The 285284-nt window shown below is 38.3% G+C and overlaps 5 protein-coding genes, 1 long non-coding RNA gene and 2 other non-coding genes across 17 annotated transcripts; 2 read left to right on the top strand and 6 right to left on the bottom strand.

Annotated features, from left to right (window-relative positions):
• Positions 1-14355: 14355 nt before the first annotated feature.
• WNT8A (Wnt family member 8A) lies at positions 14356-33396 on the bottom strand (the record flags this gene model as incomplete). The annotated part of the gene is made up of 6 exons (XM_055566780.1): positions 14356-14867; positions 15904-16522; positions 17988-18130; positions 19397-19522; positions 20668-20806; positions 33274-33396. Coding segments are annotated over 5 exons (1077 nt in total), but the record flags the coding sequence as incomplete, so codon positions are not given.
• Positions 31827-31961, bottom strand: LOC129642629 (small Cajal body-specific RNA 11). The gene has a single exon (XR_008709884.1). It is a non-coding gene; the product is annotated as a small Cajal body-specific RNA 11 (non-coding RNA).
• A 13657-nt stretch (positions 33397-47053) lies between the features above and the next one.
• Positions 47054-142448, top strand: FAM13B (family with sequence similarity 13 member B). 8 transcript variants are annotated; one of them, XM_055554638.1, is made up of 27 exons: positions 47054-47131; positions 47853-48002; positions 49348-49408; positions 75221-75387; positions 77282-77473; positions 77904-78116; positions 82920-83097; positions 83397-83538; positions 88208-88303; positions 90203-90363; positions 109540-109581; positions 110325-110480; positions 112234-112366; positions 120136-120200; positions 122687-122735; positions 123146-123293; positions 125997-126062; positions 127477-127687; positions 128250-128379; positions 129966-130047; positions 131692-131921; positions 134182-134265; positions 134495-134590; positions 136675-136758; positions 136854-137017; positions 137579-137680; positions 140083-142448. In XM_055554638.1, the coding sequence occupies exons 5-27, from the start codon at positions 77317-77319 to the stop codon at positions 140204-140206; spliced, it is 2913 nt and encodes a 970-aa protein (XP_055410613.1). In that variant the 5' UTR covers positions 47054-47131; positions 47853-48002; positions 49348-49408; positions 75221-75387; positions 77282-77316; the 3' UTR covers positions 140207-142448. The 8 variants fall into 8 exon arrangements, with proteins under 8 accessions (XP_055410613.1, XP_055410624.1, XP_055410639.1 ...); XM_055554649.1 differs by having other exon boundaries at positions 49348-49420; XM_055554634.1 differs by lacking the exons at positions 47054-47131; positions 47853-48002; positions 49348-49408 and adding an exon at positions 64911-65218.
• Positions 109935-110007, bottom strand: TRNAG-UCC (transfer RNA glycine (anticodon UCC)). Its single transcript has one exon. It is a non-coding gene; the product is annotated as a tRNA-Gly (tRNA).
• A 1290-nt stretch (positions 142449-143738) lies between the features above and the next one.
• Positions 143739-185895, bottom strand: PKD2L2 (polycystin 2 like 2, transient receptor potential cation channel). The gene is made up of 14 exons (XM_055554687.1): positions 184470-185895; positions 183682-183783; positions 179856-179911; positions 179055-179311; positions 174993-175214; positions 172061-172289; positions 161509-161679; positions 160827-161008; positions 153174-153294; positions 151774-151875; positions 150376-150440; positions 149699-149753; positions 144271-144383; positions 143739-143835 (listed from the first exon to the last, which is right to left on the bottom strand). Exons 1-14 carry the CDS (start codon positions 184498-184500, stop codon positions 143739-143741), a joined length of 1803 nt encoding a protein of 600 aa, XP_055410662.1. The 5' UTR covers positions 184501-185895.
• On the top strand, positions 184628-261642 carry LOC129632960 (uncharacterized). 2 transcript variants are annotated; one of them, XR_008704776.1, is made up of 4 exons: positions 184628-184681; positions 210802-211009; positions 211653-211939; positions 261338-261642. It is a non-coding gene; the product is annotated as an uncharacterized LOC129632960 (long non-coding RNA). The 2 variants fall into 2 exon arrangements; XR_008704774.1 differs by lacking the exon at positions 261338-261642 and having other exon boundaries at positions 211653-212740.
• On the bottom strand, positions 186155-203683 carry MYOT (myotilin). Of its 2 annotated transcripts, none has more exons than XM_055554699.1 (10): positions 203547-203683; positions 200431-200997; positions 195755-195929; positions 194818-194922; positions 191906-191955; positions 190690-190822; positions 189214-189421; positions 187530-187695; positions 186899-187032; positions 186155-186678 (listed from the first exon to the last, which is right to left on the bottom strand). In XM_055554699.1, exons 2-10 carry the CDS (start codon positions 200784-200786, stop codon positions 186506-186508), a joined length of 1500 nt encoding a protein of 499 aa, XP_055410674.1. In that variant the 5' UTR covers positions 200787-200997; positions 203547-203683; the 3' UTR covers positions 186155-186505. The 2 variants fall into 2 exon arrangements, with proteins under 2 accessions (XP_055410674.1, XP_055410683.1); XM_055554708.1 differs by having other exon boundaries at positions 191906-191952.
• On the bottom strand, positions 207730-254671 carry LOC129632950 (palladin-like). The gene is made up of 8 exons (XM_055554716.1): positions 254459-254671; positions 213767-213839; positions 213244-213361; positions 212508-212570; positions 210792-210933; positions 209502-209525; positions 208510-208629; positions 207730-208407 (listed from the first exon to the last, which is right to left on the bottom strand). Exons 2-8 carry the CDS (start codon positions 213772-213774, stop codon positions 208163-208165), a joined length of 720 nt encoding a protein of 239 aa, XP_055410691.1. The 5' UTR covers positions 213775-213839; positions 254459-254671; the 3' UTR covers positions 207730-208162.
• Positions 261643-285284: the final 23642 nt, after the last annotated feature.

Here is a 285284-nt window from a genome sequence, read left to right as displayed (position 1 = left end):
GCAGTCAGTGGGGGCTACTCTTCATTGTGGTACAAAGGCTTCTCTTTGTGGTGGTTCCTCTTGTTACGGAGGACAGGCTCTAGGCGCACAGGCTTCAGTAGTTGTAGCATGCTGGCTCAGTAGTTGTGGCGAGGCATATGGAATCTTCTGGGACCAAGGATCAAACCCACGTTCCCTGCATTGGCAGACAGATTCTTATCCACTGTACCACCAGGGAAGTCTGTGAACTGTGAACAGTTACTCTCAAGAAGTACTTTCCCAACTCAGAAATACTGCCCCTTCTTTCTTGTAGTTAACTCTATATAAAAGTATTTAGATTAAGCTTTGATTTTTCATTCAGAGATGGCTCAATTCTTCATTGTTTGCTGCTACTTTGACTTCAAGTGCTTTTTCTTGAGTTCCTCATTTTTGTTAAGTTTCCCTGGTGGCTCAGATGGTAAAGTGTCTGCCTACAATGAGGGAGACCCAGGTTTGGTCCCTGAGTCGGGAAGATCCCCTGGAGAAGGAAATGGCAACCCACTCCAGTACTCTTGCTTGGAAAATCCCATGGACGGAGGAGCCTGGTAGGCTACAGTCCACAGGGTCACAAAGAGTTGGACACGTCTGAGTGACTTCACTTTATTTTTGTTAGTCCGCTTTCTAATAACATTCACTATACTAACTGTGCTAACATTCACTATACTAACCTTTGGAAGGACTGATGCTGAAGCTGAAACTCTAATACTTTGGCCATCTGATGTGAAGAACTGACTCATTGGAAAAGACCCTGATGATGGGAAAGATTGAAGGCAGGAGAAGGGGACGACAGAGGACGAGATGGTTGGATGGCGTCACTGATTTGATGGACTTGAGTTTGAGCAAGCTCTGGGAGTTGGTGAAGGACAGGGAAGCCTGGCGTGCTGCAGCCCATGGGGTCACAGAGTCGGACATGACTGAGCAACTGAATTGATATTAACTCTGTGCCTTTCATTTAAGATCTATAATTGCTTTATAAAAGTTAATTAAATCTTAGAAACCCCCGGACTTATGAGAGCTTTAATAGAGAAATTTACTTCTAAAGGTAGAGTCCAGTGATTTCTGGCAATTTCAGATAAAGACTGTAAGGAAGATAACTTTCACCTCACTGAAGGACGTGACTAAAGGAAAAAAAATCATTGTAGAGCAGTTCTGCATAGCTTTCCTATTAACTAGATTCTTTAGTCCATTGGAAAGGGGAGATGACTAAGGAATATGAGGTCTGTTCCATTCCTGCATCCAAAGTGACCGAGAAAGTTCTCTCCCCTCATTCAAGGGTTGATGACACTGCTGAGATTGATGCCTTTTGTTCCCAGACCAAATTGTTTTTTATAGCCCACCCCCTGCCAGCACTTTCCAAAGTGCCACTGCCATCAGCTCCAGAGGGAGCCCCTTCCTCAGGCTTCCTGGCCAGCAGCTGCACTGTGATGGCAGGGAGCTCGGAATGGGAGGAGAAAGCAGCTTGCAGACAAATGGGCAGCTAATCCGACCAACAGCCCATCACTAGAACCATAAAAAAATTCCTTTTTTCTCCCCACTTGCCTCATCTGCATTTCTTGGCTGAGGTGGCGATGGAATGCTCCTTGGGAAAGTTATGGTTTCACATGGTCTATCAAGCAACCTCAAATTTCTCCCCTTTTTTCTTTCTCAAACAACTCTGCTTAGTTAGCCTGGTATTGTCAAATCACTACAGACCTTACAGGTAGTAAAAGAACAATAAGGGAATAGTAGAAACAACTTTGTGCCAATGAGATTGACAAATTAGATAAAGTCCTTAAAAGACACAGCTACCAACAGTGTCTCAATCTAAATGAGAATTTCTGGATCCTTCTTTAAACTTTCTGTCATTGTTTGGCTCTCTCAGTGTTCAACTTTAGTTTAGAAGCAGCCCTACTGAACTTAATAAGCATTCTCAACTGTTCTGCTAAGATCCAGTTGTTTTTCACCACAAGTTTTCTACTTTGGAGATAGGGTAAAGCTATTTTATTAGAATAAAATTTTTAAAATTTTATATGAACATCTCAGGGATTAATCTTATTTTAATCAGGATTATAAAATTCTGATCCTTCTGGGTGGCCTTTATGTTAGGGCCAGAATGACAACCTCACTGGTCTTTATATAGTTTTCCTAGTCCTTGACAATGTGAGAATATTTCAAGGTGTCTTTAACATATATATGTGATTAGAGCCTCTTGTACCATAAAATGGTTAGCCACGGACCCATATAAAACAGTCAGTCTACAATGAGGTTGAAGCTTTGGAAACATCACATCCTTTTCAGTGGTACTTGCTTTTATAGTGTCATTTAGCAAATGGACTGTGAAGAATTAGTCATGCCAAACTTCTAACCATCCGATGTCTAGCTGCAGAATAAACATCCCCGATGAAAATTTTTAGATTTTAAAGCTTTAGTCTTTCTTTTCAAAGTTTCAATTAGAATAAAATACTATATCTACTAGGACCCCCAAGTTCTCGTTTAACTTGTTTGCACCTTTCAGAGATACAAGATCAGTACTTAACGTGCTACACATAAGTAGCACACCATTATGAGTTCCTTCATGCCTCTCAGGGGTGGTTTGAGAAAATGGAATCTTTGAAGCCACTGTAGTCTTTGTGGTGAGAAACATAATATGCTAAATTAAATAAAAATGTGATGCCGTTAGGCACATTAATGAAATCACATTGTTATAGTCCTCTTTCTGTTATGCATATTGTAGGTCCCAGTCTGAACACCGTATTATATGTAGGAAACCAGACCCTCTGTTTAGCTTCCTGTGGGTCTGGATGCCCTCAACCTGTCCTTGGCTCTTCAGTAGTTACCTGGGTCTGAGGCCTGACTCTGGGATCTCCTATGCCATCTGAGCTGGCCTTTTCACTGGATTCCATGCCCTTGTATCTTCTTAGAATACTTTTCTTCCTTTTTAAGATCCATCTTTTTAACTAGCCTTTTGATCGTTTACCTTTATCAGTGAGTTTGGTATTCCTGACTATTACATAAGCCGCTATAAAGATTTTGATATGCCAGTTATATCTTAATATGATTTTTTAAAAGATTTTGAAATTCTGAAACACATTGCAGAGTAAGAGTTAAAATCAGTGTGCCAGCGTGTTTTCTTCCTATTCTAATTGATCAGGGGAACCTGAGTTGAATGTACACATCGCCCATATAGAAAACAGGTTTCCTACTCCATGAGTAGTTGTTTGAAATTAAATTTCACTGCGTTGTGACAGAAAATACTGAGTACCTAGTGTATATGTAATATGCTATAAAAATATTTTATAGTTGTTAATCTGGCGTTCAGAGCTCCCACAGACTGGTCGGTGTTTATCTTTCAAAACATGTCTCCCCAGAACCTGCCTTACGGTTGCTGCTCTAGCTACAGTCATCTGTTTGCTCACATTGCTCATTACTCACTTTGTTCATTTGCTAAAGCCATTCTCTTCCTTTACTCTGCTCTCCTATATCACGATACTGGAGATTCTCCTGTTCTTTTAGGCTTGTACGATTCCTACCCTAGGAGACAATTTCCTATAACTTTGCTCTAATGCGTGCTTGTCTCATGTGCATACGAACTACTCATGCTTAATTGCTGACTTATCTGGCACGTAATAATATACTTTGATATAATGTGCTGGACATAATGGTGAAATAATTTAGCATTTGGCCTTTATAAACAGCAAAGCAGTTTTATATCATAACTCCATTATGACTTCCTAGCTCTGTGACTGTGGGAAAAATTACTTAACCTCTCTGAGTCTGCTTCCTCATCTCTCTACTGGGGCTAATGATAATACCTACATTGAAAGTGAAAGTGTTAGTTGCTCAGTCGTGTGTGACTCTTTGTGATCACATGGACTGTAGCCTGCCAGGCTCCTCTGTCCACGGGATTCTCCAGGCAAGAATACTGGAGGGGGTTGCCATTTCCTTCTCCAGAGGATCTTCCTGATCCAGGGATCGAACCTGGGTCTCCTGCATGCAATACCTACCTTACCAGGATTGTTTTAAGGATTAAATGTGATAATATATGTAAAATTACCTAACAGTGCCTCGTGATGCCGAGTAAGCACTCAGTTAAAGTTAGCTATTATTTTTTACCTTGTCTTTTTTTTTTTTTAAACTTATGTGTGGACTATGTTCCCATCATTAATGGAAGGATTACTATCTATTGTTACCTATTATGTGCCAAGCACTGTGCTAAGCACTTTGACTTATGTTATCCTATTTAATTTTTACAACAATCTTGAGGTTAAAGTGATTTGATATATAGGCCATATCTGGGAATTATTAGAGCCCGGGTTTTGAACTTAATTATATTTGCCTCTAAAACCTTTTTATTATTTAATGGTGCTTTTTCATAGACATGGGAAACTTCTTATTTGTCTCATAGGGTGAACCACGTGTGTGTACAAACCAAGTTCATTTATTTAATGGATTTATTGTGTATAAATAAATGAAGTGGAACTTGGGGTTTTACTCCATTTATGCTATCGCTTTTTGTGGCCAACAGTCCTATGTTCTCTTCCTCCTTTACTCAGAAAGTGCTTCCAAATTCCTTTTCATTCTCTGTAATACTTAAGGCACCAGTACCTTTATTTACACTTAACCACTGCATGCTCTTGTTTATCTGCTTAAAACAAAAACCTTTGCTAATTAATTTTAAACCTCCTAATCCAATCCCTTTATTTATAATCGAAGCAAACAAGGCTCAGAATAGCTAAGAGACCTGCCCAAGGTCACACATGAAGCTAATGGCTGGTGATCCAGGTTCCTGGCTCATACCCAGAGTGCTATTCATTATACCAAGAGCCTCTGGAGAAGAACCACTTGAAAATATTATCGTCATAAGCAGTTAAAAACCTCCACCTGCTGTCTTATTTGTGGTAGTAATTTAATAGTAAATCCTTGTAAAATATAATGTACAAAGAAGCTTCCGTCTGCACAGAATTCAAATTAGTAAAATCTAATCATAAGACTCTATGTACATGAAGAACATCTGACTGTTGCTATTTTATAGGCTATCTGTTTCTAGAAACCAGAAGGTATTCTAATTTATTCTGTATGGCAATTGGTATGGGACATCTTATGAAGACCAGAACTGTCAGAATAGAGAAATTTAGAGGCTAGAAATAAAATTTTAGAATTTGAAAAAAAAATTCATGAAAATCTAATCAAATTCCCTTCTTTTTTATAGTAAAGATTTTGAAACAGAGAAAGTGGCATAGCTTTACAGTAAAATCTGTGGCAAAATTAGCATCACTTTTCTCACAATACTGAATTACCTCTCTTGGTTACCTCAAAATTAAATTGTGTTGATTGTCATAGAAAATTGCAGGAATAAATCCTTTTGGGAAAAATGTAAGACAACCTTCATGCAACTAAAATTAAACATTACCTTAATCTCTTTTGGAACACAAACCCCATTATTATTCAGGCAACTTCATTGCAAGTGCAGATTTTCTTGGCTTTTTGATAGTCCTTATGTATTACTGGTAGAATTGATTTTTCACCAGAAATATCAGAATTCAGAAAAAGAGAAAATGGAATTATTTCAGCTAAACAAGAACTTTGAAAATCTCCTGATGTGATGTATTCCAAAGTGGCCTCAATTTTTCAGCAACTTCTGAACGTGGAGAGGAATCAGAATGGGAATCATCTCTAAGAGAATCAACAGTTCTTTTCTAACGTCTTAGCCCTAGAGACAACAAAAATGTCTGGCTGTTCATTAGAACTTTAACAAAAATTTCATCCTTGCTATCTTCTTTAGGTTGTGGAGTGAGTAGGTATACCTATTGGAGCCCAGAATTTGAGAGAAATTTTGTATTATTGTTAATTTTTAAAGAAAATTTCATTCTTCCCAGTTTGTGCTCCTATAGATTCCTGCCTGTTTTTTTTTTTTTTTCCCCTCTCACACCATGCCACCCAGTCTGGATATGAGAAATCAGGATGAGAAGATGACAGTCAGCATATGACACAAGGGGGAAATGCATCCATACCCTCAGCTCAGCCCTATCCTTCAAACTCTGGAGATTGTTTAGAGTCAACCCCAGGACACTGGTGAATGTGGGAAGCTCTTGAGGGGCAAGAGATGGGAGGGTGCCAGGGGCCTGAAAGATCGTATGGAGCTCCCTGCCAAGCTGGCCTAGGATTAACCCGTGGTTTCCCAGCCAGAGCTAATCCAGCTGTCTTGCTTTCCTGGGGTCTCTCGTCTTAATCTATGAAATTGACCAACTGAGTTTGACCGTGACTGGCTTTGTTTTGCAAAACAAAATTGGTAAGGCAGGCCTCACGCTGACTGACTGAATGGTGTCATCAGCCCAATTCAAGGGGTGCCACAAAAGCAAGGAAATGAAACTTCAATTTCCTCCTCATGTTAAATGATAGTTTATCATACCAATTATGACCCTTATGCAGCTCAGGGTAAAGTATTTTATTGCCTTTTTTTTCCCGCAAATAGCCATAAACCACTCTCTCCTTCCACTTTTTCCTCTAACCCCTGCCCCCAACAACACACCTGATTAAGGCTCATTGGAAAGGACTGCTCTCTGTTGTCAAAGGACAGACAACCCAAACGTCCTTTCTTAACCCTACCAACCTGTCACGATTTTATCTTGATTCTAGGAAGTACAAGATATGTTTTAAGGCAAAACAGAAACAAGCCAACAACCAGGGTGGGAGGAAGTCTATCTGGCTTCAGAGTACCTTTTTAATGTTCAGTTCCTCTCACTAGGATGAGCTCTCTTCAGTTCTGGGCCAGGCAGAGATGGCTTGCTTTCATCTCTATGTTCCTACTGTCCCAAATAAAAGTATACACTTTTATTTGACTGTTTATCACACCACATTATTATGGGCACAGGTGTGCTTTCCTTTTTGATCAGGAAGAACTGTGTCCCTTCTTGTTTACCTCCTAGACAGGCACCTGGCACAGTCCATAGAAGACATTCAATGAGTGAACAGATTGATGGAGGCTCCCCACAAAGATTAGGTCATCTATTTCCCTACCTGCCAGCAAATCTGTACCTATCTATTCCTAAAATCAAAAAGAGGTTCAGTTGCTGAGGTTACTCACTGGGCACGTGTAGACAACAATGGGAGAGGTGTGGTGTTTCTTTGGACTTGGACCTGTGCCCTCTTCCCTTCATTTCCTACTCCTTTTAGGAAATCTCATTTACTCCCATGGCTTCAGTATTGGTGACTCCAAAATTTGCATTTCCTTCTCAGAGTTCTTCTCTAGTTTATTTAGCCATTTCCCCCAGACTTAATAGCCAATTGCCTGCTTAATATTTCCACTTGAATGTCTCAGAAAAAATGTAAAGTTAATGTGTTTGAAATGGAACTCTTGATCTGCATCTTCCCATTATCCCTAACCTGGTCCTCATTTTGCCTGTGTCTGTAAATGGCACCACCTGCCACTCAGTTACTAAAGCTAGGAAACTGAAGGTCATCCTAGATCCTTCTTTCACCCATCACATCCAGTCCATCAGCAACTTTTATTGGTGCTACCTCTTTTATCTGTACTGTCCATGTTTCTTCTTGCCTCTGTTCACTTTATCCCTGCCTTAGTCTACTTCACTATCAGCTCTTGCCTGGCTTAATACAACTGCCTCCTTGTCTTCAGGCTTCCACCCTTGACCATCTCTGTTTCATTTTCCATACAATAGCCAGCATGAGTTTTCTTACAAGGTAGATAGGAGCCTATCACACCCTAACTTAAAATCTTTCAATGGCTTTCAATTTCTCTGGAACAAAATTCAAACATTTTACTGTGACCAGCTGGGTCTTGGATGATCTGGACCCTGCTTACTTTTCTAAGTTCATCTCATGTCACCACATGCAAAGCATTCTCCAGTTATATCAAACTTTTTATCAGTTCTTGGAATTTCCCAAGCTCTTTTCTGCTTTGGGCCTTGCTGCTTGTTAATGCTTCTCTCTGAAATATGTTTTCTTAAAGCTCTTACAATTAATTCCTTTGGGTATGAGTTTAAATGTCAACTTCACAGAGCTCTGACCAGTTTTTCTTAAAATGTTGCTGCCGTATTGTAAGAGCCCTACGATTTCCGTCATGACACTTAATCTCAATCTGTAATAGCCTATTTTTTTTAACTTATTCATTGTATGTGTCATCCATGAAAATGCTAGTTCCATGAAGGCAGAGACTTTGTCAGTGTCATGAACTTCTTTATCCCTCGCATTAGTGCTATGCCTATAACAGAGTATGTGACCAAGAAATGTTTATTGAATGCATGAAGTGAGTTATAAATAGCACTATATGATTGTCATCAAACAGTACACTTTCTGGAATGAAAGGAGGCACAATTACAATTATACTTGGAATAACAGGTATAAACTATGAGACAATAGAAAGAGCACTGGATTTCTAGAGATGTCAGCATTCAAGGTGACTCTGATTTTGTGTGCTTCAATATTTTTATTTAGGTGAAGCCAATTTAAGGTGAATGTGAAGGAGAGGAGAAGGGGTACGTACCATGAAGGTTAATGTAGCTGGGAGAATAGGCTGACCTTTTCCTTTGCCTTGGGCTCAAGTGATAATGGTATGTTTGAGAACCTCAAATGTTCTCTTTCATTCTCTTTAGACTTAACATTTTCTTTTTAAATATCACATACCATATACAGGGGCTTCCCAGGTGGCACTAATGATAATCTGCCTGCCAAAGCAGGAGATACAAGAGGCACAGTTTCAATCCCTGGGTTGGGAAGACCCTCTGGAGTAGAGGCAACACACTCCAGTCTTCTTGCCTGGATAATGTACAGAGGAGCCTGGCAGGCTATTCCATGAAACTGTCAAGAGTCATACATGACTGAGTGACTGAGCACACACATACCATATGCAAGCTCTCCCCCCATCAGTTAACCTGTCTAAAGTTACTGCCCAGCTGATTGGTCCTGAGAGTAGTTTGGACCACTAACCCCAACTCCAAGAGCAGAGGACCTAGAAATTGATTACATTTGAAATTAGAAGACCTGAGGTCTATCCTCAGCTTGACATTCAACTAGGCAAATGACCTTGGGCAAATTTCTTTCCTCTTCTGTGAAGTGAGAGGTTTACAGGAGATGACTGCTAAGGTCTCTTTCATCTCTGAAATTCCATGTCCCGTACAAATCACCCACCAAAGGCAGAGTGTCATGAGAGGCTGGCAGAGGCACCAAGAGGGGTAACAAGGCCCTACTTCCAAAGAGGAGACTTGACAGCTCTATCACTGAGGCATAGAAAAGTACATAATGTCTAGATATCATAGGCGGTAAAATTTAGTTTGTGTCAAATACAAGGCAGGCAATTTCAAAGAGCAGATAGACCTTAAAGACGAAAATGGTTTTAACTGAGATATGGAAGTTGCATGGAAATGGTATATACAAGAATTGTCATAACCTAGTCTAGCTGGAACTGAGGAAACAAGGGATAAAATTGAAAAAGCAAAATAGGCGTTACCTCTGGGAAGGGTGGTAAGCCGGCAGGAGAAGTGAGTGTAGGTATTACTATTACTCACTTTTTGGTCTGTGTATTTCTAAATTTTTTGGATTTTCATGAGATTATGTTCATGGAAATTTTTTTTTTCAATACTTACAATAAGATTGTGTCAAATTTAGGAGACTTGAGATGTCAAGCCAGAGAATTGGGACTGTATTTACTAGGATAGTGGTCCCCAACCTTTCTGGCAACAAGGACTGGTTTTGTGGAAGAGTTTTTCCATGGATTGTGGGTGGGGTGGATGGTTTCAGGGTGATTCAAGTACATTACATTTATTGTGTACTTTATTATTATTATTACATCAGCCCCACCTGAGATCATCAGGCATTAGCCCAGAGGCTGGAGACCTCTGCTCTAGGACATTGGTGGTTTTCTTTTTAAGTCAGGTTATGATGAAGGTAGTGTCTTAGTAAAAAAGTATGATAGCATTGTGTTGGGTAGAGAGTTGAGCACAATATCAGTTATTGAGTTAGCACAAAATTCAGGTGCAATATGAAAAGTTGAGCAGAGGGAGAAGTCGAGGATGACACATTAGTAAGCCTTGGTCACTCAAAGTGTCGTTAGGTTACTGATGGAAGTGGAGGACTCATTTCTGTCACTCAAATAGAAATGGCTTGTAGAATATTAGAGCTGTGGTGCCTGGAGCTTGCACAGAAATGGAGATTTTGGAATCATCAGCACAGAAATAAAACTGGGATTTTAAAGTAGCTAAATGCTTCACAGGTGAGAACAGAGAAGGAAGCGTGTCCTGACTGTCAGTTACATGTTCTGGTCCCTGCACTGCCTACAGGCCCCTAGGACAGGAGGATCTTGTTGATTGAGGTTCTGGCTGAAGTGGAGGGGTTAGAAATGAACTTGAGCCATGGAGAAACACAAGTGGGGCGTTATGGGACAATCAAAGTTCTGTGACAGCCAAGAATAGGTAGATTCTTCAGATACTTGAGGGCAAAGGTGAAGGCAGTTGGGGTTTAAGAAGTGTATCTGGCTTACATCCTACCCAGCTCCTCACCAAAACCCAAAGCTGGTGCATTTGAATAAGGTCAAGGAAAAAATAATGTAAGAGAGAACTAGTGAAAAACTGAAGTAATTCAGTTGTTCAGGTTGGATAAAAGGAATGCTTGAAGGCCTGAATCCATGACGAGGGGTCCTAGAAGATTTGGTAGACTTAAAACACAGCAGTGCTGATTCAGGTTAGGCATGTGGCAAATGTCCTGATAGGCACTTTATCCTAGTAAGGAAGTATTAGCTTCTCCCTCTATCCCTGATGGTCTTTGAAAACAGAGTGTAAGATGTGCTCCTCTTCACTAGGCCTTTGATTGGGAGCTCTCTTGTTAAGAAGCAGATAGCTGAATCAAGTGATCTCTTATAGATTGCCAAGAAATGGCAAGGGACCATCTCACCATCCCCTAGACCTGTCATAGGTATACTCTGGTACCTGGGAATCGAAGGGGAATGTGTACCACCTTTGCCTTACCCACATCCCACCCATCCCCTACCGTATTCCACCTCACTTACCCACTGCCTACCTCCTCCCTCCCTGACCAAATGCAGTCTGAGGCTTCCCAGAGCCTTGGCCTGATTTCCTCAATGCTTTCATTGGTCATCATACATTCATTTTTTGATAAAAAGGGCAGCCTGGCAGGGTGGGCAGAACACCAGCCATGGAGAGTGTTCAGGGCCTTGGAATCTAATGTTCAGCTATCTCACTTGATGATACTGGGGGTTGGGAGGCAGGGGGAACTTTCCTCCTCCAAACCTAACTTTCCTCCTGTGGTGTGTGTGTGCTCACTCGGTTGTATCGACTCTTTGTGACTCCATAGACTGCAGCCTGCCAGGCTTCTCTGTCCATGGGATTTTGCAGGCAAGAATACTGGAGCAGGTTTCCATTTTCTTCTCCAGGGGATCTTCCTGATGCAAGGATCGAACCCGGGTTTCTTGCATCTCCACTTTGGCAGGCAGGTTCTTTACCACTGTGTCACCTGGGAGTCCCTATCTCCTGTGGTAGGGAATGCAGTAGAATTAGAAGGATGTAGAGCACTAGTCTCACCCAAAGGTCTTTAACTTCTTCTAGAAGTCTTTGCTCTGATCTTTGTTTTCATCCCCCTCCCACCCACCCAAACATCTTTATCTAGGCCCTTGATCACTATTTTGAGATCAGTTATATGAGTAGTTTGTGATCTGGGGCTAGAAATTTGTCTTTCTCTGGAGCCTGTGTTTTTTTCCTCTAGCCTCTAAAGTAAACACCCCTCTTTTGACTTTCCTTTGAAACTTTGACCTCTACTGTAGACCACAAAGGTTAGCCTTTTTCTTTGAGTACCCCCTGGAGAACCAGGATTCTGCCCTCCCAAGTCAGCGGGAGCCAGGCTATCTGCTTTATCATTCCAAGGAAGGCCTTTGCAAGTCAAAAGTTAGGTTTCGTCTCTCTGGAGAAGGGCTGAGAAATGTGACTCTCCTACTTGTAGAAGAGGGAGGAAAAGGACACCTTTCACTGCATATAAATGGAGTCCTTCTACAAAGCTGTCATGACAGTTAAGAATGTTGCCAGAGATCCCTGGGGTCCCAGAGTGTAAGTGGTGTAAAGGAAGAATATAAAGTTATATGGTAGTAAGTCTGAATTCAAATCTACCTCCTTATGTTTAATTTTAGGTTGGTTGCTTAACTTCTCTGAGCCACACTTTCCTCAGTAGTAAGGGAAATAATTGTAACTCTAACTGGATTGTTCTGAGGATTGGAGATACATATTAAGCATCTGACACTTAGTAGATGCCCAATTACTTCCTTTCCGCCCTTATGACTACACACCAGCAAGCCCTAAGGAGATTGGCAGGAGACCATGGGAAACTCTGGGAATAGGCCTTAGGGTTTTCTTGTTGTTGTTCAGTTGCTAAATTGTGTCCGACTCTTTGCTACCCTGTGGACTGCAGCATGTCAGGCTTCTCTGTCCTTCACTGTCTCCCAGAGTTTGCTCAAGCTCATGTCCATTGAGTTCTTAGGAGTCATTAATTCTGCTCATGACAAAGATGGGGAGAAGAGGGAGAAGGAAGAAGAGGTGAAGGACGAAGAGGAGGAGAAAAAGCTTTGTAAGGGCCTGGCAAGCCTAGACTGAGAAAACAGAAGCTTCTATTCTCCAGGCAATGTGGAGCAGTGCCTGGATTTACTGAAATATGGGACTTGGCTCATGGACAGGTTTCCCTCATCGAGTTGAGTCCTTTTTCAGCAGTTTTTCAAGATCCACTATCAGATTGTGACTGCCAACCTGCCTGTCTTGGGCCCTGAACCTATCAAACATGAGTTTTTACTGTTCTGTCACCTTAATGATAGCCAGCTTGTTAAGGATGAGCCAAAAGGGTAGGAGTGTAGGGTTGTAACTATTGAATCTGAATGCCACTGTAATGCCTAGGAATGACCCCCTGACAGGAAGGTGATGGATGCAGAGAAATCCAAATTCCTTTAGTTTGTGGCCCAGGGTCCATGTGGGAAGATTGGTTGATTGCCATGAGGGTAAAATGAATGAGGTTGGAAGAAGCTTGGAAGGATTGGGACTACGAGCTTTGAGGGGAAGTAGGCAAACTGTTCATGGAATTCTCAGTTTCATTAGTGAAAATCTCAAATATAAACCCCTAGAAAACATAAGGCATGTTCTCCATGATTGATAGTTGGGTTGGGAAGATCTGCTGGAGAAGGGATAAGCTACCCACTTCAGTATTCTTGGGCTTTCCTTGTGGCTCAGCTGGTAAAGAATCCCCCTGCAATGTAGGAGACCTCGGTTTGATCCCTGGGTTGGGAAGATCCCCTGGAGAAGAGAAAGGCTATCCACTCCAGTATTCTGGCCTGGAGAATTTCCACAGAGTGTATGATCCATGGGGTTGCAAAGAGTCGGACATGACTGACTTTCACTTTACCAGGCATCAGGAATGGTTTTATTTCTGAAAATCTCCCCTAAGGTCATTTGGGAATGTCAACAAGGTCCTGGAGAAAATGTCAAAGCATCAGATACCTGGGGTCTTTGGATGGAGATTCAGTTATGGATAAAGAGAAAAGTCTAGTTTGTTCAATTCCTTAGCAGTTTCATAACTCCAGTTTCATGATGAGTAATTTGGCATCTATATTTATTGAGGGTTTAACCTCAAAGTCAGATAACTGTTTTCCCTCTGAGCCCCAGGAAAATAATCTTTTCTTTTGGTTGCCTATTACTTCACCACAATTTTTGTACTTAGATGATATCTCTTACATCCCCCCTTCTACTACCACCTCTCTCTCTCTCTCTCACACACACACTTCTTTGTTGCTAACTGTAGTGTGTGTGTGTGTGTGTGTGTGTTTACCTTCCTTGAAGGGAGGTAGAGGAAATCTTCCATTTCCTTGACATAGGCTACATTTTTATGGATTTCTTCTTGTCTCTGGTGTCTGACATCTGTGATAGTTGGTAGTTTTAAGTGCACAAATGATTGAGGTCAGGAGAAGGGGATGACAGAGGATGAGGTGGTTGGATAGGATCACCAACTCAATGGACATGAATTTGAGCAAACTCCGGGAGACAGTAAGGATGGGAAGACTGGTGTGCTGCAGTCCATGGAGTCAGAAAGAGTTGGACATGACTTAGCAACTAAACAACAACAACAAAATAGAGATAAATGTAGACTTGCAAAGCACCTGCTTATGGTTTTTCTTGAGATGCCAACTTCCTTAATAAATATTTTACCTTCTTTTTCACTTAAAAACAATGGATTGGTTATTCCCTGTAGGCATTAAAAATTAATGTTCTATTAATTTTTTTTGAAGACAAAAAATTTGTTTATTGTGGACAAATATAAAAATACAGAAAAACACAAAAAGGAAAACAAACCACTCTATTTTGGTATTACATGATAGCTAATATTTTTCTCTTTTTAAAACAAAATTGAATTCATTCTGAACATGCTGTTTTGTAACTTTATTCGCTTAATTGTATCATGCATGGTTTTCATGTTACCAAATATTTTTCCAGAATATTATTTTAATGGCTAATATTCCATTGTGCAGCCATAAGTTAATTAGTTTGCCCTGATGTTGAACATTTAAATTGGTTTTTTTTTTAATTTAAAACATTAAGAATGTTTCCCTACTCTTGGTGATCAGCCACTTTACTTATTTATTTAACATAGCTGAATATCTCTTCCCTGTGGGGTGTATGGCCTTTGCAGAGAGGGAAGACTCTAAAGGCTGAGATGCCCAGATTTAGGAGACTAGTGGCTGAGCCCCTAGGGCTCTCCCCCGACGGATTACCAGTGGAAGATGTAGAAGTGCAAATGAGGAAGGGAGAATCCACAACTTTCCCAGTCTCTTGCCTTGGAGCCCAGCTCCTCCATGTACAGACACCCCAGGAAGCCTAAGTTGAGAGAGCAAACACACTTTGAATATGGTTCAAGTTCAAAGGGCTTGCTTGTTCCTCAAGTTGCTTAGGTTGCATTAAAATAATACCTTCTAAATCAAGAAATCTGGGTTATTTTCCTATAGGCCAGTGCTTGCGTCTGAATTTTATTATCTAATGTCTAACACTAATATCAAGGGGTTGGTATTTCCAGTTTCTCTTTTAGACTTGTACATCATTGGAATATAGAAGTGGGGTTTCTCATTCCATTTCTGATCCTAAGGTTTCCAAGGAGAGAAACAAAAAGTCTCAAATATGTATACTAGAAGGATTTATTGCAAAATGAAGTTGAGTTCCCAATTTGGGAAAATAACAAAAGAGAGTTGTTCTACAGCTCTTTTGGGAAAAATCCCTCTTGGGAGGCTTTGACTGGATAAGTTGTAGTCACCTGTCCACTTACTGTGCCAATCCCTTCTCCATGGCTCCAGAAATGGTTTCTGAGTTGGAAAAGTTGTCAGGTTATATGGACTGGTTTCCCCAGGAATGGGTAGGGAGAACTTTTCAAAAATGTGCATTGAGTTAAAAAAACCAATACCAAAAATACGTCCCTATAGGCAGGTGTGTAGTCTCTGCCTCACTTATCTCTGTGAACTTATAGTTGATCTTTCTGGAGCTAGCTAGAGTAGGGGAAGGTTACTCCTTCAGGAGTCTGGACAGAACTCTTCCATTTTTGGCTTCCATTCCCTCTGATTCTTAGCCATACAGCTGGGTTAGATGTGGTCTGAAACTCCAGGGGCAAATATTTTGAAGGTCTTTCTGGATATAGACCCCAAATCAAACTTCCCCTTTAGCAAGCTATAGAATCATAGGCAGGAAGACCAGGAAGTAACTTGCAGAAAAGATGAAATGGGGTCTACCCAAATTAGGAGGCCCAGATTCCCATTTCAGCTCTGTCAAGAACATGTTGTATCATCTTGGGCCTCCACTATCCCATGTACAGCAGATATCAAGAGGACAACAGATCAACCTATGGTTTTCCAATTGTTTTCCTTACCTCTTCTCTCCAGGAGAGAAGCTGTGCCCCCTCCACTGTCATACAACTGAGCAGTAAGTTCCTGTGGGTGCTGTCAGGCACTGCCCTTGCCCCGGGACCGAGCACTGCGTGGGGAGCGTGTGCAGTAGTACTTGCTCACCACATGCCGACACTGGTCACACTTGACAGCGCAGCACCACTGGAATTTGCAGTGACAGCTGCTGATAGCCTCAGTTCTTCTCTCTTCCACCTGCAGGCCACATTCTGTGCACAGGCGCCCACAGCTGCATTGCTCCCATCTGGATGTGTTGCGGCTGTTCTGCAGACACTCCCGACCTTCTGTGCCATAGATGCCCAAGCTGGAATTGCGGGTACAGTAATCAGGTGAGTCCTCTAAAAAGATCAGCTCAGCTTCTGCACTAGGAAGGAAGGCCTCGGTGGGTATCCAGTGGCCCTCGGCACTGTTCCCAGCCCTTAGCTGCTGTTTATCCATCTCAATTTTCAGTGCCTGTTCATACTTGGCCTTTAGGTAGTTGCCCAACTCCCTGAAGTTAGCTAGCTGTAGCCAGCATGTCTGGATGCTACAGCTGCCTGAGATGCCGTGACATTTGCAAGTTCTCTTCATGGTGGCTCTCACTGCCTTCAGAGAAAGAAAGAGAGAGGGAGGACAAAAGGAGATTGGCTCTGGGTAGAGAAGATCAAAGGCTAGCAATTAATGGAATATTTTAGAGTTGTATTTCTTAACTTTAGAGTACATCAGAATAATGAGGGAGGCCTGTGAAAAATACTTATTCCTGGGCCCTACCTCAGATCTTCTCAATTAGGAAATTCAGGGGTTTAAAGGCTTTGATATTGGTGATTTTAATGCTCTTCTGCGTGATTCTTATGGAAAAAGCCAGGCAAGTGTTGAGGTGACTGGAGAGAGGAAACCTAGGCTTAAGGCCCAACTATATCGCTTGTGAGCTTGTTTCTCTTTCTGCCCATAAGATTAAGAATGATCAAGAAAGTACTTTGTTAAAAAGAAGATGAGAATGGCATTGAAACATGTATAATATCATGTATGAAACGAGTCGCCAGTCCAGGTTCGATGCACGATACTGGATGCTTGGGGCTGGTGCACTGGGATGACCCAGAGGGAGGGTATGGGGAGGGAGGAGGGAAGAGGGTTCAGGATGGGGAACACAGGTATACCTGTGGTGGATTCATTTTGATATTTGGCAAAACTAATACAATATTGTAAAGTTTAAAAATAAAATTAAATTAAAAAAAAAAAAAGAAAATCATAGTACTTTCCAAAAAAAAAAAAAAAAGAAGATGAAGAAGAAAGTACTCTGTAAACTAAAAATGAAAAATATGATAATTGGCACTAAGTGTTACAGCTGGGGGCTTGAGTGTTTGTGGGTGTTTGGATTTGTCTTTTGGGCTGTCTTCCACAGGGAAGGAAACCTGAAGTCTGAAGCCCTATCCCCAAGGTGATTACCCATTATTGTCACTGAAAACCTCTTCTCTACACTGGGCAGCCAGGGCATCTAGGTATAGGTTCAAAGCAAAATTTTTATGCTCTTAGCTCCAAATACAACTAGAATCCAGATTTGAGTTCAGAACACTCCAAGGATTTCCATGCACCCCAGAAGTCTTTGGGGCAGTTGATCTTCCAGAGAAGCTTAGATCAGTCCCAACCTCTCTAGACCCAGAAAGACATTAGGACATAAGTTGTATGATAAACCCTTGTTAGTTTCCAGTTGAAATGGTTAAAATTTTAAGCCATGGAAGCAGGGCCTTGGATCTGTATTGTTATATGTTCTCAGAAACCTGCCTGTAGAAGGAGTTAGCATATAAGGTTTAGTGATAAAAGGACTAGACTGGAAGATCTGTGTTCATTGCCTGGTTCTGATGCTAATTGGTTTTATTGCCTTGGCCAAGTGATAGCTCTGCCTTAACTGGTTTTGTCATCCAGAGAATAGGAGTAGCTACCCTAGTCCTGCTGGGTGGTATGGGATGAAACATGTTTGAGACAGCTCTTGATAATTTGTGAAGGTCTGTACAGATGTGAGACTGTTGTAAGTGCTCAGCCTGTTGGCTCGCTGGTCAACTCTTATACGTACCAGCCTGCCTGCTCTGTTGTTATGAAGATTCATCAGGGCTCTGGCATCCTTCCCTTTCTCCAGGCTGTCCACAAAGAGTTTGGAGATTCTTTCCCCAAATTCAACATTGTCACTACAACCTCCCCAGATCCAGCCATGGCCTCCTGCACATAAGCAAAGAGTAAGTTCTGTGTATAGCTTCCAGCTGAGTCCTAGAAGAAGACTCACGGTCATTTTAGCTGACATAGCCAAACCATCCCCAAGAGTTGTAAAAGTGTGTAAGGCTATAGCTAAAAGTGAGACAGGGAGGGAATTCCCTGGCAGTCCAGTGATTAGGATTCTGTGCTATCACTGCCATGGCCTGGGTTCAATCCGTGGTCAGGGAATTAAGATCCCACAAACTGTGCAGTATGGTCAAAAAAAGAAAAAAAAAAGTAAGACAGGGAAATGGAGGTATTTAGGGTGGGAATGGGGGTAGGGGGCAGTCCTATTTCTAAAGTCAACTGCCCACCCTTCAGGTACTCCCCAGCTCTAGACAATTCAACTCCATACCCAAAGTAAAATTAAGATGCTGGGGTTGGCCCAGATGATCTCAAAGGTTCATTGCTGTTCATTCTAGAATTCTGTATCATTACTGTACAGTAGTCTTATTAGACTATCTCCTCCCTCATTTGGAGAAGGCAATGGCACCCCACTCCAGTACTCTTGCCTGGGAAATCCCATGGATGGAGGAGCCTGGTAGGCTGCAGTCCATGGGGTCGCTAAGAGTTGGACACGACTGAGCGACTTCACTTTCCTGTTTCACTTTCATACATTGGAGAAGGAAATGGCAACCCACTCCAGTGTTCTTGCCTGGAGAATCCCAGGGACGGGGGAGCCTGGTGGGCTGCCGTCTATGGGGTCGCACAGAGTCAGACATGACTGAAGTGACTTAGCAGCAGCCTCCCTCATTAGTGACAAATCTGAATAAGGATTTTCCAGGCAAGAATCCTGGAGTGGGTTTCCATTTCCTTCTTTAGGGGATCTTCCCAACCCAGGGATCAAACCCAGGTCTCCCACATTGCATGCAGACTCTTTACTGTCTGAGCCATCAGGGAAGGCCTATAAGTCTCTTAGGCTATCTGCAAATAATTTGATAGCTATGGATTATGGACAAGCCATTCTAAGCCTGAAATACGAGGGTTAGCTTTAAACTCTCTTTGGCTTCCTCCTTCCCAAATGCCTTGTTGATTTTAGAGCTTGGTGCTACTTGCTTATCCTCTAATCATCTTAGCAGAGTCTTGATCTAGGAGTGGCCACCATGGAAATTTCTGCTGGGGTTTAGGGGTTTGAAGAAGCTGTGTCTCTCAGGCTTTCTCTGGAAGACTTTAACTTATGCTCAGGTCTAAACCCCTTACCTTTTCCCACACCCATCAGAGGGCACAACTTACCTGTTTTACCATTTTTTGACTCATCACAGCCACAGTTTTCAAAGTCACCCATGCTACAGTTCTTGGTAATGGTGTACATGACTCCAGCAGAGCTGATAGCGTGAATGAAAGAAGTCTCCCTGGTAGCTTTGAAAAGAAAGAGGGAACTAGAAACTAGGACCCTGATGACCCAAAGCAGGGGCTTTCAAAAGGCAATGCCATTTCATGTCTTTCTCCTATCCCCCTCCCTCTATGGGTTTATTAAGAGGATGTTACTCTGCTTGAGAGAACAGTACATGCTTTCCCAGCATCCTTACTTCATACAGGCAGGAATGAGCATCCCCATGCTACAGATGGGGAAAGTAAAACCCAGAGAGAAAGTGATGAAACTGAGGTCACTGTCCTCACCAGTTATGGCATTGGAACCAGGACCCAGTTCCCCTGATAATCCAACCTAGGCCTCTGTTCATTAGCCATTGCTTCTGGTCCTCAGGCTGTAAGAATTCAGGGCTATGAGGCTGGCTTATGAAAGAGAGAAGGGCATTTTTCTTCTTTCTGAGATGGAGCTGGAGCCATGTAATAATTATAATGATAGTACCTACCACTTACTGAGCTTGTATCTGACTAAGGCTTTATAAACATTGTCCCATGTTTTTCTCACCCTATTTGTTGTATACGCCGCAGGAAGATACTTTCCCCCTCATTTTCTTTACCCCATTCCCCTCAACTTTCCTCAGGAAACTCTTCATTAATCATTTCTACATAAATGACTTTCTCGCAAACTACTATACATAGTTATAAACAGCTGCACAGGTACATCATGCACACACACACATACTCCACACACACACACCACACACACACACTCCACATGAGGCATAGCTCAGTGTGATCTCTCAGCTTCTCTGTTGTTGGGATTTTATGACAGTTGAAATTCCCTCAGGGGCTACGAACACTGACTCTTTCCCTCATTTTTATTTCATGCAAATATAAGTGTGTACAAACACAAATACAACATGAATTGGAAAACAGAGTAATTACACTTGTATATAAATACCTTTGTATTCACCTCATTCAACCCTTACGACACTCCTGGTGAACTAAACAGCTGACCTTATTGACCCCGGGGATAACACTGAGGTTCAGAGAAGGGGAAATAACCCACAACAAGGAAGTGGCAGATCACCGATAACTTTTTCATTTCACTGCACACATACATGTTACACATACATACATACTGCACGCCCAACTTCATGGACATATACCCCCTTGTACAGGTTGCACAAACTTACCACTTCTTAGCCTGTTGTGAGTGGAGAGCTGGAGAGCATTTTCAGGGCAGTTCCAACGTTCCCAAGCAAATTGGAATTTGCACTCCTCGATGCCACTCTGGGCGCCCAGGGCCACACTGGTGGTATAGGTCAGATAGGCCTGGCAAAGGGAAAAGGGTGCAAGCTTCAGCCCTGCCTCTCATCAGGTCATCTGGGTCAGAAGGTACAGACAGGAATCAAATGGGTTAGTTCTCCATTAGGGAATGATTGGTCATAGGTTCCTCTGCGTGTCTGACTTCTGACACTGTCTCCCCTCCCGTATTTTCTTTCCCCAGAAGAGTTCCCTCAGGAACATGAATGGGTAAAAACAGGAGCAGGAGACCATCCTACCTTGGGCCCTGTTATCAGGAAATTGTTCACTGACCTACCAAAAAGAGAAAAAGTGAGGCAGTTGGTGAATGGGGATGAGATAGTGGAAGCTTCCTTGGTGAGGAGTGAACAGTGGGAGGGAAGGACTTACCAAGCAGAGGCACTGAAGGTTACATAGCATATGCCCACAGCCACTCTGAGCATAAGTAGGTCCCCCATGGCCCTTCCCACCCCCAGAAGACCAAGTCTAGCCCAGGGCCAAGTCCAGAGAAGTGAGGAGAGGGCAGGGTCTTTCTCAGTATTTATGTAGGGAAATGCTGCATGGCCAAGGGGTGAAAAATCAACAGCTCTTCTCATTTGTCCCTCACTGGCAGGGCTGCAGGAGCCACTAACCCAATGAGGGGCCAGGGAGGAGGGATTCAGCCCAAAGCCTGCAAGGGAAACCCCGCCCTGCCCCGCCCTGCCAACTCTTCTTCCCTCCCAGGCTGACAGAGGAGCTGAAACCTTTCCCTACTCAGGAGGTTTCTACCCTCTATAAGTCAGACTTCTTTCTCTTCCTGCTTGAGGGCTCATTAATTAGAATTTTGTAGCCCAGAGAAGACAAGTTTCCTTGTCTCTGCAGAATTAACTCTGCTAATTCTGAAGACAGGTCACCTCTCCCTCAAAGTTATGGTCTCATTAATGAGACCCCACTCCTTACCCTGCCTTCCTCCTCAGGGTGTTAACAATTGTAGAGGAACTCTATCTGGAGCTCTCTCCCACTTGTTCTACCCAAGTAAACAAGTGCACCATTCTTGCCTCCTCCCTTGGTGACTGTAAAGTGGTGTGGGACCCAGGAGCAGACACCTCTGCAACAGTCTCTTCTACCATATTCTACCAGAATAAGTGCAAGTAGATTTCCTTCATTCCTAGTAGGTCTGCTACCCACTCCAGTGTTCTTGCCTGGAGAATCACAGGGATGGGGGAGCCTGGTGGGCTGCCGTCTATGTGGTCACACAGAGTCAGACACGACTGAAGTGACTTAGCAGCAGCAGTAGGTCTGCAATTTTGTATTTGTTAGAACTCCAGTTTGTTATTGTTGTTCAGTCACTAAGTTGTGTCCAACTCTTTGAGACCCCATGGACTGCAGTTCACCAGACTTCCCTGTCCTTCACCATCTCCTGGAGCTTGCTCAAACTCATGTCCATTGAGTCAGTGATGCCATCCAACCATCTCATCCTCTGTTGTCCCCTTCTCCTCCTGCCTTCAACCTTTCCCAGCATCAGGGTCTTTTCTAATGAGTTGACTCTTCCCATCTTGTGGCCAAAGTATTGTACTTTCAGCTTTAGCATCAGTCCTTCCAATGGATATTCAGGGTTGATTTCTTTAGACAGGAATGGCTACCCACTCCAGTATTCTGGCCTGGAGAATTCCAGTATAGTCCATGGGCTCACAAAGAGTCGGGCACGACTGAGCGATTCTCACTTCACTTCCTTTAGGATTGACTGGTGTGATCTCTTTGCAGTCCAAGGGCACAAGAGTCTTCCAGTTTGTTAACTGCCTGTATATGTAAGAATCAACCTTTGGGCCACCCAGGGCTATATTTGAAAAGACAGATGCCTTTCTTTCTGATACCACTTTGTTGCTTTCATAAGCTCAGCCTTAGGCAGGAATCTGTCTTTAAGATTCACTTTGCATTCTTAGTACTGAAGAAGATGCCTCGATGAATGAATAAATAAGTGAAGAAATAAATGAATGAAAGAACTTGTGACCCCTAGGAGAACCTGAGGCATTATTAGGTAGGGCTGGGTACTGCAGTGAAGGGATGGAGATCTTCCTTGCTTGGTGAAACTCTTTCCTGAGGCTGAGGAAGGCAGGCTAAAGGGATGCAGAGAAGTACGAACAGGAAGTTACTGTCCTGACTCAGTACTCTGTGACCATAATCCAAATCACTTCACAGTACCCTGGACTGGATTTGGATGAGAAAGGGAGGTCAGAAATCACCCACCAAAAAAAAGAAAGATCCCCCATCAAAGGAGTGCTGGGGGCCAAGACGTCCCAGGGCCTTTTTAGTGCGATGTACTCGAAGTATGAACTGGAATTAGCGTCAGCCTGCAAACTGTTATCTTTATGTGATGAGATAAGTACAGAAATGAGAATGTTTAGAGATTTTTGTAGCAATTTGACAGAGTGATTTTATATATGTTGAAATCTAATAATAAGAAATTTGGGCTTCTATTCTGTCTTTTTTTCTATTTCATTTCTCTAGGAGGATGCGTGTGAATATCTCAAATGCAAAATGTCCTTAATGCACTAAAGCTCTGGCTCTTAACCCAACATGTTCTCTTCTTTTGCTTGCTTGTAGGATTCTCTCCTTGGGGAAAAGAGATGTCCCACACTGGGTCACTTGGGAAAAGCTCACCAAGTTTGCCTCAGTGGGCTCTTCTCTGTTTTCTACCTTTCCCAATAGAATCTAATGTTTATACCTGACACTGATATAATATTGTAAGTCAATGGTACTTAAAAAAAAAAAAAAAGAATCTATTGTGTAACTTTCACTTAAGACAGTGAGGTTGATTTCCATGCCACTGTCTATGTGGTCAGAACAGGGGTCACATTAGACCTGAGGAATCCCACATTCCCCTTGAAAGAGTTTTAGGAGTGATTCCACATTAACTTCCTGCGTATGAGTAACTGGATCTTATTCTTCTGTGCTCCCCATAGCATTTGGCATTTCGTTGGTACTCTATAAAGATATTCTTTAATTTTCTAGGAAGGAAGGTGGTGGTGAGCCTTTTGTGTGTAAACTTTGTGCTTGTCCCTGCTCACATTTTCTGAAGATCATATAATTTCTCTAAGTGGAATTCCTAAATGGAATGTTTGGAATGTTAAAGAAAGGTCTTTCCTTCAGATATTAGGAACTTTGGACATTGGCCACTAACTTGTTATGTGACCTTGGGCAAGCCATTTACTATCACGTGAACTCAGTTACTTCATCTGCAAAATGGGGCAATTGGGAAGATATTGAATGTTGAATGACCTCTAAGGATTTTACCAGCTCTCTTCCATGCTATTATCCTAGTTTTAAGATTTACGAGATTTATTAATCTTGGAGGTGATTTTACGCCAGAGATGTGAAAGTCTTGTCTTCTCTGTCAACATGGTACTCTTATACATCTTTAAATCCTTCGGTTGGCCAGCTAGATAACCCTGTAAGACAGATACCTAGAGGGCAACCAATGTCTTCTTCAGAGTCCTTTGGGACCCTGTCTACATAAGACCTCTATGCTAGACTGAGCAATAGTCATTCATTGTGGTAGAAGGTCTCCTGGAAGGAGAGAAAGCCAGAGGTAGATACTCCACACTGAAGTCTACTTGCAGCCAAGTCTACTTACAGCCAACCTGTGCGTCCATTTCCTTAAACTCAGATTTATTATCTCATTAGGCTTTTTTTTTTTTTTTTTTTATGTGAACCATTTAAAAAATCTTTATTGAACTTGTTACAACATTGCTTCTACTTCCCCTACCAGGGATTAAACCCATACCCCATGCATTGAAAGGCAAAGTCTTAACCACTGGACCATCAGGGAAGTCCCTCATTAGTTGGTTTTTTTTTCCTCCCTTTTTAAATATTTTATTTATGTATTTTTGCCTGTGCTGGGTCTTTGTTGCTTTGCATGGGCTTCCCTCTAGTTGCAGGGAGTGGGGGCTACTCTCTTGCAGTGCATGGGCTTCCCATTGCAGTGGCTTCTCTTGTTGCAGAGCACAGGCTCTAGGCACTCAAGCTTCAGCAGTTGTAGCTCTTGGGCTCAGTAGTTGTGGCACATGAGCTTAGTTGCTCTGTGGCATGTGGAATCTTCCTGGACCCAGGATCAAACCTGTATCCCTTGCACTGGCAGGTGAATTCTTATCCCCTGAGCCACCAGGGAAGTACCCTCATTAGCTTTTAAATGATAATTCAATTCTTGGTTTCTTTCTTAGGAATGGAAATCAGGAACTGGAAAAGTGGAAACAGTGACAGATTTTATTTTCTTGGGCTCCAAAATCACTGTGGATGGTGACAGCAGCTACGAGATTAAAAGAAACTTGCTCCTTGGAAGGAAAACTCTGACAAACCTAGACAGGGTATTAAAAAGCAGAAACATCACTTTGCCAAAAAAGGTCCATATAGTCAAAGCTGTGGTTTTTCCAGTAGTCATGTACAGATGTGGGAGTTTGACCATAAAGAAGGCTAGGTTCCAAAGAATTGATGTTTTTAAACTGAGGTGCTGGAGAAGACCCTTGAGAATCCCTTGGACAGCAAGAAGATCAAACCAGTCAATCTTAAAGGAAATCAACCCTGAACATTCAATAGAAGGACTGATGCTGAAGCTCTGTCTAATACTTTGGCCACCTGATGCAAAGAGCCAACTCATTGGAAAACACCCGGAGGCTGGGGAAAATTGAGGGCAAGAGAAGAAGGGGTGACAGAGGATGAGATGATTGGATGGCATTGCTGACTCAATGGACATGAGTTTGAGCAAAGTCTGGAAGATAGTGAAGGACAGGGAAGCCTGGTGTGCTGCAGTCCATGGGGTCTCAAAGAGTCCGACACAACTTAGTGACTGAACAACAATGACCAGACAAACAGGATAGTGGTGTCTCTGAACTAGTGGTGTGCTGGTAGATATTCAGCAGCCAGTTTCAGTGTGACAGGAGCCATGATTGGTAGTGTTTGCTGATTTGCATGGAATACATACTCCTACCATGGCCGATTTCAAACTGCCAATGTGGACTTGGAAAGAGATGAATAGTTGCACATTGTTATACAGTTATTTTTATCATAGATATAATAGATGTAAATAACCTTACTGGTATAGATAATAGTGAAGTCTAGTAAAATAACTAGGAAATGATAAATTTTGAGTACTTATCTTTGTTTTTGTTTTTTTGGCTGTGCAATGTGACTTATGGAATTTTACTTCCCTGACCAGGGATCAAACCCTGGGCCCCAGCAGTGAGAACACTGAGTCCTAATCACCAGACTACCAGTGAATTCCCCTTTTTCCCCTTTGCTTTTACTATAATTTATTTATAAATTAATTATAAACAATTAATTTGTTTTTGTTATATATAATATATAAGTAAGTAAGTGTTAGTCGCTCAGTCATGCCCAACTCTTTGCGACCCCATGGACTGCAGCCCACCAGGCTCCTCTGTCCATAAGATTTTCCAGGCAAGGATACTGGAGTGGGTTTCCATTTCCTTCTCCAGGGGCTCTTCCCCAACCAGGGATTGAAACTGCATCTTCTGCATTGACTGGTGAGTTCATTACCATTGAGTCTCCAGGGAAGCCCATATTTGACTATACTGTAGAACATCAAGCGGTAAGTGGGATGCAATTAATAAATGCACTGTATTCCACTGGAATGGTATTCACAGAGCTAGAGAAGAGTAGGACAGGATAATCCTGAAGGCCCCTTCCACCTCATGTTCCAGGATGTTGAGATTCCAGGAGTCTCAGGGGAGCACAGGGGGCAGTAATCAATGAGGAGTAAGCCAGAGTCACCCTTGCTGTGCCCAGCTTTCAGGAAATCTAGAGACTATTTATAGAGCCACAGAGTGTCTAAGCTAGAGGGCCCCATTTTTACAAGGATATAACTGAGGTCCAGAGAAAGAGAGAGAATTTACTCAGGGCTACAGAGTGAATTGGAGCAAAGAGACCTTGAGGGTACCATCCTGGTTTGCCCAGGATTGAGGTGTTTGCATTGCAGTGGTGTGGGACTTTCAATGCTTAAACCAGAACAATCGTGGGTAAACCAGGATGGTTGTTCACCCTTTGGTGACCATAGTATGTATCCTAAATTAATGCTTCCTCTTAATGTGCTTTCTCACTAAACTCCCCAAATCCCTAGTTCCCCCTCATTTCTTTTCCGGGCTCCTTTGCCAGGACTCTGAGGTTAGAGGGGCTGTTTAGACTGTGGAGCAAGTTGTGGGGTGTGTGTGTGGGAGTTGAGTGAGAGGGCGGAGGTGGTTGGAGAATACCAGAAGAGAAAGAGATAGGATTTCTGACTTTTAACACTCTTCTGCTAATTAGATAAGGGGCAGAGATGGGGGGTGGAGAGAATGAGCCTCCATGCATATTCTTCTGAGCAGTGACACTGAGCAGAGCTCAGGAATTTTTAATCTCTGATCTCCACCCCTTCTGTCTGGAAGCTTGTCTCTTCCCACCCCCTGGTGACTCCCAGTCCAAATGCCACAGCTGCTTGAGCTCCTGACCCTCCCTTTTAGCTCCTGATCCCCCAATTTAGTCTCAATGACTTGCAGAGTTCCTCAACAATATGCCCAGGGAAGGAAGAGGAGAATATTTCAGTTTTCCCTTTGAGATCTCAGGTTCCAGGTGTGGGGAAGAAAACAGGCCTTCCTGTGTGGAAAATGGGAACAGTTGCTGGAACACATGGGCCTGTGAGGGCTGGGACACGTGAAAGAGGATAAATCTGCAAGCCATTACTGGATGTTTCTAGCCTGAAGATGTATTTCTTTCATCACTTGGGAAGCTCCTTAGGACTTAGCATTGTCAATCCCATCCATATAGGAATCTCATCAAGGATAGTAGCACATTCTCCTGTCAAACTGAGGTGCCCAGATGGCAGAAGCTGCATCACCTCAGTTCAGTTCAGTCGCTCAGTTGTGTCTGACTCTTTGTGACCCCATGGACTGCAGCATGCGAGGCTTCCCAGGCACCAACTCCCAGAGCTTACTGAAACTCATTGAGTCAGTAATGCCATCCAACCATCTCATCCTTTGCTGTCCCCTTCTCCTCTCGCCTTCAATCTTTTCTAGAATATGGGTCTTTTCCAATGAGTCGGTTCTTCGTATCAGGTGGCCAAAGTATTGGAGTTTCAGCTTCAGCGTCAGTCCTTACAATGAATATTCAGGACTGATTTTCTTTAGGAAGGACTGGTTGGAACTCCTTGCAGGCCAAGGGACTCTCAAGAGTCTTCTCCAACACCACAGTTTAAAATAATCAGTTCTTCGGCACTCAGCTTTCTATATAGTCCAACTCTCACATCCATATATGACTACTGGAAAACCATAGCTTCAACTAGACAGACATTTGTTGGCAAAGTAATGTCTCTGCTTTTTAATATGCTGTCTAGTTTGGTCATAACTTTTCTTCCAAAGAGCAAGTATCTTTTAATTTCATGGCTGCAGTCACCATCTGCAGTGATTAGCCTGAAAAGATTTGAAATTGGAGGGGCTCATCCTAGGAGAGATTTCAGTTGGCTTAAAACCCCTTTATTATATCTTGTATTATCTTACTGTTCAAAATGCCCATCTCTGGACATTGGATGAAACACAGAAATTCCCAGTTAATGTTTCTTGATTGATTGTTGGGGAAGAAAGTATGGAGATGATTGGGGATTTTTTTTTAAATTTTACTTTATTTTTAAACTTTACAATACTGTATTGGTTTTGCCAAATATCGAAATGAATCCGCCACAGGTATACATGTGTTCCCCATCCTGAACCCTCTTCCCTCCTCCCTCCCCATACCATCCCTCTGGGTCGTCCCAGTGCACCAGCCCCAAGCATCCAGTATCATGCATCGAACCTGGACTGGCGACTCATTTCATACATGATATTATACATGTTTCAATGCCATTCTCCCAAATCTTCCCACCCTCTCCCTCTCCCACATAGTCCATAAGACTGTTCTATACATCAGTGTCTCTTTTGCTGTCTCGTATACAGGGTTATTGTTACCATCTTTCTAAATTCCATATATATGCGTTAGTATATTGTATTGGTGTTTTTCTTTCTGGCTTACTTCACTCTGTATAATAGGCTCCAGTTTCATCCACCTCATTAGAACTGATTCAAATGTATTCTTTCTAATGGCTGAGTAATACTCCATTGTGTATATGTACCATAGCTTTCTTATCCATTCATCTGCTGATGGACATCTAGGTTGCTTCCATGTCCTGGCTATTATAAACAATACACAAAAATAAACTCAAAATGGATTAAAGATCTAAACGTAAGACCAGAAACTATAAAACTCCTAGAGGAGAACATAGGCAAAACACTCTCCGACATACATCACAGCAGGATCCTCTATGACCCACCTCCCAGAATATTGGAAATAAAAGCAAAAATCAGCAAATGGGACCTAATAAAACTTAAAAGCTTCTGCACAACAAAGGAAACTATTAGCAAGGTGAAAAGACAGCCTTCAGAATGGGAGAAAATAATAGCAAATGAAGCAACTGACAAACAACTAATCTCAAAAATATACAAGCAACTCCTACAGCTCAATTCCAGAAAAATAAATGACCCAATCAAAAAATGGGCCAAAGAACTAAATAGACATTTCTCCAAAGAAGACATACAGATGGCTAACAAACACATGAAAAGATGCTCAACATCACTCATTATCAGAGAAATGCAAATCAAAACCACTATGAGGTACCATTTCACGCCAGTCAGAATGGCTGCGATCCAAAAGATTGGGGGATTTTATTAGTTTTCTGAGAATATACATCCATCTGTTTATTCTAAAGATACCTGCCTACTTAGTTCTGGCTAATATTCCACAGTTATGGTCTAAGATGAATTATCATTACTTGTTTTTTATCCTGGGGGAGCTCTTAGTTTGGTCTGAGAGAGAGGGGCTTAAACAATTCATACTAATACAGTGAGATAAAGTACTTTGGAAAGGTTTGCGGGGTGTAGGGATAATCAGTTAACGCCATAGACAAGGACTTCTGATAGAGACCTGCCATCTGGTGGCAATGAATGGTATAACATGGCTTTACTGCTCTGATGAGGGATCAGTTCAGTTCAGTTCAGCCGCTCAGTCGTGTCCGACTCTTTGCGACCCCATGAACTGTAGCCTATCAGGCTCCTGTGTCCATGTGATTCTCCAGGCAAGAATACAGGAGTGGGTTGCCATTTCCTTCTCCAGGGGATCTTCCCGACCCAGGGATGGAACGCGGGTCTCCCGCACTGCGGGCAGATGCTTTACCCTCTGAGCCACCATACCCCCATTGTCCTCTCAAAAAGCTACAACTTTAAATTCTTTTATCTGGTGCTATTAGCATTATCTCCATATTTCTAAAACAAACCTATTTGTGTTCTATTTATTGATTATTTTTCAGTTTTAAGTATTATTTGTTGTCTTCCCACCATGGATGATGAGAATTGGCCTCTGTTAACTTTTTGCACTTATCAAATCCAAATGCATCTTTCTCATCTTTTCTTACCCCATGGACTACTGTAGTCCACCAGGCGCCTCTGTCCATGGAATTCTCCAAGCAAGAATATTGGAGTGGGTTGCCATTTCCTTCTCCAGGGGATCTTCCCGACCCAGGAATCGAACCTGGGTCTCCTACATTGCAAGCAGTTTCTTTACTGACTGAGTCATCAGGGAAGCCCTCATCTTTTCTAGTTTAGTTAAATTTACTTAGGTCAGGATTGAGTTATTTACATTATGATCATGTATACTATTTAGAGGAGAGTCATGTAACAAATCAGGCTTGCTGTTCTTTCTGTATATGTCTTTTTGTTTTCCCTGGAATTAACAATACCATTTTTTGTTGTTGTTTGCTTTGTTTTCTATGTAGTTGTCAGCACTTTAGGCCCAAATTCTGCCCTTAGCTAGAAGATCTCTTGTTTAGCTCCTGGACTTGCTCCAATCTGGCTTAGTTACTTCTCTATATATGCATAGCTATCACCCTAGTGTCTTCTTTCACCATCAGGATGAAGGTTCAGTATATTTCTTCACTTTGTTACACATCTTGTTTCTTAAATTTTGTGTCTTTCTATTTTTGTTTACTCCCTCATTTTGGTGGATAACATTTTGGTAGCTTCCTGAGAAAGGGTCATAGGAAGCACATTTTTTGAGAACTCACATACCTGAAAAATCTACTCTCATTTGACTGATATTTAAAATCTTTAAACTACTATTTTGGTAGAGTTTAGAATTACAGATTGGAAATATTTTCCTATAGAATGTTGAGGTAATTGTTCCAATGTCTTCTAGTTTTCAGTGTTGCTGTTGAGAAATCTTGTCTTGGATGCTAGTCTTTTGTAGCTTACCTGTTCTTCTCCCCTCCCCTACCCCTTTAGAAGCTTTTAGAAATGCTTTGTTTAGCCACAGCACAGTGAAATTTCCCAATGATGTGGCTTTGGTTTAGAACTTTTTAGTTTCTCGTGTTTAGTACCCCTGGACTCTTTCAGTCTATAAATATATCTTTGTGGCCTGATAAACTTTCTGCATCTGGGGTGGACTGAGTAAGATCGATTCCTGCAGTTGCTTAGCAGAGGCCATCTTCCAGCAGGTGACCTCATGTCCTCCTGCCCAACTCGGGAAGTAGAACCAAGGACAAATCAAGGCAAGTAACGAAAGGACCATTCTTAAATACTTGAAAGTATTGAAAAATGGAGTAGATAAAATATTTTGGTATTAACATTATAGTGAACAATGCTTATATCTAAATGTTTACAAACTTCTCTTAACTTTTTCTTTCACCTTCACCCTTCCATTGAAACTGCTTTAGATTACCAGTGATCTCCATATTGTCAAATCCAGATTGATGTAGATGATGTAGATGATTCACTCTTCAACTTGTAACTTCTTTTTCTTGCAGCTTCCAGGACTTCAGAGATGATTGGTTTTCCTTTTACCCCTGGTTGCTCTGTTTCCATCTGCTTGTTACTCGTCATTTCTCTGACCTACTAATGTTGGAAAGTCTTGAGGCTCCTTCCTCAGACATTCTCTATTTTTAATCTGTATTTACTCCCACATGGTGATCATCCCAAAATTATATCTTTTTTTTTTTTTTTCTTAAATTATCCCCTTCTGCCTTCAAGAGTTAGCCCTATTCTTAGGGCAGACCTCCTGAGAGGGAGATTGCTGCATGTCCTGCCAGACTCCAGAGTTAAATCTTTATACCTCACCTAAGTTATATGTTTATAACAGACCTCATCTAAGCTCTAAACTTTTTTTTTTAGCTCCAAACTTAAAAAAAAATTTTGTTTCTTTATTTTTGTCTGTGTCAGGTCTTTGTTGCAGCACTGCCGTGTGAGGGCTTCTCTCTAGTTGTGGCTCTCTCTGTGGGCTCCAGAGAGCATGCAGTTTGTGGCATGTGGGCTCTCTAGCTGAGGTATGCGGGCTCAGTGGTTGTGGTGCATGGGTTAGTTGCCTCGAGTCATGTGGGATGTTAGTTCCCTGACCAGGGATTGAACCCCCAAATTGGAAAGCAGATTCTTAACAACTGGACCACCAGGGAAGTCCCTTTAAACTTGTATATCCAACTGCCTACTGGACATCCTCCAGGAAGGCCTTATTGGCTATCGAGCAGGCATTTCAAATGTGACATGTCCAAAACAGAGCTTCCTGTTCTCTTCCTCCTCACTCTCAATCTGATCCTCTAACAAGTCTTCCCATCTCGGTAAATGGCAACTCTATCCTTCAGTAGTTAAGGGCAATTCTAGACTCTTTTTCCTCACACCCAACATCTACCCTGATAGCAAATCTCAACACTAATAGGCTAGATATTTTACATGCTAATCTTTATTGTCTGTTTCCTCTAACAGAATATAAACATCATGAAAACAGAATTTTGTCTAGTTTAGTCATGGTTGTATCCTCAGGGCCTACAGTAGTGCTGGGAACATAGTTGACATTCAGTAGATATTTGTTCAATGAATTTTAAAAGATACATATTCTTAGGAATGTTTAAAAGTCAAGTTTAGTAAGGCATAACTTACACACAGTAAACTTTATCCTTTTTAAGTAGTGCTATATAAAAAGTTCTGACAAATATACACGGTTATGTAGTAACCATCACAATCAACACACAGAACATTTCCATTACTCTAAATTCTTCTGTGCTCTTTATAATCAACCCCTCCCCCATCATAGTCCCTGGCAACCACTGATCTTATTTCTGTGTGCATTTACGTATACACATATGTAATACTTTTTAAAGACTTAATTTTCTTAGGGCAGTTTTAGATGTACAAAAAAATTGAGAGAAAAGTACAGAGATTTCCCATATATCCCCTGTCCCCATACACATGTAACTTCTCCTGTTATCAGTATTGCTTACCACAATGATACATTTCTACTTACACTGACCCTTTGTAATCATTCAAAGTCCATAGTTTACATTAGGGTTCACTCTTGATGTTGTTCATTCTATGGGTTCAAACAAATATATAAGGACATGCATCCATCATTATGGTAGCAAACAGTATTATTATTGTCCTAAAAATAACCCACAAGAGACTGACCCAGACTTGCCCGTGAGTGTCCAGGAGTCTCCAGTGGAGGCAAGGGTTGGTGGTGGCCTGCTGCAGGATTAGGGGCACTGAGTGTAGCAGTGCATGCCTGGGATCTTTTGAAGGAGGCCGCCATTATCTTCATTATCTCCACCATAGTTTGGCCCCAGATAAATAGCAGGGAGGGAACACAGCTCCACCCATCAAAAGATCTTTGGATTAAAGATTTACTGAGCACAGTCCTGCCCATCAGAACAAGACCCAGTTTTCCTCTCAGTCTCTCTCATCAGGAAGCTTCCATAAGCCTCTTATCCTTCTCCATCAGAGGGCAGACAGACTGAAAACCACAATCACAGAAAACTAACCAATCTGACCACATGGACCACAGCCTTGTCTAATTCAATGAGACTATGAGCCATGCCATGTAGGGCCACCCAAGACGGACAGGTCATTGTGGAGAGTTCTGACAAAATGTGGTCCACTGGAGACAGGAGTGGCAAACCACTTCAGTATTCTTGCCTCGAGAACCCCATGAACAGTATGAAGAGGCAAAAAGATAAGAGACTGAAAGATGAACTCCCCAGGTCGGTAGGTGCCCAATATGCTACTGGAGATCAGTTCAGTTCAATTGCTCAGTTGTGTCTGACTCTTTGTGACCCCATGGACTGCAGCACGCCAGGCCTCCCTGTCCATCACCAACTCCTAGAGTTTACTCAGACTCATGTCCATTGAGTTGGTGATGCCATCCAACAATCTCATCCTCTGTCATCCCCTTCTCCTCCTGCCTTCCATCTTTCCCAGCATCAGGGTCTTTTCAAATGAGTCAGCTCTTAGCATCAGGTGGCCAAACTGTTGGAGTTTCAGCTTCAACATCAGTCTTTACAATGAACATTCAGGACTCATTTCCTTTAGGATGGACTAGTTGGATCTCCTTGTAGTTCAAGGGACTCTCAAGAGTCTCCTCTTGAACATCACAGTTCAAAAGCATCAATTCTTCAGTGCTCAGCTTTCTTTATAGTCCAACTCTCACGTCCATACATGACTACTGGAAAAACTATAGCCTTGACTAGACAGACCTTTGTTGGCAAAGTAATGTCTCTGCTTTTTAATATGCTGTTTAGGTTGATCATAACTTTTCTTCCAAGAAGTAAGCGTCTTTTAATTTCATGGCTGCAGTCACCATCTGCAGTGATTTTGGAGCCCCCCAAAATAAAGTCTGCCACTGTTTCTCCATCTATTTGCCATGAAGTGATGGGACGGGATGCCGTGATCTTTGTTTTCTGAATGTTGAGCTTTAAGCCAACTTTTTCACTCTCCTCTTTCACTTTCATCAGGAGGCTCTTTAGTTCTTTGCTTTCTTCCATAAGGGTGGTGTCATCTGCATATCTGAGGTTATTGATATTTCTCCCAGCAATCTTGATTCTGGCTTGTGCTTCATCCATCTCCACTGGAGATCAGTGGAGAAATAACTCCAGAAGGAATGAAGAGATGGAGCCAAAGCAAAAACAATACCAAATTGTGGATGTGACTGGGGATAGAAGCAAAGTCTGATGCTGTGAAGAGCAATAGTGCATAGGAACCTGGACTGTTAGGTCCATGAATCAAGACAAATTGGAAGTGGTCAATGGTCAAACAGGAGATGGCAAGAGTGAATATAGACATTTTAGGAATCAGCGAACTAAAATGGACTGGAATGGGTGAATTTAACTTTTCTTGGGTGAAATTAATTTTTCTTGCCCACTAAGGGTGGGCAAGAATCCCTTATAAGAAATGGAGTAGTCATCATAGTCAACTAAAGAGTCTGAAATGCAGTACTTGGATGCAATCTCAAAAATGACAGAATGATCTCTGTTCATTTCCAAGGCAAAACATTCAATATTATGGTAATCCAAGTCTATGCCCTGATCAGTAATGCTGAAGATGCTGATGTTGAACGGTTCTATGAAGACCTACAAGACCTTCTAGAACTAACACCCAAAAAAGCTGTCGTTTTCATTATAGGGGACTGGAATGCAAAAGTAGGAAGTCAAGAGATACCTGGAGTAACAGGCAAATCTGGCCTTGGAGTATAGAACGAAGCAGGGCAAAGGCTAATAGAGTTTTGCCAAGAGAATACACTGGTCATAGCAAACACCCTCTTCCAACAACACAAGAGAAGACTCTACACATGGACATCACCAGATGGTCAACACCAAAATCAGATTGATTATATTCTTTGCAGCCAAAGATGGAGAAGCTCTATACAGTCAGCAAAAACAAGACTGGGAGCTGACTGTGGCTCAGATCATGAACTCCTTATTGTCAAATTCAGACTTAAATTGAAGAAAGTAGGGAAAACCACTGGAGAAGGCAATGGCACCCCACTCTGGCACTCTTGCCTGGAAAATCCCATGGATGGAGGAGCCTGGTGGGCTGCAGTCCATGGGGTCGCTAAGAGTCGGACACGACTGAGCGACTTCACTTTCACTTTTTCACTTTCATGCATTGGAGAAGGAAATGGCAACCCACTCCAGTGTTCTTGCCTGGAGAATCCCAGGGGCAGGAGAGCCTGGTGGGCTGACGTCTATGGGGTCACACAGAGTCGGACATGACTGAAGTGACTTAGCAGTAGCAGCAGGGAAAACCACTAGACCATTCAGGTATGACCTAAATCAAATCCCTTATGATTATACAGTGGAAGTGAGAAATAGATTCAAGGGATTAGATCTGATAGAATGCTTGATGAACTATGGATGGAGGTTCGTGACAGTGTACAGGAGACAGGGATCAAGACCATCACCAAGAAAAAAAAATGCAAAAAGGCAAAATGGCTGTCTGAGGAGGCCTTACAAACAGCTGTGAAAAGAAGAGAAGCAAAAAGCAAAGGAAAGATATACCCATTTGAATGCAGAGTTCCAATAATAACAAGGAGAGATAAGAAAGCCTTCCTAAGTGATCAGTGCAAAGAAATAGAGGAAAACAATAGAATGGGAAAGATGAGAGGTCTCTTCAAGAAAATTAGAGATACCAAGGGAACATTTCGTGCAAAGATGGGCTCAATAAAGGACAGAAATGGTATGGACCTAACAGAAGCAGAAGATATTAAGAAGAAGTGGCAAGAATACACAGAAGAACTGTACAAAAAAGATCTTCACGACCCAGATGATCACGATGGTATGATCACTCACCTAGAGCCAGACATCCTAGAATGCGAGGTCAAGTGGGCCTTAGGAAGTATCACTACAAACAAAGCTAGTGGAGGTTATGGAATTCCAGTTGAGCTATTTCAAATCCTAAAAGATGATGCTGTGAAAGTGCTGTGGCCACAGGACTGGAAAAGGTCAGTTTTCATTCCAATCCCAAAGAAAGGCAATGTCAAAGAATTCGCAAACTACCACACAATTGTACTCATCTCACACTCTAGTAAAGTAATGCTCAAAATTCTCCAAGCCAGGCTTCAACAGTATGTGAAGCGTGAACTTCCAGATGTTCAAGCTGGTTTTAGAAAAGGCAGAGGAACCAGAGATCAAATTGCCAAAATCTGTTGGATTATTGAAAAAGCAAGAGAGTTCCAGAAAGACATTTACTTCTGCTTTATTGACTATGCCAAAACCTTTGACTGTGTGGATCACCACAAACTGTGGAAAATTTTTCAAGAAATGGGAATACCAGACCACCTGACCTGCCTATTGAGAAATCTGTATGCTCGTCAGGAAGCAACAGTTAGAACTGGACATGGAAAAACAGACTGGTTCCAAATAGGAAAGGGGTACGTCAAGACTGTATATTGTCACCCTGCTTATTTAACTTCTATGCAGAGTACATCATGAGAAATGCTGGGCTGGATGAAGTAGAAGCTGGAATCAAGATTGCTGGGAGAAATATCGCTAACCTCAGATATGCAGATGATACCACCCTTATGGCAGAAAGTGAAGAACTAAAGAGCGTCTTGATGAAAGTGAAAGAGGAGAGTGAAAAAGTTGGCTTAAAGCTCAACATTCAGAAAACTAAGATCATGGCATATGGTCCCATCACTTCATGGCAAATGGGGAAACAATGGAAAGAGTGGCAGACTTTATTTTGGGGGGCTCCAAAATCACTGCAGATGGTGACTGCAGCCATGAAATTAAAAGACCCTTACTCCTTAGAAGAAAAGTTAGTTTGACCAACCTAGACAGCATATTAAAAAGCCGAGACATTAGTTTGCCAACATAGTCAAAGCTATGGTTTTTCCAGTAGTTATGCATAAATGTGAGAGTTGGACTGTAAAGAAAGCTGAGCGCCGAAGAACTGATGCTTTTGAACTGTGGTGCTGGAGAAGACTCTTGAGAGTCCCTTGGATTGCAAGGAGATCCAACCGGTCCATCCTAAAGGAAATGTTCATTGTAAGAACTGATGCTAATGCTGAAGCTCCACTACTTTGGCCACCTGATTCAAAGAGCTGACTCAATGGAAAAGACCCTGATGCTGGGGAAGATTGAAGGTGGGAGGAGAAGGGGATGACAGAGGATGAAATGGTTGGATGGCATCAGCAATGCCATGATGGACATGAGTTTGAGTAGGCTCTGGGAGTTGGTGATAGACAGGGAGGCCTGGCATGCTGCAGTCCATGGGGTCACAAAGAGTCGGACATGAATGAATGACTGAACTGAACTGAACTGAATAGTCACTTACGTGCATTAAAACCCTAAAAGGGATTCAGGGTGAAGATTAGGATGAGGCATTCTGTGCTCTGGGAAAAGTGACGTAACAGGCTTTAGATGGTTAGATATTTTCAGGATACATTTTTTATGAACCTGGATTCTTGGTTCTTCCCATACTTAGAAAAGTACTAAAACCACTAAGATATCTGTTCCTGTTACCTAGCAGCAATCTTCCACCAGACTTGTGTGCTTGCTTAGAGGTGACTTTTGCCTGTCCCGTATGTACTAACCGCATCCCTTATTCTTTGAAACGGTCCTCAGAACTCTCTGAGAAACTCTCTCCCAGGTTATAATCCTCAATTTGACTCAAATAAAATTTTCCATTTCTTTCTTAGATTGCCTATTAATTTTTTATTGTTGTTGATAGTGCTTACCCTTGTCCCTCATCCTTGATCCCCACCCTTTGTGACTGGGGAGAGGCTGACGGTGTCAACCTGGGAAGTCAGGGCTTCACTTGGTGAGAAAGGTGATGGCAGCAGAGCCATGGAAATGTCTCTTTGGTAGTTGGAAATTTGGTTAGCAGCTGGGGAGAGAGTACAAAGTTTTGAAGGTCTTGATTTGGGAGTCATCTGTGGGGAGGACATAGCTGAAGCTGTGAGACTGTGTGAGGCATCTCAGAGATGGAAGAAACTGAGTCAAAAGAGCAGAAGGCCAAGGACCAGCTCTCAGCGAAGTGACACCAGCAAAGGAAGCAAGAAAATGAATAGGGAGTAAGGTTGGGCTACCAGGGCAGTATGGAGTCCCAGGACAATTTAAGTTGAGGGGTGGAATGCCAGCTGAACGATGAATGTCGTAGCTGTGTCACAGGGAGGAGCCATGGTGAGCTGCAGTACTCGGAAAGGCTTGTGGCAGAAATAGGACTCGAAAGATAGATAGACTAAGTGGGTGGAGGAGAAAGTGGGAGAGCCATCACTGGCTGTGAAATCCCACCTTTGCAGGAACTGTCTACCTATACAGAGGCCAGTTCTTACCTTCCATGGGCTGTGAGGGACACTATTTCACTCGCTGGATATCATTTGGACCATTCAGGTTTTCTTGGATTTCTAGAGATGAAATCATTCTCTCTTAGTTCCTAAACGACCGTCATCCTACTTGCCCTGCAAACTCTGCTTTCCCAGAGAAAACAAGAGAGAGGGCGTGAAGAGGAATGGGCAATAGTAGGAGGACTCAGTCTTAACAATTCTGTGTGAAACTTGAAAGGGAAGTCAATGGAAACAGACGAAGGTTTTTCCTGAGGTTGGGGCCAGGAGGGAATGATGCAGCATCGTGAAAATATTTTAAGAAGCAGTGGATAGCCAGAACTAAGAGTCAGAGTGACCAACTCACCCTGCTTCTCCCTCAGCTTGTCCTATGTTAACACCAGAAGTCCCACATTTTGGGAAATTTGGGACAGTTGATCATCCCGTCAGGAGACCTCGGCTTTAGCTTTGTATCTGCCATTAACTTCATTCCCCTCTGAGCCTCAGTTTCCTCCTCAAGTGGTAAAGTAAGGTACCTGGGCAAAACGATATCAAAGAGCCCCTCCAATCCTGATGGAGGAATCTGAAAATTTGCCCAAGCTGCCTTGTCATCCAGACTTTCTCTTGGAACCTGCCTTGAGTTTGGGCAGAAACATTCTCACCACAGAGGGGGCACCTGAAGGCTCCAGGTACAGCAAATTCCTATACAGACTACAGATCCTTCTGTTAGTGACATAAGTTAATATCAACATACAAAGTACATCCCCAGCTGGTTCAACTTAAGATTTTTCGACTTTACAATGATGTGAAAGCAATATGCATTCAGTGGAAACTGTACTTTGAATTTTGAATTTTGCTCTTTCCCCAGGCTACTGATTAATACTTTTTATGGTGCTGGGCGGCGGCAGCGAGCCATAGCCCTGAGTCAGTCACATGATCTCAAGGGTAAACAACTTACAACCATTCTATACCCATACATCTGTTCACTTTCAGTATGGTCGTCAATACACTACAAGAAATATTCAACACTTTATAAAATAGGCTTTAAGTTGGATAATTTTGCCCAACTCTAGGCTCATGTTAAATGTACTGAGTGCGTTTGGGTAGGCTAGGCTAAGCTATGATGTTCAGTAGGGAGATCCATATTATAATTGTTAGTTGTCCCCTACAAAATAAACTGAAGGTGATTATTCCAGTTGTCAGATTTTCTCAAGGAATGTAAACTATATATAAACCCAAAATAAGAAACTTAGTAAGAAAAAGAAATTTCTTAACGCTCCCAACTGGTACTATATTCAATGAAATTATACCCTATACAATCGTGCTGGAATGAAATGTGGTTATCATTTCTATTTAGAATTTAACTTGGCTACTAAAAGAATGATTTCTGTCTTTTGATTTCTATTAATATAAAACAGAAAATGTTTCTCTGTGTTGTAAATCTTCTCAGTATGTACTGTTCTGAAAGTAGTGTTTTATGTTAACTTTACAAGGTCATCATCTTTTGGCAAGAATTTTGAAACCAATAAATTTGAAAATAGTTACGTTGGACTTTCCCAGAGTCAGTGGTGGCACAACATAAGAGCCTAGACCTTGAAACCAGAATGCCTGGGTTTGTATCACAGGTTTATATCAAGTACAATTTGGTGTTTCTACACCTCTATCTTCAGCTGTAAAATGGGAATGATGTTAATAGTACCTACCTCATAGAGCTGTCATGAGGATTAAATGAGTTGATATATCTACAAGTGCTCAGACCTCTTCTTGGCACAAGGTAAGCACTAAGTAAGTGTCCCAGTGCAATGCCAGATCCTTCAATTCAGAGATTTTCATTTGTTTTGTTCACTTATATATCCCCAGAACTATGTGTTCTATATGTGCCTAGACGTATGCTTGGCGTGTAACAAGCATTCAATAATAATTTGTTGAATGAAAGTATGTGTCTTGGTAATAGGTATTCAACTTGTGGCTATTCATGAGGTTTTTTAAAGTCCATGGGATTTATCTATTTTAAACCTCTGATTTTTACAAAGGAAAACTGAGGCCCAGAGAGAATGAATCTTTTCAATGTCACATGAGCTTTGCTGGCAATAAAATTAAACACCAAATACTTGTCATAAGAGAAACACACTAGATGGAACCTCTGTTTTCCCTCTTCATCTTTTTTTTACCAGGTGCTCCTGTCTCAGTAGTTATCAGAATGTCTTACATAGAGACACTCAGCTTTTATCTGAAAGGATGCCATGGTACCTGAAGGCACAAGATCTGTTGCAGCAGGCAGAATCAGTTTATCCCATGAGAACAAAGTGCCTTGCACAGAAAGGATAAGGGTAACTATGTCCATGCTGTGTTCTTGGCTCCTGCCTGCTCCTCTTTCCTTCCTCAACAAGCTTGGGACTCACATGTGTAGCTGAAACTCCCACAGGAAGCCAGAAGCAAGCATGACACTGGTTTTGTACTAATCCTGGTTTCAAATCCCATTTGTGCTCCTTACTACCTGTTGTGCTACTTGTGACCTTGTTGTGTAAGTTATTTCACGTCTGTAGTCTGTGCATCTCTAAAATGGCTATGTCAACATACAGTGGATGTAAATGTTAGCAAGAATACGGGGCCTACTGATTGTTCAACACGATGAATGCAAACAAGACCCACAGCAAGGCTTGTTGTAGTTGCACGGTGGGTCCTCTGGGAGGAAACTCTCTGATGAAGGGCAGGACACTTAGGAGAGTGCTCTTGGGATTATTGTCTGTGGAAGGAAGGGGAAGGAGAGGGCAGAGGAAGCAGTTGGGCTGTGGTTCAGGCCCAGTGAAGACCCTAGCTGACCTCTCACAGGGAGCTCTACAGCTGGGATGGGTCTGCAGAATTGTCGCCAGTTGAGGTGAGAAAGCTGGACCATCACCCTTCCCCTGACTGTGTTGTCAGTTATTTGATACAGTCTGGTCCTGGACATTTTCTTCAGCCAAGGGATTCTCCAAAGAGGGCTTAAAGCTGAGGATCATGGCAGCATTCCCAGAAATTGGGGCAATAACTGTATTCCTGAAGGGGTATCTGGTTAGTGCTACCCAGCTTCCATCACTTCCAAACTCCAGAACCAGGCATAAAGAAAAGATCCTGAAAGCTTCTAGATGGGAAACACAGGGCATCCACAAAGGAACAAGAATAAGAATGACATCAGAAGTCTTAAGAGCACATTAGAAGAGGCAATAGAGAAATGCCTTCAGACACTGCATAGAAATCAGTTTCTAAACTAGAATTCAATTCTGAGCCAAACTATCAAATTTGAGGGTACAATAAAGACATTTCAGACATGCAGTTTTGACTTTTGACTTCCCATGCACTGTTCCTTAAGACGGAATTGAATAAGGGATTCAGGAAGAAGAGGATCTTCCAAGAAGACTTGAAGGGAAGTCTGAGTAGAAGTGTTGAGCCTCAGCCTAGAGACAACAGGAGAGCCTGGAGTGGGAGGCTGGGCCCTGGAGGGAAACTGTTAGTAGTCAAAACCACATTTTACTTATGAGTGTCAACAGTTGGTAAATCTGTAAAGAAAAATAAAGAAATGATGATTATAAAAGTCAAGATAGAGTTCACCTCTAGAAAGGAAAGTGAGGGGAGGAAGAGCTTCCAAGGTGGTGATGTTTTGTTTTTTGATCTGAGTGATGGTGATATTTGCTTTATTAGTGGTGGTATAACAATATATATATACATATATATGTGTGTGTTTTATGCCATTTTCTATGTATACATTTTACAATAAATTATTTTAAAATATTAGAAGAATATAAATAATAAGGGTAGCCCTCAATACAGTTCCTGTTGCAACTGTGTTCCTGGCCTCGAGCACATAGTACAAGTCCAGTAAGTGTTAGCTGAATATCATCATTATCATCATGATCCTGCTATCCATTCCTGAACAAGTACTTTCAGTTTTTGCTTTCTATAAGGGTGTGAGACGTATTCCAAAACAGCATGCAAAAGAGGGGATGATTAACACTTGGCCAGGAAATAGTTTTATGTTTGCACTAACAAAGAAATTGGATCCAGGGCTTCCTGTTCTGAAAATGTATCACTAGCAGAGACAAAATTAAGATATTTTCTATTTCCCCTGCTTCTTCTACAGCTGTCAAATGGACAGGAGGATGGGAAGAGTTACCTCCTGTTTTCCCAACAACAGCCTCTGACCTTTGGTGGGCACGTCCTTTGCCTCTGACCAAATGTGAACCCCAACATGCAAACTTATTGTGGGGCAGATGTGTCTTGGACTCACTGTCGCCTCCTCTTACACTCATCTATTAGGGAATCAGGCTGATGGGATAGAGAGAGCTCTCGATCAGGAGTCTGGGGGCCTGGGCTCCAGCTCAAGCAGTGTGCGTCTTCGTCATCTGTAAAGCCAGAGTTCTGGGGCTAGGTCACCCCTGAGATTCCTTCCAGCTCTGATAGTCTGTGATTGTAATATCCTTCAAAGGTAGTGAAAGAGGAGAGAGGTAGCATAGCTAAGAGGAAGAGCATGTGAGTTTTGAGTCAGGCAGACCTAGGTTTAGATCCCAGCACCACCACCTCCTACTTATGTGAACTTTGTAAATCAGCCTCAACTCCCAGATCTATAAAATTGGAATAGTACCTGCAATGCAGAGATGTGAAGATGAAATGAAATGGTGTATGTCCATGGTTCCCAAACTGTATGTTGAAGCATCCTAAGGCAATGCAGTGAACTTACATGGGTACCACCACTGGATATTTAAAAACTAAGGGAAACACAGTGATACATGTTGGATACCAGAAAAAAGAGCTTAAAAATTAGGTTGGCTACATTCTGTGATGTCTTATGTTGTACCCTCACAAAGCTGGGTTTTCAGTGTGATAAAAATCAAGTGCCATGTAAAAATCAGCATGGAACACTAAGTAAGAGTGGTGGTGTCCAATCTGACTAAGAAGTTGAACAGTGTGAAATAGGTGCACACATCTCATTAATAACTAGGTGTGGTTATTTAAGAAGGAAATATAGACAACAGTTTCCTTTCAATTTTCACGTATCATTTTTTCAAACAACTTCTTAATTCTTAGCATATAAATGCCTCTGCTTCTTTTGATTGAATTGTTTAGTAAATGGAGCTATTAGGTACTTCTTTTGGCCTAAGGGAACAGTGGAAAGCTTCCTGAGACACTGTGGGCTCTGGGAAAAGAGAAAGTTTGGGGACCTCTGAACATCATTCTCAGTGAATGATAAACATTCATAAAAAGCAATATAATGTTCGTATATAATAACATAACTATACATTCTTACGGAGAAGGCAATGGCACCCCACTCCAGTACTTTTGACTGGAAAAGCCCATGGATGGAGGAGCCTGGTAGGCTGCAGTCCATGGGGTCGCTAGAGTCAGACACAACTGAGCGACTTCACTTTCACTTTTCACTTTCATGCATTGGAGAAGGACATGGCAACCCACTCCAGTGTTCTTGCCTGGAGAATCCCAGGGACGGGGGAGCCTGGTGGGCTGCCGTCTATGGGGTCGCACAGAGTCGGACACGACTGAAGTGACTTAGCAGCAGCAGCAGCAGCAGCAGCATACATTCTTAAAGCAGTTCATAGTATCTCTTGATATTACTTCAAAAACACAGTTTTTACAACCACATTCTTATCTTTAGAAATTCACCCAAATAAATAATTTTTAAGGAATCAAAATTTGTATATATCAAATTTAATGAGAAAAGCAAGGCTAATTAAATAGTAATGCCTCTATAGTAGTTTACTTACAGGAGTGTGCCTTTGTTGTGATGGCCAGTTTGACCCTTTTTCCTTTTCTTCATCTTATTTTTGAGCAGATTTTGTTATCAATCATACACTTATTAATTTATTTATGTACCTACTTCCATAAAATAATTTCAGACAATTTATTTTATTCCCAAGAATTGATGCTTTTGAACTGTGGTGTTCGAGAAGACTCTTGAGAGTCCCTTGGACTGCAAGGAGATCCAACCAGTCCATCCTAAAGGAGATCAGTCCTGGGTGTTCATTGGAAGGAATGATGCTAAAGCTGAAACTCCAATACTTTGGCCACCTCATGTGAAGAGTTGACTCATTGGAAAAGACCCTGATGCTGGAAGGGATTGGGGGCAGGAGGAGAAGGGGGCGACAGAGGATGAGATGGCTGGGTGGCATCACTGACTCCATGGACATGAGTCTGAGTGAACTCCAGGAGTTCCATGGACATGAGTCTGAGTGAACTCCAGGAGTTGGTGATGGACAGGGAGGCCTGGCATGCTGCAATTCATGGGGTCACAAAGAGTCGGACACAACTGAGTGACTGAACTGAACTGAACTGATGTATGGAAAAGTATTTGGTACACAGTAGGTGCTCAATAGATAGTAGAAATTATTAAGGAATCTTGCATAAAGGAACACTGAGTTGTCTTTTATAGTTTATGTAGTAGTGATGGGAGCCAAACTTGAATTAAGAGAAGTTGAAATATTTTTATAATAATAGCACATAGAAGACATTGATTAAAGGTCAGCTGAATGAGTGATGTCAAAGATAAAAGGTTTTACAAGGCACCTGAGACATGACTATCAAAGAGAATAACCCATTTTTTTCAGAGTCCTTTTGTGTCCTCGTCATGGCCTATACGTGAATAATTTGTCCCCAAATCAGAATCCATTCTCTCCAGAGGATTTTGGTCTTTAGTCCCATTTTAAACATGGGTAAATTGCTGGTATAGAATTCCAGTGTGAAGACTTTGCCACAGATTTCAACATGTTTGGAACCTGCTGATTACAGTCTAGTCTGGGCTCAAAGTAGGACTGGCTACAAAGCAGAAGAAATCTTGAGTGTGAATTACATCATAGGTATGGTAAACTAGTCACTGGTTCAGACTACTTCACTAAAAAATAGCTGTTTTAAAGCCCCCAGGAAAACACCTACAAACCACAACAAATCTGCCCCTTACAGTCCATCAGTTTTAAGTCTAAATCAATTTAAAATAAAAGATTTAATTATGTTCCCAAACAGTCTGCCTAAGAGCTTCCCCGGTGGCTCAGCCTGCAATGCAGGCAACATCCACAGTTTGATCCCTGGGTGGGGAAGATGCCCCGGAGGAGGAAATGGCAACCCACTCCAGTTTTCTCACCTAGGAAATCCCATGGGCAGAGAAGCCTGGTGGGCTACACTCCGTAGGGGTCGCAGAGTCGGACATGACTGAGCACACACACGCAGCAATAATATGGGAACAGAACTCCCTTCTCAAATAGTCAACTCTCAATATTTGAAATTAGACTTGTTTTCATGGCATTCTTTGTAGATCAGTTCTTAGGTGACAGCTAACTTTTATGTGATAGAAACAAATCTTAGATGTGTCTTCCTTTCCCTTTAACCACTAAATGCAAACAGTTTCTGAAGCACACATAAAACAAACTTTTGTTCTTGGTTCTGTTGAATATGGGATTTTGATAGTGGGAAGACAGGTCTACTGAGAGGTTTATTTATTACTGGATTTAAATCACAAACTAGAACTTTCTCTACTATTATTTATTTGCTTTAACAAAAAAACCAGGATAACTTTTGGCAGTTTTCATTAAAAATGAAAATTGTAGCTATGAGGATAACTTTAAAAATAAGTTGCAAAACAAGTCAGTGTCTTGTCAGTCTGCTCCAAGGTGTTTCAATTTTTCTTTTTCTTTGTCCCTCTGACAGCTCCCTTTCAGGTTCAGAACACGACTGATAATTCACTCTCTTTGCCGCCTCCTCTCCCACGCTCTCTTACCAATCTGTTGCAGGTGGCCCCCTCCCTTTTTTGTGTGTCCAAAAGGCACTGAATAATAATTTTGGGGGAGAAAAGAACTAAACCTTCTCATAACCATTGAATGCTTATGAAACATGTATGCTTATGAAACATGTTAGGCAAAGGTTTGTTCCCCATCTACCCCTTTTCTTAATTTAAAAATAAGAAGCAATAGGGAAGGAAAAGGGTCCCCAGTGGGGTATGAGTTTCCGACAAGGGTTAATTTACTCCCGTGAAAGCTTTGCCAATAGTAATTTCAGCCAATGGGAGCTCACCCTGATGAGGTAATGCTTTCAACCCACACTTGATTGGTTGCTCTCTTTCTTACTTGGTGTACTCCCAGAGGCTGAAAAGTGAAGCTGGTTTGTTTTAGGAATAATGTGAGCTTTTTCCTCTGGCCATTCACTCAGCTCCACTAAATCTTTCTGGCTGGTGCAGGGAGCTGCTGAAAACAGGTGGTGCTTACAGAAATGCTTAGAGCCACTGGGGAAAAATCTCAGGTTCCCCTTCTCAAGCAATTAGATATCCTGCAACTTGAGCTAGCTTTTTTACCTGGGGCTATAGGCGTGTCTTCTAGTCTGGCTCTTTATCCCCATCTTGTCAGTGACTAGAGTTCTCAACAATGAGAATGTGAGTGAGATGAGGCTGATGCTAGACTGTGAGGAGCTGAGAGAAAAGTCAGCCCATCCTGGGACAAATATATCCTATAATGCTTGTCACACACCAACTGGTGAGCCCAGCCGTGCTTCACTTCTTAATGCTCTTTGGCTTGGGAGCAGTAGTGCTGTCTGTGAGTCAGGCTGATTGCCTCTTTAGCTCCCCCACAATGCTGAAGGGGTGAGATTAGGGGAACTGGGGCTTCTTGCCAGCCATCTCACCTCTGTCTGTTGCTTTTTACTATGTTTAGCTCCAGAAACAGACCACTCTTGGGTTTCCCAGATGGTTCAGATGGTAAAGCATCTACCTACAATGCAGGAGACCTGGGTTCGATCCCTGGGTGGGGAAGATCTCCTAGAGAAGTGAATGGCAGCTCACTCCAGTATCCTAGTATCCTGGAGTATTCCATGGACAGTGAGGCCTGGCGGGCCACAGTCCTTGGGGTCATAAAGAGTCGGATATGACTGAGCGACTAAGGTGTGCATATCAAGTATGGCTAAGCTTTCTGAAATTTTTCAGGGCTAACTGGTTAAGAGGAGGACATTTGTACACATGAATAGGACCCTAAAACCACATGGGGAGAAATTAGTGGGGAGAAACTTTTAAAAGAAAATTGAATCAGAACACATTCTGTGGACTTTCAGAACTGAGGATGACAGCATTCCAAAGGTAAATGTATTACTTGGGGAGCTCTGTGGAGAGGGTAATCAATCTGATTTGAAACATAATTTTGATGTAAGCATCAGTCCTCTGCTCTTTGTGTTTGAGCTTCATGGAATAAGATTCTAGAGTCAGAGGGAATGAAATTTTACTCCATTTTGTTATCTAATCCTGGGAAAGTAGTTCTTTTTCTGTGACCCATTTTAACAGTCTTCAAAAAGGAGTATCAACCTGAATTCAAGGGAAGATTTTTTGAGTGAAAGGTTCACCCTAAGTGTTTAAAAGGGTGGAGACGGCACTTAAGATTCTGATAATATTCTCTGAAACACCCTGAAACTAACTCCACCTATGTTCTTATCCACAGGATAAAGGTCTTTTCCTTATCTTGCTCACCCCTCCCACCCCCAGCCATTATCCATCTTGTTAGAGACTGGACCCTCTAGATTAGATTTATCCCAGAAAACAAAGACCAGGAAGAAAAGGAAGTATAAAAAGTAGGAGACTTCCAGGTTCAATTTGCAATTATGGTATGTTTACAGAATAAAGCAGCTAACACATATGAAGATTAACATGGTAATGGGAAGGATTACTGCTCTCAGAAGAATAGGAGCTATGTTCTATTCATTGCTAGATATTCAGTGCCCAGCCCAATGTCTGACATGTAGGTTTTTTTTCTTTTTAATTTTTTTAATATTGCAAACTTTTAGTTACACAAAGTGAGACAGAATGTTTACTGCATTTCCCTGTGGTCAGTTTCAAACTGTTACCAAGTCATTAGATAAACATTTAATTAATGTTTTTTGAAGGAAGGGATTGTTGAAATTTCTTAGATTTAATTTACCCCATCCGTCTTTGCTTTAGAAGATTATGTTCAGTATCAGAATGAACAGTAATATCAGAAAATCATATTTCCTATAGTAGTTCTCATTATGTTAATCACATCTAAGAAAAAAAAGGGCAAAAGTCTTAGGGATACTTTTCCTTCTAGGTTATTTGATTAAAGAATTAAAAAATAAACATCTTGATTTTATAAAGCACAGAGCCTCAAGCTACCTGCTACTCATGCTTATAATTAATAGTTCATTCATCCAGCTTCAGAGTTTTAAAAATGTTTTGGCATGGGAGGTGACTGAAAATTATACCAGGGCTGACTTGTAGGGCAATCAGCTCTCTGCTTTGACTGTGATATGGATGGAATGAGGCCAAGGTCTCCACGTTTCTTAGTGTTTCTATTTTATTTATCTTCAACCCTTGTCCTGTGGGTTCTTTATCCTTAAGGACACAGATAACAGGTTGCTGAGTCTAACATGTTTGCTTGAACAGCCTTTCGGCAGTCTTCAACTTAATTTTTCAGGAAGACCAGAAAAAAGCCCACCAGTGATCTGAATTGAGGTGATCATCCAAGATACGAGACTGTGAGTATTTGGGTAAGTTGCTTCCCTTAGGGGTTTCTATGTTTCAGTAAAATGAGGCTTTTTGGTGTAGTGATATAGTGCAGAATGTTCAGCCTTTAGAGTAAAAGAGACCAGTGTTTGAATTTCCTCTTCATGTTTTTCATACTCTTCATCTGTAAAGTGGATTATTTCAAGAAAAAAATTTATTTGAAAGCACCTAGTACAGTGGCTGGTACATAGCCAAGTACTCAATGTATATACTCTTATGATCAAAATGAAGAAGTTGCAAGCAGAAAAATAGGAAATGGAAATGGATAGGTAATTCACTCAATAAGAAATACAACTGGGCAGGAAGCATATAGTACTTCAACCTCACTAGTACTGTTTTTGCTCATCAAATTGAACAGAATAAGAACATATACAATGTCCATTGTTGGTGAAATTTTAAGCAAATAAGCATTTTCCTATATGTTCATAAAACCTCTTCTGAGGTACTTTTGGTAATATCTATCAAAACCTAAATTACTCTTCATCTCAGCAAGTTTGTTTCTTGGTATCTGTTATATACAAATATACATGTGAGTATACAAATCTTTATTGCACTATTGTTTTTAATAGAGAAAACTGGAACAGCTTAAATTTACTAATATGGACAGATTTCTATGGAATATTATGTGCAAATATTTATATATAAAATGTATTATAGAACATTATAGTATGATCTTATTTATGTAAAGAAAAGAATGTGTGTATTTAATAAATGTGTAAAAAGAGGTCTGGGAGGATATACTTTATAAGGTTTACCTTCAGGGAAGGAAGTAAGATTAGGGAACAAAGAAAAAATTTTACTTTCTATTCTTCTAAATGTTTTGAATTTTCCCAATGACTATATATTATTATTATTATTATTATTTTTTTTTTTTTTTGCCGCCGCCTCCCGGAGAAACCTCTATATATTATTTTTTATTTGAAAAAATAATCTTAAAAAAGGGCAATGGTATGAATTAGACCGTCCCTCAGCCCCATGGTGAGTACTTGTTTGGATCCAACTTTAGAGATGGGTAGAGTCAAGCACTTCTTAGATCTGGAAGGGTGGGCAGAACTATTTAAGAAGCAAAACTTTCTCTTTATGGTTTGGGGTTTGGATGGTTGAACCACTGAACCCAAGTGACCCTTTCTGAAGACAGTAGGACTGCATGGGAGTGAGGAGACATGTTTCAGGAAACTTGTATCCTACTCAAGGTGCTCTATTAAAAAAAAGAAGAGATAAAAAGAAACAAAGAAAGGTCTTGGGCTTCTTTGGAAGAGCTCAGCCCCTCAGAGTCCAAGACTTCTGGGCTGGCACAGAACCTTCCAAGTTCATCTGTCTTTCTGCTTCTTCACAGGTCAGCATGTCAGGCATACCAGTTCCCTAATGATGAAATTTCTCTTCAGGTCTTAGGGAGCTTTCTTGGATTACTGGAGCCCACCAACTTCACTGTGGTTGCACGTTTAGTTCCTACCACTGTGTACAATACCTGGGTGAGAAAACGGATGAAACGTCTTATTTAAAATAGGGATAGGAGGGGTTTCCCTGGTGGCTCAATGGTAAAGAATCCATCTGACAATGTAGGAGACATGGGTTAGATCCCTGATCCAGGAAGAACCCGCGTGGAGCAACTAAGTCCATGCACCACAACCACTGAGCCAACTCACTAGAACAGACCCTGATGCTGGGAAAGATTGAGGGCAGGAGGAGAAGGGGGCAACAGAGGATGAGGTGGTTGCATGGCATCACTGACTCAATGAACATGAGTTTGAGCCAATTTCAGGAGACAGTGAAGGACAGGGAAGCCTGGTGTGCTGCGGTTCATGGGGTTGCAAAGAGTTGGACACAACTGAGTGAACAACAACAAACCTTCACCCCGCTTGAGAAGTAGAATATTATAAAAGTTGGGAAGGTCCATGGTGGGGCTGCCAGCACTGTGGTACAAACTGAGCACTGCACAAAGGTCTTTGCCAAGGTGGGGTAGATTCCTCCTGGAGGATAGGACCTTTGCCTTGGGTATAAAGGCTCTGCTGCTGCTAGGCTGTGGGCCCACAGAGAATGATCCTTTTTCTAGTTCCCAAAGAGACCACTTGCAGGCTTCTGCAGCCCTGTTCTGGGGAATGTTCCGCCTGTGTGCTCCATATCCTCTACTAGAAGCAACAGTTATACTGAATTTTGGAGTAGTTATTCTCTTATTTTTCTTTAGCATTTTATCATATGTGTATGTGGGAGTTCCCAGGTGGTGCTAGTGGTAAAGAACCCGCCTGCCAATGGAGCAGACATAAGAGACGAGGGTTCGATCCCTGGGTTGGGAAGATCCCCTGGAGGAGGGCATGGCAACCCACTCTAGGATTCTTGCCTGGAGAATTCCATGGACAGAGGAGCCTGGTGGGCTATGGTCAATAGGGTCTCAAAGAGTGGGACATGACTGAAGTGGAAGCGTGCAGTCTCACCTACTGGACAGCCAGGGAAGTCCTAAAGTATATGTATTTTTAAAAAGGCATTAACTAGTAGCATAAGGGGAGCTGAGAACCCTCTGTTCAGTCTTTGTAATTTTTTGTGTAAATCTAAAATTAAAAATACTATCTTACAGTTCTGTGGCAACCAGTATCTTACAGTTCTGTGGTTCCTGGTGGCTCAGAGGTTAAAGCGTCTGCCTGCAATGCGGGAGACCTGGGTTCGATCCCTGGGTCGGGAAGATCCCCTGGAGAAGGAAATGGCAACCCACTCCAGTATTTTTGCCTGGAGAATCCCATGGACGGAGGAGCCTGGTGGGCTACAGTCCACAGGGTCGCAAAGAGTCAGACACAACTGAGCGACTTCACACACACACATCTTACAGTTCTGTGGGTCCAAAAGTGTAACTTGGGTCATGCTGGGCTAAAATCATGACTCTAGGGGAAAATCTAAGAGTCTCTAGAGGAGAGTTAGACTTTGGTGGCTCAGTGGTATAGAATCTGCCTACCAAGCAGGAGATGCAGTTTCGATCCCTGGGTTGGGAAGATCCCTCTGAGGAGGGCATGGCAACCCAATCCAATATTCTTGCCTGGAGAATCCCATGGACAGAGGAACCTGGTGGACTACAGTCCATGGGGTCACAAAAAGTTGAATGCAATTGAACAACTAAACAAGCAGAAGCAGAGGAGAATTATTTTCCTTGCCTTGCTTTGCTCCTAGAAGCTGCCCAAATTCCTTGGCTCAAGGTCCCCTTCTTCCTCAAAGCCAGCTGCTAATGTTGAGTTGAGTCAGTCCCACATCTAATCACTCCAACCTCTCTCTTGTGCCTTCCTCTTCCATTTAAATGTAAAGACCCAGATAATCCAGGATAATCTCCACATTTCTGAGTCTGTTGATTAGATACCTTTTCTCTCCTTTGCCATGTAACCTAATATATACACAGGTTCCAGGGAGTAAAGTGTGAATACCTTTGAGATGTTGTTATTCTGCCTCCTACAACCATCTTTGTGTGCTCCTTTGTCACATGCTTGTTCTGCCCACCATCTAAAAGACTATTATTTTTTTGTTTCTTTTTTACAAACAGCTCGTTCCATATTTGTCTGAGTTGTTTTCTGAACAAGTGAAGAGAATAAATACTCTTATTGTGATATATTGACAGTGTTTGGACACAAAATGTCATTAAATATACTCTCTGGATGTTAAACTCTGGGCATTTATCAATATCTTCAAGTCTGAACTTGAAAAGCAAGTAAGGTAATTCAGATACTACCAGTTAAGCTCCCTGTTGTTTCCAACTTTTTAAGTTGCAAAATGAATACATGTAAATAAATTTTAAAAAGAGTGGAAACCATAAATGTACAGTGTGAAAAGAATTCTAAAGCAAACACGTGTAGTCAGCACCCAGTTCAAGAAATGACATAGACAGCACCTCTTCCCCAAAGTTCCCCTTGTGATTCTTGTTTATCCCTTACCACCTCCTCTCTTCTTAGAGATAAACCACTACCCACTTTTATGGTAATAAGTTGCTTGCCTTTTTTTTGTAGTTTGACCACCAAAGTATGTACCTCTAAACAATATACAGTAGTTGAGTTTTGTCTCATTTTAAACTGTATAAAAGAGTCATACTCTGTGTTTCTTTTGTGGTTTATTTACCTTATATATTATAAAATTCAGCCATGTTGTTATCTGTAGGTTTAAGTCTGATTCATTCATTTTCCATTGCTGTATGTATTTCATTGCATGGTCCATTCTTCTGTGGCTGATATTTTGTGTTGTTTCTATTTTGGGGCTATCACAATCACTATAGCTGTGAACATTTTTTGCATATATATTCTGATACCTATATGCACATAGTTATCCAGGGTGTGCATTTGGGAGTAGAAATGCTGAGTCAGAGTTTTTTGGTCTTCAACTTTAGTGGATAATGTTAAATTTTTTTCCTGCTATCAGTGAATGACAGATTCTGTTGCTCCATGTCCTTGCCAACACTTGGTATTATCAAACTTACTAATTTTAGCCATTCTGGTGGCTGTATTGTTGTGGCTGTATAGTTGTATTTCATTTCAATTTGCTTTCCCCTCGTTATTAATATCATTAACTATTACTCATATTTATTGGCCATTTAGATTTTCTTATATGTTCAGAACCTATAAAAAATATTTCTTCTGGTATAATTTTATATTGGATTGTCTGTATTTAAAATTTATTTGATTTCTAGGAGTTCTTTATATAACATGGATAATGCTCCCTTTTGGGTTGAATGCTTTGTAATTAACTTTTCCAGTTCTTTGGCTTGTGTTTTCACTCTTTTTATGGGGTCAAATATAATGTAGTTGAATCTATTATTCCTTTCTCTATGGTGAGAGAATTTGTCTTTAAACAATTGTGAAGACATTCTTGTATAATTATCTTTTTTGAATATTGTTTTAAAATGTTTTTATTGTGAAATATTCATATAAAAATGCCCCAAAGATATATACAGCTTAATAATAATTTATTACAAACACCCATGTAACTACCACTCAAATCAAGAAATAAAACATTGTTTACAACCCAGACAACTCATTCTTGTTCCTCCCTTCCAAAGGAGCCATTATCATGACTTCTATGTTAATCACTTTTTGGCCTTTTTTTTTGCTATGCTTGGTCTTCAGTGCTGTGCGTTTGTGGCGAGTGGGGGATATTCTCTAGCTGTGGTATGTGGGCTTCTCATTGTGGTGGTTTCTTTTGTTGTGGAGCCTGGGCACTAGGGTGCCTGGGCTTCATTGTTTGCATTCTTGGGCTCAGTAGTTGTGGTACATGGGCTTAGTTGCCCTGCAGCATGTGGAATCTTCATGGACCACGGATTGAACCTGTGTCCCCTGCATTGGCAGGCAGATTCTTAACTAGTGGACCACCAGGGAAGTCCTAGTCTTCTTTTTTAAAAAACCTTTTTCTATCTTAGTATGTACCCTTAAAAATGATGATCCTCTAGCTTTAATTTTAAAAAATGTAGGGAGCTAATTTTTATTTAAAATATCTTTGAAGTATAAACTACATACAGAAAAGCATTAAAATCATGACAGCTGAATAAACTGTCTCTAAGCAAATATACTCATATAATCGCCTCCTAAATTAAGACATAGAGTATTTCCTTATGACTCCTCTCCCAATCATTGACTCTTTTCTTCCTCCAAAAGTTTCACTCCTTAAACAAAATTCTAAAACCACAGTTTAGTTTTCCCTGCTTTTGGAATTTATTTAAATGAAATCATATACTATATGTTTGTATCTGGCTTTTTTCATTTATTTTTCTGGAATTCGTCATCTTGTTGCTTGTAGCTATAGTTTGTTTTCGTTGTTGTATAGTATTATATGGTATAAATACACCAGAATCTATCATTCATTATTCTATCACTGACAGCTACTTGAATTTCCATTTTTCTGCCATTATGAAACATGCATATATGCACATTTTTGTATATCTTTTAATGCCTATGAGCACATATTTTATTGGGTATGAGTGACATTGATGAAGTTTAGAGTACATGTATATTAGACTAGTTCAGTTCAGTTCAGTTCAGTTCAGTCACTCAGTCGTGTCTGACTCTTTGCGACCCCATGAATCACAGCAAGCCAGGCTTCCCTGTCCATCACCAACTCCTGTAGTCCACCCAAACCCATGTCCATCGAGTCGGTCATGCCATCCAACCATCTCATTCTCTGTCGTCCCCTTCTCCTCCTGCCCCCAATCCCTCCCAGCATCAGAGTCTTTTCCAATGAGTCAGCTCTTTGCATCAGGTGGCCAAAGTATTGAAGTTTCAGCTTCAACATCAGTCCTTCCAATGAACACCCAGGACTGATCTCCTTTAGGATGGACTGGTTGGATCTCCTTGCAGTCCAAGGGACTCTCAAGAGTCTTCTCCAACACCACAGTTCAAAAGCATCAATTCTTCGGCACTCATATATATTATACATATTTCTGTGTGCATGTGTACATACTACAGGTATGTGTTGGGTTGGCTAAAAAGTTCATTTGGATTTTGTGTAAGATTTTATGGAAAAATTCAAACGTGCTTATTGACTAACCCAATATATATATTGATGTATTTTTTCCTTTTAATTAAAAATTTAATATATTTACATTAATTATAAATATATAATTTTTATATATGCAATGGCACCCCACTGCAGTACTCTTGCCTGGAAAATCCCATGGACGGAGGAACCTGGTAGGCTGCAGTCCATGGGGTCACTAAGAGTCGGACATGACTGAGCGACTTCACTTTCACTTTTCACTTTCATGCATTGGAGAAGGAAATGGCAACCCACTCCAGTGTTCTTGCCTGAAGAATCCCAGGGACGGGGGAGCCTGGTGGGCTGCCGTCTATGGGGTCACACAGAGTCGGAAACGAATGAAGCGACTTAGCAGCAGCAGCAGCAGCAGTATGGATTTCATTTAAATTTTTTGGCATTGAAATTTTTCATCTTTCAGAATTTAGAATATTTATCATCAATTCCGGAGAAGGCAATGGCAACCCTCTCCAGTACTCTTGCCTGGAAAATCCAATGGATGGAGGAGCCTGGTAGGCTACAGTCCATGGGATCGTGAAGAGTCAGACATGACTGAGCAACTTCACTTTCACTTTTCACTTTCATGCTTTGGAGAAGGAAATGGCAACCCACTCCAGTATTCTTGCCTGGAGAATCCCAGGGATGGGAGCCTGATGGGCTGCTGTCTACGGGGGTCGCATAGAGTCGGACACGACTGAAGCGACTTAGCAGCAGCAGCAGCACTATAACACTTCTCCCCTGCTTATACAATTTAGTTTCTCTCTCACTAGGAAAGGCTAAAATAAGGGTATAAGGCAAATCGTTATTCCCTTGTCTTTAATGGAAAAGAGCAGTCAGGTGTAAACTATGAAAATGTGGTTGCAGTTGGATTGCAATGTGCAAATACTTGGGCTGTCAGTTTGCCACAGAAGGTATGGTCCTCATGAAAGGAGTTTGAGGAGCCAGGCTGGTCAGATGGTATGAAGGCTCAAAAGTGTAAGTCCTCTAAGGAAGAGGTAGGGTATGCAGTATGGGAAGACCTTCCTACTTGAGTTTCTGGCTAAAGGGGCAGCAGAAGGCCCCTGGTATTGTAAAGGCCCCAGTCTTTTTTCTTTCCTTTATGTGGATGTAGGGAGAGGGAAGAGGAGAAAGGAATATTCTTTATTTTTTCCTTTTTAAACAATGAAAGTTCCAATTGTGGAAAGAAAATCTAGTTGACTATAGGAATTTAATCAAGAAACCAAAACAATGTAGTCTTATAGATGATGATCTCAGTGACTTATACAACTGTCATATACTGAACTCTGAGATATCAGGCCAAAAATGTGGACTTGGCAAAGATGAGAGTTACTGTCAATTGTTCCAGCTCCCCAAACTGGATGGTATCAGTGGCTGTGTGAGTGAATACAGAAGTTCAAATCAACATCATGCTAACTTCGGTTCTATTCTGAAAACATTCTATTTCAGATATATGTAAAAGGAAGCTTTTTCAGGGCAGAGATCATGGTTATATCCCGCAACACAGTGCCTGGTCCTTAATAGTTGCTCAGGAAATATGTGGTGAATAAATAAATGCACAAAGGTTACTCTGGGTTGCTAAGATCAGAACAGTATTTGCCATTATTTTGGATTTGGCGTGGGATTCGTACACCCTGGAACAGTTTCTTCTTTTTTCAGCTAGTAACATTTTTTTTGTTTATGAAGAGCAAGCATACTTGCACACCGGCACAGCGGTCCTGGGGAAAGGGGCCAGACAGACTTCCACTGTGTTCTTTAGACGACCAGCAATACCACTCTCTAATGGTGAGTGTTGCTTTATCAGAAGATTTAAATTTTCTTGAGGGGGAGGGGAGAGGTTTAGCCTTTTCCTTTTTTTCCCAGTAGAGATGAATACTTCAAGAACAAAAGAATGAATTGGCCAAGTTTGATTGAATTTGATGGCATTTTACTGCTCTGCGGGAGTCAGGGTAGTTACAACCTCATCTCCCTGTGCAGTAGCTGTTCCCGCACACAAAACTGCAAGTATCTTCTCATTCTTATCTACATGTATGTCTCATTCTCTTAGTGGGCACTGTAAATATGCTTTTAATTAGGGAGGAGGTGTGCTTGTATTTATTGTAATTCTCAAGGTACAAAAGATGTAAAAACAGTATCAAGAGTTTGGGAGTTTGGGGTGGTGCTTGGTTTTCATTTAAAAATAAACAGACATGGAGAAGGCAATGGCACCCCACTCCAGTACTCTTGCCTGGAAAATCCCATGGACGGAGGAGCCTTGTGGGCTGCAGTCCATGGGGTCGCTGGGAGTCGGACGCGACTGAGCGACTTCACTTTCACTTTTCACTTTCATGCATTGGAGAAGGACATGGCAACCCACTCCAGTGTTCTTGCCTGGAGAATCCCAGGGACGGGGAGCCTGGTGGCTGCTGTCTATGGGGTCGCATAGAGTCGGACACGACTGAAGCAACTTAGCAGTAGCAGCAGCAGTACAACATGATAAATATATTAAAGTAAACGCTGCTATATGTTATATATGAAAGTTAAAACAGTAAATACTAAGCTCTCATCACAAGAAAAATAACTTTTTCCTATTTAATTTTATATGTATAACACGATAAATGTTCACTAAATTCATTGTGATAATCATTTCATGAGGTATGTAGGTCAAATTATGCTGCATAGCTTAAACTCATACAGTGCTCCGTGTCAATTACATCTCAATAAAACTGGAAAAAAATAAAATAAAATAAAAATAAACAGACAAGTATTTAGTGACTTCTAAGGAAAATTTCCACAGAGGGCCTCATCCCTGGCAATAAAAACCCAGATATGGTGGCAAAACATTTCCAGACACTTCTTTAGGTCTCTGAAAACAGTATAGGAGAGAGGAGTCAAAAACCTGTAGTATACACTTTTATGTATGCCAATTTATTTCAGTATTCTTCTTCCTGTTCTACCAATGAGGCTCTAAGGTACGTTTAGGTTAAGTACCTTGACCAGAGTCACGTGACTAGTAAGGAGAGGGCTAGAATGCAAATGTAGGTTTTCTTATTACAAGTTCAATGGTGTTATTCCAAGGCCAACATTCATAAGTATTCAATGTTTGTTGTGTCCATTTCTAAATAATATCACTGGCAGGGGAGAAGATGATTGGACATGTCTCCCTGGGTCTTGCTGGCTAGTGTGGCTCAGTTTCTTAAGACCATTGTACTAAAAAAGATGATAGCAGTCTTGACTGAACAAATGTTAATTGATATGATAGTACTCAAATAGCCTTGGTCAAAGATGAGATCAGTTAGGGTGAGGAGGGCACTTGAATAATGAACGTTTCCTTATTGATAGCACAAGAGATGGACTCAACATCCTGCTACATCTAAAAGAGCCAAACGTAATCAAACTAATCCAGGTAGGGTTGGAATGGTGGGCAGGAAAGAAGACCATTTGCATTCGCTTTGAGTAATAAGGGTATCTGTTGTAAAGTGACTACAGAGAGCTACTCCCTGACTTCAAGTCTCATCTCAGTGACACTGGTGACACCGGGGAGGCACACATGCCGGAGTCTTCCTGAGTATCGAGGACATGGTCTGGGGTTGCAGGAAATATGTTTCTTTTATAGGGATGTGACCCATGACTTGACTTCTGACAAGCATAAAGCCTCTGATCAGACCAGCTGGGTAAAATGTTTGTTTCCTTGGGCTATAAAAGTCATCTTGCAAAGAAATAACTAAAAAAACAAAACAACAAAAAACGCAACTCAAGTAATAATTTTCCTGGCAGGCCTAACCTTCAGGAGAAATCTTAGAAATATACCAGTCACGTCTTATCTTGGCCAAACAGCTATCTGAAATGCTGTTTCTAACACTAGTTATATATTAAATTGTGACCTCTACCCCTACCAGTAAAGCATTTGTAGGAGAAATGAAGAAAAAGTGATATAATCTTAAAGTAGTCTCTTAGTGACTGCCAAATGTAGACATTCTATTTGTTATAAGATATTAAATCTGAAGTTATGTTATCAGTCAGATGATTCTTTGTTGTGGAGAAGGCTGTCCTGTGTGTGGTTAGGATGTTCAGCAGTATCCTTGACCCCCATCCACTGGATGCCCAAAGTACTTCCCAGGTTTTTTTTCCCCCAATAATTTATTTATTTATTTATTTTGGGTTGTGCTGGGTCTTCGTTGCTACTCCCACGCTTTCTCTGGCTGCAGTGAGTGGGACTACTCTTTATTGGGGTGCATGGGCTTCTCTCTCTGGTGGTTTTTCTTGTTGGGGAGCATGAGCTCTAGCGCATGGGCTCAGTAGTTGTGGTGCAAGGACTTAGTTGCTTCACAACGTGTGGAATCTTCCCAGGCTAGGGACCGAATCTGTGTCCCCTGCACTGGCAGGAGGATTCTTATGCACTCTACCACCAAGTAAGTCTGAGTACCTCCTGAGTTTTGACAACCAAAAACATCTTCAGACATGGCCATAAAAATTATCCCCAGTTGAGAACTACTGCTTTAACCAAAGCACTGGAGCTTGTGGTAAAGAATCTGCCTGCCATTGCAGGAGACTCAGGAGACATGGGTTTGATCCCTGGGTTGGGATCCTTTGGGAGTAGGAAGTGGCAACCCATTCCAGTATTCTTGCCAGGAAAATCCCATGGACAGAGGAGCCTGGTGGGTTACAGTCCATGGGGTTGCAAGGAGTCAGGCATGACTGAGCATGCTTGCACCAAGGTATTGCAGAGAAAAAAAACCTCTTTCCTCCCCCTCCAAAAAAACTCTAAAGTGAATTCTGAAATGGACTATCCCTAGAAATGAGAGGATTCAGACAAAATTACGAGATGAATCTAAAAACTCACAAGTTATGAAAGGTCAGGTGAGAATTACTGAGTGTTGTTTTGGAGACTGTTGCTGGTATGCTATGACTCTTAGCATAGATGCCTGCCTGCCTCTTACCTCAAGCTAAGTGAGAGGGATCTTCAGTGGAACTACTCAAAGTACTTGAGATGTGTCTCTAGCAGTTAAAGGAAGCATGGTAGACTTGTGGTTGTCTCCTGCCTGAAAAACAGAGGACAAGAGACAGGCTGGGCTGACAGCTGGGCTGGCAGCTGTTCTGGCAGCAAAGAGGAACGCTGAAACTGCACTGGAATTAGCCTATTTTTCCAAGTTTGTTTGGGCAAGAAGTACATGAGAGCTTCATGTGGACCAGGTGTGGACCATACAAAGTTGGACTAGCCTAAACAGTGCCATCAGAAAAAAAGCTCCCCCTCCTCCAGACACTTTACTTCTATTTGAATGGAAAATACTCCCACTAATTTAGTTTGGACCAAACACTTTACTGCCACCTACTGGAAAATTGTCAAAATAAATATACAAATCTACAAGGATGATGTGAATGGCATTCCCTCGGTAAGAAGTGTATAACCTTGCACAATGTGGGGTGGTCCCAGAGCCACTTACAAATGGGCCAGTATAAGAGCTACCTTAGATCCTACCTGACAGGGTCCTAACTGAGAAAAACAGTTTCAAGAGACAAGAAGTTGGAGGTGGGCTTCCATGGTACCATTAGGTGGTAAAGAATCTGCCTGCAATGTGGAGACCCAGGTTCGCTTCCTGGGTCAGGAAGATCCCTTGGAGAAGAGAATGGCTACCCACTCCAGTATTCTTGCCTGGAGAATTCCATGGACAGAGGAGTCTGGTGGACTGCAGTGCATGGGGTCCAAAGAGTCGGACACGACTGAGTGACTAACATTCACTTTTACCAGATTCTTAGGGATGGAAAGAGAGAGTAAAGAACTGCCAGAATAAAACGCTTTTGTTCAGATCAAGGTTACTATGATAACCACCAAAGAATGGAGATGGTAGTGGTTTCTGAAAACCATCAAGCATCCATTAGAAAAAAAGGCAGCTTTAATCACCTGCCAGGCCCAGAGTGTGAAACCACCACATGGAAGTAAAAGTTACAGATTTTCCTGCTCCCCAATCTTTTCCTCTCTCTTCTTCCCTTTCTTGGTTTGTGAGCTGGGAGAGAATAAGAAAGACCAGGCATAATGCCTCTGCAGGGCAAGCAGTGAGCCAGCTGTCCTAAGACGGAAAAGATTCCCTCTTTTGTGACTCAATGACCACAGGACTTTCTATTCCTAATAGGAACCACAGAACTCATGGAACCTGAGTCAGGTATATGACAGATCGACTCCACTGCACAGGTTTGAAGGGATGATGAAATTTAAAAAGAAAGCTCTTTTGTTCTGTTTTTTAAAGTTATACCCCTAAACTCTGTATGTTGAACATATTGATTACTTAAAGTAGGATCTGGAAAAGATATCTTCCAAGGACATGCTCTTGAGTTTTATGGGGAAAATGGTCTTTGAATCAGTTCATTTGTTGAGAGCCCATACTTTGGGAGTAGGGCACATGAGCATGCAAGGGACTCTCTGTCATCTGGGAGCTTGCAGTCTTGGGTTTCATACTCAGAGTAATGTAACTATTAATGTCAGTTATGTCAACAAGAGCCTGTGTTGCATAGGCAGAGCAGGTTCAGGAGGGTTTTTACTCTAATGATTTCCTCTCCTATGACTTTTTTACTCACTTATGATTAAGCTTTAGAAGCAATCATGTTGCCCCCGTTCTTCAAGCATGGAATCACAGGTAAAGCTTCCATTTAAGATATTTAAAGAGAGGTGCAAAACTGAATGCATATAGGCTGCATCTTGATTGGGCTGCTTTGAAACCAGAATCTGCCTGGCCCTCAATTTGGCAGATTCAGACACTTATATTTCAATTTACTCAGGCTAAATTAGGCTCTGGGAATTTAAGTTGGATAAGACAACTTCATAATTCAACCCAATGAATGGAAGTTGATTTATGAACCATGATGTGAATATACTGAGAAAAACTGTATTGCTAGTGTCACTAGTACCAGTCATGTGCTTTGGACGATTGCTTCTTACTGGGTTTGTTGATTTAGTTGAGATTTCCTGACTGATGGGAACATTACCTGATGAGTGTGGAATCAGAGCATGGGTCTTTGTGTGTTCTTAAAGGCTAGCTTTAACTTGTTTATTAGGATATAAACTCAATGACAGGGCTCTTATTTTCTTTTTTTTTCTTTCTTATTTTCTGATGTATTCTAAGAGACTAGAATATAATAAGCATTCAGTATTTGTTGAGTGAGAGACTGAATCTGACCTAAGTTTTTTTAAACTGTTCTGTTAATGGATGGGTTATTGGTCCTGGTCATTAAAATCATAGCCTCTCTCCTAGACAGACAGCCCACTGCTGCTGCTGCTGCTAAGTCACTTCAGTCGTGTCAGACTCTGTGCGACCCCATAGACGGCAGCCCACCAGGCTCCCCCATCCCTGGGATTCTCCAGGCAAGAACACTGGAGTGGGTTGCCATTTCCTTCTCCAGTGCATGAAAGTGAAAAGTGAAAGTGAAGTCGCTCAGTTGTGTCCAACTCCTAGCAACCCCATGGATTGCAGCCCACCAGGCTCCTCTGTCCATGGGATTTTCCAGGCAAGAGTGCTGGAGTGGGGTGCCATTGCCTTCTCCCAGAGAGCCTACAATACATTTTTATTCAGATTCTGCAGGTTCTAGACTCTTTATGGACCCCACCCCTCTCTTATGACAGCATCAATTGGGCATGTGACACTTAGGTGACAGATGGTTTATTTTACTCTCTCTAATGAAATTTGGGAGCCACCCTGTTCTTTGTAACACATTTACAGATCATCTCACAGAGTGACTTTTCTTTTTCGTTGTTCCTTTTTTTTTTCCTTGGCCAATCTTGTTCCAAGTTCTAAGAGGTTTCTTCTCTTACATTTTCTGGGTTTCTGACTTCCAGCTCAGGCAGGTAGGGTAAAACTGAATTGTAGTGGTTTATATTTTCACAGGGGCCTCCCAGATGGTTCAGTGGTAAAGAATCTACCTGCCAATGCAGGAGATGCAGGTTTGATCCCTGGATCAGGAAGATCCCCTGGAGAAAGAAATGGCAACCCACTCCAGTATTCTTGCCTGGGAAATCCCATGGACAGAGGAGCCTGGTGGGCTACAGTGCATGGGGTCGCAGAGTCGGACACGACTTAGCGACTAAACATTTTTACTGACACCCAGAGTTCTTTGTGCGGGCGTGGATCTACCTACCGGCTATCAAGGAATCTAAAGGCAGAAAACTGCGTTTTACTCAAAGCCCTTAACAAACTAAAGCAAAAAAAAAAAAAAAGAGAGAGAGAGAGAGAGATTGGCTGAATATTCATACCTTTGTGAAGGCGGTATGAAGAAAGGAACTGCACGGTCGGTCTGGGTGGCTATGCAAGCAAGTCCAGATTCCCTAGGCTCAGAGAGCTCCTCATTCTTTCTGCCTTTCAGCTTTGCGTCTCAAATTCTGGATCAGTATAGGAAACTCTATGTAAGCATATGATCTCTCGACTTTCATATTCCCCGATGCTTTCGGCACCAAAGGCATCTATATTATCTCTGGAGTCTAGGTCATGTCCTTAGGTGAAGAGAAAGGGTGCGGGCGGACAGAGTCTCCAGTTTAATCTCCATCGCTGAGAAAGAGAACGTGAGTCACCGCTTCAATTTGCCCGGAGGTTTTCTGTTCAAGTCTCCGCGCTCCTCACCTAGATAAGGGTACCCGGGTTTTTCTGGTTTCCTGCAAAGTGGCATGTTCCCTCTGCAGAGACCAGGAGTGACCTCGGGCTGCGGAATTTGCCCTTCATGACTCCTACGTCCCCTCCCCACTTTCCTCTTCTTTCCAACCTCTCCAGACTGAGGACCCCCAGACATCTCCCTCGGGTCCGCGCCCTGCTTCTCAACTCTTAACTCAGGGCCCAAATTTGGAGTGACAGAACCCCCTTCACCCCCTACCCGGACTCTTAAGTGCACAGACTTCAGAACTGCACCCAGCGTCTGTGGGGGGTCCCCAGCTCTCACTGCGCACTCGCCCCGCCCCCGCCCGCGGGCCCGCCCCGCCTCCTCCCACGCACGTCACGTCCGGCCCGGCCCCAGCCCGCCCTGCGCCCTGCGCCCTCCGCCCTCCGCTCTCCTCCGCTTGCTGTTAGGGAGGCTCTGCGCCTCAGTCGCTGCCTCCGTGGCCGCTCCCGCCCCGTCTTCCGCGTCTCCGCCGCCGCCACGGCCGGGGGCATCCGGGGGTCGCCTACCGGGCTGGCCCCGAGCCACAGTCGTCGCCTCAGCCTCCCGCCAGTGGCTGCCACAGGAACAGGCTCGCCGGTCGCGGAGTCACTTGGGGCCTCAGTTCTCGCCCTCTTGCAGTCGCCGCAGGTCCTGGAGAAGCGGCCGCGGCCGGGGAACGGGGCGTCGCGGTTCCAAGGGTAGGTGAACGGGCGGGTACCCCATCTGCGCATGCGCCGGTCCCGTAGCCGCGGCCCTCACCCCTCTGCCGCCCCCCGGCGCCGTGTCCCACTCGCGCTGGGTTCTAGGGCTTTGCCCCTCTTGGTGCGTGGGAGACCGGGCAGAGCCCTAAAGGTGCGTCATTCGTAGAGAGGGCCCCCTTTCTCCTCTAGCAAAATAGGTGAAGCTGTGCCCCTGGCTTCCAGGGGGTGTGGCAGTCTTCGATATTTTCAGCCGCTGCAGTGCGCGTGAGCGGGTGTGAGTTCTCACCTCCTGGCTCCCCCTAAGTGGAAGCCACAGCTACCTACGCTTGTTTGCTAGTCTCCCCTGCACACCGGACCTGCGCCGCCTCCCTACCCTTTTCCTTCGTGCTGGGCAGTGAAGTTGATGCAGAAAAAAAAAGTGTGGTTTAATCCGGGCTCTATTGCGCCCCTTTTTAAGATCACGTGAGATGAGTGGTTGCTTACTTCCTTAAATCGTTCAGAGAATATAGCCAAAATTGGGCTGTTGGTGCACTGGGGACTTGTCTAGAATGCACTCTGCATAGACCAGGCTAGGGAGGGTATAGCACTGTCTCAGGGCGCCTGGTTTCCTAGATAAGGTAATGGGAAATTCAGTCAGTTGACACACTTGCCCAGTGGGAAGTTGGTATACTTGAATTAAATGTCAGTTAAAAACCAAACTGACATTTCATTCGGCTCCCCATTATGCCGTCTAATCAATGAAAAAAGTACCTAAGATTGGGCACTTACCTCATTTTCAAGTTGATGATAATCTAAAAATGGCAACTGGGACCTCAGTGATGCAGATTACGAAGGTTAAATAACTGAGGTGCACTTACCTTAAAAGGCGGACATTAAAGGGTGGTGTTGAATTACTGACTTTCTGGGTTAATGTGGGGCTGTGTCTTCAACTTTCGTTTTTGTAACCTTGCATGCAATACTTGATGGCCTGGGTGTCTCTCAGGTACTGTGCTTTTTTTAGTAAGTGCCTGTACTTGTTGAATGGAATTAATGAACTGCTTCTCATTTGTATATCTGTCGGTAGCTTCTTACTTTCTTAATCTCTGCTTCTTCTAAAATTTGGGCCGTATTTTCAACGATTTAATTGTGTTACCGGTTAGGGATCTGGGACATTTCTTAAATCCTGGGAAAGATGTAGAAAGGTTTATCAGTGTCGTAAAATTCTTCCTTAGGTGAAGTAAATGTTACGTTGTATATGTGTTTTAAACTACATATATACTGTTTTATTTTTTGATATTAATATGAGTATAGAATTCTAGCATTTTCTATGTCTTTAAAATTTTATTTATTTAAAAATTAGTAGGCTATTTTTAGAGAAGTTTTAGGTTCACAAAAAAATTGATCATAAAGTACAATTTTGCTATATATCTCTTTTCTCCTGAACACAGTTTTCCCTACTCTTTATTGTTTTTATTAGAATGCCGTTTGTTTTAGGACAGAGATAATGACTGAAATGAATGTATTGTGCCATGTCAGTTTCCCCCACCAATAAAAGAGCTATTTTTATTATCATCTATGAATAACCTCAGTCTGAGCATGGCTTCCCTTGTTTAGTTGCTAAGTCATGTCTGACTCTTTCGACCCTATGGACTGTAGCCCACCAGGCTCTTCTGTCCTTGGGATTTCCTAGGCAGGAATACTGGAGTGGGTTGCCAAAGCCCCTCCCTCTTTGTTGTACCGACTTTAATATTGGAGAACATAATAATATAAATTGTAGCTATATTTTGAAAAAAATTGTAATAAATGTGTATAATGTAAAATTTACCATTTCAACCATTTTTAAGTGTAGAATTCAGTGGCATTAAGTACATTCTCAGTGGTGTACAACCATTGCTTTCATGAGTGCTCAGTTGTGTCCAATTGTTTATGACCCCATGGACTCTAGCCCTACAGGCTCCTTTGTTCATGGGATTTTCCTGGCAGGAATCCTGGAGTGGGTTTCCTCCTCCAGGGGATCTTTTAAACCCAGGGATTGAACCTGCGTCTTCTGTACTGAAGGCTGATTCTTTACATTGTAGGCTGAGCCACTGGGGAAGCCCTTGTGCAACTATTGTTAGTTTCCATTTCTAGTGCTTTTTCATCATTCCAAACAAACTGTGTAGGCAGTAATTCCCCATTCCCGCTTCCTTCTAGCCCCTGGTAACTGCTCTTCTTTTTGTCTCTATAATTTGCCTGTTCTAGGTACCTTACATAGGTGGAATCAAATAGCATTTGTCCTTTTTTTGTGTTTGGCATATTTCATTTAGTACGTTTTTCAAGGCTCATTCATATTGTAGTGTGTATCAGAATTTCCTTCCCTTTTAAGATTGGATAATATATTCCATCGTGTGTATATATACAACATTTCGTTTATCCATTCATCTCTTGATGAGTATTTGGATTGTTTCTACTTTTTGGCTTTTGTGAGTAATGCTGCTATGAACATTGGTGTACAAGTATCTGTTTAAGTTCTTGCATTTGATTCTTTTAGGTATATACCTAGGAGTGAAGTTGCTGATAATTCTGTGTTTAACTTTTTGAGGAACATCTAAACTGTTTTCCAGGACTGCTGCACCATTTTACATTCCCATTTAGCAATGCACAAGGGTTCCAGTTTCTCTCCATCTCTTCAGCAGTTGTTACTTCCCTTTCTTTATTTGTTGGTTTATTTGGTAATAGCCATCCTAATGGGGGTGAACAGGTATCTCATTGTGGTTTTGATTTGCGTGTCCCTAAGACTGATGCTGAACATTTTTTCATCTGTGTATCTTTGGAGAAATATGTTTAAGCCCTTTGCTCAATTTTTTAAATTGAATTTGTTTCTTTGTTGTTGAGTTACTTTCAAAAAGTCATTTTGTAGATGATTTAAATCTTTTATCTGAAAACTTTAATGGTTCTTAAAAATGAAGTATTGAAATTAAAAAAAATAGAAATTGGGGAATTCCCTGGTGGTCCAGTGATTAGGACTCTGTGCTTCCACTGCAGGAGGCATTGGTTCGATTCCTGCTTGGGAAACTAACATCCTACATGCCACAAGGCACGGCCAAAAAAAAAAGGGCGGGGGGGGGAGAATTTCTGTTTACAGATGGATAAACAGGGAAGAGATTATTCATCTGAAAAAGGTTTCCAATTATTTACTAAGTCACACTGCATTAAAAAGATCTCAATTAGGTATATATCAGGATGGAGAACTTACTTGTATAACCTCAGCATTACAAAAGTGATGCATTAAATGAAGATCCTGTCCTCTCCAATGAGTAGGGTTAATGCTCTTAAACTTTCCTTTCTTTATATTTTGTTAACACAGCTAGGAGCAGAGGAGGGGATTACTGGGTGGAGAAAAAGAAAGTGTAGTATGTACACATGAACTTGACCTGAAACAATGTTCTCCAAGTGATGCAGTAGGCTCCTATGTGGGGTGGTTCACTTTGGGACCTTATAGGAGAGCTGACTTTGATTGGAAATGGGAATAATGAAGGATTTTGGATTTTTAAAATAGAATGTAATAAAGGTGGGTTTAATGCACCAACTCCCAATCACATAGTACACTGTAACTGTACTGTAAGTCGTTTCAGTCGTGTCCTACTCTGTGCGACCCCAGAGATGGCAGCCCACCAGGCTCCCCCGTCCCTGGGATTCTCCAGGCAAGAACACTGGAGTGGGTTGCCATGTCCTTCTCCAATGCATGAAAGTGAAAAGTGAAAGTGAAGTCGCCCAGTCATGTCCGACTCCTAGCGACCCCATGGACTGCAGCCCACCAGGCTCCTCCGTCCATGGGATTTTCCAGGCAAGAGTACTGGAGTAGGGTGCCATTGCCTTCTCCACATAGTACACTAGATAGGTACGAATTGTAATGGTATGAAGGATAATTCATTATCAGATTTATTTATTCACTCACTGGATATTTTTCTTTTTCTAAATGTAAGCTACATGAAGGAGCAAAACCAGAGCAGTTACTTGATCATAGTTGTATAACCGTACATTTATTAAACATTGAATTATGCACTTGAAAAGAGTGAATTTTATGATATGTAAATTACACCTTAATAAAGCTGTTTTTTTAAAAAAGCAACCCACCAGTGGACTCTAAGGAACTTATATATTCTCTTGGGGGAAAGAGACTTTAAACAGACACAGAAGGGGATATATAATAAAACTTACGATGATTGTTTTAGAGCTGAGGAATAACGTGCCCTAAGAAAATTAACAGAGGATATCATTAGGTTAGATGGGTTGGAGAACCCCCTCCAAGAATGAGACTTGAGTAAGAGTGGAAGATGAGAAAGAGGAAGTAAGGGACAGTGTTTGGGGTAAATGAACCAGCAAGTATAAAAGTCTTAGGTTGAGGGATATGCAGTGGGTTGACAAGATAATTTAATGAAACTTATTAGATTTCTACTAGAGAAGTAAATACCCTAAATCTTTTTGGTTGGGTTTTTACCTAACTTCAGTATATTTTTTCTTTTGTATATGATGTGTAATAATTCTATTCTCTGTGGCTTTAAGCATTTTTCAGAGAAATGTATGTCTGGTTTCTATTATTGCCCTTTTCTGAAATGGAAAAATAGAAAAACTTGAATTGTTTACTTAAAATATGTATTTTTGTTTTTGTGTATCAGGCTGCTGTTCCTTGTAATTGAAAAGGAAAAGTGAAAATAAAGCTCATATCACTTGCTGATTGACATAGTAGGTGCTTCATATTTGGGGGAAAGACCAGGGGGAGGTCTTTTGGATACCAGTCAATCCGCCTGCCAATGCAGGAGACTCAGGAGATGTGGTTCGATCTCTTGAGTCGGAAGATTCCCTGGAGGAGGAAATGGCAACCCGCTCCAGTTTTCTTGCCTGGAAAATTCCATGGACAGAGGAGCCTGGTGGGCTATAGTCCATGGGATCACAAAGAGTTGAACTCAACGAGCACCACACACACACAGTGGATTAAAAATTTGGAAAAGTGAAGGAGGTCAAATTAAGGATCAGATAAGAAAATATTTTTATGTTAAAAGCAGACTATATTGTGGTTCATTGTAGAACCACTTTTGAAACTAATAATTTCAAAAGATATATATACAAGTGTTGGCATAATGATTTTTGAATAGCAAGTACAGAATATTTGCTTTATGAATTACCTTTATGAAGTATCATTTCATACATTTCAGTAAAACTTCAGACAGTATTTTCAGTGTTGGCTGCAGTCATTGTTGTCTAAAAGAGTGTTAACTAAAAGGCAGCAGACTAGAGTTTTACTGACTATTTTAGTGACCTACTCACTAGTCAAGTGACTTTAAACCAGTTTCTTAAACTCTGAAATTTTTTTTTTGTTACTCTTTTGAGAAAGAAAATGATAATCTACTATGCTTATTTCACAGGGAATGGTTGTGAAGATTCAGTTGGATAGTGAACTGGAAAGTATACCAGAAATGATAGCATCATTTCAGATATTAGAGTTCTGCTGTTGTATAATATTCACAACCTGGGAAACAAAGTTGAAATCTATTTTTTTTTCCTCTCAAAGTTCATAATTAAGTGGAAAAGACGTATACAAAAAATAAGTATAATCAGTGCTTTTTTGTTTGTATGTCACTCTTGCGCCATACCCCCCCAGCAATTTTTACACAGGTCTGTGCAAAAAGAGAGAAATGTTCTGCTCTCAAGGGATCCATTTGGTTAGAACAAGTTGTGGAATTACTTCCAATGGTTAAAAAAAAAAAAAGAAGTGTATTGTAGTTTGTTATTAAAGAGCAGCAAGAAATGATATGCTAGTCTTAAGATCATACTCATTAGTAGGCCCAAGGTGAGCATGTTTTCAGTGGAGGAACGTGAAAAGTTACTAGAACAGAGGAGTCTTGAAGAGTCAACATTTGTCACAGTTGAGATCATATGCATGATGTGATTGACTAGCATGTGTTCTCTTTAATGCATATATGCTTTCTCAGATATTTTGTGTCATCTTCTAAATTGTAGAGCTATTTTTTTTTTTGAAAGGCTCAGTCATGTTGGTACTTAGTCGGAAGAACTAATTTAACATTTACTCAGTTTGACTTAGTAGAAAATCATGCTAAAGTAGTAACCAGTGACCTCGGAGTGCACGTAAAGGAATATTTTGGGAGCCAGCTTGCTCCAGCACACACTTAAACCGTTTCATGAGGAAACGTCATTTAAAGTGTCACATTTTCTCATACTTTAGGATTAAACATCACTCCAGCACTCTAACCTGTTTTTCATGCACTGTTATGTGAACTTTATAAAACTCAAGATCTGACTCCTGATAAATATCTTAAAAGGTCATCCTTTGAGGAAGTTTCTTCATCTATCTTGGAGACTAACTTCAGGTACCTTATGGGTTCCTTGGCTTTTAAAATCAGATTTGTGGCTTATTTCCAAGTAGATGTGAGAGTAAATCTTTTTGCCTGTATAATACTGCTCATTTTCATGTTCTAGTTTCTTAAGACTTAAATTACTTCTGTTAGATTTGGAGTTAGATCCAGCAGCACATTCTAGCATCATTTACAAATTTTGAAGTTTAGCTCAGTGCCTTGAGGCTCAGTACCTGTAAAAGGGGAATAGTGCCTTTTATATTAAAAAAAAATAGCATTTTTTAGGTATGAGAAATAACTTACGAAGTGCTTACAGATATAAATCAGAGTTTCTTTTCATTCTTTTAAAAAATTATAACTGATTTACAGTATTATTAGTTTCAGATATACAACAGTGATTGTTTCGTAGTTTTATATATTATACTCTAAAGTTATTATAAAGTGCTTTTCTTTCTTGCTTTGATTATCTTTGTTGCTGGAAGGAAATACGGCAGCCACTTTTGATGTTTTATTTAGTTTTTAATCACTTAAGGAGATGTTCAGTTCTTATTTATCTTCTTTGTGTAGCCAGTGTTATTCTTATTTATGCTTCTTATTTATGTCTTTATTCAACATATATTTTAAACTTTAAATTATGTGTTAGGGATTGTATGAGGCTATACAAAGATGAAATGACAGGGTCGCTACCTACAAGGTCCTCTCTTGAAAAAAAGAGACAGACGTATTTTTAGATTCTATGGAATCATTGCTAAAAAGGTAAGAAACACAATAGGAGTAAAAGAGGAGAACTGTTTGCCTCAGGAAGTCATGGAGGGTTTGACAGAGGAAGTAAAGTTGAGACTTGATGGTGAATTGGAAGTTTGATGTACAAGATGGAATTTGTCATGGTGTTGAGTTAGGGCTCCAAGACAGAAAACAGAATGCACGCACAGCTTGGGAGGTGTGGTTTGTGAATTTCAAGTATTTAAATATTGTTGGAGAGTAGAGTGAGGTGGTGGAGAAGGCAATGGCACCCCACTCCAGTACTCTTGCCTGGAAAATCCCATGGACAGAGGAGCCTGGTGGGCTGCAGTCCATGGGGTCGCTAAGAGTCAGAGACGACTGAGCGACTTCACTTTCCCTTCTCACTTTCATGCATTGGAGAAGGAAATGGCAACCCACTCCAGTGTTCTTGCCTGGAGAATCCCAGGGACGGGGAGCCTTGTGGGCTGCCGTCTATGGGGTCGCATAGAGTCGGACACGACTGAAGTGACTTAGCAGCAGCAGCAGCAGAGTGAGGTAGAGGAATGTCAGGAAAGGAGATTTTAGGTGAAGTACTTGTAGGCCTTGCAATAGAGTTTGCAGTCTATGGTGTATGTCAGAGGTTCATAAAACTTTGTATGTATTACAGTCCCTCGAAGAGCTGATTAAACATACAGAGGCCCTGGCCAGGTTCTCATGGATGCTAGGTTGGGGTTGTGGCTGTATACTGAATATCTGTATATTGAACAACCCTTCCCCATCCCCAGATGAAGTTAGGAAAGCAGTGCTGTAGGTCGCTGGTCTCAAAAGTGAGGTGCTGGCACTTTGAATGGGCAGAATGATCTGTTAAAATGTGTGTGGAGGTGGAGGAATACAGTTTACATTTCTGTTTATTTTTAATGTTAATTTTTTTTTTCCTTTTGCTGAGTTGTGCTGCAAGCAGAATTTTAGTTCCCTGATCAGGAATCAAGCTAGTGCCTCTTGGGTGGAAGTGCAGAGCCCTGACTACTAAACTGCCAGAGAATTACCTTTAAAAATGTTATTAGAGTGTTATGTTTCTTATGTTCATAATATCTTAGGGTATTCAATATTTTACCTTAGATATACATATGTATGAGAGGTATAGTTGTAATCTTTTTCCTGATTGAAAAATTTGGAGCCTACGGCTCTAGGCATTGGAAAACAATTGAGGAATTTTGTGCAGGGAATTTAGGTTAGATTTGAGTATTGAGGATATCAGTAAGGAGAATAGATGAGGGGACTTAGTCACAGGGGATTTTATCTCCTTTTGTCTTTATTACTTTTCTTCTGATTTAAAAGTTTGAAATCATGTAGGTTATAAAATAGTTGACTGGTCATGAAACCTTTTTGAGAGTTACTCAGAATGAATCAGGCTATTTACTAATAGATTTTCTCTAGGGGTGACCAGTTTTTAAAAGAGGGGTAAATGAGCTGTCTTAAGGTGAAATGTTTTGTTTAGTGGGTTGCAGTTAGTAAAATATATGTGTTGCATCTAGCTCCATGATTTAGCGAGTGTGGTTATACAAAATATACTCGATTTCATTGCTCATTGTAGTTCTGAAATCACAGAGGAGGGTTGGTTGGTTATTAGATGTGTTGTCCCTGAAGTTAATCTCTCTAAAAGATCTTATATAACTTTGAAGTTGTTTTTCATGTAAGAGACTACATGTTTTAGCAGGCATTTCAGGATGTTTTAGAAGTAATCGTCTACTAAACATTTGTTGTGGGAATGTGGTTTTCCTTCCCCTCCGTTTTTAATGTTCCTCCTGGAGGTATATGTTACTATTAACACATTTTTGAAAACCACACTGTATGATAATACTCTTCTGCTTACCTGAACCCTCTTGAGCAGGGACCTGCAGTGTACTGAGCTTATTAGAAGATTTTACATAGATTATTAGAATTTACAGAAGATGATGAGACCAAATATTAAACACATTGCCAACAGGTTTTCCCTGCCCTTCTGTCTCTCCACAGCCTCTTTTGCTGGCCTTTTAACAGTATGTAAAGAAGAGAAAGAAATTGATTTTCTTTCTAATGCATGCATGGATTTTCTCAGTAAAATGTAACATGTGTAGGTATTTTTTATATAAGGAAACCTAGGCTTAGTGACATGGAAGCTGTTCAGGATCACATCTACAGAGCTAATATTTGAATATGCACCTTTCTAGTGCTGTGTATACACGTTGCATATGCACTTTCTAGTTCTAGTTGGAAAACTCCTCTTTTCCAACATGCACTATTGCCTCTTCAAATTAGAAGGTGCGTACTACTGTGTTCTGGATAACAGAATGTTTCTTGTATACAAAGTAAAGTATGTAAGTGTGGTACCAAGCTTAAACTCATGTCTTTCACTCTGATCTAAAAGTGCTTCCATGTTTAGTTCTGAGTATATGAGTAAGGATGGAATAGGACTGGGTGGGATGTGTGTGGGTGTGTGCACAAATGAAGGGTCCATTGAGGAAAAATGTATTATGAGAATGGTGTAATCCCTGAAGATGTGTGCTGTCAAAGATTATCCTGTGCAATGCGTTTGTTTATCTTTAGCAGAAAGATTCATACCCAGGTTAGCCATCATAATTTGAAACCTTGTGTAAGATTTTGCCTCTTGTTCTCAGACAGATTTTTTTAAAAATTATTTATCTATGTGGCTGCATCAGGTCTTAGTTGCGGTGTGCGGGATCTAATTCCCTGACCAGGGACTGAATCCAGGCTCCCTGCATTGGGAGCTTGGCGTCTTGGCCACTGGACCACCAGGGAAATCCCTCTCAGACAGATTTTTTTTAGGCAGAAGAATGCTTTTTATTTTAGTCGCCTTCCTGAATAGATTCACTGCTTATTCTAGTCTCTTCTCACAGTTAAAGATGTTATAGGAAATTAAAAGAAATTTTTTTTTTTCTTCTAGATTAACTGCTGAAGTACTGATCGAGTTCTGCGTTTCTTCAATGAGGAACTATAGGCTGATCTTCTGCCATAATCTCAAACAGCCATAAATGACAAAAGAATGCTTGCTCAGTGAGGGTAGCTGGTGCAGAAACCATTTTTTAAACTTAGGTGTTTAAGTACTCAAAGGTAAGTTTTCACAATAGTAATTATCCCATGCTTATATATCCACAGAGATTTTAGAATTAATTTCCTATTGCTGCTATTGACTAGTTAACTTCAGGTTTTGTAGTTATTAGCTGACATCAGATGTGTTAAAGAATGGATTTTGCTTGTCTGAAACTGTTTACATTTATGGCATTTTGCTGTCCCTAAGTTAATTTTTACTATTTATATAAGTTTCATTTGTTCTCCAGTGGGTTTACCTTTTATACATATGGACATATACATATACATTTATTTGTGTATACTTTTAGAATATTGAGCTTTTTTTTGTTTTGCTCTTATCTTTCTCTTGTAGTGTGAAAGGAATTGTGTCTCTGGGGTGATGAAAAAAGCTCAGTTGGTGTCTTTTTGTTCATTATCAATTTTTGAAAAAAGTTTTTCTTTCCTTTATCTATATAAATTAATAAAATTTTATTTCATTTTTATTTTTTATTCCTTTGGCCATGCTACATGGGCTGTGGGATCTTAGTTTCCGGACCAAGGATTGAAACCACGCCCTCAGCAATGAAAGCACAGAGTAGTAACCACTGGACCACCAGGGAATTCCCATAAATGATTATTTTAGAAAATGAATATTTATTGAGATTATTTGTTCTTTGATGATTCAGAAATTGGAAACATTGTTTTTGTCCACTGATTCTTTATTGATCACAAGTCCTACAGAGTTAAGATGAATAATTTATTTCTTCTGGACTAGACAGACTGTGGAAGTTTTTCTTTTGAATAATTATGAAGCAGCAGGATTGATAAAAGAACATTCTCATTAAAGGTAGATGCCTAGAAGAAGTAAAGTCACTCAGTCGTGTCTGACTCTTTGCGAACCCATGGACTGTAGCCTATCAGGCTCTTCCGTCCATGGGATTTTCCAGGCAAGAGTGCTGGAGTGGATTGCCATTTCCTTCTCCAGGGGATCTTCCCAACCCAGGAATCGAACCCAGGTCTCCCGCATTGCAGGCAGACGCTTTACTGTCTGAGCCACCAGGATGCCTAGAGCTGAAGAATTTCCTTTGTTTATAAAAACATGGCTGCTCTGTCATGTAGAAATAAGAACTAGTTAATCTTGTTCTTATTAGCCTATCATTTAAAAAAAAAGATTCTCTCTTGTTAGGTTGCTTATGAATTGAGTGGTTAGATGAGCTTCATATACCAGAGTCTAGAAATGATTAGGTTTGACCTTTTACTTGTGTTTTATTAAGCTTGGTCAGTAAGGTCTTATTGGTGCAAAATTTGCCCCTTAATTTGTCATTGAGACATTAATATCCGTTGTGAAGTTCAGTGATCAGTTTTGCCATTGTTTGATAAATAGGCAGTCATGGCATGGCATTAGTATTGGCTTCCCTGGTGGCTCAGCTGGTAAAGAATCTGCCTGCAGTGCATGAGATCCCAGTTTGATTCCTAGATTGGGAAGATCTGCTGGAGAAGGGGTAGGCTACCCTCGCCAGTATTCTTGGGCTACCCTGGTGACTCACCTGGTAAAGAAATCTGCCTGCAATGTGAGAGACCTGGGTTCGATCCCTAGGTTGGGAGGATCACCTGGAGAAGGGAAAGGCTACCCACCCCAGTATTCTGGCCTGGAGAATTCCATGGACTGTATAGTCCATGGAATCGCAATGAGTCGGACACAAGTGAGCAATGTTCACTAAAGGGGGCATTCAGAACCGACTTCACATAGTAGAGAAAATGTTTAGATGATTGTATTGAGCTTTAATTGTAGAACACACTATGGGCCTGGTAACTGGAACATATTTAATAGATAAGAACACATTCATGTGTACAGCCTTCTTCTTTCATGTATGTAGTCATATTGCCACCAGTTAATCATTATAGTCTTTTTTTTTTTTTCCCTTTCATTTGGCAGAAAAGACAGCTTTGATTTCTGGCTGCAAAAAAGATATGAGGAAGAGCTCCTCCCCTTCCTTGAGTAACTGCAACTCCGTTCTTGCTAACAAAATATTTGGAATTCCACTTGATGAGCTGCAGCAGGGAGGACATCCAGACAATGAGGTTCCGTTCATAGTCCGCCATGTAGTGGACTATATTGAGGAACATGGTATATATTTCCTTCCTTTGAGGGCTAGCCTTTGTTTTAATAGACACAACTTATCCCTTTTTGACCTTGGATTATTTTTTTCCTCAGTACTCCATGTCTACAATATTGTGAGGAAAACTGATGGAAATTATTTTTTTTTAGTGTATCTTTCACTTAAAGTTATATATTCAGATATGCCTGATTTAGAGCATATTTTAGTGGGAGGGATGATAAGAATATTTTTTAACGAATATAAGAGGGTGGGATAAAGTACAATATCCCTCAAGACAGAGACAGTGTGTGTTTTTAGATGTGTGATTTGAAGGTGTTCAGCCCAATCAGGGAGACAAGAATGGCTTTCTGAAAGTATGAATATTTTAAGTTCATTGGAGAATGAATATATATAGTAGTTGAAACTTACTTAATTTTTGCCTTGAACTAATTAATGTAGGAGGTCTGGAGCAACAAGGACTTTTTCAAGTCAATGGAAATGCTGAGACAGTGGAGTGGCTTCGGCAGAGATACGACAGTGGAGAAGAGGTGGATTTGGTTAAGGAAGCAGATGTTCCCTCAGCTATTAGTCTTCTTAGGTTTTTCCTTCAAGAACTTCCTGAACCTGTTATCCCTGGAAGTTTGCATATTCACTTGATGCAACTGTCTCAAGGTAATATAATCTGAATCTTACCAATCAATCCCTTAACATTTAATTTCAAAATCTTTATCTTTTAGAAATCTTGACATGTAAGCAGTAATTATGGTAATTCTGAGAATAATGTCTTAAGTTCCCATTTGAATACATATGCTCTTTGGGGCTGAACTGTCTAGTTAAAGGAATGGCAACCTCTTAGATTCCTGTAGTGCTGTTTACTTTTTATGATTGGTCTTAGTGAGCCTAAGATATAAGATGAGAAAGAGGAAAAGCAGGAGATAAGAACAAAGAGAGAGAAAAGAAGGAACAACAACAAAAAAAGATGTGCGGCAGAAGGTCCCATAATAGCCAATGATGTTGGTTAGTGGTGATGTTACTATGTTTATCCTTGGTTTGATTGAATATTCTAGCAAAAGCCAGAAGATAGCTTTGATTCTAAATTTGGACTATACCTAAAACTTGTTCTTGGATGCCTGAAGGAAAGTGAAAGTCTCTGTTGTGTCCGATTCTTTGCTACCCCATGATAAAATATCAAATTGGACATCAGATTGCAAACCAAGTAAAGAAATTCATTTGTCTCTGTTGGGTTAATTTTTTGGTGGTGACTAAAAGTAGGGCTTACCTGGGATGGATAAGAAAAATAAAAGTGAGGTATGCAGAAAGGTAAAAGAACCAAGAAGCAATGAGATGCTTCTGTTTCTTGAGCCAAATGGTATTCATGTGTATATAATAGTGTGACATGTTTCATTACATAGGAAAATTTATGAAGTTGACATGTAATACAGTTGACTCTTGAACAACATGGGTTTGAACTTACCTTTTTTTTTTTTTTTTCAAAAAATTTGTACTACGGTACTACATGATCTACAATTGGTTGAATCGATACATGAAGAACTGTGGACTTGGTGGACCTGCTATAATGATACACACGACTTTTCAATGGTGTGGAGGGTTGGTACCCCAACCCCTGTGTTGTTCAGAGATCAACTGTATTATCCATTTCTTTGGATTTTTTAAAAAATTTATTTATTTTAGTTGGCGGCTAATTACTTTATAGTATTGTAGTGGTTTTTGCCATACATTGATATGAATCAACCATGGGTTTACATGTGTTCCCCATCCTGAACCCCCCTCCCTCCTGCCTTCTTATCCCATCCCTCTGGGTCATCCCAGTGCATCAGTCCTGAGCACCCTGTCTCATGCATCAAACCTGGACTGGCAATTTATTTCACATATGATAATGTACATGTTTCAATGCTATTCTCTCAGATCATCCCACCCTCGCTTTCTCCCACAGAGTCCAAAAGACTGTTCTATACATCTGTGTCTCTTTTGCTGTCTCACATATAGGGTTATCGTTACCATCTTTTTAAATTCCATATATATGCATTAGTATACTGCATTGGTGTTTTCTTTCTGGCTTACTTCACTCTGTATATTTTTTCTGGCTTTTCTTTGTATTGTGGAATCTCTTTAAATTTTCGAAATGGAACTTCTAGAGAAATTCAGTGATAGTAAGAAATTATAACTGCTTCCTTAATCCCTACTTGCTGTGAGAGCTGGATATTTTGTTTGTATATATCCTTGTGTATGGTTAGAAGAGGAGGATTTCCTTTTGAGAGTATTTTTCCATTTTATTTTTTTCTTAAATTTATTATTTTTTTTAAAATTTAAAAGCAAGCCTAAGTTAATAGATGCCTCTTATTTATGTGTTAAAAGTCAATACAGTGATAATTTATGATCCTGTTATGTATGTTTTTCTCTATACAGCTAGATGATTGAGCTCATTTTATACTTGATTTATTCAGGAATGGTTAGCCTGATTCAGTTTTGTTTCTTTATTGTGCCACCTGGATCAAAGAACGGGTTTCAGAATAAAGTATCAATATCGTCACCTTTTTTCAAAGTGTAATTTTCTTTTTTTGTCCCAAGAAATATTATTTTTGTTTTGAATTTCTGAATCTATTTCAAATTTCTTTTCTTGGAAGTAGGTATTTTTTCAGATGTTTATATTGAGTCACCTAATAAGCATTTTTGCACCCATTAAATATATATAATGAAACTGATGTGTTAGAGTTTTTTGAGCTTTTTTTATGTCTTTAGAGCCATTCATTTTGTTTTTATAATGATAGGATTCCATTTTCCCTGTGTTATAGAATTGTAGACAGGTCTTTTAAAGTTCTAAGAATCTGATAATCTTTCAGTTTTGACTGAAAATTTATAAATGAATAAGTGGAATAAGATTTAGTGATAATAAAGTTACTGCCTCTCACTGATGCTACCAGTCAGAAGCTGTTCTGTCAGTGAGAGTGTCATTTTCACTGTTACTCATTTAAAAGTACGACAGTATCATGTACTGTGTTACTTATGGAGTTACAATATATATCTTACTAATTATTCTGTGTCAGTATTCACTTGTGAAGGAATTTAAGATGTGCATAAATGCTTTTGGCCTGTTTTCAGAAAACCACCATTCTCCTCCATTGCCCATGTACATAACCATTAGCACACACACCCATACACACACACACATGCATGCACACACACCCATATAAGACACCCATTTCTTTAATAGGTATGCAGATAGGTGTGGCGGTACTTGAGGTGATACTTGTAATTCTGTTGTAATAAAATCTATTCGTTCATACTTTAATCATTCATTTGGGAAGGTGTCTGGGTCTCTGGACAGAATTCTCTCCATTTATCGTAGGTAACTCTTATGTTAATATTTTAATATTTCACAACCTTGGTACTCCTAATATTTTGGGCTAGGTAATTCTTTAGTATAGGGGCTATCCTTGAATTTTAAGATATTCAGTAGAATCCCTGGACTCTGTCTACTAGATCCACTGGTACCCCTTTCCCCCAGGTTATGACAATCATTCCCTTCATTGTCAATGTTATCAGCCATTGGTTTAGCTCATGATAGTTTGTCCAGTTGTTTATACATCATATTTTGGTAGAAAACACAGTTCACAATTCTGTGAATTTGTTGTTACATTAAAAAAAAAACTGTTAACAATGGTTAAAAGATTTCCTAGTCAGGGGAATCTTCTTTGATATGTACATATATTTTTCCTGGTTATGATTTAACTAGGTAGTAGGCTTAAAATGGGAGAAGGCAATGGCACCCCTCTCCAGTACTCTTGCCTGGAAAATCCCATGGACGGAGGACCCTGGTGGGCCGCAGTCCATGGGGTCGCTAAGAGTCGGACACGACTGAGCGACTTCACTTTCACTTTTCACTTTCATGCATTGGAGAAGGACATGGCAACCCACTCCAGTGTTCTTGTCTGGAGAATCCTGGGGACGGGGGAGCCTGGTGGGCTGCCGTCTGTGGGGTCGCACAGAGTCGGACACGACTGAAGCGACTTAGCAGCAGCAGCAGGCTTAAAATGGCACCCCACTCTGGTACTCTGGCTTGGAAAATCCCATGGACGGAGGAGCCTGGTAGACTGCAGTCCATGGGGTTGCTAAGAGTCGGATATGACTGAGCAACTTCACTTTCACTTTTCCTTTCATGCATTGGGGAAGGAAATGGCAACCCACTCCAGTGTTCTTGCCTGGAAAATCTCGGACGGGGGAGCCTGGTGGGCTGCTGTCTGTGGGGTCACACAGAGTTGGACACGACTGAAACGACTTGGCAGCAGTAGCAGCAGAAGTTTAGAAGAAAACAGAAATTCAAAAAAACATTCAGGGACTGTTCTAACCAATTATAAAGACAGAGTACCTGGGCAGTTGATAATGTTATGTAATGTAGAAGAATTGTTACTGGTTGCATTTTAAATTTTAAGTAAAACTCATATGACCATAGCCGTTTCTGTTAACTTCTTAGAGTTGTGTTATTTTGTAGAGATGACCAATATCATGGTCATAACCTTTTACCAATAATTTTTCCCCCCAATAATTATTTTTAAATTAATTTTAAGGACCTCAAGAAAAATACAGAATGAAAGATAATTGGGTTAATTTTCCCTATTAGAGCAATTAATTACTTCCTTTTGAGGTACCTCTGAGAAATTACTTCTCCTCTTTGGGACCCTCACCAGTCAGTGGGTTGATTCAGACCTAATTTCTGTTAATGAAAACTTATTGACCTAAACACAGGACCTGTCTTCTGGTAGCTGAAAATTCACTTGGTAAACCGAGAAGAGGAATTTGGGTTTTTTTTTTTTTTTTTTGGCTGCATCATGCAGCATGTAGGATCTTAGTTCCCTGACCAGAGATTAAACCCCCTGCATTGGAAGCCTAGAGTCTTAACCACTGGATTGCCAGGGAAGTCCTGGAATGTATCCTAATTTATTGATAGTTCTGTTGATATTGCTGAATTTAATTGTCCTTTTCAGAATGTTAAAAGAAGAAAGTCTGTTTTTTACTCTGTTTCTTCCTTGTTTTTTCTTTCAGATACTGTTAGCTGGTTAAATTGCTTCTCATTTTTGCTTACTAGTGGTTGGTGTTGATTGGTATTGACGAGTACGTTTTGACTTCTTAGAGTTGGCACTAATTTGGAAACGCACGTACAGTCATGCAAAAGAGATAGTATGTTGAGAATTAAAATAAGCTCTAGGATTGGTGCCAGTGAATAATAGATGAAGAAAACATTCTCCAACAGTTGAGGGGTTGCATTCCTTCTCCAGTTCTTCCACTTAATAAGAGAAATGCAGAGCCCTAAGGCATTTGGCCTCTAGTAGAGGAAGTGAAGAGGTTTTGAATTGTTATAGTAAACTGGTGATGTAGGTGGAGTAATGTGAATCTGGCAAAATATCTGAGCTTTGCTTTTACTTCATTAAGAAAAAACCCTGTCATTATGTTTTATAGATTATAATAATGAAGATGAATTTGGAAGAAAGTTGAGGTTCCTCTTGCAACAGCTTCCACCTGTTAATTACAGTTTGTTAAAGTTCCTGTGTAGATTTTTAGCCAATGTAGCATCACATCATGAAGAAATTTGGTCAGCAAACTCTTTGGCTGCTGTCTTTGGTCCAGATGTCTTCCAGTAAGTTTTTCACAAATTTTTGTTTTATTAAATAACATTATATTTATGAAATAGAATCATTATACTGTCTCCCAAGGGTCATAGGTTGCTTGATGAACCATCATTTTTTATAGTAGATCTGATTAATCCTCCCAGCATTTCTGTGAACAAGGTACAAATTAGGTTGGCTTTACAGATGTTCAAACTGAGGCACAGAATGGTGGCATAAATCACTCAGGTCTATAAAGTGACTCAGTTTCTTCAGACTTTGTCTGTGATGGATTTAAGGACTCTCAATTCAGTTTGGACTTTTCTTTTAGTATTTACACAGATGTGGAAGATCTGAAAGAACAAGAAATAGTAAGCAGGATAATGGCTGGACTTCTGGAAAATTACTATGAGTTTTTTGAGAATGAAGAGGAAGATTTTTCATCTAATGATTTGAGTTCAATTACTGAACAGGTGAGACTATTTTAAATATTCTACTTGGAGGGAGGTTTTTTTCATTTGGTAAAGAATATGCTCTTAAAGGCTTGGCCCAAACTTACGTGGACTTTTTAAGTACTAAAAGTTTAGAACGTAATTTTCTTGGTTATTATATTATACATTATCATAGGTGGTATTTCCATGTAGTATATGAATGTGATTTTTTTTCTGAACAATTTCTTGTCGTCAATTTGGATAATATGGAAAAGGAATCGAAACCAGAGATACGCTAGAGCTTTTGTGGGTTTTCTTGTGTTTTTCTTTTGTTAAATTAAGCATTGTTTATTTTGTAAGAGTAGTGTGTTTTTGTTTTTGCAAAGAAATTGCTAGCATAGAGGAAAGTAGGCAAAGGTTGAGAATTAGAAGGTAGAGGGAAAGGTGGTATATAAAATTGACACAAACTTTTAAAAATGTTTTTTTGATTGAAGTAGCAAGTCAGTGCAGCAGTGTAACCGTTATCATATTAATTCCCATTAGGGAAGTATCAGGAGAGTAATAGTTTAGGTTGCAGATCTTTTAAATTTTGTGGCTCTTGAATATTAAAACCCATTTCTCAACAGTATATTTTGTTGTTACTGTTATGCCTTAATGGTTGAGACTACAAAAGGGTCCTCATTCATTTCTTCTTTATGAAGTGAGAATATTGATTCTGAGTTATTGTTTTTGACTGTAAAGCCACATTAATCCAGACTTCTCAGGTTGAGAATTCATGCTTTAGGTCTGTCTAGAAGTTTTTCTTGTGTACTTAAGTGAAATGATTTGTCAAGCAAACTTTTATATTAAAACTTATAATGTTATTTATATTTTGAGTGTGGGGTGGGGCTGCTACCTTTTTAAAAATAATCACCTGGTTAAAAATAAATAAGGTAAAATATATAGTAAAATGTCCTATTCTTACCTGTGCCCATCCTCTCCCTCTCATTGGTTTTTGAATGTGTTTTTCCAGAATTTCTTTATGCAAATGTAAGTAAATATTTCTTCTTAGAATTTTTAATATTTTTAATTTAATATTTTAATTTTTATGGAAAGTAGCATACTTTACATAGTATTCTACACATTGTTCTTTTTTAATCATTTGACAGTGTATCTTGGAGATCTTTTATTGGAATGTAAAGAACGTAGTCTTTTTTTTTTAATATCTGTGTAAGTTCTCTATTGTATGAATGTAGCATATAATTTATCTGATTCATAGTATCTGTATCCACTTGAAATGGTGATAGCACATCCCAGTTTTCTCAGAGGCATCGTAGTTTATATCTGCTTTCTAATGTAATTATTAGGAAGAAATAGTAAAAAATTATAATATAATATAGTCAAATAATAAAAATTATTGTTATTTTAATAGCTTCCCTTTTCACTTTCAAATGTATCCAAGTTTAGATGATAAATTATATGGTTATGCTGTTTATTGATGGACAATGGACTATTTCCTTTCATTTGTTCTTAAACTATAAAGCAGCATCTCTTGAATGTTTATCATACATATTTTCATTCATTCTTATAGGTGTTGGCTTTGATTATGTGAGTTAGGAGTTTTATTTCCTAGGTAGCCCAGCTTTTATTTAAAAGGGTTTCTATACCATTGTGAACTTTTATAGATAAGTCTTTTTAATAATTGGGAATTATACTTTACTTAGGTTTGTTTTGTGTTTTTAAATGAAGTTTAGTTAATTTACAGCATTGTGTTAGTTCCGAATGTACAACATAGTGATTCAGTTATCCATGTTACACATTCAGTTATGTAGCTGTCTTTTTTCAGGTTCTTTTCTCCTTTTGCAGGTTCTTTTCTCTTATAAATCATTACGAAGTATTGAGTATAGTTTCCTGTGCTATATAGTAGTGGTACACAACTGTCCCAAACTCCTTATGTATCCCCCCCCCCCGCCACCACCACCTTTGGTAACCATAAGTTTGTTTTCTATGTCTATGGATCTATTCTATAAATATTTATTTTTTTTAAGATTCCACATATAAGTGACATCACATGATATTTGTCTTCTCTTTCTGGCTTACTTCACTTAGTATGATAATCTTTAAGTCCATCCATATTGCTGCAAATGGTATTATTTCATTCTTTTTTATGGCTGAGTAATATTCCATTGTGTGTGTGTGTGTGTGTGTGTGTGTGTGTGTGTGTGTGTGTGTGTGTATGTATCAGTTACATGTGTATATATGTATCAGTCACATCTTCTTTATCCATTCATCTGTCAGTGAACATTTAGATTGCTTCCATATTTTGGCTGTTGTAAATGGTGCTGCTGGGAACACTGGGGTGCGTGTATTTTTTCAAATTAGAGTTTTTGTCTTTTTCAGATACATGCCCAAGAGTGGGACTGCTGGATCATATGCGACTCTATTGTTAGTTTTGTAAGGAACCTCCATACTGTTTTCCATAGTGGCTGCACCAATTTACATCCCCACCAAGAGTGTAGGAGGGTTGCTTTTTCTCTATACCCTCTCGAGCATTTATTTTTTGTAGACTTTTTGATACTGACCATTCTGACTGGAGTGAGGTTAATACCTCATTGTGGTTTTGATTTGCATTTCTCTGATAATTAGTGATGTTGAACAGTTTTTCATGTGCCTTTTGGCCATCACATGTCCTCTTTGGAGAAATGTCTGTTTAGATCTTCTGCCCTTTTTTTTTTTTTTTTTTTAAATTTTTATTGTACTTGTATGAGCTGTTTGTATATTTTGGAAATTAATCCCTTGTGAGTTGCATTGGTTATTCCCCCCCCCCCCCCCCATTCTGTAGGTTGACTTTTTGTTTTGTTTATAGTAAGTTTAATTAGGTCTCATTTATTTTTGTTTTTACTCTCAGAAATGAAGCCAAAAAGCTATTGTTACAATATGTGTTAGAGAGTGTTCTGCCTCTGCTTTCCTCTAAGAGTTTTATAGTATCCAGACTTATATTTAGGTCTTTAATCCATTTTGAGTTTATTTTTGTATGTGGTGTTAGAGAATGTTCTAATTTCATTCTTTTACACATTGCTGTCTGGTTTTCTCAACACCACTTATTGGAGAATTTGCCTTTTCTCCATTGTTTAGTCTTGTCTCATTTGTCATTGATTAGTTAGCTGTAGGTTGGTTCCTTAAATTTTTTATATTTTCTTCATGTAACCATTTTTACCATTGTCTGACTTTCCTTCCCTCTTTTTCTTCTTCCTTTCCTTTCTTCCTCTCCTCTCTCTTTTCCAGTATCAGAAACTATTAAGAAAACAGTAATAGATGTCAAATTATAATTTACCATGTATAAACTGAGGATGAATACATATGTATACACACACACACATATATATGTTGTATATGTATTTGTGAGATAAATCAAGTCCGTAGAATTTGTAGCCTGAAACTGCTCCATAGAACTTCTGGCATATTTTTTTGAAGGTTTCCAACTATACAGTATGTGACTTAAGAAACTTGATTAAAATAAAGAACTGACACAGCTGTTCAAAATTATTTTTGCTGAAAAGAAAATGACAAGAAGAGGACAAGTGAATATATGTGCCTTAAATGTTTAATGCTTTTTGATATCCATATGAACTCTCATCTTTGGGGGATTCTGTGTGCCACCTTTCTTTTCATTTTAGTTCAGTAGTTAATTTTTTAAAATAAAGTTAATGGCTGCTGAAAATGAAACAACATACACACATTTGTGTTACTCATTTTCTACTTTTCTGAGATGATTTGACTTATAAGAAACTGATGATGCCAATTCTTCTAAAGTCTGCAGGGTATATCTTGATTATGTTTTACATTGTGGTATAATTCTCTGATATTTCTATTATCTTGCAGCTTTCTTACGTAAACTGAAATATATTCATAGCTCACATATATTGCATTTATATTTCTGTATTTTTTTAAGCACTATAAAAACTGACTCAAAATATATTGTGCTTTACATTAAATAGTTGTGGTCAATTAACACCTGTGAATAATGTTGAATTCTGCAGATTTGACTGTGAATAGAAAAGAGGATATTAGCATATTGAACAGAATATGCTCAAAAAACAGGGTAGTGTAGTTAGTCCTGAGAGACAGCAAGGTATATCACTTACCTTGGCTCATGTTGCTAATCACCAGAATCTATTGTCTACTTTTCTTAGTTTGAATTATAACTGGATTTCAATAGTACAGATTTCTGAAATTTCTTTTTTAAGGTAGATTTCATATCTTTCATATTTGACTTGTGAAGCTGAATTGATCAGATACTGAGTGAAAGTAAAATCTCCTCAAACTCAGCACCGTTTGGTTGCATTTTAAAGTTGTTATAACTTAAATGCTGCTAATTTGTTATCCACATACATAAAGAGGTGGGCAGACCCGGCCTGTCGTGGCAGTGCATTGGTTTTCCCCCTGATTTTGACATTTGAGGAAAGCAAAACTTATTTAGCACTCTCTACTTTCAGAGTTTCATCCCATTAATGCAAGTATTTGGCCATTAGGTCCTTTTCAAGGTAGTAGATTTTTTTTTTTAATAGTATGAGAAGTCTCCTTTGATTGGAGATGTTGAATAGGGAGTGTTTGAGTAATGACCCAGAGTCAGAGAACAGATTCTGTGTATGGGATCCTTAAATGATTGCAAATCCAGTAGAGTGGTTTGAAGATGTAGGTGATAATTATGTTTCTTTATACGTTTGAGAAGGCAGGTAGCAGCGTTCTCCACAAGCTGGAGTCTGGAGAGCAGGCATTTCACGAGGTCCTAGAGAAGGGAATTACAGCAGTCAAAGAAGGAAGAGATGTAAGTATGGCTGAGGGTTTTCCATAAGTGAAGTTGAGTCAGGTGCCTATATAGGGTAGGTTCAGAATAACTTATGAACAGAATAGAGTATTGATAAGCAGAAGGTCAAGTTGATAAGAGGATCAAGAAGAACTTTTGAAGCTAAGCTGTGGGGTGATGGAGCATTTTTATCTAATTTTTACTCTTACCCAAACCAATTTAATGAATTTTTACTGCAAGAAATTACACTAGAAGGCCTGGGGTGGGGGTGGGGGAGTGAGAAGAAAGACCCATAGGCAATAGATTGTGTTTGTGTCCTATCTTAGTTGATGGTTACTGGTGAAAATATTAGGAAATATCTATTAATTTACATAAAGCTTATTGAATCAAATATATATTCATTATAATTGGGTGTAAAGTTTTAATGGAAAGAGCTATTGACCGTAGACAAACTGATTTTAAAATCGGTGATGTAACATTAAAATTGCAGTCCTTCTGAACCAAAAATGTGTGTACTGAATAGTTACCTATTCTCAGTTTAAATAGTCACCTTACTTTTTTTTTTTTTTTGCAGTCTTCTAATCTTGTACTCAAACCTAAGAACAGTATTTTCTTGCCAGTTTTTTTCCTTGGATTATCAAGTAGATATTAGTTAAATACATTCTTGATTTTAAGTAATTTATTAAATACATAGATAAAGAGAGTAACTTTCCATTTCATCCAGTTTAAAAACTGACCTGTCATTTGAAATTTTCACCTTTATGTATAAATCTAACTTCTCAGTTAATCATTTCTGTGTGTGTGTTAGTCGCTCAGTCGTGTCCAACTCTTTGCGATCCCATGGACTGTAGCCGACCAGGCTCCTTTGTCCAAGGGATTCTCCAGGCAAGAATACTGGAGTGGGTTGCCATGCCCTCCTCCAATAACCACTTAGGCCAATGATTTTCAGTACTTGTTAATTAGGAGTTGGTAGAGTATCAAAGTATAATTACCTTCTGATTCAAGTTTTCATTTCTGAGAGTCTTGTAGCAATTGTTGTATTTGCCTGTCAGGAAAAACACCAGTGTTACATGTAGCAGTAATTATTCTAGCTATTGTCAGCCCATTTGGCTAGAATGGACAGAACTATTTAAGTTTACTCTTTAATGTTTTTAATGAGTAGTATTAATTTATAAAAAATGGTATGACTTTATGGCTAGTTTCTTCTATGGGATAGCTTAGAAAAATATGTTTTTCATTTGAAAATATTTTGTTGGTTTTCCTTCTTAGATATTTGTGTCTTTTTAATTAGAATGATTATTTACTTATGTAGCCAGTTTGATAATAGAAAATGTTTTCTAGCCCCTGACAGAAAGAGAATTATAACCTTGAGTTGTGCTTCATGGTAAAAATAGTGAGTTCTTCCTTGTAAGGTCCAATTTCTGCATGAAGAGCTGAGTCTGAACCATTTAGAAGTTAGCCATCATTTTCTAAAACATAGTTAAGACCTTAAGGCAAAATTTCTGTGCCCTTTTTTTCCCCACACTTACTCTGTGTTAAAATCACTTGTTCAGTGCACTTGGAAATTGGAGGGGTCAATTGAAGTCTTCGTTGTAGCTCTTAGATTTACAAATCTGATTGGTTAGGAAATGAAGCTTTTTAAATGTTATAGTGTGCATGCTTTTTCATAGTTTGCAGTCTTATTCATATTCCTAGTGATACACTAATATAATCATTACCTTCTGCTTTAAAAATATTATGTTTGGTTTGAAATTTTACTCTAATGTGGAGAAGTTGGCAGATACTTTGTAAGGGAAATTAGTCTTAAGGAAATGAAGCTGAAAATGAGTTGTGTTTAAATTTTTCTTAGAATAGTATGTTTTAGATATCAGTTAACAGTTTCATTAAATTTTAATTCTCGGTTTCCTCTTATTTATATAGGTTAATGAACTTTCTGAGGAAGAAGAAGAAGATGAAAAGCTGGAACGTATAGAAGAACTTCCAGAAGAGGGTGCAGGAAAATCAGATGACATGCCAGAGGTGGTACAATTAAGGATGACTGGAAACATCCTGGAACCAAATAGTGTTACAGCATCAACAAGGTAGTATTTCATTTGAAAGGACTAGTTTTTGAGCACTTCATTCTGGTTGTAAATTCACTCAAGCACTACATTACACAGATTATAATAATATATGAAAGATTAGTTTGTATATGAAAAAGAACAATAAGAACATTTTAAAGAAATAAACTGGTTAAGGAGTTTTCAGCTATTAATACCTTCTAAAAAAATAATCTCTTATGTATATTTCCTCTTAAAGGTTATTTGTTTTTGTATTATTAGTGTATTAGTTGGGTTAGGTAAAATTTCAGAACCTTTGAAAGTAGAATTGCTAGAGAAACATATGGTGGTTGAGTTGACTATATTTCCAGCTCCTAGGCACTAGATTGAACTAGGCTTTGAGGAGAGGACTCTGTGATTCTTTAAGATGGTGCTTTCTAATCCTTTCATGTATAAAGTGCTATTAAAGATGGTAGGCTGGAGGCACTATCGTAGCACATGGGTAGGACCATTGGACACAGTGTTTAGGAAGCATTAGAGAATTCAAGAATGCCCCATTCATAGCTCTAGGTTTGGTAAATTCTGTCCTAGTTGTCTGTAAAGCTCCATGGTTTTCTAATTAGGTGGACGGTTACTTGTTTAGGTCACTAGATGTTTTTCATTAGATTTGTGTTCAATAAAATAGTGATTTAAAAAGTAGAGAAAATAATAATTTGATTAAACAAATATTTAATTATTAATTTAAATATTTAATTACTAATTAATTCATTTAAATAGTAATTTAAGAGACAGCAAAATATTTAAAAAATAACTAGTAATTTAATGAAAGAACTATTCAGTGTCATCTAGAAAAATTATAAAGTAGTTTAAAGTGTATACTTGTAAACTTTTGTTTAGTTGCTAGGTCATATTTGACTCTTGTGATCCCATAGACTGTAGCCCGTCAGGCTTCTGTGTCCATGATATTTCCCAGGCAAGAATACTGGAGCAGGTTGCCATTTCCTTCTCTAGGGGATCTTCCCAACCCAGGGATAGAGCCCATGTCTCCTTTATTACAGGCAGATTCTTTACCATTGAGCCACCAGGAAAGCCCATACTTCTAAATACTACTATTAAATGTCTCTTTGGGACTCTATATTTTTATATTAGTTATAGTTTCTTCAGACAGGAAGATAATTTTGGTATATTAACATGTTTATTCACCTTTTTGGTGGTGGTTTAGTTGCTAAGTTGTGTCCAACTCTTAAGACCCTATGGACTGTATGTAGCCTGCCAAGCTCCTCTGTCCTTGGAATTTGGAATTTCTCAGGCAAGAATACTGGAGTAGGTTGCCATTTTCTCCTCCAGTTCACCTTTTTGCCCCTGGTATAATTTTTTGTTTGTACTTTTCTGTTTACATGATATTCTTAATTCTATGTTAGATATATATGAAAATACTTATAAGCTATATGTTAAAGTATTTAGCTATGTCTTAATTATGTATTTACTTTAATTCTTTTTTCTGATCTTTGAGTTATTCCAGCTTACTCTACAGCTTTTGTTCTTAGGTCCTTTTATCCTTCTTTTGACTTTTTCCAAATAAATTTGGAAAATTCATTAGGCTCAAAGAGAGAATTTTTCTGTGACTTTTGGTAAGTATTTCCAGACTGCTTAAAATACTTGTCTCAGTTTTCATTATCGTTAGCAATATTTTCTTGAGCACCTGAAAACAATAGATTTAAACTCGTGTTCTTTATTTTCTTTGAGTTATGCTTCCCTATAATGTAACCACTAGCTACATGTGGCTATTTAAATTTAAACTTAATTAAATAAAATTTAAAAAATTTCCACAGTTGTGCTAGTCACATTTCAAGTGCTCAGTAGCCATATGTGATGAGTGGCTAGCATAGTGGACAGTGCAGATATAGAGCAGTTCTATCACTGTAAAAATTTCTTTTGGATAGTGCTCATTTAGAGAGGTAAATTCGTTAGGCATATTATTTGTTTACCAGCAAGGTTAAATATTGCTTGAAATACATGCTGCTAATAGTTTCTTTTTTTGGATCATCTGTCTAGCTTTGTAGAGGATCCTCCTTCCCTCCAACAGCCATTTTTTAGATGGAGTTATTGGAGATTTGAGGGTAGTCAGGATTCCTTAATTGCAAATCATAGAAACAGATCTTGGCTAATGGAAAGAAAAAAGATAATTTATTAGAAGAATGCTGGATAGGTACCAGATTTGAAAGGAAAAGCAGAGAGAAGAACATGAGAGCTCTAGAGAATTTAGTATAAAAGGGTCATGGAAGAATCTCTTCAGCATGTGACTGTTGCTGTGAGATTTCAAACTACTTCCTTCCATCTATCATTCTGCTCAAGATCAGATTCCTGTCGGGTAGCAGGGGAGAGGATCTGGCATAAATTGGATTGTGTGTCCATTCTCCAACCAGGGTAGAGGTGAGTCATTGTAAATTATGCATGTATCAAGAGCATTGGATGGAGGGAAGAACTAGTTTGCCACAGAAAAATGGGGCTAATACCAAAAGAAAGGGGTCGGGGTATCAGGCAACACAAATAGATGTGTCTGTCACAGTGGTCTTCTAGATTTAGTGCTGATCCCTATAAATTTCAGTTAGTATATATACATTAAATTTTAGTTTTGGCTGATTGAGAGCATAAAGGCAAAGAATACATTCACCTTAAAAAAATTTTTTTTAAAAATTTTGTATTGGGGTATAGCCGATTAACAAGATTGTGATAGTTACAGGTGAACAGCGAAGGGACACAGCCATACATATACAAAAATACATTCACCTTTGATGAAAGAAAGGTAGGCAAGAAATATCCTAGAACACATAGGACCTAGAAAATAGGGAGCTCTTAATAAATTCATTTTAGGGAATTAATGGATACTGTTTTGCATGAAGCTAGTGATTGAACTTCTGCTAACTAAATGTGTTGTCTTTTTTTTTTTCTTATGTATTTATGTATTTTGACTTTGCTGGGTCTTTGTTGCTGCACATGGGCTTTCTCTAGTTGTGTGCAGGGGCTACTCTTTATTGCGATGTGTAGTCTTCTCATTGCAATGGCTTCTCTTACGCAGAGCACGGACTCTAGGCTTGTGGGCTCAGTAGTTGAGGTCCGTGGGCTCAGTAGTAGTGGTTTGAGGGCTCTAGAGCACTGGCTCAGTAGTTGTGGCCCATGGGCTTAGTTGCTCCATGGCATGTGGGATCTTCCTGGACCAGGGATCAAACCCATGTCCCCTGCATTGACAGACGGATTCTTAACCAGTAGACCACTGGTGAAGCCCATTAAAGTTTTGTCTCTTTGAGTTTTCCTCTGAGGTAGCTTACAAATATTTTATGGAAGTATTAGATAGCCTACTTTGTATTTCTGTGGGAAGATACGTTAGAGACCTCAGGGAAATAAACATTAAGTGACAATTGAGCAATTCTTAAACATTTTGGTCTCAGATGTTATACTCTTACAAATCATTAAGGACTCCAAAGACTTTTGTTAATGTTGATTTTATACCTTTGGATATTTACCATATTATAAATTAAAATAGCATAAACTGCTGAGTGTATTCTTTGTTGAGTTGTACTTTGAAAGATGCTTAGGATTTGTAGCTGAAGTACAGCTATTTATGATCTAACAGGTTTTGTTGTTGTTGATAGATGTCTCCTCCTTTGTTAGTTTTAAGTCATTGATTCTCACACTTTTTGGTTTAGTTTGTGGACCACAAAGAATTGTTACTGTGGGTTATAGCTATTGGCATTTACTCTTTTGGGAACCCAAACTGACAAATTTCTTAAAGTAGTAATGAACTCATTACATGTTAATGTAAAACGTTTTAATCAAAAGTAGCTTTTTCAGAATCCTCCAAGAATCTTTAGTGAGAAATTTTTTAGTGGCATGGTTTACATTTTTACACATCTTTTTCATGTCTAAGTTGATAGATGGTAGCTAGATTCTCACATTTTCTTTGGCATTTAATTTGTTGCCATCTGTAATTTTGGTTTAAGTATGTGAAGAAAATCTAGCATTATATAAGTAGGTAGCTGGAAAAAGGTAGAGAATTTTTATAGTCTTTTCAGATAATTGTGGATATTCTTTGACAGTACGCCAAAACTCAATAAGTTGTAGTTTTTTCAAGGTTATTTGTAATGTGGAACCTGAAAGCATATCTGAATTTTTCATACTCTGATCCGTTGGTCTCTCCTGTACTTTGAGAGAATCTTTTAGCCATGCTTGATTTTGTAATATGGTATATTGGTATTTTGAAAAATACTGCCTTACTGAGTTATTCAGAGTTTCCAAATAGTGATATTATATCAAAATATATATTCTTTAATATCACCACTGATTATATCAAAAGTATCTTTAAGTATTAGTATGCTATTAAGCTTCTGGTGGAGGATACAGATTTTCCAGAATTATAATTATTGTTGGAAAACCCAAATTTTATTAGTTCTGTTAGTCTTGCTCATTTTTGAGAAAATTTCTACCAGATATTCAAATTGGAATAACTATAATCTGTCAGTCTATCTTTCAAGTAAAAATGAGTGTTCCATGCTAAAAGTTAAGCTCTCAACTCAAACAAGACAAGCATCATTCCAAGCTGTGCAGCAGAATTTGCTTTGTGTGTACTTCCTGTTTGTCACACCACATATTGAAGTATATTCAAGGGCTGAGATAAAATTAATAATATATATTACTTCTTCATCAAGGACTTGTTCCTTTTAAAAAACGATTGCAACTGAGTAGTGATGAGGAATGCACTGGGCATGGTTTGTTTGGTACCACTTGCCTAAACCTTATGCTAAGACCCAATGCAGTGTTCTTCTACCATTGATTTTGCATCATCATGCAAATATCAGCACAGTGAAATGTTATGAAAAACCAGTTTTGATCTTTGGTTCACAGACCACTCTTAGAGAACCAGTTTAAATATTTTCTACTACTTGGTTTAAATATTTGTGTATGGGTTGTACTGAGTGACTTATTTATGCATCTGTTATTTCTATACATTGTTTGCCATTAGCCATATTTTGTTAAGATTGAGCCAAGTGCAGAGTGGAAAAAATGGTGGGATTTAGGGTATGGGTAACCTAGGTTACACAAAAAGCAGAAGTTTTGGTTACTTCTGAGGCTCAGTCTTACTCAAGAAGTATAAGGAAATCCCAAGCTTGTTTCTAAAGTGTGTTGTATCTGTTTAGATGAAAAATGATTGCTTTATATTCACACGTTTATATACTACTTGGCTTTATTTAGGTATTCAAATGTTAGGGGACTCTTTACCTTTTAATAGAAAATAGAGAGTTCTGTAAGAGTTCTTTATTTTCACTGTGCTTTTCACAGTCTGTTTCCTAGACTGTATTGAAAAGGTTTATTTTGGCTTGAGGTTAGTTAACTTTTAATTTATATTGCTTCTAGAACTACAGATCAAAACCCCAGCTAATTGGCACTATTGTAAAGTTCATTTAAAATTGTACTTTTAATGCCTTGCTAAAACTTGGAATTTATAAAGAATAAAAAGTTTGGTGCTCTTTTTCATGTGCTGTTGCTGCTAGGGCTTCATTTTTGTGAGCTCAATAGTTTATGATGGTTTGATTTTAGGTGTAATGCAGGAAAGAAGATGTAGTGGTTAAGGAAGAATTCCAAGTTGAGTTTGAGACTGGTTGGCACTTCATTCTGTGGATACCTTACATGTTGAAATCCCATGGACAGAGAAGCCTGGCAGGTTGCAGTACATGGGGTCGCAAAAGTCAAACACAACTTAGCAACTAACACTTTTCTGTTGTTGAAGAAATGTCCCTTCAGCTGATTATAGGTGCACAAGAAATATAGTAGTTACTTTTTCCTTTAAGCCCGGTAACTAAGCAATTTGCAGAGTATTTCAATTGGTAATCATTTCACCACATTTTCGCTAGCTAGGTTCCACTTAAAAGGGAAAAGAGGAAGAAAATGTACTTGGGTGGGAGTGTCAGAAATGTTGGGTGGAAAAAAGTAAAATTTATGCTTTGGGTCAATAAGATAAATTGTTAAAGTAAAACATTTTTTGAAGTTTCAGAGCATAATAAGAACCAGACAGGTTCTCTTCCTCCTTCCTATTGCCCTGAAAATGATACATGGTATTTTAAAGACTTGTGGTTGTTATAACTTACTAACTTTCTAATAGTGAGGAATCTTTTCAATTTACTGTTGTCATGGGTATAGGGTATTCCCAGATTGATGGGGAAAGTGAAGAAATGGATTTTGCTTTTGATTGGAAAGGAATATGTGGCTTTTGTTTTGTTTTATATATTTATTTTCCAAAACTATAGTTTTTGAAATAGTCATTTAGTGGGGCTCTGGCATAAATTATCTGGAAATCATCCTTATTTTAGATTGTAAAAATTAACCATTAATGCCTTTCTGATTTGGATAATGAGTAGTAATAGTTCTCTTTTGTTCATCTGTTTTAGCAATATCATATTTGTCATAATTTATAGCTCTTGATATAGTAGTGATTAATGAAAACAAACAGACTTTTTTCCTTTATAGTAGGTTATGCTTAAATATTTTTATAGAATAAGCCAGATTCAGAATTTTGTCCCCCTTTCCCTACCTCCCACCGAGTTGCATAGTACTTGGGAAAAAATTTGTGGACTGTTGATTGGGTCCTTGTCAGTAGTGACCTCATGTTGCAGCCTGCTTCCGTTTAGACTGCAGCTCTGATTGCTCAGCAATTTTTGTAAGCCCATCACCATCGTTTATGGTGTTTGAAGTTGCTTTACTTGATGTTTTTGTTAGGAGATTCCACAGTGTTCAGAATGGCTTGCAAGGCTCTGTTACACAGGTAAAGTGATCTTTTATCAGATTTAATTGAAACAGAGCTTCAATACTTTTATTTAAGTATTATTTGTAATATTAAATATTTACAGTTGGGAAATTAAAATAGTAGTAGTTCCCTATGATAATTGTATTTGATTACAAAAAATTAGTAATTGGAATAAATGGCTGCAAGATTGATTTTATATTCTCAAGAAGGTCCTGTGATTCTAGGCAGATTTTAAAATAGAGTTCACAGCAGAAGGGAGAAAAAGGTCAGAGAATCACTAAAGTCTTCAACGTTACACTTAGTTGTAGCCTGAAATAACGTGTGACCCTTGTGATTTATTGTTTATCCTTTTTGTCTGATATTCCTTGTCTGGTGGTTTAGTGAAAAGAGATTTTTAAGTGGTCTTTATGGCATCTGTCTATAGTACCTGAGTAATTTGACCTTGAATTTGTCAGCATTTATTCTTTGTGTATCTTTACTAATCAAAATTCCCCTACTTAACATTATTTTGCTTCGGCTGCAGATGCATAGCCATATTGATAAATCTTTTTTTTTTTTTTTTTAGCCATAGGTTTGTGTTAGCTTTGGTTTGTACATAAGTACTTTATTCCCCACAGAACGTGGCAAAAATCTGAAAATAAAGAATAATTAAATTCTTTGAAATATGAAAACTAAGTCAGTCCTTTGCCCTTGAGGAATTTTGAAAACAGTTTTACAGTCAACTTTGTAGCCTCAATCTGACTCATTCAGTACAAAATCTATATTTGATTTGTTTACTATAGCTTTTTGGGGGTAGGGAGAAGGTTTCTATTGAAAATAGCTATTTATTTGATTGTTCTAGCTTGTTCTTCAGGGCCAAAGAATCTTTACTTTCATTCTAATAATCTGGCTTGCTGATGAATATTTTTACATATATTTTAATTCCAATAGTGTTTAAAAAGGAAAGGAAACTGAAAGATCAAATCCTCTGGCTGCCCTCCAAATTTAAGACCATTAGAACTTTTTTTCTGTTTGACTTCTTTGGATAGGTGGAAAATATGATTAAAGTTTAATCTTTTGGGAGGCTAGATAGCTCTTGGCCAGTGTTTCTTACATTTATTAGTATGGATAAGAATCATCACTGATGCTTCTTAAAAATGTAAACTCTGAGGTCCTACCTCAGGTTTGGAGAGGAACTGAGGAATCTCCTTTCTTTTTTTTTTTGGAATCTCCTTTCTTAAAGCTTTTTTTTTTTTTAAACTGAGAAAGAAATCAAAGTTACAGAAATGGGTGTAAAACAAATGTATATCAAAACAGATTAGTAAAAGCAAGTATTCAAATATTCTAGAGTTGGAAATAAACACTGAAAGCACCCCAATAGCTTTCACAATCCTGATCTCCTTACTTTTATGGCAATCACTTTTTTATATCTTTTGGAGCTTCATGAAAATTATATCTTGCTATATATGTTTTCTTGATCCAGTTTCTTTCACTGACCATTTTATGAGAGATTTCTCTATGTGGTCACATGTCACTGTGGTTTATTCATTTCATTTGTAAAGTATTCCATTTTATGATTACACCACAGTGATTCAATTTACTGTTGTTGGGCAATTAGATTATTTTTATTTTTGACAGTTGTGAGTAACATGCTATGTACATTGTTGTACACATCTTCTGGTACTCACATGCATGCACATTTACTGTCTCTAAACTTGAGTAACTATTGATGAATTGTTTTTCATGGTGCTTCTCCAGTTCACATTCCCATTAACAGTGTGTGAGCATTCCCATTGCTTCACATTGAGTATTTCATTGTCATTTTAATAAGATTAATCCCCTTTTCACATTTGTGAGGTGCCTGGTCAAGTCTGTTTCCTATTTTTTATTGGGTTTTCTTTCTTATTGAAAAAGGAGCCCTTTTTAGGAGCCCTTAAAAAATCAGTGTTGTATTTTTCTCATTGTGTTATACCTTTTCCTTCTCATATTGTGCCTTCTGATGAATAATTCCCAATTATCTGCTAAGCTGCTGCTGCTGCTAAGTCACTTCAGTTGTGTCCGACTCTGTGCGACCCCATAGACGGCAGCCCACCAGCGTCCCTGGGATTTTCCAGGCAAGAACACTGGAGTGGGTTGCCATTTCCTTCTCCAATGCAGGAAAGTGAAAAGTGAAAGTGAAGTCGCTCAGTTGTGTCCGACTTTTAGCGACCCCATGGACTGCAGCCTACCAGGCTCCTCCATCCATGGGATTTTCCATGCAAGAGTACTGGAGTTGGGTGCCATTGCCCAATTATAATTGTAGATAAAAAATTCTGGCAGAATTCTGTTCTTTATTTTATGGCTAAGTAAGATTCCATTATATATATATGTGTGTATGTATATATACATGTACCACATCTTCTTTATCCATTCTTTTCCCTTTGTGGTTAATGCTTTTTGTTCCCTGTTTAAGAAGTCTTTTCCTAGCTATATACTCCTGTCTTGTAAAAGTTGTATCTTTAATCTTCCTTGTTTAGGTCTGAAATCTACCTGGGATTGATTTGTCTGCAGTGTGTGTCAGATGCCAAATTACCTTTTTCATTCTACATACTGTTTTTTTTCCCTGCTTTCTATAGTGGCACCTTTGTTCTAAATCAGGCATGGGTCTGTTTATATTCCGTATGTCTGTTCTTGTGCCATTACTATACTCTCTTATTTACTTTGGTTTTATGGTTATTTGAAGTCTAGAATAGAGTCCAAATCTCCAATAAAATAACATTGTCACTTCAGGAGAGTCTGATATAAGAGGCCCATGGATTACATCCCTGTTTAAGGGGTAGTTAGAAAGCTTCCATATTCTAGTTTAATCTTTTATTAGTGTATGTGTATAATTATAAATAATTATAAAAGCATTTATTAAATATAAGCATTTTGATACATGGTTGCACACATAATTTATGTACTTTCTCATGTTCTGTTTCCAAATTTTATGAACATTAGTAGTTTAAAAATGATACATTGGCTCTGTGTAGCCTAGTCCATTTTATATATTTATTTGCTGATATTTCTTAAAAATAATTATGCAAATATAGTAAAATTTTAAAAAGTTTTTTATTGACATATAGTTGATTTATAATATGGTGTTTCAAGTGTACAGCAAAGTGATTCAGTTATATGTATATATATTTTTGTCCAGATTTTTTCCTGGTTATTACAAGACATTGAATATAGTTCTCTGTGCTGTACAGTAAATCCTTGTCTGTTCTATATGTAGGGTTGTGAATCTGTTAATCCCATACTCCTAATTTATCTGTCCGTTCTCCCCTTTCATAACCATAAGTTTGTTTTCTGTCTGTGAGTCTGTTTTTATTTTATATATATATTCTTTTGTATTATTTTTTATATTCCACATATAAGCGATATCATAATAGTATTTGTCTTTGTCTATACGACTTATTTCACTTAGCCTAATGCCCTCCTTATCTATCCATGTGCTGCAAATGGCAAAATTCTGTTCTTTTTTTATGGCTAAGTAGGATTCCATGTGTGTATGTATGTATACATGTACCACATCTTCTTTATCCATTCATCTGTTCATGAACCTTTAGGTTTCTTCCATATCTTGGCAATTGTAGATAATGCTGTTATGAATATTGGGGTTCATGTATCTTTTGAAATCAGGGGTTTTTTGTTTTTTTGTTTTGGATATGTACCCAGGAGTGGAATTGCTGGGTCATATGGTAGTTCTGACTTTTAGTTTTTTTTGGAATCCTCCATACTGTTTTCCATAGTGGCTGCACAAATTTACATTCCCACCAGCAGCATGCTGTTGTTGTTTAATCACATAGTTGTGTCCAACTCTTCTGCATTCTCATAGACGGTATCCTGCCAGGCTCCTCTGTCTGGGGGATTTCCCAAGCAGGAATACACGAGTGGGTTGCCATTTCCTTCTTCAGGGGATCTTCCCAACACAGGGATCGAACCCACATCTCCTGCATTGACAGGCAGATTCTTTACCACTGAGCCTCCAGGGAAGCCCTAATAGTATACTTGGGTTCCCTTTTCTCCTCATCCTCACCAGCATTTGTTCATTTGTATTCTTTTTTTTGTAAATTAATGTATTTTTTATTGAAGGATAATTAATTTGTATTCTTTCTGATGATAGCCATAATGACAGGTATGAGGTTTCTCTTTGTGGTTTTGATTTGCATTTTGATTAGTGACATTTTACTGAGTGATTATTTATCTTTTATTTGATTCTTTGTGAAGTGTCAATTGTGCACATATCTGCTAGTATTCCATTGATAACCTAACCTAATAAAAAAGAGGAAGAAAATCTTTCTGGGAGGATGAGTAGATAGCTAACAATGGCAAATTTGGGAAAATACAGGAATGTAAGCCCTATGAAAAATTAAAACATGGCACAAGGCTTTAGTAACAGATTGATGGAGTAAGCAGTTGAGAATTAGAACTTTTGGAGAATTTGTTGTAAGATAAAGAAGGAGCTCACCAGAAATCACAAATTAAATGGCAACAAGAATGATGTTAGATTTATAAATTTTCTTCACATCAACATATATCAACATGTCAGTGGATAACAGGTATTAAAAGTAAAATGAATGTTTCTAAATAGGTCAAAAATTTACTAAACTTAGAGACTGCTCATCTTACTGAGGAAAATATACCAGATTTAACTTTTATAATGAAACAGCAACTCATAATCAATGAAAAATCAACACATCATTGTAGTGGAATGTCAGAAAAGTATCTGATATCCTAGTTGACATTTAAATACTCTTTGGGGAAAGCTTGATTTGCCATATTTGTTTTTTTTTTTTCCTGTAAGTCACTAACTTTCAGCTCATCTGAAACTGCTAGGAAGAAACTAATGGCTACACTGTTCTTTGTGCACATATATGTGATTCCTACCCCCCACCCCAGCTTTTCCTGATTTCAGAAATGAAAATGATGAAATGATTTCATTTAAATATAAAAAAAATTAGGTACTTTACTTGAGGGTATCAGCATGAAAGCATTTTGCTAAAAATAATTCATTCATGAATAATAGATTCAAGGGATTAGATCTGATAGACAGAGTGCCTAAAGAATAATGGATGAAGGTTCGTGACACTGTACAGGAGGCAGAGACCAAAACCATCCCCAAGAAAAAGAAATGCAAAAAGGCAAAAGGTTGTCTGAGGAGGCATTACAATTAGCTGAGAAAACAAAAGTGAAAGGGAAAGGAGAAAAGGGAAGATATACCCATCTGAATGCAGAGTTCCAAAGAATAGCAAGGAGAGAGAAGAAAGTCTTCCTATAAGTGATCAATGCAAAGAAATAGAGGAAAACAATAGAATGAGAAAGACTAGAGATCTCTTCAAGAAAATTAGAGATACCAAGGGAACATTTCATGCAAAGATGGGCACAATAAAGGACAGAAACGGTATGGACCTAAAAGAAGTGGAAGAGATTAAGAAGAGGTGGCAAGAATACACAACTATACAAAAAAGATCTTCATGACCCAAATAAGCTTGATGGTGTGATCACTCACCTAGAGCCAGACATCCTGGAATGTGAAGTCAAGTGGGTCTTAGGAAGCATCACTATGAACAAAGCTAGTGGAGGTGAAGGAATTCCAGTTGAGCTATTTCAGATCCTAAAAGATGATGCTGTGAAAGTGCTACACTCAGTATGCCAGCAAATTTGGAACACTCATCAGTGGCCATAGGACTGGAAAAGGTCAGTTTTCATTCCAATCCCAAAGAAAAGCAATGCCAAAGAATGTTCAAACTATGACACAGTTGCACTCATCTCACGTGCTAGTAAAGTAATGCTCAAAATTCTCCAAGCCAGGCTTCAACAATACATGAACCGAGAGCTTCGAGATGTTCAAGCTGGATTTAAGTAAGGCAGAGGAACCAGAGATCAAATTGCCAACATCCAGTGGATCATTGAAAAAGTAACAGAGTTCCAGAAAAGCATTTACTTCTGCTTTATTGACTATGTGAAAGCCTTTGACTGTGTGGATCACAGCAAACTGGAAAATTCTGAAAGAGATGGGAATACCAGTCCACCTTACCTGCCTTTGGAGAAATCTGTATGCAGGTCAAGAAGCAACAGTTAGAACTGGACATGGACCAACGGACTGGTTCAAAAATGGAAAAGGAGTACGTCAAGGCTGTATAATGTCACTATTCATATTTAACTTATGTGCAGAGTACATCATGTGAAATGCCGGGCTGGATGAAGCATAATCTGGAATCAAGATTGCCAGGAGAAATAAGAATAACCTCAGATATGCAGGTAACACCACCCTTATGGCAGAAAGTGAAGAGGAACTAAAGAGCCTCCTGATGAAAGTGAAAGAGAGTGAAAAAGCTGGCTTAAAACTCAACATTAAAAAAACGAAGATCATGGCATCTAGTCCCATCACTTCATCGCAATTAAGATGGGAAAACATTGGAAACAGTGAGAGACTTTAATTTTTTGGGCTCCAAAATCACTGCAGATGGTGACTGCAGCCATGAAATTAAAAGACACTTGCTCCTTGGAAGAAGAGCTATGACAAACCTAGGCAGCATATTAAAAAGCAGAGACATTATTTTGCCAACAAAGGCCTGTCTAGTCAAAGCTGTGGTTTTTCTAGTAATCATGTACTAGAAATGTGATGATGTGAGAGTTGGACCATAAAGAAGGCTGAGCACTGAAGAATTGATGCCTTTGAACTATGATGTTGGAGAAGACTCTTGAGAGTCCCTTGGACTTCAGGGATATCCAACCAATCAGTGCTAAAGGGGAGCAATCCTGAATATTCATTGGAAGGACTGATGCTGAAGCTCCCGTACTTTGGCCACCTGATGCGAAGTCTCATTAGAAAAGACCCTGATGCCGGGCAAGATTGAAGGCAGGAGGAGAAGGGGACGACAGAGGATGAGATGGTTGGATGGTATCACTCACTCTATGGACATGAGTTTGAACAGGGTCTGGGAGATGGCAAAGAACAAGAAAGCCTGGTGTGCTGCAGTCCATGGGGTCACAATGAGTCGGACATGGCTGATCAACTGAACTGAACTGAATTCATTCATGAAAAGTAGCATAATATTGGCAATTAAAAAAAACTTTTTTTAAACTAGAGAGGTTATGTGTGCCAAACCAGGATGGTTAGTGTTGTCTGATAAAGCAGTTATGCAATTTGCTATTGATGTGTTTAAGGGAGACCTGAAGATTATTGGATGAATGGTAAATGGTGTTCATTTCGTTTCCTACAGACAGTCCTGATAATATTAACCTCTGATAGACCTTCTTTCTTCCTCATGTTGGTTAGAGTTTGTGTTGGCACATTTTACAGAGTATTTTCATAGAACTGATTTAAATTTACTTTTAAAAATGATTCTTTTCATTAAGGAATCACATGCATACAGAAAAGTTCGCAAATCATAAGGTCATTGAATTACCAGAATGAACTCAACTTGTATAATCATAGCATGGGTTCTTGCTTCTGTCCCTTCTCAAGTGCTACCAATCTCTCTTCTCCCACAGTAGCCACTATCTAACTTTGATTATTGTACATTAGTTTTTTTCCTCTTACTGACTTTTTTCCTTAGAAAATTGACTTTACCGAGACATATTTTTCATACAGTAAAATGTATTCATTTTATAAGTGCTGATAGTTGCTCAGTCATGTCCGACTCTGCGATCCTGTGAACTGTAGCCCACCAGACTCTTCTGTCCGTGGAATTCTCCAGGCAAGAATACTGGATTGGGTAGCCGTTCCCTTCACCAGAGGATCTTGGATCTTGGATCTTGGATCTTCTCGACCCAGGGATCAAGCCCAGATCTTTTGCTTTGTAGGCAGATTCTTTACCATGTGTGTCATGGATGTATCTATTAACAACCATAGCATTCAAGATAGAGACTGTTTCTGTCTCTTCCTTACTTCTTTATAATTGTACTCCCCCTGCTCCCTGCAATTTCTGGCCCCAGGCAATTACTGATGTGCATTCTATCACTACATAGATGAGTTTTGCCTGTTTTAGAATTTCTATAAATAGAATCTCATAGAGTAGCTACTCTTGTGTCTGGCTCTTTTTGCTTTGTATAATGTTTTTTGAGATTCATGTTAATGTATGTGTCAGTTATTCAAGACTGAATTCACGACTAGAATTAAAAAAAATTCTAACTATATTCCATTGTAGGGATATTCCACACTTTGTTTATGCATTTACCTATAGGTTGTTTATGCAATCAACCTATAATAGGATTGATGACTATTTTTGGCTCTTTTGAATAAAGCTGCTATGCTTGTAGAAGTCTTTGTGTGGACTTAAACTTTCATTTCTTTTGAGTAAATACCCAAAAGTACAATTGCTGTGTCACATAGTAGGTTGTTTTGTTTTTTTTTAGTTAATTAATTAATTTTAATTGGAGGCTAATTATTTTACAATATTGTAGTGGTTTTTGCCAAACATTGACATGAATCAGCCAGCCACAGGCACACATGTGTTCCCCATCCAGAACACCCCTCCCACCTCCCTCCCCATCCCATCCCCCAGGGTCATCCCAGTGCACCAGCCCTGAGCACCCTGTCTCATGCATTGAATCTGGACCAGTGATCCACCTCACAATATGATAATATACACGTTTCAATGCTACCCTCTCAAATGATCCCACCCTGGCCTTCTCCCACAGAGTCCAAAAGACTGTTCTTTACATCTGTGTCCCTTTTGCTGTCTTGCATATAGGGTCATTGTTACCATCTTTTTAAATTCCATATATATGCATTTGTATACTGTATTAGTGTTTTTCTTTCTGACTTACTTTGCTGTATATAATAGGCTCCAGTTTCATCCATCTCATTAGAACTGATTCAAATGCATTCTTTTTAATGGCTGAGTAATCCATTGTGTATATGTACCACAGCTTTTGTATCCATTTGTCTGCCGATGGACATCTGGGTTGCTTCCATGTCCTGGCTATTGTAAACAGTGCTGCAATGAACATTGGGATACATGTGTCTCTTTCAGTTCTGGTTTTCTTGGTGTGTATGCCTAGCAGTGGGATTGCTGGGTCATATGGCAGTTCTATTTCCAGTTTTTTAAGGAATCTTCACTCTGTTCTCCATAGTGGCTGTACTAGTTTGCATTCCCACCAACAGTGTAAGAGGGTTCCTTTTTCTCCACACCCTCTCCAACATTTATTGTTTGTAGACTTTTTGATAGCAGCCATTCTGACTGGCATGAGATGGAACCTCGTTGTGGTTTTGATTTACATTTCTCTGATAAAGAGTGATGTTGAGCGTCTTTTCATGTGTTTTTAGGCCATCTGTATGTCTTCTTTGGAGAAATGTCTGTTTAGTTCTTTGCCCCATTTTTTGATTGGGTTGTTTGTTTTTCTGGAATTGAGCTGCAGGAGCTGCTTGTATATTTTTGAGATTAATTCTTTGTCAGTTGCTTCGTTTGCTATTATTTCTCCCATTCTGAAGGCTGTCTTTTTACCTTGCTTATAGTTTCCTTTGTTGTGCAGAAGCTTTTAATTTTAATTAGGTCCCATTTGTTTATTTTTGCTTTTATTTCCATTACTCTGGGAGGTGGGTCATAGAAGATCCTGCTGTGATTTATGTCAAAGAGTGTTTTGCTTATGTTTTCCTCTAGGAGTTTTATAGTTTCTGGTCTTAGGTTTAGATCTTTAATCCATTTTAAGTTTATTTTTGTGTATGGTGTTAGAAAGTGTTCTAGTTTCATTCTTTTACAAGTGGTTGACCAGTTTTCCCAGCACCACTTGTTAAAGAGATTGTCTTTTGTCCATTGTATATTCTTGCCTCCTTTGTCAAAGATAAGGTGCCCATATGTGCGTGGATTTATATCTGGGCTTTGTATTTTGTTCCATTGATCTATATTTCTGTCTTTGTGCCAGTACCATACTGTCTTGATGACTGTAGCTTTGTAGTATAGTCTGAAGTCAGGTAGGTTGATTCCTCCAGTTCCATTCTTCTTTCTCAAGATTGCTTTGGCTATTCGAGGTTTTTTTGTATTTCCATACAAATTGTGAAATTATTTGTTCTAGTTCTGTGAAAAATACCGTTGGTAGCTTGACAGGGATTGCATTGAATCTATAGATTGCTTTGGGTAGTATACTCATTTTCACTATATTGGTTCTTCTGATCCATGAACATGGTATATTTCTCCATCTATTTGTGTCCTTTTTGATTTCTTTCATCAGTGTTTTATAGTTTTCTATATATAGGTCTTTTGTTTAGGTAGGTTTATTCCTAAGTCTTTTATTCTTTTTATTGCAATGGTGAATGGAATTGTTTCCTTAATTTCTGTTTCTGTTTTCTCATTGTTAGTGCATAGGAATGCAAGGGATTTCTGTGTGTTAATTTTATGTCCTGCAACTTTACTATATTCATTGATTAGCTCTAGTAATTTTCTGGTGGAGTCTTAGGATTTTCTATGTAGAGGATCATGTCATCTGTAAACAGTGAATTTTATACTTCTTCTTCTTTTCCAATCTGGATTCCTTTTATTTCCTTTTCTTCTATGATTTCTGTGGCTAAAACTTCCAGAACTATGTTAAATAGTAGCCGTGAGAGTGGGCACCCTTGTTTTGTTCTTGACTTTAGGGGAAATGCTTTCAGTTTTTCGCCTTTGAGGATAATGTTTTCTGTGGGTTTATCATATATGGCTTTTATTATGTTGAGGTATATTCCTTCTATTCCTGCTTTCTGCAAGTTTTTTATCATAAATGGATGTTGAATTTTGTCAAAGGCTTTCTGTGCATCTATTGAGGTAATGATACAGTTTTTATCTTTCAATTTGTTAATGTGGTGTATCACGTTGATCAGTTTGCGGATATTAAAGGATTCTTGCATCCCTGGCATAAAGCCTACTTGGTCATGATGTATGATCTTTTTAATATGTTGTTGGATTCTGTTTGCTAGAATTTTGTTAAGGATTTTTGCATCTATGTTCATCAGTGATATTGGCTTGTAGTTTTCTTTTTTTGTGGCATCTTTGTCTGGTGTGGGTATTAGGGTGAAGGTGGCCTCATAGAATGAGTTTGGAAGTTTACCTTCCTCTGCAATTTTCTGGAAGAGTTTGAGTAGGATAGATGTTAGCTCTTCTTTAAATTTTTGGTAGAATTCAGCTGTGAAGCTGTCCGGTCCTGGGCTTTTGTTTGCTGGAAGATTCCTGATTATAGTTTCAATTTCTGTGCTTGTGATGGGTCTGTTAAGATTTTCTATTTATTCCTGGTTCAGTTTTGGAAAGTTATACTTTTCTAAGAATTTGTCCATTTCTTCCAGGTTGTCCATTTTATTGGCATATAGTTGCTGATAGTAGTCTCTTATGATCCTTTGTATTTCTGTGTTGTCTGTCGTGATTTCTCCATTTTCATTTCTAATATTGTTGATTTGATTCTTCTCCCTTTTTTTCTTGATGAGTCTGGCTAATGTTTTGTTTATTTTATTTATCAACCAGCTTTTAGCTTTGTTGATTTTTGCTATGGTCTCCTTTGTTTCTTTTTCATTTATGCCTGCCCTAATTTTTATGATTTCTTTCCTTCTGCTAACTGTGGGGTTCTTCATTTCTTCCCTTTCTAGTTGCTTTAGGTGTAGAGTTAGGTTATTTATTTGACTTTTCTATTGTTTCTTGAGGTATGCCTGTATTGCTCTGAACCTTCCCCTTAGCACTGCTTTTACTGAGTCCCATAGGTTTTGGGTTATTGTGTACATAGTAGGTTTTATAAGAAGGCTGCCCAACGGGCTTCCAGGGTGGTTGAAACATTTTACATTCCCATCAGCATTATGTTAATGTTCTATTTGCTTCACATCCTTACCTACACTTTAATTTTCAGTATTTTAGTAGTATATATATATATCTCATTGTGGGTTTTAAGTTGTATGTTTGATAGCTGTGGTAAAAATGAGTCTATTATCTATGTTTTTATAGGTATCAGTAGATACTGTGGTATAAAATTTGCTAAGGAAAATGTTACCAGCAGAGTGAATGATGTGGCCTGAATTTTTGTTTCTAATTTGCCTTTTCATTTTGTAGCTTGAGAATATCCTCTGAGTAGTTGTATGTACTATTACTTTTGGCACGGAGCACAGGCCAGCATTGAGGCCTCCATACTGTCCTAGGTGGATACTTTTGTTTGGCCCAGAAGTCAGTTTTTTTTTCCCTTCAGGCTTAGAATAGGTCAGTGTATTTCCAGGTAAGCACCAGGTGAAGTAGTTGCATGCCCCTCACCCCCGCCCCCCAACACAAATGAACCAACACACACAGACAATAAGTATTTTAAGGATCTTCTGTGACAAAGAGTTTCTTTGGAAAATTAGAAAAATAAAACTTAGTGCACACTCTCCTGGGTGTATCAAGGTAGTGTAAATGTGGAGTTTTTACCACATTTTGTAGTCATTTAGTATTGAAAATTTTACAGCTAATTTTTTTCTTTGATTACAGTGCCCATACATCACCCATCAGCATCTTACCAGCCTCTGCAGAGTAAGTAGTATACTTATAGAAGACAGCTTAAAAAGTTTTTAAAAATATTAATAAGCTGTAGAAATTAAAAGCATGTATTTATTGTAAATACTTTAGAGGAGAGATTGTATATAAGGTAGTGAAACTGGTTAGTATTTTATGTACTTTAGTCAAAACAAATGAAGAAGGAATGCATTGCACTGATACACAAAGATGAACTTTTTTTCAGATGATTTTTTTTTAATCTTCTGAAATGACTAAACAATGCCAATAGAGCTTTTTTTTTCTAGTAAAGGTTCTGTGCCCCACCCACTCCCCCCGCAAATGGCTGCTTTATTAATGTAGGCTATGGTGCATGGCATGTGGAATCTTATTTCTCCAACCAGGGATTGAACCTGTGCCCCCTGCAGTGGAAATGCAGAGTCCTAACCACTGGACCACTGGGGAATTCCCTGAGAAGTCTTTTTAAATGGCTTTGTTATGTTGTAGGGAGGAATGAATTACTGGGACAAGTGATCATTCCTGCGTCAGTAGTAATATTGACATGATTGATTTGTGTAATGTCTGTCTGGGCAAATTTCATTTTAAAATTTAAGCAATTATCATGTATTCCTTTTCTGTATTTCTTTTTCCACTCTAGCCTATTCATTTGAATACCATTGTATATTTTTTTAACTGGTTGTACATTTTAAAGTTTGTGTTTATGTGACCAAATAACCTAGTTAGGGTGACTGCTTCTCACTAAAATGTGTTCTGTTTTATAGCATTTTAGAAAGAACAATTAGAGCAGCTGTGGAACAGCACCTTTTTGATCTGCAGAGCAGCATAGATCATGATCTTAAGAACTTACAGCAGCAAAGTCTCGTGTGTAATAATGAAGCAGGAAGTGTTAATTGTGATGGGGAAGGATCTAATAACCAGTAAGAAACTTTTAAAACATTTGACTATTTTTTATTGAATTATAAAATTGTTTCACCTTTTAAAAAACAGTTTTTAATGATAGTGTCTGATCTTACTTGACCATTTCTGAAAGTCAGTGTGAAAAGTAACTTTGTATATACTTGCTTATAAATTGTATATACTTCTTCACATTAAAAATCTCATAAGTCTTCTGTTAAGATAGTAGACATTGAGTCCGACAAAGTCTGTGAACACCAGATGAAGTAGCGGGCTTATCTAATTACCTTTAGGATCTATGTTATGTGAAAAATAACTTTAAAAAGAGTAGACCTATATTCTATTTTCCAGATGGTCACACCATGGCATGTAGTTTTCCAGATAGATAGGTACTGGGACAGCAGATTGACATCACTCCTAGTGCACATGGTCATTGAATGAATTGGTGAATGGAATCATCCTTTCTATTTAACTTGTTTTCCTGTCTCCAGGCTTTGCCTTCCCTACCCTCTGTTGTTTTAGATTAGCTGTTAATAATTGGATTTGTGCAAGTTAAAAGTACCCCATGTACTGTGTGGTGTGTGATGTTACTCCACTCTTCATCTGACTTGTTATCTTTAAGTGACGAAAGCTTCATATCCTTTCCTGTTACCTCAGCCCTAGAGATGCTTTCTTCTGAGTCTACAGATGATATTTATAGTTTGCATTGGTCAGTTTTTGTTTTGGGGACAAATCTATAGAGCAGCATAGATCATGATCTTAAGAAAGACATACCCAAATTTGGAGAATTCATAGGAAGGCAAAACAAAAAAAATAGATGACTAGGTAGAATTTTGTTTTTGTGTTAAGAATTAGATTTTTAAAGGCCAAATATGTCAGATACACCAGACTAGCTATCACATGTGGAATGAAACTGAGAAATTAATAGCTATAAATACCAATGCTGGGACTATGTTTATGGAATACCGGATTGTACAACCGCAGGTGTGCCATATAATCTGCACGGATGGCATCACCACCAGCCTGTGCAGTGATGTGATGGCCCTGATTTGTGTGCTTTGAAGGCATTATTTGAACTATACAGGTGGATCTGTAGGAAGTATTTGAGTTGAATATGAAGGAAAGAAGAGGTATCCAAATGGTAGAAAGAGAAAAATGTTTCAAAGGATATAATATAAGCAGATTTCTTGGAGTTTGCCCTTTTGGCTTAGCTAGAGATCCTGAAAACCTATGTCTATGCTCAGATATTATTACAGAAATAACTCATATTCTCATGGTAGAATTCTCATATTGTCTGGTTGGGGTATCATCTTTATAAACAACCTGCAGTGTTTTACGTATTCTAAATTATGTAAGATGAAAAAATCTGCAGTAGGAAGCTATTCCTGTTGTATTTGAAAAGGTGTTAAACACTGTTGCCCAGTGCTAGACTTGGGTTTTAATCTGCAAACAAGTCGTTACTATGATTTAGCATGTGCATTTGTAAGAGAGATCACTGTTTTGACACATAAATTATTTTTAAAGCCATTCATTTGCTGTGAAAATATTCAAAGTGGATAATAAATTAAGGTCCTTACAACATCCCATGGAGGGACAGAAATAAACTTTGAATCCTTTATAATCTAACTTGACATGCTAAATAAACTGGATCTTTATGAAAAAGATATGTTTTCTACTATGAGAAAAAGTTTCTGATTGTTACTTTTATTTATGTATTTTAAAGGCATTACATATTCAACATGTGGCCTGATCTGACTTTTTAATCTTCATTACTAGGGTTGATATTGCTGATGGTATTATTAATGCCAGTGAACATAACAGAGACTGTTCAGAACCTGTGGCTAGCACTAATTTAGACAATGAAGTTATGCAGCAAGATTTTGTATTTGAGGATGAAGAAAATAACCAGGTAAGAAATGTAGAGACTTAAAAATCTCTGTGTTACGTGTACTAGGTCAACAGTCCCCCACCTTTTTGGCACTAGGGACTAGTTTCATGGAAGACAGTTTTTCCATGGATTTGGTGGGGGGTGCTGGTGCCGGTGGTAATGAGTGGCAGATGAAGTATTGCTCGCTTGCCTGCCTGCCTCTCACCTCTGCTGTGAGCTGATCCTCACAAGCCAGGATCCTAACAGACTGCAGCCCAGGGGGTGGGGACCCATGTATGTACTAGATTACAGTTCTGATTGCTTCATGTGTTCCTTTGGTACCAGAAACCATAGTTCACTCTTTTTGCTGATACATGTGTTTGTCTTGAGTCCAAGTCCGAAGAACATACATTGTTTCAGTGGAGATCAGGAACCATCATTGAATAGAGAAGTAGATGCAGAATACCTTATTTTTAAATACTTTTCTGGAAGGAAACAAATTACAGTGTCACCTGAAGTGATTGTTGGTTTTATGGTTGAATTTTGTTCTTTTTAAAAGCCATGTATGTCCCAGATATTTTCTGAAGAACATGGAATCTTTTCATAATTATGGAAAACCCATGAACATCATTTAAGAAGTAAATTATTTTCACTGTCAACAATTTTTAGTAATAACATTTAAAAAATAATTTCATTGAGTGTACAAAGCATTTTTCTAAGATGTGTTTCAAAGTTTTGTTAACACTTTTTAAAATAAGATACTTAATGGATGATGAAATTTTCTTAAGCATGTTTTCATTCTAAATCATATGCTAACATACATATTGTAAGGAATCAAAGATTTGTGTTTAGGCTTTGCCTCTTAATAGCAGTATAACTTTGACTAGTTACCTAACTTTTCTGAATTTTTGTTTTGTTTTGTTTTTCTTTATATAAGTGGGAGGTGATACCCATTCTAGAGGTTTGTTATAAAGATACAAAGAAGTAAAAGTACAGACCTATTTTATGAACTGGAAAACATTTCACAGAATTTAAGCTGCTCCTGGACTTAGTTTTATTGGACTCGTATGTAACTAATATCTTACTTTCTTTCACTGGCATATTAGATTAATCTTTTTTCATCTGTTCATGGTTATTGATTCTGTTCTTGTCTCTCTGCTCCACTGATACACTTTCTTCACTTAGCTTTCAGGATATCTCACTCCTCTGTTGTTTTTTTTCCTCCTTGACTGGCTGTTGTATCCCTTTGCTGATTGCTTTTTGTGTTCTGAAATTTAATGTGGCCCAGGGCCCAGTTTTCTCAAGTCACTAATTTTCATTTACTCCAGTGGTAATCTCATTTAGTCTAGTGGTTTTAAATACCATCTCTCAGCTAAAGGCTCCCAAGTTTGTACTCTAGTCCAGATCTCTCTCTGAACTTTAGATTCCTATACCTAGAAGCTCTGCTCAGCGTTGAATATCTTTGTTGTTGTTTAGTCCCTAAGTCGTGTCCAACTCTTTGCAACCCTATGGACTGCAGCACGCCAGGCTTCCCTGTCCTTCACTGTCTCCCTGAGTTTGCTCAAACTCACGTCCATTGAGTCAGTGATGCCATTCAATCATCTCATCCTCTGTTGCCCTCTTCTCCTCTTGCTCTCAATCTTTTCCCAGCATCAGGGTCTTTTCAAATGAGTTGGCTCTTCATATCAGGTGGCCGAAGTATTAGAGCTTCACCTTCAGCATCAGTCCTTCCAATGAATATTCAGGGTTGATTTCCTTTAGGATTGACTGGTTTGATCTCCTTGAAGTCCACAGGACTCTCAAGAGTCCTTTCCAACACCACAATTCAAAAGTATCAATTCTTCAGTGCTCATCCTTCTTTATTGTCCACCTCTCACATCTATATATGACTACTGGAAAAATCATTGCTTTGACTATATGGATCTTTATTGGCAAAGTGTTTTCTCTGCTTTTTAATACGTTGTCTAGGTTTGTCATACCTTTCCTTCAAAGGAGCAAGTGTCTTTTAATTTTGTGGCTGCAGTCACCATCAACAGTGATTTTGAAGCTGAAGAAAATGAAATGTCACCATTTCTACTTTTCCTCCATCTATTTGCCATGAAGCAATGGGACCAAATGCCGTGATCTTCGCTTTTTCAATGTTGAGTTTTAAGCCAGCTTTTTCACTCTCCTCTCACCTTCATCAAGAGACCACATTCTGCCATTAAAGTGGTATCTCTATATCTGAGGTTGTTGATATTTCTCCTGGCAATCTTGAATATCTTAACATCTTAATTAAACATCTTAATATCTTAAAACATCTTTTTTTTTTTTTAAGACTCATTTATTTGTTTATTTTGGCTGTACTGGGTCTTTGTTGCTGTGCAGGCTTTTCTCTAGTTACCAAGTAGGGACTACTCTCCAGTTGTGGTGTGTAGGCTTCTCATTGCGGTGGCTTCTCTTGCTGCAGAGCATGGATTCTAGGGTGCACAGGCTCCAGTAGTTTCCATGTGTGGGCTCAGTAGTTGTGGCTCTCAGGCTCTAGAGCTTGGGCTCATGGGCTCAGTTGCCCTGAAGCATGTGGCCTCTTCCTGGAGCAGGGATTTTATCTGGACCACCAGGGACCACTAGACCACCAGGGAAGCCCTGATAAACATCTTATAAACATTTTATAAGCATCTTAACATGCTTAAACAAGCTGCATGGCAAGGTTTAAAAAAAAAATTCTATACCTTTATTATAAGCTAAATGCTTGCATAAATTTGGCTGTTTCTCTTTCCTTCATCAACTGTGAATGAGAGTTTCTGTTGCTCCACATCCTTGCCAGTGTTTGGGATTTTGGCCATGCTAATAGGTATCTAGTGTTATCTCGTTGATACAGTTTACAATTCCCTCATGACATAGGGTTCAGCATCTTTTCATATGCTTATTTTGCCATCTGAATATCTTGGCTGAGTTCAGGTCTCTTGTTCCTTTTTTGATTGAGTTGTTTGCTGAGTTTTAAAAGTTCTTTATTATTTTGAGTAAGTCTCTTATCAGATATAAAATATCAGGTCTTAGGAAATTTTAAGGATTTTTGTATTGATACGATGAGATTGATCTCTTAAGTTTTTAGTTATAACAAGTTCTATAGTAATTTGTACTGTTTGAGGGTGGAAAGTGTTGGTAAATCAGTAGCCTGATTTGAGTTCATATCAAAATATCTGATGTTATCAGTAAATTTCTCATATCGTGCCATGCCAAGATGCTTCAGTCATGTCCGACTCTTTGCGACCCTGTGGACTGTAGCCTACCAGGCTCCTCTGTCCATGGGATTTTCCAGGCAGGAATACTGGAGTGGGTCTCTGTGCAGAGGATGTTCCTGACCCAGGGATTGAACCCACATCTGTGGCTCCCACAGTATAGGCGAATTCTTTACTGGTGAGCCACTGGGGAAGCCCAGATTTCTCATAAAATCAGTTCATTTCCAGATTAGCAGACCTGCATGGCTGGCACCGTGCCAAATTTGCAATTATTTATATCTTCTGAACCCTATTTATATCTTCTGAACCCTGAGAAATTGCTGGAATTTAAGTACCTCCTTTCAGAAGTGAAGGCCAGAAGTATTTGGGAAGCTCTAGCAGACAACCAAGAGGAAGAAATAGCTATCAATTTGACTTGAATTGTTATGAGACTCCACTTTCTTTTTTAAACAGAAATACTCAATACCTCTGACAGGCAACAACCATTCAATAATGTGTTGTTTTTTAAATCAGTCTCTCTTTTTAAAACAGTCTCTCTTTTAAAATTAAAAACATTGAGGTTTAGTTGACATATTACGTTAGTTTCAAGTGCATAACATTGAGTACCTGTATATATTGTGAAATGATCACAAGTCTAGTTATTAGTATCTGTTACCACACAGTTAAATTTTTTTTCTTGTGATGAGTCTTTTAAGATCTACTCTCAGCAGCTTTCAGATATACAATATAGTATTATTAACTACAGTTATGATGATGTATGTTATAGTTCTATATCTTATTTATTTTTTATCTGGAAAGTTTGTACCTTTTGACTACCTTCACCCATTTTCCCCACTACCAACCCTCACCTCTGGCAACCACCAGATATGTTTTCTATATAGATGTTTGACTTTATCTTAAAATTCCACATAAAAGTGAGATCATATGGTATTTGTCTTTGTCTAACTTATTTCACTTAGTCATAATGCCTTCAAGGTCCGTCCATGTTATTGCAAGTGGCAGGATGCTGGGTTTTTTTTTTTTAATGGCTGAATAATATTCCATTATGTGTGTGTTACATGTATACACACCCACACAGGAAATTATTCAGCTGTTTATCTATTGAGGGACACTTAGGTTGTATCTTGACTATTGTAAATAATCCTGCAGTAAACATGGGGGTGCACCTGTCTTTTTGAGGCAGCATTTTTCTTTGCTTCACATAAACATCCAGAAATGGAATTGCTAGTAAGCATGGTAGTTCTATTTTTGATTCTTTGAGGAGCCTCCATACCATTTTCCTTAGTGGCTGTACCAATTTACATTTCCATCTCCAAAACACGAGGGTTCCTTTTTATCCACGTCCTCACTGGCACTTTCTTTGTGTTCTCTTTTTGGTGATAGCCATTCTAATGGGTGTGAGGTAGTATCTCATTGCGGGTTTGATTTGCATTTTCCTGATAGTGATGTTGAGCACCGTTTCATGTACTTGTTGGCCATCTGTACTTCGTTTTTGGGAAAATGTCTGTTTAGATGTTCTGCCCATTTTTTAATTGTATTATTTGTTTTTTGCTATTGAGCTTTATGAGTTCTTTTTATATTTTGGAGATTAACTCCTTATCCAAATACATGATTTTGCAAGTATTTTCTCCCATTCTGTAGGTTATTTTTTCATTTTGTTGATGGTTCATCTGCTGTGGCGACCTCATCAGTTTTGCCCACATTAATTCAGTGAAAGAAATTGGGCTAGATTGAAGAATATTTAATATATTTTTATAAAACCTTTAAAAATTGTGGATCATTATGCTATATATATGAAACTTATATAATATTGTATATAAACTATACCTCAATTAAAACATTTTTTTTAAGTCTCCATAACCTAACTGATGGGGCTTCCCAGGTGGCGCAGTGGTAAAGAATCTGCCTGTCAATGCAGGAGACATAAGAGACACAGGTTTGGTCTCTTTGAGTCGGGAAGATCCCCTGGAGTAGGAAATGGCAACCCACTCCAGTACTCTTGCCTGGGAAATTCTATGGGCAGAAGAGCCTGGCGGGTTACAGTCCATGGGGTTGCAAAAAATTGGACATGACTGAGCACATACCTTTCACATTTAATCTAACTGACAGAAAAATATAATGAGTTGGCACTCATTTAAATGGAAAGTTGTTAATTAAAAAGTTTTTTTCTGCTTAACACACAGCAGATTTTTGCTCCAACGTGTTTTTGTATCTGTTCAACTATAAAGTCAAGTTGGAGACTACAGTTTTAAGTTTTTCTGGGTAATCCAAATTTTTAGATTCTAAAGTTCTGTAGCTTTATTTCTGCCATCTGGTGGTTGAAAATGCTTTAGTAAGTTTTCTTACAAGCAGATGAAATGTGTAGAATAAAGCAGGGATAGTTAGCTTATCTAAAAGAAGTAGCTGCCGTACTTGAGCAAAACTAGGTCAGTGGAGATGGAAGGATGAGCGACTAAGCTGTGTGGAAGTATCGTTGTGGATGGCTAAGGAATGGCTGGAGACCAAGGAAATTACTGGTCTTTAATTAGCTCCTGTCAGTAAGTCCTGACAGCCCCTAATACCCTGGCAATATGATTGTGCTGTAGCTGCTGCTCCCACTGCTGCCATTGCCACCACCTTTTTTCACCAAAGGGCTCTAGCTTTCCTGAATTGAGACCAGCGTGCCTTAGATGTCCTTTATAAGGACTCTGATGTTTGTGGAGAAGGGAGGGAAGACAGCACAGGCTGCTTTGTCATCTCATATTTTAGAAAAAAGAGCTTTTTTCTTCTTGTGTATAAAGGATTGAATATTTTATCTGGAATGAATTCTGAGAAAGTAACATTTTTTCTAGGTGATGAAGTATATTTTAGTTTCTAAGGAAAGTATTGCATATTTCCTGTATGTTAAATGAAGACTGGCTGTATGCTAACATGACTAATAACTTTTATTTTTCTTTGTCCTGAGATACTGTGTAGAGCACAGTTCTGCACTCGACTTTGAATTTCATCTGTCTTCTCCACTGCTGGGCTGTCAGCTTTTGCTGCCGTCACTGCATTTTTTATATTATCCCTAATTGAGATCTTGTTTAATACTTTTCACTATTTAAGAATTATGTTGCCTAAATCTGGGTGGAGGATATGTGGATATTAGTTACATCAGTGATCATATTTTATTTCAGTTATTTCATAGTAAAAAGAATTATAGGTTAAGTTAGGGTTGGTCATGTAATAGTATGCTTTATAATAGAGCTTTACAGTTTCTCTTAAAAGCTCTTTCTTTTGATTCTCTGACAACAACCATAAGATAGGCACATAAGTGCTTGTTATTGTCTTATTTTTCATCAGAAGGAAAGAACTGGGACTTGAATTTGGTGGAGTAGAGCAAAAAGGCTCATTTTAAATATTGAATCTGTATAATGGTTTTTCACGGTTCCTGAAACCCTCATATTTAAGAATGTAAAGCTATATTCCAGAGCATGGAGGTTGTTGAAGTCTGATTTTTAGATCAGTGGTTCTATACACTTTGGGTCCCAAGGACCTCTTTATACTCTAGAACTCTAAATTATTGAGGGTCCCAAAAAACTTCTGTGTACCTAGGTATGTCTATTAGTATTTAGTATATTAGAAATTAAAACTGAGCAATTAAAATGTTTATTAATTCACTTAACATAATAAACTCACTCAAGGTAACATAAATAAGATTGCCTTTTTTTTTCTTAATAAAAAGTAGCTATTTTTAAAAGAAGTTATTTTGAGGCATGACATTGTTATACATACTTAGTGATCTTGCTACTGTCTGACTTAGAAGTCAGCTGGATTCCCATATGTGCTTCTGCATTCTCTCTGTTGCTATAGATTCTTTTGTTTCAAGTGCATGAGGCTAGTTAGCTTCACAGAGATATATTCAAAAAGAGAGTATTTTAATAACTTTTTACAGACTGTCTTTCACATTAAACAAAACTGCACAAGTAGTAGTTTCTTAAGAATCTAGGAAGATCAAATCTTGATTTCTGAGGTGATCATCAAAAACACTAAAAGGTTTACATAGTTTGAAGTATGCACAGGACATTTGTATTAGACTTGATAGGTATTTATTTTAGGGAGGAGTAGGCATGGAATGGTATCTCAAAGCCCATTGGAAAATTAGGGAGCATTCTCATGTGCTTTTGAGTTTCAGAGTTGTTATTTCAAATATATGTCATAAAGGGATCTGGTGAACTATGTGACTCCTCTGTTACCTGCTAGGAAGTTAACCAACTTGTATGTTCATTGCTGATGAGAAAGAGAAGTAGCTGACCGTCATTTTTAGAGGAGAAAATTCTAAGGAAGGAAAAAGAATGTGATAGTGGTAGCAGTAGCTCTTGCCCAGTAGGGTAGCAAGAAAAACAGGGTCCTCATTTTATACACATGCACCCCCGTAAACACAACTCAAGTTTTGAGGAAGGTCAATTACTCTCTAAAAAGGGATGTTAACACCTACAGACTATTTTAAGTAGTAGTTAAAAGAGGGGCATTTGACTAACTTATAATCTAATATCCTAATTTGGATTGGAAACTTCTCAACTTTAAGGGGATGGGAACTCCATTAATAAGTGGTGTTCTTTTTGTCAGTGTGTAGGTATATTGTTAGAGCCATGCAGTGACCATGGTGATGGTGAAGATGACTGTCTTGAGAGGTAAGCATTTTTTCTTGTTGTTGCTAATTAACTATTCATTTTGAAAATTGGAGTTCTTTACAGATTCCGGGGTGAATTTTTTAGATGAAGCTTTCTGTTACAACATATATTTTAGGTAAGCAAACAAAACCAAACATCTTATTTTGATCCTAAGTATAAAGCATATTGGAGCTTCCCAGATGGCTCAGTGGTAAAGAATCCACCTGCCAAAGCAGGATACTCAGTTTGGACCCCTGGGTTGGGAAGATCCCCGGAGAAGGAAATGGCAACCCACTCCAGTATTCTTGCCTGGGAAATCCCTTGGACAGAGGAGCCTGGTGGGCTACAGTCCATGGCGTCACAGAGAGTCAGATATGACTGAGCTACTGAGCAGCAGCAGCAGCATAAGACATATTAAATGTCCATAAATATTCAGAGTAGATACAGGTTAAGACAGGTGTTATAAATTGGAAAACATTCAGAAATTAGAACACTGCCTTCTTGGAAACACTTCAAACTTTTCACTTGATTTGTAGAACAGTTCGGGAGTTTATTGATACTCTGAATACATGCTTCAGTGAGTTAATTCAGAAGTCTTGGAACTGTGGACAGCAAACTGAAAGATTGTAACATATTTGCCTGGACAAACATATAGGGATTTTTTGCTCCTATTCCAGTTCCTCTGTGTGTCCTAGTACAGTCCGACGCAGTTAGTGCTTGTTTATGTCCTTGGCTTGCAGTAATGGAAGGGGGCATTCCCTAGGCAATAAGTCTTTTAACTAAGGAAATGGCAACCCACTCCAGTACTCTTGCCTGGAGAATCCCATGGATGGAGGAGCCTGGTGGGCTACAGTCCACAGGATCGCAAAGAGTCGGACACGACTGAACGAATCCTTAGTCACCATAGATACTTGATAGAGTCCCTTTGAACAGAAGCTTTCTAGAATGTTTTAAAGTTTTGAATGTCATTACTCTTTTTATGATTCATTAAGACGTTGCTAAAAAATGTGGATAATTTTCTTAATAGTGACGGTTTGATCTTCTGAAAACACATCAGTAATGAAGTTGCAGACTAGACTGTTAATACCGAGAAATCCCATACGTTACTGATTTGGTGGTAGCCTGTTGGCAAGGGTAAACTTGCATTAATGTTGTTATCTCTCTTAATTGTGAGTAGAAAACCTGTTCTCTTAGGGCAAGTAAATTCTTTGGAGCCATATCTCTGGAGCATCCCCCTACACTGAAGGTCCACAGATTGCCTGCTTACAGCAGCTCCTTGTGCTTCCTTTCAGGAGGCAGGAATGATTCTCTTCCAGCCCAGGGAATATTGGAGCTATGGGCTGAAGATAAAAGATTAACAGCATTAACAGGCATCCTCAAAATGATGACATCTGGATTTGATAGAACAATAAAGATCCATCTAGCGAGGACTCAAGCTTTTTTGAGAAAGCTCTTTCCTCTTCAACTTACGTATAGATTAGCAAGCTGCTTTTTAGACCAAAAGATTTTCTTGGTTAGGTAGATTACATTTTGCTTGTTTAACCCTCATGTTTCTCAAATTTAGATGATTAGGTCTTTTAATCTGTTAGGCTAGAATTTAACTCATTCCCCCATTTGTTCCCACTCTAAGCAAAAGAGAGCCTTTGCTTGCCGGGGAATTTAGTTTGTTTTTCATGTTTAGCAAACAAGGTAATTATATATATATGAGGAGCTGACTTGCCACATTTAGATCAAGACCTGTCTTCTGAGTGCACACTTTTATGGCAGGGGAGGAGCAGCACCTATGAATATCACTGTAGATTGCAGTGCCACAGTGTCTTTGGGGAGGAGAACATTCCTACAGTCAGCATATTGTGATGCTAGATATTCTGTTGAGGTCAAGTAAGTAGAGATGATTTGTGACAGCTTGCTTTAACACTTGTTCTAGATAGGGATTAGTTTTTATAGGGAAATAAATGAAATTTTATAAAATTTCCTTTTTATGTTGTTACCATTATGTTTTGAAGAAGGAGAGGTTTAGAAGTAGTAACTTTGTTTTGATTGTAATAGAATACCATCAGATTTAAAATTTAGGACATAGCTATACTTTAAAAAAAAATCTTTAAATGGAAAAAGATGTCCCAGAATATGGAAAAATGAAGTCAATTGGTTAAAACTATTACTTATTTTATAGAATCTTTTCCATTATATATTCATTTCTTTTGTTTTTTATTTATTGTGAATTATATTTTTCATTTTAAAGTGTTTTTTGTTTTGGGAAGTAGATGTGTAAGGGAGTGGTGAATGTACTTAATTTTTCTGAACATGAACTGATTCTCTGGATATTTTCAGTAGTGTGTGTTTTTCAGATACAGGGCTCCAAAGAACGGGCATATGTGCAGTTGTCGTTTTCTTTTCTCACACTGTAAATGCTAACTGTATGAGGAAGAGAGGAATCTAGATAAGAAATATGCAGTGATAGTAACCAATTTATTCTTAAAAGACTAATAACTTTACTTGATTTTTAGGAAAGAATATTTGTCATTTGACAGTGATAAATTGTCACACTTGATTCTGGTAAGAATTACTTTTCTTTATGGTTCTTTAAAGTTTGACTAGGTTTAACCTACCAGTTATGGTATCTGGCCTTTGACTCTTGCGTTTAATAGGTTTAAAGGAGATTTAAATGCAAATACTCTCACCAGTTGTTTTACAGTCAAACAGCAACTTGATTTGCCACTTTTGGTTTTTGGTTTGTTTTTGCTTTTGTTTTCTAATTTGCCACTTTTGATTGCAAGCAACTTGGTTATGAAAACAATTTCCTCAGTTTGGGATCCAAACTTTGTCTTGAATGGTGGGACTGGGACAGTTGCCTATGTAGGCAAGGTAAACTAATGAGGACCACGCAAGAACATAAGCTGGTTGTTTTTAAATAGGGCATGGAAAGCTTCTTGTTTGTGAAATGTATTCTTTATTTTAAAATACAGGATTCTAGTAGCAAGATATGTGATTTGAATGCCAACACTGAATCAGAAGTGCCAGGAAGTCAAAGTGTTGGTGTTCAAGGGGAAGCAGCATGTGTCCAAATTCCACATTTAGATCTGAAGAATGTTTCTGATGGTGATAAATGGGAAGGTAATTTTACCCACACACATTATTTTCCTGATAATGTTATTTGTAACTGAAATTACCCAAGGCAGTAATGAGATTACTGCTCTTTTCTTAGCAACCTTATTCGTTTTTATTTGATTCATGTAAGAGTGAGTGACTATTTTTACTCAAATGCGCTAATGAAATTATGGGGCAGTTATCTCATTTGAATTAATTCTTATCCATTAACTCTGAGGATGGATGTTAAAACATAAAGAAAATAAAATCAAGGGTAGGCTGTTGTTAATTGTTAAACCAAATCAGGTGCTATCTCCCGGTTTTTGAAAGTCCAGTATGCTAGGCTTTAGGGATCTCACCACTTTAAATAGAGAGCCTAGAATACAGCTACCTTTTCTTTATAATCATCAGAAATACATTTAAAAAGAAATTATCTTCAGAGGTATTTGTAAGCAAATATTGTACTATGTCCCTGTATCTCTGTTAGGTTTTGAAGGTATGGGAGCAGGGTCCTAACAAGTTTTACAAAGGAGAGAAATTTTAATTTTAACTTAAAAGGCAAAACCACATGGGTTAAAACTCGGCAGATGTGTATTTAAGACCTTCATTTCATTGTATGTAAGTTTTTTTTTAATCAAAAGGAGCAAAAACTATAAATAAATACCAAACTTCAGTGAATGATCAGCATGCAGAAGGGTTTATGGAGAAGTATATGAATATCTACTGTTTACTTTGAAATCCATGAAGAAAACAAGATGGTTAATGGACTGGAAATGTTATGAAGCAAGTATAGTGAAATGTTAGTAGTAGAATCTAGGGGATTGGTATATGGATGTCCTTTGTAAAATTCTCTAAAAACTTTGCTGTGTATTTGTAAACTTTGAAATAAAATGTTGCAGTTGAGGAGTAGAAATAAGAAGCATATTTGGATCCAGGGGGGCTTCTGGATCATATCCTGTCCTATGTAAAGAGATAAGGAGACCACTCAGAAATCTTAAAGTTACATATTTGTTCATTTGAATGAAGATCTCTTCGTAATCTCACCTTTGGCAAGTTAGCCAATAACGTATGAGGAATTGAAATACCAATATCATGTGCTCCTTTTGCCACCTCAAGTCTGCACACCTGATCACAGTTGGAGCATTTTTATTTATTTTTAAGGTATAGCCAATATTTTAAAAGCCCCAACCAAGTCATTCTGCCAATCTTTACTGCTGTCTTTCAATCCCTACTCCTCCCTTTTTGGTCTAGATGTTTGGCATGCCCAGCGGTGTATTATGTGTCATAACTTAGACTAAATCAGGAAGTTATCCTCCATTTACTTTGTTCTGGGTTATTCAGGATGTTTGGAATTTATGAAGATGCTCCCCAGGGTTAGGGATATATTAGCATTCTGGTGGCAATGAAGTTCAAATGTCCCTTTAAGTTACTCATCCTGGTGTAGTTACTGAGAAGGAGTGGTGGTCATCAGAGCATCCTTTGAGCTGAAAGTTAGGAAAGGAGTCTCTGAAAGATGAAGCTGGGCTTCTGACAGAGTATTTAATGCTGTTGCTTTTTGGAGGATGCAGACAAATAGCCCTTTATAGTCCTTGGCCTGAGGGTCCTGATCTTAAGTTTTAAGCATAGAAGACCATTTGTTTTCCATTGTCTGAGGAGATAGGACATTCTCTGTCCAGCTTCAGCTTTCTGAAGGCTTCCCTTAAAGAGAGCCTGATGCTAGGCTTTCTTTTGTTGCCTTGTCGGAATCCACTGACTGTTTACAGATTGTTGTGGTAGGGAAGGGAAGGTCACTATGTACTCCTGATCCCTGATTTTCAGTGTCTGAGCTGCCCTGGCTCAACAGCTGTGACAAGTCCACATAGACCTCCTCCTGGCTTTTCCAGGAATACGGGTCAGTGACTTTCAGAGAGCCAACAGCAGTCGACACCTGAGTGAACTTCTCAGCCATGAACTCTGCATGTGCTTGGGAGAGTGGCTGTTAGCAGACCATGTTGCTCTTTCCACTTGTGCCCACAATACAGAGACTGATTTTTCCATAACTGGGAGTTTAGGATATTCTAAAATAATAGTCTTCCTCAAGAAACCAAATTACTTTAGATCTGCATACCTTGGAAAAAGAGATGTACCCCATTTGAAATGACTCTTAACAGAGAAGTAGGGTGACTTCAAATGGAGGACCATCTCATTCTTCCTAAGTATGTGGGTCTTGGGTTTTTGTATTGTTCCAAGGGTAGTCAGCAGAATGCAGTTAGCGAGTGGGTAGCACATGTCTGCCACCAGTATGCATTTGTAGCCATCCAAAGGTCTTGATTTTTAATGGAAGTGGACATCTTCAGATTCTTACCTGCTCACTCTTGTATGAGATAACAGTAGAATCATTTTGCAGAGCAAACTAAGGGAAATATTTTTCTGTCAAATTGTTTATACTGAAAAGCTTCCACAGTACCTGATTAAGTTTCCATTTCTTCAGTTTTATGTTTGAGTTTTAATAGAACAGCACTACTTTAATTTTTTTGCCTTGCTTGCTGAAATGGAAATGTATGTTTGTGTTTGTTTTTAAAGTTTGGTTAGTAGTAATTTCTTTGAATAAAGTTTTTGAGCAGAATGCCTAACTGGTTTTAGGGAAATGTTTTTGGTATCTTTGGCTTTGTGTTAGTTATGTGTATGGTTTGTTCTGACTGTGCTGTGTGTTCACTTTAGTATTTTTTGCCATTTTTTCCATTTTATTAGCGTCATGCCCTATCACTTTTCCCCTCATTGATTTCAAAACAATGCATCTGCAGAGAGATGGGGAGGGTAAGTATGGTTCACCATAGTTTAGCTTTTTTGCCTTTTTATGGTTCACTTTGTTTGCCTTTTTATTAGCCCTTCTCCTGCTGTCCCCAAATATTAGGAAAACTGTTCTGGGTTAAAAATGACACCCAGAAAATACTGTTTTTTGTTAGTTCCCTCTTTTCTTAAAACAGGAGATTTCTCATAAAATGTTTATTACTAGTTACTTATTTTCTGGGAAGCAGGTACAAGGGTTGCTTTGAAAATCACTTTATTGCTGGGTTTATTACGGGATTGCACGCTATGTACCCAATTTTTAGTTATCAGATAGATCTGGGCTTTAAAAAACGAAGTTGATTATGTTCTTATTATCCTGAAAAAATGTAATGCTTTAAATTGCTAATGCATAAAGTTAAACTAAATTAGTAGCAGTTCATAGGTATTGTGCGAAAAAAAAATGTCATTCTTGCTTTTTGACACTGTCAAGCCAATTTTTGCATCCTAAAATATTTAACTAATTTTTGCTATTAAAAGCCATAGCATCAAAATTTACACTATAGTCATATATTAAGTTAATGTGTAGATGGAAAAGTCCCTATCCCCTCCCCAAATCAAGGGGGATACTTGAAGATAATTTTGTATTTGGAGTATATTTATGGGTTGTGTGTTTATCTGTATGTGTTCTGTATGTAATCAAGCCTTATTTGTGCAGAGACATCAGATACCTCAGTACGGCTTCATATGAGAACTTATAGGATAACTCCAATAAAATAAATGTGCTTAAGAAGGAGTACTGCTGTTAAATTTTGTGTTGTTAATACTTTTGGGTTTAATTATTAAAATATGTATTATACACAGAAATCCTGTAGCAGAAAATAACCACCTCTGTTTAATGTTAGAGTCCAGGTATTGTCAGGTGAATTAGCTGCTTGTTTATAAATCTAACAGTTCTTTTGTTGGAGTCCAAGAGCTCCATTTGCTGAGTATTCTGAATAGCATGGGGAATAGCTTCCACTTCTTAACATAGTCACTTGACAGTGAGGGACAATTTATTCATCTGGCAGCATTTGGCTCAGTTAAATTCCCAATTAAGGACTGTTAAATGTTTACTGTTTCTAAATGAAGACTTTTCCCTACTGGAAAAATAGCATTCAGTATAATTTTGAAGAGCTTGACAGTGTCCCTTCTTGCTTTGTGACGGGTTCAGAAATTTAAAGTGTAACTCCTTATGTGAAATTAGAACTGAAGTAAAAAGTGAAGCTCAGACAACTTTAAACTGTAGTAAGGCTGTATGAAGATCCTAGGATCCCATAAATATTATATTATATGAACCACTACAGAATGATATGGTTTAAAGAACATATAGCTGATACTGTGTGACTTTTTTTCATACAGAACCAAGAGACCCATGGTACTATGCTTTGTGTTTGTTTTCCAGAGCCATTTCCTGCTTTTAAGTCTTGGCAGGAAGACTCTGAGTCTGGAGAAGCTCAGCTGTCTCCACAAGCTGGAAGAATGAATCATCACCCGCTGGAAGAAGACTGTCCTCCAGTGTTATCACATCGGAGTTTAGATTTTGGGCAAAGCCAGCGTTTCCTACATGATCCGGAAATGTTGGATTCCTCATCTAAAGCACTTTCTTTTGCTAGGTAAGTGATTTTTATGTTCTTATGGGCAGTGAATCCTATCACATACCCAGGTCCTTTGAGAGATTTTAATCCTCTAGGCCTATAGTTGAAAGCTTTCTTCCCAATTTCATGAAGCATGCTTTTGTGGTTTATTATTTTGAGTGCCCCCAAATTCTGAGTTCATTGAGCGTCTATTAAGGTTTGCTCTCTAATAGACATATTTCCGTGATGTATTTATTTATTCATTCATGACTGAAATTGATCCTGAAAGTTAAAACGTTTCCTTTGCAGTTTGGACACCAAAAGAGCTCTAAGCTGCTTGGGGTCTTTGTTTTTTATCTGCATTTGCCCAAGCGCCTTTTGAATAATTCCAGATTGTTTTCATTGCTACTGTGTTAGCTTTTTGTGGTCTCTAGCATAGTTCAAGTTTCTTTTTACCATTTGTCCTTCAGTGTTAGGGGTTTAATTGCACTTAAAAAATTTACTTCTTGATAATAGTATGATGTTTTATCAGGGTAATAGGAGAGATGGTGTTGATAACTTGAAAATTTAACTACAGTGTTCACCTCTTCTTTTAATTCAGGATTCGAAGATCATCCTTTAGTTCAAAAGATGAAAAAAGAGAGGACAGAACACCGTATCAATTAGTCAAGAAACTTCAGAAAAAAATCAGACAATTTGAGGAACAATTTGAAAGGGAAAGAAATGGCAAGGTGAGTTTGTAACACTGCCCATTGTAAAGTAGATCTCTTGGAACTTAGAGGACATTCTCCCATCTCTTTCCTGGGAGAGAGAACTAATCTAAGACATCCAGAAAAATAGCGCTCATATAGATCTGAGATTATATAGTTCCTTGGCACCCCACTCCAGTACTCTTGCCTGGAAAATCCCATGGACGGAGGAGCCTGGTGGGCTGCAGTCCATGGGGTCTTGAGGAGTCGGACATGACTGAGCGACGTCACTTTCACTTTTCACTTTTTGGGGTCTTGAGGAGTCGGACATGACTGAGCGACGTCACTTTCACTTTTCACTTTTTTGCATTGGAGAAGGAAATGGCAACCCACTCCAGTGTTCTTGCCTGGAGAATCCCAGGGACGGCGGAGTCTGGTGGGCTGCCGTCTATGGGGTCACACAGAGTTGGACACGACTGAAGCGACTTAGCAGCAGCAGCAGCAGCAGCCTTCTGATTCCGGACTAGTATTCTTGCCATTGTACCACTGAATTTTTGTATTTCTGTTGGAAAAGAGCTTGTTGAATTTTAAGGCAAATACTTTACATTGACAAATTATATTAATGCTGTTTCTGCTCCCTCAAAAACCACAGGTAGCCAGGGGAGGTGGGGGTGAAGGGGTGAGATATTTAATCGTTAGAACATGTGAAGTAGGATAAGTCTTATACTTGAAGTCAGAAGACGTTTAGTTAGATCTGCTTTCTGCCAGTTGCTAGACCCTCCTCTGAGAGAGCTTTACTTAATATCTTGCCCTGTCTACTTAAAGTAAGATAAATGAAGATTGAGTGAACTCTCTGCTGTGAACACTGTAAAATACTATTTGAGCAGAAATTAAAATAACCTTTGGGACTTCCTGGTGGTCCAGTGGTTAAGACTCCACACTTCCATGCAAGGAGGTGAGGGTTCCATTCCTGGTGAGGGGACTAAGATCCTGTATGCCACACTGCATGCTGCAAAAAAAACTCAAAAAAACACCCCAACAATAACAACAACAAAAAACCCCATGTTGCATACCCACAAAGATTTTAATGATTGTTTCTTATATATTTTTTTTTTAGAATCTCATTTATTAATTTTACTGAGGTATTAACAAATTTCTTAAAAACATTATCTTTATGAAGAAACAGTGTCAGTCTATGAGTAGATTTATAGTCGTAGAGTTGTTGTAGATTGGATTATCTGGGAAGCATTCTGCGACAGAGATATCAGAGCATGCCATTTCCAAGGGAGTGTTTAGGGAGAATTGCAGCTGTAAGGAGTAAGGCAGCATGGTTGAGAGGAGAATGTAGACCTGGGATATAGTTGCATTCATGGCCTCAGCCTGATTCCACAGTGTTTCCAACTAGGATGGCTGAATTAATATGATTCAGGATTGACTGAATTAAGATGAAGAAGTCAGGCCTTTTTAATCCTATATAACCAGTCACGGATGTGAGCAGCTCCGGAGGAGGGGTTTGTAACCTTGGGCCAGGCAGCTCATGTGGGCAAAGGCAATTCCTAGAGAGGGACTTAGCACAGACAGGGGTTGATGAGTACATAATCTGTGATTCTGTTTTTCTAATTTTTCAGCCCTCCTACAGTGATATAGCAGCCAATCCGAAGGTATTAAAATGGATGACAGAGCTCACCAAACTGCGAAAGCAAATTAAAGGTATAAAATGGGCATTTTTCAATATAATTGCATTTTAAAATATTCTTTATAATAATATCTGAGCATTATAGTTATAATTTTTGATAACTTAAATCTTGAACACTGGCAAAATAAAAGTTCTCTTGTTTTTATTAGTTATAATCAAAGTTGAAATACTATATTGTATTCTTCCAAATGTCTTTCCTCTTCTTTTATTAGTAATAGTCTTTTGATGGGTGCTCTAGATGGTATTGTATTGTATTGTATTGTGAAGTTTGTATGAGTATTTCAAATATTAAGCAGTTTTGAGTTTGGGTAGGTATTAAGAATTTTTGATGGGTATTTCATCTAAGATTGAGAATATCTAATCATCAATCATTTATACTACAAAGACTAAATTGTAAGTTGTGTTGCATCAAAAACTGGGTCTTGTGTTACTGGGTGTCAGCCCAGTATAGCAGTTGCTAAGATAACATTTACTTTGTGGGTATTTAGTGAATATGCTTTTTAATGATTGTTAATACTTAAAGAATTATCTGTACCAAGTGTGGGTATATAAAATGGAGTATCACATTTGGTTTACTCATTTGAATTTATAAAACAAAAATTTTAATGTCTGTAAGTACCAAGTACTTGAAGACATCTGAGGTTGTAGCAGTGAACAAGACTGAGTCCCTGTTGTCATTTGAGTTTATTTACATTCTTATGGTTAATTAAGTTCTCCTACTTATTTAGAATTTCCCTTTACAATTCTGTAAAAAATTTTCTCATTTAACACCAGTTTCCAACCATAAATGAAAATCACTACTTTGAATGTATTACTAATGAGTGTTATTAAATTATTAGCCTCCTAATTTCCCAGTTTTCTTTCACTCTTACTGTCCTACAGTAAGTGCATTCTCTGCATCCAGAATTATTTTTTATTAAAAAACTATGTATTGTCTTATTTATAGCTTTTCAGTGGGCTTCCTTTTCCATTTAGAACAAAGTTCAAACCCTTTGCTGGCTTTCAAGGCTTTTTATACTCTGCCCTTTCCCCCCATTTTATCACTTTTCCTTATTTTCTGTTTTTTAAAATATGTCACGGTTTAAGAACATTGGCTTGGCTGTTGCCTCAACTGAGCAGAAATGTTCTTCCCCTAAATCTTCTATACTAGGTTAGTCCCTTTTTAATTCCATGTTCTTCTATACTAGGTTAGTCCCTTTTTATTCCATGTTCAGCTAGGATGTCACCATCTCAGAAAGGCCTTCTTTGTCAGTTTCATCCAAAGGAGTTGCTCTTTCAAAAAGCATGTCTCTTTAACATTGTGACATGCTTTATAGCACTTAGCACTCATTTAAATTATTTTATGAATCTAATTTCTTAGTTTTTATTTTTTACTTCCTGAATATATGACAACAGAGACCATGTCTGTTTGTTTACTGCTGTTATGCTTATCAGAGCATCTTACTCTAGTAGGCATTCTATGAATATTGGTTGAAAGAAAAATCATACAGTTCTCCTGGTATATATATAATTTAAATACTTCATGTGATCTTGAAATACCTGAGCCTGTGTGTTGTCGAAGTATACTTTCCTCTTGTATGTCTTGTGTCTCTTTTGATTTAGTTGCATTTTAGCTAAAATCAGTGGTACTGATTTATCCTCTTGATTTTAAAATCTAGATGCAAAACACAAAACTTCTGATGGAGAATTTGTACCTCAGACACGTCCACGTAGTAACACTCTTCCAAAAAGCTTTGGCTCTTCTCTAGACCATGAAGATGAAGAGAATGAAGATGACTCCAAGGTCATTCACAAGGAGAAGAAGCCATCTAAGGAAGCAACACTTGAACTTATTCTGAAAAGACTCAAAGAAAAATGTGTCGAGAGGTGTCTTCCAGAAGATATCAAAGTAATCTTGAGCTGTGGTTTTTGCCCAGGCTAGCCTTTAGAATCACTGAAATAAAATAATTGCGATAGAGGCATAATGATGTCTAGGTAATCTGCTGCCCTGAGTCAACAAGTTTGCAGTTAAGAAAAATGTTTTTATCAGCACAACAGAAATGCCTGAGTCACAATAATAAAACTAAAAAAACTTGAATGTGATCTGTTCACTTATATTGGAATCAGTTAGCAAGATGGATGTGTTTGATATACCTGAGTTTGAATCTTGGCCTTGTATCTTAGTAGTTGCATGTATTAAACTCTTAGCTTATGCCAGTTTCTGGCTGTGCATTCTTCCAGTGAATCCCTTCAGTAGCCATGTGACTGTGATTATGTCCATTAAAATGACACAGTATGGCTAGGAGGACTAACAATGCATTTTTGTGATGAACAAAGTGCTGAAGTTTGCTGAAAGAGTGCAGAGGTAGATTGCTTGAGGTGAACTTTTAGTGATGAATCCTGATGTGTACCCCTCTCAACAACAGAGTACACCTCATGGTCTCAATATTAGAGTCTTTCTGCCTTCAAACAGAGCTGGCTTAGAAATTCTAGTGGCTGCCCTCCCCAGTTTTTCTTGGTTTTGCTTTTATGTTATACCAACCTCCTCTCCTCCCCACTCCCTTTGCTATAAATGATTTTGATTGCAGAAGGAAACGGCAACCCACTCCAGTGTTCTTGCCTGGAGAATCCCAGGGACAGGGGAGCCTGGTGGGCTGCCGTCTGTGGGGTCACATAGAGTCGGACACAACTGAAGCGACTTGGCAGTAGCAGCAGCAGCTTTATTCAGATTCATTCTCCTAGGTTTAAGATTCAAACTTGAGGTTGAAGTCAGTGTTTTACAAAGTTTACACTACTGAATGTACTTAATATAAAATACTTATTATAGAAAGTACGTATCCCCTGAATTTTTTCTTTTTACCTCTTATTTTCATTCTAGTGGTAAACAGGGTCTATTTAACCACTCCTGGTAATAACTGGAAGGCTTCCCTGGTGGCTCAGTGATAAAAAAATCTGCCTGCAATGCAGGAGACGTGGGTTTGATCCCCTGGTTGGGAAGATCTGTGGAGGAGGACTTGGCAACCCACTCCAGTATTCTTGCCTGGAAAATCCCATGGACAGAGGAGCCTGGTGGGCTACAGTCCATGGGTCACAAGAGAGTCAGACATGGCTTAGCGGCTAAGCAACAACAGAGAGTAACTGGAGAGTTTGTTTGGATTAAAGTATAGTCTGTGGAACATTGGTTCATTGGTATGTTAAAGGTCACGCTGTCAAACAGAGGGAGAGGGGGTTATGGGCAAATAAATTTGGGGCTCTTGCCTACTACCATTGGAGTACTAAAAGATGTCAGAAGAGTATCTTATTTTCAGTATTAAAAAAATGCCAGGTGAAGGGGAGCAGAAATCATAGTGTAGAAGTCTAGGGTCACAAATCGATATTGTTAAGCTCTTTTCAGGAGCTTTCCACTATACCAGTACCAAATTTTCTTAATAGTTTAGGAGAAATACAACGTTATAAGATCTATACTTGTGTATGCATGCATTTTGAATATGTGCTCACACACAACAAAATTATAATGCTAATAAAAGATTATGTGCAAAATTAAGATAATAGGCATTTATTTTGTTTATTGTATGCTGAGAAGGCACTGTGTAAATGCCTTTACAATGTATTAACTTGTTTAGTCCTCATTAGAATTCTATGAAATAGGTGAAAGTGAGAGAGGTGAAAGTGAAAGTCGCTCAGTCGTGTCCGACTCTTGGAGACCCCATGGGCTATACAGTCCATGGAATTCTCCAGGCCAGAATACTGGAGTGGATAGCCTTTCCCTTTTCCATGGTATATTCCCAACCCAGGGATTGAACCCAGGTCTCCCACATTGCAGGCAGTTTCTTTATCAGCTGAGCCACAAGGGAAGCCCTATGAGATAGGTGATATTATCCCCACTTTAGATTAGGATATTGAACAAAAAGAAGGTAACTAACCCAAGGTCACTAAGCTCTTGTGTTCATAACTTATTCAGATAAAATATAAATCAAACCACCAAAGGGAATTGGTACCTAGTTACTAGAAGACCAGATTCTCTAGGAGACTGAAAAATGTTGCCTACGAATCCATAAGTAAAAGATGTGTTCTTATTAACCTAAGGGCTGATCCTTTCAATCAAATTACACATTGCTGAAGGGAATGATGTGGCTAATGGGAGGGTTTTTTTTGTTTTTTTATTCTAGAAAATGACAAAAGATCATTTGGTAGAAGAGAAAACTTCTCTCCAGAAAAGTCTTCTTTATTATGAAAGTCAACATGGAAGGCCGGTAATGTTTCTCTTGATGAAAAGATTTAATTTTCTGTCTTAAAAGAACATGAATCACTTTTGTGGCCCACATCTTCGAGCTGTTTCATAGAGCATTGTTTCCTACATTTGGATGATTTCCTGCTTATTTAAAATAACTTTTTAAAAATTGGAGGGAAAGTCATATTGCCTAATATTTTAGAAATTTTAGATTTCAGATAACTAGGCGATTTCCGTTTTTCTTGCTTCAGGTGACCAGGGAAGAAAGGCATATTGTTAAACCTCTCTATGATAGATACAGACTTGTAAAACAGATGCTGACAAGAGCTAGCATCACTCCTGTCCTTGTAAGTAAAACATGCGAGTATTTATCTAGTTCATTTTACCAAGACCCACTCTTTCCAAAAAAATACATACAGTAGTATATTGGAGAAATACACAGCCAAGATAACAAGGATTGTGTATGTAAGGTGAGGTTACTGCTTTTAAAATAACAGGAAATTAGTAAGTGCCTACTACTATCTCCCAGGCACTCTTACAAGCATTTTAATCTATGATTATGTTATTAAGTCCTGACAAGTTAAGTTACAACAGATAGAGGATGGTAGCCTCATTTCACAGGTGATGAAATTGAGACTCAGGAGTGATGTGCCCAGGGTCATCTACTTATAGAATGAAAAACTCAATATTTCAGACCCTTGCCTGATTTCTTTCCATTTAAATTCAAGTCTTTGAAAATACATCACTCTTGTGATGGCCATCAGTTCCCTTAACTGCAGAATAATATAAACCTATTCATCTTTTTAAATGAAAAAGTCTATTAAAATAATACATATTCATATATGCGTGCATTTTTTTTTTTTTAAAGAAAACTCTTAATAACAGTGCATATTGAGTGCTATCTCCAAGTTAACCATTAGATGGTAGGGCTCTAGCTGTGTCTCAGGCTCAAATAGAAGACAGCATGTAGCCCATTCTGCATCAGTGAATTCATTCTTAGGAGCTTATTGTTTACTTAAACTTGCTGGCCATTTTTATGCTGATGGCCTCTTGAATAGCGGTTCCCTTTAGGCTTTTACATTTAACCCTTACAGAAACATTCTTTTTTAAACTGGCCATTTTTTTAGTTGGCTGTCACTCAACAGAACTTTATTTAGATATAAGCAGTTTTCTTTGAACAGTGAATCATGTATAGTGTATACTCTTTTTCACACATAGCTAGTTTATTTAATACTGGTTTTATCTTTTGATTACAAAGGGTTTCTGTGTGTCTCTGACGTTTTCATAATTCCCTAATAGTATAAGTAGTCTTTGAATTTATTTATGAAAATCACCTTAGAATTCCACAGGTTTGTCTTTAAAAACTGAGTCTATAGGAAGCATTTCTAGATCTTATGGACTCCTAAATTTGACTATCATAAAGAGAAATTTGGAGTCTAAAAGTTAAGCCAAGAGAATAGGAGAGAATCGTTTTTCCAACAAATGGTGCTGGCAGTTCCTCAAAAGTTTAAACATTGAGTTACTATATAACATAGCAGTTCTCTTCCTTGGATATACTCAGGAGAATTGAAAACATTTGTCCACATACAAATTTGTAGGCATGTCTTAAAAGTAGCATTATTCATAATAGCTAAAGTATAAAAAACTGTCTAGATGTGCAGCCAACTGATAGATAAACATGATGAGGTATATCTGTATGGTGGAATATTACTTGCTATGCAAAGGGATGAAGTACTGGTACACACTATAACATGGATACATCTTGAAAAACACTTAGGTTAAGTGAAAAAGACACAAAAACCACTTAGTATATGATTCCATTTGTATGAAATATCTAGAATAGACCAGCCCATTGAGACAGAAAATAGATTGTTGTTTGCCATGGGCTAGGGAGAGAGGGCTAATGAATATAGTTTCCTTTTAAGGTGATGAAATGTTCTAGAAACAGATAGTGGTGATGATTGCACAACTTTGTGAATATACCAAACACCACTAAATTGTATACTGTAAAAGAGTGAATTTTATGGTATATGAATTACATCTTAATGAACTGTTTTTTTTTAAAAAGAAATATAAAGAGGTCCTCAGACCAAGAAAGTTGACCACTTTGTTAAAAAGAAAACATGTTCCCAATTAAATTATCAGTGACACTTCTTTAGTTAGAATTTTAAAAGCATTTATTGAATGAGCTCTTTAGAATTACCTAGACATAAATTATCACTTATCACTCTTATGCATGCATAACAAGTAAAAAGCAAAAATATAGTTAGAAATTCCTAAAAACTTTTAAAGCATATGGTTAGGATTTTGAAAATAAAGTTTAAGATCTGTTAAAATAAAGTTTAAGATCTGTTATACTTTATCTGTAATAGCAAAGTAAATCTTCCTTGAATAATAAAAATATGACCCATTTGTATGTTTATTGTCACAGGGATCTCCATCCACCAAGCGAAGAGGTCAGATGTTACAGCCGATCATAGAGGGAGAAACTGCACATTTTTTTGAAGAAATCAAGGTAGTCCTTAAGAGAAATAATTCTGTGATCTTTTTCCTAAAGGAAAAGTTGAAACCATGGCATATTTGATTCTCTGTTTGCATATATATATTTAGGAAGAAGAAGAAGATGGTGTTTGTCTGTCCTCTGAGTTAAATGATATCTTGAAAACTGCTGTACAGGCACAGTCATCATTGGAAAACTCAGAATCTGATGTTGAAGAAAATCAGGAAAAACTGGCTCTAGATCTCCGATTGTCAAGTACTCGAGCAGCTTCTATGTATGTATGCTGGTTTGTGATTTTAGCCTATTTATGTAAGAAATACTCAAAAATTTAGATGCAAAGAAATTTCAGTGTTAAATAATTGAATACTTGGAGAGAATGAATACAGTGCTCAAGAAATAAAATGATTTTAGAAAGTGTGCTTTATAAAATGTGTTGTCATTCACATTTTCTGAACTGAAAATTAGTGTGTGATAAAAATTAAAAGAAACTAAAGTCTTACATTTGCTGTATGACAAAGTGCTGGAACCAGCTGAGAGTTATCTGTTCATTTATGCTCTGTCAGCTTCTTTACCTGATGCGGCCTTGGATTCTAATTCTTAGCCCTGGCATTACTTTAGGATCATGTGGGAAGTTGTTTTATGTTTGTTTTAAGTACTTATGCTGAGCCCTACAAGCAGCTATTCTGATTTAATTGCTCTAAGGTGAATCTTAGACATTGGTTATTCCAGAAGCCCACCAGCTGAGTTGATTTTGCAGCCAGGGTTAGAAACACTGTTAAGAACATGGTGAATTTAAAGTACCCTTTCAGATGTTTTCTTCCTGTTTCAATTTTAGGCCCGAATTGCTGGAACAACTTTGGAAAGCCAGAGCTGAAAAAAAGAAACTACGTAAAACATTAAGGGACTTTGAAGAAGCATTTTATCAACAAAATGGAAGGTTTGTTTGAGCATCACAAAATTTAATCCTCTTTCTTCTTAAGTCACATGTCCTGCCCATATGTTGAAATAAATAGATAAGAATAGAAATAAATTGTGCATATAAGGATGCTAGCATTGAAAATAAAAGTAAAAAACCTTCCTTTATTCCTTGCGGCCCTGCTGTTAATGGAAGAAAAAGGTAGAGCTGGAATAAACAACATCTGACAAAATAAATCAGTATTGTCCTAGAGAGGTGTGGTTGAGTGGCAGTTATTTTAGGTTTCTTAATTCAGTATCCACCCTTTTGGATGGAGAAGGCAATGGCACCCCACTCCAGTACTCTTGCCTGGAAAATCCCATGGATGGCGGAGCCTGGAAGGCTGCAGTCCATGGGGTTGCTAAGAGTCGGACACGACTGAGCGACTTCCTTTTCACTTTTCACTTTCATGCATTGGAGAAGGAAATGGCAACCCACTCCAGTACTCTTGCCTGGAGAATCCCAGGGACGGGGGAGCCTGGTGGGCTTTCATCTATGGGGTCGCATAGAGTCGGACAGGACTGAAGCGACTTAGCAGCTTACCCTTTTGGAAGTGTTTGTGAATGAGATCTCCTTTTAGAAAGGGTCCCAAATGTGTGTATTATTCTCAATTAGTTTGGATTCTTCTACTGAGACCATGGCTGCTTAGGTTGTGTGTTGTCTCATTCTAGGACACATACTTCCAAGGTGTGTATTACTGTGGCAGTCTTGTGGCTCCTATAATACAGTATGGCCAGTGCCTTTATCTAACTGGGTAATGCACAGTTGACCCAGTGGGACTTTTTTAAAAGTAAGGGAAATACATTCTAATTCAGATTGTGGCCAGAGTGACAATTAATTTATCTCAGGGCTCAGAAGAGACAGTTTATCTCAGGGCTCAGAAGAGTTTTTCCATGTTACCAGATGATCTTACCAAGCCATTAACTCTATAGTAGTTCTCCCGCATCAGTTTTATGTCTGTTTCAGTTACACCATGATTAACTGTGGTCCAGAACTATTAAATGGAATGTTCTAGAAATAAACAATTCATAAAGTGTAAATCATGAACTGTTTTGAATAGTGTGATGAAATCTTGTGCTGGCCCACCCAAGACGTGAATCATCCTTTTGATCAGCATATCCTGCCCCTTAGTCACTCAGTATCCATCTCGTTTATCAGATTAGCCATCACAGTATCTCAGTTCTTGTATTCAATTAATCCTTATTTAACTTAATGTGTCCTAAAGCACAAGAGTAGATGTGTTAGCAATTCGGATATGCCAAAGAGAAGCCATAGAGTACTTCAAGTGAAAAGAGGGGTGAAAAGAGGGAAAGAAAAGTGAAAAGAGGGGTGAAGAGACGGAAAGAAAAAGAAAATTCTTAACTCAGTCAAGGAAAAAAAAAAAATCATATGCTGAGGTTGCTAAGAACTATAGTAAGAACATCTATCCATGAAATTGTGAAGAAGGAAAAAGAAATTCGTACTATTTTGCTATCATACCTCAGACTGTAAAAGTTATGGCCCAATGCATGATAAATGTTTAGTTATTAATAATATGAAAAAGGCATTAAATTTGTACAATAAGATGTTTGAGAGAGACCACATTCACATAACTTTTATTAGAGTGTATTGTTATAGTTATTCTGTTTTATTATTAGTTATTGTTAATCTCTTACTGTGTCTTAATTTATAAATTAAAGTTTATTATAGGTATGAATGTAAAGTATATATAGGATTTGGTTTCACACATCCACTGGGGTCTTGGAATGTATCCCCATGAATAAGAGGAAACTATTGTATTTGAGAGTCTTCTGTATAGGGTGGCATATATGGTTAAAAAAAAATCTCAAGTGCATTTTCCAAGTGCTTTCTAATTGTTTGTCTTACTGGGAAAAAAACCTTTGCTTATAATTAGTATAGTTCAATGTTTTACCTGATTATTAAACTGAATTGCATTGGATCCCTAATATAAAGTGAGAAAGACGACTTTTTTGCGACCAGTAAGATGTTTTACATCTTAATTCACTGAAGCCAGAAATGACACACTGTAATTCTCTAGAACTTATAATACACTTACAGACCTGACAGAGTCTAGCAATGCATGTCTTATTAAAATATTTGATTATCTGTTATAACCTCCAATTATCATTGATACTGATAATATCCATTAATGTGTCAACACATTATATCCAAACACATTAATGGATATTATCAGTATCAATGATCAGAATTCGAAGTGTTTTAGGAATATTCTGTTGGGTTGAAGGGAAATAGTCCAATAATCTTTTTTTCTTGCAGAGCAGTTTTTTATTTGAGCTTATATTGGGTAATATTCTGTCTCACATTATGACAGCTTCTGGGATTTTATTTTCCAGATGATCTCTAAGTTTTATTTTCTCCCCTAGGAATGCCCAGAAAGAGGATCGTGTTCCAGTGCTTGAGGAGTACAGGGAATACAAGAAAATTAAAGCCAAGCTTAGGCTTCTTGAAGTTCTTATCAGCAAACAAGATTCTTCAAAATCCATATAAAATATGGTCCTTGAAAACATCATAAAATCAGTTGTATTCCCTGAAGCTATCATCGTGTGTACTTGGCTGGTTCTTAAGTTCATTCTGTCAGGCACTCAAGAGAGTTTCATTTTATACTTGCTGGTGGTGCCACTAGAGAAATGATGGGAGGGTAAGTAGACCTTACCTAGGGAGTGCGATGTTCCATATTAACCACAGACTGTCCTCTCTACCTTTAGCAAACATCCACTTTTCTTCATTGTTTTGTACTGCAGATACATCGTGTTATTAAAAGACTAATATTTTATCTTTTCAACTTTAAGAACTTTGAAGATAGAAGCTTTTTGTTATTACCAACTTTATTATTTTGTTTCTCATTACTCAAGAAAATTGAGAGGAAAATCTTCACATTGAATTCTTCTTCGGTTGCCTTTTTCTTACAGAATGACTGAAAATTTGAAAGAAAAGCCTATAAATGTGCACATATGCAACTATGTTCTATGTTTTCTTAAAAAACCAAAATCAACTGAAATTTCAAGTCCTACAATGGAACATATTTCTGTTAAATGCCCAAAGTGACGCTTTCTCATCCATAGTATGTTAGCAAAATTTTGCAGTTCAGTGGTCACGCAGCTCCTGGATGAAGATAACAATGGCTAGACCAAAAAGTGACCTTGCTTATTAGTTTAGTGAAAATACACACCACACATCACACACAGAACTGAATTATATCACATGCTGCCTTTGGGACTTAAGTTATTCTTTGTTTCCTCAGTTGCAGTTTATCAGTTGGTGATGATGTGATTTGTCTGGATTAGATCCTGCATTTTTTTCCCCCTACCCACCTCCAGATAATGTGAGAAAATAGCCATGTCAGCATGTAGGAACTGATGGTGCTCAGATTTGTGTGTTCAATCAAATGGGCTTAAATTGGCAAAAGAATCATTATGCCTGAAGTGAATCTATTCTTAACAAGGGCTATACCACTGCATTTTTTCTTGTATCTTTGTGGGGAGGGGTGCATCTTTTTTTTTTTAAATTAGCAAAATCCATAAATAAAACATCCTCTAAAGGGATTTGCTCAGTCACATGCTGTTTAAAGCACCTGGCTATGTGATTATTGTGGTATGCCCCTTGTCATACACTCTAAGCATATCTTTTTTTCTTTGGGTTTGCATGGCTTTTCTTCAGGTTCTTCCCTGATATAATTCTCTAATTAATTTCACAGAACAGTGACTTTATTTGTGCTAACAATGTAATAGTCATTAACAGCATATTCTGATCAGGCTTGATCTAAGTGTTAATTTTTTTCCTGGTGCTTTTTTGGATTGATGTGTGTCTCACTTTGTGCCCATGTTTTGCATGCAGTGACTCATGCATGGTTTTCTTAACTAGCTAATATTCATAATTTGTTTCATACAAACACAGACTTTTGCAACATCCTTTAATAAGGTGAGGGAAGCATGAACCTCAGACTCCTGGCACTATTACATAGCACATGAAGTAGCTTGATAATAAGTAGCATTTCTAGTACTTCACATTTCACCTGTGTGTGCAATGCCTTTTTTGGGGGGAGGGAATGTTCCTTGGTAGTGAACACGTTGGGGAATAAAGCACTAAATCCAGCCCTTTTCATGTGGTTTCCTTTTGATATAGCTTGGTTATTCATAATGTACACCTAGAATCGTGAAATTGAAAATACCAAAAGATGTTATCACTTTGATTTTGAATTCATCATGCAGTGTGCATTTAATTAATGTCTTTTAGTCTCCAGACAGGAGTATATCCAAACATCTTATTTAATGTACACTGTGTATTGTTTTATATGAATGTTTTATTTTATATACCACATGCAAAAATGTCCATATGCACTATTTAAATGTTTTAAATAATATATTCCTTCTTTATAATGCTAAATCTATATTAGTACCATATTTTTATAAGTCATTGGCCTGACTGGTTTCATTTTAGAATTAACAGCTGCTTCATGATGTTGGTTATTCACTGTTAGTGTTTGGCTGTGAGTAGAATAGATAAAAAGTAGCATAGCAGCACGCATGCTATGTGACAGTACTGTGTGTTATAGTTCAGCAGTAAGTGGTAGAATTAGGCGGTTTGTGATAATTTTACTTTGGTACAAGTAAAAACTGTATATCTATATACAAATAATATATAGATATATATGACTGTAAGTATCATTGCATTGCTGTGTCTGGCACCTCATTGTATAGACTTTTGTAATAAAAGAACTTTAATGTTCTAAGTCTCTGTAAATGTTTTTTGTTTTTTTCACTAGATGTTAAAAAAGAAAAAATAGAAACCTCAAATATTCCCTTGCCTTAATGTTCTTAGGCTCTGTTTGAATGACCCCAACCAGAGACCATGTGGAGAGACTGCAGGGTTGCTAAACCACGTGACTGACTATAGCTCTAGGGAGTGGTAGAACAAAGAAGAGCCATGTTGTTGATTCTCTTTGGAAATCTAGGGAGAAGATGCAGAGAGGATAGTCTTCATTTCTTGTTGCAGTCAGTTATCTTATTAAGAAAATTTGAAATACAGTGTTTAAGAGAAGAGCTTGGTTTGAGGAAGGTGAGTATATTTAATTCCTTTGAGTTTCACAGTCCAGGGACTGTTGAGCACAACGTGGGAGTCTATGGTCAAATAATGTTGCTTAGGTTAAGAGAACATGTGGCTCTTCTAGGAGGGCTTAGGTAACCTCTATTAGAAAAGTTTCCTTGCAGTTTCCCAAATGCCAGCCATTCACAGTTTCCCAACCATCCAAACAGGGCTTTTGCAGCACCCTTATTTATACTTTCCAAACATAACTTGCATTTTTATAACCCTAAAGCTCCTGCTTTGCTCTTTATTTTCTTTTTCAAGGATATTTTGCTTTATAAAGTAATTGAGGAAGCACTTTTGGGAAATTTCAAATGTGTTACTTTAGACTGTCTAGATGAATTTGTCATTTGAAGATATTATTGAAATTTCTGTAGGTGGTTGGGATGTTTGTTCTGCACTTTGCCTTTTTCCAGGAGACTTCCAGCTAGGAAGAATGGAGGTGAGATTATTTTACCTGGGGTCTTATATATTGGTTTTCTAGGATTCTAAACGTTTATTGGCCCATGAAGTTAGAACATGGTGTGTGATGAGAATACCAGCAGTTCTTATACTCTGTGTAACACTGTGAAAAGTGTCTTTACTTACTAAACCATTTACTTAGAGACCTGCCCCAAGAACTAAAAGCAATATTATTTTATACTTTGCATTTTCATTCCTAGAATTTAATAATAAATCTCATTATAAAAGTCTTTACCTGTATCTGTGTGTATGTATTGTGGAGGCATGTTGTAATGTGCATAGATTGTATATTGTGTCCCATTCCTAGAAATAATTTGATGATTATCATTGACCCTGATGATAGTTTGATGGTGGCTGGTTTTGTGCTTTTAAAATGTACCCGAAATGGGGACAAATTTAGGAACTAACTCAGTTCAGAAATAAATTGTTAGAAATGCGCCATGATTGTATCACAGATTCTCACCTCCACTTTTTTTCAGTATTGTAGAGCTGAAACCTTCCTCATCACTCGGTTTAGTTTTAAACTGACATAGTGTAATTCTTTCTCCAGCTCCACAGCATATAAAAAGAGGCTAGAGGATAATTTAGAAGTAGATAGAGAATGAGTCAGTAACATTTTTGTACCTAAGGAGACAGTAGGTTATTAGCGCCTATTGTGAAATACTTTGGGAGGATAGTATTTTAAGGTCCCAAAACATGCCTAGTATGGCCAGTTACAGATCTAATATTCCAAAGCTGTGTGGAGCACAGTATTTACTATGCATGCCAAGTATAAATGGCATTTCCTGTTATTTAGACATGTAAGGACAAAAGCAATTGGTCTTACTTTCACCTTCCTTTTAAATAAATGGAGTCTTATGCTTTCTATGTTACTTTAAAATTGGGTAAAACTGGGGAAAAATGTGGCATCTTAAAAGAATAAGATTCTGGGTTCAGGAAAATTATGGGATGTTCCCAGTCCTCATATCATGATATTCCATAGTACTCTGGTTAGAACAAATGCTTACTCTCGGAATTCTTGTTGAGTGACAGTCTGGTAGTCATCTTGAATTTCTGTAGAATAATATTTTTTCTCAAGCCTCTCTTTCCATTTTTTCATCTGCTCTGCACTTTGAATCTCCTGTAAAGTTAGAGGAAAAGCATGTGCTGCAACCTTTATATTTTTCTCTTATTTCAGGCCTATGGCACATAAGCATCACAGGGTTGAGAATCTTAAACTTTACTCTCCAGGGCTGTGATTTTTGAGCTGCTCTGGCTTTTTGCCCTGCCTGCTTTTGAGGTTTATGCATAAGCAGAGTCACCAAGAGAACTTGGTGTTAAAACTGTTTAGCAGGGTTAGGGGTTTTTAAAATTATGAATATTGGCTTATTCCCATTCCGCTTCCTGGTGAAATATACATCCTTCAAATCCTTCAAAAAACCCATCTCAACCATCAGTTTTCTATGAAGCTTTCCTTGACATTCATAGATAAATAATACATTTCCTCATAGAGCAGCAACTAGGTGGGAGCATTTGCACAAGCTCCTAGGTTCTAGTCACTCCACCTCTTCCTGTAGGTGATAACTGCTTAGAATTGTTTGTGGATTAATTGGGCATTCCACAGTGGTTCTTGCCGTTCTTTCATGCTCAGAAATGAATTCTGTGATGTAACTCCCCTTTTTGAACTACATAACATGTTTCTGTTTTTCGGACTGGACCCTAACTGATGACTGGTTGGTAACTGAGAAGGTCTAAAGAAACAGACCCTTGTAGATAGTGTACCTCCACCAAGGGACACAGTTGACTTGAGTTTTAGATCACCACCTGGCTATTTGGGATTCCTCAGGCTATTTGGGATTCCTCAGGCTACTGAATGAGCAGGCAAAGAAGTCACTGAGGTGACTCATCCCAGTTACCAAGGAGAAATTGGTGTTGCTACAAAATGAGCTCAGAGAGGGCTGTGTTTGGAAGCCAGGGAATTCTTTGAGCAGTGCCTCTTAATACTTTCATGTCTAAAAATAAACTCGTTTAGTTTACACATTGAGTTCTTAAGGAATTGTGATCCGAGTTGAAAAGATCTTAATGTCATCCAGAGATGGCCACAGTTACTCTTGGTACTTTGCTTCTCCCCTTCTGGGGAAAAAATAAGAGTGCTTTCATTGGTATATAGGATAGTTCCGTCTTATTAGATGGAAACTAGAAATATTGTCATTTTATGGAAGTTCAAGTGTGTACTAAATTGCCGAAGGGGTGAATTGGGCTGACCATTCATCTAATATCTCTCAACTGAAAATTTGCCCTCTTATACTCTTACATATGCTCTTTTATATGCTTTGATGCTGGGTCTCATGCTTTGCAAACCTCATTCCCCAGACTCTCTTGCTACCAGATTTATTAGGTTCTGCCTTATTGGATGATGGCAGGGAGAAGGTTCTTGTTTTCTCTCTATCAGCATTGCTTCTGCACGTGATAGTTATCTCCAGCAGTGTTTGGCTCCAGGCTGCAATGGTCCAGCTTCTTTTGGCTTCCCCAGAATTAGATTCATCACACTCCATAAGAAGTATCAGGAGCAGTAGAGGTGGGATGGAGGTGACCCCAGAGGCCTGAGCAACAGCTCCAGGCCCCTTCTTAAGTGTCTTAGGTTCTGATAAACCCACCTTTTGTAACTTTAGCCCTGGGAGTGGTAGTATCCTTCTACAGTTATTATTTGTGAGTTGCTTCAGTGTTTTTACTGTTTCTATCTTCCAGTACCTGAGTAACCAATTCTCTGTAATTTTCTCTGTTTGAAATACATAGTATCATTTCCATTTTCCTGACTAGGTCCTCACTCATACATGTAGTATGTCATTTGGCCAGGTGTTTTTTGTTTTTAAAGAATGTTTTCAATTTTTCCTTATCTTGGTTTTAAATGTTTAAAAATTAATCCCTGGGCATTTTTATTTTGTTGCTCTTATAGATTCTTCTATTATTTAATGAACTGGTTGATGTTGGCATATATGACATGACGACTGTATTTATGTAAATTATTTTTTCCTACTACTTAATGTTTTTGTCATAATTTTTCAGTTCATTGTATACCTGAAAAAGAGAATCATATCTCAAACAGAGGTAGTTTTTACTTTTTCCTTTTCAACTCTTATACTCCTCATGTAATTCTCCTGCTTAATTCTTTTGACTGATCATTCTAATACATCTTTGTCTTGTCCTTGACATGTCCAGTGTTGCCCTGTTAGGTAAGGTGCTAGCTTTGGGGTGAGGTAAATTTGTTTTTATCATGTCAAGTAAGAGTCCGTTGATTCCTGTTTTGTTTTCCCCCTCAAAATTGATGTTGAATCTTATCAAATACCCAGCATCTATGGAAAATAATAATGTGATTTTCCTGTTTTGATTTATAAATAGAATGAATTATGTTACTTAGTTGATTATATAGTTTTAAATCATCTTTACATTCTTAGAATAAACCCTATCTGAGTCATATTGTATTCTGTTGGATTCTGTTTGCTAATACTTTATCTAGGATTTTTGCTTTATGATATATGTGATATTTTCTTTTTCTGTTTTGTTTTTTGAAGAATACAACCTTTACCAGTTCTTAGAATCATTATATAGTTGCTTTATAAAAATAGTTGAGAAGTTTTCAGTTTTCTCTTTGCTCTGGAATAAATCAAATAGCTTGAAATTATTTATTCCTTAAAAATTTGGTAAAATTCCCTTGTGAAACCATCTGGGCCTGAGTTACTTTAGAAGTAGTTCTTTGATGACTTTATTTCTTCTATAGAATGGATTTAAAACTCTCTTTTGGGCTTAGTTTTGATAAATATTATTTTCAGTTTATTGAGGTTTTCTCTATGGCCCAAAGTATCTATTTTCATGAGTGGATTTTTGAAAAACTAGATATATCTTCTGAGAGTAAGTAAATTAAGCTTATTTGTCTTTACTGATATATCAGATATATCTGGTCACAGTTATATTGTTTTAAGGTATATTTAAAGTCTTACCATGTGATATATCTTCAGTTTTGGTACTGCTTCCTTTTAGGAATGTATGTATTTTTGTTTTTGTGGTCATGTATCTTTTCATACATCCTAGGTCATCCCTTTCTTGTTTTGGTTCCCTCCACAAGAACCAAAGAAGTTCAACAAAAATTGGGTTGTAATTTCTTCCTCTTCATTTCTTTCCTCTCTACTTCCCAGATATATTTAATCATATTACCATATTTTGTTGTATCTAAGAGATGGAGTCTATCGTAAAACCCATTACACCATTCTATGTGCTATTTAGGAAAAATATTGTCACCAGCTAAAATATGGCACGTTATCAATTATAAGGTACATCTTAATTTCAAAGATATTAAAATATGGAAAAATGTTTTAAAATTAATAAAACAATATCGTATTTACTACTATACTCTTAAATATGTAAAGCTTCTTCTTTTTGGTTATTAACTCTAAATGATAATTCTTCAACGTTTTAGCTACTACATATGAAATAAGTAGTCAGCTTTTTCTGTGTTGTATCTTCTCCCTTCTTTTTCTAAAATATCGCAATCATCTCTTGTTTGGCTGAAGATGATCCTCACATAGAATCCTCAGGAATACAGTGGTATTCCCCAAGTTTTTACATTTCAAAACTGTTTAAGCCTTTCTACTTGAAGCACAGCTTTGCTGGATATAAATAAATCTTGGCTTACATTTTCTTTCCTTGCATATATTGTAGGTGTTTTGTTGATTTTTGGTGCTGAATGATGTGCTAATCTAATTTTCTTAGATTTCTAAGTAAATCTAAGTTTTACTTGGACAAGTCTCATGTTCATTTTAGGTAATTTTTTCCAGGTACACAGTAGATGTCTTTTAAAAGTTTATGTTGTCTTTTATTTCCGAAATGGCTTGCTGAATTATAGTTTTGTTTTTTAAAAGAATCTCAAACTTACAGAAAAGTTGTAAGAACAACACAAATACTTTTTATCCTTTGAAGTATTTAACGTTGCCAACACAAATGCCTTATTATCTCGGAATACTTGAGTGTGTATTTTCCTCATATAAGGACATTCTCCTTTATGCACACAGTATAATCATCAGAGTCAGAAAATTACTAGTGATGGATTATTACCATCTAAATCCTCAGTTCCCCATTCAAACTCCCCAGTTGTGCCAGTGATGCCCTTTATAGTAAAAGGATCCAGTCCAGGATTATGCACTGTGTTTACCTATTTTTTAATCTCAGTCTGGTGTAGATCCTCAGCTTTACCTTGACTTTCATGACCTTGACACTTTTGAAGAAGATAGGCCAGTATTTTGTAGAAATGTCCCTCAGTTTCTTTTGTGTAGTGTTTTGTCATGTTATGCATCTCTGAAAATTTTGCAGAAGAGATTGTGTTTTCTCTCAGTGTTCTATCAGGTGGCATATGATTTTTAGTTTAGTTCTGGTACTGTTAATGGTACCGATTCCAGACCTCTCTACCCTAACATTATTCCTTTTCTTTTGGTACTAAGTATTTTGTGGAGAGGTACTGAAATGTACTGTTCTTCCTCAGACTTTTATTCATGTAAATATTTAGATCAGTGTGGACTCATGGAATCCTCTTTTATTCATTACAGTGCTTAAATAGTCCCAGAGTTGGCCAGTAGGAGCCCCATTCACGTTGACTTTTTGTGTCCTTTTATGAAATGTGGAGTGTATAGTATAAAGCACCTGTACTTTCCAGTCCTGGAATTAACTGTATTTCCAAGGAGCACTGGTTCCTTTTAGAGGAGCATGGTATTTGGAAACCCAAGGTCTGGACACTTGTGTCACTACTACTAGGATGTCACTCTAGCTTTCTCACACACAGACACTCCTGCGATTCTAATCCAAGACAACATTCATTTTAACCTTCAACCTTTCCATTTGTCCAATTCCATTGTCTGATAATGAGAACCCTCACTCTAGCAGTGTACATACTTATTCTAATCTCTCAATCTTGCTGTTCTCTTTCTCAGTATATTGGAGAGTGGGAAGCATCCAGAAGTAGAGCAGTGTTCTATTTTTTCACTTGGGTGGTAGTGGTATGTGACGATTTGCTTGATAATTATTTAGTAAACATATGTTTAGTCATTTGTTGAATAGATATGTTACAACTTTGAAATACAGGAAAAATCATTGAAGTGATTCATCACATTAATGATTATAAGAGAATGATTACATAATCATCTCAATAGAATATACTTACTAAACTCTGTGTGCTAATCCCACAGTGAAGGGTACAGCTATAGGATGAGGGTATCTGGCAAAGAGCACCAATAAGGGAGAAGGAATATCTGGAATCCAAACAATTTGTCCTAAATAAAAAAGGATCTAGATCCTGGGAAAAATCGGGAGGTAGCAACTACTGCTCTGAAGAAAGCAAATCATTCAGTTCTTAATAAGAACTTTTTCTAATAAAGCTATCACTTCTTTATGAGAAAATTAAAATCTTACTTTTTCATCAAAACCTTCTCTTCTGGCTTTTTCGGCCAAATCTTTGTTTTCCATACTGAGAATATAAAATAAAAAACAGAGGCATATGATAGTAAAAAGGAAAATGACAGTATAAAATACTACCAGATCTATATTAAGGGTGAATTACATTTCTGTTCTTTCTGATAACACTAATTATTCACACAGTGTTGTCATTAATAAGTTCTCTAGAGTATCATATCTCTAGCTGTAAAAACTTGTTTATATTATGTCCCACTTCCAGAGATCTGTATTTGGGAAGCATTTTGACACCAAAATGATGCAATAAATGTAAGTATATTCTTAAATATTTTGTGTAAAAATTTGTTTACTTGATTAGCTAAAAACATGTATTAATGTGCATGTACTAAAATAATTTCTTACCTTTTTAAGAGGAACACTACTTTCCTATTAAAGCTGTTAAATCCTGTTGCTATCTGTTAAAGCTTTCTCAGTGGCATGGCATGCCTTATATTTTAAATTAGTTTAGAGTTTCATGACACTCAGAAATTATGAGGTGCTACTGATGTCTTAACAACTTATTTAGAATCAGCACATCGAATGGTGGTTGTTTGATAATCAAAACCTTACTCTCACTGTAAGTTTCTAATACAGAGCTTTAAAGTGGTAAGTTAAAAATTGAAGAAAAGTCATCTTACCGTTTCTTGTCTTCATCTGTTTCAGGTTTTTTTAGTTTGAGTTTTTCGAGAGCGTTGTTGTAACTCTGGGCATAATTTAAAATAGTTTAAAAGTTCATAAGAAATATATTCTGTAGTTTTAATTTTTGTCTAAGATAAAGGAAAGAGGGAATGCTTGCCTTTAGGGGCTTATTGCCCTAAGAAATGTAGAGCAAATACTATGGTTATCTGTCTTTCACCTTGTCACTACTTACAGTTTCTGCCTCTGGTGAAAAAGTTGGCATCACACTTGAATTTTGGGGAAAATCTTTTAAAAATACTATTGTTTATTGCATTGATGATATTAATACTTTAGTGCACATAACCAACATCATAATCAAGAGATAAAAGATAAAAACCCCACAGTTAAGCTTACTGAAATGAAGTGAAGTGAAGTGAAAGTCGCTCAGTCATGTTTGACTCTTTGCCACCCCGTGGACTATAGTCCATGGAATTCTCTAGGCCAGAATACTAGAGTGGGTAGCCTTTCCCTTCTCCAGGGGATCTTCCCAACCCAGGGATTGAACCCAGGTCTCCCGCATTGCAGGTGGATTCTTTACCAGCTGAGCCACATGGGAATCTCATTGGGGAACATATTAATAGATTACTTTCACAGATAAGTTCTTGGACAGAGTTGTTAAGTGCCCCCAAACCCCACATCTAATAGGACTTTTTGTATGTGAAATGCTATGGTTAGAGCTGAGGATGCGCAGAGATAGAATGGTATACACATGACTCTGCTACAATTCATAATACATGTTGAGAGGAAAAGGAAGATTCCTCTCTGACAGGGAGAATAGAATGTCAGTGAGAGAGCAGAGGGAATATTCCTGCAGAGTCAGGGAATGACATGAACAGAGGCCCAGAGGACACAATGAGAGCAAGCATGTGCTCAAAATATTAGCTGGCGCATGCAGTGCTGTAAATGGAAGCATAGAAAGTAAAAATTATATACTTAAATGATAATGAATAAAGATATATTGACACTTTGAGACTACAGAAGGCCCTTGAATGTTTGAATGAAGAATTTGAACTTAATTTTGACAAGCCCAGGGAAACTTTGAAGAATTTTGAGCAGAGAAGTGACATGATTCAAACTGGGCTGGCAAGGAAAGAGGCTAGAACAGATAAGATATTTCCATACAGAAAATAGCGCTTTGCATTTAGTGCTCAATAGCTTTTTGATATACTGAACTCTGAAATACTTTCTGGTCACATTTTTAAAGCCAGAGAACATTTCTCCTGGTAGTGAAACAGTACAAATATGAGTAACACTAGACCAAAGCAAAAACCCAAAACCCCTCCGTGCACTACCACTTGGGGTATCAACCAAACAAGATTGGCCTCAGAATTCTGATTAGGAGAATTTGACATACATACCTTTTTAATCATTTTACCAAGTTGAAAATCTGGCCTTCTGCCTATTGAATAGTCAGCTTTCACTTCAGAATAGGTATCATTAATTATTGCCAAGAACATGTTCTGAGGAGAAATAGTCAAATGAAGTATTTCAGTAAAAATTTAGTTTAAAAGTTAATGGCTTTGACAAGTGCTGGGATTTGTAAAATTAGATTTAAATTTTAAAAGTAACATGTGCTCAGTAAGAGAGAGATGGCTATGCAGACTATATATAAAAAAAATTTAGTGGAATGGGAAATATTTAGTGTGTGGATATGGGCAAGTATGTTTATGATAAATGGGAAAAACAGAATGTAAAATAGTGCATGCTGCTGAGTCGCTTCAGTTGTGTCCGACTCTGTGCGACCCCATAGACGGCAGCCCACCAGGCTCCCCCGTCCCTGGGATTCTCCAGGCAAGAACACTGGAGTGGGTTGCCATTTCCTTCTCCAATGCATAAAAGTGAAAAGTGAAAGGGAAGTCACTCAGTTGTGTCCAACTCTTAGCGACCCCATGGACTGCAGCCTACCAGGCTCCTCTGTCTGTGGGATTTTCCAGGCAAGAGTACTGGAGTGGGGTGCCATTGCCTTCTCCAAAATAGTGCATATAAACTGGTTAATATATAGAAATTTATTAATGTTAGATATCAGAATAAAACTTAGAATAATATGTGTTCATAGGGGTTTTTTTTTCCTTTAAAATTCTGTAGAGTTGTTTAAATGTACAATTTTACTACCAGTGTGCAGATTAACACAGAATTGTGGAGAGGGTATTCTTAATCTCAAGCCCACCTCTCCACATTTCTCTGTGGCCCAGATCTGTTGCTTTGAGGACTCCTGCCCACCATCAGGGTATAACTGCTGTGCATGACCAAAAAAAAAAAGTTGTCATGGAGGACAGTAGCAGTGCTTTGAGTAGAAAAGCAAGTTCCTTGATTAAGAAGGCCAAATAGGTTTGTCCCCAGTGCATGTGAGAGACTTATAAATTCTCGGGACTCATAAAAATGACAGAGGTGTGAGCTTTCAGCCATAAGGGCCAAAAGCTGTTGTGATGGGCAGAATATGAATGACCTGATTCATACTTACTGGTGTGAAATATCCCAGGTTGGAGAGACCTGGGACATTCAAGTTATATGTGTAAAAGATTTAGCAACTCTTGGCATACAGTAAACACTCAGATGGTAACTATTATGGTCACATCCTCCATTGGACAACTTAAAATCACTTAGACTTGCTGGATTACTAGAAATCTACACCATTCTTAATAAATGTAAGTGTTCTGACAACTAAGCAGTGATACTGTAATTTCTTCTAAATTAGTAATTATATTTTTTATTCTGGAAAATATAAGCAAAAAAAGGGAGTATATTCGATCTTTCTTACCAGCAGGACAAAGAACACGAAAAAGATGAAAGTGATGAAGTAAATGGGTCCCAAGATACGATTGGCTTGCTGAATGCCAGCAAAATTAAAATCTCCAAGAACGATACGAAATTGCGTGAATCTTTTATGGGGATAAAGAAAAGCATTAGAAAATATTATATCTCTTCATACATACATGACAACTAATGGTTACTAATGTGTCTAGGAAAAATACCTAACTGCATATAGTATGTGCTTTCTGGCTTTAGTTTTGTTAGCATACAACCGGGTGTAGAAAATTCCCCTGAAGGCAAGACTTAATAGCTGAACAGATAGTTTAGGAAATGGTGGGACTTCAGTTTATTTAACCAAAGTGAGCCCAGTGTTCACCTCCAAGATTTAAACCTTGAGATTCCTCCTTACCAGCTTGTCTTGACAGTTATCTCCTTAGCCATTCCTGTGCCCTTATAAAACTTAGGATACTTTGACCTTCCCAAAAAGTGACTTTCATCTTGGAAATAGACCGAGAACCCTACAACTTCTTTTATCAATGATATGCTTAATTCCTGCTTCTCCTCTACTGAAGTGTAAGGATGCCAACAATTTATCACTTGTCAGGTCTCAAGCAAGTGCTGGTAATGATCCTCAAACATGAGCCTGAGTTTTGTTTTATTTTCTCCAATAAATATAAAAACTTGGCTTTGATGTGAAATAGCATTGAAAATATTATAAAGCTTCATTTTATTTATTTTATAGATGGAAAAATTAAGAAATTAAGGCTTCAAATGAACATAGTAGTAGGAGAGGTAGAATTGGGATTTCATAACCTGAAGTCTTATTTTCTCATCATTAATTTGCAGTGGTATTGCCAGACATACCAGAGATAGGTTAAAAATTATAAAAATGTAATATATATATTAATATATATATATTTTAAGGGGAAACCCGGAAAGGAGTTTTTACCAGTATGTAGACACTTTACTATCGTTTTTCCAGTAGTCATGTACAGATGCGAGAGTTGGACCATAAAGAAGGCCAAAGGATTGATGCTTTCCAATTGTGGTAATGGAGAAGACTCTAGACGGTCCCTTGGACTGCAAGGAGATCAAACCAGTCAATCCTAAAGGAAATCAACCCTGAATATTCATTGGAAGGACTGAAGCTGAGGCTCCAATACTTTGGCCACCTGATGTGAAGAGCCAACTCAATTAGAAAAGACGCTGATGCTGGGAAAGATTGAAGGCAGGAGGAGAAGGGACGACAGAGGATGAGATATTTGGATGGCATCACTGACTCAGTGAACATGAGTTTGAGCAAACTTCAAGAGACAGTGAAAGACAGGGAAGCTTGGAGTGCTATAGTCCATGAGGTTCCAAAGAGTTGGACAAAACGTAGTGACTGAACAACAGACACTTTGCATGATTTTTTCAGTCAAAGGACTAAAAAAGAATGTTTCTTGTTTTTTAAGCCAATCACATGAAGGGAAACATAGCACCGTGTACAATAAAGGAAGAAAATGTATTCAAAGAAATCAGCTATTTGGAGTCCTAGGACTCGAGTTTTCTGGAATTTCATCCTTGGTACCTGAGACCTGACTAAATCCTATGTAAAGTATTTATCTAGTTTCTAATACTGGATTCAAATGCTTTTTACATATGACAGAGAAATGCTGAATTAGGAGACCAAAGTTTCTTAGCAAATCAAACTTTTTTCTCTCTGGCATAGGAGAATATGAGGTTTTATTTAAGTGTTTTTAATATGATTTTTTTTATGCTTAAGTTGTATTTAAGAAATGATAAGTATTTGATACTTTTTCAAATATGCCACTTTTTACACTATCCTGTTCTCTAAAGATATTTTCTGACTTGTGTTTTATTTCTCTAAATATATTATTATTACTATATTTGAAGTCTTTGAGTCTGTTTCTGTTGTCTGTTGTATCTTTTAGTTCTTACGGTTTTTTCCTCCTTTTATATGAGGTTATCTTTGACCATGAGCAGAAAATTATACTTGAAGGACTTGGGATGAAGATACTGTTTTCCAGAGAGATTTGTATATGTGTCTGCAGGTGTATATGGACATTCTAGCTTGGGGCTATCTTAAACCAAGTTCAAGATAATGAGCTTCCCTGGATACCTAGGTGATTAAACCCTGACTTCAAGTCACTGAGGGATTTATTTTTAACTTGAGGCTGTAGCACTTCAGATCCCTGCTTTATGTGTGGTGATGTTATCAGATACTGCTCTTCTCCCCCTACCCCACTTTCCAACACACACACAAAGGCTCTGGGTTTCTCTTCTGTCTCCTCCTTGAGAAGTAACTAGGGACACAATTTCTTAACTCTTCTGGATCAGCAAAAATGCCTTCACAATGGAGATTTTGGGGAAGATGGAGTAAGGACACTAGGAATCTGTCTCACCACCTTGACAACAGTCTCACTGGCATAATCTGATGTAACATTTGAAATGAACTCTGTAGAGTCTGTTGAAAGCTTGCAACATCTAGGAAAGGACTGGTCAATTTGAGTAAATTTAAACTTTTAGTTTGACAGCAGCTACCCACCTCCTGGGCTTCCTAGGTGACTCAGTGGTAGAGAATCCATCTCCCAATGCAGGAGACTCTGGTTTGATCCCTGAGTTGGGAAGATAACCCTGGGGGAGGAATTGGCCACCCACTCCATCATTCTTGCCAGAAAAATTCCATGGACAGAGGAGCCTGGTGTATAGCCACGGATTATAGTCCATGGGGTCGTAAAGAGTTGGACGTGACTGAGTGAGCATGTGTGCGCGTGCACTTGCACTTCCAATCCCTCAGCCCGTGGCAGGTGGCCCTGCATGAATTCCTGGAGCAGCTTGTGCATGGCTTGTGGGAGCCAGGGTGGGCAAGAAGGATTGGGTTGTCCAAACATCAGGGGTCTGTGTTCTGATTGCTGCTGATGACAAGGCAGGTATCTCACTACATTGGTTGCAAGTCCCTCCCTCTCTGGCCGAAGCAATGTCCTTGGGATTTAGAGGCCCAATGCCCTTTCCTTCTTCATTTTTTTCTTTCTTCCCTTTGGGAACCAGACATTAAAGACTAGGACACTGAAAAAAGAAACACAAAACCCCCTGCATATGTGGAGGAAATAGAGAAAATCACCATGCATGCCCAAGGAATGGCACAGGTTCAGAAAAGACCTGAGAAGACCTTTTAAGTTTACACCTCAGGCTGATCCTCAGCATGGAGACAGTCAACAATGAAAAACCACAGCAGAAAACATAGCAGGCCCTGGGGGAGGGAAATTAACTGATTTCCAAAATTATCACATTGTTAGACTTAAATGTTTCAGTTCAGTTCAGTCAGTGGTGTCTGACTCTTTGTGACTCCATGAGCAGCACGCCAGGCCTCCCTGTCCATCACCAACTACCGGAGTTCACTCAAACTCAGGTCCATCAAGTTGGTGATGCCATCCAGCCATCTCATCCTCTGTTGGCCCCTTCTCCTGCCCCCAATCCCTCCCAGCATCAGGGTCTTTTCCAATGAGTCAACTCTTTGCATGAGGTAGCCAAAGTATTGGAGTTTCAGCTTTAGCATCAGACCTTCCAATGAACACCCAGGACTGATCTCCTTTAGGATGGACTGGTTGGATCTCCTTGCAGTCCAAGGGACTCTCAAGAGTCTTCTCCAACACCACAGTTCAAAAGCATCAATTCTTCAGCGCTCAGCTTTCTTCACAGTCCCAACTCTCACATCCATACATGACCACTAGAAAAACTAGCCTTGACTAGACGGACCTTTGTTGGCAAAGTAATATCTATGCTTTTTAATATGCTATCTAGGTTGGTCATAACTTTCCTTCCAAGGAGTAAGCCTCTTTTAATTTCATAGCTGCAGTCACCCATCTGCAGTGATTTTGGCGCCCCAAAAAATAAAGTGACACTGTTTCCACTGTTTCCCCATCTATTTCCCACGAAGTCATGGGACCAGATGCCATGATCTTTGTTTTCTGAATGTTGAGCTTTAAGCCAACTTTTTCACTCTCCTCTTTCACTTTCATCAAGAGGCTTTTTAGTTCCTCTTCACTTTCTGCCATGAGGGTGGAGCCATCTGCATATCTGAAGTTATTGATATTTCTCCTGGCAGTCTTGATTCCAGCTTGTGCTTCTTCCAGCCCAGCGTTTCTCATGATGTACTCTGTGTATAAGATAAATAAGCAGGGTGACAATATACAGCCTTGATGTACTTTTCCTATTTGGAACCAATCTGTTGTTCCATGTTGCTTCCTGACCTGCATATAGGTTTCTCAAGAGGGAGGTCAGGTGGCCCATCTCTTTCAGAATTGTCCACAGTTTATTGTGATCCACACAGTCAAAAGCTTTGGCGTAGTCAATAAAGCAGAAATAGATATTTTTCTGGAACTCTCTTGCTTTTTCGATGATCTAGCGGATGTTGGCAATTTGATCTCTGGTTCCTCTGCCTTTTCTAAAACCAGCTTGAACATCTGGAAGTTCACGGTTCACGTATTGCTGAAGCCTGGCTTGGAGAATTTTGAGCATTACTTTACTAGCGTGTGAGATGAGTGCAATTATGCGGTAGTTTGAGCATTCTTTGGCATTGCCTTTCTTTGGGATTGGAATGAAAACTGACCTTTTCCAGTCCTGTGGCCATTGCTGAGTTTTCCAAATTTGCTGGCATATTGAGTGCAGCACTTTCACAGTGTCATCTTTCAGGATTTGAAAGAGCTCAACTGTAATTCCATCACCTCCACTAGCTTTGTTCATAGTGATGCTTTCTAAGGCCCACTTGACTTCACATTCCAGGATGTCTGGCTCTAGGTGAGTGATCATACCATCATGATTATCTGGTTTACAACAAAAAATGACAAGGCATACAAAGAAACGGGAGTATGGCCTATTCAAAGGGAAAAAGTGAATCAACAGAAACTACCCCTGAGTGAGACCACACGGTAGACTCCTAGACCTAAGCATTTTAAAGATTCTCAAAGAACTAAAAGAAGTTGGAGAAAGTCAAGAAAACTAAGTATGAACAAAATGGAAATATCAGGAAAAAGAAAACCTCAAACCAAAAAGAAATTCTAGAGCTGCAAAGTACAATAACTGAAATGAAAATTCATTAGAGGGATTCAAAGGTAGATTTGTAGGCAGAAAAAAAATTAGTGAATTTGAAGATAGGGCCATTGAAATAACTGAGTCTGAGGAACAGAAAGAGAAGAGTTTACAGAAAAAGTGAACAGAGCCTTAAGGGACTTTTGAGACATCATCAAGTGGACCAACATATGCATAAGCATATGAAAATGCTCAGTATTGCTAATTAGTAGAGAAATGCAAATCCAAAACACAATGAGATACTATACCTCACACCCATTAGGATGGCTGCCATCAAAACAAAATAATTTTTGATAAGGCTGTGGAGAAAGTGAAACATCTGTGCACTGTTAGAAGAAATGTAAAATTCAGTGTCCACTGTGGACAACAGTATAGCAGTTCCTCAGAAAATTCAAAATTACCATATGATCCAAAATTCTACTTCTGGGTATATACCCAAAAGAATTCAGAGTAGGATCTCAAAGCGATTTGTACACCATTTTCTCACCGTAACATTATTCAGAAGAATGAAAACATGGAAGCAGCTCAAGTGTCATTGACAGATTAATGAAAAGCAAAATGTGATGTGTGTGTAACACACAGTGGAATATTATTCATCCTCAAAAAGGAAGGAAATCCTGACACATTCTACAACATTGTTGACGATATTATGCTAAGTGGAATAAATTAGAAATGGACAAATACTGTGTGATTCTATGAGAATTACCTCAAGTAATCAAAATGAGAGACAAAAAGTACAATGATGGTTGCAGGGGCTGGAGTAGGGGGAGAAATGGAGAATTCCTGTTTTATGAATATGAGAGTTTCAGTTTTGCAAGATAGATTTCTGGAGGTGAATGATGGTGATGATTGAACAATACGAATGTACTTCACTCTTAGAAATGGTTTTAAAAGTGGTTAAGATGGTAAATTTTATAACAGCTTAAAATCTTTATCAGCTTTAAAAAAGCCTTCAGGGAAGAATAGCTTTGGATGCTGGAGCTACTTCTCTGGGTTCTTGCTTTCTGATTTTGGACACTCATAAATTGTGAAGAGATTGATTTGAATAGCCTTGCACATCATTACCAAAAGCAGAAGTTCCCTCAATCCATTCTGAACCTTTCTGTCTGCTTAATTTGTGTCTTATACTTTCTTTCCTCCCATTATCCAAGGTAAGACACATTACATTCATATCTAATGTCCAGTATTAATTAGTTTTATTACTACACTTAAGATCCTAGGAAGGGACCAAGAAGTTGTTGAAACTGCTAACATTGACTCAGGGTAAACTAATTAGACTTCTCATTTGTAGTTGGAAGGGACCTCTGGGAGAGATTTAATTCAGCCCATTCATTTACAGATAAAGAAATTAAGATCTAGAAAAATTAAATAGCTAGTGGCAGAGGTAGAAAGTAGAATTCTATCCTCTTGTTTAGTAAAGGATTATTTCAGAAAAAATGTTATTAAATTTCAAACAGTGGTACTTCAATTATTTACATGTGGATAATGAGATTTTCCCGACTAAGTTCAGTTGCTCAGTCATGTCTGACTCTTTGTGATCCCATGGAATGCACTAAAATTTACCCCCAATTGAGTAAAAGGACCAAGGACAATTTGAGGAATTCTGAACCGAAGAAAGTAGTAGTTTTTCTCAGAGCCCTATGTTACCATGAACTACAAATTTCAAGAGTGATGGAAAATTTCTTAAACTTTTTAAAATATTAAACTATTTCCCCCAGACAATCTTAGTCTAGATTATACAGAACACATTTTTGAGACCTGATATTTTAGACCAGCAGAGCCCAAAGTATTTGGCACCAGGGACTGGTTTCGTGCAAGACAGTTCTTCCGTGGACTGCAGAAGCAGGGATGGCTTCAGGATGATTTAAGCACCTTGCATTTGTTGTGCACTTTGTTTCTGTTATTACATCAGCTCCACCTCAGACCAGAGGTTGGGGACCCCTGTTTTAGACAATCTCTCTCTCTCTCTCACACACACACACACACACACACACACACACACACATATATATAATTATTTTTATACAGACAACTTGTTTTACCTACTCAAAAATGGAAGTCAATTTATTAAAATTACTCACTTCTAAAGAATAGCCTGAATACTTTTCTAGGCATTCTACCTAGTCAGTTCTATAAGTTAGTTATCTGCTAATTGCTTTATGTGTATAAAGCCATTTTTAAAATTCAGCTTTGCCAGATCAGCAAAGGACAATCAAGTCAATATCAATGAAAGGATTCTAAAGATGCCCTCGAAAGGAAACACTTCTTTTGCCCAGAGAATAGATACTATAGAGAAATGGAGCCAATATTTTTTAACTTAGATAAAATTTTCACTTCTAGAATAGTAAAAATTTATTTTTCTAACTTGACCTAGTAACAAGTGAAGAGTGGATAACACCATCAATTTGGATCTTTCAATGCCTAACTGCACTTTGAGTATAACAAATATTTAGCCATCAGTGAAAATATCAAACCATTTTAAAATTTATTAAAGCTTATGTCACTACTTATAGGCATATTCATGATTTTTTGTTATAAACTGGAAAATATATTTATACTAAGAGCTTACATGGCATTTTGAAAAGTGGAAAAGTCGTCAACCTGTGATCCAAAAACAAGAAATCCTAACTGAGCGTAAGCAAAGAATATTATAAAAAACATGATAGCAAATCCTATTATGTCTTTGATACATCGTGACAAGGTTGATGACAGCTGAGACATTGTCTTATTAAAGCTTATGAATTTGAATATCTGAAAAAGAACAAAATTAATTGAAATAGCATACTAAAGATTATACTTAGAGTAAGTTAATTTCAGAAGAAATCTGCTTCAGATTAAGAGAGATGCTTAATGATAGTCAAGAATGTTTGAGGATTTGCTGGCAATCATCACAAAGCCAAACTACTTTTAAAAATTACTGTATAGTTAAGAGTATCTTTTTTTTTCCCCCCATAACTTTGTAGTTTGAGTTCTTATTATCTAATGTAATAAAGTGAAGTCGCTCAGTCATGACCAACTCTTTGCAACCCCATGGACTGTAGCTGCCAGGCTCCTCCATCCATGGGATTTTCCAGAAAAGAATACTGGAGTGGGTTGCCATTTCCTTCTCCAGGGGATCTTCCCAAGCCAGGGATTGAACCTGGGTCTCCCACACTGCAGGCAGACTCTTTACCATCTGAGCCACCAGGGAAGGCTTTTATTTAATGTAATAAAACATATCTAATCTGTTATATCTGATAAAATACAAATACCTTTATCCATGCAAAGAAGATGGTTATGGCAATTATGTTGTTGTAATAAATGTGCCAGTATGCAAGAAAATAGAAGTCTGAATATTTTTCAGTATTTCTTAACAGTCGTCCAATCATGCGATAAATTTGCATATTAGAGTATAAGCTGAAGAAAACAGTCGAAAAACATAACTAAATGGGAAAATAAGAAGAGTTAGGTATCATTTCTACCTCTAAATGTGTAGCCTATAAACAAATACATGAAAAACTTCATCAGAAGTTCAACCAAAAGGAAGGGATAAGACATAACTTTAATGTAGCATAATTATCATAAAAGTAACAAAATATTGGCTATATATATTGGCAAATCTATTTGCCTTTTTGTTTCTTTGAGGCATAAAACAAATATATAAAATGATTATATAATTCTGACTAGGCTAAAAGAGTTTTTGCTCCATTTAACTACATGATACCTAAGAGTTTAATATTTTTCACTCTTAAGAAAAATTTTTTTACAGTTCCAAAAAAATAACCCCTTTAGGACTCTTTAACAACGTTTTAAAAATTAAGTTTTTATTGAAGGATAATTGCTTTACAGACTTTTGTTGTTTTCTGTCAAACATCAAAAAGAATCAGCCATAGGTATACATATCAGTTCAGTTCAGTCCCTCAGTCATGTCCAACTCTTTGCGACCCCATGGACTGCAGCACGCTAGGCCTCCCTGCCCATTACCAACTCCCAGAGTTTACTCAAACTAATGTACATCGAGTCAGTGATGCCATCCAACAATCGCATCCTCTGTTGTCCCCTTCTCCCACCTTCAGTCTTTCCCAGCATCAGGGTCTTTTCAAATGAGTCAGTTCTTCGCTTCAGGTGGTCAAAGTATTGGAGCTTCAGCTTCAGCATCAGTCCTTCCAATGAATATTCAGGACTGATTTCCTTTAGGATGGACTGGTTGGATCTCCTTGCAATCCAAGGGACTCTCAAGAGTCTTCTCCAATACCACAGTTCAAAAGCATCAATTCTTCGGTGCTCAGCTTTCTTTACAGTCCAACTCTGACATCCATACATGACTACTGGAAAAACTATAGCTCTGACTAGATGGACTTTTGTTGGCAAAGTAATGTCTGCTTTTTAATATGCTGTCGAGGTTGGTCATAACTTTTCTTCCAAGGAGCAGGCATTTTTTAATTTCATGGCTGCAGTCACCATCTGCAGTGATTTTGGAGCACCCCAAGAATAAAGTCGCTCAATGTTTCCATTGCTTCCCCATTTATTTGCCATGAAGTGATGGGACCAGATGCCATGATCTTAGTGTTTTGAATGTTGAGTTTTAAGCCAACTTTTTCACTTTCCTTTTTGATCAAGAGGCTCTTTAGTTCTTCACTTTCTGCAATAAGTGTGATGTCATCTGCATATCTGAGTTTATTGATATTTTTCCCGGCCATCTTGATTCCAGCTTGTGCTTCATCCAGCCCAGCATTTGTCATGATGTACTCTGCATATAAGTTAAAAAAACACGGTGACAATATACAGCCTTGATGTACTCCTTTCCCAACTTGGAACCAGTCTGTTGTTCCATGTCCAGTTCTTGACCTGCATATAGATTTCTCAGGAGGCAGGTCAGGTGGTCTGATATTCCCATCTCTTGAAGAATTTCCCACAGTTTGTTGTGATCCACACAGTCAAAGGCTTTGTCATAGTCAATAAAGCAGAAGTAAATGTTTTTCAGGAACTATTTTGCTTTTTCGATGATCCAACAGATGTTGGCAATTTTATCTCTGTTTCCTCTGCCTTTTTAAAATCCAGGTCGAACATCTGGAAGTTCACGGTTCATGTACTGTTGAGGCCTGGCTTGGAGGATTTTGAGCATTACTTTGCTTGCGTGTGAGATGGGTGCAATTGTGCACTAGTTTGAGCATTCTTTGGCATTGCCTTTCTTTGGGATTGGAATGAAAACTGACCTTTTCCAGTCCTGGGGCCACTGCTGAGTTATCCAAATTTGCTGGCATATTGAGTGCAGCACTTTTATAGCATCATCTCTTAGGATTTGAAATAGCTCAACTGGAAATCCATCACCTCCACTAGCTTTGTTTGTAGTGATGCTTCCTAAAGGTCACTTGACTTCGCATTCCACGATGTCTGACTCTAGGTGAGTGACCACACCACTGTGATTATCTGGGTCGTGAACATCTTTTTTGTGTAGTTCTGTCTATTCTTGCCACCTCTTGTTAATATCTTCTGCTTCTGTTAGGTCTGTACCATTCCTGTCCTTTATTGTGCCCATCTTTGCATGAAATGTTCCCTTGGTATCTCTAATTTTCTTGAAGAGATCTCTAGTCTTTCCCATTCAATTGTTTTCCTCTATTTCTTTTCATTGATCACTGAGGAAAGCTGTCTTATTTTTCCTTGCTATTCTTTGGAACTTTGCATTCAAATGGATATAGATTTCCTTTTCTCCTTTGCCTTTCACTTCTCTTCTTTTCACAGCTATATATTATAAGACCTCCTCAGACAACCATTTTGCCTTTTTGCACTTCTTTTTCTTGGGGATGGTCTTGATCCCTGTCTCCTGTATAATGTAACGAGCCTCCATCCATAGTTCTTCAGGCACTCTGTCAGATCTAATCCCTTGAATCTATTTCTCACATCTGTTGTATAATCATAAGGGATTTGATTTAGGTCATACCTGAATGGTCTAGTTGTTTTCCCTACTTTCTTCAATTTCAGTCTGAATTTGGCAATAAAGAGTTCATGATCTGAGCCACAGTCAGCTCCCGGTCTTGTTTTTGCTGACTGTATAGAGCTTCTCCATCTTTGGCTGCAAAGAATATAATCAATCTGATTTCGGTGTTGACCATCTGGTGATATCCCTGTGTAGAGTCCTCTCTTGTGTTGTTGGAAGAGGGTGTTTGCTATGACCAGTGTGTTCTCTTGGCAAAGTTCTATTTGCCTTTGCCCTACTTCATTCTGTACTCCCAAGGCCAAATTTGCCTTTTACTCCAGGTATCTCTTGACTTCCTACTTTTGCATTCCAGTTCCCTATAATGAAAAGGACATCTTTTTTGGGTGTTAGTTCTAGAAGGTCTTGTAGGTCTTCATAGAACCGTTCAGCTTCAGCTTCTTCAGCACTACTGGTCGGGGCATAGACTTGGATTACTGTGATATTGAATGGTTTGCCTTGGAAATGAACAGAGATCATTCTGTCGTTTTTGAGATTGCATCCAAGTACTGCATTTCAGACTGTTTTGTTGACTATGATGGCTACTCCATTTCTTCTAAGGGATTCTTGCCCACAATAGTAGATATAATGGTCATCTGAGTTGAATTTACCCATTCCAGTCCATTTTACTTCACTGATTCCTAAAATGTTGATGTTCACTCTTACCATGTCCTGTTTGACCACTTCCAATTTGCCTTGATTCATGGACCTAACATTCCAGGTTCCTATGCAATATTGCTCTTTACAGCATTGGACTCTACTTCCATCACTAGTCACATCCAGAACTGCGTGTTGTTTCTGCTTTGGCTCCGTCTCATTCTTTCTGGAGTTATTTCTCCACTGATCTCCAGTAGCATATTGGGCACCTGCTGACCTGGGGAGTTCATCTTTCAGTGTCCTATCTTTTTGCCTTTTCATACTATTCATGGGGTTCTCACGGCAGGAATACTGAAGTGGTTTGCCATTCCCTTCTCCAGTGGTATACGTATATTCCCACCCTTTTGAAACTCCCTCCCACCTCCCTCCCCATCTCACCCCTCTAGGTTAATACAGAGCCCCTGTTTGAGTTTCCCTAGCCATACAGCAAATTCTTGTTGGCTATTTAATTTACATATGGTAATGTAAGTTTCCATATTACTCTCTCCATACATCTCACCCTCTCCTCCCCTCTCCCCATGTCTATAAATCTATTCTCTATGTCTGTTTCTCCATTGCTGCCCTGTAAATAAATTCTTCAGTACCATTTTCTAGATTCTGTATATATGCGTTAGAATATGATATTTATCTTTCCCTTTCACTCTATACTTCACTCTGAATAATAGGTTCTCGGTTCATTCACCTCATTAGACTGACTCAAATGCATTCCATTTTATGGCTAAGTAAGATTCTATTGTGTATTTGTACCAAAACTTCTCTATCCATTCATCTGTCGATGGACATCTAGGTTGCTTCCATGTTCTAGCTATTGTAAATGGTGCTGCAATTAACAATGGGACACATGTTTCTTTTTCAGTTTTGGTTTCCTCAGGGTATATGCCTAGGAGTGGGATTGCTGGGTCATATGATGGTTTTATTCCTAGCTTTTTAAGGAATCTCCATACCGTCTTCCATAGTGGCTGTATCAGTTTACATTCCCACCAACAGTGCAAGAGTGTTCCCTTTTCTCCACACCCTCTCCAGCATTTATTGTTTGTAGACTTTTTGATAATGGCCATTCTGACCAGTGTGAGGTGATAACTCATTGTAGTTTTGATTTGCATTTCTCTAATAATGAGCGATGTTGAGCATCTTTTCATGTGTTTGTTAGTCATCTGTATGTCTTCTTTGGAGAAATGTCTATTTACGTCTTTCTCCCACTTTTTGATTGGGTGGGTTGTTCTTCTGGCATTGTGTTGTATGAGCTGCTTGTGTATTTTGGAAATTAATCCTTTTTCAGTTGTTTCATTTGCTATTATTTTCTCCCATTTTGAGGGTTGTCTTTTCACCTTGCTTATAGTTTCCTTTGCTGGGTATAGCCTTTACGTTTAATCAGGTCCCACTTGTTTACTTTTGTTTTTATTTCCATTACTCTAGGAGGTGGGTCATAGAGGATCTTGCTTTGATTTATGTCATTGACTGTTCTGCCTATGTTTTCCTCTACGAGTTTTATAGTTTCTAGTCTTACACTTAGGTCTTTAATCCATTTTGAGTTTATCTTTGTATATGGTGTGAGGAAGTGTTCTAATTTCATTCTTTTACATGTAGCTGTCCAGTTTTCCCAGCACCATTTATTGAAGAGGCTGTCTTTGCCCCATTGTATATTCTTGCCTCCTTTCTCAAAACTAAGGTACCCATAGGAGCATGGGTTTATTTATGGGCTTTCTATCTTGTTCCATTGGTCTATATTTCTGTTTTTATGCCAGTGCCATACTGTCTTGATGACTGTAGTTTTGTAGTATAATCTGAGGTCAGGAATGTTGATTCCTCTAGCTCCATTCTTCTTTTTCAAGACTGCTTTGGCTATTTGGGGTCTTTTGTGTTTCCATATAAAATTTTTTGTTCTAGTTCTGTGAAAAATGTTGGTAAATTGATAGGGATCACATTGAATCTGTAGTTTGGATTTGGTAGTATAGTCATTTTCACAGCATTGATTCTTCCTACCCAGGAACATGGAATATCTCTCCATCTGTTTATGTCATCTTTGATTTCTTTCATTAGTCTCTTATAATTTTCTGTGTACAGTTCTTTTGTCTCCTTAGGTAAGTTTATTCCTAGATATTTAATTCTTTTTGTTGCAATGGTGAATGGGATTGATTCCTTAATTTCTCTTTCTGATTTTTCATTGTTGGTATATAGAAATGCAAGTGATTTCTGTGTATTGATTTTATATCCTGCAACTTTGCTAAATTCACTAATTAGCTCTAGTAATTTTCTGATACTATCTTTAGGGTTTTCTATGTGCAGTATCATGTCATCTGCAAACAGTGAGAGCTTTACTTCTTTTCTGATCTGGATCGCTTTTATTTCTTTTTCTTCTCTGATTGCTGTAGCTAGGACTTCCAGAACTATGTTGAATAGCAGTGGTGAAAGTGGACACCCTGTGTTGTTCTTGATCTTAGGGGGAATGATTTCAGTTTTTCATCATTGAGAATAATGTTTGCTGTAGGCTTATCATATATATGGCCTTTAGTATGTTGAGGTAGGTTCCTTCTATGCCCATTATTTGAAGAGTTTTAATCATAAATGGGTGATGAATTTTGTCAAAGGTTTTTTCTGCATCTTTTGAGATTATCATATGTTTTTTAATCTTTCAGTTTGTTAATATGGTATATTACATTGATTGATTTGCATATATTGAAGAATCCTTGCATCCCTGGAATAAACCTAACTTGATCATGGTGTATCAGCTGTTTGATGTGTTGCTGAATTCTGTTTGCTAAAATTTTCTTGAGGATATTTGCATTTATGTTCATCAGTGATATTTGCCTGTAGTTTTCTTTTTTTGTGTTGTCTTTGTCTGGTTTTGGTATCAGGGTGATGGTGGCCTCGTAGAATGAGTTTGGAAGTGTTCCTTCCTCTGCAATTTTTTGAAGGAGTTTTAGAAGGATAGGCATTAGCTTTTCTTTAAATATTTGATAGAAGTCTTCTCTGAAGCCATCTGGTCCTAGGCTTTTGTTTTCTGGGAAATTTTTGATCATAGCTTCAATTTCTTTGCTTGTAATTGGGTTGTTCATAACCTCTATTTCTTCCTGGCTCAGTCTTGGAAGATTGAACTTTTCTAAGAATCTGTCCATTTCTTCCAGATTATCCATTTTATTGCCATATAGTTGTTCACAATAGTCTCTTATAATCTTTTGTATTTCTGCATTGTCTGTTGTAATTTCTCCTTTTTCATTTCTAATTTTGTTGATCTGATTCTTTTCTCTTTTGTTCTTGATGAATCTGGCTAAAGGTTTGTCAATTTTGTTTCTCTTCTCAAAGAACCAGCTTTTAGTTTTATTAAACTTTACTATTGTTTCTTTCACTTCTTTTTCATTTACTTCTGCTCAGATCTTTATGATTTGTTTCCTTCTACTGATTTTGTTGTTATTGTTGTTGTTTTTCCAGTTGTTTTAAGTGTAAAGTTAGGTTGTCTTTTCAATGTTTTTCTTATTTTTTGAGGTAGGATTGTATTGCTATAAACTTCCCTCTTAGAACTGCTTTTGCTACATCCCATAGGTTTTGAGTTGTCATGTTTTCATTGTCATTTGTTTCTAGAATTTTTTTAACTTCCCTTTTGATTTCTTTAGTAACCTGTTGGTTATTTAGAAACATGTTTTAATCTCCATGGGTTTGTGTTTCTTACAGTTTTTTTCTTGTAAATGATATCTAATCTCATAGCACTGTGGTCAGAGAAGATGCTTGATACAATTTCAATTTTCTTAAATTTACTGAGGTTTGATTTGTGACTCAAGATGTGGTCTATCCTGGAGAGTGTTCCATGTGCACTTGAGAAGAAAGTGTATTCTTCTGCGTTTGGATGGAATGTCCTGAAGATGTCAATGAGATCCATCTCCTCTAATGTATCATTTAAGACTTGTCTTTCCTTATTAATTTTCTGTTTTGATGATCTGTCCATTGGTGTGAGTGGGGTGTTCAGAGTCTCCTACTATTATTGTGTTACTGTCAGTTTCTCCTTTTATGTCTGTTAGTGATTGTCTTATGTATTGAGGTGCTCCTATGTTGGGTGCATAGATATTTACAGTTATATCTTCCTCTTGGATTGATCCCTTGATCATTATGTAGTGTCCTTCCTTATCTCTTGTAGTCTTTATTTTAAGGTCTATTTTGTCTGATATGAGGATTGCTACTCCAGCTTTCTTTTGCTTCCTATTTGCATGGACTATATTTTTCCATCCTCTCACTTTCAGTCTATATGTGTCTTTAGGTCTTAAGTGGATTTCTTGTAGACAGCATATATATGGGTCTTGTTTTTGTATCCATTCAGCCAGTATCTGTCTTTTGGTTAGAGCATTTAGTCCATTTACATTTAAAGCAATTATTGATATATACGTTCCTACTGCCATTTTATTAATTGTTTGGGGTTGATTTTGTAAATCTTTTTCCTTCTCTTGTATTTCTTGAGTATATAAGTCTCTTTAATATTTGTTGTAAAGCTGGTTTGGTGGTACTGAATTCTCTTAACTTTTGCTTGCTTGAAAAGCTTTTTATTTCTCCAACAATTTTTGAATGAGATCCTTGCCGGGTATAGTAATCTTGGTTGTAGATTTTTCTCTTTCAGTACTTTAAATATATCCTGACTTTCCCTTCGGGCCTGCAGAGTTTCTCCTGAAAGTGTATAGGGTTTCTGTTAAGCGAATGGGGTTTCCCTTGTATGTTACTTGTTGCTTTTCTCTTGCTGCTTTTAATATTCTTTGTGTGTTTAGTCTTTGTTAGTTTGATTAGTATGTGTCTTGGCCTGTTTCTCCTTGTGTTTATCCTGTATGAGACTCTTTGTGCCTCTTCGACTTGATTATTTCCTTTTCCATGTTGGGGAAATTTTCAACTATAATTTCTTCAAAAATTTTCTCATACCCTTTCTTTTTCTCTTCTTCTTCTGGGACCCCTATAATTCACATGTTGGTGCATTTGGTATTGTCCCAGAAGTCTCTGAGACTATTCTCAGTTCTTTTCATTCTTTTTACTTTATTCTGCTCTTCAGAAGTTATTTCCACCATTTTATCTTCAGCTCACTGATTCATTATTCTGCTTCAGATACTCTGCTATTGATTCCTTCTAGAGTATTTTTAATTTCAGTAATTGCGTTGTCTCTGTATGTTTATTCTTTAATTCTTCTACGTCTTTGTTAATTGATTCTTGCATTTTCTTCATTTTGTTTTCAAGGTTTTTGATCATCTTTATTATCATTATTATTGTGAATTCTTTTTCAAGTAGTTTGCCTATTTCGTCTTCATGTATTTGGACTTCTGTGTTTCTAGTTTGTCCCTTCTTTTGTGTAGTATTTCTCTGCCTTTTCACTATTATTATTATTTTTTAACTTACTGTATTTGAGGTCTCCTTTTCCCAGGCTTCAAGGTTGAATTCTTCCTTCCTTTTGGTTTGTGCCCTCCCAAGGGTGGTCCAGTGGTTTGTGTAAGCTTCATATAGGGTGAGATTTGTGCTGGGTTTTTTTGTTTGTTTTTCCTCTGATGGGCAAGGCTGAGTGAGTTGGTAATCTTGTCTGCTGGTGATTAAGTTTTTATTTTTGTTTTGTTTGTTGTTTAGATGAGGCGTCTTGCATGGGGTGCTATGGTTGGAGGATGCCGGGTCTTGTATTCAAGTGGTTTCCTTTGTGTGAGTTCTCACTATTTGATACTCCCTAGGGTTAGTTCTCTGGTAGTCTAGGATCTTGGAGTCAGTGCTCCCACTCCAAAGGCTCAGGGCTTGATTGCTCCAAACTAGTTCTGAAATAATGGAACATGGAAGAATGCTGTCATCATTTGGGATTCAGTGGTTTATGGCAGGTCTGGGCGGTTGGAAACCACCAAGTGGGACTGGAGGAAGGCAGATTTGGTTGCAGCTCTTTCCAGGTGCATTCCAGGTAAACAGGTGTGTGTTGGGGCTGAATAGTGAAGGGCTATGCTGGGACATCGCAATCCAATTCTTTCTTCCTGGCTTTATCCCAGAGTTTACAAATACCCCATGCAGCACACTCCACCTGACTCTGGAGGATTCTGGAGCAGGGGGTGTGCAACTGCACTTACGTGATCCAGCTCTGGGCTGGCGGCTGTGTCTAACAGTTCTTTTAGGAGAGGATTTTAGGACCAGATTATCTTTTATCTATTATTTATCTATTATTATTATAAAGCTATATGACTATTATACCTATTATGAAAAATTTCCTTTGACTTCTTTTCCCTAAAATACTCAGTTAAACATTTAATGCTTATGCCCTATGTTAAGCATTATTGGGGGGGGGTACCAGAAAAACTTTCAATTTGGTTTTGGGAAACAGATTTTATATATATGTATACACACACACACACACACACACACACACACCAGGTAGAAGGCCTGTCAAGTTTGTGAAGTTCTGCCATTGGGAACAGGTGACCTGGACCTGTCTTGTCACTGTCAGGCTGAAATATATACATATATATTTATATATAATATGTATACACAAATACACAGACACACACACTCAATTGGCTATAACCAAGGGCCAATAAGAGTGAAAGATCAGATTGTATAAGCCCAAATATTTGCTCATTGTTCCTAAAACCAAAATCTTACAGTTTGTCTCACTCTGCCCTCTACGTTTATTTTAGTATTTTCTAGTTATAAGAACTGGCAGTCTTTGGAGCTTCTTTCAAGGACTATTCCCCCAATCCTGGTGGCACCTCTGCACCTACAAGCTACCCCTTCTGGCTTCTCAAACCTTATCCCCACCTTCAGTATTCTGCCTAGGCTTGTCTTTTACCTATTTAAAAATTCAGGATGGCAGATTTAGGCAATGTAGAAGAATACATTTTGAAGGACCTTGCTCCCAAATAATCTTTATTTTCAACACATTCCTGTAAGGAATACATATTTTTGGGTGGGAATAGGGAGACTTAACTGTGCCAATTAAATCATACCTATGAAATCACCTATTCCTCTAGGTTTATGCTAGTCCTCACAAGGACCAAATCAGAGAAAAAAAAGACTTCTACCTTTTGAAGGCACACCATTAATATCTACTTTGACAGTTCATTTTATGGTTGATACTTACAGCTTTTAGAATAAATCCCAGATGAATAGAAAATTCTACTTTTTTTTTTTTTTTTTACAGCTCCCTCATTTGTGAGTTCAGATGTGATTTCTATCAACCATATCTGTGAAAATATACTTACCACCAAAAGTAATAATTCTAGCCAGTTCCAAATACTTTTGAAATAGGCAAATTTAAATTCTTTCAGTTTTTTGATTTCTTGTATTGTGAAGACAATAATAAAAATACAAAATATGATTTCACAGGAAGCAATAAAATAATCATAGAAGCTAACGTATCTGAGGAGCTTCACAGAGTAAAACTGCCATGAAGTAAGTATTCCTCCAGTTGCAGGGAATTCTGCCACCAATCTGTAAAATGAGGTTTGTGAAAGTAACTGCATTTCAAGAATTTATATTTCAGTACCTAATTCGATTGAAATTTCCAGTCAGTGATGTTGTATACTTTAATAGTTATTTTGTACAAAATATGTTTTCTCAGAGTAACAGGTTCAGAAAATTCTTGTGGATTTACTTCTTTTTTAATGCTCCACTTTTTTTTTGGTGTTCTGAAAATTCACAGTGGTCAAAGACCAGTGTAAATGAGAAAGAAAGAAAGATGTGACTTTACATTCATTTTACTCTATGTTTTGATTGCTCATTCATAACTGGGCTGCTAATTTATCCCCACAGAATGAGGGGTGATGTTCAAGAACATGCTGTACTGTTAGTTACTGTTATTATTCAGGGCTCCCCAAATATTTAAGAGGAGGGAAATACACTCTCCCCCTTTAGCTTATCAGAGATAACTTCTTGCTTCTAAATCTCAAGATAACATACTATACTAAAGCCAATGTTTTCTGTTTAACTTTAGGCACTGGATTTTGGATACAAAGATCTATATGCAAGTAGAAGTATAAAAATTACTCCAGTACCAAATATAAAAAGATTTTTAGGTAATTCCCTGTATTCCTAGTTTTTTCCATAACTGCAGGTAATTAAGAATTGGCAGTAATTCAAGGAACCCAGGATCTCTATCACAAATTCATAATGTAATTATTCCTACCTGAAGGTGTTAGCAAATCTTATTGGTACAGGAATAAGGTGCTGCCCCCCTCAACCCCAAAAATACCTCACCAAAATCAAGAACAAAACATCCAGTTAACAAATAGAAAACAGGATTTTTTTTCACCTTGCATACAGTCAGTGTACAAATTTGAGCAAGTGAGTGAAGTGAAAGAAACTTAGTATCTTGACCTGAAGTGTAGACTAGTAAACAAAAAGCAAAAAATGATGAGCATTTAGTTTGCCAGGTATGTGTACAAAAGGAAAATAAGTGGATACGGTCATAGTGTAAGCAATATGCTCCCATACAACTATTGATTATACTACCAGTTAAAAGTTTCAAAATCTGCTGAAATTTCTAAAAAACATTTTAAAAGATAAAATAAGCATAAAACCTAGAGATAGAAAATATGGACTTAATGTAGTATTACAAGGAGTTCTTCGTATGACTGTAAGCCAATTACCCCATTGTTTCTATTCTTATTTAGGGCATTGGAGTGATTTGTATTCTTTACTTTATCCCTACCAGGACTATCGGGAAAGGTGAATACTGTTGCTAAGAAGGTGATTCCCTGAAAGAAAATACTATAACATGCTGCTGACAGTAATTCATTTGCTTTCATTTTATACATTTTAAAGGCTGTGACTATCTTTCACCATCACTGTTGCACAAGGGCCAAGTTCCCCAGTCAGAGTCAAGGCTGATTCCATATTCCATTCGGAAGAAAAATGTAAAATTCAAGAGAAAAAAGTGGCTTACTGACTTCATTATCCTATTCCTTATTATCATTATCCTATTCATTATCCTATTCCTCCTTTCTAACAGAACCTTAATTGTATCAGGCATTCACCCATTCCCAGATGGCTTAGAAGCCAATTCAGTCCCCAGGCAGATTGAATCACAGTAATGGTATTTGCTTTGCCAGTCCTCAGGCCTAAGCCAAATAGTATGGTCCGGGTTAGGCGGATTATCTAAGATAATCAGACCTACAGAAATAATTTTTTTCTCTTCAGCTGTTTCCTCCTCCTCCTCGTGAGAGGGGATGTCTCTCATCCTTTTCTTGGGTCCAACGGGTTAGCCCTGGCATGTTATTCTCATGCAATAGCAGAAGTGCAAGACAGCAAGTTTTAATGTACAAACCCCTTTCAAATTTCTGCTTGTATCATGCGTGTGTGCGTGCTAAATCACTTCAGTTGTATCAAACTCTTTGTGACCGTATGGACTGTAGCCTGCCAGGTTCCTCTGTCCATGGGATTCTCTAGGCAAGGATACTGGAGTGGGTTGCTATGCCTTCCTCCAGCAGATCTTCCCGACCCAGGGATCAAACCCGCATCTCTTTACATCTCCTGCATTGGCAGGTGGGTTCTTTACCACTAGTGCCACCTGGGAAGCCCTTGCTTTTGTCATATATGCTGACATTCCATTGACCAAAGAAAGTCACATGGTTGAGTCTAGTATCTAGTCCTGGGGTATTTCACCCTGCCTTGGGTGACAGGGTACTACAAGTTTACATGGCAAAGATGTGAAGAATTGGGGCCATTTGCAAATCACTGTCAGCTATAATCATGTCTAGGATGTTGGCTGCTGTTATATATTGTTTGAATCTTAAATTGTTCATTCTTGAGACAAAAATTAATAACTTAATAAAGAAGCTCATTGTGAAAGGAAATCAACAGATTTGAATGATCTGATTTAAAGGAAGAAATCGTTAGGCTAAATCTCAGATTTGTCCAGCTGCAGAATGACAAGAAATAAGGCTATATAGTCTTAAGCAATATAAAACTAACCTACTGTATGTAATTCTTCATGTTCTGCAATATATCCTGAAAGAGTAAAACAATGAATATGATGTTGCTTTTTCTTCATCATTATTGGAGGAACTACATTATATTTATATTGGAACTTATGATTTTAATCTCAGTACAAACATGCACAAACTGGAAACTCTAACGAGGGCTCTGGATGCCTTTTAAATTCAATATACTAATAAGAGGTCTTGAGTCACTCACCTGATAATGCAGAATAGATTTACATTAGCATTGTATACTGAAAAATCAATAAAAATAACTCTAGTCCCTCTTGTGATCCAGCTGTTCATTCGGAGGTTAATGAACTTGTTTAGGGTTTCAGATTTTGATTTTGATAAAGTGAAAATATACCCCCCATTTTGGTAAACACCAACAAAACCCCAGTGCCAAGGGGAGTTCGTACGAGGAGAAGAGTACTTCCATCTGTTAGACATAAAAAGAACAATGGAGAGATGAGAAAGCTTGACTGAGAATAAGATTTTAAGTTAACTTTTGGTTTAAAAGTAGTTTAAAAAAAGTAGTACTAAGTTCATAAGCATTATAGTAATTTTGAAGCAAGGTGGTGAGTTAAGGATTAAGCTAAAAGGCTTAAGGTTGCATATGTTTTCATTTTTTGGTGCTTATTGTGGACAATACAAGTGCTATGAGAAAAAAACATTTTAATCCGTTGCCTCAGGGAACTTGAAATCTATAATACAATGATGAATTTTTTTTGTTAACATGTCCTTGTGTCTTCAGTCTTTGAGGAGAAGAATATCCAGGGTTTTAATTCAGAAATATCTGTCTCAGTGTGGGGAAAAAGATGCTTTACAGTTTGTCTTCTAACAATCATATACCATTTACAAATGTCCAATAAATAAAAACTTTATTACAATGTCTATGTTGCTATATAGGTATCTTATTTTAATGAAAGCACACAAAGTAAAATCTATATAAGTAAATTTTGTTTCCATTCTTTCTACTTTTAACTTAGTTGTGTGTGTGTGCTATGTGTGTTCAGTTGTGTCCGACTCTGTGACCCTTTGGACTATAGCCCGTCAGGCTCCTCTGTCCATGGAATTCTCTAGGCAAGAATACTGGATTGGGTTGCCATTTCCTCCTCCAGGGTTATCTTCCTGTCTCAGGGATCGAACTTGTGTCTCCTGTGTTTCCTACATTGCAGGCAGATTCTTTACCCCCTGAGCAGTTCAGGAAGCCCAGCGAACTTAGTGATGGGATATCAAAAAATTAAGCTTTGATTCTTCATTTCAGTTCCTATTTAGTCTTCCCAAAAAGATTTGAACAATCATCCAAAGATGCTCTGCTTAAACTTGTTTTCCTATTAGTAATACCATGTTTGCATTCACCAGAGAAGATAAAAATGATTACACTAAGAAAAAACACTATTTAATGAAAATTCCATAGTTGTATGTTTGCACGTTTTCCACATGATTGTTAAAATGAAACAAGAATGTTTGTTATGCTAACCCTCTCCTACTTCCAATTTTTAATACTGGTTTTAATTAATGAATGTTACATTTTAGAAAGACAAACACAAATTGATTCGTATTTTGGTTGTTAGGAAATGACACATATTAAAAGTCTAAATCCATGTTAATTTTGGAATGTAAATTATTTGTAGTTGTTATAATTTGGAATGTTAGAATACCTAACAGATTAGTCTTGAGATCAAATTAAAATGTGTAATTAAATAATTGACTTATCTCATTTTTTATTGAAAGGGAAATAGTGTGTAGTACTATTATACTATTATAGCAGTATAATATTTAAGAGAATGTGTCACCATACTTAAGAACTTACATACAAAACAAGAGAATTATACAAGCACATCGTGGCCCTCAAGAACACCCAAAACTCATACAAAGAGAAAATAAGTTAACAAATCCACAAAGCAATGATCAGTCCTAGGGATACTGGGGAAGCTACTCAAGAAGGGAAATGTAGTCACTGTGTTTATATTTATATAAATATAAAATAAATATTGACCAATGATTAACAAAAATTATGGTATAACCATAGGCTAAGAGGAATAGGAAGTTTGTTGGAGGACGGAGTGGTATAAGAACGATATATGACACACATTTTCTGTGACACAGATGATAGATATACAAAACTATATGCATACTACATACTACAGCAGTATATGCATACTATTTAGAAATATGAAGTATATATAAGAAGAAACAACTAAAAGCGGTTGCTTGTGGAATGGAAATTATAAGCAGGAAAGTGTGGACCTTTGTAAATGTTTACATCACTTTGATAAATATCAAATTCTAAAAAAGATACTTTGCCTCTATGATTTAATATGACCTTAAATGCAATGATATCAGCACCTTCCATGTTAAGGGTAGGTAGGGTCAGTGGCATTGGGCTTTTACATTTTCAATATAAAGTGTAGACGTGAGTCTGTACTAGTACTAACCACAGCCACTTTGGAGAACAATGGCCAAAATATCTTTGGCAGGGATCATCCGATGCAGTGTATGTAAACCTAACTGCCCCTTTTCAAGGTGCTGTGCTGTGCTGAGTCACTCAGTTCTGTCCGATTCTTTGCAATATCATGGACTGTAGCCTGTCAGGCTCCTCTATCCATGGGAAAAGTACTGGAGTGGGTTGCCATGCCCTCCTCCAGGGGATCTTCCCAACCCAGGGATTGAACCGGGTCTCCTGCATTGCAGGTTCTTTACCAGCTGAGCTACCAGGGAAGCCCTACTGGCAACAATACAAGATATCACTGAAGTAAGCCAGAGAGTGAGAAAGCAGCAGAGTACTTCAGAGACACTCCCTAGGAATCCCAAAAAGCATTTGGGATGTGTATGAGAGCATCTTGCCAGAGCCAGAGAAGCTGATTAAGTATTATAAAAGCAAAAATGGGCACTTTGCCTTGTGTTCAATATGAGTTCCAGAAAAACATCTATTTCTGCTTTATTGACTATGCCAAAGCCTTTGACTGTGTGGATGACAATAAACTGTGGAAAATTCTGAAAGAGGTGGGAATACCAGACCACCTGACCTGCCTCGAGAAACCTATATGCAGGTCAGGAAGCAACAGTTAAAACTGGACATGGAACAACAGACTGGTTCCAAACAGGAAAAGGAGTACGTCAAAGCTGTATATTGTCACCCTGCTTATTTAACTTATATGCAGAGTACATCATGAGAAACGCTGGACTGGAGGAAGCACAAGCTGGAATCAAGACTGTCAGGAGAAATATCAATAACCTCAGATATCCAGATGACACCACCCTTATGGCAGAAAGTGAAGAGGAACTCAAAAGCCTCTTGATGAAAGTGAAAGAGGAGAGTGAAAAAGTTGGCTTAAAGCTCAACATTCAGAAAACGAAGATCATGGCATCCGGTCCCATCACTTCATGGGAAATAGATGGGGAGACAGTGAAAACAGTGTCAGACTTTATTTTTCTGGGCTCTAAAATCACTGCAGATGGTGACTGCAGCCATGAAATTAAAAGACGCTTACTCCTTGGAAGGAAAGTTATGACCAACCTAGATAGCATATTAAAAAGCAGAGACATTACTTTGCCAACAAAAGGTCCGTCTAGTCAAGGCTATGGTTTTTCCAGTGGTCATGTATGGATCTGAGAGTTGGACTGTGAAGAAAGCTGAGCACCGAGGAATTGATGCTTTTGAACTGTGGTGTTGGAGAAGACTCTTGAGAGTCCCTTGGACTGCAAGGAGATCCAACCAGTCCATCCTAAAGGAGATCAGTCCTGAGTGTTCATTGGAAGGACTGATGTTGAAGCTGAAACTCCAGTACTTTGGCCACCTGACATGAAGAGCTGACTCACTGGAAAAGACCCTGATGCTGGGAAAGATTCAGGGCAGGAGGAGAAGGGGACGACAAAGGATGAGATGGTTGGATGGCATGACCGACTCGATGGACATGGGTTTGGGTGGACTCCAGGAGTTGGTGATGAACAGGGAGGCCTGGAATGCTGCGGTTCATGGGGTTGCAAAGAGTCGGACACGACTGAGCGACTGAACTGAAGTGAACACTTCATCTACCACAGCTGCGGGGGAAAAACCCACTTTGTATCCTATGGTAAACAAAAAATTAACAGGTTTACTCTTCCTTTTCTCAACACTGCATCTCTGAGTCTTCCTTTGATACTATTATTGAAAGAGTCTCCTTACCTGCCAGCTCTCTGTTGGTATCATTTAGAAAATAAATATATTTTCACAGTTGTTTGAAGATACAATGCTAAGTGCTACAAAAGTTATGTGTAATTTTACACTACTTACTCAGTATGCTGTTTAAGGCCAAAATCAGCCATATCTTCATTTTTAGAAGTGTATTTGTCATAACATTCATCCATCAAAGACCGAAAGAATGAATGGACCTTGCATGTGCCATTGCGGACTTTTAGTTGACGGACTCTGGGGAGTCCTAAAAGTATGTTCTCATAGTAGATGCGACTGCTGTTCTTTAAATCATACAGATTCTCATTATTGTACCATGAGTCCCAGTACAGACCATCCAAAAGGGGTCCTTCCATAAACTTCATATAGAAAAATACATGTTATGGGAAAAATATTTTCATATCAACTGTGAACAGAATCTACATTCATAATGTTATCCATAAGAATATAAAAATCAGTGATTTTGAGGACAAGTATGAAAATTATTATCCAAGCCACCATTAATAATGGTAATGGTAGATGATGTTGATTATAATGAAGGTGGTTAACATTTACTGAGTACTTTCTATGTACTGTTCTAAGCACTTAACAAGTATTAACTCATTTCTATAACCTTTCTTCTCTGAGGGTATACTGAAAACCCTGTGCCACAACATGGGCAAAGAATTTATTGGCAATTCAAGGAATTTTTAACAGTAATTTTCACCATATACAAATTTAAAGTTGTAAGAACTATATCACACTGAGAACACAGGTTCTCAATAAACACTGGTTGATTATAATAGTTTGAAGAAGTGACATTTATTTTTATTCATTCCTTCAGTAAATATCAAAGTCCCTATGATGTGTGCCAAAGGCTTTTTTATGCAATACCTAAAACTATTTCATCCAATCACACCTTACCTTCCAAAAGTCAGTTATGCTGCGAATAGACTTAAAGTTGGTTCTTTCTTCACCAGCCACAGATGTGTCCAAAAATAGAGATGACATAACTTTGTTTAAGTAATACATATGTGGGTTTACCATCCCAAAAGTCACTAAGGAAAAGAATTTTTTATTTTAAAATTTATGTTAAAAAACTCAAGTTTTTATCAGGATAAAAATGTACTTGTAATTTGTTCCTAATTTTGTTTTGAAAATTCAGTTTTATTTTGCTAACTATAAAAGCAATAATAAAAAAACTAAAATAGAAAAATACAAAACAGGAAGAACTTTCCTTTAACCCACTACTTAAGAGTTAGGTTTGGCATATATTCTTCAGATTTTTCTAAATGCATACACAGTATAGAGAAGACAACTTTAGTTTTACAAAACTGAGACTACATTTTACATACTATCATGCAAATTGGCTTTTTTTCCAACACTGGGAGTATGCAACACAATATAGTGAGTAGTTAAGGATATGAACTTTAAAATCAAACAGAATGGTTTGAGTCCCACCATAGGGATATTTCTAACATTTTGAGAAGTGAGATAGTTCATGTGGAACACTTAAAACTATGTTTTGGCACATGATAAAATTGAAAAGAACATTAACTAGTATTCTTTCTCACTCTTTCTAGGGTAGGTGGGTAGGTTTTAGATCAGTGAAAGTGTTAGTCACTCAGTTGTGTCCGACTCTTTGCCATCCCATGGACTATTAGATCAGGATATAGACTAAATATGTCTTTCTTTTTTGCTAGAAGACCTTTATTTTTAGTACTAATACATCTTCCAACATTATTCCATGGCAAACATGAACCCGTGCCATTCTTTAATGTTCCATATTATGTCATTATATACACCAAAATATTTAAAAAATCCTCTGTTGGAGATTTGTTTCCCATACTTCCTAATTATAAAAAGGTGTTTTCTTTTTAAATCCCTGAATAATGTGATTGAGTGATTTTAAATATTTTCCACTCCCCAAATGTTCTGTAATAAGCATTTAAAAACTAATCTAAGATAACTTATGAGATGGTTAAAGCTGTTTTTTAATCAATATCTGACTCAAGCTCACTCCCACATACCAATTAATTAGTTAACTGATAAATACCGGGTTGGCCAAAAAGTTTGTATGGGTTTTTCCATATCATCTTACAGAAAAACCTGAATGAACTTTTTTGCCAGCCCAATAACTGCCATACCAACATAAGTCCAGCTTACATCTACTGTATACTGGGTCCTATAAAGACAAAATGCTCTTTAATACTGATCATGCTATTAACTCACAGATAGGAGGAATGTAGGTTGAGATGTTTTCCTGGTCCTCCCTGAAGATTTGCACTGATTTCTATCTCCTGTAACTCAGAACTAGCATATTTTACTATTAACTGTGTAACATGCTAGGGAAAAGATCAAAGTAGACATCGAGACTAACTTCTTAGGCCTTATTTGTTGTCTGACCCATTTGTAGTCTGACTAGGGTGAAGCTGATGTATCTGTATGGCTCTAAAAGAAATCAAGAATTGGCAACTCAAGGGAATAATTATATTCAAGACAGAACTGCCAACAGGAGCAATTGACTCAACCAAAGTTGAGTATGAAAGCTTTTTATTACATCTGTGACTTAAAGTTGTGCCCCTTAAGAAATGGACATAGTGTTGATCTAAATGAATTTAAAGTGTTTAAAATGTGTCAGAAATCCCTTGCATTCCTATACACTAATAATGAGAAAATAGAAAGAGAAATTAAGGAAACAATTCCATTCACCATTGCAATGAAAAGAATAAAAGACTTAGGAATATATCTACCTAAAGAAACTAAAGACCTATATATAGAAAACTATAAAACACTGGTGAAAGAAATCAAAGAGGACACTAATAGATAGAGAAATATACCATGTTCATGGATTGGAAGAATCAATATAGTGAAAATGAGTATACTACCCAAAGCAATTTATAGATTCAATGCAATCCCTATCAAGCTACCAATGGTATTCTTCACAGAGCTAGAACAAATAATTTCACAATTTGTATGGAAATACAAAAAACCTCGAATAGCCAAAGCTATCTTGAGAAAGAAGAATGGAACTGGAGGAATCAACCTGCCTGACTTCAGGCTCTACTACAAAGCTACAGTCATCAAGACAGTATGATACTGGCACAAAGACAGAAATATAGATCAATGGAACAAAATAGAAACCCCAGAGATAAATCCATGCACATATGGACACCTTATCTTTGACAAAGGAGGCAAGAATATACAATGGAGAAAAGACAATCTCTTTAACAAGTGGTGCTGGGAAAACTGGTCAACCACTTGTAAAAGAATGAAACTAGAGCACTTTCTAACACCATACACAAAAATAAACTCAAAATGGATTAAAGATCTAAACATAAGACCAGAAACTATAAAACTCCTAGAGGAGAACATAGGCAAAACACTCTCCGACATACATCACAGTAGGATCCTCTATGACCCACCTCCCAGAATATTGGAAATAAAAGCAAAAATAAACAAATGGGACCTAATAAAACTTAAAAGCTTCTGCACAACAAAGGAAACTATTAGCAAGGTGAAAAGACAGCCTTCAGAATGGGAGAAAATAATAGCAAATGAAGCAACTGACAAATAACTAATCTCAAAAATATACAAGCAACTCCTACAGCTCAATTCCAGAAAAATAAATGACCCAATCAAAAAATGGGCCAAAGAACTAAATAGACATCTCTCCAAAGAAGACATACAGATGGCTAACAAACACATGAAACAATGCTCAACATCACTCATTATCAGAGAAATGCAAATCAAAACCACTATGAGGTACCATTTCACGCCAGTCAGAATGGCTGTGATCCAAAAGTCTACAAGCAGTAAATGCTGGAGAGGGTGTGGAAAAAAGGGAACCCTCTTACACTGTTGGTGGGAATGCAAACTAGCACAGCCACTATGGAGAACAGTGTGGAGATTCCTTAAAAAACTGAAAATAGAACTGCCTTATGATCCAGCAATCCCACTGCTGGGCATACACACTGAGGAAACCAGAATTGAAAGAGACACGTGTACCCCAATGTTCACTGCAGCACTGTTTATAATAGCCAGGACATGGAAGCAACCTAGATGTCCATCAGCAGATGAATGGATAAGAAAGCTGTGGTACATATACACAATGGAGTATTACTCAGTCATTAAAAAGAATACATTTGAATCAGTTCTAACGAGGTGGATGAAACTGGAGCCTATTATACAGAGTGAAGTAAACCAGAAAGAAAAACACCAATACAGTATACTAACTCATATATATGGAATTTAGAAAGATGGTAACAATAACCCTGTATACGAGACAGCAAAAGAGACACTGATGTGTAGAACAGTCTTTTGGACTCTGTGGGAGAGGGTGAGGGTGGGATGATTTGGGAGAATGGCATTGAAATACGTATAATATCATATATGAAACGAGTTGCCAGTCCAGGTTCGACGCACGATACTGGATGCTTGGGGCTGGTGCACTGGGACGACCCAGAGGGATGGTATGGGGAGGGAGGAGGGAGGAGGGTTCAGGATGGGGAACACATGTATACCTGTGGCAGATTCATTTTGATATATGTCAAAACCAATACAATATTGTAAAGTTAAATAAAATTAAATAAAAAAATAAAATATAAATGGGAAAAAAATAAAATGTGTCACTATGTTTTGAGAGGTTTCAGTAGTCTGAAAGCCTATTTTTTAAAAATAAAACCCATGGTTTATTTTTCATCTGCAGATAACTTTAGTTCAGTGTCTTCATCTACATCTGTGTACTTACATATACATAAGTTTATTAAAAAAATAGAGTACAGTAACAACTCCTGAAGTGTGGTTCTAATTTCTACATCCTCTCTGTAACGCAGTTTATGTTTCGGAGTTCCTGTGAGACATAAAACAAAAATTTTCCTTAATTTATAATGTATGTAAATCATAGGGATGGAAAAGCACAGGCAATTTTAGCTGTTTACACTGTGAAGGAAAGCTCCAATAGCTTCTGGTTATGTTTTTACTCTCACTTTATGAAGAAGGAATAATTAGTAACATTTTCCCATGGTGATAGTGGGCAATCATTTTATGACTGTTCATAATGAATTTTATAACCCAGATGTTTCCTCACCAGTCTTATTTTAAACTGAAAAAGCAAAATACAAACCAAACAAAATCCCCTCATCTGTCCCTAATCGTTTTTCGTCATCCGTCAACACTGCTTTGGGATGGCTGACTTCTGTTAGAGGAGGAAAAAGGACTCTGCCTGGGATTCTGCTAAGGTCACTACTCCCTCGATCAACAAAGGCCTTCTAAGGCTTGCTCAGCAAAGGCCAGTGTACAGCAAGTGGCTGCACCCAGATCCAGCTTTGTGCAAGGGCAAGGGGTGAGATGTCTCCTAGAGGCTTCACTTTTCCTGTCACACACAATGAGCCTCTCCGATTCTCAAGAAGAAGCTATGAAGGGTAACCGATCTGGAGATTATATCTCTCATCAGAAATAATGCGGGGTTACAAACTTTCTTGCAGGGTATTTAGAATTGCCAGTTCCGCCCTCCCCCACCCTAGGAGCGCCCCTCACCTCCCAGATGCCACCGGGAAGCCTCAGCCATTGCCGACTTGGACCACGACGCCCGTTTCGCCTTCCTAGGCCTTCAGAGCCTGCGCGATACTCTTGTGCACGTGCGCCCTTAGCTTGTGTGCCTGAGAGTCCTCTGACAACGCACGCATGCGGGGCTTGAAGATGCGAATGCGCGTGCGCACTGAGGGCTGCGTGGAAGGGCTTGGCGTGAGGTATGATGCCGGCCTACGCATGGCGGCGTTTGTCTCCTGTCTTGTCGATTTTTAGGGCAAACCTGGCGTTAGGCCTGGGCATAATCATAAAAGTCGTAGTAACTAATTATAATGGGCTACTTTTTCTTGACTACTTAATATCTGTTGGCTTGTTTAGTCTTCATACTGCCCCTTCCAGAAAGGTAGGTGTTTTGTCCTCGTATAGACTTGAAGAGACTGAGGAGAATAAATTACTACCAAAGTCGCATTGGGGCAAGGTTTGCTCAACGCCAACGCCCGAAATTGTAACGGAGACCCCTGTCCGCCTCTGCAGCTTTCAGAAACCGATAATTACTAATTGAGAGCTGTTGCTAGAAATAGCTTCCACCCCGCTTTCCACCCAATATGGCTGAAGAGAACGTTGAAATATATATATTGGAGGAAAAAAAAAAATCTGTTTAGCAGTGATGATGTAAAAGAGTAGGCCAAAACAGTAGTTCTTGGGAGCCCAGACTCATATCTGACACAGAAGCTTTGCAAAGATGGAATTTGTAAACTAGCTATAGATAGAAAAAAACAAATTTGACTGTAAATTAAGGCATCCACAAGCCCGCCAGAATGTGAGACTGGAGGGGATTCTCACGTTGGTGAAAACGAAAATAAAAAGGAATAAACTGAAAAGCCCCAGGTTAGCCAGCTGAGAAACCCATCAAGCTGTTTTGAAAGTAAGACGTAAAGCCACTTTTTGTTATTCCTCTGGAAGAGATATAGAATAATGTTGATAAATGCTGTTTCATGTCAGGTAAAAAGGAAAACTAGGCCACACAGCAGCAGGGGTCAAAGACTATCAATGATAAAAGGAATAGGAGAGGTCTAGCAGAAGGTCAGCAGCCAGTGGAGTAGAGACCTGAGAAAAAGAGGCCTAACTTAAAGATATACAGGATTTGCTCTTTCCTGTACTGGGACTCTCAGAGGCTGGCAAAATTGTTTTCTAAAGTAATAGGTTATCTGAACTAGAAATGGAGGAGGAAACCCCCCTCCCATGTAAGTATTCAAATTTACATGAACTATAAGAATTAGGCAGAGGACTGCAGACTATTTTTAATACATTGAGCTCAGTGATCTTGAAAAATTAGAAACCTATTTGGTTAAAACAAAACCACAATTTCAGGAGAGATAATATGCTTTAAGTTATTGTGATTGCCTTTGAGGTGCAAACATAAAAAGTCTAGTTTTGTATCAGGAGGAATAAACTGAGCTGTGAGCTTCACCAAGATAAACTGTTCTAGGATATAGTATTGTTGCCCTTCTGGAGCTTGTTATTCATAGGTTTTGCTGAGTGTCATAAACCAGAAGTTTTATCTTAAAGATCTAGACTTTTGTGAAGAGGAGACAGTCTGTTTTAAATATTTGAAATTTTATTCTGTTTTGACATAAAACTAAGGAACACTCAGATAATCTATACCATGTTAGTATTCCCATCAGAAAAAACAGATAAAACAGTATTTAGAAAGCAGTATCAGTAAATCTTATTAAGCATTAGATGTGTTTAAAATGTTGATATTAATTTATAACCTGTAGGTGTGTGTATGACTTAAATGTTAAAATCTCACATTTGTTAAAGATCTTCTACAATTACAAATCCAGATTTTCTGTAGGCTTCACAAACCAGAGAGGTAAATAAATGTGCAGGAATCAAAGGATAAATGTATTATAAATATATATTAGTTGTGTTACCTAATTAAAGCCATAATCTGTTAATACAGCTATGGATTTATTTCAAAAATTTAATTGAATATATTATTGATAGTGTAGTTGTTGTGTTTTCCAATGTTGGTAGAGTGGTTAAAGTTCTTCACTTTCATAGAGTCCAGATTGAGCTGCCAGCCGCTGAAACTCTCCTTCAGGGTTAAACGCTTGTTTCACATTCAGACCTTTCCCGTTAAGTGCTAAATATTTGCTGAAAGTTGGTCGGACACGTAACTGTTTAGGAGCTGGAAGAGTTTGGTTTGGACGGGCTGAAATAGATTAAATAAAAGTTAATTTAGAAAACTTGTTCTAAACACATGGGTTGCACTAGGTAGTCATTATGAGACAGGAAAAGAAAAAATAGAAAACTGACTATGTATGAGAAGAATCCCTCAGATTTTATACTATGCTGGAATTTGTGTTTCTTACTAAATCTCAGTTAAGTTCTTTATAACACTTGACATAGCACTTTATAAGAGCGTGACATACCTGTAACATCTAATCTTGTGTTACATGTGGTCACTCCAGCTTCATTAACTGCAGACACAGTATACCATCCAGCATCTTTCTTGTTTACATCTTTTATCAATAAAGTAACTCTTCCAGAGTTATCATGATATAAACTGGAAAGAGATAATTACAAGTTGAAAGTAAAGGAATTAGTTTTTCTGTGAGAATTTACTTATGATGTCTCTGACCTACAGAGTCAGACTAGTAAGAAGAATAAAAAGCATTTGGAAATTCTGAGTCTGTAGCCAGTCATTGCATAACTACTGCTTTTCTTGAATTAAACATCCGCCTCATCTTGTTTGTATCATCTATTTCCTTGAGTAATCTTCTTTTATTGTTGGTAAAAAGGTAAATCCTAGCCTACTTTAACTGCTAAATTTCTGATTAGTGCAATCTAGCTTAGTGAGGCTTATCATATTTCTATATATTTTTAAAGATTGAAGTATAGTTGATTTACAATATTGTGTTAGTTTCATTTATATATATATATTTAAAATTAAACAAATTGACGTCACAAATGCATGCCATTTATAATGCATTTCAAAGGATAACTGGATTCACCCAAGCACACTGTAGTTAGTGTAACTAACTCTCAAAATATTTATCCTACCTTATTCGATCAGTGTTGAATTGTACCATTTCATTATTTCTTTTCCAGAAAAGCTTTGGTGGAGGTACAGCCGAGATCTGGCATTCTAGCTTCACTGATTCTCCCTCAAACACTTTTTTACTCTGTGGTTTGTAGATGAACATTGGTGCTCTTCTGTGTTCTTTTGCTACATATTAATAAAAAAATTCACGTATTTGAAATATTATAAAAATATTAACGAAAAAGTATTATGAAGTTTGTATGCTGATATAAAAGTTTTAGAAAGTACTAACAACAGAAATGGAAGGTTTATGTTTCAGCTTTAGTTAAAATAATATGCAATACTGTTGTATATTGTGATACTGTTTATAATTCTAAAACAGTAATGTAATGATGACTTTATAATCATGTTTCATTTGAAGAATTTAAGTTACATTGTCATCATCTTACCTATTGGGAGACTGAGTGGTGGAAAGAGAACCAACAACTTGGGTCCAAATTCTGTTTGCCCCACCAGCCATGCGCATTGGGGAAAATTTTTTTTAGTTTTTCTGAGACTAAATTTTATTTATTATAAAGTGATACCCAAGTAATAGTGACTGCTGTGCCCACACCAAACAAAATTATGTGACGATCAGTTGCGGTTATGAATGAAAAAGCACTTTGTAAACTATAAAATAATATACAAATGCCAGTAATTATTATGTCTTTACTTTTCTTCAAATACCTGAGGGAAAAGAGTAATTGGTACTATAATACTATAACTAGCTTTTCTGAAGGAGAAATGAGGAGATTGGATGAAGTCTTTTTCAGCTCTAACATTATAGTATTTTTGGAGCTATTGGCATAGAAAGATTTTGCCCGAAGCATAATCCCTTGAATTCTGTGTGTGGTATGTATGTGTTTAAAATTCCTAGATCACTAGTTTTTCCCTTAGTCTGAGGTCCCTTATTATATCATAGAATAATCTTACAGCTTTTTCATTCATCTGGATAGAATACAAATTCAGGATTGCCCATCCTTTAACTTGGTCAAGCTTTTATACAATAAACAGTGAATTATAGCAAAATATCTCTGATGCAGTATATCTTAAGTCATTTCAAATGTGACATATTTAAAGCAGTTAAATTGTAATATTTTAAAACAGGGCATTAGTTTTATGAAAACTACTAAAAACAAATTTGAGACATGGGTTTTATTCTACTTTTTTTATAAAGCAAGTCAGCCTATTTTTGTCATAATTAAAGACTAGTTTCTGGTAAAAAGTGCATAGCCTAAGGCTAAAAGTTAACATTTACTCTTCAATTTTAAACTATGTGTGATTATAACAACCTGTGAAAATGTGAATCAGATTGATTATTTTAGACTATAGATCAGAAACATGATTAGATTAAAAATTTTCATTTTAATGTTTGATCTACAAATACTGTACGTCTAAAAATGTAACTAGAGTATACTGCCTTCTTTGGTCTATCTGAAATGTTACCTTATTTCTCTTCCAGAAAAGCTTTAGTGGTAGATCTGTCATTCTCGTTTCTTTGAATTTCCCTCAACCTCTGCCCACTGTGGCTTTTACATAAAAATTGATGTTCTACTAGATTCTGTAGTATAGACATGAACCTTAAATGTAAAGTCTTTTTCAACAGTTTCTTTTTTGATTTGACATGTTTTTAAGGAGCTCTCTGGTATCTCTTTGAAAGCTTACCCAGGACATCCAGCTGCACAGTAAAGGTGGCTTCTCCCGCTCTGTTCTTGGCAACACATGCATAAGCCCCTGCATCTGAAGCTCTGACCACTTCAAAGATGAGTGAATGAAAACCCTTCTCAGACACTATCATTTTGTGAAAATCATCTGATTGAACTGGTCGTCCATTTAGATACCATGACACATCAGGAGCTGGTAGTCCACTCACCTAGAAAGGAAAATACAAGATGATAGAATTTTAAATTACAGATCACTGGATCCCCTTTGTCCATTTATGAATTTTAACAATTCAGTATCTGAGTGGGTTTGTGATTAAAAATGCAAAGTATGATCTTAAAAGATATTTTCTTTCAATAATTTTTAACAAAGTAGTAAAAATGATAATCCTTGAAATTAGTATAGTATTTTCAGACTATCTCAAACCACATCTAGCTCTTTCATATACAACCTCAAGCTCCTTAAGAGCTCTTAATTACTATATTAAGGACATTAATTTATGTTATATTGGTTTCCACAAGGAATATGGAGGTCATATGGATTTTCTGGTTAATGGCAAGTGCAAATGAAGTCCTAAAGACACATATATATGAATCTTGCTAATCTAATTAATAACCTTTCCAAAACAGAGTGTTCTTGAGCTATAGTTCTGGTGTATGAATGTCATTTTGTTAAGTGTTTTCATATAAGCCTTAACAGTCAAATCTGTACACTGAATTTCACTCATAAGGAATCTGGAAAAATATTTTATGAAGAAAAAATTCTCCAAAATGATGATAATAAAAATGGAGGCCTTTCTAATAAGTTATTTTAGCCTGAAGAATTAATTCTTCCAGGCCAAGAGAGGGCAGGGTAGCTTGAATTTCTTGAAGAGGCATTTTACTTAGGGAATCCTATTGTTATGAAAGCTTCACTTATACAGGGTATTAGGTGTTTGGCACTATTGTAAGTACCTTATACCTATTTACTCAGTTTATCTTCAAATAGCTTTATGACATTGGTACAATTTTTATTCCCATTTTACAGGGAAAACAAAAGGGTAGTGATATTAAATGATTTGTCTCAGGTTACACAGCTGGAAAATGGCAGGGCCAGGATTCTAACCCAGGTAAACTTATGTATAGTGTTCTTATCCACTATACATACTACTTGGGCTTCCTTGGTGGCTCAGACAGTAAAAAATCTGCTTGCAATGCTGGAGACTCAGGTTCAATCCCTGGGTCAGGAAGATCCCCTGGAGAAGGGAATGGCTACACACTCTAGTATTCTCGCCTGGAGAATTCCATGGACAGAGGAACCTGCTGGGTTACAGTCCATGGGGTGGCAAAGAGTCGGACACGATTGAGTGACTAACACACACACGTACATACATACATACTACTTTTCAGGCTGTGTAGAAAGCTATGAAGAGGAGGAGACATTTTTCAAAACACTCCCATTGTTTAATTTTTATCCAATATTTTTGAACTTTTTTCTTACTTTGAAGTCCATTCTGCAGAATCTTCCTTCTTCAATTGACATGTTCTCTGGCACTTGAATGAAGCGAGGTGGGTAAAATTTCTCCTGGATGGCATCCTGATCATTCATGTCTCCCCTTGAAGATGATCTGCTTCTACAAAAACATTTTAATAATCACTATGCAGAAGAATTGTCATTGCTCTTCCTTTCATGCAAATATGATTTAGCCATCACATTTGAAACCCCAGAGGCTATGCTGTTTGATCTGATAGTGTAGTAACAATGGAGAGAGGCTGCAGAGCTGTATTTATCTGTGGCATATTTGATGACTGTTAGAAATGGTAGCAATTTAGAAACATCTGGGACAAATGATACATCTTTGTTTCTTTTTTTCAGTGCCATGAATTGATGAAGAAACTAATCTATTAAAATGCATGGACAATTATAGTCACATGCAAAGACTGTATAATTAGGATTGGGTTTTCATTATGAGAAAGTTTAGTATGGAAACATCGTCCTGGCTTATTTGACGAAGACATTTAAAAAATTTCCTCTGAGACAGTTGTGATAATTAACAGATAAAAATTTTTATTGTCATCTTGGACGTTAGAAAATTCACATTGTTCTTCTCTGTTGGTTCCAAAGCAGTATAAACATTTTCTTTTTTATAGCCATACTTTTTAATGTGTGTGTGTGTTGCTCAGTCGTGTCTGACTCTGTGACCCCATGGACTGTAGCTCGCCTGTCTCTTCTGTCCATGGGATTCTCCAGGCAAGAGTATTGTAATGGATTGCCATTCCCTTCTCCAGGGGATCTTCCCAACCCAGGGATCGAACTTGGGTCTCTCGCACTGTGGGCAGTTTCTTTACCACCTAAGCATAGTTAATTTACAGTGTTGTGTTAGCTTTAAGTGTATAGCAAAGTGATTCAGCTATATACAGATATATCTTTTTCAGATTCTTTTCCATTATAGGTTATTACAAGACATTGAATATAGTTCCCTGTGCTGTACAACAAGTCCTTTCTGTTCATCTATTTTGTACCTAGAAGTGTGTATATGTTATCCTAAATTCCTAATTTATCCGCCCGCCAACCTGCTATCCCCTCCGGTGACACTGTTTTTTATAAAAGGTTTGTAAGAAACTTAAGGATTTTGTAAATATTACATTTTTAAAAATATGAACATGTTTTAGGTAGCAAAATACATACTTCTTTAAAATTAAAAACATTTTTTTACCTTACTTGTGATGTAGGAACTTGCAGTCGTGCATGTTCTATATTGTGCTGCTTGAAATTAAAACAAAGTGATAATGTTAACATGCCACTGTTAGCTTGAAATTAAGCAGAATTTAGTAGTTGAAAGGAACATTTCTGTTGTGGTTGTGTTCGTATTGTCATAGATAGTTCTATATATTTAGCTGTTAAGCATTTAAAATATGGTATACTAACCTTCTAGTATTCTAGCAAGAAATCTATAGAATTAAGACTATTCAGTAGATATGGTTTATGAAAATTAACTAAACTTTGAATTGATGGTGGTTCATTTTTCAAATGACTGTTTTTTATGTCAACGGATGATGAATCCCCCTGGTGTATTTGAAATGGTAGCACATAGTACAGATTGTCCTTTGGTAAAACAGTAATAGTCATGAAGTCACTTGTGTTGGCAGTAGATAACAGGGTATTATGCTTACTACTCATAAGTGGCACCAACAGCAATAAACACGTATTAGACTGGAAAATACTTTTCTTTCTGGCTCAGGGCACAAAATCCTGATGGACACTCTGGAAGCTATGTGTAGAGCTATGAATAGCCTTTGGAAAACAATATTACTTCCTGCTTAATAATGATGTATTTAATTTAAGCAACCATCTTTTAGGACTTATATCTGAGCACTAGCAAGTTATTCATATTTGAGGATGAAATCAGGAATTGATGAATATTATAATTAATTGGTAAGATATTGTGTGCCTGTTTCTCATATTTCATTGTGCTTGGTATAGTGAGAGATACGAAGAAGTAGAAAATATAGTCCTTACCTGGACATATGAAAAACATCTGTATAGCAACATAGCAAATAAATACAGATAATTTATTTTGGGATGAACTTTAATTTTGTTTGTATTTTGTCATTCTGGAACAAAATTCTTATAACTCTGCAATGATTGTTGGTGAGGCTTTGAGTTTGTCTAAGCAAAATGTCAAAAGAACAATCAGTATGGCAGAAACCAACACAATATTGTAAAGCAATTCTCCTCCAATTAAAAATAAATAAAATATAAAAAAGAGCAATCAACTAATTTTTTAGTAAAAAAAAAATCCACTTAAAATCATAATATCCAAATTAAGTTTTTTACTTTTTCCTATAGTGGTTTGAATATATATAGATTTGTATTCATAGGTATGATATTTTTGGTTATATGTGTTGCATTGGCCAAAAAGTTCATTCAGGTTTTTTCATACCATTTTAGGGAAAACCCAAATGAACTTTTTGGACAACCCAATAGTTTGATGACATTTTGTATTATTTAAGTAGACTATTTGAAGTGTAAGATTTTTCTTTTCTGATTTCATAATATATTTTGCTGCTATCTCTTTTCTTGGTACTATCATCTTCATTTTAAAGTTTTTGAAGAACTAATGAGAAAAACAATACATCTTTGCCCTTGAAATCATACATTGAATTTGTAAGATAAACCATCATCAATATGATGTTACTTTGAGTTATTTCTTCTTATAGAGATATATTTATGTCTTATTCTTGCTTTAATCTCCTATTTCAACTCCAGAGCCCAACACACAGTAGATGGTTCATATAAATTAGTTGAATAAATGAGCATGTGAACTGTTTAGTAGCTAGGAGAGATTTAAGTTCTGTTTTCAGGTTCTAGTTACTTGCTGTGCTAGATAGACCCCACTCTATCCTTTTTAGTAAATCTAGTCACATTTGGTGAAAAAGTGAAAGTGTTAGTTACCCAGTACTGTCTGACTCTTTGTGACCCCACGGACTGTAACCCACCAGGCTCCTCTCTCCATGGAATTCTCCAGGCAAGAATACTAGAATGGGTAGCCATTCCCTTCTCCAGGGGATCGCCTTAATCTAGGGATTGAACCTGGATCTCCTGTGTGAATAGTGAGAGATCTGGGGTTTGATCCCTGAGTTGGGAAGATCCCCTGGAGAAGGGAATGGCTACCCACTCCAGTGTTCTTGCCTGGAGAATTCCATGAACAAAGGAGCCTGGTGGGCTACAGTCTGTAGGGTTTCAAAGAGTGGGACACAACTGAGTGATTAACACACAGTCATATTTAATAGAAACAATCTTATTTTCCTCTTACGCTTTAGAAGGATGCTTTTTATGAGGTTGGAATTCTTGAATGCCTGGTTTCATCCCTTTTGCTCTCAGTTTCTGTGGACTTTTTAGGAAGGACTAAGAGATAACTACAGAAGGAAGACAGGAAGCAATAGCTGTTCATTCTGCCTCTCCAGCAGTACACTTCTCTTTGAGATTAACTTGTTAAAATAAAATTGGTCAGGAACATGCCTGTGGAATATTCACTTTATGTTCTCCATAAAGTTAATCCCTTCTTGGAAAGGATGCTTTTGTTAATCCTGGAGCTGTTATTCATAAGGTTTTTGTTGTCTGTTTTGTTTTTAATAAGCATTTCAAAATACATGGAACATGTCAAAGGAATTAGATGTTTCATTAGTACACGAGTTTATTTTAAAACTTTGAAATGATAAACAGCTTATGAGAAAAGGTTGCAATTACTTTCTTCCGAGTTTTAACTTCCATCCTGTTAAAGATTTACAACTCATAAATTTTCTGTCCATGTAGACATTGTAGGGAGAGTCCTAGGTCTAACTGACCCCTAAATGTCTAGATGAAAAGTGACACCATTAGCCTTCTGGTGTTTTGACTTTGTAATATTTCATATGCAGATATTAGAACCACCAGAAAATAGGGTAAAGTTAAAAATTTTTGTGTATGTATGCAACCAGTCATGACCTGTCCTTTTTTATATCTAATGCAGCATGGAAGTAATTGACTTTTGCTTCAAATGCTAGTTATAAATATTTAGAAAAGCATACATCTAAAAATCACATGAAAGAAAAGTGCTCCAGTTAGATAAAGATTAGTTTAATTTACCTGTGCTGAATCTTGTGCCTCACTGTCATTTTGACCTTGAAACACAGCAGCTGCATTCTGTGGTCCTAGCAATCTGCGAGCCATCTTCTCCTCATATGTTAGCCGCTTTAAAGAAAGAATCATAAAGGAGATAGTAATGAGATTTAATAAAAGTTGTTTGTATGACTTTACCTTAAAACCACCAAGAATTATAACAAAGAAACATAATTATGCCTATTGAATGATAGATACTGTATTTTTAAGAAAGCATTTTCTTTCATTCAAAGCATTTCCACTTCCTTCATCTGTAAATATTCATCTCTGTTTTCTTTTTTCTCCTAGGAAAGACAAGCTTTGTTGTTGTTCAGTTGCTAAGTCATGTCTGATACTTTGCGATCCCATGAACTACAGCGCACCAGGCTTCTCTGTCCTTCACTATCTTCCTGAGTTTACTCAAACTCGTGTTTTTGTTTTTTTTTTTTCTTTCAAAAAGCCCAAACAATTTTTTTGGCCAATCCAATAGTGGATTAAAGGCACATAGCAGTACTGTTTCAGATATCAGTGACTAATAATACAATGTGCAAAATAAGAATTGTAGCTGTTTTCCATCAATAGTATATACCAAAGTACATGAAGAAGTCAGGTTGACAGTATTTCCTATTAGTTATTTGGTCATCAGACATTTTTATGGAAGGGCAATGCTTAAAACAGAATTTGAATTAAGTCATTCAGATTGTTTTTTTTTTTTTTCATTTTCTTCATTATTTTACTGCTGAACTCCTAGAAGGGATTTCATGCAGAGAAATACAGAATAGGATCCAAATATTCCCTCTTTTTAGATATTCCTATCCCTTGCTGATTATATGGACATAGCTCTGTGAGACAGAAACAACTGTCTTACTGAGATTAGATTTTATAGTTCTATTGTCTTTTTATACAAAATAGGCATCTTGCTTACTTGGTTTCCATTGTGAAGAAGGCTGTCCTTGCATTTTAGCTTTCTCTCCAAATCTTGAATAAGAGCTTCTTTTGATCCTTGTATTTCGTGGTCAGGAGTTCTTGGTGTGAGCTTAGCATTTGCATTTTGGGATGACCTAACATTTATGGGTTGGCCTACTGAGGGTTGTTGATAGCTTTAAAAAGAATAAAAGATTTTTATTTATTTATTTATTTACTTTACAGTGTTGTTTTGGTTTTGCCATACATCAACATGCATCTGCCACGGGTGTACATGTGTTCCCCATCCTGAACGCCCCTCCCACCTCCCTCCCCATACCATCCCTCTGGGTCATCCCAGTGCACCAGCCCCAAGCTTCCTGTATCCTTCATCGAACCTGGACTGGCGATTCATTTCTTATATGATATTATACATGTTTTAATGCCATTCTCCCAAATCATCACCCCCTTCCCTCTCCCACAGAGTCCAAAAGACTGTTCTATACATCTATGTCTCTTTTGCTATCTCGCATACAGGGTTGTCGTTACCATCTTTCTAAATTCCATATATATGCATTAGTATACTGTATTGGTGTTTTTCTTTCTGGCTTACTTCACTCTGTATAATAGGCTCCAGTTTCATCCACCTCGTTAGAACTGATTCAAATATATTCTTTTTAATGGCTGAGTAATACTCTATTGTGTTATTTTAAAAAAATAAGATCTTTAAGAAGTGGTAAAATAGAATTGGCATCTTTTTGTCAGTCACCTTTAGGTAGGTTGAATTTACCACTTAGTATTGTGGGTGTTATTAAAATACCAATTGCCTTAATAACAGTCAAGAAGAATTTTATAAGAATGGTTACCAGCTGTTTTTTCTTTTCTCTTTGTCTTTGCAAATGAAAATTAAGTAGCAGGAGGAGCAATTTAGATTAGACATAAGAAGAATGTTTTTCCCTGAAGATTTTCCCTAAAGAAGTGAGAGTGAGTCCGGTAAGTGGCAGCATGAGGGCTCTTCCAATATTTCAGTTGAATTTCCTAAGTTTGATTTATGGGTGGATAGTAAGCATTAGTGTACTGGAGCTGACTCATATGGGCTTAAGATAATGATTTTTAGTGTCTCTTCCCAACTCACTGTGATCTCATGTTGAAAGTCTGAAATTGATTGGTGAAGGTATATACACTAGGGAAATTGGTTAGTGCCACAATTACCACCTTCCTCCAGAGCTGATTGTTAAACATTTACCAGCATGACTACTGGTGTTCAATGAATATTCTCTTGCTTTGCATTGAATTTACAGTTTATATAATCTCTGGCTTTAATTTCTACTTCCTATTAATTTCATATTCTAGATAATCCAAGTATGGCACTATATAACAACTTCTAAAGTAATAGTTTCTTTAATGTTGCTAATGTGATTTTTAGAGAAAGATATGATTAGAGGAGGAAGGAGAAAGAAATGTAAATTGAGAAAAAAGGGGGTCTGGAAAAAAACAAGTTTGAATGGCATTGGTTTAAATCCTTATTTCAAACTCCAATCCTAAATTTTATTCTAAGACGTCCTTGCACCTCTCAGAGTTTCCCTGCTGATTCTGATAGAGGACAGGGGTGATGTTTAAGGAGTCCTGTATTTTTAGATCTGTTAGATAGCTCATGCTTTTATTCATATTTTACCTAGTTTATTTACTTAGGGTGCTGCAGGTGCTAGCTTATACCCGTTTAGTATAATAGATATTATATTGTGTGGGAAAATGGGCCACTACCCTCTGAATATTTTGCCATTATCATAATAAACATTCTGCAGATATCCAGATGAGGAAGCCTTGGTCTGTTCTCTGATATGTTCGTGTTCAAAAATTCTCAAGGATCATTAAAAGAACTTGTAAGCTAAGGGGAAATATATTTCCTCTGAGTGGAGCCAGAGATTTAATTTTTGCAGACTTTGGGGACTTGGTTAGTAATCTCTAGATTGTAAATATACTGAGGGAAAAAAGATGTTTTATTACTCACTGTTGTATTATTTATATCTACTAACCTGAGGCTTTCAAAATAGTGAAGCGATACTATTAATTCAATGAATGAATATTTTTCATTGTATTCAAGATACTCTATTGAAAGTTGAATATATACGTTTTCCCTTGTTGTATTCCAGATATTCAGGATTGCCTATATCAATCCTCAACTAAAGTCTGATTTGTTCAGTGAAGTAAATAGCCAAACAAAATGTTTAAGTAAATAGTAAGGTGGTTTTGTTTTAAGATTGAATTCCCAGGTCAAAGTGTTAAAGTACCCTTGGTTTTATAGATCTACTATTTCTTCAAATGTATGGTTAGAATAGTCTGCCTGTTTTTTTTTTTTTTGTTTGTTTTTTTTTTTTTTTGAGCTAGCCTATCATTTTTTAAAGTTACATGTGTTTGGTAAAGTGAGTTAGCATTAAATAATAATTTTGTCACACTGTCATATTATAGTGTAATATGTCTGAGAAATTCTAAAGGACTGTTAAAACCAAGGCTGAGAATTACTTATATGTATTTATGTAGCTTCAGTCACTTTGTTCACTGAAGACCTGCATTATTACCATTTTATATGGTTTAAGGGTTAGGACTTGATATCTATTCGTAATTAGAAACTAACGTTATACTTGCACAGTGCTTTATAGGGTTTTCTCCCCCTAACATTAATCACCCAAATCATTAGCTTTCGTTATAGATCAACATACTGAATCACCTAGCAGGTAAGGCAGTCATGCTGAATGTCACACAGCAAGCTTTTTGAAAGGAGTACTTAAAGAGTTCCTCTAAATTTCCAGTCTGTTGGTTCGAGCAAATGTATGAAACGTTTGCTTAAGGGTTGCTTACTGATGAAAAGCTAACTAAAGCTTTCAAGCTTCTCTAGGTCAGAATCCAAGGAATTATTTTAGAAGACAGGGCAAACTTAAGCCCATCATAACAATGAGGGAGTTGTGCACAAATGTTCAAAGGGCCAGAGCTTTCCACCCTGTACAGCTGGACACTGAATGGGTATCAAGTGGCTGTGGGAAGATTAAAAGAGTTATCTATGATTGCTGAAAATGGAACAGCTAAAGCTGGATCTTTGATCTCTAGTTTGGGGTCCTTCTATGCTTTATTTCTCATCCTCTCCATTTCATCCTTTTTTCCTCTCTTTAGTTCTATGCACGGAACTAAGTACATGGTCATGGCTTGCTAGTATTTTATGGCCTTCTTTTCTGGACAGGAATTTGGAATAGGATTAAACACTTTACTAAGAAGAATATAGTAGTCAGAAAAGGTTATTTTAGATTTAAATATGCTTATACAGCAAATTTAGAAATAATTGAAAGCTAGATGGAAAAAGATTATCTGGGTAAAATGTAACTAATAAAAATCTACAATGTGTGATAATGGGTATAATGGGAATTTGGGGTGGAAGAGGAGAAGAGGGCTCTTAATTCCTGAAGGCATCTTTTAAAAATTTTTAGGCCAAACCTGTGAGAATGCCTTTTTGTAGGTTAGAATTTTTGTCAGCCATTTCAGATGATTCTACCTAGTATCTGTAGGATTCTAACAAATGTGTTTGGCTTTCTTGGTTTTTATTTTTAAAAATACTGAAAAATTTTCTTTGCAAGTTGATTTGCTGTGGTTAGACCACTAACAATTGGAATCTCTTGAAAAAATTAGCCTCTAGAGAAAACTGAGAGAAATTAGGAAGAATTTCAGCATATCTGTTGATAAGCCTGTAACCAACAAAACATATTCCATCAGTTTTTCAGATGCCTCTGATTTAATTCTCTTGACGTTCTAGCCAGCCGAGGAATAGGAAAACTGATAGCCCAAAGTTTGCATAAGCACAAAGTATTTAGTTCATGTTTTAAAAAAAGCACAACCACTATGTCCTTCTTCATATCAGTTTCTCCTTGGACAGTTTTAGGGCTGTGGAAATAGTACATGCTTGCATAAGTCTGCAGGTATTCTTCCCTGTATTTAGATTGGTCCTACCAGTTGGAACAAAGTGTGGTTTTAATGATCTTCGAAACTTTAAGGTCATGAACCTTTATCTATTCAAGCTTTTTTTTCTGATCATTGGGAAAATTTACATACTTTAGTGTCTGAATCCCATATTTTCTTTTTAGCCAAGTGGATATTCAGGATCAGAGGGAAAGACGGATAGTAAGAAAAGACTAAAACTGAGAAGAAACTTAATAGCTTCTGCTTATGTGAGAGGAAATCCTATCTGAAGAAGAGCAGACAGGTGTTCACCTCAGCTAAGCTTAGAACCAGAGGGATCAAATTTACAGCATGAGGAACTTAAAGCTGGGGAAATAGTTCACTGTTCTTGGGTATGTTAGAAATCTCTTTTGGAAGATGGAAAATAATAGGTAAGTCATTACCTATTATGTATAATATGTATAGTTCAAGTATAATATGAAGTAATAGGTGATTTGGGTTGAACTCAACCTGGACACTGGAGAATGGGTCAGATGACTTATTGCCAGTACCTTGGTTCAAGGTGTTCCAGGAGAAATATGGAATGAGACCATGAAGTCACATTGACTTTTTAGATAGTGAAGAATGACGTACATAACCCATCCCCCTTCTCTCCCAGATACTAGCTCCCAGGATTCACAGTTTTATCTAACTATGTCTCTCTCTTTATATATATATGTATATTTTTTTTCTTTTTCTTTTAAGCTCACTTACTTGGAGTCCACCGTGGAAGGGTTTTTACTGCTGCTGTAATCAGGCTGTGATGGTAATATGGAGCTGAGGAAGCTGGCTGGAGACTGGTTATAAGTAGCTGTAACCCTTTGGGCTGGGTTGGAGCCAGCAAGCTGCTGAGGAGAAGCAGGGAAAGCAGAGGAGGACATAGTGATGTGAGAGCTCACTGTTGAGGAGGCAGAATATCTTTGCTCTGTGCACTGGCGGGGTTGGATGGTAATGGAGGACTGTTTGGTCTGGCTAGAGTAGCTGGAGATTTCCGGTCCGGGAGGCTGAAGTCTGGAGCCACATGGATTTTGGGATTGGATGAAGTGTTTTGGACGTTCGTAGTTAAACATGTTTAGCTGGTTTATGGAAGTTGAAGGCAACTTATTATTGTAATGACTTGCTCCTGAAGGGGTGGGGTCCTGAATCTGGGTCTGCAAGCCTGGAATTACAGGAGGTTGCAGTGAATCAGAAGCGACCTTGGTCTGTGCCTCCTTGTTGAGATCCTGGGGATACAGTGCTCCTGGCTTTGATGGAGTGGCCTTCTCTTGAAGAATATTGTTCCTTCAAAAGAAGAAAGTGATTCAGTTACAGTATTTGCATAAAAATGGTACTGTTTAAGATCTTTAGGAGTTTGTGTGCTTTATTTTTTTTTCTTTAACTTATGTGCTTTCAAAGTCATCTCAAGGTGGAACTTCACTGGCTTATAGACTTTCCATTCCTTTATGCATTGTCTTTGAACAAATGACTTCCACTTGAGAATAAGAAAAAATAATTCATTAGTATTTGTTTGCCTCTGGGTTATTCTTCAAGCACACCTGGGGGCTTCAAGATGTAGGAAAAGTTTTGATTTTGAGTTTGCCAAGTGTTTGTTTATGAAAAGAAAATTTATGATGTTGTTCAGTGTGTTAATTTTATTTCGTGTTTAGCTTTTGACAAAAGCCTGCAGTTTCATTAGCCACAGAGAGTTACTGATTTAAAATTATTAGCAGTTAAATATATTAGCTTCTATTCAGTTTGAATTCTTCCCATTGTTCATCAATACCAATGAACAACTCTTCTGATGCACCATTAATTCATGCCTTGGTGATCTGTGACGAATGACATGGTGAGTCAGGGTGAGCAGTGTGCTTCTTTTCTAAAGAACATTACTGTCCATATTTGCTCCTTCATCCTTTTACAACTTCACAAAGTATGGCAAATGCCCGTACTTCACTGTGGTCAACCATGAGTGGATTTCGTTTTACCTTATAATTCACTGCCTGTTTCTCCCTTTGATTCCCAATTGACCATAGTACCAAACTAGAAGATAATTAAGGAGTGACTGCATTCAAGTATCTCTCTGTATGTATATAAGTTACTGTATTCCAGAATCCTTTGTAGTTTTTGTTATTTTTTGATTTTATTGGTTATTGGTCTTGCTGTTCTCTTAATTATTTGGTTTCACTTTAAATTATTTTTGTGTTTAGTATGTATTTTAGACTAAATTTTGAAATTGCTTTCATTCCTGTATTATTTTTTCTTTTGAAATGGCAAACAGTATGTACAGAAAAAAGTAAGGCAGCTTTGAAGCTAGCCTATACTTTTCCAAGAAAAGATGATTGCCATTTCTCTTACTCAACACTGCATTGGCACTCCTGACTTTTGACAGTAGGTCCCCATTTTTCCTGTGATGGATCATTTGCCACTAAAATCAGCCTCAAAGAAATATTTTCACCTGATTTTTTCCATTAGTATGGTAAATCTGGGAAGGACTATATATATACTTCACACAAAAAGACTAGCCCCATAAATTGTTTTAACATTGATTCTGTGTTTATTCAAAATATCAACTGATTTAATTCAGAATATGTTTAGTTTGCTTCATATAGTATAAACCAACACTGAAGTAATGATAAATCAAACTTTTAGCTAATAAAATTAACCAAATTGTCATCATTGAATCCTAGTCTTATGATTACTTAATGTCCTCTCTTGAATAAAGTATCATTTTTAATGAAAAATTTCTAAACCCATCAACTTGATTCTCAGGTTGTATGTATAGTTTAGAGTTACACAGTTTTAGGAAAGAATAAAAATGCAACTAAACAGCCAAAAGAAAGATTCTTTTGAAAAAGGCACTTAAAAAGTCATACATTTCTTAATTTTGAGTTTATGAACACAAGCACATTCAACTAGGGTGCATTTTAGTAATTAACTATATTAAGCCTTGAAATTACTGGAGAAAAACATCCAAAAGGAGGCTTTAATTAGATATTCTTAAAAAAAGAGACTATTTCAAGGCAAGTAGTTTTATACTATGGGTTTACTCCATTGCAGAATTGAATCCAGTGTTTGATTTTAAATTCCTTTTTGGGCTGACAGATCATTCAGATTAATTTCAAATAGCAAGGAATAAACTGTTAAACAAATAGCCAGTAGATATTTTCCAGAAAGTTCCCTGTTTTTATTTATGTATATTTTTAGAATGTCAACTGTGTTGTACATTTTGATATCAGCTTACATAGTTAACAATTACTGTTATTTTTTTTAAAAATTCAATTAAAAATATGTTCTTTCAAATGTTTCATGTCTGAAGAAAATTTTGTACATATGTTCATGCAGATAACTCTGGAAGGCTTTTCTTCGTGTTTGTAGTTACTGTTCAACAATCAGTTCTATAATCCTTCTGTTTTATGACAGTATCATTGTATTCCAAATAATGTTAAATAAATTTCAAAGATTTTATGAATAAAGTTCTATTAACTCTCCTGTTTAGAAAAATCTTAACTTTCCCCCCTATCTCTAATATACCACAAACTTAAACAGAAAACTGAGGATATTTTGAAGCTATAGGACATGCACAGTTACAGATAGGCCAGGTGTCCTTTTTCAAAGAAAACTGATGATTGAAAAATAATGACACACAACTATCTTTCCTTCTACCTTTTTTAATGCCTTATAGTTTCAGTGGAATGAACAGGTCTCATTCTTTTCAAATCTTAGTGTAATGCCATTATGATCTTGTGGCTTTTGAACGTTTTATCTGAAGATCACCTTTTACATACTGTTCTGATTTGGACAAAAACAAAAACAAAACCCAAAACTGAAGCAGGAATAAAGAAGGGACTTACCCGAGTTCCAGAGAGTGCCAGCTGGGTTAAACCTACTACTAAAGGGAAGGAAGAGGCATCCCCTTCCCTCGCAGACTAATCTAGTGGCTCTGTGCTTAGTATTATAGCACCACTGACTTTTATCAGCTGCCAAGCAGTGACATCTGATGTGCTTGCCTGTCCATCTACCTATGCTGGCATGTCAAAGTAAGAGTCCATGATCTAAACAATATCTCAGATGTCTTAGTGATATTTAAGGAGTGGGATTACATGAGCTTCTCTTGCAAGCCTCTTTATTTTAGATGTGAACTTTGACTAGGAGCTTTAGCAAGCACATGTAGGGGGGACAGCAAAGAACTGAGAAATGGGAAAAGGTGTAGAGAAAACTCATTTTCTCTTTTTGTGATGGGGGCTTTGATCTTCCTTGTTGAAAAAAGGACTGAAAGGGAAATAGTATTCTAAGACTGACATTCTGACTACTAAGATTTCTCCAGAAATAAGACCACTGATGGATGGGCTTCAAATTGATTTCTATTAGATAGCTATTCATATGAAGACCTCTTTTTTTCCTCTCTTGCCAAATGGAAGGAGGGGTAGAGTGGGATTCAAGCAGTTTGCTTCAAGAGAAGGAGTGTGTCTAGGCAAAGGCAAGAGAGCAGAATAATGGTGTTATGTCACTGGGAAGGTGGGGAAGTGGAAAAACATGATTTGGTCTGTATAGCAAGTTCTCTGAATCTGTATGGCATATAGATCCTTGACCTTATACTTTTAATGACCTTATACCTTTATACTTTTATTCTAAAAGAGTTGAAACACTTAAGAAACTACCCATCAAGCAGTGTTTACAATTAGGGCTCTGTCCTGTAGCTCTCTCTATCTCCCTTACTCCTTATAGTTACACAATTTCCTTTCTCTTTTCACCAAGGAGACCATCTTAGCCTTTTATGTTTCCATTTGTGTGTGTGTGTGCGCGCGCGTGTGCGCAGAGAAGTATATAATTAGGAAGAAAGCTTCAGATCAACAAAAGGTGGTAGAGAGGGGTAGGTGACATGAGGAACAGGCTAATCAATTGGAATTATCCATATTTAGTGGCTTTAGCTTGGTGTGGTTCTGTTGTTTAAAACATAATTATTTATTCCCCTCCCTCATGGTCTTAGAAAAGGCCCTGATTCTGGGAAGGATTGAGGGCAGGAGGAGAAGGGGACAACAGAGGATGAAATGGTTGGTTGGCGTCATTGATTCAATGGACATGAGTTTGAGCAAGCTCTGGGAGATGGTGATGGACAAGGAAGCCTGGCGTGCTGCAGTCCATGGGGCCACAAAGTGTTGGACACGACTGAGTGACTGAACAACAACCCTCATGGATACTCCAGCCTTGGTGTAATTGCTATGTACATCAGGGTCCAACAAATAGATAATTGAGCACAAATGAGCCACTTAAAATTCTTCACAGCTAACCATGTAGGTGTAACTTCCTTTGGTGTTCAGGTAAAGTTTGATGACTGCCACCTTAGTAGAAAAAGCATTACTTAGTAGAAAAAGCATGCTGGACTTGATGAATAGGCATTTGCTTACTTATTGTAAGGAGTCTTATTGTAAGTCATTTTATAAGGAGTCACCCAAAATATTTCTCCACTTCTGCTCACTGATATTTCAGTTTACATTAATATGGGCAAAGCCTTCAATCCAAATTAGACTTAAAATGTAAGTGCAAGTGACAATAACAAGAATAATAGACACATATAGCCTTTAGTTTGAGCAAGACCCTATTCTAGGCACTTTAAATGTGATGTATGCGACTGATAATTGATTCTTCCCAAGAACAGAGTTTGACTGAGATAAGCCCTACCAGCCAAGTGTGGTAGATGCCCAGGACAAACTTAAATCCCCAATTTTGCCAAGGGCAGATTCCAAATGTTCCATAGTTGAGGAAGAATTTTAGTTTTTATTTATTCTTTATCATTTACACTTTTCCTCTTCTTTTCCCTTGACCTTTGTAAGATAAACTTTCATTACAGTGTGGTAGCTCCACAGTACGTTGAGACTAAGGTTCTTGCTACAATTAGGGGATCAAGAGATGGTTTTGGAAAGGTAGATAAGGTGTTTTATAACACCATTCTCAAAAGTTAAGGGTCTATATTCAGTAATTTACCATGAATCTGTTTTTCTGCCTTTTAATATTTGGTGTGCTTTTTTAAATGGTGTTTTATGTTTTCTCACAAATATGGCTGTTTGAATGATTTGGTGCTTATTTGAGAAAAATCATCCTAAAACGGAAAGAATTAAGATGTCTGGTGGGTGAACCATATTCCAGCCTACCCACTAAAGACAACTTTCCCATTTCTGTCTCTAAATTATCAGTAAGGGCCTCTAGTAAATCATTCTAATACCTCACAAGATGTATGTAACTTCCTACTGTTGCAGGTGTTTCCTACTGCAATATTTCCTGCTACATGTCCAGGAAATTCCTTCTTGCCTCATCACCAGTGGGTAGCTGTTTAACTGTCACTCATTAATCTCTTGTTTTTTAAAATGTGAAGTATATATGTGATTGTAAAAATGGTGCTTTAAACTTTTGACCTTCTTCAGAGGTCAGATGTGTGTGATGAGGCTAATTTCTATCCTTCTCAGCTATATCAACTGAGAAGGAAAATGTCATATTGAAGATGAAAGGACAAAAGAATGAAGAATGTTTTATTCATTTTCAGGTTATGCATTAATCACTGTGATTTTTGAAGTTCTTCATAGACATATAGCGAAAGGGAATCACCTTGGAGCAGTGGACTCAGTCTTATTCTTCTCAAGAAATAATGATGGATACTCTACTGGATTTGGAGTCAGACAGTACAAATGATAGTATTAATTTGGTTAATGCTCTGCAGCTTTCTAGACACATTAACCTTTTTATTATCTATTTTGGAGACCTGAGTGTAAGTACTCACTCTACTGCATATCTCTGAACTTTAATAATTAAGTGAAAAACAATGATAGTATCTATTTTACTAAATCAGTGTTGCAGAGACTCAAATGAAACAAGAAATCCTATAGTGGACTATTTTGTGGTATAATGTATCTCTTCAACTAGGTTTTTTTCTGAAGAAGGAACTCTTTATTACTTATTTATCTTGTCTAGGAGAGTATAGCTCTTGGTAGGCATTCAGTAAAAACCTGCTAACATTCATGGAACTTTTACCTGATAATTGTCCCCACAAATTATTTTATTAATGAAAAAGATAGTAGTCTTAAATGAAAGATACTAATAGTAAATTCAAGGCCTTTTTAAGTCCTAAAGGCTCACTGATAAACACAGGTACTTATGGAGAAAAACTGTGGATGTGAGTATTGTCCATTTTACCAAGGCACAGAAACTGACAAACACATACAGTGTGCTTAATAAATGTTTGTTGAATAAATTGCAGTCTTATTTATTTTTCCACACACCTATTCTTCCTTGATACCGTGAGGAATCTATTTATAGGGGTAGCTACTGCCTAGACGACTAGTGATCCCATTAAGCTAAGGGGATTCCAGGAGACCAACTGAGAATTCACAGTTATAGGCTGTTGCTGGAGATAACACTGACCTTGGTATAAAGACAATACAGTGAAGTGATAGTTCCTATTTATTGAATTCTTACTATGTATTTCACACATTGTTCCAGGTCTGTTAAAAAGTCCAATGACTTTTAAGTATCAATTTTTAGGTTTTTAAAAAATCAGTATTTTGGTTTGATGTTTGTGTTTGGGGGCTGGGGATGGTGGTGGATTGTGTTGTTTTATTTTTAATTTTTTTAACTTTTTATTGTTTATTATTTTATTTTTTATTTATTTTCTTACTTTACAATATTGTATTGGTTTTGCCATACATCAACACGCATCCACTGTTTTAAACATACAGGCTGCTCGGAAAGTTCACGTACTGATATATCTTTCTATTTATACTTTTGTCCTTTATATGCAAGGACAGTTGTGTCTGTATTCTAAGACTGCTGCTGCTGCTGCTGCTAAGTTGCTTCAGTCGACTCTGTGTGACCCCATAGATGGCAGCCCACCAGGCTTCCCCGTCCCTGGGATTCTCCAGGGAAGAACACGGGAGTGGGTTGCCATTTCCTTCTCCAATGCATGAAAGTGAAAAGTGAAAGTGAAGTCACTCAGTCGTGTCTGACTCGTAGCGACTCGACTTGAGCCTAACCAGGCTCCTCCGTCCATGGGATTTTCTAGGCAAGAGTACTGGAGTGGCTTGCCATTGCCTTCTCCAATTCTAAGACTAACCATGTAGAAATCTGTATCACAAAATGTTTTACCTATTTGTATTGAGATAGGACATTGAATTCTAATTTGGGAAAAGACTCCATTCTTCAGAAACTTCTGCCATTTCAGTGTTGTTGTTGTTTTTTCCCCAACAAGTCTCTGTAGCAAACCCTTAAATATGTATCTAAGACTTATTATTTCTTACTATTTCTAAAACTTACATGACTTACTGTTTCAGCCTTGGTGAAATGCATGGTGGAGAAATGACAGAGGTAAAGTGATTCATCCGTGCAAGCTTGCCGAGGGCAGGAGCTTTGTCATGTTCACTGTTCTTTATATAGAGCCAAGAACGTTTGTTGGATGTGTAAATGTTAGGTCTGTCTGCCCTTACCATTGTGGTTGTAGCTCAGAGGAATTTTCATTGATGGTGCAGAACTCCTCCTTTGGAACCTGGATCTCATGTTCATTGTGACAGGCTGTTTCAGGAATAGTTTGCATAAGGTTTATTGGAGTATTGTCTGGATTTTTATCCTTTGTGTGGCTGTCACTGCTCCAGGGAGAGGAGACCAGTTTTGGAGGAAATTTTCTTAATGGTGACTTTTGAGAACCCTCTGATTTCTCCACTTTTCCTTCTGAAAAATAGAATTAGTCACCAAAGTTCAGATGAAAACAGAGAGAGTCTTCCTCTTGGCTCAGGGCTGAATTTGAGCAGGGTGATCCTGGGGAGTAATTACCTGGAGAAACAAAGAGTCTTGCTGTGGAGACTGCAGTCCCAGCCTCATTTTCTGCAGTGCACTTGAAGTCTCCAGAATCTTCAGGAAATGCTTCTGTGATAATTAAGGTGCACACTTCCTCTGGAAAGGGGAGAGATTCAACTTGAGCAGAGTATTTAGGTGCCCCAAATTAACAAACAGTGTGGGAGGATATCAGGGAGAGTAGGTATTGGGAATAAATAGTGTATTCCTGAGATTAAAAAAATAATCCCTCTGATTAGATTTTTGTCTTTGAGTGGGCTCATGAAGATAAATCCTAACAATGCAACCTGAAGTAACCCCAGCATGGTCCCTAACACCTACTTCTTAGACACATCTGTTTTCTCTACTAGACTATCAGCTTCTTAAAAGCAGGGATTACACTTTACCTCTTGAATTCTAGATTTCTGTAGCTTTAGTGCTTAGCATAAAGGTCCTATAAGGATGATTTTCTGAACTGACCTAAATGTTGTTATTGCCATGGTAACTAGACTTGATGGTAGGATAGTGATGGCCACTCATGGTAGGATAGGTAGGATAGGTAGGCCACTCATGGTAGGATGGTAGGATAGTGATGTGTGGTGGCCATCACGTGTACTTCTTGGACAGCCAACAATTTAGATGTTTGATGTCAGGACACCTTCTTTCTGCCTCTGTGTGTTGCTCACGAGACACATGGATAAGAGGACATCAAATGGAATTAGAGGAAGAATTCATGCCCTGTGAGGTCAGGGATTCCTCAGTGCCACGAATGGAACCTGGCCATTGCCTGTATCTAGTAAATGTTGAATGAATGAATAAACGAGCAAATATACTGATAAATCCCAGTTTTCTTGCTTCTTCCATTGTAGAAGAGTTGGCATAAGGTAGCCTCAAAACTGTTTCTGAAGGCAAAAGTAGTTTAGGAGACAAAGTCTTCTGATGCTTATTTGGTTTAATTATTTATTATCAAGATGTTGAAAAATTGTGCTTACCAGGAATGGATGATAAACAAGTTTCTGAAAGAAAAAACAAGAGAATAGAGAATTTAAATGATGGCAGTTTAGTTGAGAGAAGGTGCCATGTGTATGCAAGAAATAACTTGAAACAAGTACAACATTGACTGAAATCTTGCATCACAGGCTGTAAATTGTGTAGAAACTCAGAAAAGGTATGGAATGAATACTTGGCAGGGTGCTAGAGCTAGAAAAATCGTATTTCAGTCCTGTTCTACAACTAGCTTGCTCTGTGACTTTGTGAAAATTACTTCTTTGGGCCTTAGTTATTCATCTCTAATGTGAGATAGGAACAGCTATATCTCTTCTCTGAATGTAAACTGTTGCTGAAACATTAATCCTGAGGTGACCTTTTTCTCCCAAGAAAATCCTTTTCTTTTACTCTCTCTAATTAAAGTTGAATAGTACAGAAATATTGTAGTATTACTGCAGAAAAATACACAAAAGATTAATAATAGTTTTCTCTGGGTGGTAAGAATGTAACTTTACGTTTCTTCTAGATTTTATATATTTTTTATATTTATTGTAATAAATTTTATTACTTTCAAAAAATGAAATAAATGTGACTTTTAAAAGAAATACCATGTGGCATAATAGAGGTGTTTCTTCCTAAATGTGATATGCAAATATTCAGTTGTTTTGAATTAATATTTAAGAGAGTATATTTTCTTCACTTAGTGTAAGAAATATCTTGGGCTTGAAACTTGACTATAGCACTTACTAGCCTTGTGACCTTTGGCAAGGTGTTTAGCATTTCTAATTTCAGTTTTCTTGCTTATAAAATGGAGATGATAACACATACCTCAAAATACTGATGTGAGGATTAAATTAGAAATTGTTTATAAACTCAGTGTTTAGCATGTCGGACATGACTGGAGTGACTTAGCATGTATGCACAGGGAACTTAAACTGTAAAGTTTTAGAAAGCTATGCATCAGTTTTCATTTGTGTTACTCTTTAAAAAGTATGTTTATTCTCACGTTTATTTTCTTGTTTGTATGCCAAGAACTCATTGGGAAGATAATTAAGATTAAGCTGTGAAAACAGATTAGTCTTTTTTTACAGCTATTAAAACTATTATTTCATCAGAACAAAGCAGCTGTCTTTTCTTTTTTGGTTGTTTATGTTGAGGAATTATTTGTATTTAAGTAATTGTTTAGCAGTAGCAATCTCTGAACCTGTAACAAATCAGTTATTAAACGTTAAAACATGAATTAGATTTCAAGGTAAATCAGAATAAAAAGTAAATTATAAAGCTTATCACTGTACTTTTTCTCAGAATTCGGAAGTCATCTGAGTCGGCTATCTGCTCTTTCTCTCTGTACCAATGAACTTGAACTGCGGCTGTGGCCTGGACTCGGCATTCAAACACGACAAACTGACCTCTGGTTGTAGAGATATCTTGAAGATGCTGAAGAACAAACACAGAATTCACAGAATGGAAGAAATTGTTTCACCATATACTGTGATTTGGGGTGTCAGTTGCAGTAAGTGTGCATGATTTTCATCATGATTATTGACAACTGATTATACCTTAATCAAAATAAGGAGCTTGCTGGGCATCTTTTGTACTTTATAGTCAGCTGTAAGTTTTTATCTCAATTTCATGGAGTTGCGTTTAATGAGAAAGCTTTTATTCTTTTTCCCAAGAACCGCTTTTCAAAATAGAAAACCAATTAGTTGAGAAGTCTTCACTTTTTTGTGTTATTTTTTTATTTAGTACCTATGAAGGTACAGATTTAATCTTTATTACTGGTTGAGCAGCATGGGAAGTATTGTAATTTGTTAATGATTCTGAATCATGACTTAGAGGAATTGGGCCAAAATCACAACGTTTCCACTAGAGGGTTGAAGCTCATCATAGGAACTTGGAAGACTTTTAACCTTTTTGGAACTCCTGTTCTTTTTCTGTGAAATAGGGGTAGAAAAATGCTCAGCATACTTGAGGTTTTGAGGCTCATTTCAGAGACATAATCTGAAAACTTTCTTTAAAGAATGAAGAGTTATATTGATATATAAAAAGTATTTATTAACAACAGCTAGTACAGTCTCACAATTCATACATGAACAAGTGGCATTTGTGGTAAGTTTACCCCTTAAGTCCTAATCTCCCTCCTCTCCTGTTCTCAGCTCCAGGGTCCTCTGGAATCTGGAATCACATTTCAGGTTATAACTTGGCCCTCAGACCAAAGAGAAAGGACCTAAGGTCCTTCTGCCTGGTGAGACCTAGGTAAGACATAATGATCACCAGCCCAGCCCTTGAGCCTGATGTCCAGGGCTGCATATTATAAGAAGGAATGCAGCAGGAGAGAAGACTTGTGCCTGATAGCATCTGCTGAAAGTGGGCTTCCAGAATTGATAGCACTGCTCCTAACTCATAACGACATTGTTTCCTGTGTCTCCCATCCTGTATCTGGGTAAGTTCCAGCTTTACTTCTCATACCCTAGCCAGCAGTGGCAATAGTTCCAGTTCTGTTAGGTTTGAAAACTGGGAGACAGAGAGCCTGCAGAAGATAGCAACCTTAGCTTGGTTTGACTTAGCTGATTGAATCCTGCTGTTTCCAGTGAATGATAGAGGAGGCATCTAAATCCTGATCTCTGACTATGACCCAAGCCAGAAATAGATATGGTTTTGCTTGTTGACTTCTTCAGAAGGGCATCTTGTGGCCAGTTAAGAGAATGTGATGAATTGAACCTTGAGGTCAGGCAGAGCATCGTCTGCTTGGAGAGAACCATCTAAGAACTGCCTTCCAGAGCTGGAGGATTGACACAGAGCAAAAGTCTAAAGAGCATAGGATGAACCATGAATTGCCCTGTGACACTGAACAATTATTAAATGTTTTCTGGGACTCAGTTTTCTCATATATAAAGAATTTTAATCCCTGAGGTCCTTCTAGTTTTCTCTTTTCTTCTTCTTATACCTTTGATAAACCCTACAATTTGTCTATAAAATCCAAACTCCATTATGCACTGTGCATAGATTACCTTGGTAAACACAGGGGCTACAGCACAAGTGGATCCCAACAGGCTGCTGCAGGGACTCTGCATCTGGTTAAGAAACAGAAGAGACACTGTCATCCATGTTGTCAAGGCTCTGAAACCTTAGTTGAATGGTGGCTATGGGCTAGCTGTTACCACCCACACTATAAATTTACTTTATGAAAGAGGTGATATTCCTAAATTAAATGTCAGTTTGGATATCTGCTCCAATGCCACCCCTTTTTCCTCTCTCCTCCAGTATTCCGTTAGTTGAGATGGTGAAATACAACACTAGGTGATTACATTTGAGAAATAAGTATTGGTGATTATTTAGAGACTGTACATTAAAGGTTTAAATAACTTCTAAATTTTACTCACTAGATTTTTTCCTTCCTCCTTACAGTTGTTCTTGTATCTTTTAGGTTTTTGAAAAACATCCCCCTCTCCTTTTTTAATTACAAGGGAATTCATTCCTTGGATAGTTGGAATATTCTATTATGGGACTGAGCTCCTAGAAACCAACTGTCCCTTATGGTCTGGCACACAGACAAATGGCCAACCCACAGAACTACCATGGAGTTATTTCTGAGACCCATAGATTTCTTTCTTGTTCCTTCTGAGGTCATGCGGCTGGAAGCTTTTCCTGTGTATACTTTTCAAGAAAATTGCATTGATTCCTTCCTCTCTGGGACTGTGTCTCCATTACTGAAACCCCTCAGAAAGCTTTTAAAGTTGAACCTACCCTCTGGGGGTCAATACACAGTGGTTGAACTAAGGTAGAATAACTTGATCTGATGTTAGAGGTTTCATTAACGGGAGAACTGATGGTCAGAGACACTCTAGTGGTTTTCTTCTTTATCCTGTAGGGGAAACAAAACCAAACACAATCCAGTTAAAGAAAGATTAGAGGTGGCTTTGATACAAATGCCTCACTGTATACATGAGTATATACTAAATTTATGACATTTTTACCTTTAATTCTTATTTTTCTTTTGGTTTGCGTAATAATTCAAGTGTTTTCTCTTTGAGCAAGTATTAGTAGATTATGGCTCCTAGTCGTTTTGGTTTAGATTTCCTTTGTCTTTTCCTCCAGCCCATAATCAGTGGGCTCTTACTGAACACTTAAATTGCAGAAGAAAAAACTTCCAAAGCAAATAATCAGATTGCACTTTGGAAAGTTGATAAATTGATTGGTATATTTTTTTAAAAGTAGAATTCCCCCTATAGTCATACATGACAAATGCACATTCACATTTTGTACTTACTCTGACATTTCTGTCACATATGCCAAGCATAATCCCAGAGAAAAAACGTTTTCTCACTTCTCTGGGTACTTACCTATAAGAAAGGGAAAAAAGAAATTCTATCTAAATCTGCTGGGAATTTAATGAAATGTAGTTCAAGTATATTATATTCATACGAGGACCAGCAAATTAATTACAAACAGCAGATCAATCCAAAACATCTGAATTCTTGACTAAGGATGGAACTATTTTAATATCTGCAGTGTAAAAATTCCAGATGTTTGCCTTTATGAAGTTATGATGCTTGTACCCAGAAGAACTGCTGACTTATTTCCCAAAAATGTCATTTCAGAGGGCATATATTAGTATCTCTGAATTTGCATTTTGGTTTGAAGTCCTCAGCATATTTGTTATGATAAAAAATCCATTGAACCTAATTATACTTAAAAGCTTTTGCACAGCAAAGAAAATGGTCGATGAAACAAAAAGACAACCTACTAAATGGGAGAAAATGTTTGCAAATGATATGACTGATGAGGAGTTAATATTCAAAATACATAAGAAGCTCATACAGCTCATCAATAAAACAACTCGATTAAAAAATTAGCAGAAGACCTGAATAGATATTTTTCCAAAGAGGAAACACAGGCACATGAAAAGATGCTCAATGTTGCTAATCATCAGGGCAGTGCAAATCAAAACCACAACGAGGTATCATTTCATACCTGTCAGGGTGGCTATCATCAAAAGAACCCAAATAACAAATGTTGGCAAGGATGTGAAGAAAAGGGAATCTTTATACCTTGTTGGCAGGGTATACTATGGAAAATAGTATGGAGATTCCTTGAAAAACTAAAAATAGAACTACCATATGACTCAGGAATATCCACTGCTGGATAGGTATTTGGAAAAAACAAAAACACTAATTTGAAAAGATACATGCACCCCAGTGTTCACAGCAGCGTTATTTACAGTTGCCAAGATATGTAAACAATCAAAGTGTCCATCAACGGATGAATGGATAATGATATATATACACAGAATGAAAGTGAATGTGAAAGTGAAGTTACTCAGTTGTGTCCGACTCTTTGCGACCCCATGGACAGAGGAGCCTACCAGGCTCCTCTGTCCATGGGATTTTCCAGGCAAGAATACTGGAGTGGGTTTCCATTTCCTGGAATACTCAGCCAAAAAAGGAATGAAATTTTGCCATTTGCAACAACACGGATGGACTTGGAGGGTATTGTGCTAATTGACATAAGTTCAGACAGAGAAAGACAAATACTGTATGGTGTCACTTATATGTGGAATTTATTACAGAAAACTAGAAGGCAATGGCACCCCACTCCAGTACTCTCGCTTGGAGAATCCCAAGGATGGAGGAGCCTGGTAGGCTGCAGTCCATGGGGTCGCTAAGAGTCGGACACAACTGAGCGACTTCACTTTCACTTTTCACTTTCATGCATTGGAGAAGGAAATGGCAACCCACTCCAGTATTCTTGCCTGGAGAATCCCAGGGATGGGGGAGCCTGGTGAGCTGCCGTCTATGGGGTCGCACAGAGTCGGACATGACTGATGCGACTTAGCAGCAGCAGCAGCAGCAGTGAATATAACAAAAAGGAGGCAGACTCAAAAATAGAGACCAAGCTAGTGATTGCCAGTGAGGAGAGGGAAGTGGGGAGGGGCAATATAATAATAGGGAATTAAGAGATACAAGCTATTATGTATAAAATAAGCTATAAAGATATATAGTACAATACAAAGAATGTAGTCAATGTTTACAATAACTATTAATGGAGTATAGGCTTTAAAAATTGTGAGTCACTATATTGTACACCTGTAGTAGTTTAGTCACTAAGTTGTATCCAGCTCTTATGACTCCATAGACTGTAGCCTTCTAGGCTCCTCTGTCCATGGGATTCTCCAGGCGAGAATAATGGAGTGAGTTGCCATGTAACTTATATAATATTCTACATCACTTGTAACTCAATTGAAAACAAAACCCTTTGAAACACGTTGCTGTGTTTACTATAAGGAAGGGATGTAAATGATCATATTATCTCTGTGAAGACTTAGTAGAGAAATACATCTCAGTTCTTAGAATCAGGAATAATTGGGCTTCTCCTGTGCAACTGGTTTAGTTTTTCCTCATAGATACTGTGGATCTTAATGTTGGTTATATTTCCCTCTGCATTAGCTACCTGAAAGTCTAATGCTCACTTCATGAAAGCCAGTAATTCAATAGCGACTAGAGTCTGAATCTTCTAAATCTGTAACCTGATGCTTTTCTTTTTTTCATTTTATCTATGCTGACAGAATGTGGTCCACTGGAGAAGGGAATGGCAAACCACTTCAGTATTCTTGCCTTGAGAACCCCATGAACAGTATGAAAAGGCAAAATGATAGGATACTGAAAGAGGAACTCCCCAGGTCAGTAGGTGCCCAATATGCTACTGGAGATCAGTGGAGAAAAAACCCCAGAGATGCTAAAGCTGAAACTCCAGTACTTTGGCCACCTCATACAAAGAGTTCACTTATTGGAAAAGACTCTGATGCTGGGAGGGACTGGGGGCAAGAGGAGAAGGGGACGACAGAGGATGAGATGGCTGGATGGCATCACTGACTCGATGGACATGAGTTTGAGTTAACTCTGGGAGTTGGTGATGGACAGGGAGGCCTGGCGTGCTGTGATTCATGGGGTCGCAAAGAGTCAGATACGACTGAGCGACTGAACTGAACTGAACTGAATGCTGATTGTTTACCCACACCAGCATAGATCACATGACCCCACAAGAATCTTTATTTCTTGATAGAAGAGGTACATTGGAAGATGTAGACTAGCTTGAATAACAAAATATTGTAATTTCCAAAAAGCCATTGGTTTATGGAAATGGGGTGAAATTGTAATTATTCCAAAAATCCAGGCTATTATAGTCACTTTACACTACAATTCTTTAATGGACATAAAATAGACTTAAAAAATCTCTTGCAAAAGTATTTGATACCATCATTAGGGCTAGATTTATCTAATCTCCTTTTAAAAATAATTATTTATTTATTTATTTTTGGCCATGCTGAGTCTTTGTGGCTGCACTGGCTTTTCTCTAGTTGCAGAGAGCAGGGGCTACTCTCTGGTTGAGGTGTATGGACTTATCATTGTGGTGGCTTCTCTTGTTGGGCTCTAGAGTGCGTGGGCTTCAAAAGTTGTGGCTTAGTAATTGTGGCTCCCAGGCTCTAGAACACAGGCTCAATAGTTGAGGCACACAGGCTTAGTTTCTCTCTGACATGCAGGATCTTCCCAGACCAGGGATTGAACCCATGTCTCCTGCATTGGCAGTCAGATTCTTTACCACTGAGCCACCAGTGAAGCCTGTAATCTTCTGATCTCACGATATAATACTGTAATAGTTGGTGTCTTTTTTTAGTCTTAAAACCCCCTTTATCATCTTAAGGTTTTATAATCATTTTAGAGTTAATTTACTTAAAACTTTTGATGATATAAAAGATTTGCTCTTTCATGTTTTATTTCCTATGGTGGATAATGGCTTCAGAGTATGCATTTTATTATTATTTAAAATTTACATATATATTATGTCTATTCCTTTCTATTTATATATAATAAATTCCTTTCCATTCCTTTATATATAATAAATTCCTTTCTATTTATTTATATTATAAATTTGTAAACTTACATCTGCAAACTGGAACTACTTTTTAACTGAGTTAGTTGTTTTTTAATTTTCAAAGAACAGATAGAATTTTTCTTTGGTTGTTCAGAAGATAGCTATAATTCTATGAGTGTATAAGGGCTGAAGGGATTGCAAACACACACAGATTACCTTTATGTCCAAAACTGGGCACAAAAAGAGTCTCTAAATAGGGTAGAATCAAGTAGTGTTAACTGTATTTATTTAATTTGGATCGTTTTTCTAATGAATGAAAGCTTCACAAACACTCAAACTTTTGAATTAGCCAAGACCCCAGGAGCAATACAAAGGAGTTTAGAGTTAGCTGGCACAATGAAAGTATATGAAAAGCTCAATACAGCAAAAGATACATGGTAATAATAATACAGGAGCTGTCTTAGTAATTTATTTAACTTATATGCAGAGTACATCATATAAAATCTCAGGCTGGATGAATCACAAGCTGGAATCAAGCTTGCCAGGAGAAATGTCATCAACCTCAGATATGTAGATGATACTATGCTAAAGGCAGAAGAGGAAGTAAAGAGCCTCTTGATGAGAGTAAAAGAGGAGAGTGAAAAAGTTGGCTTGAAACTCAGAATTCAAAAAACTAAGATCATGACATCCAGTCCCATCACTTCATGGCAAATAGGAGAAAAGTGGAAGCCGTGACAGATTTTATTTTCCTGGGCTCTAGAATCACTGTGGACTGTGACTGCAGCCATGAAATTAAAAGATGCTTGCTCCTTGGAAGGAAAGCTATGACAAACCTAGACAGTGTATTAAAAAGCAGAGACATCACTTTGCTGACAAAGGTCCATATAATCAAAGCTATGGTTTTTCTATCCATAGTCATGTACGAGTGTGGGAGGTAGACTATAAAGAAGGCTGAGAGCTGAAAAATTGATGCTTTTGAATTGTGGTGCTGGGGAAGACTTTTGTCTTGGACTCAAGATAATCAAACCAGTCGATCCTAAGGGAAATTAACCTTGAATATTCACTGGAAGGACTGTTGCTGAAGCTCCAATACTTTGGCTGCCTGATGCAAAGAGCCATCTCATTGGAAAAGACCCTGATGCTGGGAAAGATTGAAGGCAAAAGAAGGGGGTGGCAGAGGTTGAGATGGTTAGATAGCATCACTAACTCACTGGGCATGAATTTGTGCAAACTCTGGGAGATAGTGGATGAGGGAGGAGCCTGCTATGCTACAGTCCATGGTATTGCAGAGTTGGGCATGACTTAGCAACTGAACAACAGCAACAACATCTTAGTAATACCACAAAACATCAAAAACACAAATGTCAGAAGACAATAATGCCAGTGACATCACAAGACAGCATGTAATCACCCCACAGGCTGCTAGTAATAAGTGCTATGATTTCAAAGGAGACAGAAGCTTGACTGGTATAATCAAGAACCCCTTTTTGTAAAATTCAGACTTAAATTGAAGAAAGTAGTTTCCCTACTGGACCATTCCCCACTGGACCATTCAGGTATGACTTAAATCAAATCCGTTATGATTTTACAGTGGAAGTGAGAAATAGATTCAAGGGATTAGATCTGATAGAGAGTGCCTGATGAACTATGGACAGAGGTATGTGACATTGTACAGGAGACAGGGATCAAGACCATCCCCAAGAAAAAGAAATGCAAAAAAGCAAAATGGTTGTCTGAATAGGCCTTACAAATAGCTGTGAAAAGAAGAGAAGCTAAAGGCAAAGGAGAAAAGGAAAGATATACCTATTTGAATGCAGAGTTCCAAAGAATAGCAGGAAATAAAAAGCCTTCCTCAGTGATCAATGCAAAGAAATAGAGGAAAGCAATAGAATGGGAAAGACTAGAGATCTCTTCAAGAAAATTAAATATACCAAGGGAACAATTCATGCAAAGATGGGCTCAATAAAGGACAGAAATGGTATGAATATAACAGAAGCAGAAGATACTAAGAAGAGGTGGCAAGAATACACAGAACTATACAAAAAAGATCTTCATGATCCAGATAATCACAATTGTGTGTGATTACTCACCTAGAGCCAGACATCCTGGAATGTGAAGTCAAGTGGGCCTTAGGAAGCATCACGACAAGCAAAGCTACTGGAGGTGATGGAATTCCAGTTGAGCTGTTTCAAATCTTAAAAGATGAAGCTGTGAAAGTGCCGTACTCAATATGCCAGCAAATATGGAAAACTCAGCAGTAGCCACAGGACTGGAAAAGATCAGTTTTCATTCCAATCCCAAAGAAAGGCAATGCCAAAGAATGCTCAAACTACCGCACAATTTCATTCATCTCACACGCTAGTAAAGTAATGCTCAAAATTCTCCAAGCCAGGCTTCAACAGTACATGAACCATGAACTTCCAGATATTCAAGCTGGATTTAGAAATGTCGGAGGAACAAGAGATCAAATTGCCAACGTCCGCTGGATCATGGAAAAAGCAAGAGCGTTCCAGTAAAACATGTATTTCTGCTTTATTGACTATGCCAAAGCCTTTGTGTGGATCACAACAAACTGTGGAAATTCTTCAAGAGATGGGAATACCAGACCACCTGACCTGCCTCTTGAGAAACCTGTATGCAGGTTAGGAAGCAACAGTTAGAAATGGACATGGAACAAAAGACTGGTTCCAAATCAGGAAAGGAGTACGTCAAGGCTGTATATTGTCACCCTGTTTTTTTAACTTATATGCAGAGTACATCATGAGAAACGCTGGGTGGGAAGAAGCACAAGGTGGAATCATGATGGCTGGGAGAAATATCAATAACCTCAGATATACAGATGACACCACCCTTATGGCAGAAAGTGAAGAGGAACTAAAGAGCCTCTTGATGAAAGTGAAAGAGAGATCAGAGATCAGTCACTCAGTCGTGTCTGACTCTTTGCGACCCCATGAATTGCAGCACGCCAGGCCTCCCTGTCCATCACCAACTCCCGGAGTTCACTCAGACTCACGTCCGTCAAGTCAGTGATGCCATCCAGCCATCTCATCCTCTGTCGTCCCCTTCTCCTCTTGCCCCCAATCCCTCCCAGCATCAGAGTCTTTTCCAATGAGTCAACTCTTCGCATGAGGTGGCCAAAGTACTGGAGTTTCAGCTTCAGCATCATTCCTTCCAAAGAAATCCCAGGGCTGATCTCCTTCAGAATGGACTGGTTGCATCTCCTTGCAGTCCAAGGGACTCTCAAGAGTCTTCTCCAACACTGCAGTTCAAAAGCATCAATTCTTCGGCGCTCAGCCTTCTTCACAGTCCAACTCTCACATCCATACATGACCACAGGAAAAACAGTAGCCTTGACTAGACGGACCTTTGTTGGCAAAGTAATGTCTCTGCTTTTGACTGTGCTGTGTAGGTTGGTCGTAACTTTCCTTCCAAGGAGTAAGCGTCTTTTAATTTCATGGCTGCAGTCACCATCTGTAGTGATTTTGGAGCCCCCCAAAATAAAGTCTGACACTGTTTCCACTGTTTCCCCATCTATTTCCCATGAAATGATGGGATCGGATGCCATGGTCTTTGTTTTCTGAATGTTGAGCTTTAAGCCAACTTTTTCACTCTCCACTTTCACTTTCATCAAGAGGCTTTTTAGTTCTTCTTCACTTTCTGCCATAAGGGTGGTGTCATCTGCATAGGAGAGTGAAAAACTTGGCTTAAAGCTCAACATTCAGAAAACGAAGATCATGGCATCTGGTCTCATCACTTCATGGGAAATAGATGGGAAAATAGTGGAAACAGTGAGAAACTTTATTTGTTTGTGCTCCAAAATCACTGCAGATGTTGACTGCAGCCATGAAATTAAACAATGCTTGCTCCTTGGAAGAAAAGTTATGACCAACCTAGACAACATATTAAAAAGCAGAGACATTACTTTGCCAACTAAGGTCCGTCTAGTCAAAGCTATGATTTTTCCAGTAGTCATGCATGGATGTGAGTTGGACTATAGAGAAAGCTGAGTGCCGAAGAATTGATGCTTTTGGACTGTGGTGCTGGAGAAAACTCTTTGGAGTCCCTTGGACAGCACAGAGATCCAACCAGTCCATCCTAAAGGAAATCAGTTGTGAATATTCATTGGAAGGACTGATGCTGAAGCTGAAACTCCAATACTTTGGCCACCTGATGTGAAGAACTGACTCATTTGAAAAGACTCTGATGCTGGGAAAGATTGAAGGTGGGAGGAGAAGGGGATGACAGAGGATGAGATGGTTGGATGGCATCACTGACTCAATGGAGATGAGTTTGAGTAAACTCTGAGAGTTGGTGATGGACAGGGAGACCTGGTATGCTGCAGTCCATGGGGTCACAAAGAGTTGGATATGACTGAGCGACTTAACTGAACTGTTGTGCCAATACTGTCCTTTTCTCTTTATCTCCTGTGTGGGGAAATAACCATTCAGTGATATGGAATGCTCTAGGGTCAGATTGCCTGGGTTTACCATTTATTAGGTATATTAGGTTTACCTCTATTACCTCTATAAGCCTCAATTTCCCAATCTGTAAATCAGGCACAAGAATAATGTTTATTTCTAGGGCTGTTTTGAGGAAAAATGAGATAGCCTACAAAGGCACTTAACTCATATTTGTGCCACATATCAATCACTCAATAAATGTTAGATGCTATCTTTATTGTGATCAGTCAGTTCAGTTCAGTCGCTCAGTCGTGTCCGACTCTTTGCGACCCCATGAACCGCTGCACGCCAGGCCTCCCTGTCCATCACCAACTCCCGGAGTCCACCCAAACCCATGTCCATCTAGTAGATGATGCCATCCAACCATCTCATCCTCTGTCGTCCCCTTCTCCTCCTGCTCTCAATCTTTCCCACCATCAGGGTTTGTTCCAATGAGTCAGCTCTTCGCATCAGGTGGCCAAAGTATTGGAGTTTCAGCTTCAAAATCAGTCCTTCCAATGAACACCCAGGACTGATCTCCTTTAGGATGGACTGGTTGGATCTCCTACCAGTCCAAGGGCCTCTCAAGAGTCTTTTCCAACACCACGGTTCAAGAGCATCAATTCTTCTCTCTCAGCTTTCTTTATAGTCCAACTCTCACATCCATACATGACCGTGGGAAAAACCATAGCCTTGACTAGATGGACCTTTGTTTGCAAAGTAATGTCTCTGCTTTTTAATATGCTATCTAGGTTGGTCATAACTTTCCTTCCAAGGAGTAAGTGTCTTTTACTTTCATGGCTGCAATCACCATTTGCAGTGATTTTGGAGCCCAGAAAAATAAAGTCAGCCACGGTTTCCACTGTTTCCCCATCTATCTGCCATGAAGTGATGGGACCGGATGCCATGATCTTCGTTTTCTGAATGTTGAGCTTTAAGCCAACTTTTTCACTCTCCACTTTCACTTTCATCAAGAGGCTCTTTAGTTCTTCTTCACTTTCTGCCATAAGGGTGGTGTCATCTGCATATCTGAGGTTATTAATATTTCTCCCGGCAATCTTGATTCCAGCTTGTGCTTCCTCCGGTCCAGCGTTTCTCATGATGTACTCTGCATATAAGTTAAAAAAGCAGGGTGACAGTATACAGCCTTGACATACTCCTTTTCCTATTTGGAACCAGTCTGTTGTTCCATGTCCAGTTCTAACTGTTGCTTCCTGACCTGCATACACGTTTCTCAAGAGGCAGGTCAGGTGGTCTGGTATTCCCATCTCTTGAAGAATTTCCACAGTTTGTTGTGATCCACACAGTCAAAGGCTTTGGCATAGTCAATAAAGCAGAAATAGATGTTTTTCTGGAACTCTCTTGCTTTTTCGATGATCCAGCGGATGTTGGCAATTTGGTCTCTGGTTCCTCTGCCTTTTCTAAAACCAGCTTGAACATCTGGAAGTTCACCATTCACATATTGCTGGAAAGATACGAGCATCTGAATGCAGAGTTCCAAAGAATAGCAAGAAGAGATAAAAAAGCCTTCCTCAGCGACCAATGCAAAGAAATAGAGGAAAACAACAGAATGGGAAAGACTAGAGATCTCTTCAAGAAAATTAGAGCTACCAAAGGAACATTTCATGGAAAGATGGGCTCGATAAAGGACAGAAATGGTATGGATCTCACAGAAGCAGAAGATATTAAGAAGAGGTGGCAAGAATACACAGAAGAACTGTACAAAAAAGATCTTCACAATCCAGATAATCACGATGGTGTGATCACTCACCTAGAGCCAGATATTCTGGAATGTGAAGTCAAGTGGGCCTTAGAAAGCATCACTATGAACAAAGCTAGTGGAGCTGATGGAATTCCAGTTGAGCTCTTTCAAATCCTGAAAGATGATGCTGTGAAAGTGCTGCACTCAATATGCCAGCAAATTTGGAAAATTCAGCAGTGGCCTGTCTCCTGGACACTGTCACAAACCTCCATCCGTAGTTCATCAGGCACTCTGTCTATCAGATCTAATCCTATTTCTCTAGATCTATTTCTCACTTCCACTGTATAGTCATAAAGGATTTGATTTAGGTCATACCTGAATGGTCTAGTGGTTTTCTCCACTTTCTTCAATTTCAGTCTGAATTTGGCAATGAGTTCATGATCCGAGGCACAGTCAGCTCCCGGTCTTGTTTTTGTTGACTGTATAGAGCTTTTCCATCTTTGGCTGCAAAGAATATAATCAATCTGATTTTGGTGTTGACCATCTGGTGATGTCCATGTGTTGGACATCATCATTATTGTGATGGTGATTGCTATAGGTAGATCCAGGGAGAGTTCCACCTTTCCTCAGAGGGTTCGAATCTAGTTGTCTTTGATTTTTCTTCTCTTGTGAACTTACAATCCTTATATTAATAGTGCACTTCTGGGTTTTTTTGGCCATGCCATATGACTTTCAGGATCTCAGTTCCCAACCAGAGATTAAACTGGGGCCACAGCAGTGAAAACCTAGAATCCTAGCCAATAGGCCACAAGGGAACTCCTATAATACACTTTTGTTTCCAATTCTTTACTGTTGTGTACTTTCACCGTATATCAGGTTCCTTAAGATCAAGTGTCTTTCCATGTGTCTCCCATCCCCAAAGTATTTAGTCCAGTGTTGAAGACATAATAGGCATGGAGCTGATTGATTTTATAGATTATTGCATGAGCAGATGCTGTTAACAGTTGTCCTAGGAGGTGTGTGTTAGTTTGTGTTATTTCCCTCAATACCACTCCACAAATAAAAGCAGTTGATATAGAAAGATTCCTCCTCTTCCAGAAAAGGGAAACCTCTGGACTGTTGGTGGGACTATAAATTGGTATAGCCACTATGGAGAGCAGTATGGAGATTCCCTAGAAAACTAAAAAATAGAGCTACCATATCCAACAGTCCCACTCCTGGGCATATATCCGGAAAAAACCATAATTTGAAAGGATACATGCACCCCTGTGTTCATAGCAGCACCATTCACAATAGCTAGGACATGGAAGCAACCTAAATGTCCATTGATGAAGGAATAGATAAAGAATATGTGGTACATATGCACAATAGATTATTACTCAGTCATAAAATGGAATGAACTAATGCCATTTGTGGACATAGATGGGCCCTAGAGATTTTCATATTGAGTGAAGTAAGTCAGAGAAAGACAAATATCATATCATATCACTTATATGTGGAGTATAAAATAGTGGTACAAATGAACCCATTTACATAACAGAGTTGAATCACAGACTTTGATAAACCTTATGGTTACCAAGGGGAAAAGGGGAGGAAGGAATACATTGGGAGGCTGGGATCGACATATACGTACAACATATACGACAATACGTATATACTATTATATATAAAATAGATAACTAATAAGAACTTATTGTGTAGCATATGGAATTCTATTAAATACTCTGCAATGACCTATATGGAAATAGAATCTAAAAAGAGTGGATATGTGTTTGCATATAACTGACTCACTTTTATGTACAGCAGAAACTAGTACAACATTGTAAATCAACTATATTCCAATAAAAAAAAAATGGAATATAGCCATCTTAGGTGAAGTTAACCAATCACAGAATTGCAGGCTAAGACATGGTAAATCTTGTCTAACATCTTCAGAGAACAAAACTCTAAGGGTCCTAGAGGTTATGTGTTTGCTGAAGGTCATGCAATCTGTTGGTGGAAGAGTCAGGATTAAATCCAAATTTCATGTTTTCTAATGCAATCCATATAGGCCTGTAGCAAATGAACTCTATATTACTGGATAAATGTAAAACTGCAGATATTAGTCTGAGTAGTTGAGACGGCAGTGATTTTTTAATTTTTTTTTATCAGAATAGAGCATTTTTGTGGTTCAGAATTCACTGGGTAATGGAAATCATTTTTAATTTGTGTATTATCTTCTCGAAGATCTGTTTTGTTTACTCTTGTATCCCTAGTGGCTACAATAGTGCCGGGCACATAGGAGATACTCAATAAGTATTTGTTGAATGAATACATTTGTTAGCAATCTTGGCTGAGACATCAGTTGAGAATGTTTGTGACTTCTGGAGATTCTAACCTTTAAGTATCAGACCCTGGAAGGAAACCCTAGAAACAGCAGGGAAACTCTGGCTGTGGAAGGAAGATAAAAATGAAATGCTTCCCCTCATGGGAAGAGAAGAATTAAGAGAAAGTGTAAGAAACATTTGGAACTTCTTGGAAGAAACATTCTGAAGGAGCTCAGCCCTGGGATTTCTTTGGAGGGAATGATGCTAAAGCTGAAACTCCAGTACTTTGGCCACCTCATGCGAAGAGTTAACTCATTGGAAAAGACTCTGATGCTGGGAGGGATTGGGGGCAGGAGGAGAAGGGGACGACAAAGGATGAGGTGGCTGGATGGCATCACTGACTCGATGGACATGAGTCTGAGTGAACTCCGGGAGTTGGTGTTGGATAGGGAGGCCTGGCGTGCTGCAATCATGGGGTTGCAAAGAGTCGGACACGACTGAGCTACTGATCTGATCTGATCTGAAAGAAACATACCTTATAAATAAAAGGTCATTTGGTTCAAGAGGCTAGAATTTTGTTTAAGCCTCTTGGCATATTTTGAAGGAGAAGCTAGAAAACATCAGCAAAATAGTTTTGGTGGTGAATGAAATTCAAGTTTTTGCCCACCTTCAAATTGTCCTATGCTCCCTGGCTAATGAGAAAAAAAGAGGAAATCCAATTCTTATAAAGGGAAGCCCCCCTCGCCCCCAGCAACATCTCAGATGCTTCTTGTTCTAAGCATGAACAATGAAACTTCATGCACAAGGCACTAGACAGCCTGTGCTGTCATTTCATCAGTGGCATGAAGAGTCCAGGCAGGACTTCCCATCTTCTGTCCATGATCTTCCAGCTGATGAAAGGGGACAGTGATAACTAATAGAGCCGTGAGATGTCCTGAATCTTACTTTGGGATATGCTACTGGTTAGTGTGAATTAAACCATCTGTGTCTGAAGATGATATAGAAATGGATAAAAAAATAGAGACACCAGATAGTGTGGGAGAGAGAGCACTAATTCAGGATTGAGGAAGTCTGGATTTCGGTTCTAGATCTATCATTAATTAGTTATATGCCTTGGACAAGACTCTCTGGTGTATGCATGTGCACGTGCACTCAGTTGTGGCCACCTCTTTGCGATCCCATGGATTGTAGCCCATGAGGCTGATCTGTCCATGAAAATTTCCAGGCAAGGATACTGGAGTGGGTTACCATTTCCTATGCCAAGACCCTTTGGAGTCTTGGTTATCGCATATCTAATAAGAAGTGAGAAGGTTTCTTCTAGGTCTGTTTGCATTTTCAAAATATTTTAGAAATTTGATCACAGCAAGATCCTCTATGACCCACCTCCCAGAGTAATGGAAATAAAAGCAAAAATAAACAAATGGGACCTAATTAAACTTAAAAGCTTTTGCACAAAGAAGGAAACTATAAGCAAGGTAAAACAAGGCACCCTTCAGAATGGGAGAAAATAATAGCAAACAAAGCAACTGACAAAGAATTAATCTCCAATATATATAAGCAGGTCATGCAGCTCAATTCCAGAAAAACAAACGACCCAATCAAAAAATGGGCCAAAGAACTAAACAGACATTTCTCCAAAGAAGACATACAGATGGCTAACAAACACATGAAAAGATGCTCAACATCACTCATTATCAGAGAAATGCAAATCAAAACCACAATGAGGTACCATCTCATGCCGGTCAGAATGGCTGCTATCAATAATTATTGTCTACAAACAATAAATGCTGGAGAGACTGTGGAGAAAAGGGAACTCTCTTACACTGTTGGTGGGAATGCAAACTAGCACAGCCACTATGGAGAACAGTGTGGAGATTCCTCAAAAAACTGGAAATAGAACTGCCATACGACCCAGCAATCCCAGTACTGGGCATACACACCAAGGAAACCAGAACTGAAAGAGACACGTGTGCCCCAATGTTCATCGCACTGTTTACAATAGCCAGGACATGGAAGCAACCTAGATGTCCATCAGCAGACAAATGGATAAGAAAGCTGTGGCGCATATACACAATGGAATATTACTCAGCCATTAAAAAGAATACATTTGAATCAGTTCTAATGAGGTGGATGAAACTGGAGCCTATTACACAGAGTGAAGTAAGCCAGAAAGAAAAACACCAATACAGTATATTAATGCATATATATGGAATTTAGAAAGATGATAATGATGAGAGACACAGATGTAAAGAACAGTCTTTTGGACTGTGTGGGAGAAGGCGAGGGTGGGATGATTTGAGAGAATAGCATTGAAACATGTATATTACCATGTGTGAAATAGATCGCCAGCCCAGGTTCGATGCATGAGACAGGGAGCTCGGGGCTGGTGCACTGGGATGACCCAGAGGGATGGGATGGGGAGGGAGGTGGGAGGGGGGTTCAGGATGGGGAACACATGTACACCCATGGCTGATTCATATCAATGTATGGCAAAACCCACTACAATATTGTAAAGTACTTAGCCTCCAACTAAAATAAATTATTTTTAAAAATTTTATCTTTTAAAATCTCTGATTTTCATATTTATTGGAATAGATTTTCATATTTATGGAATAGATTCCATCAGAGGATGAGGGAAAGAAAAATGAATATTTGCACTAAAGGCAAAAGCAGTCAGCACTTAGGACTGGGGCTTAGACTGCCATTCCAGAATGCAGAAGTTTGAAAGATGAGATGGGCTTTAGGTAACAGCTTAAAATGTGATTTATTTATGTAAATAAACCTTTCAGAACTCATTTGCGTAAGTTATAAAACCAAACCAAGCATGAGAACCACCCCTCTTCCTTCCAGAAAAAGAATATTTCTAAAAGAAAGCTCACTCTTCTCTTGCTAAATCCACTGTAGTCATTACATTTGATACTCATGTATTTTCCTCTAGGAGATGGAAAAGGAGGTTTTCAGGAAGAAAAACCCTTTTGCTCAACTGCTGTGAAATAATACTATACTCTAGAGTTATCAAAATGATATGGTGGATTCAGAATATGTGTGGGCCCTATGTGTGACCTGTCCTGAAGTGTTCCTTCTTGATTTTAGGTAGCACTGAGGATGTCCTTGAGAGAAAAAATAGCTAGGGATTTCACTTTGGTGATGAGTTATGCTAGCAGGCTTCACGTCTCACGTAAATGGTAACCTTTGCTGAGTGTAACCCTAGCTCTTTGTAAAGAGAACAGAATTAGACTCCACCAAATGAAGAGTCCAAGACCTTGGCAGTCTTACCCTGGAAAGATGACAAGATACATAGAGATCAGGAACAATGATGAGGTTCTCATAATGCTGCCTGAATAGGATGTCTGCAGGGTTAGACTAGCTTCATGGATGTAATGTAAGTTCAGTGGTCTGAGAAGTAGAACATCAGGTTTGTTTAAAAGTACACAGTGAAACAATCTGATAGTAGCTACAGTTAGGCAAAAATTGGGGAAACAGAAGGGAAGTCAGGCAGATTAGCAACATAAAATGTTTCAAAGTGTCACCTTAGTGGGAATACTTAGTGAAAATTCACACAATAAGCTAAATTTGGTGCATTCTTTTTAAGTGTTAAGTTATTTGATGGATCAGTTTGAATTTCCAGTTTTTTTGTTTGCCTATTTTATTATTTAGTATATATTTTAAATAATAAGTTACCTTTATTTACAGAATGATAATTAATATGAATTGTCCACAAGGGAACAGCTGTTATGGAAGACATGTATTTTTCATGCATGATGAGGGAGGCAAAATAGTTGAGGAAGGAGATACATGAGTTAAGTCAGAAAAGGTGTTGTGAATTGTGTGTGTTTAATGATTTCTGTCATTTTTGAACAAGTCTAGAGCCTCTATACTCTGTGGCCCACTGTTGTTAGTCTCTGCAAAAATGAATTTGACATATCAACGTATTTAAGCTGTTTGAAGAGAGGATAGTATTTGACATAAACTGACTATTTTGGTGATGGCTTTGAAAAGTTCCTGAGGATATTTTGGTACACAGGAAATTCTTTTTTAAAAACTTTTTATTTTATATGGACGTATAGCTGATTAACAAACAACGCTATGATAGTTTCAGGTGAACAGTGAAGGGACTCAGCCATATATATACATGTATCCAATCTCCCCTAAATCCTGCTCCCATCTAGGCTCCCATATAACAGTGAGCAGAGTTCTTTGTGCTATACAGTAGGTACTTGTTAGTTATCCACTTAAAATGTAGTAGTGTGTACATGACCATCCCAAACTCCCTAACTATCCGTTCTCCCCATCCTTCCCCCTGGCAACCATAAGCTTGTTCTCGAAGTTTGTGAGTCTGTTTATCTTTTGTAAGCAAGTTCATTTGTATTATTTCTTTTTAGATTCCACATATAAGGGATGTCATGTTAGTAATGATATTTCTCCTTCTCTGTCTGACTTACTTCACTCAATGTGACATTCTCTTGGTCCATCCATGTTGCTGCAAATGACATTATTTCATTCTTTTTTATGGCTGAGTAATATTCCATTGTATATATGTACCACATCTTTTTTATTCATTCCTTTGTTGATGGACATTTAGGTTGCTTCCATGTCTTAGCTATTGTAAACAGTGATGCAATGAACACTGGGTTGCATATTTCTTTTTGGTTCATGTTTTCCTCTGGATATATACCCAGGAATGGGATTGCAGGGTCATATGGTAGCTCTATTTTTAGTTTTTTTAAGGAGCCTCCATACTGTCTTCCATAGTGGCTGTACCAATTTACATTCCCATCAACAGTGTAGGACAATTGTCTTTTCTCCACATCCTCTCCAGCATTTATTGTTTGTGGATTTTTTTATGATGGCTGTTCTGGCTGCTCTGAGGAGGTACACAGAAAATTCTAAAAATGCACCTTATCATTTCTTCCCCAGCTGATCTAGACCATTCCTCAGTAACAGTGGGTTTTATTTTTCCAGATCTCTTGATCATTTATCATACTGTCTTTGTGTTTGGCTGTTTCTTTGTCTTTTGTTCTCTCTTTCTTGCTTTCTTTGTATGTATGTATGTATATCTGTATTTTTAAATTGTATTTATCAATTTTGGCTGTGCTGGGTCTTCATTGCTAAGTGTGGGCTTTCTCTAGTTGCACATGGGGGCTGCTCCTGGTTGTGAGCAGGCTTCTCGCGGTGGTGGCTCCTCTTGTTGCAGAGCAGTCTCCAGGTGCTCGGGCTTTAGTAGTTGCAGCTCCCAGGCTCTAGAGCACTGGCTCAGCAGCTCTGGTGCACAGGTTTAGTTGCTCCACAGCATGTGGGATCTTCCCAGACCAGGGATCAAATCCATATCCCTTGCATTGGATTCTTTTCCACTGTGCCACCAGGGAAGAGTCCTTTGTATTTATTTTTATGTATTTGTTTACTTGTTTATTTTGGCTGTACTACATGGTTTGCAGGAGCTTAGTTCCCCAACCAGGGCAACAGGGTCATGGCAGTGAAAGTACTGAGTCCTAACCACTAGATCACTAGGAAATTATCCCTCTCTTGCTTTTTAGAAAAATAAATCTCTTCTATTTTCAACACACGAATGTTAAAGGTAGGATTATTTTCTAGATGACTGGAAATTTTACTTAATCACACTCAGTGTTTTACCTTTTCCTAATGTTTTGTCAAATTTCTCTATTTTATGCAGTGCCAAAGAGATTATCAATTACGTTTTTTTCATGTTAAAGTAAAATACTCACTGTCCTGGTTCTCGTGATTTCTCCAGTAGCTAAATGGTATTTTGATATAAACCGGTTTTAAAGGATAACTGTTACATGCTAGCTATACTTACCAGGTGGCGCAGTGGTAAAGAATCTACCTGCCAGTGCAGCAGATGTAAGAGACGTGGATTTGATTTCTAGGTTGGAAAGATCCCAACTAGCATACATAACTAGCATACAGATTTCTATTTGGGTATCTGCACCATACTTGTTTTCCTATTGTCAAGGTCCACATTGTTCATGACCTTTCTCAGACTGCTTCTCCATCAAAGAATAGGATGCCTGATCATGTGTTAGGAATGTTACTACTTCTTCCCCCTGATGCTGAGAAGCTAAATGGGCTTGGAAACAACTGGGACTTATCTTGAAACTCTTGCTCACTGAGGTGCTTTTTTGGGGCATATGATCTCTCTACTGTGACTTGATGTTTTAGGTCAGGAATTCAAGAAGCATCAACTGGGCAGTTCATCTCTGATCCATGTGTTTTCAACTAGGGCAGCTGGGCCTTGAGAGTGCATTTATCCAAGATGGTTCCTTCACTCACAAGTCTGGCATCTTGGTGATAGTTGGCCTCTCTCTCTCTTTCCACATGATATCTTTTCCTCTTGGGCTGGGCCTTTCTGTACGACTTGGGCTTTTCATAGCATAGTGACCTCAGGGTAGTTGGATTTCTCACATGGAGGCTTAGGGCTCTAAGAGCAAGTATTCCAAGACTATCTCTCTTTTAAAGAAAAAATTGGTTTTGTTTTTATTTCTGGACCCTTATTTATGGTGGTATAGGAACCAGTTTTAAAAGACCCAGTTTATAGAGTTCTTCTATACAAAAAATTCAGACCTTAAGGCTCAAATACTAAGATAAACAGATATTTGGTTTGAATTATATGGCAAACCACTTTTTACTTTGTTAGAGAATTTTTAAATTTAGCTAAAGATTGGACTTGACATTTTTTCTCTTATTTGAGGATAAAATACTGAAACTGAAGTTTTCAGTGGTGACAGAAACCTAGACTCCAGGAGAATAATTTGCAACACTTCTGGTCTTATTCTTCAGCACCTGCAGTGACTGCTGGACAGAGATTGTTGCCAAGAGTTAAGAGTCCTACTGTTTTGTAAATAGCAACTTTCAATCCAGCTTTGGCAGATTGACAAAATTTGTATTTTGCAAACTCTCCTCACCCCCAGAACCCTTTTTTTTTAAAAATTTATTTTAATTGGAGGCTAATTACTTTACAATATTGTGGTGGTTTTTGCCGTACATCAACATGAATCAGCCACGGGTGTACATGTGTCCTCCCATCCTGAACGCCCCCTCCCACCTCCCTCCCCACCCCATACCTCTGGTTGGGGTTGTCCCAGAGTACTGGCTTTGAGTGCCCTGCTTCATGCATCAAATTTGCACTGGTCATCTATTTTACATATGGTAATGTACTTGTTTCAGTGCTGTTCTCTCAAATCATCCCACCCTCACCTTCTCCCACACAGTCCAAAAGTCTGTTCTTTATATCTGTGTCTCTTTACATCTTTGTCTCTTTAAACCTAATGTTCTTTACATCTGTGTCTTGCATATAGGGTCGTCGTTACTGTCTTTCTAAATTCCATATATTTGTGTTAATATACTATAATGGTGTTTCTCTTTCTGACTTACTTCACTCTGTGTACCAGGATCCACTTTCATCCACTTCATTAGAACTGACTCAAATGCGTTATTTTTTTTGTAGCTGAGTAATATTTCATTGTGTATATGTGCCACAACTTTCTTATCCATTCGTCTGCCAATGGACGTCTAGGTTGCTTCCATGTCCTAGCTATTGTAAACAGATGTTTACAGTAGTGCTGTGATGTGATGTGCTGTGATGAACATTGGGGTACATGTGTCTCTTTCGATTCTGGTTTCCTCGGTGTGTCTGCCCAGCAGTGGGATTGCTGGGTCGTATGGCAGTTCTATTTCCACTTTTTTAAGGAATCTCCACACTGTTCTCTATAGTGGCTGTACTAGTTTGCATTCCCACCAACAGTGTAAGAGGGTTCCCTTTTCTCCACACCCTCTCCAGCATTTATTGTTTGCAGACTTTTTGATAGCAGCCATTCTGACTGGCGTGAGATGGTACCTCACTGTGGTTTTGATTTGCATTTCTCTGATAATGAGTGATGTTGAGCATCTTTTCATGTGTTTGTTAGCCATCTGTATGTCTTCTTTGGAGAAATGTCTAGTTCTTTGGCCCACTTTTTGATTGGGTCATTTATTTTTCTGGAATTGAGCTATATGAGCTGCTTATATATATTGGAGATTAATTCTTTGTCAGTTGCTTTGTTTGCTATTATTTTCTCCCATTCTGAAGGGTGCCTTGTTTTACCTTGCTTATAGTTTCCTTCATTGTGCAACAGCTTTTAAGTTTAATTAGGTCCCATTTGTTTGTTTTTGCTTTTATTTCCATTACTCTGGGAGGTGGGTCATAGAGGATCTTGCTGTGATTTATGTCAGAGAGTAGAACCCTTTCTTGTACACACTTTATAATTTTTTTTCCTTTAGACTTCCAAAGTTATCACACCATCAAGGCACATCAACACTGACTTGTTTTATACCAATCCTTTGATAGGCTGGTTCAGACAAAGACACAAACTTCTCTGTGAAATTTGGACATTCCAGTCCTCCATTTGTCTTTAAACAGGAAGAGCCATTACTTTAACACAAATGACACCCTCTCCAGTGGTGGCACTCTGAAGCAGACAGGCCAGTTGTCGAGTCATCTTAGAGGTGGGGGAGATTAGATTCCTTCTAATGTCTTTCATATCCTGCTAAATTCATAAGAGACTGATATTTAATCCTAAAATTTTTATTTCCTTTTATATTTAGCCTAAAATAGAAAGAGGATGTTTGTCCTTTTTGATACCATTGGCTGAAGTACATAAGTTTTTATGTTATAAGATCATGCTCAGTTTTTAAAAAAGGCTCTTCCATTTCTGTTTGTCCTCATCACACACATGCAGAGTTATTGCCAAGAGGAATGTTGTGTGCATAAGGACAGTTAAGACCACATACTGTCCTTAGCTGAGAGTCAGATTACCCTCCACATGGACAGCGGCATGTGCTAGAGCTGTGTGTAACTAAAAGAGTCCTAGAGAGGAGAATCTGTAGCATTAAGCAGGCTTTGCAAATTAGAGGGAAAAAAAAAAAAAAAAAAAACAACTGACGAAACCAGATCATGTACAGTAGTCCTCTGTGAGCTTGATTTTAACAACTTAAAATGAGATTGATCACTAGCACTGTACTAATCACAGTATATACATTATTTCATTCACTCCTACAAAAATTCCAAGATGTAGACATATTTTTATATTGGGAAACATAAGCTTATAGAGGTTATACACATTACCCAAACCCACAGAGCTGATAAACAGTGAAGTCAAGAATAAAATCAACACAGTCCTTTTCTAGAGCAGTGAGCTTTTAACCTCTACTATATGAAATATACTTTCTTGACCTGTGTACTTCTTGAGAAATAGGAGGAAAGGGGACCTAGGTTCCAATGAAAAGCCTAGCCTTTGTCAAAATTCATGTTTGTTTTACTTGTATGAATCTATTTCATGATTTTCTCTTCTGTGTTTCTGTCTCTCTTCTAATACCCCCACTGTCTTGCTTACTGTATCTTTATAGCTTTGGGTTTAGGAGGGACCTTATAAGCATATGAACAGAGATGTCCGTTCATAATCTTCTCATATTCAGGACACTGGGTCAGAAACTTAACTCGGACAGCGGTCTTGTTTATTAGAATAAACAAGATATATAAGAAATCTTAGATACATAAGATATATATATATATATATATATATATATATATATGCTTAGATATATAAGAAATTAGATTTGGTGTTGAGATTAATCAAACTGGGTGGTGTATAAAAAGCTAATTCCAAAGTGTGAGAGAGATGTGTGGTTAACTGTATTGATTTCATTTGGGAGATATGAAATAGCTTTGGGTCAAAACTCCAAAGACCCATATCAGAGAGCTTGGGAGAGGCAGAGCTGAAAGTTTGTTCAATAAATAAAAATATTGAGACTCAAAGGACAAATTCTCACTAAGTCCAGTCCCTGCTCCAGAATATGATGTAATGATCAGATCAGATCAGATCAGATCAGTTGCTCAGTCATGTCCAACTCTTTGCGACCCCATGAATCGCAGCACTCCAGGCCTCCCTGTCCCTCACCAACTCCCGGAGTTCACTCAGACTCATGTCCATCGAGTCAGTGATGCCATCCAGCCATCTCATCCTCTGTCATTCCCTTCTCCTCCTGCCCCCAATCCCTCCCAGCATCAGAGTCTTTTCCAATGAGTCAACTCTTTGCATGAGGTGGCCAAAGTACTGGAGTTTCAGCTTTAGCATCATTCCCTCCAAAGAAATCCCAGGGCTGATCTCCTTCAGAATGGACTGGTTGGATCTCCTTGCAGTCCAAGGGACTCTCAAGCATCTTCTCCAACACCACAGTTCAAAAGCATCAATTCTTTTGCGCTCAGCCTTCTTCACAGTCCAACTCTCACATCCATACATGACCACAGGAAAAACAGTAGCCTTGATTAGACGGACCTTTGTTGGCAAAGTAGTCTCTGCTTTTTAATATGCTATGTAGGTTGGTCATAACTTTCCTTCCAAGGAGTAAGCGTCTTTTAATTTCATGGCTGCAGTCACCATCTGCAGTGATTTTGGAACCCAGAAAAATAAAGTCTGACACTGTTTCCACTGTTTCCCCATCTATTTCCCATGAAGTGGTGGGACCGGATGCCATGATCTTCGTTTTCTGAATGTTGAGCTTTAAGCCAACTTTTTCACTCTCCACTTTCACTTTCATCAAGAGGCTTTTGAGTTCCTCTTCACTTTCTGCCATAAGGGTGGTGTCATCTGCATGTCTGAGGTTATTGATATTTCTCCCGGCAATCTTGATTCCAGCTTGTGTTTCTTCCAGTCCAGTGTTTCTCATGATGTACTCTGCGTATAAGTTCCAGGTCAGTTCTCTCAAGAAAGTTATCAAAAATGTTTGCAAACAATGCAACTGAAAAGGCTTAATTTCCAAAATATACAAACAGATGCAACTCAGCAACAAAAAAACAACCCAATCAAAAATTGGGCAGAAGTACTGAAGAGACATTTCTCCAAAGAAGAAATGTAGATGGCCAATAGGAACATGAAAAGATGCTCAACATTGCTAATTATTAGAGAAATGCAAATTAAAACTACAGTGAGGTACCACCTCAGGCCGATCAGAATGGCTATCATTAAATGTGGGTGTGGAGAAAAGGGAACTCTCCTACACTATTGATGGAAATGTAAGTTGATGCAGCCACTGTGGAAAACAGTATGGAGGCTCCTCAGAAAACTAAAAATAAAATTACCTTATGAATCCCACTCCTGTGCATATATCTAGACAAAGCACTAATCTAAAAAGACAGTTGCATCCCATGTTCATAGCAGCATTTTTCACAATAGCCAAGACATGAAAACAACCTATTATAAATGTTCATTGACAGATGCATGGATAAAGAAGATGTTGTGCAATTAATATGAAATCTTTTGAAGTAGAAAAAGCTGTTGTACATATATACAGTGAAATACTATTCAGCCATAAAAAGAAAAAGATAGTGCCATTTGCAGCAATATCAATGCGACTAGAGATTATCATACTTAGTGAAGTAAGAAAGAGAAATACCATATGATATCACTTATGTGTGGAATTTAAAATATGACACAAATGAACGTATCTATGAACCAGAGACAGAATCAGGAACATAGGGAATAGACTGGTGGTTGCCAAAGGGGAGAGGAGTGAGAGAAGGTTGGGCTTGGAGTTTGGGATTAGCTGATGCAAACTGGTATATATAGAATAGATTAACAACAAGGTCTTATTGAATAGCACAGGAAACTATATTCAATGTCTGGTAATCAACCTTAATGGAAAGAATATGAAAAAGAATATATATATATGTATATTTGAGTCACTTTACAACAGTAATTAACACAACATTGTGATTCAATTATGCTTCAGTAAAAAATAAAAACAAAGAAAGTTATCAAAGAATGCACAAGGGGAAGGGGCAAAGGTGATTAGCATAGGTTAATCAGGACATAGTTCTTCCCTAACTTCCTTATTTTAGCACAGTTTAATTAGCTTGTTGTCACCTTGGCAATGTTGAACCCTGTGAGAGACCAAGAAGCTGAATAGAGAGTAGGAGAAAGAAGTGTTGACAGTGACAAGCTCATGGAGGCAAGGGCAGTTAGAAATGTCAGGAGATGAAAGTGTCAAGATAGTAGACACATGTGTAGAGCAGAAGTTTTAGAGGAGGTTATAGAGAAGCTGGGGTTTAGAGAGGACCGAGAGAGGAAGTCAGGCTTTGCAGCTTCATACTTAATCTCAGGGCTGTCTTTGGTCCCTACAGTCACTTCTGGGACTGTAAAAGTGTTGTTCTCTGGAATCATAGACTATTGACCATGACCTGGGAGTACATCAAGTAAATCTAGCTGCTCAGTTTTAGTTTAAAGGGGACTCAATGGCACCCCACTCCAGTACTCTTGCCTGGAAAATCCCATGGATGGAGGAGCTTGGTAGGCTGCAGTCCTTGGTGTCGCTAAGAGTCGGGGATGACTGAGCGACTTCATTTTCACTTTTCACTTTCATGCATTGGAGAAGGAAATGGCAACCCACTCCAGTATTCTTGCCTGGAGAATCCCAGGGACAGAGGAGCCTAGTGGGCTGCTGTCTATGGGGTCGCACAGAGTCAGACACGACTGAAGTGACTTAGCAGCACAGTGGCTGTCTAAATGATCTCAAAACAATTTTGATATTCATGTCAGGCTTTAGCATACTTTTCTTTCTTTCTTTCTTTTTTTTTAAAATTTATTTGGTTGCACCAGTCTTAGTTGTGGAGTGTGGGATCTAGTTCCCTAACCAGGGAACAAACCCAAGCCCCCCACATTGGGAGTACATTCCCAGCCACTGAACCACCAGGGAAGCCCCTGACATTCCTTTCTTTTGCAATTTCCTCTCCTGCTAAAAATCCTATTAACAGAAGATCCTATGTGTGTATGTTCTTGTGTGTTTGTGTGGGTGTGTTGTTTGTGTTGGGTCTGGTTTGTCAGACAATAGAGTGAAGGAAGATGATTCTAGTTACCTTTTTAGCTGCAGAACTGACACCAAATTAGTCAATCCAGCATAGTTCTTTGTTTCTGAGGGCTGAACAGCATAATTGGATAACATAATTTGGATAACCCTTTGCTTTCTAAGTGCATACGTGTTCTGTAGGGAAACAAATGATGATAACAGTTCCTTAAGCATCAGAGAAAAGCACTTTATAATTTTACAGTGATTCTCAAAATTTAATGTGCAGATGCATCACTTGAAAATCTTGCCAAAATGCAGATTCAAATTGAATAGGTTTGGGTGGGGACCTGAAATGGTGCTTTTCTCACAAGCTCCCAGATAAAACTGATTCTGTTGATCCATAGAGCACATTTCAACAAATAGCAGGGCAAAGTGTCTTAACATTGGTTAAAGTGTGAGGCATTCATAAAAAGTATGCTGCTGCTAAGTCGCTTCAGTCGTGTCCAACTCTGTGAAACCCCGTAGACAGCAGCCCGCCAAGCTCCCCTGTCCCTGGGATTCTCCAGGCAAGAACACTGGAGTGGGTTGCCATTTCCTTCTCCAATGCATGAAAGTGAAAAGTGAAAGGGAAGTCGCTCAGTTGTGTCCGACTCTTAGTGACCCCATGGACTGCAGCCTATCAGGCTCTTCCATCCATGGGATTTTCCAGGCAAGAGTACTGGAGTGGGGTGCCATTGCCTTCTCCGATAAGTATAAGTAAGTCAATTTGACCTGAGACAGAAAGTTGGAAGGATTGGTTAGTATCAAATCCCTTAGAGCCTTGAATGTCGGGGTAAGGTTTTAGATCATATAATGAGCTAAGAATCATTGCAGATCTGTACTGGGTATAGAGTGACCTGATAGGACTTAAGGGAGACTTATCTGTCATCATGTATAGAACAGATGGGGTAAAAGTTTCTTATTGGGTATCAAGTAGCAGAGACTCAACTCCTGGCCCTTTAATGCTAGATGAAGTAGACTGCAGAAAGGAAAATGGAGGAGGTTGGCAAAAAGGAGCCACTTGCTTAAAAACTGGCCCTGGGAAGTTGTTTGGATCATAGATCTCTTTGTCCAAATTGCAAGAGATTCCCTCCCAAACCCTTCTTTATTTAAGAATGCAGCCATGTTATATGTACTTGGTAAATTTTTTGCTTGATCCAATTCAGCGAAAAATATATTGAGTGCCAGGTACAGTGCTTTGCTATCTCAGGTGTTTGTATATCTCTCATAATGTCCAATGCAGAGTCCTGCCCTTCATCAAATTCATTGTACTATTAATGGATGAATGAATTTATTCTGCTTAATTTTCCTATTTTAAGGTACAGTAATATACCTTGATAAGACTGTTTAAAAAGTAAAGATGTAATACACACAAAAATATGATAGTGGTAACAATTGAGGAACAGTGAGGGGAAGAGATAGGGGAGGAGCACATAGATATTATAAGTTATTGGTTTTGTTCCAGTTCTTGGGTTGAGTAAAGGGTTTATAACATTAAGCAAATAAACCAGTAAATAAGATAAAGTAGAAGAGTACCATGAATGTTAATTCATAATTTCAAAATATGAGTTATTATGTGTTATGCACCTGATGTCTGTTAAAAAACCACACACACACACACACACACACACACACATATACTGAAAAGAAATATTATGGAGAATCCATCCTATAGTGTCTTCCAAAGGAAATTAAAATCGCCACATCAGCCTACATCTGTGGTGGGATTTTATCTGGAGTAAAATTTGAGTAATGATCCTATGTCCAGCCTAAGGCTTGGTGAAATCAGGTTAGGCAGAAGCCCCAACAAAATATTCTGACATTCTACTACCTAAATTTCTATTACATTTTATAATCTACAGAGTGCTCTCCCACATCAGAACATGCTTTCTTGCCATTTACTCAGTGTTACCTCCTTGGATTCTTGAACCTGGGATCATAGGTCCCTTTATGAATGTCTTTGGTGATTTAATGTGCTCAGAGTATTGTTATACTTAATATTCTCCTGAAATTAGATTGTGTGATACTAAATCGTTCCTAATCATTGAAATTACAACAAGGCATAAATATAACCTGGAGGGTCAAATCCATTTTCAAAATATAAGGGCTATATGAACACAATTCCCTCTTTGTTATCTGTCCTAGAAAGTGAATGAAATTCTGGCCAATTCTACCAAGCTATAGGAATAACCAATTTTCAGAGAAGCAGGATACACTAAAATATATTGTTGTTTTAGTCTCTAAGTCATGTCCAACTCTTTGTGACTCATGGACTGTATCTACCAGGCTCCTCTGTCTATGGGATTTCTCAGGCAAGAATCCTGGAGTGGATTGCCATTTCCTTCTGCAGGGGATCTTCCTGACCCAGGGGTCCAACACACATCTGCATTGGCAGGCGGATTCTTTACCACTGAGCTACCTGGGAAGCCCAGGTGCTAAAACTACCTTGTTCAGTTCAGTCGCTCAGTCGTGTCCGACTCTTTGCGACCCCATGAACCTCAGCACACCACGCCTCCCTATCCATCACCAACTGCCGGAGTCTACCCAAACCCATGTCCATTGAGTCGGTGATGCCATCTAACCATCTCATCCTCTGTCGTCCCCTTCTCCTCCTGCCCTTAATCTTTCCCAGTATCAGGGTCTTTTCAAATGAGTCAGCTCTTATCATCAGGTAGCCAAAGTATTGGGGTTTCAGCTTCAACATCAGTCCTTCCAGTGAACACCCAGGACTGATGTCCTTTAGGATGGACTGGTTGGATCTCCTTCCAGTCCAAGGGACTCTCAAGAATCTTCTCAAACACCACAGTTCAAGAGCATCAATTCTTCTATGCTCAACTTTCTTTATAGTCCAACTCTCACATCCATACATGACTACTGGAAAAACCATAGCCTTGACTAGACAGACCTTTGTTGGCAAAATAATGTCTCTGCTTTTTAATATGCTGTCTAGGTTGGTCATAACTTTCCTTCCAAGGAGTAAGCGTCTTTTAATTTCTTGGCTGCAATCACCATCTGCAGTGATTTTGGAGCCCCCCAAGATAAAGTCAGCCACTGTTTACACTGTTTCCCCATCTATCTGCCATGAAGTAATGGGACCAGATGCCATGATCTTAGTTTTCTGAATGTTGAGCTTTAAGCCAACTTTTTCACTCTCCTCTTTCACTTTCATCAAGAGGCACATGTATACCTGTGGCGGATTCATTTTGATATTTGGCAAAACTAATACAGTTATGTAAAGTTTAAAAATAAAATAAAATTAAAAAAAAATAAATAAAAATAAAAAGAGGAAAAAAAAAAAAAAAAGAGGCTCTTTAGTTCTTCTTCACTTTCTGCCATAAGGGTGGTGTCATCTGGATATCTGAGGTTATTGATATTTCTCCCAGCAATCTTGATTCCAGTTTGGGCTTTTTCCAGCCCAGTGTTTCTCACGATGTACTCTACATATAGTTAAATAAGCAGGGTGACAATATACAGCCTTGATGTACTCCTTTTCCTATTTGGAACCAGTCTGTTGTTCCATGTCCATTTCTAACTGTTGCTTCCTGACCTGTATACAGGTTTCTCAAGAGGCAGGTCAGGTGGTCTGGTATTCCCATCTCTTTCAGAATTTTCCACAACTTATTGTGATCCATACAGTCAAAGGCTTTGGCATAGTCAATAAAGCAGATTTTTTTCTGGAACTCTCTTACTTTTTCGATGATCCATCGGATGTTGGCAATTTGATCTCTGGTTCCTTTGCCTTTTCTAAAACCAGCTTGAACATCTGGAAGTTCACAGTTCACATATTGCTGAAGCCTGGCTTGGAGAATTTTGAGCATTACTTTACTAGCGTGTGAGATGAGTGCAATTGTGCGATAGTTTGAGCATTCTTTGGCATTGCCTTTCTTTGGGATTGGAATGAAAACTGACCTTTTCCAGTCCTGTGACCACTGCTGAGTTTTCCAAAACTACACTGAGTATAACTTAATTCTTTTGATTCCTAAAGTATTTTTAGGAACTTGGGATATTCTATGCAACTGAATCTTTCAGAGAATTGAAACAAACCTGTGAGTGCCAAAAGATTTAAAATGGTAAAAGTAGTAGATGCTTAGGGCAAAAACTCTAAAAATTCAGAGTATAGAAGGTATAAAATGAAAAAATAAAAGTTGATCCTTTCCTCCTTAAACCTACTAGAGGAAGAAGAACAAACAAAACCCAAAGTTATTAGAAGGAAAGAATTCAAAAAGATAAGAGCAGAAATAAATGAAATAGAGATTGAAAAAACAATAGAAAAGATCAATGAAACTAAAAGCTGATTCTTTGAAAAAATAAACAAAATTGATAAACCTTAGTGAGACTTATGGAGAAGGCAATGGCAACCCACTCCAGTACTCTTGCCTAGCAAATCCCATGGATGGAGGAGCCTGGTAGGCTGCAGTCCATGGGGTCACAAAGAGTCGGACATGACTGAGCGACTTCACTTTAACTTTTTACTTTCATGCATTGGAGAAGGAAATGGCAACCCACTCCAGTGTTCTTGCCTGGAGAATCCCAGGGACGGGGGAGCCTGGTCGGCTGCCATCTCTGGGGTTGCACAGAGTCGTACATGACTGAAGTGACTTAGCAGTGAGACTTATTATGGAAAAAAGGAGAGAAGCCAAATCAAAAAGTAGAAATGAAAAAGGAGAAGTTATAACTGTCACCACAGAAATACAAAATATCATAAATGGCTTCTGTGATCAACTGTATGCCAATAAAATGGACATCCTAGAAGAAATGGACAAATTCTTAGAAAGTTTCAGTCTCCCAAGATTGAATCAGAAAGAAATAGAAAATATGAACAGACCAATCACTAGTACTGAAGTTGAACCAGTAACTTAAAACCTCACAGCAAATAGAAGTCCAGTCCAGATGGTCTCACAGGTGAATTCTAACAAACATTTAGACAAGAGTTAATACCTATCCTTCTGAAAATATTCCAAAAAAAATTCACAGGAAGGAACACTTCCAAACTCATTCTATGAGGCCACTGTCACTCTGATACCAAAACCAGACAAAGCTATCATAAAAGAGAAAATTATAGGTCAGTATCACTGATGAACATAGATGCCCAAAATCCTCAACATACTAGCAAACTAATTCCAACAATACAGTAAAAGGATTATACATCATGATCAAGTGGGATTTATCCCAGGGATGTGAGGGATTTTCAGTATCCAGAAATTAATCAATGTGATATACCACATTAACAAACTGAAGAATAAAAACCATGTGATCATCTCAGTAGATTAAGAAAAAGCTTTGGATAAAATTCAATATTCATTTATGATTAAAAAGAAAAACTCCAGATAGTGGGCATAGAAGATACCTGACTCAACATAATAAAACCCATATGTGATAATCTCACAGCTAACATCATACTCAGTGATGAAAAGTTGAAAGAATTCCCTCAAGAGAAGAATGGCCATTCTTGACACTTCTATTCAACATAGTTTTGGGAGTCTTAGCCACAGCAATCAGGGAAGAAAAGGAAATAAAAGGAATCCAGATTGGAAAGGAAGAAGTAAAACTGTCAGTCTTTGCAGATGACATGATACTATACATAGAAAATCCTAAAGCACCACCAGAAAACAAACTATCATCAGTTAATTTGGTAAAGTTGCTGAATACAGAATAAATATACAGAAATCGGTTGCATCTCTGTACTCTAACAACAAAATAGCTGAAAAAGAAATTAAGGAAACAACCCCATTTACCATTGAATCAAAAAGGATAAAATATCTAGGACTAAACCTACCTAAGGAGGCAAAAGACCTGTATTCTGAAAACTATAAGATGCTGATGAAAGTAACTGAAGACCACACAAGCAGATGGAAAGATATACCGTGTTCTTGGATTGGAAGAATCAGTACTGTTAAAATGACCATTCTACCCATGGCAGTCCATAGATTCAGCACAATCCCTATCAAATTACCAATGGTGTTTCTCACAGAACTGGAACAAAAATTTTTTAAATTTGTATGAAAACACGAAAGACCCCTGATAGCTGAAACAATCTTGAGAAAGAATGGAGCTGGAGGAATCAGATACCCTATGGTTTTTCCAGTAGTCATGTACAGGATATAAGAGTTAGACCATAAAGAAGGCTGAGCACCAAAGAACTGATGCTTGAAAATACAATAATTAAAACAGTATGGTACTGGCACAAAAGCAGACGTATAGATCAAAGGAACAGGATGGAAAAAGACCCATGCACTTTTGATCAATAAATCTGTGGCAAAGGAGGCAAGAATATACAATGAAGAAAAGGTGGTCTCATCACCCTGATACCAAAACCAGACAAAGACAACACACACATACACAAACTACAGGCCAATATCACTGATGAACATAGATGCAAAAATCCTCAACAAAATTTTAGCAAACAGAATTCAGCAACACATCAAAAAGCTCATTCACCATGATCAAGTTGGGTTTATTCTGGGGAAGCAAGGATTCTTCAATATACGCAAATCAATCAATGTGATATACCGTATCAACAAATTGAAAGGTAAAACCATTTGATAATTTCAATAGATGCAGAAAAAGCCTTTGACAAAATTCGTCACCCATTTATGATTAAAACTCTTCAAAAAATGGGAATAGAAGGAACCTACCTCAACATAGTAAAGGCCATATATGATAAGCCTACAGCAAACATTATTCTCAATGGTGAAAAACTGAAAGCATTCACCCTAAGATCAGGAACAACACAAGGGTGTCCACTTTCACCACTGTTATTCAACATAGTTCTGGAAGTCCTAGCTACAGCAAATTAGAGAAGAAAAAGAAATAAAAGGAATCCAAATTGGAAAAAAAGAAGTAAAACTCTCACTGTTTGCAGATGACATGATACTGTACACAGAAAACCCTAAAGATACTATCAGAAAATTACTAGAGCTAATCAGTGATTTTAGCAAAGTTGTGGGATACAAAATCAATACACAGAAATCACTTGCATTTCTATATACCAACAATGAAAAAATCAGAAAGTGAAATTAAGGAATCAATCCCATTCACCATTGCAACAAAAAGAACTAAATATCTAGGAATAAACTTACCTAAGGAGACAAAAGAACTGTACACAGAAAATTATAAGACACTAATGAAAGAAATCAAAGATGACATAAACAGATGGAGAGAGATTCCATGTTCCTGGGTAAGAAGAATCAATATTGTGAAAATTACATCCAGTAAATGCCCTATCATTTCATGGCAGAGGAGATGGGGAATGGAAACAGTGACAGACTTTATATTTTTGGGCTCCAAAATCACTGCAGGTGGTGATTTCAGCCATGAAGTTAAAAGATGCTTACTCCTTGGAAGAAATGTTATGACCAACCTGCTACTGCTAAGTCACTTCAGTCGTGTCTGACTCTGTGCGACCCCATAGATGGCAGCCCACCAGGCTCCCATCCCTGGGATTCTCCAGGCAAGAAAACTGGAGTGGGTTGCCATTGCCTTCTCCAGTGCATAAAAGTGAAACGTGAAAGTGAAGTCGCTCAATCGTGTCCGACTTTTAGCGACCCAATGGAACGCAGCCTACCAGGCTCCTCTGTCCATGGGATTTTCCAGGCAAGAGTACTGGAGTGGGGTGCCATTGCCTTCTCCTATGATCAACCTAGACAGCATATTAAAAAACAGAGACATTGCTTTGCCAACAAAGGTCCATCTAGTCAAAACTATGGTTTTTCCAGTAGTCATGTATGGATGTGAGAGTTGGACCATTAAGAAAGTTGAGCGCCAAAGAATTGATGCTTTTGAACTGTGGTGTTGGAGAAGACTCTTGAGAGTCCCATGGACTGCAAGGAGATCAAGCCAGTCCATCCTAAAGGAGATCAGTCCAGAATATTCATTACAAGGACTGATGCTGAAGCTGAAGCTCCAGTATTTTGGCCACCTTATGCGAAGTGCTGATTCAGGGAAAAAAACCCTGATGCTGGGAAAGATTGAAGGCAGGAGGAGAAGGGGATGACAGAGGATAAGATGGCTGGATGGCATCACTGACTCAATGGACATGAGTTTGAGCAAACTCTGGGAGATGGAGAAGGACAGGGAAGCCTGTTGTTCTGTAGTCCATGGAGTTGCAAAGAGTTGGATGTGACAGAACAGCAACAACAACTAACACCATATACAAAAATAAACTCAAAACGGGTAAAAGACCTAAATGTAAGACCTGATACTGTAAAACTTCTAGAGAAAAACTTGGACAGGACATTCTTTGACATAAATCACAGTAATATGTATTTTTTGGATACATCTCCTAGAGTAATGGAAACAAACCAAAAATAACCAAATGGGACCTAATTGAACTTACAAGCTGCAGCGCAGCAAAGGAAACCATAACAGTATAAAAAGACAACCTACAGAGAGAGAACAAATATGAGAGAACATATTTGCAAATAATGCAACTAACAAGGGATTAATTTCCAAAATATACAAACAGCTCATGCAACTCAATATAAAAAACCAAACAGCACAATTAAAAAATAGGCAGAAGATCCAAATAGACATTTCTCCAAAGAAGACATACAGATGGCCAAAAGGCACATGAAAAGATGTTTAACATTGCTAATTGTTAGAGAAATGCAAATCAAAACCACAATGAGGTATCATCTCATACCAATCAGAAAGGCCATCATCAAAAAGTCTACAAATAAATGCTGGAAAGGGTGTGGAGAAAAGCAAACCCTCCTACACTCTTGGTGGGAATGTTAGTTTGTGCATCCACTATGGAAAACAGTATGGAGGTTCCTCAAAAAATAAAAAAATAAAACTGCCATACGATCCAGTAATCTCACTCTTGGGCATATATCCAGAAAAGATGAAAACTCTAATTAGAAAGGTACATGCACTCCAGTGTTCATTGCATCTCTACTTGCAACAGCCAAGACATGGAAGCAACCAAAGTGTCAACAGAGGAATGGAAAAAGATGTGTGTATAAATATAACTGACTATTACTCAGTCATTAAAGAACAAAATAATGCCATGTGAAGCAACATGAATAGACCTACAGATTATCATACTAAGTGAAGTAAGTCTACTAAATGAAGTAAGACAGAGAAAGACAAATATCATGTGATATCATTTATATGTGAAATCTAAAATAGTAATCCAAATGAACTTATTTATAAAAGAGAAATAGACTCACAGACATGGAAAACAAACTTATGGTTGCCAAAGGGGAAAGTTGGGGGAGGGATAAATTTGGAATTTGTGATTAATAAATACACACTATTATACATAAAATAAATAATAAGGACCTACTGTATAGAACAGGAAACTATATTCAATATCTTTTTTTTCTTTCTTTTTTAATTTAATTTAATTTTATTTTATTTTTTAACTTTACAATATTGTATTGGTTTTGCCATATATCAAAATGAATCCGCCACAGGTATACATGTGTTCCCCATCCTGAACCCTCCTCCCTCCTCCCTACTGACCTACAATGGAAAAGAATCTGAAAAAGAAGCTGAATCACTTTGCTGTACACCTGAAATATTGTAAATCACATATATTTCAATAAAAAATAAAAATTAAAAAAGGTTACCCCTTCTAGTCTCTCATTTTTATTTTTAACAGTTTTTAATATCCTTTATGTGCTGTGCTGTGCTTAATCATGTCTGACTCTTTGTGACCCCATGGACTGTAGCCTGATAGACTCCTCTGTCCATGGGGATTCTCCAGGCAAGAACACTGGAGTGGGTTCTCATGCCCTCCTCCAGGGGATCTTCCCAACCCAGGGATCAAACCCAGGTCTCCTGCATTGCAGGTGGATTCTTTACCATCTGAGCCACTGGGGAGCCCTTATATATGTAACTATACATTCATACAGCTCTCTCTCTTTATATATATATATAATTTCATTTTATTTTTTCATAAATGCAATCATACTATTTATAGTATTCTACACTTTGCCTTTCCACTTAATATGTCTGGGTCATCATTTGATAATAGCACACAAAAATCTAATTCATTCTTCTGAATTCCTACATAGAATTTTTATATGGTTTATAATAGTTAATCATTTTCCTGTTGAAGAATATCTGGATTGTTAAAAACAATACTTAAATGAGCATCTTTATAAATACACCTTTGAATGCTTTTGTAAGTTTATTTATAGCAGTGGAATTACAGGGGGAAAATATGCATTTTGAAGTTTAATCAGTTCAGTTCCATTCAGTCGCTCAGTCATGTCTGACTCTTTGCAACCCTGTGAATCACAGCACGCCAGGCCTCCCTGTCCATCACCAACTCCCGGAGTTCACTCAGACTCAACGTCCATCGAGTCAATGATGCCATCCAGCCATCTCATCCTCTGTCGTCCCCTTCTCCTCCTGCCCCCAATCCCTCCCAGCATCAGAGTCTTTTCCAATGAGTCAACTCTTCGCATGAGGTGGCCAAAGTACTGGAGTTTCAGCTTTAGCATCATTCCTTCCAAAGAACACCCGGGGCTGATCTCCTTCAGAATGGACTGGTTGGATCTCCTTGCAGTCCAAGGGACTCTCAAGAGTCTTCTCCAACACCACAGTTCAAAAGCATCAATTCTTCTGCGCTCAGCCTTCTTCACAGTCCAACTCTCACATCCATACATGACCACAGGAAAAACCATAGCCTTGACTAGACGAACCTCTGTTGGCAAAGTAATGTCTCTGCTTTTTAATATGCTATCTAGGTTGGACATGGAGAAGGCAATGGCAACCCACTCCAGTACTCTTGCCTGGAAAATCCCATGGACGGAGGAGCCTGGTAGGCTGCAGTCCATGGAGTCGCTGGGAGTCGGACACAACTGAACGACTTCACTTTCATGCATTGGAAAAGGAAATGGCAACCCACTCCAGTGTTCTTGCCTGGAGAATCCCAGGGATGGGGAAGCCTGGTGGGCTGCCATCTCTGGGGTTGCACAGAGTCGGACACGACTGAAGCAACTTAGCAGCAGCAGCTAGGTTGGACATAACTTTCCTTCCAAGGAGTAAGTGTCTTTTGATTTCATGGCTGCAGTCACCATCTGCAGTGATTTTGGAGCCCCCCAAAATAAAGTCTGACACTGTTTCCCCATCTATTTCCCATGAAGTGATGGGACCGGATGCCATGATCTTCGTTTTCTGAATGTTGAGCTTTAAGCCAACTTTTTCACTGTCCTCTTTCACTTTCATCAAGAGGCTTTTGAGTTCCTCTTCACTTTCTGCCATAAGAGTGGTGTCATCTACATATCTGAGGTTGTTGATATTTCTCCCGACAATCTTGATTCCAGCTTGTTTTTCTTCCAGTCTAGCGTTTCTCATGATGTACTCTGCAAATAGTTAAATAAGCAGGGTAACAATATACAGCCTTGATGTACTCCTTTTCCTATTTGGAACCAGTCTGTTGTTCCATGTCCAGTTCTAACTGTTGCTTCCTGACCTGCATACAGGTTTCTCAAGAGGCAGGTCAGGTGGTCTGGTATTCCCATCTCTTTCAGAATTTTCCACAGTTTATTGTGATCCACACAGTCAAAGGTTTGGCATAGTCAATAAAGCAGAAATAGATATTTTTCTGGAACTCTCTTGCTTTTTCGATGATCCAGGGGATGTTGGCAATTTGATCTCTGGTTCCTCTGCCTTTTCTAAAACCAGCTTGAACATCAGGAAGTTCACAGTTCACATATTGCTGAAGCCTGGCTTGGAGAATTTTGAGCATTACTTTACTAGCATGTGAGATGAGTGCAATTGTGCGGTAGTTTGAGCATTCTTTGGCATTGCCTTTCTTTGGGATTGGAATGAATACTGACCTTTTCCAGTCCTGTGGCCATTGCTGAGTTTTCCAAATTTGCTGGCATATTGAGTGTAGCACTTTCACAGCATCATCTTTCAGGATTTCAAATAGCTCAACTGGAATTTTATCACCTCCACTAGCTTTGTTTGCAGTGATTCTTTCTAAGGCCCACTTGACTTCACATTCCAGGATGTCCGGCTCTAGGTGAGTGATCACACCATCGTGATTATCTGGGTCGTGAAGATCTTTTTTGTACAGTTCTTCTGTGTATTCTTGCCACCTCTTCTTGATATCTTCTGCTTCTGTTAGGTCCATACCATTTCTGTCCTTTATCAAGCCCATGTTTGCATGAAATGTTCTCTTGGTATCTCTAATTCTCTTGAAGAGATCTCTAGTCTTTCTCATTCTGTTGTTTTCCTCTATTTCTTTGAAGTTTAATAGTTAGGGCCAAATTCCCCTGTTCTAAAATGATACATTCTCAGTAGTTATTTGAGAATCATTCCTTACAATCCTTATAATTTGACATTATCATTTTGTAAACCTGCATTTCTTTAATCTTGAATGAGGTTGTATATCTTTTGTGTGTTTATTAGTCATTTTGCTTTCTACTCTTGTAAAATGCCTGTTGAGAAATATGACCTTCCAAATTGCACATGGACTTCTCTGGTGGCTCAATCGGTAAAGAATCTGCCTGCAGTGTGGGAGACCTGGGTTTGATCCCTGGGTTGGGAAGATCCCCTGGAGGAGGGCATGGCAACCTACTCCAGTATTCTTGCCTGGAGAATCCCCAAGGATAGAGGAGCCTGGCGGGCTGCAGTCCATGGGGCAGCAAAGAGTCGGGCACAACTGAGTGACATAAGACATACACATTGCACATAAAACATTAATGATGTGTTTTTACAACTATACTTTTACAGTTAGACTTCATTCAAAGAGAATATTTAATAATCTTTTAGAATCTTGAGATTATTTTTCATTATTTTTTTAATGCACTGTTGTCATACTAAATGTCTAATGTCAAGATGATGACATTTAGTCTTTCTGTTTGATTTAATGAACAGTTGTATCTTACCCAGACTTCAATCTAATTTGAGCCTTGTGCAAGTTTGGAAAATTCCTGGAGTGGAAATCTCAAAAAAAGAAAAGAAAAAGTAAGGGGGTGGGTATGTGTGATAGGTGACTTCATTCCCTGCTCTGTCAAAACGATACATACCTTCCTCCCACTTTGGTGAGACATAACCTTGGGAATAAATTTACACCCATGGGTACAATTCTGAGTTTAGGGCTCATGCCTTGTGTGTTGTATGCTGTTTCTGCCACACTGTGGCTTCTAAAGAAATGTCCAAGAACAACAACAATAATGCTGGTATTTGGTTTGTCATTTGTGGCTCAGGGCATCAGTAGGGCATAGAGCAGAATTCTTGCTGAGGAATATGATCCTTCCTTGATTCTAAATTTATCTTTGTGGAGCAGCTTTTAAATATGAGGACAGCTGGTGTTGGATAAATCTGTCCTCACAAGCTGTATGAGATTGAAATAAAGTTAAATATTTGGGGTTAAATCCAAATGGAAAAATGTGGAAAGTACTGATTAATCTTTGATGCTTCACTTTCTGCATCTTGGTAAACAGGCACTAAGTATTCATTGTGAACTCCTAGCAACAGTCCAATTTGAAATTTAAGATAGGGAGAATGTGTGCACTAGTTTAAGTTCTAACATTTCATAAAAGGTCAAACACAATTCTTTCTTTTCACGCCATCCTCCATCCTGCTGATAAAAATGATAGGCTATCCATATCTGTTTTTGTTAGCTACTTTTCTTTCGTGTCTTTCTCCTCTGAGTAAAATATCGCTACCAATGAGAAAGTGAGGCCCACGTTTCCACTTAGGTTAGGATAATAATCCTCTGTGGCCTCTAAAAATCTGCGAGTGATGGGACCCCAAACTCCTAATAGATTCTCCCCAGGTGATTAAATGTCTTGCTAATTGCTAAGGGATAAATAAGGGTGGTGAGCTCAGAGAGCAGTCCGTTGCTAGCTTTTCTTTAGCTGACTGGATTACTAAGGTAGAAAAGCACTAAAAATAAGTCAGGGCACAGATTCTCCTGCCAGGGTTTGAGTATTGAGATAACTTGTCTTCTCGGCTGGTGTTGACATCATCTATTCTAATGTGCACTGGAAATAGGAGCCAGAATGAGAAACATATTTGGCCCTGGACTAGTGTCAGTAAAAGTCTGTAGCCCTGTACTTATTGCTGCTTCTTGTCAGACGTAATTAATTAGTTTCTCCAACTCCTGTGGGAGAGAGCTAAATACCTCAGGGGGAGAACTCGAAACAAACACAGGGCCAGTCTCAGGGGAAATCACTCAATCTCTTCCAGTTTCAAACATAACTTTGCTAGGTCTCTTCCATGTCAGTTGGGATTCAGTGTTTCCCCCAAGGGATCAGAGTCTACCAGGGTTGAAAAGTGGGAAGACCTCTCACATATTCAATTCTAGGACTTGAAGGTTTCACAATCACCAAGTTACCTGACATGGAATAGATTCTGATGCTGAATTTCTCTTTCTGTTGTTGCTTCAGATGTTTTGAGGAGAGAGCTTTTGCTGGTCAGAATTACTCTGTGGATTTTGTTTGAACTCAAATGGAGGGGAAATTCATGTAAATCACTACCTTCTTTATATTTATCCCTGTTCTCTTTTCATTTTATAGAAATTTGTCTTTTTGGAGTAATACTGGAATAATACTGTCTCACACTCATTAAGTACTTGATACTCAAGAAACACTTTCACACATTTGTCTTGTGACCTTCAGAACAAGTCTTTAAGGAAGGCAGATGTTATTATCCCCTTATTAACTGCTAGACTTAGAAAAGCCAACAGATTGAGACATTGGCAATGATTGGTATTAAGAGTCCGGGGAGCTCTAGAATTTCTTGGTCTACTCAGCAATGTGCAGACTGACCCAGAGCCCTTTCTCCAAGCCTGGAGATTTGTTCCATTTTTATAAAATAATATATTTAAATGTTTCTATAAAAATGTATTTTAATTTTAGAAAACTTGAAAAATATGGCAGAAAAGTGAGAGAAAAAAATCAGCCACACACCCAAGTACACAAAAACAAATTCCTTTGGTTTCCTTAGGTTTTTTGACTAAATCTGTGGGCTGGAAGGAGAGATGAAACAGATATTCAGTAATGCTGATGTCTATCGACCCATTTCCCTGCATTTGGCATAATATATATTATAGACATTTTAGTTAATCTGCCTCCAAGGATCCTTTGCAGGCAGGTGTTTGTGCTAGACATTTTGAACTGAGCTTTAAAAAGTGGCATCCCAGGTAGAGACCAGCTATGCACTGTTGTCCTTTCATTACTCTTTTTTTTTTTTCTTTCCTCCACAAACCCTCTTCCTTTCCTCTGGCTATGTCAGTACAATCTCTCTTCATCTTTCCCCCTGCTAGTTGTCATTTCCAGTCTTAAAGTCACCAGCAGCATTTTTGCAGACCTTTCTTCAAATTCTGCCTGGCTTCTTCAGAGTAGAGTGAAGGGCCAGGTAACACTGATGCAATGAAAGGGCTGTTCTTTCTCTGGTATGCCATGCCCTTGACCTGGCACTGAAAAGGTACATCTGACCAAGAGGACTGCTGGAAAGTGCAGGGACTTTAGCAGCTCCAGATGTTTGGAGCCAGGAAATGTTGAGTTCCAGTTTGTCTTTGAACCCTCTCCTGTGTTTTTCTTAGTGCTTTAATAATAGATTTTAGGCAAGTGTTCTTTGACAAGTGTATGAGTGAGTGAGTGAGTGAGTGAGTGAATATATTTGGTCCTGTGAGTTGAGGTGAGAAGTCACTGTACTGACTTCCTATAAATTAAAAGCATGGGGATTATATTCCCCATGTCCTGAGCCCAAGGAATTAGAATACTTGATTTTCCTCATCTGTAGGATCACTATGATATGAGAAAACCCAGCCAACCAGCAGCCTTGGTTTCAAAGGTACTCACAGTCTCCACGTTGTCTGCTTTTCTTCTCCTGTTGTCCTCACAGGAAGAGCCCCTCGCGGCTGGGTTTGTTTGAGGTAGATCCCTGCTGTCTGGCAAGGAGGGGCATAAACTGGGATGACAGCTGTCAGAAGAGAGGCTAGGGTATCAACTGAAAGGACTGTGGAAGGGTCTCCCTATTCCACTGTATTTCTATTAATCACACTTGGGGAGTACCCATCCTTGCAACAGAAGACTGAAGAATATGTGACCCTGAGTTAACCACTGATAGTTATACATCAAATCTAAATGGAAACCAGGGTATAAAAGACAGGGCAGAAGCCAAAGTCTCATGGTGAGCAAAGCATTTTTAGCTGGAATGTAAAGAATTTTGGTATTGGCATTTCAAGGAAATTCAAGCTGCCCTTCCTCTCAATCCATAAGACAGGAGATAGCTCACAGTTGCTTGGGTCAAGATTACAATTTTACTGATTTCAGAAATGTAATATTAATCTCAGTATTGACTTTGGTGGAGAATCTATGCAGGGGTTGTAGATCTTTTTGAGGTGGTATGTGAAACAGCACATATTTTCTTTGAAACTTAAGACTTCTGTTTTACATGCCATTTGTAGATATGCTTTTGATTGTGCTGGATTGATCAATATACCTAAAATATAATAAAGAGTTTAGATCCAATAAATGGAGAAACTTCTTGTTATCATGAATAAGCTGAAAATCTCTGTGATAAGTATAGACTTTCACTCTGTCATAAATTATGATTAAACAGCAAGCTTTCTTGCGGAGCTGCTGTGTGCCCAGTACTGAGCAGCTAAATAATGCTATGGAAGAGCTAACAAAAGGAAGAAACATAGATGTCATGCTACATTTACAGTAAACTAAGTGAATCCCAAGTTCAGTCCTTAGTGTCCCTGAGTAAGTAATCCAAAAGTAAATAATGCAACAGTACTATAGTACAGTACAGTAAACTAGTAAGTACAGTTGATCGCAACTCCACATGCAGGGTATAAAATTTCCAAAGCCATTCAATTCAGCCAGTAGTTTTCGAGCATCTCATGTAGGTCAACTACCTTCTTTTCTTTTCATAGCTCTAGACTATTTCTCTGTCTAGTTTTATTAAGCTGTTTAAAAATTAAATGATGCTTTTTGGTTGACAGAAGCTGGAGGAATTTAGTATAATCCTATTTCCAGTAATAGTGCAACAAGGCAAATTGTTTTGGAATGATTCATTAGAAATATGGTCTCAAAAAAAAAAAAAAAAAAAAAAAAAAAAAAAGAAATATGGTCTCCCTCATCAAGGGATGGCATGTCCCATCAGAAGGGAAGTAATTTATGTGATGTAATCATGAGTGCTGATGGCTTAAAGGGCTCTGTTAGCTGTAGGAATATGTGACTCAGCATCTGGCCCCTGGAAACTGGTTCTTACCAGGCTGTCAAAGATCAAGGCAAGCTTCAGGTCATCCAAGCCAACTCCTCTTTAAAAAACTTTTAAAAAACAGACAAGGACCTCAAGTCCAAAGAAGAGAAACCATTTGCCAAAGTAGTGAATTACCTTGAATGCCAGAAGAATGTCAGGAAAAATTGTGAAATTTGTAAAAAAAAAAATTACTGAGAATCCTTTAGATTGCTATACATTGACTGTACCTTCTTCCAGGTTATTTGCTCCTGTAGTGATTTGTACTTTTCAATGTCTTTGAACTGTTTTAAACTCTATGAAGTTGTAGAAAACTGAGGGTAATGCAAATTATTCTTGTTTATAAAGAAGTAAACCAATTTTGCTTTGTGGAGGTGCAGTTGACCACTCCCTCCAAGAGGCTAGTTTTGCTAATTAACAAATTAATTTCAGCATTTCTGGCTATCTCTAGAACCAGTTTTTTACATTTTCTGATTCTGGCTTTAATTAATTAGTTAAATATATAGTTATATATATTATATATATATAAATATATAGTTAAATAATAAAAATTGTTGACATATATTAATTTTATATTTATCTGAAAGTCATAATTTTACCTTATAATTATCCTTCATTAGGAAGGAACTAGGATTTTAGTAAGGGCTCTCTGTTCCTTTCCTGTGAATAGATGTAGGCCCTGTTTACATGGGTTTCTGAGACGGCCAAGCTATCACTTATAAATTTTTTTGGTCACATTTTTATGTTTATGTTTATGTTTTTTTTTTATGTTTTTTTATGTTTAAAGGCCACTTGGATAACATCTTTTTATGTTTTTTTTTTATGTTTAAAGGCCACTTGGATAACATCTTTAAAAAACCTCACTGAAATGAATTTCATATAACATAAATATAACTTTATTTTCTTTTTTAGAATGTTTGTTATAACACTGACCATTTAAAAATGAACAATTCATTGACATTTAGTACATTCACAGTGTTGTACAACCACACCTCTATCTAGTTCCACAACATTTCCATCACTCTAAGTACTGATAGAACACCTTATCTATTAAACTGTTTCCCCCCACTTTTCCCTCCCCTTTACTCCTGGAAACTACAAATCTGCATTCTGTGTCTATGGATTTATCCATTGTATATATTTAATGTAAGCATAATCATATATTATGTGACCTTTTATAATCTGATTTCTTTCACTTAGCATAATATCCTGGAAATCTATGCACACTGTCCATATAATAAAAGTTATGGTTTTTCCAGTAGTCACATATGGGTGTGAGAGATGGCTGAGCGCTGAAGAATTGATGATCTCAAATTGTGGTGCTGGAGAAGATTCTTAAGAGTCTGTTGGATAGCAAGGAGATCAAATCAATTGATCCTAAAGGAAATCAATCCTGAATATTCATTGGAAGGACTGATGCTGAAGTTTCAGTACTTTGGCCACCTGATGTGAACAGCCAACTCATTGGAAAAGACCCTATGCTGGGAAAGTTAGAGGGCAGGAGGAGAAGGGGGTGACAGAGGATGAGATGGATAGTTGGATAGCATCACTGACTCAATAGACCTGAGTTAGAGCAAATTCTAGAAGATAGTAAAGAAGGTGTGCTGCAGTCCAGAATCAGGGGTCGCAGAATCAGACATGACTTAGCGACTGAGCAACAGCAACTATCCATGTTGTAGCATATATCTATAATCCATTCCTTTTTATGACTGAATAATATCCCATTGTATGAATATACCACAGTTTGTTTGTCCATATATTTATTGATAAACATCTAGGCTATTTCTATGCTTTTGTCTATTGTGAATAGAGGTACTGTGAACATGCATGACCATCTACTTGTTTAAGCATCTGTTTTTAATTCTTTTGGGTATGTATCATGGAGCAACAGTGTATAACATCATATGGTAATTCTGTGTTTAGCTTTTTGAGGAACCTCCAAATTGTTTTCCATGGAGACTGAACTATTTTACATTCCTATCAGCATTGTATGAAAGTTCCAATTTCCCCACACCATCAATGACCCTTATTATTTTCCATTTTTAAAATCATTACCACCCTACTGGGTATGAGGTGGTATCTCATTGTGGTTTTGAGTTTGATTTCCCTAATGACCAAAGATATTGCATATCTTTTCATGTTCTTGTTAATTTTGAACAACAACATCATGTTTTGAATATGCTAGGTAATCTGGCTATTAAAAGAAATCTTTGATAACTCCCATTACAATGTAACTAATTATCTCTTAATTTATGTTTTTTTAATTTAAGATTTTATACAGTAAGTTTATTAAATGATTATATAGAGAAAGTTATCATTTTTGTACAAAATTAGAGAGGATTTTTTCCGCTCCCCACATGATACTGTTTATAGGGTGTTTTCACAGATCATGCCTGAACCTTCACAGTACCAAGCAAGAGCTCTTCAGGAACTCAGAGAAACGTTGCCATGGTGATAATATCTGTCCTTGTGAAATGCCACCATGTGAGCTGTTTTATGCATTAAAGTGTTGCTTGGAGCTGTCTCTTTGTAAGATTTATTTGCTAATTTGCTTTTTAAATATGAGTAAGTAGTATATTTTAAATGATAACCCTAACAATGACTAACATTTGTTGACTATTTATTGGGTACCAGACTCTCTGCTAGGTATTTTATGTAGGTTATATCACTTAATCCTGGAGGATTTTAGCTTCTAAGAGTTGATTCTCATTTTTCTTGTCCATGCTTCTAAGAGCATCTAACAGAGTACCTGTTACAGAGCAGGTTTTCAACAAATGTCATTGAATTAATAAACAACCCTTTGAGGTAGTTTCTGTGATTATTTCATTTTACAAATGAGGAGGCTGAGACTAAGAAATGTAAAGCAGTTTTCCCAAGATCATACAGATGGGCAGTTCAGTTCAGTTCAGTCACTCAGTCATGTCTGACACTTTGTGACCCCATGAACTACGGCACGCCAGGCCTCCCTGTCCATCACCAACTCCCGGAGTTCACCCAAACTCATGTGCATCAAGTCGGTGATGCCATCCAGCCATCTCATTCTCTGTCGTCCCCTTCTCCTCCTGCCCCTAATCCCTCCTGGCATCAGGGTCTTTTCCAATGAGTCAGTTCTTTGCATCAGGTGGCCAAAGTATTGGAGTTTCAGCCTCAGTATCAGTCCTTCCAATGAACACCCAGGACTGATCTCCTTTAGGATGGACTGGTTGGATCTCCTTGCAGTCCAAAGGACTCTCAAGAGTCTTCTCCAACAGCATTAGTTCTTTGTCCAACTCTCACATCCTTACATGACCACTGGAAAAACCATAGCCTTGACTAGACAGACCCTTGTTGGCAAAGTAATATCTCTGCTTTTTAATATGCTATCTAGGTTGGGCAGTGGTGGAGCCTAAATCAGAACTCAGGCAGCCCACGCCAGAATCTATAGCAAGTTCCCTTTTAAGCCATAGTAATCAGAGCCCCACTTTCACCTCTTCCTTCCACATTCTACAGGGTGGCCAGGTATTTTTGTCAAACAGGGAGGAAGCAATAATTCATTTCAGTTCAAGAAGATATTTATTAATAGCCATCTGTGTGCTCAGACATTTGTTGGGTGTAATGTTGAGAACTGGGGATTAAGAAAATGAGATTCTATTTTGGATTTTGACACTCACTTGAATAAATTATATACTCTTTCTAGATTTTGGATTCCTCATGTGAAAAATGGAACTGGATAATCTAAGTGTGCTCCTGCAATAAACTATGATAACTTTAAGAAATGGCACTGATAAGGCAACAATGAACTCATTTGCTGAGGATAGGGGTAGTGGGGAATGTAATTGGTGTATATATCTTAATCTTTAATCAACAAGGAGTGAAAAAAGGGAAAAGGCAACAAGGTGATAGATATATGATGGCAGTGGCAGAGTGTATGATCTAGAAGAGAAAATAAGGCAACTATCCAAGTAACAAGGAAGCCTCAGCTTACCCTTTAAGATAGGATTTGTTTCTATCTTAACCCTTACCTTTGAGAAACAATCAGTTCAGTTCACTTCAGTCATTCAGTCATGTCCGACTCTTTTCTACCCCTTGGAGTGCAGCACTCCAGACTTCCCTGTCCATCACCAACTCCCAGAGCTTGCTCAAACTCATGTCCATCGAGTCGGTGATGCCATCCAACCATCTCATCCTCTGTCGTCCTCTTCTCCTGCCTCCTTCAATCTTGCCCAGCATCAGGGTCTTTTCCAATGAGTCCATTCTTCACATCAGGTGGCCAAAGTATTGGAGCTTCAGCTTTAGCATCAGTCTTTCCAATGAATATTCATGGTTGGTTTCCTTTGGGATTGACTGGTTTGATCTCCTTGCTGTTCCAGGGACTCTCAAGAGTCTTCTCCAACACCACAGTTCAAAAACATCAATTCTTTGGCACTCAGCTTTATTTATGGTCCAACTCTCACATCCATACATGACCACTGGAAAAACCATAGCTTTGACTAGATGGACCTTTGTCGGCAAAGTAATGTCTCTGCTTTTTAATATGCTGTCTAGGTTTTTCATGGGTTTTCTTCCACGGAGCAAGTGTCTTTTAATTTCATGGCTGCAGTCACCATCTGCAGTGATTTTGGAGCCCAAGAAAATAAAGTCTCTCACTGTTTCCATTGTTTCCTCATCTATTTGCCATGAAGTGATGGGACCAGATGCCATGACCTTAGTTTTTTGAATGTTGAGTTTTAAGCCAACTTTTTCACTCTCTTCTTTCACGTTCATCAAGAGGCTCTTTAGTTCCTCTTCATTTTCTACATTAGTGTGGGGTCATCTGCATATCTGAGGTTATTGATATATCTCTTGGCAATCTTGATTCCAGCTTGAGCTGCATCCAGCCCAGCATTTCATATGATGTATTCTGCATTTAAGTTAAATAAGCAGGGTGACAATATACAGCCTTGGCATACTCCTTTCCCAATTTTGAACCAGTCTGTTGTTCCATGTCCAGTTCTAACTATGCTTCTTGACCTGCATACAGATTTCTCAGGAGGTAGGTAAGGTGGTCTGGTATTCCCATATCTTGAAGAATTTTCCACAGTTTGTTGTGATCCACACAATTTAAGTCTTTGGCATAGTCAATAAAGCAGAAATAGATGTTTTTCTGGAACTCTCTTGCTTTTTCTATGATCCAACGGATGTTGGCCATTTGATCTCTATTTCCTCTGCCTTTTCTAAATCCAACTTGAACATCTGAAAGTTCTTGGTTCACATAATGTTGAAGCCTGGCTTGGAGAATTTTGAGCATTACTTTGCTAGTGTGTGAGATGAGTGCAATTGTGTAGTAATTTGAACAATCTTTGGCATTGCCTTTCTTTGGGATTGGAATGAAAACTGACCATTTTCAGTCCTGTGGCCACTGCTGAGAAGCATAATAGCCTACAGATATTCAGTATTTTATATAGCTTCTTAATGCTTTCCTTTCCTTTGTGTCTTATAACATTGCTGAGAAGTAGCTTGGTCCTTGGACTGCAAGAAGATCAAACCAGTCAATTCTAAAGGAAATTAACCCTGGATATTCATTGGAAGGACTGATGCTGAAGCTCCAATACTTTGGCCACCTGATGTAGAGAGCCAACTCACTGGAAAAGACTTGATGCTGGGAAAGATTGAAGGCAAAAGGAGAAGGGGGCGACAGAAGATAAGATGGTTAGATAGCATCATCAACTCAGTGGAGTGAATTTGAGCAAACTCCCGGAGATAGTGGAGGACAGAGGAGCCTGGAGTGCTGTAGTCCATGATGTCACAAAGAGTTGGACATGACTTAGTGACTGAACAACAGCAGAAGATTGGGGATGATAGTTGGGAAAACCAAGGGCCTAGCCAGGTTTATACAGTTGTTTAATGATTCTCAATCTTGAGTTTTTGATACTACTTTTTCCTGGGATTTGAAGAAAATGTGAAATTATTATTTTTTAATAATGTGAATTTTTAAAAAATCATTTGATTAAAAATATATTAAAATATATGCTACATGACACTTTTCCTTTGGTTTCTAAAAACAGAGGATATTGCCTAATAAAACATAATAATAGAGTACCCAAACTTCCAAAACAATGTGTTAACTTTTTAGGAAAAAGATCTTATAGACAAAAGGCTTACTTAAAGGTTCACTTGTTTTATACTTTAAATTGGGTCAAATGATCATATTACGTATTCTGCAAAGTTTAACAAGTAAAGGCACTAAACGCTCATCAGATACCTGCTGTGTACAAAGCACTATGTTAGATGCTGAAGAAATTCCAAGATGACTCCTTCCCTCAATCTTGTAAATGTTATGAAACCTATACAGCTAACCACAGCATATGATATAATATCACGAGTGCCTGAAGCTAAATCTGAAGTGTTAAAGGAAGTCAAGAAGTCACCCCTTTAAGCTACAGTGATTTAGAAAATCACTCGTGGAAGGGAAGATATGGAGCCAAGTCATGAAGGATGTATATATTAGATTAGAATGAGAGAAAGAGATGGAAAGAGAGAGAGAGATTAACAGAGGGAGGGAACAGCATGAAAATTGCTCTGGAGGAAGAATATTCTTGGTAGTTTATGGGAGTGGAGGAAAGTTTAAAAAGATGCATAGTGGGAAGTAGTGGGAAAGAGGGAGAAGAAAATAATTTGAAGTTGTGAACAAGTTTGTATACCCTGACAAAAACAGATTTTTCCACCAATTATTTCTCTGTGTGCTTATCAATTTTTCTTTCCCATTCCTGCCCCATGCTAAATAAAACTAAAGAACAAACAGTTCATCCCTTCATTGAGCAAATATTGTTGAGTACTTCCTCTGTCTCAGGTGTTATGTTAGAAGCATAAGCTATAAACTAGACACAGTCCTGCCCTCAAGGAGCTCACAGTCTGGTGGGGAAGACCAACTGTTGGTTAGAAAAGGGGTACATTCAAAGTGCTCATTATATTTGAAATGGAGCCACCTTGAAAAAGAATGATGTTGGCTGCACGGGGCTAATCGCCTGAACTCTGTTTTTAGCCCTTGGGAGCAACCTCAGGATGTGTGGCATACCAGAAGAACAGCTGCATACTATATTCTGAAAATGATGAAAGTGACGCTTCTGTTTTTCCAGACCCAGAGCAGTGACTCTGAGAAGGAGAGCCAAACTCTTTCTTTCCTGTCTTGTGATAGTGGACACATTGTTGCAAATATTTTTGAGGGGAAGTTTCAGATTTTCCTGCCTTTGTCCCAAAGAAAGGAGATAGAGAGAAGGAAAGCATAAGGGAATAGTAAACTATAAAGTCTTTTCATTAAAAAAAATAGAACTTGTCTATTGGTATTTTTTAGATGTAGCAATAGATGGTAATAATAATGATAGATGATATTTATTCAGTGCTTACTTTGTGCCAAGCACCATGATGTGGGCATTAACAGAGTAATTTAACTAACACAGTAGTCCCAAACACCAGTTACTTATTTTCATCACTTTTTACAGATAAGGAAACTGAGGTGTAAAAAGATTAAAGAACTTTCTAATGTTACATAGCTCATAAGTAGATATATGGAAAGTATATTGGAATGGGTTTTACATTTCATATTGTGCAGAGAAAATTAAAGTATATAGAGAAGAGATTGGTCTGTAGGTGTAGAGCAGAATGATGTCAGAGCCAGATTTAGAACTTGTATCTCAAGTTTATGTCTTAAAAAATTTTGTAATTCTTTTGTAATAGAAAATGTTCAGTTCAGTTCAGTTCAGTCTCTCAGTCGTGTCCGACTCTTTGCAACCCCATGAATTGCAGCATGCCAGGCCTCCCTGTCCATCACCAACTCCCGGAGTTCACTCAAACTCATGTCCATCGAATCGGTGATGCCATCCAGCCATCTTATCCTCTGTTGTCCCCTTCTCCTCCTGCCCCAATCCCTCCCAGCATCAGGGTCTTTCCCAATGAGTCAACTCTTCACATGAGGTGGCCAAAGTATTGGAGTTTCAGCTTCAGCATCAGTCCTTCCAATGAACACCCAGGACTGATCTCCTTTAGGATGGACTGGTTGGATCTCCTTGCAGTCCAAGGGACTCTAAAGATTATTCTCCAACACCACAGTTCAAAAGCATCAATTCTTTGGCACTCAGCTTTCTTCACAGTCCAACTCTCATATCCATACATGACCACTGGAAAAACCATAGCCTTGACTAGACGGACCTTTGTTGGCAAGGTAATATCTCTGGTTTTCAATATGCTGTCTAGGTTGGTCATAACTTTCCTTCCAAGGAGTAAGCGTCTTTTAATTTCATGGCTGCAATCACCATCTGCAGTGATTTTGGAGCCCCCCAAAATAAAGTCTGACACTATTTCCACTGTTTCCCCATCTATTTCCCATGAAGGGATGGGACCAGATGCCATGATCTTTGTTTTCTGAATGTTGAGCTATAAGCCAACTTTTTCACTCTCCTCTTTCACTTTCATCAAGAGGCTTTTTGATTTGAGGCAAATACTAAAGATTATATTATTTCATCTGTAAATATACCAGAATGTTTCTCTAAAAGATGAGTCATTCAGAGAGCGTAATCATAATACCATTATCTATATTTAATAATTTAGGTGAACCAAAATTATTAATATTTTAACTATAAAAATATTTATATAATTATTTAAATATAAAAATATTTAAATTAAAAAATTGGTAATATTTTGCAAACTAAAATTTGAAACTATCTTGTCTGAGTTCACATTTCCAATTGTCTGTAAAGTGTTATAATTTTTTCTTACAGTTTGTTTGCTTGAATCAGTATCCAAATAAGGTTTACAAATTACAGTAGATTGATGTACTTTTTAAGTCTCATTTAATCTATAGCTTTACTTTCCCCTTTTAAATTTTCTCATAATTCATGTTGTTGAAAAAACTCTCCTAGAGTTTCCTGCAATTTTTATTTTGTTGATTGTATTTCTGTAGTTTAAGATATTCCTTTGTCTTCTTCATTTCCTATAAATTGGTAGTTGGATCCTCTTCTTTTCATCCTTGAATCTCTTATCCACTCTTAAAGGGGACTCCATTTCCTCCTCCACTTGTTGTTGTTGTTCTGTTGCTCAGTCCAACTCTTTACAGCCTTTGGACTGCAGCACACCAGGCTTCCCTGTCCTTTACCATCTCCTGGAGTGTGCTCAGATTCATGTCCATTGAATCAGTGATGCCATCCAGTCATTTCATCCTGTGTTGTCCCTTTCTCCTCCTGCCTTCAATCTTTCCCAGCATCAGGGTCTTTTTCAGTGAGTCAGCTCTTCCCATCAGGTGGCTAAAGTATTGGAACTTTAGCTTCAGCATCAATCCTTCCAATGAATATACAGAGTTGATTTCCTTTAGGATTGACTGGTTTGATCTCCTTGTCATACAAGGGACTCTCAAGAGCCTTCACCACAGTTTGAAGCATCAGTTCTTTGGTGCTCAGCCTTCTTTATGGTTCAACTCTCACATCGGTACATGACTGCTGGGAAAACCGTAGCTTTGACTATAAGGACCTTTGTCAGCTAAGTGATGTCTCTGCCTTTTAATATGCTGTCTAGGTTTGTCATAACTTTTCTTTCAAGGAGCAAATGTCTTTTAATTTCATGACTGCAGTCACCATCTGCAGTGATTTTGGAATCCAAGAAAATAAAGTCTGTCATTGTTTTTGTTGTTTCTCCATCTATTTTGCCATGAAGTGATGGGACCAGATGCCATGACCTTAGTTTTTTGAATGTTGAGTTTTTTTTTTTTTAATTTAAAAACAGGTGCAGTGATCACTGCAGTTACAAACCACAGAATATTCTTTATTTTGCAAATTAAGACTCTGAATCTCAGGAATCAAGAGATTTCTAGGACTTTGTTTTTTGTTATGTTTTGTTTTGTTTTTTTTTTTTAGTGTAAATTTATTTATTTTAATTGGAGGCTAATTACTTTACAATATTGTATTGGTTTTGCCATACATCAACATGCATCTGCCACAGTGTATATGTGTTCCCCATCCTGAATCCCCCTCCCACCTCCCTCCCTGTACCATCCCTCTGGGTCATCCCAGTGCACCAGCCGCCAGCATCCTGTATCATGCATTGAACCTGGACTGGCGATTTGTTTCCTATATGATATTATACATGTTTCAATGCCATTCTCCCAAATCGTCCCACCCTCGCCCTCTCCCACAGAGTCCAAAAGACTGTTCTATACATCTGTGTCTCTTTTGCTGTCTCACATACAGGGTTATCGTTACCATCTTTCTAAATTCCATATATATGCATTAATATACTGTATTGGTGTTTTTCTTTCTGGCTTACTTCACTCTGTATAATAGGCTCCAGTTTCATCCACCTCATTAGAACTGATTCAAATGTATTCTTTTTAATGGCTGAATAATACTCCATTGTGTATATATACCACAGCTTTCTTATCCATTCATCTGCTGATGGACATCTAGGTTGTTTCCATGTCCTGGCTATTGTAAACAGTGCTGTGATAAACATTGGGGTACATGTGTCTCTTTCAATTCTGGTTTCCTTGGTGTGCATGCCCAGTACTGGGATTGCTGGGTCATAAGGCAGTTCTATTTCCAGTTTTTTAAGGAATCTCCACACTGTTCTCCATAGTGGCTGTGCTAGTTTGCATTCCCACCAACAGTGTAAGAGGGTTCCCTTTTTTCCACACCCTCTCCAGCATTTATTGCTTGTAGACTTTTGGATCGCAGCCATTCTGACTGGCGTGAAATGGTACCTCATAGTGGTTTTGCTTTGCATTTCTCTGATAATGAGTGATGTTGAGCATCTTTTCATGTGTTTGTTAGCCATCTGTATGTCTTCTTTGGAGAAATGTCTGTTTAGTTCTTTGGCCCATTTTTTGATTGGGTCATTTATTTTTCTGGAGTTGAGCTGTAGGAGTTGCTTGTATATTCTCGAGATTAGTTGTTTGTCAGTGGCTTCATTTGCTATTATCTTCTCCCATTCTGAAGGCTGTCTTTTCACCTTGCTAATAGTTTCCTTTGATGTGCAGAAGCTTTTAAGGTTAATTAGGTCCCATTTGTTTATTTTTGCTTTTATTTCCAATATTCTGGGAGGTGGGTCATAGAGGATCCTGCTGTGATGTATGTCAGAGAGTGTTTTGCCTATGTTCTCCTCTAGGAGTTTTATAGTTTCTGTTCTTATGTTTAGATCTTTAATCCATTTTGAGTTTATTTTTGTGTATGATGTTAGAAAGTGTTCTGCTGCTGCTAAGTCGCTTCAGTCGTGTCCTACTCTGTGCGACCCCACAGATGGCAGCCCACCAGACTCCACTGTCCCTGGGATTCTCCAGGCAAGAACACTGGAGTGGGTTGCCATTTCCTTCTCTAATGCATGAAAGTGAAAGTGAAGTTGCTCAGTAAGTGTCCGACTCTTTGTGACCCCATGGACTACAGCCTACCAGGCTCCTCCGTCCATGGGTTTTTCCAGGCAAGAGTACTGGAATGGGTTGCCATTGTTCTAGTTTCATTCTTTTACAAGTGGTTGACCAGTTTTCCCAGCACCACTTGTTAAAGAGTTTGTCTTTTCTCCATTGTATATTCTTGCCTCCTTTGCCAAAGATAAGGTGTCCATAGGTGCATGGATTTATCTCTGGGCTTTCTATTTTGTTCCATTGATCTATATTTCTGTCTTTGTGCCAGTACCATACTGTCTTGATGACTGTGGCTTTGTAGTAGAGCCTGAAGTTAGGCAGGTTGATTCCTCCAGTTCCATTCTTCTTTCTCAAGATTGCTTTGGCTATTCGAGGTTTTTTGTATTTCCTTACAAATTGTGAAATTATTTGTTCTAGCTCTGTGAAAAATACCATTGGTAGCTTGATAGGGATTGCATTGAATCTATAGATTGCTTTGGGTAGTATACTCATTTTCACTATACTGATTCTTCTGATCCATGAACGTGGTATATTTCTCCATCTATTAGTGTCCTCTTTGATTTCTTCCACCTGTGTTTTATAGTTTTCTATATATAGGTCTTTAGTTTCTTTAGGTAGATATATTCCTAAAAGTCTTTTATTCTTTTCATTGCAATGGTGAATGGAATTGTTTCCTTAATTTCTCTTTATATTTTCTCATTATTAGTGTATAGGAATGCAAGGGATTTCTGTGTGTTGATTTTATATCCTGCAACTTTACTATAGTCATTGATTACTTCTAGTAATTTTCTGGTGGAATCTTTAGGGTTTTCTATGTAGAGGATCATGTCATCTGCAAACAGTGAGAGTTTTACTTCTTTTCCAGTCTGGATTCCTTTTATTTCTTTTTCTGCTCTGATTGCTATGGCCAAAACTTCCAAAACTATGTTGAATAGTAGTGGTGAGAGTGGGCACCCTTGTCTTGTTCCTGACTTTAGGGGAAATGCTTTCAATTTTCACCATTGAGGATAATGTTTGCTGTGGGTTTGTCATAGATAGCTTTTATTATGTTGAGGTATGTTCCTTCTATTCCTGCTTCTGGACAGGTTTTATCATAAATGGATGTTGAATTTTGTCAAAGTCTTTCTTTGCATCTATTGAGATAATCATATGGCTTTTATTTTTCAATTTGTTAATGTGGTATATTACATTGATTGATTTGCGGATGTTGAAGAATCCTTGCATCCCTGGGATAAAGCCCACTTGGTCATGGTGTATGATCTTTTTAATGTGTTGTTGGATTCTGATTGCTAGAATTTTGTTAAGGATTTTTGGATCTATGTTCATCAGTGATATTGGCCTTTAGTTTTCTTTTTTTTGTGGCATCCTTGTCAGGTTTTGGTATTAGGTGATGGTGGCCTCATAGAATGAGTTTGGAAGTTTACCATCCTCTGCACTTTTCTGGAAGAGTTTGAGTAGGATAGGTGTTAGCTCTTCTCTAAATTTTTGGTAGAATTCAGCTGTGAAGCTGTCTGCACCTGGGCTTTTGTTTGCTGGAAGATTTCTGATTACAGTTTCAATTTCCATGCTTGTGATGGGTCTGTTAAGATTTTCTATTTATTCCTGGTTCAGTTTTGGAAAGTTGTACTTTTCTAAGATTTTGTCCATTTCTTCCACGTTGTCCATTTTATTGGCATATAATTGCTGATAGTAGTCTCTTATGATCTTTTGTATTTCTGTGTTGTGTCTTGTGATCTCTCCATTTTCATTTTTAATTTTATTGATTTGGTTTTTCTCCCTTTATTTCTTGATGAGTCTGGCTAATGGTTTGTCAATTTTATTTATCCTCTCAAAGAACCAGCTTTTGGCTTTGTTGATTTTTCCTATGTTCTCTTTTGTTTCTTTTGCATTTATTTCTGCCCTAATTTTTAAGATATTTTTTCCTTCTACTAACCCTGAGGTTCTTCATTTCCTCCTTTTCTAGTTGCTTTAGGTATAGGGTTAGGTTATTTATTTGACTTTTTTCTTGTTTCTTGAGGTATGCCTGTATTGCTATTAACCTTCCCCTTAGCGCTGCTTTTACAGTGTCCCACAGGTTTGGGGTTGTTGTGTTTTCATTTTCATTCATTTCTATGCATATTTTGATTTCTTTTTTGATTTCTTCTGTGATTTGTTGGTTATTCAGCAGCATGTTGTTCAGCCTCCGTATGTTGGAATTTTTAATAGTTTTTCTCCTGTAATTGAGATCTAATTTTACTGCATTGTGGTCATAAAAGATGCTTGGAATGATTTCAGTTTTTTTTGAATTTATCAAGGCTAGATTTATGGCCCAGGATGTGATCTATCCTGTGCACTTGAGAAAAAGGTGATATTCATTGTTTTGGGGTGAAATGTCCCATAGATATCAATTAGGTCTATCTGGTCTATTGTATCGTTTAAAGTTTGTGTTTCCTTGTTAATTTTCTGTTGAGTTGATCTATCCATAGGTGTGAGTGGGGTATTAAAGTCTCCCACTATTATTGTGTTATTGTTAATTTCTCCGTTCATACCTGTTAGCATTTGTCTTACATATTGTGATGTTCCCGTGTTGGGTGCATATATATTTATAATTGTTATATCTTCTTCTTGGATTGATCCTTTGATCATTATGTAGTGTCCTTCTTTGTCTCTCTTCATAGCCTTTGTTTTAAAGTCCATTTTATCTGATATGAGTATTGCTACTTCTGCTTTCTTTTGGTCTCTATTTGCATGGAATATCTTTTTCCAGCCCTTCACTTTCAGTCTGTATGTGTCCCCTGTTTTGTGGTGGATCTCTTGTAGACAACATATATAAGGGTCTTGTTTTTGTACCCATTCAGCCAGTCTTTGTCTTTTGGTTGGGGCATTCAACCCATTTACATTTAAGGTAATTATTGATAAGTATGATCCCATTACCATTTACTTTATTGTTTCGGGTTTGAATTTATACACCCTTTTTGTGTTTCCTGTCTAGAGAAGATCCTTTAGCATTTGTTGGAGAGCTGGTTTGGTGGTGCTGAATTCTCTCAGCTTTTGCTTGTCTGTAAAGCTTTTGATTTCATGGCTGCAGTCACCGTCTGCAGTGATTTTGGAGCCCAAAAAAATAAAGTCTGACACTGTTTCCACTGTTTCCCCATCTATTTCCCATGAAGTGATGGGACCAGATGCCATGATCTTCGTTTTTTGAATGTTGAGCTTTAAGCCAACTTTTTCACTCTCCTCTTTCACTTTCATCAAGAGGCTTTTGAGTTCGTCTTCACTTTCTGCCATAAGGATGGTGTCATCTGCATATCTGAGGTTATTGATATTTCTCCCGGCAATCTTGATTCCAGCTTGTGTTTCTTCCAGTCCAGCATTTCTCATGATGTACTCTGCATATAAGTTAAATAAGCAGGGTGACAATATACAGCCTTGACGTACTCCTTTTCCTATTTGGAACCAGTCTGTTGTTCCATGTCCAGTTCTAACTGTTGCTTCCTGACCTGCATACAGATTTCTCAATAGGCAGGTCAGGTGGTTGGTATTCCCATCTCTTTCAGAATTTCCCACAGTTTATTGTGATCCACACAGTCAAAGGCTTTGGCATAGTCAATAAAGCAGAAATAGATGTTTTTCTGGAACTCTCTTGCTTATTCCATGATCCAGTGGATGTTGGATGTTGGGAAACAGTGGAAACAGCATCAGACTTTATTTTTTTGGGCTACAAAATCACTGCAGATGGTGACTACAGCCATGAAATTAAAAGATGCTTACTCCTTGGAAGGAAAGTTATGTCCAACCTAGATAGCATATTCAAAAGCAGAGACATTACTTTGCTAACAAAGGTCCGTCTAGTCAAGGCTATGGTTTTTCCTGTGGTCATGTATGGATGTAAGAGTTGGACTGTGAAGAAGGCTGAGCGCCAAAGAATTGATGCTTTTGAACTGTGGTGTTGGAGAAGACTCTTGAGAGTCCCTTGGATTGCAAGGAGATCCAACCAGTCCATTCTGAAGGAGATCAGCCCTGGGATTTCTTTGGAAGGAATGATGCTAAAGCTGAAACTCCAGTACTTTGGCCACCTCATGCAAAGAGTTGACTCATTGGAAAAGACTCTGATGCTGGGAGGGATTGGGGGCAGGAGGAAAGGGGACGACAGAGGATGAGATGGCCGGATGGCATCACTGACTCAATGGACGTGAGTCTGAATGAACTTTGGGAGTTGGTGATGGACAGGGAGGCCCGGCATGCTGCGATTCATTGGGTCGCAGAGTCCGACACGACTGAGCAACTGAACTGAATTGAACTGAAAGCTTTTGATTTCTCCTTCATATTTTAATGATATCTTTGCTGGGTACAGTAATCTGGGCTGTAGGTTATTTTCTTTAATCACTTTAAGTATGTCCTGCCATTCCCTCCTGGCCTGAAGAGTTTCTATTGAAAGATCAGCTGTTATTCTTATGGGAATCCCCTTGTGTGTTATTTGTTGTTTTTCCCTTGCTGCTTTTAATATTTGTTCTTTGTGTTTCATCTTTGTTAATTTGATTACTATGTGTCTTGGGGTTTTTTGCCTTGGGTTTATCCTGTTTGGGACTCTCTGGGTTTCTTGGACTTGGGTGTTTATTTCCTTCCCCATTTTAGGGAAGTTTTCAACTATTATCTCCTCAAGAATTTTCTCATGGTCTTTCTTTTTGTCTTCTTCTTCTTCTGGGACTCCTATGATTCGAATGTTGGGACATTTACCATTGTCCTGGAGGTCTCTGAGATTGTCCTCATTTCTTTTAATTCGTTTTTCTTTTTTCCTCTCTTATTCATTTATTTTTACCATTCTATTTTCTACTTCACTAATCCTATCTTCTTCCTCCATTATTCTACTATTTGTTCCCTCCAGAGTGTATTTTAATCTCATTTTTTGCATTATTCATTATATACTGAGTCTTTTTTATTTCTTCTAGGTCCTTGTTAAACCTTTGTTGCATCTTCTCAATCCTTGTCTCCAGGCTATTTATCTGTGATTGCATTTTGATTTCAAGATTTTGGATCATTTTCACTATCATTCAGAATTGTTTATCAGGTAGATTCCCTATCGCTTCCTCTTTTGTTTGGTTTGGTGGGCATTTATCCTGTTCCTTTACCTGCTGGGTATTCCTCTGTCTCTTCATCCTGTTTATATTGCTGTGTTTGTGGTGGCCTTTCTGTATTCTGGAAGTTTTCTCCTTATTGTGGAGTTTCCTCGCTGTGGGTGTGGTTGGACAGGTGGCTTGTCAAGGTTTCCTGGTTAGGGAAGCTTGTGTCGGTGTTCTGGTGGGCGGAGCTGGATTTATTCTCTCTGGAGTGCAATGAAGTGTCCAGTAATGAGTTATGAGGTGTCAGTGGGTTTGGAGTGACTTTGGGCAGCCTGTATATTGAAGCTCAGGGCTGTGTTCCTGTGTTGCTGGAGGATTTGCATGGTATGTCTTGCTCTGGAACTTGTTGGCCCATGGGTGGTGCTAGGTTTCAGTGTAGGTATGGAGGTGTTTGATGAGCTCCTGTAGATTAATGTTCCCTGGAATCAGAAGTTCTCTGGTGTTCTCAGGATTTGGACTAGAGCCTCCTGCTTATGGTTTTCAGTCTTATTTTTACAGTAGCCTCAAGACTTCTCCATCTATACAGCACTGTTGATAAAACATCTAGGTTAAAGATGAAAAGTTTCTCCATAGTGAGGGACACCCAGAGAGGTTCACAGAGTTACATGGAGAAGAGAAGAGGGAGGAGGGAGTTAGAGGTGACCTGAATGAGATGAGGTGGAATCAAAAGAGGAGAGAGCAAGCTAGCCAGTAATCACTTCCTTATGTGGGCTCCACAGTCTGGACCGCTCAGAGATGTTCACGGAGTTATACAGAGAAGAGAAGAGGGAGGAAGGAGACAGAGGTGGCCAGGAGGATAAAGGGGGGGACTCAAAAGGAGAGAGATCCAGCCAGTAATCGGTTCCCTACGTGTTCTCCACAGTCTGGAACACACAAAGAGATTCACAGAGTTGGGTAGAGAAGAGAAGGGGGAAGGAGGAGATAGAGGCGACCTGGTAGAGAAAAAGGAGAGTCCAAAGTGGGAGAGAGCAGTGAAGCCAGTAATCTCGCTCCCAAGTAAAAATGGGTACTGACGGTTGGGTTCTTAAAGGTACAAAATTTATAACAAATACCAAAAAGCAAATATTAAAAATCTAGAGTAGAGGTTGGATTTTCAAAAATACAATATTAAAGAAAAGAAAAGAAAAAACAAAGTCACAAAAATTATAAAATATATATATATATATGAAGTTTGCTTTAAAAAATAGGGTCTCTTTTTTTTTTTGCAAAGTAATAGTAGGTTATAAAAATGAAAATTAAAGGAGTAATAGAGGACTTGAAGAGTGAAAACTTCAATCCCAATTTCTTCCCGTGGGTTCAGTTTCTTTATAAATGTGAATATTTCCCAGGTGTTTTGAGAGGCTCAAAGCAGCTTTTGTTTCTCCAAGTGGTGAGAATTTTGAGCACTTTCTGAGGTAAAGGGAAATAGGAAATCTTTTGGTAGCAAACATTTGAAAAAATCTTTGGAAGAAGAGTTGCCATAAGCACCTGTTTTAGGAATCCCCAATTATCTGAAAGGTAGGCCTTAGAAACTCTCAGGTACGCATGCTTGAAGGACTATGACACATAACGCCTCTGGAGAAAGAAAGAAAATCATTTTAAAGGATACATTTCAGTCTATGGGCTTTCATGTTAGGCTTGCCTTCCCAATTATATTCTTTTCAGAGCCATATGTTAAAAGACAGTTCTCAGTATCCCCTGAGTTATGGAAAAAGGCACTCTTCAATAAACTGATCACTTATTTCATCTTGGACAAATTATTTCCCTCTCTGTGCCTCAGTTTCCTGTTCTGCAAAATGAGCAGCTGGATTAGATGGTTTTCCAGGTCCACTAGAGCTGACTCTAGGATGAAAATTAAAGTGAGTTTGGAGTCTACAGCACTGCCATCCCTAGCAGGCGTGGGGGTGGGGAGACAGTTGTATGAAAGCCCAAAGCCCAGAACAGATTTGCAACCATTAACTGAAACCTATTAGGGCTGGTTTAACTTCAACAAGGAGGAAGGAAAGTGCCCTGGGATTTCGCTTTAAAAATTCAAGTCAGGGAACGCCCTGGTCGTCCAGTGGTTAGTATGCTGTGCTTCCACTGCAGGAAGGCATGGGTTTCATCCCTGGTCACACACATGGTGTGGCCAAGAACCAAAACAAACAAACAAACAAAACAAAACAAAACAAAAAACAGGATACAAGCCCTCTGAGAAATTCTTTAATATGGACTTGAAGGATTTAGTGGAGTTAGGAATTTAGGCAGTGATAAAGGAATAAATCCTCTTCTTCAACTTTGCAGAAAAGGACAAAGGAAAAAGGCAAGAATGAGGGAAGCCAGCCTTAACCATTTGCTACCTATAAAGGGCATTCTCTGTACGCAGAAAATCCACATAAAGCTGGCAGAGAGGTAGAACAAAATAATGTGGATTAAGAGTCTAAGGTATTGATTCAAAGCCTGCCCCAGTTAGTTACCTTTATAGGCAATTTTCATTAAGTCTCAATTTTCTTATCTATACAATAGATATAATAATATCTACCTTATTAGCTATGTAACCTTGGACAAGTTCTTTAATCTCTGTGTACCCACTCCAGTATTCTTGCCAGGATGATTCCATGGACAGAGAAGCCTGGTAAGCTACAGTCCATGGGGTCGCAATAAGTTGGACATGACTGAGCGACTGAGAAACTGAGCATGCACTCAACTCCATTATATCGTCTAGTAAAATGAGGATAATAGTAAAATGAACAGCCCTATTTCATAGGTTTTATAATGATTAATGACTAATAAATTATTATCTACAACCATGCATGGCACATAATCAACAGTTTGGAAAGCATTAGTTATCACTGTTCTTTTTTTTAATGCTACCACCATACAGGGTTGTTGTAGTGATTAAATTAGTGTATGTAAAGGTTTTCTAAAAAGAGAATAGGCACTCAATAAGATGGCATTTATTTTTATTTATATGTGAAAGATCCTCTGGAGAAAGAAATGGCAACCCATCTAGTATTCTTGCTTGGAGAATCCTGTGGACAGAGGAGCCTGGTGGGCTACAGTTCATGGGGTTGCAAAAAGTTGGACATGACTGAGCAACTGAGCTTGCACATGCACCATATGCAAGCCTGTCTTGACAAATATATTCTTCCTGTACATTTTCTCCTTATTCTTCTCTTCTTTCTTTGGCCTTAACAGAAGCTTGGATTCACCCCTAGAGTGTAGAGTGAAAGGGTTGTAGAACTATGTTCAGATGGAGAGGTGAAGGAGAAGAAGGGATAAACTAAGAGATCTGTACAATCTGTTCATCATCTCCATGGGTGTTATGCTATCTGCACAGGTTTTCCCACGTCCACCTCTTAGCCTACCTACAGAGACCTTCTCCTGAGAAGGCTGTGAGTGGTGACTGAGCAGGAGAAAGCTGATCTGGAAGCTTTGACACTTAAATTCATGGTCAGCAGAATTTCCAGTGGCTCTGACCCTGGTGTTCACAGAATTGCTTTGAAGGCTCACTATGGAGGAATAAACCAGCTCATCCAGCTCCGTTTCATGTGAAGTTTCTGTGTGAATTTAAGAATCCTCAACCATTAATCACTAAAGTCAGCTTAGGATTAATATTGTTATAATGCAGTTTACTCCAAAAATATTTCTCAACAGAAGTCAGGGGCCAGCATGCTCAATTAAGTTCTGCCACTGACAAGCTTTGTGGTAGACAACAAGTCACTTCCCTCCTTGAGCTTCATTCCTCCCAGTAGATTGTTTCAGCCCTAATGTTCCAAAGTTCTGAGATGAAGGCGTATAGAAGAATGTTCCCAATTTGGGGGCTGAGAATTCTAGAGAGAGAGAGTGAAGAGAGTTAACTCTGATCCGTGCTTTACCTTTTGGTTCTTCGCGCTATCAGAGGCTGCCCTTGTTTCTTCCCCTCCCTCAGAGGATGGTGACAGGGCAGTATGTTCATGAAATTGCTTTCAAGCTTCCTCTCTGGAGGCTCAAAGTGCTTTGAGGACCTGGTTTCATTTGTCTCTGCCCTGTCCTGTGCCTGGCATGGTTCTTGCCACAAAGTAGATGCTTAATAAATGTTTGCTGACTTGAAATGGAGTGAATACTTTGTGTTCTTAAAATTTTTTTTGAGGTATATTAACATACAATACATACATTTAAAGTGTGCAATTTGATAAGTTTTGACACACAGTATGTCTGTGAAACCATTAGTGCAGTCAAGACAACTGACATATTCATCACCCCCCAAAGTTTTCTCATGTCTCCATGTGTAAAACCTCGCTTTCATCCTGTATCTTCAAATGACCACTGACTGGCTGTCAGTGTAGTTTAGTTTGCATTCTCTAGAGTTTTATGTAAATGGCATGTAGTATGTACTCTTTGGGGGTCTGATGCATCTTTTTTCACTCACTGTAGTTATTTTAAGATCCATCCATACTGTAGCCTATGTTAATTGTTCATTCTTCTTTATTGCCAAGTAGTATCCGTTATATAAATATACTGCATTTGTTTGTTTATTCATCTGTCAGGCTTTGGATTGTTTCTGATTTTTGGCTATTTAATGTAAAGCTTCTGTGAACATTCATGTATAAATCTTTGCATGGATGAATGCTTTTATTTCTATTAGGTAAACACCTAGGAGTGGAATGGCTGCATCAAATGGTAGTTGTCTGTTTAACTTTTAAATGGTCAGTCAGTCAGTTCAGTTGCTCAGTCGTATCCGACTCTTTGCGACCTGGTGAATCGCAGCATGCCAGGCTTCCCTGTCCATCACCAACTCCCGGAGTTCACTCAGACTCACGTCCATCGAGTCAGTGATGCCATCCAGCCATCTCAACCTCTGTCGTCCACTTTTCCTCCTGCCCCAATCCCTCCCAGCATCAGAGTCTTTTCCAATGAGTCAACTCTTCGCTTGAGGTGGCCAAAGTACTGGAGTTTCAGCTTTAGCATCATTCCTTCCAAAGAAATCCCAGGGCTGATCTCCTTCAGAATGGACTGGTTGGATCTCCTTGCAGTCCAAGGGACTCTCAAGAGTCTTCTCCAACACCACAGTTCAAAAGCATCAATTCTTTGGCGCTCAGCCTTCTTCACAGTCCAACTCTCACATCCATACATGACCACTGGAAAAACCATAGCCTTGAGTAGATGGACTTTTGTTGGCAAAGTAATGTCTCTGCTTTTGAAAATGTTATCTTGGTTGGTCATAACTTTCCTTCCAAGGAGTAAGCGTCTTTTAATTTCATGGCTGCAGTCACCATCTGCAGTGATTTTGGAGCCCCCCAAAATAAAGTCTGACACTGTTTCCACTGTTTCCCCATCTATTTCCCATGAAGTGATGGGACCAGATGCCAAGATCTTTGTTTTCTGAATGTTGAGCTTTAAGCTAACTTTTTCAGTCTCCACTTTCACTTTCATCAAGAGGCTTTTTAGTTCCTCTTCACTTTCTGCCGTAAGGGTGGTGTCATCTGCATATCTGAGGTTATTGATATTTCTCCCAGCAATCTTGATTCCAGCTTGTGTTTCTTCCAGCCCAGCGTTTCTCATGATGTACTCTGCATAGAAGTTAAATAAGCAGGGGGACAATATACAGCCTTAATGTACTCCTTTTCCTATTTGGAACCAGTCTGTTGTTCCATGTCCAGTTCTAACTGTTGCTTCCTGACCTGCATATAGGTTTCTCAATAGGCAGGTCAGATGGTCTGGTATTCCCATATCTTTCAGAATTGTTGTCTGTTTATTTAACATTCTAGATCCCACCAACACTTTATAAGGGTTCAATTCCTCTACATCCTTGCTGCTCTTTCTGTGTGTCTCTCTTTTTAATTTTAGCCCTTTTAACAGATGTGTAGTGTTAGTGTCATGTGGCTTTCATTTAAATTTTCCTAATGACTAATGAGCATGGGCATCTTTTCATGTTTTTATCTGTCATGTATATATCTTCTTTGGTGAAATGTCTCTTCAGTTTTTCTGCCCATTTGAAAAGCTGAGTTGCTTTCCTGTTATTGAATTTTGAGAGTTATTTGTATATTTTTAGCAGAAAGTCTTATATCAGATATGTGCTTTGCAAATTTTTTCTCCCAATTTGGCTTGCCTTTATCGGTGCCTTTCAAGAGCAGAAGTTTTAAATTTTGATGCAGTCTGGTTTATCAATTTGTTCTTTAAAGGAGCATGTTTTTAGTGTTGTATCTAAGAAATCTTTGTCTAACCTAGGTTCTTAATTTTTTCCCTTGTTTTCTTCTGTAACTTTTAGAACTTCTTTTTACATTTAGGTCTACGATCAATCTGACTTTTTATATGGAATAAGGTATTGAATCACTGTTCTTTTTTGCATATGAACATCCAGTTGTCCCAGCCATTTGTTGAAAAGTAACTTTATGTATATTTTTTTCAGATTAACAAAAATCTCTGTTAATCCAGATCATTCCATTTTACAAATAAAACAGACTTAGAGAAGTGACTTGTTCAAGGCCACATCATCAATTAGAGTAGATGTAGACCCAGAACCCGAGTCTTCTGATTCCCAGTCCATTAGTTTATTTACTATTACTGTCTTTTTACTTTACCCTTCTAAGGATGCTGTTCTTGAGTATTATCATTGTGCAATTTTTTAGGAGAACTGAGGCCTAAGAGAGGACTGTCACTTAAAGATCACATGTGAAGGTCCTCTCTTCCTAGACCTCATACTCTTATTATTCTCCCCTCACTCACTCTACTTCAGTCTTCTTGCTGGTCCTTGAATCCACCAGGTGTACTCCTGCTTTAGGGCCCTTACAACTTATTCTGCTCTCTTCCTAGACTCTCTTCACTCAGCTATCTGCATGTCTTACTTCATTACTTCTTTCAAGTCTTTTTCAAATGTCATCTCAGTGAAACCTTCCCAACCACACATTTAAAATTTTGCAACCCCTTCTGCCAACAACCTACATGCCCTTTCCCTGCAGTACTCTGTTGTCAGGATATGAAGCCAGGTCTCATGGAGTGACAAGAGTTTGCTTGTCAGAGTGATACCAAGGCCATGGCTGAGTGAAGGTGGAAAGTCTCTTTCTATGTGCCCAGGGTTGAGGAAGGATACTGAAAGCAGTGTGGAATGGTCTGCTTTTTCCCCCCCATCATCTTTAGGATGTTAGATTCCTCCATAGATTTTTTAGCCCAACTCTCTGATTTGTGGGCTGACTCTGACTGGTGTGAATTTGTAGAAGAGTACCCTCCTCCAGGTTTAAGTAGGTGTCAGAAATTTTAATGTTTCAGCTATTTCTTCAGTCCCTATTTGTGCCTGGAACCATGCATGTATTATCTTGAATCTTCACAACAGTCCTATAAGACAGGAATTATTCTCTATCTTATATGTTTAACTCCAGGGTCAGAGATGTTAAAGCTTGTCTCATTTCACACAGCTGGTAAGTGGTAAGATCAGAATTCAAACCCAGGCCTGGATGCCTCAAAACTTTTTATACTATGCTTTGATAATGTGTTTCCCCTTTCCTGTTCATCTCTTTCCACCTGGGAGCAATATCATCAAGTAATGACTGAAGCATGGAGGTGTATATTCCAGTGCCATCTCTATATCTCTTGTGGAAAGGAAGGCAGCAGTAATCGATGTCCATAGATGGCAGAACTGAGCTGGCACAGAGGGATTATGACATGCTTAGGGCTACAGATAGGTTTTTGGAAGAATTGGGGTGGGAGTCTCAGAAATCCTGGCTTCCAGGGGCATTGTTTGACAGTCCATGTCCCACCAACATCAGAGACAATTTTATTGTTAAGTCTGAATGTTTGAGCAAGTAGCTGCTTCTTGTGGCCTTTCAGGAGGATGAGTAAACATCTGAGCTTTGTGACCTGTTTCCCACCAGCTGCTCTGAGGAGGAATTGAAGTCCCTCCACACAATACTGTAGGTTTAGGTTCCACTGAATCATTGACTCATGAGCTATATCCCAGACTCATTCTAACATATTGATAGATGCCCAGCATTTTATTAGGCTCCAAAGTTAGATTTAACTTCTGTTTCTAAGAGATCCTGGTGGAAGCTCTTTTAGAAACAGCTCTGAAATCCTGTTTTGTAATTTCTTTCTCAACTCCCTGGAATCAGAGAGTGAGGGTATTTTTTTTTAAGAAGACATATGAAGAAGCAGGGGATTTGCCTGAAAACTTTGATGAAGTTTCCTGTGATTACAGCAGACATGATTTAGCTTCTACTTGTCTCTCTCTAGGAGCCCCTAATGCTACTGCTGAAGTTCCTCCTCGGTTTGGGAAGCTGAGAGCATGCTTATTCTGTGTAGTAAGATGCATGGGTACCATTCGGACACCCATTCCCCTGGAAAATTTTCATCTCAACAGACTGGCCAGGCTTAATGGTATAGAAGTCTGAGTTGCTGGTCAGTGTCAGTCAGGGATGCCAGGCTTCAGCTACAGCTTTGCAAATTTTCCAATCTGCATAGTCTTTGTCAGTGATCATATATCCTCTCAGTGTCCTTGGGGAGCTAGAGAATTAGCTAAAAAGACACAGTCCCACTCTGTCTCTTTCTAAACTCTTACCGTGTTGTAATTGTTTGGCTTACAGTGCATTCCTCAAGAGTAGGGGCCCAATCTTAGTCATTTCTTTATGACCAATGTCTGGGAGAGAACTGGGTAGGTACTCATTAAATGCTAGTTGAATGATGAATGAAAGCTGATCAAATTTTGAACTGGATAGGTTAGGTGTCACTTTAGGCAACTGTTATAACACTTTTGTGATTTGTAAACTGGAGTAACATCTACCTTCAAGAATGTTTTTTTGGGGGGGTGGAGATAAAGTAAGTTAATGAGTGGAGAGACAGAATGGCCCTCTGGACAGCTTAGGACACAGAATCACAGAATTACAAAGCAGCTTAGAGCATAACCAGCCTCATCCCTGCCTGGCTAAATCCTAATCACCCTTTGGATCTTAGTTTTAACATTTCTTCAAGGAAGATTCCCTTATCTACTTCCTGTTCCCATTGTGCCCCGGATGAAGTTAGTTCCTTCTGCTACTGCTAAGTCACTTCAGTTGTGTCCGACTCTGTGCGACTCCATAGACGGCAGCCCACCAGGCTCTGCCATCCCTGGGATTCTCCAGGCAAGAACACTGGAGTGGGTTGCCATTTCCTTCTCCAATGCATGAAAGGGAAAAGTGAAAGTGAAGTCGCTCAGTCGTGTCTGACTCTTCGCGACCCCATGGACTGCAGCCCACCAGGCTCCTCTGTCCATGGGATTTTCCAGGCAAGAGTACTGGAGTGGGTGGCCATTGCCTTCTCCATCCTTCTGCTAAGTGCCCTCTTAATGTTACATTTTCTCTGTTATATCACTTGTCACAATTTACCTTTTTAAAAAGTATTGTCTTTGATTGTAAATTCCAAGAGAGTAAAGAACTATGTCAATCTTGCTCATTATTGTATTTAATCAGTTAGTAGATGCTTCTTAAATGTTTATTCAATGAGTGATGCATTTGACAGATGAGGAAACTTGAAACTTAGAAAGGATAAGCAATTTGCCCAAACTCCAAGCTAGGCCCATGTCTCTTAACTTCTTGTACCACATCTACCTCATGGACAGTTACTTTGGATTCTTAGTTTTTTTGTTTTTTTTTTAAGGATTTTACCTTTTCTTACCCATTTGAAAAAAATTGTACAAATAATGCATGTTCATAGTAGACTATTATAAATTATAGATAAGCAAATTGACCAAAAGAAAGAGAGGGGAAGGGAGGTTAGAAGGTAAGATGGAACAAAGAAGATAGATCACCCAAAAGTCTTATCACCTGGAGATAAACACTGTTAACATTTTGGAGTATTCCCTTTCAGACATTTTTCTAAGTGCTGTTCACAAACATGTGTGCACACACATGCACGTATTAAAATATTTGTTTTTTAAAAATATTTGTTTATCTATTCATATTTGGCTGCACCTGGTCTTAGTTGTGGCACGCGGGTTTCATTGCCCCATAGCGTGTGGGATCTTAGTTCCCTGACCAGGGATTGAACCTGCATCCCCTGCATTGGAAGGCAGATTCTTAGCCACTGGACCACCAGGGAAGTCCCTGTCTTTGTTATTAAATTGAGAAAATTTGAAGGGAACAGAAAGGTGTAAACTTGAATCTTCAGGAGATGACTGACTGGTGACTGTCTAGGAGTCAGGGACTCCTGCTGCTGTTAAAAAAATAGAGAGCATCTCCTGGGATTCCTGGATGACGAAGACTGCCTCCAAATCAGTAACGCAGTAACTTTTGCTTTTGGGTTTTATGTTCCCTTAGAGAAGAAGATGGAGAAGGACATGGCAACCCACTCCAGTATTCTTGCCTGGAGAATCCCATGAACAGAGGAGCCTGGTGGGCTGCTGTCCATGGGGTCGCAGAGTTGGACACGACTGAAGCGACTTAGCATGCATGCATGCGTTGGAGAAGGAAATGGCAACCCACTCCACTATTCTTACCTGGAGAATCCCAGGGATGGAGGAGCCTGGTGGGCTGCCATCTGTGGGGTCACACAGAGTCAGACATAACTGAAGTGACTTAGCCGCAGCAGCAGAGAAGAACAACATGGGTCATTGAAAAAGACAAAGTTCTGCCCTTCCTTGGCCTTTTATAGAGAGTATGGTTTTCCTTCTAGTAGTCATAAAGAGGCCCACTCTCCTAGAGGCTGGTTGCCCTGGAAGACTTGCCTTTCATTTCTAAGAGCTGTTTGCTCAAAGAACTTTGCCAGCTTAGTTAATTGGAAGTTAATAGGGTATTTTCTTCCACCTTTAGTACCTTCTCAGTTAGCTGATTCTCTTTGGTACAACTTGTATAGACAAGTAACACGTGGGCCATAAACACCCATCTTGCCCTTGAGGTTTCCCTGGAACCATGATGTTTATGTTTACTCTCCTATTCATGCAGATTTTCTGAGCACTGGCTCTTGTATTTCAGATAGAAGTTTGACATTCTGTTTCTTTAAGTACTGAGTTCCAGGAATACAGGCTCCACTTAGTATTCAGGTCCACACACCACTTCCAAGCAAAGGTTTGTTACACCCTGATTTATTCTGTCAATACATCTGCAGTTTGCAAATACTGATTGAACTCCTCCTTTGTGCCAGAGTCTATGCTTGGTACTAGAGCCCCTACTGTGAATAGGACCCAGTTTCTTCCTTCTGCAAGCTCATGTCTTGCAGATGTAAACAGGCCTTCATCATTCTGCATAGTAGCTCTCTATACATAGAGTACTGCAAGAGCGGTGACTAGAGGATTGTCACAGGCCTGGGTGGCTAGAGAAGATTTTCAAAAAACATTTAAGCTGAGACCCAGAGCACTCGGGATTTTGCAGTTTGTTGATATTACAATAGTCTGTGTAATGAGACTTATGTCTTTACACTTTCATTGGATTTGGGCATTCAATAATTTGTGAGTAATGACTGCCTACCTTGTATTTTAAGAAATAATTTAAAAAATCTATATTAAATGTTTTTCCTTGCCTGTTGTTGTTTGCTAAGTCATGTCTGACTCTTTGGGACCCCATGGACTACAGCATGCCAGGTTCCTCTGTCCTCCACTATCTCCCAGAGTTTGCTCAAATTCATGTCCATTGAGTTGGTGATCTATCTAACCATCTCATTCTCTGCCACCTCCTTCTCCTTTTGCCTTCAGTTTTTCCCAGCATCGGGGTCTTTTTTTTTTGCCTAGTCCTATCTTAAATACTCTGAGCGTGGGGCCAGTATAGAAGGAATAAAAAATGTAGATCAAAGTCTCTAAAAGTTCACAGTCTAGTTTAGAAGGACAGATTTCTCTACCTAAAAATAGAGGATCACAGAAAACGGTCAGTGACCAGATGGAAGATGGATGCATTCCTGTCACCAGCACCACACATCCTTTTACTTCTCCCACAGGGCAAATACCATCCCAGCGTCAACAAAGAGTTTGATTTGGGCACATAAACAGGGGAAAGTGCCTTCCTTAACCCACTGGAAAGTCTCATCTTCTTATTTCTCTGGTTTATTGCATGAGCACATTTATTGCTTAGGTGACTTCAGGGAGGATTTTAGGAATTCCTGGGCTTATTAGTCTTGAATACTTCTCCTTGACCCCTCTTCTAGAATACTTCCTCTTTTCTTCCCCAGTATATTCTTACTTAGGGCTTCCTAGATGGTGCTAGTGATAAAGAACCCACCTGCCAATGCAGAAGACATAAGAGATGCAAATTCGATCCCTGGGTAGGGAAGATCCCCTGGAGAAGGGCATGGCAATCCACTCCAGTATTCTTGCCTGGAGAATCCTATGGACAGAAGAGCCTGGCAGGCTACAGTCCATGTGGTTGCAAAGAGTCTGACACAACTGAAGTGACTTAGCATACGCACACATCTCACTTATGGGTATAAAGATAAAATGAGTCCTTCTTGATATCAACTCTGCCTTCATTTACTCTTAACTTTTGTTTTGGCAGTTTTCTACTTGGCCATAAGGAAAGCCTTCAAAACCAAGACATGAAATTACTCCTTGGTATATTGTAAACTCTTTAAAGCCTCAACTAGATTGTAAACTCTTAAAGCTGTGTCTTGCACTTATTCTGTACCTAACACACTGCTAAAGACATAGTGAGGACTTAATATATTTTTTTGATTTATTATTCTACAAAAACAAAGCTTATAGGAAGAGAGGTTGACTTTTTACTGGGCCGATGAATTATATACTGTTCCTCGTGAGTACCGAGTAAGGAGCAGCTTCTTTAAATTGAAGCCTCTGTAATCAACTATACTCCAGTATAAAATAAAAACTAATGACTATAAAAAAGGAAATACTAAAAGCAACAAAATGGAAAGGCAGCCTATAGAATGGGAGAAAATATTCATACATACACAAAAATGAAGCCTCATGCTTGTTACTCTGTCAAGTTATTTACACCTTTTTCAGAATATTACATTTCCTTTTTCAGAGTATTATATGTTGAAAAATATACACCATATTTTATACCCACAGTTGGGTATAAAAGCCCACATTTGGGTGTTCTTTATGTTGAA

This window comes from Bubalus kerabau, chromosome 1 (assembly GCF_029407905.1).
Source record: "Bubalus kerabau isolate K-KA32 ecotype Philippines breed swamp buffalo chromosome 1, PCC_UOA_SB_1v2, whole genome shotgun sequence".
Lineage (NCBI taxonomy): Eukaryota > Metazoa > Chordata > Mammalia > Artiodactyla > Bovidae > Bubalus > Bubalus kerabau.
Note: the sequence above shows the minus strand (reverse complement) of the source record. Positions and strands in the feature narration are given on the sequence as shown.

Excerpts from the sequence above, each read along its gene's own strand:
- PKD2L2 (XM_055554687.1), bottom strand. The coding sequence starts at position 184,500 with ATGGCTGAGGCTTCCCGGTGGCATCTGGGAG. Across the intron at positions 144,384-149,698 it reads GAGAAGGTTTTGATGAAAAA|GAGATTCAAAGTGCAGAGCA; the intron begins GTAAGATTTTAA and ends CTAACTTTACAG. Across the intron at positions 143,836-144,270 it reads ACTCAACAAGAATTCCGAGA|CCTCTTTTTATATGCTGTGG; the intron begins GTAAGCATTTGT and ends ATTATCCTCTAG.
- LOC129632950 (XM_055554716.1), bottom strand. Across the intron at positions 209,526-210,791 it reads CTTCCGAATTCTGAGAAAAA|AAACTTGTTTATCATCCATT; the intron begins GTACAGTGATAA and ends TTTTTCTTTCAG. Across the intron at positions 208,408-208,509 it reads AAGACTCTTTGTTTCTCCAG|AAGGAAAAGTGGAGAAATCA; the intron begins GTAATTACTCCC and ends TCTATTTTTCAG.
- FAM13B (XM_055554638.1), top strand. The coding sequence starts at position 77,317 with ATGAGGAAGAGCTCCTCCCCTTCCTTGAGTAACTGCAACTCCGTTCTT. Across the intron at positions 123,294-125,996 it reads TGATGGTGATAAATGGGAAG|CGTCATGCCCTATCACTTTT; the intron begins GTAATTTTACCC and ends CCATTTTATTAG. Across the intron at positions 137,018-137,578 it reads AGTACTCGAGCAGCTTCTAT|GCCCGAATTGCTGGAACAAC; the intron begins GTATGTATGCTG and ends TTTCAATTTTAG.
- MYOT (XM_055554699.1), bottom strand. The coding sequence starts at position 200,786 with ATGTTTAACTACGAACGTCCAAAACACTTCATCCAATCCCAAAATCCA. Across the intron at positions 194,923-195,754 it reads TTCTTCACAATGGAAACCAA|CGGCTAACATATGAGGAGAA; the intron begins GTAAGCAAGATG and ends CTTTCTTTAAAG. Across the intron at positions 191,956-194,817 it reads AGGCACAAGATTCAGCACAG|CAGCACAATATAGAACATGC; the intron begins GTAAATTAAACT and ends TTTAATTTCAAG.